Raw genomic sequence first — 273,630 nt, 5'->3', positions numbered from 1 at the left:
GCCTAATCACACCCAATTTAATGAAACGGTCAGATTCCGATTTCAATTGAACGAAAGTAGTACTGTATTTATTATTCATTGATAAGCCAAGGGTCCCATGGCGTTAGCCGATATCTTGAGCATTTGACTCTTGTGTCAACCTATAACACAAATCATTCTTCAAAATCTAAAGAAAGAACCTCACACGTCTTTTTTGTGAGTGATACACTATGGATATGCCCACGGAAATAATATGTGGACATTGCAAACAATCATAGGCCTACAGTAACAAACATAACATGGCTAATATTAAATAAGCATAACATTCAGACTTGCTTGTTTTCTAGTGGATTTTTATTTACTTTAGCATGTAGAATAAAACTAGTAACAGTGGCTATATTAATAATTATACTGATTATCCTTGATGTTATCGCGTCTAATAATAAAATATTTTGTTGTTGATAAGCCCAATTTTTCAGCCTTGATTTTACATTTTGAACGAAAGTATTTATTTGTTGATAAGCCCAATTTTGCAGTCTTAATAATGACCCTTCCACAGTGCATTTTACATAATATTGACCGAGGGTTTTTACGCCTCTATAGCCACTGATCAATACCATAATTAATGTACTTTTTTAAATGAATATTGAAATGTTTCAACATAACCAATTAAAAAAAACGGTCCGTTTTCGAGTTCAATCTTTTGATTAGAGAGGTTGGAGTTTCATTTTGAACGAAAGTATTTATTTGATTGATAAGCCAAATTTCTAGTCCTAATGATTTGAGATTCAACGGGTTTTGCTTTCAATTGTATAATAATATAATTATATATATATATATATATATATATATAAATATAATATTAAGTATAATTATGAATTCACCAACACTTTCAGGCCCGGGGCCGAGTTTGTGTAGACCAGACTTCCATGCACAGCCACATGTTAAGGAATATGAATCTCTTTATGATTTTAATATGGTTCGAAATGATATTACACAACAACGATTAGACAGCAACTGTGCAAGAGTCCAACTAATAAAATCGGAATTATCAATTAATTGAACATTTACAGCATAAGGCCCATACACTAGGACGATAACGATCGACGATAAATAGACAAATGTGCATTTTTAATACATAAACCAAAAGAAATATAAACAATTCCTTTGATGAAAATTATATTTTCACACGTCCAATCAAATGATGTCATGATTAGTAAGACCAATAATATCGTGACAATACAGCGATTTTATTGTTTTTATTTATCATGACGTCATTTGATTGGAATTTGAAAAACATTATTTTTATCAAAGACAGCATAAATGATTATCCTATAGGTCTAGAACGAAAACCTTTCTAATTTCTTTTGGTTTATGTAAAAAAAATGCATGCTATATATTTATCGTCCGTCGTTATCGTCATAGTGTAATTGGGCCTTTATACAAAAAAAATAAATTGATTACGAAGTTACATGTCATTTTCACCTATCACCAAAAAACTAACCTTTTCAAAACTAATTAATTGTTACGAAGCCAATTTATATTATATATTTCATTAAAACTGAACTTTACGGTAAATGAAGAGTAAGTATCAGTTAATATGAATAATATAACTAGTAGGTCTATGAACTTGCGTCCAGACACAGAACTGTGACATTACTATCATAAATGTTGAAACCACTTATAAAACCTTTTTTTTAAAGAAAATATAATTGTGTTAGGAGAAGGCTAATAAACAAATAGATAATGTACAAACCTTTTTCTGGATTAATTAATGGAGCAGGCGTTCCTAATAATCTGCTGCTGCTACCTAGACTGATTGTTCACCTTCTGACGATAATTGATTGGACCCCCCACGGCATCTGATAACCAACAAAAAATTTACGAGGACTGTTTCAATGATTTAATATCTGACGGCGTATTATTATAACATTGGCCTAGATTGACAGTCAAAGAAAGTCATTGTAAATACCTCCCTTTATGTTGACAGAGCCAAAATAAAGTTTTGACCATTATCGAATGATAACAGTGACTTATTATAATACCGGCCTGGTTGACAGCAAAAACGAAGTTATTATTTATTGATCAAGATTTTACAGATTTCCGTCTACATCTCAATAATACTGTATTATCAGCAAAGGCTTTCATATAGACTCTCTTCTCCCAGACGTTTTTTGGGTCCAGCAGCTACCTATAAATTATAGTCGAGTTTCCAAATTCACAAAACTGTCAGCCTTAGATACTAAAGCTACCGCTATGAAACAGCTTATTAATGAATGTGTCCTCCTGGGACATAGCTGGCTAGAGCCGCGGCGCGAAAAGAAAAGAAACCCAAAAACCATTGTCTGACAGACAAGTATTTGTTGCTTTAAATTACATTTTTTTCAGGTAAAATAACTATTATGTGACAATAAAATGACACATTCAAAAACAGTTGAAATAAAAAATATTTTTCAATAAGTGAGCAGCGTTTTTTGTAAGAAATATTTCTTGTCCTATTATAGCAGGGTTGCTAACTTCCATTTTTTATGAAGATTGTGCATTTTGTGACAAAAGCACCAAATTTGGCACAAACCTTCTTTAGGGTATATCTAACAATCCTAGAAGGGGTGCCCAAAAATCGGAACAATTTAACGACGTCATTTGGACCACGCCCTTTTTTTAGTATTACGTAATTAGGTGAAAACTTAAATCTTCGTATATACATACCAAGTTTGGTATCAAATTAAAACTCATGACATGTACATTGCAATACACACATAAAAAACATATGATTTCTCTTCAGACGGAATATATAGGTCAAATAATGTCATTTTCTGTCATATTGAAAGGGATTTCAATCAAAACGCGCCAATATTGGGCTATGTTATGAACATTGTAGTTATAAGAACAACAACATTCATTTTTGTAATACAACTACTAATATATATTTATCCTGTATCAGTTACTTTCCTTTAACATAATATTAGGAACCACTGCAAAAAAGTATATAAAACATATACTGTATCAAACTTGGCTCAATAATCATTGGACTAAGTAAACTGAGACAAAAGACCATTTGACTGACAATTATGGCGTTAGCATCCATAGCAATACATGGAGGTGATTATCAACTTTACTTTTATGAAATTATTTATCTGGAAACAAACACTTATAATGGTACAGAGTTGCTAGATGACGAACAGGTTCCACGGCATGGATAACAAAGACCAGTGCAAGAAAGACCTGCTGAACGGTACTTGCAGTTCCCTGAGCAATGCAGGCAACCAATTCCTCGATAATTGTTCAGAACTTCTGGTCTTGGATGCTCGAGATTGTGCCAATGAAAGTGCAGTAGTGACAGTTCGTACAATTCAGGATGTAGGTACTACCCAGTACCAAAAATATTTCAAGGAAGTTATTCTCGACAGAAGTGTTGCAATTATTCAACAAGCCATCAAACACCATGGTCAAAATCAGTGTCCAAAACAAAGCAACAAGTTAAGAGTATATTGCAAGTCAATCTCGTGATGGAGATTTGGAAGACTTCTTCATGCACGAAAACCAGCCATGGCCACCCTCTTTGGCAGTAAATGGAAAGCTTCGACTACCAACTAAGAAGTCTGAGTTGCTACAGCATTTGGAGACTGAAGGCCAGCCTGAACCTCCTACATATTTTGATGTAAAGGTGTTTGACGGAGCTGCTATTGTCCATGCTCTTTCCAGCAACCATGCATTTACATTTGATGACTACGGTGATAAGGTGAGTACATTTCTTTGCATTCAGGATTGTATCTATTGTTTAACCACCATATAATTGGTCACTTCTATATGCGGATCGTTATTCTTGTATCATTTGTATGACAGGTCTTTCTACCGTGGACCAGACAGCAGATGCAGAATAGTAACAGAATTGATATAGTGTGGGACACTTACAGAACAGATAGTCTTAAGCAGTCTACAGGAGAAAAAAGAGGAAAAGGGGTCAGGAGGAAAGTTGGGGGACAAACAAAGATTCCAGGGAATTTTCCAGACTTTCTGAAAGATCCAGTAAATAAAGAGGAGTTATTTAACTTTTTAACTACAAAGGTGTCTACCCATGATTACTCTGACTGCATCAGGTAAGTTTTATTATGATACATACTAATTTATTTTGTTTGTAACCAAACGATTAATTTACTTATACAGTTTCATACCAATAATTAATTAAAAAGGCATATTAAATAGTAAGTAATTCTTGATATATGTCCTGTAGGCGAGTCTTTTGTATGTTGACATCTACTCAACCTATGTCAATCTGCGACCATGAAGAGGCCGACTCCAAGATGTGCATTCACATTGATGATGCCTTAAAGAAAGGTAGCAGGGTTATTTTGGTGCGTACAGTTGATACTGATGTCATTGTTATCCTGGTTGGTATTTTCTGCAATCTAATAGCCTGTTATCCTGGTACGTGTATCTGGGTCGCATTTGGCATGGGTAAGCACTTCCAATATTTTAATATAAATACCATCTGCCATAACCTAGGAGAGGATAAGTCAAGAGGGCTGCCAGTTTTTCATGCATTTACTGGGTCCGATACTACATCCCAGTTCTTCGGAAAAGCAAAACACTCCGCATGGGAGACGTGGAACTCATTTCCAGAAGTTACAGAAGCCTTTCTTTTCATGGCACATCACCTTTTCAAATCTCTAGGAGTCAACTCATCTCAATTCCAGTTGCTAGAGGAGTTTACATGTCATCTATACGACAAGACAAGTACTTTAAGAAGTGTTACTAAGCTAAGACAAGATCTTTTTTCAAGAAAGGCACGGACAATGGACAACATTCCTCCTACACAGGTAAGGGGAGCTTCCATATAATTGTCAATTGTCGTTTAATAATTTATTATCAGGTTCATGTTTTTCTTTTATTAAAAGGTAACACCAATCTTTAAATTGTTTATTGCAGGATGCACTTTTACAGCATTCCAACAGATCCATATACCAAGCAAGGATTTGGACCACCAGTCTACAGCCACAGCAGAATGCTCCATCACCAGAAGACTTTGGTTGGACCGAAACCTCGACTAAGAAATACCGGAATGGTGTCCGGCGGGGGATAGTTTATTACCATTAGTTAAGGTCCTATGTAAAGCATCTAGAGGGGTCAGTGATCCATTAGGCGCTATATAAATACTGTTTATTATTATTATTATTACTAAAACCGGCAGTACATGGACACCAGTCTGGACAATACTACCTGAAGCATCCAAGGCATGTAGGGAATTGCTAAAGTGTGGCTGCAAAAAGTTGCCTTTTTGCTCAGGGAACTGCAAGTGCCGTTCAGCAGTGCACTGGTCTTGTTACCCATGCCGTGGAACTTGTTCGTCATCTAGCAACTCTGTACCATTATAAGTGTTTGTTTCCAGATAAATAATTTCATAAAAGTAAAGTTGATAATCACCTCCATGTATTGTTATGGATGCTAACGCCATAATTGTCAGTCAAATGGTCTTTTGTCGGTTTACTAATAGTCCAGTGGTTATTGAGCCCAAGTTTGATACAGTATATGTTTTATATACTTTTTTTCAGTGGTTCCTAATATTATTTTAAAGGAAAGTAACTGGTACAGGATAAATATATTCGTACTATTACAAAAATGAATGTTGTTGTTCTTATAACTACAATGTTCATAACATAGCACAATATTGGCACGTTTTGATTGAAATACCCTTCAATATGACAGAAAATTACATTATTTGACCTATATATTTCGTCACGTCTGAAGAGAAATCATATATTTGTTATGTGTGTATTGTAATGTACATGTCATGAGTTTTTATTTGATACCAAACTTGGTATGTATATACGAAGATTTAAGTTTTCACCTAATTACGTAATACTAAAAAAGGGCGTGGTCCAAATGACGTCGTTAAATTGTTCCGATTTTTGGGCACCCCTTCTAGGATTGTTAGATATACCCTAAAGAAGGTTTGTGCCAAATTTGGTGCTTTTGTCACAAAGTGCACAAAAAAAGTGCTAAGTTACCCTGCTATTAGGAAAAAACTGACCATGGAGAAATATTAAGTTAAATTTTCTCAAGCTATGGACCAAATATTGGATCTGAAATTAGGCAGAAACTGACCATGGAGAAATATTAAGTTAAATTTTCTCAAGCTATGGACCAAACATTGGATCTGAAAAATTTACCTGAAAAACTGTAGGCCTGGAAAAAGTAACATTGTTCAAATTGTCCGTCTAAATTTACTCTTCACTCAAACTAGTTTGACAAAAATGTTGGTAGTGTTTTTATTACATCATCGTGTCGATCGGGCTCATCACATTTGTCATTTGTATGTAGAGCTTTAGACTATAATATAATTATGGTTTATAAGTAAAATGATTCATTCATTTATTTATTTATTTTTCTACGTGCACAATGGCCTATTTAAAGTCTGATTTTATTAATCTTAAATTTTGAATTTTCAAATTTCTCTCCAATCATTCGAATGCGTTTGATCATCATATTAATAGTAGGCCTAACAAACGAACGCTTTCATCCGTGTCTATTGTGTATTGTATTCAGCGGTCAACTATGAGGCGTTACTGATGTTTTCATATTATTGATTAATATAAAAATACATTTTGAGTTATTCAATAATTAAACGAAATAAATCATATTTTGAATTATTAGAAATACGACAATAAAACAAGTTTACATTATTTTGTTCTGTATTCTATAAGTTTTGTTCAAAACCTAAATTAGATGAATGTGGAAACTTGAAATGCGCATTCCAATTATAGGCTAAAGTTAATGATTATTAGTTCTAAAGCTCTGTCTGCACTATCAAACTTTATGTGACAAAAAATGTGATGTGCCACACGGACATGATGATGTCATATCACTACCATATTTGAGCATATCACTACCATAATTATTTGGCCACATCACATTTTTTTTGTTAAATTAGTTTGATAATGTAGGTATACATAGCTTTAGGCCGGTTTATTGTACAAACAATTTTGGTGCTTTTATATAATTGTTTTATTTTGCCTCATATTTAATTTGCATTAGAAGCTTGGGGTAACACTTATAAAACTCATTTAAAACCAGTATATTTGACACAAAAACGTATTAGTGGCCTATACTCACATTGCCTTATTCTGATAGATTTAGCACCAATATCATATATATAACTTCAAATTTTAAATATTTATCAGCAGTATCAGTATTTGTCTACTTTATTTGTCTATGATAGTTTACATGGTCAATTTTCGGAGACAACTCCTAAATATTTCATTTTTCAACAAGGTCACATACAAGTGAAATGTGTATATACAAATAGACATTTTATCAGGTATTCTGGTGATTTAATGTTTTTTTAACAAAAAGCAAATTTTAAAATAAATAAAGAAATATTATTTGTTTGTTTAATTTAAGATATTTATTTATTTCTAAAAGAGAAGTATATATTGGAGAGAAAGTCTGTTTAAAAAAATGTTTTATGTGTATTCATGTTTAGAAAGGTAGCCCTGATTTATTTATATAACTATTTATTTTTCAATGTTTAGGGCCTAGCTGAACTTTTAATTTATTTTTTAGCCCTTTCTTTTATATAGTAGGCCCTATGTTTTATTTATGTTAAAATATTTATACTTTATATTTATGGGTATGTAAAAGAAAAATAATCACATTAAAAAATACTGAATTATATTAATTTTTTTCTTGTTTAAAAGGTGTAAAAACATGGTTAAACTAGAGGGTACTCTGAGACTACAAACCTCCGCCTACATAAAATATCCCCGGAAAATATATATATATATTTCTTTTTTAATTTTCTTTATTAGTTCTAAGTGTAAATAGGCTAACTGCACACTACAAAGTTGTGGATGAGAGTTTGGTGTAATGGTTATGTATCCAGCCTCTCACAGTTTTTTTAAATTATTTTTTTGTGAACCTAATTGATCTTTGACCCTGACCCTTCAAAATTTAACCACAATTATAATATGATGAATCATTGATCATTGTGGTTAAGTTTTTGTGAGAATTGAACTGTGGCCTCCAGGCTGTTCACAGACACACACACACGCACCCCTACAGGGGTGAAAACATAACCTCCTTGGCGGAGGTAACTACAATTTAGAAAGCAAATATGAATACAATACACCATAATTATTTTATTTATTTCTATAATTATTGATCGATGATGATATGATCAAAGTTATTACTGTATGTTGACATGATGTACTTTCATTTCAGCAGCAAATATGGCCAGAATTTAAAACATCGGTATGCCTATAATAAAAAAAGAAATAGTTACAATACTATAATAATGTTTAAGTAAGTACTGTATAATGGAAGTAACGTACTTCAATCTTAGTAATGCTGAGTCAAATTGTTATATGGTGGGTCACATTACTGCATTTATGTTTCAATATTTTATTGCAATAAAACTAAAGTTAGGTTTATACCAGTTTTCAGAGTCAATTGTTACTAACTCACCATATGAAAAACTGATTTTTAAGTTTTAGAGAAAAAGGCTTTATAAACATAATCATGAAATATTTTCTGGATATTTTTTTTAGATGGAGATCTATTCTTTTTTTTCTCTTTGAATTTTGCTTATTTATGTAATGTTCAAGATGAATGGAAATAAAGAAAAAAAGAAGAAAGAAATATCTACTTTTAATTTCTTAGCAATGCAAATGAATAGAACATTTCAAATCAAAATGTTGGTTAAAAAAATGAATTTTCATGTTTTGTCAGTTTCTACTTCTGATAATAATCAAATGTTTGACTAAACTGTAGGCTTCTTTTCAAGATTACTTTTGCAAACAACATCGGCTTCTTTTTGGAATATTTTATGGTATCTTTATGCTCATATTAGAAAATGAACAAAATAAGAGAATATATAATCTCCTAAAAATGTAGTGGGTTATATATAGGCCTACAGTATTTTCCTTCAGCTTAACTGTCAACTGTAGGTTAGGCTTAACTGTCAATTGTAGGTTAGGCCTATCTGTAACTTACCCCAGTGAATAGAAATGTTCATGCTACATCCGGTAAGACGATGCATTGTCCACAAACTGTAAGATATGCAGATGATATGTGAAAACAGATTTTATTATTAATATCATTATTTAATCAATTCACTTTGTTTGCACTTTTTGCGTTCCATACTTTATTAGTTCAAAAAAGTATTTGCTTACGTAAGTCTCGAACATCGCAGAAACATCTACATCTCCCACTATGACCGCGAAATCCACTACATGGGTAACACTCAGTACACCGAGCTTCTAAAGAATAATAAATGCAAGTCAATTCAAAGTTACTTTACTTTAGTTACTTTAGGTCTATGCGAATTTAAAGTATGAAATTAAAGATAGAAATTGAGTCATATTTTCTATGTAATATTTTCAAGATCATCACCTGGATAAAAAGAAAATTAACAATTTGTAACTTGATTTTGTATCGGTTCATCATGTTAAATGATTCATTAAAATGACTGTAGGCCTATGAAACTTGCTTTGATTTTTCTTAGTACAATTTACAACATATTTTCAGGAAAATTCAATATGAGTTTCACTTACGTATTTCAGGAGGACATACACACGTTGCACATCCGTGAGTATTATCAACCAATATACAATCGACCGAACATAATAATTGAGAACAACCTATAAATTAATAATAAAATTCATATGAATCTCTCACGTGATCATGGGGAGAAGGGAGAAAAGGTGCCCTTAGAAAAGATTCTTCATCGAAGAAATTCCGAATAAGGTTAATAAGTAGCGTCCATCGTTAGTTAGTTTAATTCAACTCACAGTATTATTTACTATCTTACTGTACAAAAGTGTTGGCATTAATATTTATATAATTATTTAGACTTTATCCTCGCGCCAATTTTTTAGTTGTGTGTGTTAGCGTACGTATTACACCATCGAACGCTTCCATCAATCAATCAAAAAAAAAATTCACACTCCTGAACAAATAATACAACCTCTCGACTGAATGTTATAGGCCTACACGTCCAGAATTAGTTATTTCCAATCATTGACATCTAAATAATAGCGTAGCTTTCGTAATTTATTCAAATAATAATATCATAAACAAAACTTACCATCGTCAGGACAATCGCATGTTGGACATCCTTTATCATCAGAACCACTTATAGAACAACCAGGTGGACAGACAGGAGGACAGCCTAGAAATTAATGTGAAATCGTTCCGTTAATCTTTGTTTTGCACATTGTACCCAAAACTAAGTTCCTTATCATTTCCCTGACAGCGTTTGATTCCCTTTAAATAATAATTAGTTATTTAGAATTTAAATTTAAATGAAAGTGTTGATTTATGGAGGTAAACAAATTATTTTTTATCTCCATGGTTGCTTCGTAATTTATTTAAACATATTTATTATCTATTTCCTTAAAAAAAAAAAACTTACCATCGTCAGCCAGGCATCCTGACAAAATCCGGCTAGGAAAGATTTCGGGAACGACCGTTTAAGGCCAAATGAAAGTGTCTGTCGAATATTATTGTTGAAAGACGGATAGATCAATTTATAGTCTTGATCATTGATCTAAACTTTATTTATAATTTTACTCCATTTAAAACTAAAATATACTCTTATAGCTTTATTTTTCAAATACCTTTATAATGGAATTTGAGTACTGCGATTTCTTATCATTATGCCTACAGATTGGCGAAATATCCACTTGAACTACTAGGCCTAACATTTTCTAACAATAGATATGGATTTAAATATGTACATCAATTTAATGTAATACTAATACAAGTTTCCAATTCCTCCATGATAAAAAAAAAAAAAAATGGGGCATAGCATGAACACAGAGCGCTGTGAGTAGGAGAGCAAAGACCACCGACTTCATCATGGACCTTTGAAGTGTTATCATTATTATTTTGTAAGATGATTTTATATAGGCGTATAGGCTTTAGTTTGCTAATCTGTAAATCCGAGTTAATTTTAATTTGAGGCGTTCTCCAATTACATACGTTTTTACATAATCTTTATTAAGAGATCTTGGGAGGGATTAAACAATGCCAATATTTTTCAATGGACCATCATCACATTTTTTTTTTCTACAGAAGTGCACAATGGCTTATTTAAAGTCTGATTTTATTAATCCTAATTGTTCATGTTTTGGGGGAGAATACATCTTTTATAAGCTAAAACAAAATTTAAAATAAACTAAATTGCGTCCCCACACGGCATTGTCATCAGAATAGCCTAAAGACGATGTGTGTACCTTTTCTAATTCCAAATGTCCACCTATAATAGCTTATTTAAGACGTCCCATCGAGAGCGTTTGAGTTCGCTGTTTAAAGGGTCGTTCACACCTGTTCCGGCACGGTTCCAGTCCGGCGCCGAAAAATCCAATCGAACGTCAATGTTTCGATTTTACGCGGCTACGCGCATATCGATTGGTGCATAGCCGCGTGAAAACGAAACATTGATGTTCGATTCGCCGGACCGGAACCGTGCCGGAACAGGTGTGAAAGACCCTTTATCCTCTTCCATCTGGACACTATTGATCCAACTTTCAAGTCATACTAGTTCTCTACGCGTCGTCCGACGGTTTTGAAAACATGGCATGCATATACTAGGGTAATAGGTAAACAAAGCTATAGGCCTAGAGAGAAAATATTCGTACTTCAACCGGATGCAGAATTATGACGTCATAAACATGGTACCAATCGAAAAAAGTGCGATTGATAAAGTACTACTCCTCCCGTATTCGTTGTGGTATTGAGCTGAGATTTGGCATGACTATACTACAGGGACATGTATCCTCAAGTCAAAGCTTTAGAGCTGGATTTTTTTTATTTCAAACCGGATGCAGCCATGACGTCTCGAAGATGGTACCTTGGTGCCAAACGATTTTCTTCGTAATATAGCCGTGTTTGGTATAAAAAAACCTATTTATGATAAGTCTGTAGTTTATTTTTTATGTTTGACGCTCAAGTAGTATACGTATGAAACGCCATATGTGCCAAAATGTTTATCGTTTTACTAGTATTAAGTCAAAACACCGTCTGGAACCCAGACTACATGCCTGCCTGTTATGATGGCCGATCCATGGTGGCCGATCCATATAAGTAGGAGCTTAGTCTTGCTACGTACACAAAATAAAGAAACGATATTGCTGTCTAAGTTTTCTTTTTTCATTTTTTTATTAATTGCAAAGATAAAGAAATTATATAAACAGTATTTTCATGAATGTGACACGTCATTGGTCATCGAATTCCAAAGTTGCTGTTTCGCGCATCTTAAATCAGTGCGTCTGTTATATTATCCCAGACCTAAAATATAAAGAAAACATCTTCACAGTTGTAGATTAATTAATAACTCCAGCACATTTCTCTGGCTGATAAGATTGTCATTTATGTACCCTTTTTGAACTGTTTGTTATAATTACATATTTTCTGCCATGATAACAATCAGATATAAACTGATAACACTTTGGCAGTTACTGAAACTAATAGTCATTGCTATGAGAATGTATTTGAAATCCTCTCACGTGTTCCACGATCCACATCACGACGAGAACACAGACATTTTGCACATCCGTTACGAATACCAATGTTTAAACAACCACTCGGACAAATAGGAGAACAACCTATAAATTGATATTGAAATTCCGATGAATGTAGCACGTGATCACCTATTTAGTTTATGGAGTAAATGAAGAGGCGACACACCATCGCCGTGTATACCATCCTGCATCCTGGCAAAATTCGGCTAGGAAAGACTTCGGGAGCGACCGTCTAAAGCTCTTGTTGTCGAATTATTTTGAAAGACAGATAGATCAATTTATAGTCCTTAATTTAAAATTATGTGTGAAAACAGTTAAAAACTAATGATAGATTCGTTTACTTTGAAATTGTGTTTTCTCTCTCTGAACAAATAATTTTTTTGTTTAGAATGCACATAATGTCACATAATATCCAAAGATTAGATTAAAAAAAAGTTATTTCCCTGAAAAAAAAAGAACTGTATATAGATATAGAGTAACTTACCACCGGGTGGTCCAGGTGGTGGTGGTCGAGGTGGAGGGAGTTCTTTAGGATAAAGATAACACTCACATCTTGGACATAGGTCAGGACCAAGACCACGGTTTGCACAGCCAAGTGGACAAACCTGAGAACAGCCTATACATTAATATTGTTAGAACAAAATTATGCCAGAGCTGAAACATAATGTGCGACTATCTCAAACGAGGTTCTACACAGTACAAGAAGGTATGATGACAAATGAAAACTTTTTGTAGGCATATCTGACCTTCTTTTGTACGTATACGAAGCTATAAAAGACGATATATAATTTTACTCCTAAACTGAAATATACTCTTTATATAACTTTATTTTTCAAAATAATTTTATAATAGAATTTGAGGATTGTAATTTCTTATAATTACATATTGTAAAAATATCCACTTTAACTACTAGGCCTATAATTTTCTAACAATAAATATGGATTTAAACATGTACATCAATTTAAATGTAATACTAATACACGTTTCCAATTTCTTCATGATAACAAAGAAAAAAACTTACCGTAGGGTATTCTAGCATGAACACAGAGTGCTGTAAGCAAGAGGAGAGCAAAGACCACCGACTTCATCATGGACCTTTGAAGTGTTATCATTATTATGTTGTAAGATGATTTTATATAGGCTTTAGTTTTCTAATCTGTAAATCCAAGTTACTTCCAAATGGCGTGCTGCTCCGGATATATACGTCGTTTTACATAATCCTAATCAGGATCTTAAAGGGATTAAAAGCAATTTTAATATTTCCTTTATATGGATATACCTCGATACAGGGATGATCGTTAATTTTGATTATGGGGTAAAACATAGGTAGCTTGGTTCAATACATGAAAGGAGCTTGTTAAATATATTTCATTTATATTTTCTTTTTGAAATATCATTTTGATCTGAACCACATACAACAACATACAAAAGACAAGTTATAGACACTTAGTTCAAGAAGTCTACAGAAATTGGTGCACTTTAGTATTTAGGACTTCCTTCTTTATGATCAGTCTAGAGGATGATGTTATTTTATTTTTGCTTAAAATTGTTGCAATGGGGTAATTATTCGTAAGATATTTAAAGCTGATATATGTTAAATATGTAAATAATAGTAATAACAATAATAATTGATGTAATATTAATAACAATGATAATTGATGTAATTTTAATACAATAATAATTGATGTAATATTGATAACAATAATAATTGATGTAATATTGATAAAAATAATAATTGATGTAATAATAATAACAATAATAATTGATGTAATATTAATAACAATAATAATTGATGTAATAATAATAACACTAATAATAACAATAATAATTGATGTAATATTAATAACAATAATAATTGATGTAATAGTGATAACAATAATAATTGATGTAATATTGATAACAATAACAATTGATGTAATATTGATAACAATAATAATTGATGTAATATTGATAACAATAATAATTGATGTAATAATAATAACAACAATAATTGATGTAATATTAATAACAATAATAATTGATGTAATATTAATAACAATAATAATTTATGTAATAATAATAACAATGATAATTGAGGTAATATTAATAACAATAATAATTGATGTAATATTGATAACAATAATAATTGATGTAATATTGATATCAATAATAATTGATGTAATAATAATAACAATGATAATTGATGTAATATTAATAACAATAATAATTGATGTAATATTGATAACAATAATAATTGATGTAATATTGATAACAATAATAATTGATGTAATAATAATAACAATGATAATTGATGTAATATTGATAACAATAATAATTGATGTAATATTAATAACAATAATAATTGATGTAATATTGATAACAATAATAATTGATGTAATATTGATAACAATAACAATTGATGTAATAATAATAACAATAATAATTGATGTAATATTAATAACAATAGTAATTGATGTAATATTAATAATAATAATTGATGTAATATTAATAATGATAATAATTAATTAATATGTTGTAATACAAATAAAGAAACGATATTGTTTTGTAAGTTTTCTTAATTTTTTATTACAATTTCATTTTTTATTCAAGTTGTGCCGAAATGTAATATTAATAAAAATAATAATTGATGTAATAATAATAACAATAATAATTTATGTAATAATAATAACAATGATAATTGATGTAATATTAATAACAATAATAATTGATGGTTTTTTTTTTGTTTTTTTTTTTATTTTTTTTTTTTATTAAAATGTAATATTTACTTGTTTACTTGTTTACTTGTTTACTTGTTTCCGGAGCTCAGCAATGCTGGGTCCGGAGTCGAGGCTAGGCTATGCCTATAAGCCCCTCTTGATAATTACATCAACTCTTGAATATGGCGCAAATTTAAGAGGGTGGTTGGACCATGCCCGTTCAAGACCGGACTTAAATTGATTGGTTGATCTTGAAGCTACTACATCCTCCGATAACGAATTCCATAATATAATAGCTTTTCGACCAAATGAGTCCCTCATCCAATTTGTGTGTGAGAACTTAAATTTTAATTTAAAAGAATGACCACGTGTTCTAACATCTTCATCACGCTCAAAAAAAGAATCAGCAGAAATACTATCCACTCCATGTAAAATTTTAAAAATCTGTATCAAATGAGCTCTTTGCCTTCTGTATGCGAGAGTAGGTAGGTTGAGAATTTTCAGCCTTTCTGAATAAGGTAAATGACGAATGGAAAAAATAAGCTTGGTGGCACGTTCTTGGACTTTTTCCAATAGGTCTTCCTCCTTACAATGTAGCGAGTTAAAAACAACGTTGCAGTATTCCAAGGTCGGACGAATAATAGCTTTATATAAACGAAGAAACCCATCCATATTTAAAAACTTGAAAGCTCGATATACCATGCCCAACTTCCGATTTGCTCTCATTGCTACATCTGCCACATGTACATTAAAAACAAGTTTAGAGTCAATAGTAACACCGAGGTCTTTTTCATGATCAACTTCATTCAATAAGAAACCACGCATGGCATACAGATGTTTGTTGTTTTTCTTCCCAAAGTGCATTACTTTGCACTTACCCTCGTTAAAAGGTAATTGCCATTTGTCAGACCAGTCACATGCTTTCTCTAAATCTTCTTGTAGAACTTGAGCATCATTCACAGTGTTAACTACTCTATACAATTTAGTATCATCTGCAAACATGCATACAGAGGAGGAAATAACAGAAGGTAAATCATTTATAAACATAATGAAAAGAACAGGTCCAACGACGCTTCCTTGCGGGATACCACTACGAACATCAGCCCAATCTGAAACACATCCATTGACACTAACCCGTTGTTGTCTATCGTTAAGAAATTCTTGAAACCAGTTTAGAAGTTTACCTCTAATACCCAATGCACTCATTTTCAGAAGGAGTCTATGATGAGGCACACTATCGAAAGCCTTCTTGTAGTCAAGGTAGATACAATCAAAACAATCCTGATTATCAAAATAAGAAAACCAGAAAAATATTGATAAATTGAATATTGAGAAAATATTGATAATAATAATTGATGTAATATTGATAACAATAATAATTGATGTAATAATAATAACAATGATAATTGATGTAATATTAATAACAATAATAATTGATGTAATATTGATAACAATAATAATTGATGTAATATTGATAACAATAATAATTGATGTAATAATAATAACAATAATAATTGATGTAATATTGATAACAATAATAATTGATGTAATATTAATAACAATAATAATTGATGTAATATTGATAACAATAATAATTGATGTAATATTGATAACAATAACAATTGATGTAATAATAATAACAATAATAATTGATGTAATATTAATAACAATAGTAATTGATGTAATATTAATAATAATAATTGATGTAATATTAATAATGATAATAATTAATTAATATGTTGTAATACAAATAAAGAAACGATATTGTTTTGTAAGTTTTCTTAATTTTTTATTACAATTTCATTTTTTATTCAAGTTGTGCCGAAATGTAATATTAATAACAATAATAATTGATGTAATATTGATAACAATAATAATTGATGTAATATTGATAACAATAACAATTGATGTAATAATAATAACAATAATAATTGATGTAATATTAATAACAATAGTAATTGATGTAATATTAATAATAATAATTGATGTAATATTAATAATGATAATAATTAATTAATATGTTGTAATACAAATAAAGAAACGATATTGTTTTGTAAGTTTTCTTAATTTTTTATTACAATTTCATTTTTTATTCAAGTTGTGCCGAAAATATACAGTGCTTATTGTCGTTATTGAGATTAATTGCCAGTTTATGTGGTGATCATAAAGAAACATGTGAAAGTATTATAAGACCACATACCACAAAAAGACCCGTACTAAGACATAACCTGAACTTAAATAACATCCCTATATTTTAGAAACTGGTATAATGATGATGAAGAAAAAAAAGAGATAATTAAATGATATAAACAACTTGAAGAAAAGTATTTTCATGAATGTGACGCATCATTGATCACCGAATTCCAAAGTTGATGGTTCGCATCTTAATTCAGTGCGCCTTTTTTCCAGCCAGGGCTAAAATATAAAGAAAAAAACAGATCATAACCACACATCTTTACCACACATTTCATGATTGTCTGGTTTTAACGTGTAACATGCCACGACAAGAGTCGATCCATAAATGCTCCAATGGCCTGTTACTGTACTGTATCAAGAAGAAGATTCCGGGTTCGAATCTCGGTTGAGTTGTTTCTTATTCTTCACAGACTATAAATCAATTATTAATTCCAATACATTTATCATTCCAGTGATTTAAATATTTTCTCATGCATCTTTTTACCCAACCATTTGTTACTTATTACATATTTTATTTCACTTCAATTACAATCGAATATAAACCGATTATGCTTTCATTTGAAACTAATAATAATAAACTATAATATGTAAATGTATCTGAAATCATCTTACGTCTACGAGGCCAACGAGCTTTGAGTGCTCTCTTCTTTCGAAAGATCTCAAGACAGTTGCAAATAAGACATCCATCTTCAGAGTACTGTGGAGGGCCGTCGGTTAGACATGGGCATAGCGGACATCCTGTAAAATATGCCATAATAACACAATGTGTAAGCAAGCAAGTAAGTGAGGTAAGCAAAGCGAACGGACGAGCGAACGGACGATCGAACGGGCAGAACAGACTTCATTCTATGTAAACAAATGCTGATGAATAATCTTCCAGTCCAATTATTATTATTATTACATTATGGATTCCGATCCATTAGACCGGATAACAACACCATGGGAAATGGGTGCAGTGTTTAATAATTCCGAATTCTGTACAAAATGTATTATGTATGTGAGTTTTCGTCGGACACCTGAACGAATCAAGGCTCCCTGAACGTGTTACATTTTAAAGGAAATCAGACAAGAAGCTGAGAACGGTGTTTGCTTACTTGGAGGTTCGTAGCAGAGGCATTGACATATCCCATCTGGTGTAGTGATTGATGTACACGAGAAGGAGCAAGCTCCACAGCCTAAAGAATATAAATGCAAGTCAATTCAAAGTATTAACCTAGGCATACGAACATTTTTTAAATAAAAGATATAGAATAGAGTAATTCAAAAGGAAACACTATCTTTTCTTAATCCCAACGTGGTAATTAGCCATAACCATATAGTGCATATTTATAACAACTTATAGGCCTAGTTACTCGAAAATAATGAATATAATTATTTAGACTTTTTTTCCCTCAAGCATCCATCAATCAATCAAACAAACTATTTATTCAATCAAATTCACCCTGAACAGATTTAAGTCAACCTCTCGACTGAAAGCTATAGGTATACACGTCCAGAATTTGTTATTTTCCAATAATTGACATCTAATTTATTCAAATATTATCATATTTCCTTTTAAAAAAAACGTACCATCGCCAGGTGGTGGGGGTTCAGGATGAGGAAGGGGACACTCGCAATTGAGACATCCATTACCATCAAAACCACTATAAAAACAATCAGGTGGACAGTCTGGAGGAGGACAGACTAGAAATGTGAAATCGTTCCGTTGAATATTTGTTAATCAATTGCGCCCAAAACTAAGTTCATCATCATTGCCCGGAAAATGTGTGATTCCCTTTTAATAACATAACCTCCGCAAAGACGAAACGCAACAGCCGTGCAAACTTTGGGAAACAATGCCCTTTATTAGATTTTTGTGATCTACTTTAGTGTTCAGGATATAATTATTATTGTACTAGTACGGGTAATATGCCCAGACTCATTAGTTTCATCTATATATAAATTATGGTTAATTCTGACATAGGCGAGCACAATGGAAACACTTCGGTAAAAATCTCTGCCTTGAATACCTACCTGATCTATCTCAGATGTACTGCTCTTTAAACAAAATGTATGATTTCAACGGTAGATTTTCAACTCAATTTTAATTCTACGCGGTCAAAGTAATTTCCGGGTTCAAGATGAGATCACATTGCAACAACCTGGTTTCAACTAAGTTGGCCCTTAGTGGCTATAGCCATTTTAGTTTTTTGTTATTTTAGGAACGGACAGCGCGTGTGTGAAGGTACAGTAGTTAAAAAATAAAAATTATAATGCAAATTAATAAAGATGCAATTAGATATAGGCCTACGCCATGAAGCATCGGAATATATTGTGGGCAATATTATTATGAAATTACATTGGGAGATTTGATGATAAGATATTTTGTTTAAAATCGAGTGGAATCCCGATAGCCGAGTTTTATTGAGTAAGCTGACAGGAATAACTTTAGGCTATCTGTTCTGTGTCCCTTTTGGACCGGGATGTCTGCCCATGTTGCAAGCCGTCTAAAATGTCTTCTTTCTTGGGCCGAAACGGCCCACTCCGTCGCGAAAGTTAGTTTCAAAAGATGTTTAAATGAAATAATGTATTAATTATTAGGATGTTATTTATTTGAATAAAGGCCTCTTCAATAAATCATCACTTTGATTAATAATCCCCCCCCCCCCTCCTCCCAACCCAACTATCTAACTCATCCACATTTATAATACACACAGTATTGTATTATTTATAATAACACAATTATACTATTTGTAGTAGAATTCATCGCACTGTTATCTACAATTTACCAAGTTATTGTGATTCTTTTTTACCACTTTTCATATCTATTAGAAGATTTCATTTGATTATAAATGCTACCATATTATTAAAACTAACAAATTAAACATATCTCTCGAATAAGCGCCTTCATCAAACGAACTCCTCCTCCCCTCCCCTATAAGGGCCCTACCAAACAATAAACACTATACTTTAAAATGTTCTTAGTTATCTAAGACACTGTGAAACAGAGTAGGTTTAGTTTTACGAATATCAAGCATTTTCAATAATGGTAACCGACAAAAAACGTACAAGAAGAACGTCCTTCTAAAACCTTTTTACCCGAGTCATTATCATTCCGAGAACCATTGTCTAGGGGGGAAGCGAGCGAAGCGAGCTCACCCTCTAGTGAATGATAATGATGGACCTAAGGAGTAAGGCTACTTGTAATTTTCATGTTGTGTTGTTGTGTCGTTATTCAAATTCAAACTTTAAAAATATGGAACACAATCGGAAACGGGCTGGAAGACGACTGGCCATCGCCCATATTATCATCCTGACAAATCCGGCTAGGAAAGACTTCGGGATCGGCCGTTAAGGCCAACTGCAAGGAGTGTTAGGCCTACTTCATCCTTGTTGTTGAATTATTTTGATTACTAATTTTCTTTATCTTAACTATAGTACTGTAAGGCCTATTTTTTTTCAAATTAGTATAATGTGTGAAAACAGCTAAAAAGATAGACATTAATAATTATGAGTAACTTACCACCGGGTGGTCCAGGTGGTGGTGGTCCAGGTGGTGGTGGTCCAGGTGGTGGTGGTCCAGGTGGTGGTGGTCCAGGTGGTGGTGGTCCAGGTGGTGGTGGTCCAGGTGGTGGTCCAGGTTGTTGAGGAAAACACTCACATATTGGACATCCGAAAGAATCAAGACCAATGTTTGAACAACCAAACGGGCAGATCGGAGGGCAGCCTATACATTAATAATTATTATTAGAACAAAATTATGCCCGGACCTGAAACAACAGGAGGGTATGTTAATAGATGAAAGTGTTGGCATATCTTATTTATTGTGAAACTAACTAACAAATTATAAAAAACAAACAATATATAATTTACTACAAACGTAAAATATACTCCATATAGACCTTTATCTTTATTCTTAAAATTAACTTTATTTATAATGGAATTTGAGTATTGCATTTTCTTATCATTAGGCCTACAGACTGGCAAAATATCCACTTCAACTACTAGGCCTAAAAATTAACATAATTTTCTAACACAAGATATGAATTTAAATAATGTACATCAGTTTAAAATGTTAGTAAAGTTCACATTCCAATTCCTCCATTATAAAAAAAAAAGAAACTTACCGGGAAAAGCATGAACACAGATCGCTGTGAGCAGGAGAGCAAAGACCACCGACTTCATCATGGACATTTTTTAAGTCTTATCATTATTATTTTGTAAAATGATTTTATATAGGCTTTAGTTTTCTAATCTGTAAATCCTAGTTAATTCCAATTTGAGGCGTGCTGCTCCGGATACATACGCCTTTTTACGTAATCCTAATCAGTGATCTTGGGAGGGATTGAGTAATTTTTACGCCGAGTGTGTTAAAGAGTCGATATCCAATCGAATTTGAACAATACCATGAAGCCCAAGTGGTGTAGTTTTTAGAACATTTGCATATCAAGCAGAAAGTTCCAGGTGCGAATCTCGGTTTGGACGAGTTTTTTTTCCTCTCATTCTCACAGATTCCCTCATCTTTATCGCTTTAAATTATTTAATTAAATGTCATCGAACAGTTTATAATTAATGTTCTGTGCCTGTGTTTCTGGATATACCTTGATAACCCGGATGACCGTAAAGTTTGAAAAAAAAAAAATGTTTTATATCTTTTATATCTAATTCTTTTATTTATTACGGTGTGTAAGTACTAAAAAAAATACATTAGCTAATCATGTTTATTACAATGGAGCATAAACAATATCAATATCTACCTGAGCTTCTGCGTACACAAATACCTCCTAAACGGTAAACGCAGTACTTCAACATTTAACGCCTAATGTTAGCGTACACTGAGGCCTCCTAAAGCTTGGTTCCCACTACCGACGCAACCTAACACAACCTACGCTACGTAAGAAAATGCCCTTTTAATAATTGCGTTTGCCTCCGTCTGCGTGAAATCAAACCTGCGAGTTTTGCATCACTGTTGCGTCGTCGGTTTCCACATGTGATTACGAAATACATCACTTTGCGTCAATACGTCGCTGCGTTGCGTTGTTCTAGTGGGAACCACGCTTAAACGCTAACGGTAACTCACTACGTGAACTTTTAACGCCTAAACTCCCGTGTATACTAAGATATACCCCAGCAACCCACAATTTTAATATGTTGAAAATGTTATTATGATAAAGAAAGTTTTTAAATATAAAGAATGAAAATAAAAGAACAATTTCTTATAATATTACGATTCATAGGAATGTTAAACTATTCAGTGCGGTGGTATCCAGCGAGCTGAAGTAAAACAAAAGATATTTATTTGTGCATACAAAAAACACCCTAATTTGTTACTGTAGCCGATATTCAGTGATCTGTGAGTGAATGTTATGAAATCCTCTTCGTCTAATTCAGTTCTCTCTTTTTTCTTTGTGATGGTGGTGGCGGTGGTGGTGGTAGTTGAGGTCCAGGGCAGGCGCTACAAATAATACACCCATTCTCATCATTGAAAGGAGGACCGTCTGGTAGACAAAAGCATTTAGGACATGCTACTATAAAAAAAAATCGTATTTTTATAAATTATTATAGGCTTAATAAAATGATACATTTATCATCAAAGTTAAACAAATAATTTATATTTTTCATCCTTTATCTTTATTGATAAAAACTGTTAATATCAAGTGCAATGTAATTGTAACATTTTTACTGATGAGGAAATAAAAGTGGATCGGACCTACATAAGACAAAAAAACTGTTATATAGAAATAGATAATCAAAATTTCGTTAGATATTGAATTATGTACGGTTGGTAACACCAACATCTATATATTGTTTGAAGGTTTGCATGGCGAAATCTTAATGTGATATAAAGTTTGCGGTACACCCCGTATATTAGTTCTGAAAAGTTTCTCGACGTTTCGATCAATATGCTTTGAATTTATCAAGAGTGAGATTCTCTTTATATCAACACTAACATCTTGTCATTGCCAGATGAAGACTCATTGGAAACAAGTCGAAACGTCGCACACGTATATATTCATGCAATTATATTATTATATATTATTATTACAATTATATACAGATAAGAAAGAAAATACTTTGTAAAATCTAAGAAACCTACTTCTTGGTGGTGGAAGTTCAGGGAGAGATAAACTACAATCACATCTTGCGCATCCATCTCGAGATACACCAATTTTTTTACATCCAATTGGACAGAACAAATCACATTCTATTAATAAGTAAGAAAGACTTATATAAAAATTCTAAATGTTTGTTTTTCTCCATTGCTTTTGCCAAGTATAGGCCTATTACTTGCTTTGCATATTATGTATGTTTGTATTTCAATCCATGTAGATATTAAAACTGCATCTACAACTTCGCAATTTAAGTTAGTATACAAGAACTATTAAAGCGTGGTTCCCACTAGCGACGCAACGCAAGGACGTAACGCAACGCAAGTGAATTGACCAATCACAAGCAATGGCTTATTCGCTTGTGATTATTGCTAACTGTCTATAACTTCGCTTGTCATTGGTTAAAACGTTTGCGTTGCGTTGACGTCCTTGCGTTACGTTCTAGTGGGAACCAAGCTTTACTTTCAAGATATGATAAACGTTAAATATATATTTCATAATAGAAAAGAATAGAAATTGTAGCTTTGTTTTCTTTTATTTATTATTAGTTTATGTATTTTTTTTTCTTTTTTGTATTTAATGTTATCTTGGGGTGGGTCAAACTTAAAGTCTTTCTGACTTATGACTCTCCCTTCACATGATTACTTGTATTACATTGTATTTATTATCCATGTTATAATATTGTGGAAATAAATTAAATTAGGCCTAAATTAAATTAAATTGAATAAGTAAGTTTACACGATATGATGTTTGTTAATACATTAGACTATATTGAAAATGTTCATCTGGTTTGTAGGTAGGTATAAGTATATTGAAAATCATCGACAGGGAATCAGATACAAACAACCGACGCATCAGAGAAGCCATCTGGATCCGCAGACGAGGAAACCAAATCATCAACAGAGACGAGGGCACCCACCAACTCAGTCACGTGTATGACCCTGTCATTAAGCAGAATAGGCCCTCTAGAGGTCAGTCTGTTTGATGATAGATCGTCATTATTTCTGAAGAAGCTGTCCGATCAGGACAGCGAAACTGTCAAGGTTAGTTTTTACTAATTATTGGTTTGGAAAAAAGAATATTTTCAATACACATTAGACTATAGTTTGGAATTCAAAGTCTGTTTTCTCCCATCTTTATTTTTAGACGCTTTGGACAATATGTATTACTTACAATATGTATTACTACTATGCAACATATAAATTTGACAACTAAAATTAACAAAACGGTGTTAGCTTACTTGGTGGCGGCTTAGGGATGCAGAGACACAGTGGACATCCGATACCTATATTGATTGTTTTACATCCGCATGGTTTGCAATCTAAAAGGATAACAATTGAATATCATTTTTTTAAAAATAATGTAGAATTAAATTCAAAGCATCAACTTCATCGCTAATATAATTAGAAAATATAGGCCTAATGCTTGGTTCCCACTAAAGACGCAACGCAAAGCTTGTGATTTGGCAAATCACAAGCGATGGATAATTCGAACATTCACTAAAGCCTGTTTTCCTGTCGGCGTTATTCGATGCTATCGTTAACAATAATCGGCGATTTTCAACACTGAAAAGTTAACGATTTACAGAAAAAGGTACTCTCTATCGTTATCATTTCAAATTAATCGTTTTCAGACGATCGTCGTTGAACTGTTAACAATCAACGACGATAGAGTCGAATAACGTCGACAGCAAAACAGGATTTACTTGCGTTTCGCTTACGTCCGTGCGTTGCGTCCAAGTGTGAACCAAGCATAACTAGGTCCTTTACATGAATGGAACATTCCAAAGCAAATCGCAGCATGTACTGTATTTCATTTTATATTTTCTTTTGGAGCGTGAATAAAGGAAGAAGCAGATTTAGTTGAGGTTCTTAAACTGCCGTTTCCACAGGCAGTTTATCGGTTAATTATTGGTTAATTATCGTCAATAATGTAATAATATTGATAATTAATAATTTGAATACGTTTTTTTTTCGTCGTACGTGTCTCTCTTGGGTAGCTATACAACTATATCTTTAATGTCAATTGCTAAGCCATTCCCTGTACGTTTGGCATATCTTTTAATGAAACATAATAAACATTTGTCAGGAATTTGTATGATTTGTTTTTTATTTTTTAAATGCGCCTTGAGCACTCTTGAGTGGTGGTATGTGCGCTATAAAAATCCTGTTATTATTATATATATTATTAACATGAATTGTACAGTAATACTACTATACTACTTTTCTTTTTCAAGAACTGCAATAAAAATAAGAATAACTCACTAGTAGGTGGTTTAGGCTGAGATGGAAAACAGTCACATACGGGGCATCCTTTACTATCAGAACCGCTTTTTAAACAACCAAACGGACAGTGCAGAGGGCAGTCTGTGGAAAAAACAGATAATGTGTCTGATCGTTTTATTGGTCTTTCCAGTACGCCTAGTAACAGGGTTTGCTTTGCTGGGCATGGGGATTGGTGGTCAGATTGCCGATTTGATAACTTGTTAATAACAGTTTGCCTTATGGAAGATAGTTATACTAATAATTATCAAACTACCAACTACCACACCTCACTCTCAATAGAGAGGAGTAACATGGTGTTTGCTTCATGCGTCAAATCCGGTTAGAAAAGTTTAAGGAGTGCTTAAGGCCAAATTCAAGGAGTGTAAAATATTTAGTATATTTATTTTTATTATATTATATTAGTATATGAAGGACGGACAATAGTCTTTATTAATTAATATTTTACTTCATTTAAACTTTGTACACGATTTAATTGTCGAAATGAAAAAAAAAGAAATTGAAGATTATATACACACAACACAAAACCATCATGCTGCTGCTCATAACAAAGTAAAAAAGGATTACGTAGAAAGACGAGAGGCGTAACTGATGATAACACAGCAAACAAAAACTCTACATTCTGTAAAATATGTTATTGTTCATGAAAAACTAGATTTATATTTTAGTCACATACATATAAAACTAAGCTTACCCTTATCTGGTATTGGATTAGACGGAGGGACTATTAGACAAACACACAGCTGACAGCCATCTACTACCTCTGCACTAAGATCAGGATTTTTACAGTTACAAACTTCACAAACTGGTGGATTATCTAAAATTGTAAATAAACGTTATAACGTTAATGTTTGAGTTGATTTAGTTTCTAGGTGTATGGGTTCAGAGTTCATTACGCCTTGTTGTTGACTGTATATTGATGATTAGGCCTACAACAAAAAAACAATCTCCCTATACGGTGCCAGATATCTGCATTCAATTAACAAAATGATGTAGCTTACTTGGTGGAGGCTCAGGGTCGTCGCAGATGCACAGTGGACATCCACCGATACCTGGTATATCTATTGTTTTACAGCCACATGGCTTACAATCTAAATGATAACAATCAAAATGTTTTCATCCTCATAAAATATTACATAACAATCTCGTCGTACTCAAGTTTCCTCCTAAACACCGTATTTACAAGATTTTACAACATTTCTGTATATACGTCAATATTGTTATTGGGGTAGTACTTTGATTTTTATTTATTTATTTATTTCCTTTATTGCATCAAGTAAGCAGTGATGAAGTTGACATAAATATAATAGTAAATATGTAAACTCATAGTATAACACAGTCCAAACAAGTAATACTAAAATATATCATAGTCCACAAACCAGTCTTTCAATGGCCATCATAGTACATCCAGTAACACAAACCAATAGAGGTTCACAATTTGCTTATCATAACTCAGTTACTGATCATTCACCAATCATTGAAAACTCCGTAGAAAGTAATGAAGTTTTTTGTGCGTTGTGTCCGGACTTTGGGGAGGGTGAACGATCTAACGCGTCGGAGCTGATGGTTGTGTGTGGGAGGTTTAGGTAAGAGAGTGTGTAATATATGATCTTTTTTTTTCATTTTATCAAAGAATTTTCTTGAAAACTTCTCGCGGCGTTCAGATAGAGTGATGATGTTAAGGTATCATACGAGGTACCATCGGGGCATATTATGTTACACGCTCTTCTTGATATAATTAATATTATATAAGAATAATTATTACCTGATGTTTTTTTATGAATCAGGATTAAGGACACAGACTTCATCGTGGACCATTAATTTAGTAAAAATGGTTTTCAGTAAAATTAAAAAGAAGAAGAAGAAATAGAAAGATAGATTTGACTTACCTGTGGGAGGTTCCGGATCCTGAGAAGAGCAATCACAAATTGGACATCTTAGCGCATCTAAGCCAGTCTCCACACAGCCAAACGGACATATCGGAGAGCAGACTAAAAAATTGTAAAAGCCAATCTTGATCAATCGTTTGTCTGTATATCGTTGTAGTCGATATTTTTTTATGAAACATAATGACTTGTACAGTAATACTATTACTACTTTTGTTTTTCACAAAACTGCAATGAAAATAACTCACAAGTAGGTGGTTTGGGCTGAGATGGAAAACAGTCACATACTGGGCATCCTTTACTATCAGAACCGGTTTCTAAACAACCAAACGGACAATGCAGAGGGCAGTCTGAGGAAACAACATTCTGATGAGTAATGTGTCTGATTATTCGTTTTATTGGTCTGTCCAGTACGCCTAGTGTTTGCTTTGCTGGGCGTGGGGATTGGTGGTCAGTTGACCGGTGGTCGGGTGAAAATTACCCTTTAAAAAATACTTTGATAGTTATTTAAACTTTGGAGTTATATATAGTAGTGTTGTTACAGTTTGCTTCATCAACGTTCAAAACGACCAACTACCGGCTTTAAATCCGGCTAGGAAAGTTAGGATCAGAGTGCTTATAAGGCCAAATACAAGGAGTGTAAAATATTTAGTATATTTATTTATCAAAAAAAAATATTATTAGTTTATGAAGGACGGGCAATAGTCTTAATAATTAATATTTTACTTCATTTAAACTTTGTACACGATTTAGTGGGCGAAATAAAAATAAAAGAAATTGAAAATTATATACACACAACACAAAACCATCCTGCTGCTGCTCATAACAAAAGAAAATAGCAGTAGAAACAGTAAAAAGGGTTATGTAGAAAAACGAGAGGCGTAACTGATGATAACACAGCAAATAATATATCATTTCTTTTCAACAAATTCATATCAAAAAGGAACTCTACATTCTGTAAAATGTATTATTGTTCATGAAAAATATATTTATTTTAATCATAAAAGAATTCTTACCTTTATCTGGTACTGGTTTAGGAGGGACTATTAGGCAAACACACAGTTGACAGCCATCTACTACTTCTGCATCAGGATCAGGATTTTTACAGTTACAAAATTCACAAACTAGATTTTCCAAAAAATGTCAATAAAATATGATGGTATAACGTTTGAGTTGATTTAGTTTGTATGATGGGTTCAGAGTTTATTACGCCTTGTTGTTTACTGTACTGAAAATCACAACAAAATCACTATAAAACATGCCAGATATTTTTATTGTCAATATAAAAAAACCAGTTCATCAAAATGTTCTAATCATCATAAAAGTTAGATTTACATACCCATCCCGTGGTACTCAAGTTTCTTCTTAAACACCGTAATGATAATAATTTTTACACGTATCACGGCGGATTAAATTGTGTTTTCCCCCAAAAAATTATGAAGTACTGATGGGGCTTGAAGCGTCATAAATACATTTCTGCATAGACTAATTATTATTGGGGTAGTATTTGATATAATAATTATTAATACAAATATTACCTGATAATATGAATCAGGATTAAGGACACAGACTTCATCATGGACCTTTGAAGTTTGATAATTTTGTAAAAAAATGGTTTTTAGTAAAATGAACAAGAAGAAGAATGAAATAGACTTCACTTACCAGTAGGAGGTTTCGGATCATCAGGTGAGCAATCACAAATTGGACATCCTAACGCATCTAATCCAGTCTCCACACAGCCAAACCGACACACAGGAGAGCAGACTAAGAAAAGTGTTAAATAAAATAAAATAAAAATAAAAATAAAATAAAATAAAAATAAAGTGTAAAATTCTGTGATTAAAATGTTTTCTTGTTGTAGTCGATTATATAATATTTTTTAATAAAACACAATAAACATGAATTGTACAGTAATACTACTACTTTTTAATTTTTCAATAAACTACAATAAAACGAACTCACAAGTAGGTGGTTTGGGCTGAGATGAAAGACAGTTACATACTGGGCATCCTTTACTATCAGAACCGGTTTTTATACAACCAAGCGGACAAGTCAGTATGCAGTCTGTGAAAAAAACCCATTGTAATGAATAATGTGTCTGATGATCGTTGTATTGGTCTTTCCAGTACGTCTAGTAAAACAGGGCTTGCTTTGCTGGGCGTGTGCGTGGATATTGGTGGTCATGCGACCAATTCGATAACTTAATATAAAAGTGTACATTGTGGACGTTTTCAGTTATATACAGTAGTTGATGTTTGTTTTGGTATTTGCTTCAACAACGTACAAAACGACCCAACCACCACACACACCTCTCATGTGTAAAATCGGTTAGAAAGTTAGGAGTGCCATTTAAGGCCGAATACAATGAGTACCAAATATTTATTTTTCTAGTATAACTATTTGTGAAGGACAAACATTAGTCTTATCAAATAATATTTCTACTTCATTTTAACTCTGTACACAATTATGAGCAGAAAAAGTATTAATGTTACATAATCACGATACAATAACTTAACATAATAATAAATTTGCCTACAAACTTTATGTAGTAAACCGCTCTAATGGAAGCTTTGCCTACAAACTTTATGTAGTAAACCGCTCTAATGGAAGCTTTGCCTACAAACTTTATGTAGTAAACCGCTCTAATGGAAGCTTTGCCTACAAACTTTATGTAGTAAACCGCTCTAATGGAAGCTTTGCCTACAAACTTTATGTAGTAAACCGCTCTAATGGAAGCTTTGCCTACAAACTTTATGTAGTAAACCGCTCTAATGGAAGCTTTGCCTACAAACTTTATGTAGTAAACCGCTCTAATGGAAGCTTTGCCTACAAACTTTATGTAGTAAACCGCTCTAATGGAAGCTTTGCCTACAAACTTTATGTAGTAAACCGCTCTAATGGAAGCTTTGCCTACAAACTTTATGTAGTAAACCGCTCTAATGGAAGCTTTGCCTACAAACTTTATGTAGTAAACCGCTCTAATGGAAGCTTACAGAAAAAAAAAAAAAAAAAAAAAAAATTGTCGAAATAAACATAACTTTAGAATAAATGACATGTTTTGTTAATAAATTTATATTGAGGCAGTTTTAACGAAAGACATTTTATGTAAACACATATAATAACACCCATTTCGTATACATTGCATTTAAATAAAAGTGAGTACAATGACGCGCTCTAATCTTAAAATACTATTTCATCTGGAGCATCTTTGCCTCATATAAAATACATTGTCTACCAACGTTGACATTGTCACTTTCATTAAAGCCTAACACAGAAAAAAAACTCGAGTACAATTAAAAAAACAAAGACTACATTGGCATATGGATTTGCTAAGACTCCCCGAAGGGGCTCTGCAAAGTAAAAAGAACAAATCAACATGGATCACGAAAGTTAAAAAAGAATAAAACAAGGAACTTGTATTGTTTATGAAAAACTAAATTTATATCATAGTTATGAATATAAAACTAAGCTTACCCGTATCTGGTATTGGATTAGGCGGAGGGATTATTAGGCAAACACACAGCTGACAGCCATCTACTACTTCTGCATCAGGGTCAGGATTTTTACAGTTACAATCTTCACAAACTGGATTTTCCAAAATAAATGTAAATAAAATGATGATATAACGTTAACTTTTGAGTTGATTTAGTTTTTAAGTATGTTGGGTTCAGAGTTCATTTCGCCTTGTTGTTGACTGTACATTGATGGTCAGACCTACAACAAAATCAATCTCACTATACAATGCCAGATATTTTTATTCATGTCAATTTACAACATTAACAAAATGATGTTAGCTTACTTGGTGGCGGCTCGGGGTCGTCGCAGATACACAGTGGACATCCAACGATACCTGGTATCTCGATTTCTTTACATTCGCATGGTTTACAGTCTAAAGCATAACAATCAAAATGTTCTAATCCTCATAAAGGTTTACATACTAACTATCTCGTCGTACTCATGTTTCCTCTTAAACACCTTAATTAGCAAGATTTCCTCCAAAAAGTGATTAAGTTTGAAAAAAAATAAAATGCTGGGGCCTGAAGTGCAAACAAATTTATACATGTCTGAATAGACGTCACCTATTGATATTGGGGTAGTATTTTGATATAATTATTATTAATAAGAAAAATTATTATGAACCAGGATTAAGAACACATATTTCATCGTGGACCTTTAATTTTGTAAAAATGGTTTTCAGTAAAATTAAAAAGAAGAAGAATAAATAGAAAGATAGATTTGACTTACCTGTGGGAGGTTCCGGATCCTGAGAAGAGCAATCACAAATTGGGCAACTTAGGGCATCTAATCCAGTCTCCACACAGCCAAACGGACAAAACGGAGAGCAGACTAAGAAAATTGTAAAAGTCTGTCATTAAAATTGTTACTTGATCAATCTTTTGTCTGTATTTCTTTGTAGTCGATATTAAATGAAACACAATAAACATGAATTGTACGTTAACACTACTACAGGTACTACTTTTCATTTTCAAGAAACTGCAATACAAATAAGAATAACTCACTAGTAGGAGGTTTAGGCAGAGATGGAGAACAGTCACATATTGGACATCCACCGATACCAGCTGGTAAATCGATTGTTTCACATTCACATGGTTTACAAACTAAAGGATAACAATTATCTAAACTTAAAAGTCACCTTATTTCCAAATATTAACTATTCTTCGGTCAATTTTTTATTTATTTATTTATTTATTATTATTATTTTTTTAATTGTCTGTCAGTGATAGGTACGCCCTCCACACGATGTGTTTTTCATCTTTCTGGGTTTGTATCTTCTTCTTTCTAATTTTTAAAAATATATATTGTTCATTGAGTTCATTCAGTTTTGTAATGTGAAAGGAGTAAATAAATTTTGCTTTGAATTGAATTGAATTGAATTATCATTTTAAAACTTCCACCTGGATCCCACCAGAATTCAATTAAAAGCATTAACTTAGGTCATAGTAATTATAAATATAGACCTAAGTAGGTCCTTCACACAGTCGAACGGACAGACAAGAGGGCAGACTAAGAAATACATGATTCACAGCGCTTGTTTTATAATTTTTTTTGAAAATTATTATTAAAATAAAATAAATTAATTTTAACATTTTATCATTATATTTGTATATGTTGTAATGTGAACTTGTAATTTTAATTATTTATTAATTGCTATTTTAATATTGTAAATTCAACAATGTTTACTTTGTTGCAATAAAGAATTTGAATTGAATTGAAAATTGTATTCTGTCATTAAATCTGTTACTTGACCAATTTTGAGTCAGTTTGTCTGTATGTCGTTGTAGTCGATATTTTTTAATGAAACATAATGAACATGAGTTGTACAGTAATACTACTACTTTTAATTTTTCAATAAACTACAATAAAATGAACTCACAAGTAGGTGGTTTAGGCTGAGATGGAAAACAGTCACATACAGGGCATCCTTTACTATCAGAACCGGTTTCCAAACAACCAAACGAACAGTGCAGAGGACAGTCTGTGGGAAAAGCATTCTGATGAATAATGTGTCTGATTAATCGCCTAGTAACGGGGTTTGCTTTGCTGGGCGTGGGGATTGGTGGTCAGGTGGCCGACTATTATTATTCAAAATTACCCTTTAAAAAAAACAAAAAACTTATTACTGATAGTTATTTAAACTTTGGAGTTATATTATACAGTACTGTTGATATGGTTTCAACACGTTCAAAACGACCCAACCACCACACCTCTCGTGTGTCAAGTCCGGTTAGGAAAGTATAATTTAAAGCCAAAAGGAGTGTGAGTATAACTATTTAATAACTATTTAAAATTTGTACACAAATATTATATTAAGCAGTTAATATTAATGTTACTATACAGTATGTCACTATTTTTTAAGACAAAAACATTATCAGTAGAAGAATGGGAAACATTAAAGATGTATTGTCCCCCTGAAAAAATAATTATTGACATTATTATTTTTTGTATATGCTGTTTTAAGGTCACATAATAGTTATCCAATTTTACCAAAATTAGATCGAAACAATGCGTATTTACCTGCAAAAACTGTAAAGCCAAAAATAGTTAAATTGGCTGTCAGCCAATGGATTTTTGGTAGAATCTAACCATTTATTTTCTCATGGTTATAAGTGAAAACATTTTTTTCTTCTACGGAAGTTATTAACTTTATTAAAACTACAAAATAACCTATTCAAAGTCTGATTTAATTAATCCTTTTTCATGTTTTGGGGGACAATACATCTTTAACTATGCAATAAAAACTAAATTCTCTTTTAATTATAGGCCTATAAATATAAAACTAAACTTACCCTTATCTGGTATTGGATTAGACGGAGGGACTATTAGGCAAACACACAGCTGACAGCCATCTACTACTTCTGCACTAAGATCAGGATTTTTACAGTTACAAACTTCACAAACTGGATTACCTAAAATTGTAAATAAATTTTCAACAACTTTCGTCCCATAAAGTTATTAAGTTTGAACAAAAATAAATGATGAGGCCTGAAGCGTCATACATTGCTGCATAGACCTATTATTATTATTGCGGTAGTACGGTATTTTATATAATTAGTATTAATAAGAATATTACCTGATGCAATATAAATAGACAGCGCTGTTAGCACCAGCAGGATTGAGAACTCCGACTTCATCGTGGACCTGACTTTGATAGTTTTGTAAGAATAGTCACTTCATATCCTAAACCTCAGTTGTTTAATCTGGGAATCCGAGTTAATTCCAAATTGAGGCGTGTCTGTCCGGTATGGTAGGTCTACAACCTTTGTCGTATCATCACATCTTGGATAGCTATAATAAATTCGAAAAGAAAATTTAAAAAAATGGAAATAGATCGAATACAATAAGAGGTACATGTTTATTTTAATAGTTGGTAGGGTAGTGCCATTATCTCTACTACGATTAAAGATGTATTGTCCCCCCAAAACATGAAAAGGAATTAATTAAATCAGACTTTGAATAGGTTATTTTGTAGTTTTTATAAAGTTAATCCCTTCCGTAAAAAGACGGAAAAAATAATAGTTTTCTCATATAAATTGACAAAATAAATGGTCAATTTTAATCAAAAAACCATTGGCTGGCAGTCAAATTGACTTTTTTTTGCTTTAAATTACAGTTATTCAGGTTAATAATTTTTTTTAATCAAATTTTTATTCAAAGTAGAGTTAGGCCTAAGTATATACAATTACATATGTCATTAACAGTAACACATTATACTTTTTAATTTCATTTACGTCACTTAATGACTAACAAATCGTGTTTGAGGAAACTTTAGGCCTATGTTATTTATAATGCGTGTTTAAACGCCGCATGAGCTCGTCAAATGTACAATGACAAACCACCACCAAATTGTCTTGTCATTTTTATTTACATATACATACATGCATTTTGTATTTTAATGATAATTTCGAAAGGAAAAGCATACAAGGCGACGAACCGATATTTGGACAAACAAACTAACATACAATAATGGAGATCAGAACAAACTAAAAAAACGGTATAGTGCCCTCTAGAGTCCAATTATAAAAAAAACCATATGAAAAAAACATTTTGCATTTTCAACATGGCGAATCGGAAGAAAGATGGTGGTGCTGATTTCAAATATTTCGAAGCTTCAGAATCAATATCTCAATTTGATAGTGTAAAAACATGGTTGCAGAGAAATTGCAAAAAGGTAAGTACGCCTATTTGTGCATAAAAAATCAGAATATACAGTATACTTCACCGTTTGTTTGATAGGTAGGCTAGTGTGACAACAAAGAACCCGCTCTTGTGTGTGTCTGAACGGCGTCGTTGATTGGCCTTTGTCTCCCCTTTTTCTTCCATCAAAGATAGTTTTGAAATGTAAGGGGTGGCCTAGGCTAGTGCGCCTGATTTAACTTGAATCCGTTTGTCTAACATTTCATTCATTTAATGGAGGCCTAAGATACAGCTGTAAGTAAAGACCCTACGGCGCTAATGCAGTTTCGTACCCACCCCTTAAAATTACTCAAAATCTTCATCCAACCTACTCACGAGTTGTCTACAACATTCTGCAATCATAAAATTGTAAAAAATCGTAATTTTTTATTTAAAACTATTTTTAATCAATTAATACTGAGCACCCTTCGGAAATACATCGCCAGCTTAGCTTCGCGAAAATCATCGCTAGGCCTGCCGATAAAAGTACGGAGGCCTCACAGGACATTAACTCTATAGAGTAAACAGTTGCGTTCTATAGAGGGCGTAGTTACTAACGTTTAAAGCACGCACCAAATAATTATAATTTTCATTATTTCCGACATGCGTTTCGTATTTTTAATAAAGAAAAGAAATACTATACAATTGCTGTATTCATCATTGTGGGTATCATCATAATTATGTTATGTTTTTAATTTGTTCTTTCATTTTACTAGTAGAATTTCACACAGAAAAGAAGATAAATATGGAACTGCTGACTCTTGAAGATATAAGTAGGCCTACTGACCAATTTTCCTCTGTTTTAGTTTATTTTACATTATGGTTTGTAGGTCAAATAAATAAATGAAATGAATAAAAAGAATTAAAAAACAGAAAGATATAATTTATTGAAATGTAATGTACAGTAATACAATAATTATAATAAAAATGTTTTCCATCAATTACTAGAATTTATTTTACTTCTGCTGACACTGAATACATCATTTCATGTCTATTCATTAATTTATTTCAACAATATTTTATGAGGGTGGTCCATCCAGCCGAAGCTGATCATTAGGGACCCTTACAAAAAATATAATTTGACAAGACAATAACACACAACATTCAAAATAAATAGAATTCAACATAATTAAACACAAAATATTTCTTTATGAAAAAAACTTAAAATCCGTTTCACGAGGAACATGTAAAAAATATTTTATTATCGCCATAATATGATCATATAACAGCGTCCTCTATAGATCGATGCCCTATGAGGCCTCCGTACTTTCATCGGCAGGCCTAGCGATGATTTTCGCGAAGCTAAGCTGGCGATGGATTTCTGAAGGGTGCTCAATTATTAATTGATTAAAAATAGTTATAAATAAGAATTTATCGATATTTTACCATTTTATGCTTGCTGAATGCTGTAGACAACTCGTGAGTAGGCTAGATGAAGTATTGAAATCATTTTGAGTAATTTTAAGGGGTGGGTACGGAACTGCATTAGCGCCAGACCCTACTACCCTAATAGATGATTAGGCCAACATTTACAAATTATACATGCCAGACTCTCATGTTTTTTATTGTTTAAATTACTGGCTATACTATAGTTACTACCATGATACTACTACTAGGCTAGTACTAATAATAATACTAGCCTACCCTAGGCCTTATAAGCTAGTTAATGCTGTACATTTTGAAATATGTTTTTTTTCACAGTACATTCAGGCTGAGCCACCAACTAACAAAAGTTTGGCATACCTTGTTGGCCAACTAATCCAGTTTCAGGAAGATTCATTTGGTCGTCATGTCAGTAACCCTGCTCTAACCAGAGCTCCGGTACGTTTTTCGTTAAATAACTAATATATATCTTTTATATTTTCCTCCACCACCATCCCACCATATTATATATTAGTACTGTTTTAACAATAATATAATATCGAAAAGAAGGTAGCAAATAATTTGACAAACAGAAAATTTAAATTTTGATCATCATTGGGTGAGTGGCCGAGCGGTTAAGACAGTGGAACCGTAATCACGTAGCCATAACATCGGCAGAGGTTCGAGGCTCACTCACTCCATGGTTCTGGTGGTAGAACGAGTCTTCTCGGATAAGGACTATAAACCGTAGGTCCAGTGTACACAACTTGCTCGTGTGCACTTTAAAGAACCTAGTACATCTTTCGAGACGAGTAGGGGGTTACCCCGGTGTATTAGTACATCACAGCCACTGATCACCAACTGGGCCCTCTGGGAGACCAGTCTTTGACTGAAGAGGTTACCCAGTATAAATATATATTTCAATCAATCAATCAACATTTTTTTATTTTATAATTAAAATTGTTTATATTAATATAAATTTATATTGACTACAAAATAACTTCACCATTAACAATGTAACAGTTGATGGTTAACCTATACAGTGTTATATCGTATAGATAGATCTTCAAATGTTAGAGTCTTCACTATTATGATTTACAAAGTCAACTTCCCCAAAACCCTAAATAACCAGAATTGACAAATTCCTTTCAAACTATGTAATGTACTGTAAAATGCATTCCGAAAAGCAGACATTCATTTACCAAACAAATATTGATAGAGGAAATAACAATTTAAAAAATGTTTCAGATGAAGTGTTTTCAGGATCACAAACCTAATGGTGCGCTGTGTCACGTCTTGTATGCTGTGTACAAGTTTAAAAGTGAACAAGGATGGTAAGTTATACACAGGTCGTTTTGCAATCATTTGTCATCAACTGCCTAATATCAACTTTAAATATGTACTGTCCCCCAAAAACATGAAAAAATAAGATTTATTAAATCAGACTTTGAATAGATTATTTTATAGTGTTAATAAAGTTAATCACTTCCGTAGAAAAAAATCTGGACAAAAATAATGTTTTCACTTATAAAATGACAAAATAACTGGTTAAATTCAACCAAAATCCCATTGGCTGGCATCCAATTTGACTTTTTTTGGCTTTAAATTAGTTTTTTTTTTTCAGGTATATCAACTTTTGTTCAATTCAATTTTTGGTCAAGGTGGATAACTAATATTTAAAATTAAAATGGCATATTCAACAACAAAAAATGTTAAAGATGTATTATCCCTTTGACTAATTAAAAAAAAATTTGTTCAATATTTTTAAAAAAAGTGGGTCATTTTGAGGGATCATAATAGTTATTAACTTTCACCAAAAATTAGTAAAAAAAAAAATAATTTAATCGAAATACAGACGTTTTTTTGTTCAAAAAATAACTTTGACTTCCATCCAGTCAAAGTTTTCGATCTAAACATATCTCATAATGCAACGTGCTTGTTTGGCTACTCTGTATGCATAATCATAAAACTTCCTCGCGATCTGTGTGAAAACACCTTCTCAACCGTGACGGGTTGTAAACAATCCTAATTAGCATCATGCATACAGTACTCGTGGTTTGAAATCTTTGTTTACTTTTGCTTGTGACGATTTTCCAGACAAAATGTAATCAAATTAATTTTACCTGTTAACTTGTTGTTTTTGGCTCGAATTTTCGGCTTAAAGTAATATACTTTAATATTACTTTGATATGGCCAATTTAAATTTAGAATATTTTTTTTTTCATTTTTTGTGTTTCAAGGGACAATACAATTATTTTTTCAGGGGGGACAATCTTTAAGCTATAATAACACTGTATGTATACAGAACGAAATAATCTCATTCAATGTAGTATTAATTTTAGAAAATATCAATTTGGTAGAAGCTGTTAGTAAAACGTCTAGGAATTCCTAGACGTTCTAGTTAAACAGCTCCTCGACCCCAACACGGGTCACTGACCAAAGCCACAATTCCATCATTCGGCCTGATGATATGACCGGGATAGTTTGTGGAACGTCACTGTTTACTAAATAAGTATAGTAAGTCCAGTGGATTAAATTGATATCTTTTCTAAAAATAATATACAGTATGTATATATAGAGTGAGTGGCCGAGCGGTTAAGACAGTGGAACCGTAATTACGTAGCCATAATATCGGCAGGCTCACTCACTCCATGGTTCTGGTGGTAGAACGAGTCTTCTCGGATAAGGAATATAAGCCGTAGGTCCAGTGTACACATCTGGCTCATGTGTACTTTAAAGAAGTCTTTCGAGACGAGTAGGGGGTTACCCCGGTGTACTAGTACATCACAGCTGCTGATCACCAACTGGGCCCTCTGGGAGACCAGTCTTTGACTGAAGGGGTTACCCAGTATAAATATATATTTCAATCAATCAATATCAAAATTGTATAATCTTTCTTTGTTTTTCTAATATTGTTTTGTACACCACTGTAGGAGACGTTTTGATTTCCAGTCACCATCCAGAATGGATCGCAACGTTGAGATGTTCATGAACATTGAGAAGACTCTTGTTCAGAACAAGTGCTGGGTGCATCCATGTATCTACTTGCAAGAGGACATCGACAACAAACTCAGTGTCAAACTTAAAGAGATCATTAAACGACATCAGGTATAAGATCGTTATAATAATTTTTATTGAAGCTACACCTTTACAATGGTGGCATGCGTTCATACACGGGGCTTTCTTAAAATAAATATATAGACAACTGGAAAGCCACTCCAAAAGTGCATACCTCCGCCTACTGTAAAATTCTCCATCATAAGATTTCTCAAGTAAACTACTCTCATCAAAAAACCTGCACATTATGCACATTAAATCCAAATCATGTTTTAAAATTACAAATCAAAAATTATAACTCTTGCCTCTTGTACAAAAATGACAAGTAGTTCTTGAGAAAATGCAATTTCAGTTTACTTTAAGACTGTTCGCCAGCAGGTCTCATAAGTATACTAAAAAGTAGTCCAGAATTGGGACCATGGTCCTGAATGGTCCTTGACCACATATCTATCTGTATATTCATTTTGGTAAAGATCTTGTAATTACTTTTTGAGTAATTCTGCTAACAAACAAATAAACAAACAAATAAATAAACAAACACACAAATAAATAAACAAACAGATACAAAATGAATAATTAAGTAGTACTGTAATAACTAAAAATAATAATTGACAATGGTAATTGGGTAAGCAGTAAATAATAATAACTGAGACTTTTTTTTGTAATTTTAAATTAGGGTTGTGATGGTTGACATATTTTTAAGTATTCATAAGTTTTATTTTATGGTCTAAATTTTTACCTTTTTTTTCTATTTTAGGGTACAATAACAGATGATTTGGAAGATGCATCACACATTGTATACCCGCCACCATCAAGTATATCTGAGGGTAAGTTTTTTTTAGTAAGTGTACCACACACCACACTATGGATCATGCTGACTGTTGCTTTTTATTTGCAAACTCACTTGGGTTTTTAGGTTGTTCCGTTGCGTGCGAACCATACTTCATTCTAACGTGACTTTATCTATGTCCTGTTCTAGCCTTAGGTAATTCCTGCTTATTACAAAATAGCTGGACAGTAGCGACCACAGACAATTTGCATAAGAATATGGACATCACTTGAAAACATCCCTACTGCCCTAAAATAGTCACATATTGTGTACTGTATGAAAATCTTTCTTCCAATTGTTGGGATATCATATGTACATCCCTAATATGCTGTCCTTTAATATTTTTTCAGAGGAATATTTGCGTCCAATTTTAAGAAGAGACCGTAGCTCACTTGTTCACTGGATTTACTATCCTGATAGCTATGACACATGGATACCGGTGTCAGAGGTCGCAGGTCATCACCCAGAACCTGAACCACCTCATCCTGATAAATGGGAGGTATGTACAATTGCTATTCTTTTTACATGTGTGTTTATAGATTCCCAATTATATCACAAACAATTAAGAGAACATAATACTGTACACAACAATACCTATTGGTAAGTGTAGAAGGCAGACCTCCAAATTACAACCTTGTGGCCAAGATCAGAACATGTTTAATAGTCTTCCCATACTTCTAGTGGTAGAACAGGTTTTTTCAGATAAGGACTTAAACTAGAGGTTCATTGTACACAGAACCCAGTGTGTTATTTGGTAGATTAGCGCAATACTCCGGTGTACTGGTCCATCTCAGCTCTGTTGAGAACAGATGAATTAGTGCCGTTTGTTTGCTTAACACAAAGAGACCTTTTTTAGAGTTGAGAGTAGTTGTATGCGTTGTCCACACTGGTGCACATTTCAGCCCAGTTATGCCGAAAACCACAGATTCCCCCCCCCCCCTCCCACATATTTATTACACTGTTTGTGGTCTTGAATGCGTCCAGTTAAATAGGGTACCCCTGAATGTTTAAACCCATATCAATAAAAGAAATCTATTTCATTTTTTTTTTAGGTGAATGCAAATTGGATTTTACACTTGGAAGATTTTAATGAGTGGATGAATGAAGAAGATTATGAAGTCTTATTTGATGTAAATTTCATTTTTACTTTTTATCTATTAAGAAAAATATGAATGTCTGTATTTAATTGATGAATTTTGTATTTACACCATAAAGCATCTTTTACACCTGTTCCGGCACGATTCCGGTTTGGCTCTAGGAAATCAAATCAAACGTTGATGTTTCATTTTCACGACGCTCAATGCAATTTGAAAAAAAAGCAATGCAATAAGCAATTAAAAATCATTATAAATACCTATATTATCATATCTTTTTTTTTCATTGGGCGTCATCCACCTCTTTGTCTGTCGTAAATTGATTATTATATTTTATAGGATGAAGGAAACCCATATTCAGATGTGAGACGAACACGACGCAAAGCTATCCAACTGAAACAACAAACGGTTGATGAGGTAACACTGCATTGATTTTCGTTTTTCTAGCCCATTGGACTCACAACTGGAATATAAAGCTCTGTCCACACTATCAAACTTTATGTGACAACAAATATGGTTTGCCCAAGTGGTATGCACACAACAACTTCATTTTGTCCATATATGACATTTTTTTGTCACATAAAGTTTGATAGTGTAGACAGAGCTTGAGACATTTTGCTAATAATAACAAAAATACTTGGCATATATTTTTTAATGTTTTATTCAACTAACCAATTTTAAATCCACCTTACTGTGAGACTATCAATCGACTAAATTTAAGTATCCATGTTAGATAAACGTTTTGTTCAATTACTTACGTTTCTATAGCCCGCTCATAGTCCAGAAGTAGATAAGAAAGACAAACGAGGTCCAGCTGCGAAGAAGAGGCGAAGATCGCCCTCGCCTCCACCAGATACCAAGAACAAGAAAAAGAAGCCGTAAGTATCATATCAAGAAATTAAAAGTGTTTTTTTACTTGGTTTTTGATAATATAAATATCATAATTAAGATTCAAGAATTGAGATATTTTATATATGTATAATCCATAGGGTTTTTGTCAATACAACACCTCTGTCATATTTTATGAACACCTTTAATTTAGCACCAAACTAACAATTTATGTTTTAACATTTCATTTCACAATTAACATGTTAGATGATGTAATAATTCTAGTGATGAATTGTGTTTTAATGTCTTCCTAAAGCTCTGTCTACACTATCAAACATGTGATAAAAAAATGTGATGTGCCTATATATGGCCATGATTAGGTCATATCACTACCATATTTGGTCACATTACACTTTTTTTGTCAAACTAGTTTGATAGTGTAGATAGAGCTCAACATAAATAAAAGTTGATGTAATAATATTTTCAGTTTGGGTCTTCGACTGACAATATTTAATTTGGTTTAGTTGACCTCGTGATGGAGTGCATACTGGATGAAATATCCGACTGAAGGATCACTGTATTTAACCACTTGTAACTAATTTGTAATATGTTGTTGTTAAGCTCTGTCTACACTATCAAACTTGATGTGACAAATAAGTGTGATGTGCCCAAATATGCTCAAACATGGTAGTTATATTATCACCATGTCCATATGTGGGCACATCACATTTTTTTGTCACATACTGTAAAGTTTGATAGTGTGGACAAGGCTTTAGTTGTCATGTTTTGTTTATAACGTAAACTTAGTTTTTTATTAATCATTTTCCTTTTAGGTCACTAAACAATATTTGTGCATCACTTTTAAAAAGGTTAGTTTTTTTAGAAACAATTGTTATAATATCTGTTATTTTGTGTGCACCTATCAATGTTAATCTTTCATTACACTGTACCTTCCATACACTGTGCACTAGAATGACACGAATATAGCATCAATCACACCCTTAGTTAATGTGTAGTTTAAATGCATAATCAATGACTTTATTACATGACATACTTATATAGTATGTTGAACTAGATGAATGTCCACTCCCTTTATGGCATTTTCTAAAGCTCTGTCTACACTATCAAACTTTATGCGACAAAAAATATGATGTTCCCATATATGGACATGATGTCATATCACTACCATATTTGGGCATATCACTACCATATTTGGGCATATCACTACCATATTTGGCAAACGAGTTTGATAGTGTAGACAGAGCTTTAGGTTTGTGGTGGTGAACTACTTTGGTGCTTAGATTTAATATTAATCTTGTGCTGTACTTCGGTTGAAGGTTCTGTAAGTGTAGTCTATAACATGTGAGCCTACCATCAGAATGGTTTTTGTTTTATGTGATGCCTGTGGCACTTACACATTGATATTATAATTATGGTGTCTTAATATAGTTAATATAGTTGGCATTACAAACATTCTGTTGTGTTTACTAATCTTAATACATTACAGTATTTTACATGGATTGATTTAACATGTTATCTTTTTTAGTATACAATCATCATCATCATATACACAACTGGCGCCCTCACTAGAAGCAATAGCTTGTCTCATGAGGGCCCCTACAATACAAGTAATACAATAACCCAATTTTATAAAGTATATATTTTATATTAAATTAAAGCAGCTAAGATAGAGAAGAATACATTGCTTTAATTTTGATTATTATTTATGTTTACAGAGGGCGTGCTCCAGGGTCAACACAAAAGAAGAAGCCTACGAAAGATGAGGCGGAGGAGGATTTGTCAAAAGACATGGATGACCCGTCTCCAGTTCCGAACGTTGAAGAGGTCATCCTTCCAAAAACAGGTGTGTAAGCCATAACATAAGGTTAAAATGATTTCTATTATATATTTTCTGCAGTTCTTGTGCATAAAAGTTTAAACTTAATGAAAAAAATCCATACATTTTAATACTTGCCTATCTATTTGAATACCACTTAAGAGAAATAATATATCTCACTTAAGAGAAATAATATATCTCACTTAAGAGAAATAATATATCTCACTTAAGAGAAATAATATATCTCACTTAAGCTCTTTCTACACTATCAAACTTTATGTGACAAAAAAATGTTATGTGATATAGATACGATGATGGCATATAACTACCATATTTGGGCATATCACTACCATATTTGGGCACATCACACTTTTTTGTCAAACTAATTTGATAGTGAATACAGAGCTTAAGGTAACACTTTTGAATTTACAAGTGTGAACTGTCACCAATTCGAATTCCTTGATAAGCAGACCCCCTATCATTACACCACTAGCATTTCATGCTGGTATGTTTAGGTCCGGTTTCACTCGATGTTAGTGAGCTTTTAAGTGTTTGGTGAATATGACCACTGTTTAGTCCACAGTTTGTAATTACAGTACTGTATTTTATTTACTAATAGTTCCTACTACCAAGTTTACAAAAGACACAGAAAACAATCCAATCAGGACTGGCGCCATTGCGGATCTGGACGAGACAAAGGAGAAAGAACCTGAGGCTCTGGTAAAAAATGCAATACTTTATTAATTTAAAACTAAACCCTTGTTCGCACTGGACTTGAAAAATGGTAAATTTAAGCCAAAGCTGTCAGTAAATTTGATCATTGTTTGCACAGTTATCTTTAGAATGGTTTTACCAAAATTTAACCACAAAGTTAAATGAATGGACTTGCATGGTGAATGTCATGTGTGTAGCTGAAACACACATTCGGATTGGAATTTTTAGACGGCTTGTTTACTTTTACCGAAACCATTGTATGTTTACTGGACAGGCAGTGGTCGGGAAAAGTAACCATTGGACTTAGTTAATTTAACCCTGGGAGAATTGTAACCAGTGTTGGGATTGGACTTTATCTGGTCAGTTTAGCCAGTGACTCGGTTAAGTTGATTTAAGTTAAATTAAGTCCAGTGTGATCAAGACTTAATTCTTACAGATTGCATGTCTCACATATCTACAATTGATATACTTGTAATGTATGTATTTTGTTTCTTTGATTTATTCCAGGTTGAAGAAAGCAAGAGTAATCAATCGGCCATTGTTGAAGAACCTCAGAAGCTGGTTCTGCCAGAGATCCTTGATAATGTGACAGAGCAGACTTTCCACATCATCGTGCCTAGCTATGCGGCTTGGTTCGATTACAACAGTTTACACGCCATTGAAAGGAGAGCTTTACCAGAGTTCTTCAATGCTAAAAACAAATCCAAAACACCTGAAACGTGAGTCAATTTTTTTTTACTACTGTATTATCTAAGACCCCATTTACACTTACAATTTGGGCCGGCTCTGGGTCGCCAATCAGTAAGTATAAACACTCTATAAAGTTAGGCCAGCCCTGGGTCACCAATCGGTAAGTGTAAACACTCCACAAAGTTAGGCCAGCCCTGGGTCACCAATCGGTAAGTGTAAACACTCCACAAAGCTAGGCCAGCCCTGGGCCAGATATAGATCCTGAACCACCTCTCAAGTAGGTCCAGGAGCAGCTTTTACAATTTGGCTGGCTTATGCAGTGAACCGTAACCAAAGGCTTGAGAATCTTCACGGCCAAGTGTAAACACGCTGGATCAGGCCCAAACAATTGAATGTGAACCCGATCCAAGGACGGCCCAGGACCAAATCATAAGTGTAAATGGGGTCTATAAGTGCTTAGTAAATGAAATATAGTTCTTGAATGAACAGTATTAAGTGACTAAAACTTCTTCACTATCAAACTAGTTTGACAACAAAAGTGTGATGTGCCTAAATATGGTAGTGATATGCTAAAATTTGGTAGTAATATGTCCATATATGGGCACATTACATTTTTTTGTTACATAAAGTTTTATAGTGTAGACAGAGCTTAAGTATTCTTCTATATTATGCCCTATAAATTTTAGTATCTTAATTAATATTTTCTGCTCTGCTTTTCTGAAAATAATTTCTTAATTTTTTGTTTATATTGACAGCTTTCTAGCTTACCGGAACTTTATGGTTGATACGTATCGTCTGAACCCACAAGACTATTTAACGTTCACAGCATGCAGAAGAAACTTAGCTGGGGATGTGTGTGCTATTATGAGGTAAGAGCAAAGCTATACGCCAACAAAGAGGACATTTACCTGGACGGATATATTATGATAATAATAATAGTTCATTCTTATATAGCACATATAAGCAAGCTCTCAATGCGCTGGACTTTATTACCTCGGTTATTTTTTTTAATCAAACACATATACAAACATACTCCAATAATAATGCAGCTAGTAGTCAGTGCAAAGTTGTGTCTTGATCTAACCCGGTACCCATTTTATACACCTGGGTGGAGCGAGGCAAATGTAAGTAAAGTGTCTTGCCTAAGGATACAAGTCAATGCGGCGAGAGTTTGATTTTAACCATGATTGGTAATCCAACGTCCAACACATTGCGCCACATGCCCTCACTATATTTTAAGCTACTAAAACAGGATGATAATATCTTGGATTTATAAAGCGCCTAATGTTGTTAAACCTCTAAGCAATGTACAAGAAAAGAAGGCTGCTGAACCCAAACCCTGATCAGCACTAGTTGCGTCTTGGTCATCCCGCACTCGGTAAATAAATAGTGTACATTCAAAGAAATTTCATTTTCTCATATACGTGCAGTTTAAGAGTGTGTTAGGTGAGTGATCACACTTCCTCGCCTGAAAAGAACAGGCCTGACTGTCTTTTTGGACTTTACCTAAGTTATACATCTTTCAATATAAAAGATGTAAAAATATTATATGAAGATTTCTTCTTCAATGCAGTGTAAGCATTGATTTAAAAAAAACCATCTGATTTTGCGGTAAAGGTAATTCCTCTTTAAAGCAGATTTCAGGATATATCTCATCATTGTCACGTATTGTCTGTGTCGCACCTTGCCAAGTGTCGAATGATGAGAATATTTCTTGAAATATCACTAAATCACCTGTTAATAGTTTATTATTTTTTTGTATTTAGGGTTCACGCTTTTCTAGAACAGTGGGGGTTAATCAACTACCAGGTTGATTCTGAGAACAGGCCTACCCCTATGGGGCCTTCACCGACGCCTCACTTCAACATCTTCGCTGACACGCCGTCTGGTATCCAACCCATGCAGCCATCAAATAGAAACCAGCAGCAGGTAGCTATATATTTAATTTGAATGAATTTGGTGCCAAACACATAGAATGTGATATTGTTTCCAGTCTTGTTCTTCTAGTGGGATTATACTATATATGCATCGTGGATATATTATTGTGATCATTTTTCTGGATCCTAGAGACTAAAACTGATCCCCCACCGTAGTAAATTGACTGTCTGTATCCATTAGCCTATGCATAACACAGCGTGCAGATGACAATTTCTTATTATATTATTACATTATAATATAATCAAGCATTAGCATCTTACAAGACTAAACTAAACATTACCTTGGGCTGAAATGGCAATAAAACATACCGATAAAACATAGTTATCCATCACGTTAGTTTATTGACTGTCTTTAACTTTTAGCATATGCATAACACAGCGAGTAGTTGACAATTACTTGAGACTATAACTAGGCATTAGCAGTTCTTTTACAAAATTAAACTTAATTAAACCTTGGGCTGAAATGACAATAAAACATAATAGTGCGGTTAGATAACTAGTTCCAGCTTGATATTTGTACCATTCAGCCGAAGAGGTACTTGAATTTCAGAACTTCAGAATTTCAAAATGGCTGACATTCCACACTAAACTAATCAATCATGTTCTTGTATTGTCATCTTTGTTAACTTTTGTCTTCTCTGTTTTTGTTTTTTCAAATTTTGTTTTACATCTTGAGTACCCCATTGAAAATAAATCCCACATTGGGGCTATACTGCATCTTTTTAACTGAAATTGTATAATTTATATATCTTGTTTTTGAATTGTGTTTTTAATGAGATGAAAATCAATCAAATCAAAATTAAACTAAAAGCTATTTTGGCACATATATCTAGCTGGAAAAAAATAACCATCCTTACTATAATGATCCTAAAGACTAGAAGTGATCCCCTACTTTAGTTAATTGTCTGTTGTCTGAGTGTTAGCCTATGCATAACACAGTATTAAAAATGACTTGATAACAAATATTTACAATGGAGTGTTTTTTTGCTTGTGTTTCAGCAATCAGCAGCTGAGCAGGTGCTACAATTGAAGGACAACAAGAAGGATGGTGATCCTAATGGTAAAAACAGCATAGATCTACAAACACTGGGATTGAAAACTGATATGTATGCTATCAAAAAAAGCCAGGGAGCAAAGGTAAGTATTGACTGGTTCACATTACTACATACATACAGTTGTTTATGTCCAATGATTTTGATTTATCTTCAATTCACTGAACTAAATAAAATATTTTTTTTTTATTGTTATTTTATTTTTAATGAAAATTTTTAACACAGAAATACACTTTAAATGTTTCCTTTTAAACGAACTAAAGCCTTGTCTACACTACCATGCTTATGTAACAAAAAAATTTCATGTTCCCATATGGACAATATGATGATGTCATATTACTACCATATTTGGGAACATCACTATCATATTTGGGCACATCAATCTTTTTTGATAGTGTAGACATAGCTTATAAGATCACCAACAATTGATTTAGGTTTGACAATCAATAGTATGAATAAAGCATATGAAGTCTTTATCATATGTAAATTTATAAAAGATGATAACATTTTTTTAAATGGTCGAATATATCATGAAAGACTTCTGCTGAAAATGCCTTTGATACCATGGATTCAATGGAAGCTTTACACATTTTCTTTTGTTTGTCATATTTTAAGTGTTTTGCTGCAAAGAACTGATTAACATGATTGCGAGTGAGTGGCCGAGCGGTTAAGACAGTGGGACATAATTACGTAGCCATAACATCGACAAGGGTTCAAGGCTCACTCACTCCATGGTTCTGGTGGTAGAACAAGTCTTCATAGACTCAAAAAAACTGGGCCTTCTCGGAGACCAGTTTTTGACTGAAGAGCTTGCCCAGTATAAATAAAATATTTCAATTCAATTGTGGACTTTTTTTGTAGGGAAAGGCAGCTGCGGCTGTTTCCAAAGAATGGACTGATCAAGAAACACTGTTACTGTTAGAAGCCTTGGAAATGTACAAGGATAATTGGAATAAAGTAGCAGACCACATAGGAAGCAGGACACAGGATGAGTGCATCTTACACTTCCTTCGTCTTCCCATTGAAGATCCTTTCCTAGAAGATGGAGCCAGTGCTCTTGGTAAGAACATAGTGATATATATTATATTATATTTGTATACCATTGTATATATTGTTCTGTGCCTGATATGTTTATATATATAAAAGTATCTCTTCAGAGATCCCGCTTCGTGAATACAAATACTGAAAAGATGAGGGCGTATCAATTTGATCTCTAGTGCGCATTTGTACAATTGAGGGACTAGTGCTGTTCCGCCGTACCACACCGAGAGTGTTAAAGAGTCGCTATCCAATCGAACAATACCATGAAAGCCTCAGTGGGCTAATGGTTAGGACATCTGCATATCAAAGCAGAAGCTCCTGGGTTCGAATCTCGGTTGAGGCAACCCACAATCTTTTTATTTCTGCTCTACTACTAGGCCCTTGGTTTGTTAGCTAAGACGAAGAATGTGCTCAACCCATTTTCCCTTTTTGCCACGCCTATAGAATTCCACGCCTATTGATTTCCACGCCTATTGATTTCTTCTACTCGATCTCTATAGTTGGATGTATATTTTTATTTGTATAGCGCCCTCTCCTTTATCATGCTTTCATAAATTCTTAATTTTTTTCTATTTGAATTTTTACAAGTTGAGACCAACTGTTAAATAGGAGAAATTCCAAGAATGTATTATTTTTATTTTATTGAACATAAATTTACTTTTACTATTTTAACAGACACTAAATATATCTTAGAATTTCGTTTTCACTAATACTTAAAGAAATAAATGTAACCTTTTTATTAACGAAACATTAAAAAGTGAATCATTTCCGTAGAAAAAAAAACTAAAAAATTTATGTTTTCACTTATAAAAAGACAAAAAATGAACGGTTAAATTCAGCCAAAAACTCATTTAGTTCCAGTTAATTTCAATATTTTTGCTTTAAATTACAGTTTTTTTAGGTAAATAATTATTTTTTTCGATCCAATTATTTTGAAAGTGAATAACTATTATGTGACATCAAAATGACATTCAACAAAAAATGTGAAAGAAAAATTTTCAGGGGGATAATATATCTTTAAAATACTGCAGTATACATATTTAGGCAAAACTAATAGACAATGTAACAGATTATTTCTGGCAGCCTTAAACAAAAATATGTATTTTAATGGTCTTTACCTTATTTAATTTATCGTATCATGGAAATTTTAGGCAATGAATTTACTTTTTTTTTTGGTATGACTAGAAATATGAAAATATATCAAACATAAGGACTTTTGTGGATTAAAGCATTGGCTCCGTTATCTATGTCATTGATAGCTTATAGCGATAACTTGTTAACTTTGAAAGTGAAACCATTGGCTGTCATCTACTAAGGAAATGAACTTTATATAAACACTATTTGGAATTTTCATATTCAATTCACATTCTACCGATAATTCATAAATTGATAATTTCTCAACAACTGAAAGAATAAATGTTATTTTATTGTAATTCGGTACGTTGACTAGTTTTCGATTTCACTAAAGCTCTGTCTACACTATCAAATAAAAAAATAAAAAAACTAGTTTGACAAAAAAATTGTGGTATGCCCAAATAAGGCAGTATTATGCCCAAATATTGTAGTGAGATTAAGAAATAAAAACAAAATTACCCAGCTAGCGTCTAAAACATCCAGATTTACCAATAGCCCTATACCCTACTTCATCAAATTACTGAATTCTTAATTTTCTCCCCTGCTAGTTTGCGACTGCTCTCCCCTTCTTTGTTGTTTTTTTTTTTTTTATATTTTTTATATATATTTATATTTTTGATATGACATGTATTTTACACGCAATTTGGCTCTTAGCCACGAGTTGTAATTTTGGTCAATTTTTTGATATTTGAAATAAAAGTGAATAATAATAATAATAATGATATGACATCATATCTATATATGAGCACATCACATTTGTTGTCATATAAAGTTTTTAAATGAAGACAGAGCTTTATACCTATGGCTAGGCATTAGAATCATGTAACATCATCTGCACATGCTCACAAACAAAGACCCTAACAGTGTTATATTGATTATAACTATAATCGGGATAACTTGCGATCTCTTCTGGTATGCTGCAATAATGAGTTAAGAATGTTGTTGCAAAGGCCTCCACATTGTAGTGCCAGCCTCGTGTTTTTACGGAATGTAGAAATCTTTCTTTTTATGAATTTTTAAGAAAATCGATATATGGCCTGATGTGTAGACTTAATTCAAGTGAAAATGTTTTAGTCTCAACGATTATTTTATAGACAACGTCTTATATAAGTCAAAGATACTCTCCAGGTGGATTGCCATCCTGAAATGAGAACGTGCATTGTTGTTAATTTCATTTATTCGTAATTTTACTTTCTATGGACCAGAGATTCTGAAATAAAAGATTGAATGAATAAATGATAAAATGAAGCAATCCATTTTTAGCTCATCTTTACCAAGGAAGATATGTTATAATGATCTTTTTATGTTTTATGACAGGTCCAATGGCTTACCAACCAATACCTTTCAGTCAGAGTGGCAACCCTGTAATGAGCACAGTTGCTTTCCTTGCTTCAGCCGTTGACCCACGCATTGCTGCAGCGGCAGCCAAAGCAGCTATAGGTAAGTTATGTAATGAACGGATTTACTACGTGGTACATTATTTGAAATAATTAAAGGCCCATTTACACTAGGATGATAATGATCAATAGATAAATAAATAGGCATTTTTTTTTACATCAATTAAAGGATAGGACGATAACGATCGACGATAAATAGATAATAATGCATTTTTCATACATAACATAAAATTAGAAAGGTTTTCATTCTAGAGCTATAGAATAATCATTTATGATGTTATTAAAATTAATATTTTTTTTAATCTAATCAAATGATTAATAAAAAGATTAAAATTGTCACAATATTATTGTTCTTATATTATTACTTAACATGACATCATTTGATTGCATGTGTCAAAATATCATTTTCATCAAAGGAAGCATAGATGGTTTTCTTATAGTTATAGGATGAAAACTTGTTAGATTTATTTTGTTTTATGTATGAAAAATGCATATTTATATATTTATCATCGATCGTTATCATCCTAGTGTGAATGGGCCAATGCCATAAATATTTTATCAAATCTCTTTGCTTAGCTACTCTTTTTATTAACAAAATTTATTTAAACAAAGCCGTTTAATAATAAAAAATGTATGGAACAAAGGCAGTGGCAAGGAATAACTATTACAAACTATTACTATTTAGAATTGTATTAAATTATTGAAATAGTTTTTTTGTGTAGGAGTAAAAAAAGAACGGTTTAAAATGAAAAAAAATTCTTAATCTTGCCAATGTCGTTAAATGCTCTCCCTATTGGCGTGCAACAGGATAGACAATAGGTGCCATGCTAAATGGCTTGATTTCCATTGTGTCTTGGACATGGATTGCGATGACGTGACTGGGACATGGGACGTGTACGCTGCCAAGACAAAGCTAACTTGTTACGAACAACGACAAATTGATCGTGCTATTGAACCGATATAAACCGCAACAAACCTGTAGTGTACAATTGCTGCCGTCAATTACTCTTATTTGAAAACAGTTCTGTTAATAAAATTATTAAAGATTCAGCCGCAGTCGTCGAGAATTGCTTATCGCGATAACAGAATTCGGGAAATGAACCATTCAATATAATTATGTGCAGTCAGGGGAGTTTTGAATGCTCTCAGACGTACTAATGTGTTTATACAGAGATATACAACCTGGAGAACAATATTTCTATTAATTTAACTTTAAATTTTAAAGGCTTGATCATTATCCAATCATAATTCGTATATGGAAATGTGTGGTGTGTATGTTTCATTACTATATGTCCAAGTCTTGATCTTCGTAACACAGGATTTCCCATGTGATGTAGGTTTCTTTGAGTGGTGATTTGTGATGGACCAGGTATCAAGGTATAACTATATGGCAATAATTAGATATAATGTTGATTTCAACTAGGGAGAGAGGGTGCCTTTGCCTAAAATTGTGTGGATGTATGTTTCAATTTGTGCATAGCCTACCTGGATAAAAAAAAGTGGTAAAACAGATTCCAGTGCCTACAGAGTTTTCTTGTCAAACCTAATGAGTGGAGTTGTGGCTTGGTGGTTATAATGCTTGGCTATCAATCCAAAGGTACTGTGGTTTGAGTCCTGCCATTGTCTAATAACCAATTACAACTCCATCCCCAAAGACTTGTAATACAATATTGTTTATGTAGAACATCTTGTGTATATTGCCACCTTTAAGAAAATAGTGATTGAATTCGCTTATGGTTATCCTTGGCAATTTGGCTAAATATATAAAAACAAAACAAAAAATGACACCCTAATATCATTAATAACCCACATATCCCTATTACACTATGTCATATGATCAGTTAAATCAAGTCATGTGGAACAATTAAATTTAGTTTCAAAAGGAATATACCGTATTATAAAATTCTTGCTTAATGTAGAAACTCATATCTTTCAGGCTAAATGTTTTTACTATGCCACTCTTAGGAAAGTGACTAAAAATATCATTTTAAGTGACTAAGTAATTATGTAAAGGAAATCATTCAGAGAGAAACATTTTCCACGATAGAAACTTAGTGAAAAGTCTAGACTACCTTGTGAAGTAAAACGGCTTAAGTTTTCAAAGTGGTTTTTATTAAAAGCATTCGTTTACCATGTATACCGCCATTGGTAATTAGTTAATTAAGTTCTTAATTAGGTATGTGTTGTAGTTCAGGTTCGGTATAATCAAGTTTGTAGTTGTTATCTCCACTGGGTATATACTGTTGTGCGATAAGATTGATCCTAATTATAAAATGATGTTTTGTTATTTTAGCGTAATCATGCTCTTAGCAAAAATCAGCTTTAACTAATAATAGGGGGAAATGTTAGTGAACTCATAATACGCTGAAAAATGTAGTATGGATAGCTTGGAATTGATTGGAAATCGTGTTTTCTTTTGTAAAATCATTGTAATCCATACAGTATTGGTTTAAAAAAAAAAATTTTTAAATCTCGAAAATAATTTATAATTTCAGAAATATTGAGTAAATAAAATAATGTATAGTGTAACATGATGTTTCTGGTTATAAACATGATTTTTCAATTCAATTCAATTTCTTTATTGCTGCAAATGCCATCAAGGGCTAATATCCGCTTAAACATACTACATCATACTGTACAAACATAATTACCGTATATTTCGGTGTATAAGTCGCACCTGTGTATAAGATGCACCCCCTAACTGAGAGTAAAAAATCGGTATTTTTTATATCGTCGATGTATAAGACGCACCTTATATTTCATCAAAACAATGTTTTTTTTAAATTGTAATCAATATTATTGTAATAATATATTTTGTTATATCTACAACAGCGTCCTTTATTTAGGTTTTTTCTTACCTAGGCTCGGCCGCGCCCAGCCTCAACAAGTTGTTTCTAACTTGTTATTCATGAGTTTCGCACCCGCAACATCGAGTGCATGACCGTGTGTGTAACACGCACGTGTGTGGGCTAGCCTCGCTCGATCATTTCGAGAGGGCGCACGTTTTCAGGGACAACCGTATTCGATTAGTATCTATGTATCCAAGAAGTGTGTACGCTAGGTCCATGCTATAATCAACTGGAGAATATACTAGTCCAATACCGTACAACATGTGGCCGCCAAGAAGGGCTTGCGCTGGGGGTACGGCGGTCGGCGATCGTGCGTATAACTATAAATAAATACTATTCCAATCGTAAACGTTTACAAATGAAATTTTATCGGAGCAAAAAACAGCTCCATAATAAACAAATCTTTTCATCATATTTAGTATAACATCACGCTAAAATGCCTTGAAAACTAGGCAGAAGCAGGTTGCCGTTACGTTAGTACACTGTAGCTAGGCCTAGCCTACTCAGGCCTAGCCAACAAGGTGACGATATGTACACTCTGTACGGTGAGGCATTTATGTTCGGTGTATAAGACGCACCCTTAATTTAGAGGTCAAATTTGCGTGTCAAAAGTGCGACTTATACACCGAAATATATGGTATACATATTTACATTTAAAATTTAAACACATAAAAATTATAGTCATTAGAATATCCCAAGTTGTTGATTACAGATTTAAAAAAAAAAGATGTGTGCACCTACTTTAGAACAGGGGAAATAAAGTTTATGTTACTCAAATGAAGTTATACTGCTTAGCTTCAAATGTGCTGCTATGCTAACCTTAGATAACACAAACAAACATATTTTGAAAGATAACATGTATGCTAGGTACTTCAAAAGTGAAAGAATACTACTGTAAATATATTTTTTTGTATGATTATTCAACTTAAAAAAAAAATTTTTGTTTTTATACCCTTATGCACTATAAACCTTTAGTCGGTCAGATATAGACAGGATAGTTGGCAATCTTTTTTTTTGTTTTAATGTAACCCTTGTGACCTGATTTTTATTAATCTGACCGCAGATTAATAATGCCCTGGGGTCACGTGATAGAATGCAGTATGAGCGTTCTCGTTGCGATCAAAATCAATTGGTAAATTGCCAGCTCTCAGTTGAATTCATTTGAACATTGTCTACTTTTTGCGACTTTGAATTGAAAATAATACTAACCAGTTACTGTACTAATACTAGTGAAAAGCAACCACTGTGGCCAAGTTCATCCTGCATGTGGTTTGCACATTTGAATGTTTAGCTTTAGTTGTAATTGAAATAGTTCATTTTTAATAGAATAAATCAATTGGGAAATTAAACAGAAACAAAGTCAATGATTTTGTATTAGATAATTATATATATATTTCTGAGGTCAAAATATATGTGTTAAATTTCATCAACAAAGTAATTTCTATATCAATATATAAATAAATGATAAAGACGCTAGTAAATTACCAACTGAACATTTTATTGCACTACAGGCTGTTTCATGAGTATGAACTCAATCTTCAGGTGCTTGGCTCTGAATGATAGTCACAAGTGAATACAAAAAGCTATAATGAAGTTGTAAGGCAAACTGTTTATGTGAACAATAGTATGCTAATTAGCAAGTACAACACATCTCTATTTCCTGGACAGTCTATTGTTAACCAAATTCCTATTATCTAAATTACTGGCAAATTACTGAAAAAATGACAATGCTGTGGGTATCAGTGGCTGGATCTTAATGGAGATACAAAAAAAAGCTAAATCAAAACGATAAAGTAAAACCAGAAAAGTTGGCAGAGCTATATATAAATAGATATATATTAATTCAAAGGCAATTTACTGAAAACGCTGTGGGTGTCAGTGGCTGGATTTCAATGGAGGTACAAAATAAAATAAGCAAAAATCTAAATCAAAACGATAAAGTAAAACCAGAAAAGTCAGCAGAGCTTTCAGGCAACACTAGCCCTTCATCAGTGCAAGTGAAAGAACTTGGACAAAGTCGATAGTTAAATCAGACAAGCGCTGCCTGAGTGGACAGAAATAAATAAATAAAAACAAAGGAGGCACAGACTGGTAAATAGAGGGTGGAGAGAGTAGAAAACAATGACGATAGCTTGGTAGAGATAAACAATTTTGGAATAGAACTTAAAAAACAGCTTAAATGTTAAAGATATCTATATCTTTATTATATTTTTTTGTGCAGAGGAATTTGGAAAGTTAAAGGATGAAGTTCCTCCAGCGTTGGTTGATGCCCATGTGAAGCGTGTCAAAGAAGCACTAAGCAAAGGAACCAATGATGCAGAATATGTGCTGAAGACAAGCGGTATTGCTGGCACGGCACCCGAGGGAGTGGAAGAAGACAAGGAGAAAAAAGAAGATGAAAAGAAGGAAGAAACAACAGAAGAGAAAAAGGTAATTGAGCTGTTTTTTTGTTTGTTTGTTTTTTTTTTAAAGAATTTAAATGATAGAGTTTCTTCCACGTTGCTGTTACTGATTTAAAAATATTAAAAACATTTCTGATTATTAGGAGGAAGATAACAAGGAAAAAGAAGAGGAAAAAAATAAGCCCACTGACAAAGAAGAAGAGAAAACAGAGGAGGACAAGGAAGATACTGATGAAAAGAAAGAGGAGAAAGAAGAACAAGGAGAAGAAGAAAAAGACAAAGAGGAATCAGAAGAAGCGATGGATACAGCAGAAACTGCAAAGACTGAGAAAGTCAAAGATGAAAAAGCAGATACAGAGGAAGACAAAGCAGAAGCAAAAACAGAAGAGAAATCAGAAGAAGCGAAGGAAGGTGAGGAAGAGAAGATGGAAGAAGGTGAGAAGGAAGAAGGAGAAAAGGCAGAAGAGGAAATTAAAAAAGAACCAGCAGAGAAACCAGAGAAGGTGAAGAACTTTGAAGAAGAGATCGATGAAGGAAACATCTCAACTGCTGCAGCTTCAGCTCTTGCAGCAGCTGCTGTCAAAGCTAAGGTATGCATACATAAGTTATTTTCAAAAGTGTTTGAGAGATTTTGTAAAATTCCGTCTACACTATTAAACTTTATGGAACAACAAAATGTGATGTGCCCATATATGGACATGATGATGTCATATCACTACTATTGGGCATATCACTACCATATTTGGGCACATCACACTTTTGTTGTCAAACTAGTTTGATAGTGTAGACAGTGCTTAAGAGTTTCGATTTTCTGAGAGTTCACAGTTTATTTATAGTAAAAAAATTGTATTAATAGCATTTAGCACAAGTTGAAGAACGAAAGATTAAGAGTCTGGTGGCCTTCTTGGTGGAAACACAGATGAAGAAACTAGAAATTAAATTGCGCCATTTTGAAGAACTTGAAACAATCATGGACCAAGAAAGAGAAGCCGTAAGGATGATAATAATTTTAAGTTTTACTATTAAATCAAATCAATATTTTGTTGTCCTCAAGTACAAAAGTAAATAGGAAAATTGATACAAGGAAACACTACTTACAACAAATGGCAAAAACAAACAATATTATGTGCAAAATATCACCTTTCCCTAAATTAAAGGAATTACTCTTATTATACACTATATGTTCATTCAGTAAAACAGGGGCTTAATTAATACTGTAAAATGCAGACTAACTGTCTGTTAGTATTAGTTAATGAATATGCTTTAATATAAGTTTTATAATATTTCTTTTTGTAGCTTGAATATCAACGACAGCAACTTCTTGCTGATCGTCAGCAGTTTCACCAGGAACAACTGAAAGCAGCCGAGATGCGAGCCAGACAACATGCCCAGGCCATGGCAGCGCAGCAAGGAGCAGCTTTACCTCCCTTACCCACAGGCAAGTCATGTTACTTACTTAGTTACTTAGTCTGGGACATACATATATTGATGTACTATACTAGAGACGAATACTGGTATGCAGAGAGAGGAACTGGCTGTTACAATTAATGGCAGATAGGAAGTTTTGGAGGAAGTCATGTTTACACCAAATTTGTTTTTAATAATTTATCGTATCGTTTCTTTATGACTTTATAACAATCCTAATTGTAAAGTTTATGTACTGTTGTTATAGGTATGCCACAGCAAGCATTGGCATCAAAGGTTATACCACCAGTTGATCCTGTTCAACCAGTAGTAGCTGCTGAGGCCACACCGGTACCTGATAAAGCTATACCTGTGCCCACGGAACAGGCTACATCACCTCCAACAGCAGGTGAGTGATCGCTTAAAAAAAACACTGATCATACTCACTTTATCTTTACTGTAATGTCTATCAAAGAGTACATCATTAATTACTGTACATAAATCAAATGGAAAAAAAAACAAAATACATTTTGAGTGGAGTTGTGGCTTGGGGGTTATAAAGCTTGGCTACCAATCCAAGGGTCCTGGGTTCAAGTCCTGTCATATGTCAGGATTTTTTCTAATGAAAATTTACAACTCAAATTTTAAAGACTTGTAATAAGACTTTGTTGATGTAGAGCATCTTGTGTATATGTTTGTCTTGTGAACGGGATTGCCACCTTCAAGAAGGATACTAAATGAATTCGCTTTTCCTTGGCAATTTGCTTAAATATAGAAAAAACAAAAAACATACATGATTAAGTGAGTTGTACATTGATATATTATAAAAGTTTATTTCACTCAAATATGAAATAAATATGAACTAAAATAAGGTAATAGATTGAAAACAAAATTCTTTGCTCAATGACACCAACCATGTGACATGAACAAGACAAGACAAAACACTTAAGTACTTCAGCCCCACTGCTGCGCCACTGCTACATTCTTCCTAATCAAATTTACCAAGCCTAGGTGAAGTCCAGACTAAGATTACTCAAATACCTTGTGAATTTTTGAAAACTGCTGCATCACCTTGTAGTACATAATCTCTGTTAGTATTTCGTTTATTATACCACCGCCCCCCTGAGACTGACTTTGCATCATCTGATCGCCTCGTAATCACTTTTAGTTCCTTCTGTAGACGTTTGTCGGAAAATGAAGATTTGACATTAATTAGTAGATGTTACTGACCTCATTCCGGTGCGCATCTTCCTAATCTTTATAAACCTTCACAGTTTTTATTTATTTTCATTTTGCAAGTAGAATCTAGATATATACAACTAGCGTTTATTGCAATGCGTTTAATTAGCATTTTAAATATAATAGAACAAGAACTCACTCACTTAAGTACCCACTCAATAAGTTCCACCCAGGTTGTAATTAAAATATCACTCACAGAGTGAGTGAATTAGATTGCCATACATGTCTTTCTGTTGCCATTTTAACAATCTAACGTGTACTCATGACATTTTAGGTAAAAAATGCATTTTAAATACAGTAGAACTAGAACTTGCTCACTTAAAGTTGTATTGTCCCCCAAAACATGAAAAATAAAGATGAAAAAAATCAAATTTTGAATAGACCATTTTGTAGTTATAATAAAGTTATTCACTTTCGCCGAAAAAAAATCCGGAAAAAATATTGATTTCGCTTATAAAAAATCAAAATAAGTTTACCCTTTTTTCGAACTCATAAGTTCAGAAATTCCAAAATAACGATGGTTAGCTAACAGCTCATAAATATGCATGATATGTTAATGAGTTTCCAAACAGGGGAGATCCGATCTGTTCACCACGTAAACAAACATGTGCGAAGAACAGAAGAAAGTGCTGGGGTTTCCCTGATCGTATGATGTAAAAAGCTCTGCCGTTAATTTGCTGGTAAGTAGAATTCTATTTTAGATGAATGACACATCCTCCTATAATAGTTTTTGGCGTATAGTTATAGGCTTAGCTATCTAGGTTAGGGCTATAATATAAGCCTACTTCTACTATCTAGTAGGGCCTAGGCCTAGTTAGTACTGTAGTTTACTACTGTGTAGTGTAGTGTAGCAGCAGCTGTAGGCAGGCAGATAATCGGGTCAGAAAAGTAGACGGGAACCCACTTTGAGGCCTAGCTAGGTCCTATATATCGTACTCACCTAGCTAAGCCATCACTCCACAACTAGCTACAGGAAATAGGCCTACTATGTTGATGTACCACTGATATACATTTGGAGCTCGAATTAATTTTAAAGTCTACAAAAAGACTAACTGATGACAAAAAACGAACATTTGGAAAATGATCAGCATACAGTACCAAAGAAGTTGACGGTAGAATAGATTGTTGTTGATAGCAACCAAAACGAAAACACTAGTAATTAGACTAGGCCTTTTTTAGGGAGGAGATGCACTTTTCAGGGATTCCTTACTGTACATTAGTACCCCAAATTGAAAACTTCAGATTCATGTACAGAAATAATAATTATATGTATGCAATAAATTGTGAAATATTTAACTTTTCTATTTGACTTTTGTATTTATACATCATTGTTTTTCAATTTATAGACTTAAGCTAATGAAGACTGGAACAGAAGTTACACCCATACAGCATTTTAAAGGCAACTGGCAGTAGACTCGGTAGTGGAACACAAGATAAATATTGGATGACTATCATAAAGCATTAGGCAAATGTGTTGGTTGTTTTCCAGCTTTTAAAATGTTGTATAGTTTTCATAATTAGAGCAATAACATTTGTATACAGCATTAAATAAATAAAAAATACTACTACAGTACATGAGATAAAATCACCATAATTTTAATGTGTGAAGATTTACAGTACAGTACAGTAAAAAATGAGTTAATTACTAGTATATTTCATTGAATTTCTGCATTATTGTTGACAATTTATTTTCAACTATTAATTGATGTGTTGATTGTGGCATTACATCAATAGCTTGTCTTCTTTGATTGTTCATCCATTTTAAAGTGTCATAGTAAGAAACGTTCAAATAAATATTGTGAATGTTGCTACCACATTTTGTGTTGATTTCTTCACCATTTTCCACTACTTGCTCATATTGTTCATTCAAGTGTGTTAATACCTATTAAAAGAAAGACATTATTTATTAAAATATGTACATAAAAAGTTTAATTGTGTGAATGTTGGTTTGAACGTTATTGCTTTGGAAGAATTTTCAACATAACGGTACTAAGTACTGTAAAGTACACATTCCAAAAAATATTTAACTTAGATTATTTGGTCATTTTCTCTAAAATAATTACATTATTGGATGTACAGTATAGGCCTAGTTACAATTTTCACAAATTTATATTAGCATTAAAATCTAATTAATCATGAAGGGAAAACCAAGCACCATAATCTCTCCTGGCCTTATTTTCTATTTTTGGCAGCCATTCACAAGTTTTCGCTTTTTGAGTTTCGCTGCTCTTATGTATAATTTTTTTTAATCACAAACTCTACATAGAAAAGAAAATTAAATGTTTTAAAATGAATGAAAAGTGATATGAATAATGATAAATTAAAGACTATTATTAATATTATAGTATTATACTAAAAATAAGACGAGTTGGTGGTGTCGAAATTCACACAAGTCACAATAAAACCATGGAGGTATAAAATATTTTATTTTTATACCTCCATGCTAAAACCTTATTCCTTACTCCATGCTCACAGATGAATGTTATAGGCCTAATCCTATTTAAAGCTAGGTTGGCAATAACTATTAATAAGGCTTACAAGTTGTATCTATTAGCTAGGCCTGCTACTCACTCAGGGTGAACCCTCACTCAGGCCTACAACTAGGCCTAGTACTACTACTACTACTAGACTAGCTACTACTCTAGGCCTAGCCAATAGATAGGGGATAGTACACTAGATAGCCAGTACAGCTGTAATGGGCTAGCTAGGCTTCCTATACTAACTAACAAAGCTGCACCATAGAAACTACTACAGTTCTTACTTACCAATCTGCTAGGGCCTAGCCATAGTCTTTTCTTCAAGTAGGAGTTGTTTTTTTTGTTGTTAAACTACAGAACTTTCCCACATCGTTGTCGTCTCGCCATATCACGTCGTATTTTTTTTCTGATGACCTAGGGGTCACATACACGCACAAGAATCATACAATATGCATAATTCATAAGCTAATTCAGGTCAAGGGTTAAATTAAACCGGAAGCCAGCTGGCTGCCAGCCAACCGACTTCCGGTTGACTATTTTTTACTTTAAATTACGATTTTCTAAGGTAAATAATTTTTTTTTTGATCCAATTTTTTTTCAAAGTGAATAACTTTTATGTATCATTAAAATGGCCTTTAAAAAAAAAAAAATTTTGTTCAGGGGGACAATACATCTTTAAGTGCACACTTAATATGATCCACCCAGATTGTAATTAGATTTTTAACTTAACTCACAGAGTGAGTGAACTAGATTTTCATACGTATCTTTCTGTTGCCATTTTAACAATCTAATGTGTACTTATGATATTGTATGTTAACAAAAGTGTTTTAAATACACTAGAGCTAGAACTGGAACGCACTCACTTAAGTGCCCACTTAAAAGGGTCCACCCAGGTTGTAATTGAAATATCACTCACACTGTGAGTGAAGTAGATTTCCATACATATCTTTCTGTTGCCATTTTAACAATCTAATGTGTACTTATGATATTTTATGTTAACAAAAGTGTTATAAATACGGTAAAACTGGAACGCACTCACTTAAGTGCCCACTTAAAAGGGTCCACCCAGGTTGTAATTGAAATATCACTCACACTGTGAGTGAACTAGATTTCCATACATATCTTTCTGTTGCCATTTTAACAATCTAATGTGTACTTATGATATTTTATGTTTAAATAAATGTTTAATAAAATGTTTTAAATACAGTAAAACTGGAACGCACTCACTTAAGTGCCCACTTAAAAGGGTCCACCCAGGTTGTAATTGAAATATCACTCACACTGTGAGTGAACTAGATTTCCATACATATCTTTCTGTTGCCATTTTAACAATCTAATGTGTACTTATGATATTTTATGTTAACAAAAGTGTTTTAAATACAGTAAAACTTGAACGCACTCACTTAAGTGCCCACTTAAAAGATTCCACCCAGGTTGTAATTGAAATATCACTCACACTGTGAGTGAACTAGATTTCCATACATATCTTTCTGTTGCCATTTTAACAATCTAATGTGTACTTATGATATTTTATGTTAACAAAAGTGTTATAAATACGGTAAAACTGGAACGCACTCACTTAAGTGCCCACTTAAAAGGGTCCACCCAGGTTGTAATTGAAATATCACTCACACTGTGAGTGAACTAGATTTCCATACATATCTTTCTGTTGCCATTTTAACAATCTAATGTGTACTTATGATATTTTATGTTTAAATAAATGTTTAATAAAATGTTTTAAATACAGTAAAACTGGAACGCACTCACTTAAGTGCCCACTTAAAAGGGTCCACCCAGGTTGTAATTGAAATATCACTCACACTGTGAGTGAACTAGATTTCCATACATATCTTTCTGTTGCCATTTTAACAATCTAATGTGTACTTATGATATTTTATGTTAACAAAAGTGTTTTAAATACAGTAAAACTTGAACGCACTCACTTAAGTGCCCACTTAAAAGATTCCACCCAGGTTGTAATTGAAATATCACTCACACTGTGAGTGAACTAGATTTCCATACATATCTTTCTGTTGCCATTTTAACAATCTAATGTGTACTTATGATATTTTATGTTAACAAAAGTGTTATAAATACGGTAAAACTGGAACGCACTCACTTAAGTGCCCACTTAAAAGGGTCCACCCAGGTTGTAATTGAAATATCACTCACACTGTGAGTGAACTAGATTTCCATACATATCTTTCTGTTGCCATTTTAACAATCTAATGTGTACTTATGATATTTTATGTTAACAAAAGTGTTTTAAATACAGTAAAACTTGAACGCACTCACTTAAGTGCCCACTTAAAAGATTCCACCCAGGTTGTAATTGAAATATCACTCACACTGTGAGTGAACTAGATTTCCATACATATCTTTCTGTTGCCATTTTAACAATCTAATGTGTACTTATGATATTTTATGTTAACAAAAGTGTTATAAATACGGTAAAACTGGAACGCACTCACTTAAGTGCCCACTTAAAAGGGTCCACCCAGGTTGTAATTGAAATATCACTCACACTGTGAGTGAACTAGATTTCCATACATATATCTTTCTGTTCTAATTTTCACAATTTAATTTGTACTCATGACATTTTGTGTAAACAAAAGTGTTTTAAATACGGTAGAATTAGACCTTTACTCATGTAAGTAAGTACCCACTTAATAGGGTCCACCCAGGTTGGAATTGAAATATCACTCACTCACAGATTTATTTTCATTGTGCATCTGCACAAAACAATACAGGCCAGTTATAAATTTATGAACTATTTTTTTAACTTTACTTTGTAAAATCAATAATTTGATTTGATATTAAGAGACAAAACTTGATAATAATTGTTAATGACATTTTTCAATAAATCATAATTGTCTATAATTGTTATATATACTCTCTCCCCTGCTAGTGTGTCTTTAAGATTTCTTTTTTTTTTATTCAATAGACATAACATGACTCAGTTTACTATATAGTCTGACAGGTTTTATTTATAACAATTGTCAGAAAAAAAACATTGGTTTAGCTCAAAATGTCTAGTTTGTTCTACTGAAAAAATTATGAATATTTGTTTTAATAAAAATCTACTTAAGAAACTTTAATTTACAGACAAGATAATGACAAAATTAATCTTATTGCCATATTAAGTTCATTTTACAAATAAATACAAATAATCTTATTACCTTATTAATTTATCTATAATGATACTATAATGCACTGTTCTCAATAGCTTTGCTGCCTAAAGGCTCTAAAACCACAGGATAAGTTGAAAATGCTTTTTCAATTTCATTCACATTCTGTATTTAAATCCTTTCAGAGGCTACATTAATATTTTATTCTTGGTTTTTGTTTGCTTCCACCCGAAAGTCACATTTTCATCATTAATGATCAGAAAATAATTTACAAATGATGTGATTTACAAAATAATATAAAGTCATAATTTATATAAAGTAGATTTTTTGGATCAAATTACGTATGGAAACTCCCATAATGCAGCTAGTAATCAGCGCAAGGTTGTGTCTTGATCTAACCTGGTACCCATTTTATACACCTGGGTGGAGAGAGGCAAATGTAAGTAAAGTGTCTTGCCTAAGGATACAATTACAAGCAATGCGGCGAGAGATTGAGTTGTATTTGAACCACGATCTCACTTTTAGTAATCCAACGTCCAACCCTACGCCACACGCCCTCAACTAGTTAAACGGTACGTTCTCATTTGCTAAAATCAATCATGTATTACATATTTAATAAAGATTACAATTGATAATAATTGTTTTGTCTTTTCTACTTTATACAAAGAACAATAAGTGTTTTAGGAAAGGATAACATAATTAAATTTATTATGGTTACAAACTAGATAATAGGTCACGATAATCCGATTTGATTTTATTCACATAAGTGATTATACTTGGAGTTTAGTTAATTACATCGAAAGCCATTGAGCATAGTTAAATTGCCTGGTTTTATCGATAAACATATTAAAATTAGTTATGATTTCATAAGGGATTAATAGTTAGTTCTTCAATTATTTAAACAAAAAGAAACAAAGACTAGTTTAAAAATATAAACATTTAATCAATTTAAAATTAGTACAGTTGTCATAGAAGTTAACTTGATTTTATAATGAATGAAATAATATTAAAATTTCTACAATGGAATGATTTCATGAGGGATTAGATAGTTAAACGTCTTGTAGTTTTTTCCAAACTATTTATGTTAAAACAAAGAATAGTTTAAAAATATGTAAACATTAATCAATTTGAAATTAACACATTTAACTTGATTTTATTTTGTTACAATGAATGAAATAATATTAAAATTTCTGCAATTTATTGAAATGAATTCAAAGCCATTGAGTATACATTTAAATTGTCTGTATTTATTGATAAACATGGCCATGTTACGTCTGTAATTGTAGGTCTGTCCCTAGCCTCATTCCTAGGCCCCTATGCTGTGTGTTGTGACACTGATAGACAGTTTTAAATCAGTTATCCCTCTTGTGGCTTTCCAGCCTAATTCCTAGGCCCTGCTCTGTAATTTTGACAGGCAGTTTTGTTCAGTTGTTCATCCTCTTTATTTCTTTTTATATTCTCGGCTCTGTGTTTCGACAAATACTCTACTTCAAATAAGTTGTAGCTCTTATGAACCATCGCTCACATGTAATGTCATAGCACTTTTTGAACACTTTTTTGGCAGTTGTAGCATTGTTGAGGGATCCAAATTAGAGCTTCATGCCTATGTTCATAATTTCACAGACAGTTCCAATAAGTTGTTGCACCCTTATGGGATCCTATAACCTCTATTTCTAAACATTTTTTGTCATTTGGTTTTATTAAATTTGATCGCTAAAGGACTGCTACTACTACTAGGCGCTTGATAGCGGTAAGCCGCTAAGTTTATTTGAATCTGTTGATAAGGTAATATTTTTTATCAAAACTTTACACCCTCAATGACCATTTACATACACAATATCACTTGACACAAACAATTAACTTTTTATATTTAAAAATTAAATTATGACAAACAACATTTTATACTTAATTTAATTTTATCACAGAGTTGAAAACAACATACCTCTTTCCTAATTGAGCATCTAAAATATTAGAAACATTCATCCTGAAGGCACAGGATGAAATCTTAATTTCCATTGCAACATCCAGGGGTGTTCTGTACCCAGGGGCACATACTCCTAGGGTATACAACTCTACCCAGTAGGGACCTGTACCACCTCAGATTACTATTGTTTGGTTAATTTGATAAAATCAAGGCAGTGTGTTTGTGTTTAAATTTGTTTGATTTGGAAATTACTTAATTGCTTTTCATTAATGTATAACATATGTTTTTCTTTTGTATGGTTATCTTATTCTTCAGAGGTATTATATTGTTCATATTGAACACACAGTGCAATAATCCTTTACTTTATAGTTCTGTTTTACTTTACTGATAAATTAAAATTAAATTTAGGACATTGGAATTGGAAGGCAACCATACCCATTCACATGATTCTACTGACTCTGGTAACCCACCGGTGGGTGACCCACAAACCCAGAATAAATTTCATAAAAGATAATTTATAATAATAATAGTTTGTTTTTATATAGCGCATATAAGCAAGCTCTCAATGTGCTGAACATTATTACCCCGGTTATTTTTTTGGATCAAACGCTTATGGAAACATACTCCAATAATAATGCAGATAGTAATCAGCACAAAATTGTGTCTTGATCTAACTGGTACCCATTTATACACCTGGGTGGAGAGAGGCAAATGTATACTAGGTGACATGTTCCTATAATTGCTTTATTTTTTTTTATTACATTGATGGAACTAAAGAAAAATAATATTGTTAATGGGAACTATTTTACTTAATATTTAGCTCCTGAATCTGAGGAGCAAAACTCAGCATCTGGTGACCAGACTGTCCCATCTGTTATTGCTCAGAACCCAACGTTGGCTGCTGCCCTCTGTGGTGAACGTCCTCCAGAACCAGAGCACATGCAGTTGAAAACTCAAACACCACCTGGTATGTATGTAATTAATGATTTAGAAGTTTCAGTTTTTTTTCAAATTTTAACAAAATGCAGAAAAAAATCCCATCTTTTTAATTTGCATTTTCAACATTAATTATTTTTTGCTTTTTTTTTACATTTTCTGTTGATGGTTCAGCACTTAGAGGTGCCCTGTATTTTGCACTATATAAACTGAACATTATTATTATAACAATGTACTGTTGTGTATTTTCTTTGTATTTTTTTTTTTTTTTTAATTTTTTATTTTGTTTTTTATTTGTTTTTATATTATTGCATTTGGTTATGAATTCTTTCTTTCAACTATAACTATTGACAATAAATGTAAATTTTATCAGATTTAGATTAAGTTTACGCTAGCATCTATAAAATTGATCTTTTATTACAAAAAAAAAAAGATGTTTTATAACGTCTTAAGACTTGTGACTTTGAGCATGTATTTATTAAGTTCTCTTTATCAAATTCACATCTTATCATACTTCCCTTCTGTTTCAAACTGAAGTTTCTTGAAATGCATTTGATGTCTTACAATGTCCCTTCGGGCTTCTCCAGACATACAGGTCGGAAAATTGAAACATCACAAATCTTCAAAACTACTTCAGTTTTGAATTTGCTACATTTATTATACTACTGCATTCAATCGATATAAATCAACGTAAAAACAACATTTGTGTGAGTTTGAAAGGTGGGAACATGATTTTCAAAATAGGTTTTCGAATGATGAAATTAGCCAAAACACCATCCACTTAGCTAGAAGAAAATCTGAGCCTTCCAAGTCCATGTTCAAACATAGATCATAGTCTTTACCACAATTTTCAAGTGTAATGTACTTGGATTTTATCTGTCCAGACTGACTGACCTCCAAGTCTGACCATCAAAACATCTTTGTTTGCAAACTATCAGTCTAGGTTTATTTTCTTGACCACATTGTTTGAGTAAAGTCATTTACAATGTTAGTGTTAATTGTTACAGAGCACTTACCTACCTGAAGTACAAACAAAGCAGATGATTTTATTTCATTGTTGACTGAATTTATAAAACAAGAACACAACAGGAGGATCATTATACATTGTTTTAAGCACATATCTAGTAAACTTAGCTAAATGTTTGTTGATTTACGGACCTCGTGGGAGACCAAGCTCTTTTAATTTGTTACAAAGTACCTTATTATTCCAGAAACATTTTATGTTTATTGCAAGCGAATTTGTTTAAATTTAAAAAACAAAGTGTTTTGGTGGAGTTTTCAGTTCTGCTCCGACAGTGCAATTCAATTAAAATGTTTTATTGTGAACATCACACTTGAGAACTATAAAATGGAGGATTGATCAAACTTGATCTCTAAAGCAATGTCTACCATATCAAACTTGATGTGACAACAAAAATGTTCCACATGATGATGTCATCACTACCATATTTAGGCAAATCAATACCATAATTAGGCACATCACACTTTCGTTGTCAAACTTGTTTTTTGTCAAGTGTTTAATAGTGTAGTCAAAGCTAAACTAAATTGTTGTAACACCAATAATATAGCACATATGTAAGTGCAAAGTAAATTACAAATTTATCCAAATCTCCAAACACATTTTCTTCCAAGTAAACACTGAATCTGAAATATTTAACATTGCTCAGATTATTCCTTCACTATGCTAAACCTTCATCAAAAAGTAAACCCTCAATGAAATATTATATTAAGTTGATTTAACTGTAATTAATTGCTTAAGTGTTGTAAAGTGATATACCTTTATTTGTACAATTAATTTATCTTTAATGGCCTTAACACCTATAGTGTTTGTGTGTGTTGTGTGCTCTTGGCCTGTTTTACAAGGCAATGCCAACTAATAACAACAAACAATGATCAATTACAGGGTCATCCTTCTACCAATACTGATGTTCTATAGTATAACCCCACGCCCTGTTCATCCCCACTACTTACTGTAGGGCATGTTCAGATCGATGAAGTTATGCTTTCGTGTCGCATGCAATGTCATATTATAATTAGCGTCGTAACAGCAAAGTGTTCAGATTTACTTAACGCTTTTGTTTGAAACTGAAGTGCCACTGAACATCTTGTATGTAGGAGTAAATTTGAAAAAATCATTGATGCATGACTTTCGTATCGTATGCGTCGTTCACTAATCGTGTACCTTGAGCTGTTGTAACGAACAAAAGATCAGTGTCGTAAGAGTGGCTGTGGCTGCCACTAATCTTTTCCTGGTTCAGACCTATGGAGTTGTACGCCGCGTATGATATGAAAGCATAACTCAGTAGAAACAAGCCCTAATACTGATGTTCTATAGTAAAAACCCACACTCTGTTCATCTCCATCTCCTAGAAAACTTTGATGGACAACAAAATTATAGGAAAAACCCACCAAAATGTACCTTGGCAACTTTTTTTAGCATACAATGCCTGAAACTCAAAAAAGTTACTACAACAAGTAATTTTATAAAATCCCAATCATGAATCATTATGGGTTACACAATAAACTTAAAAGCTTAAAACTGACAATTGATGTGAACTGTTTTACTTATAATTAATATTAAATCACCTTCATGCATCAATGACATAGTAATCAGTTTATAAATTCATAAAATTTAAGCACTTTAGATAAAAATCTGGTAATGATCATAATTTTGACATAAAGTAGATTTTCTTTTCATGCACGAATGGTTTAAACTTGGTTGGAATTTTGTCCTAGATTTGGTGACTCCACAATTTATGTCATGATAAATACATTTTCTAATGTTAATGCTTTTTTAATTTGATGTACCTGCTTATTGAGTCTTGTACATTCAATCATTTATATAAAAACAACTTTACTATAAAAAAAAAAACTGTTATTTTTGTGTTGCTCAGCAGAAACACATCCTATTACGGTACATACATACTCTCAATGTATCAAAATTTAGATACATTTAACGGACTAAAGGCCAGTTTACACAGACGAGCGGAAAGAGATAAGCGGAAAACAAAAATATAGAATCTGTTGTTTCGTAAAACCATTTACACAAATGTGGAGTGGACGAGTGTTTGAACAAAATCCCACCCAGGATAGATACAAATTCTACATAGATTGAGGTTAAGCTATGCGGTTTTTTCCACCTACTGTTTCCGCTTGTCTGTAAATTGACCTTAAAACACAGCACATTCGAACTATAATAGTTGTACATCCATTCTCTTGGTTATAAATCATACTGTAAATTATATTATTATTATTCTATTGGTTTAGTTGTTTTTGTATCCCAGTATAAAAAAGAGCATTTCTTAGTAATATATAGCCACTGGCAATCCTCAACTGGAGTTAGCTAAATCTGTTTATATTTACCAGTTGTTCCTGCCCTTAGTGAATAAATTATTTGTAAATGCTTGTTGTTATTAATAACACCTAAATGTGTGTTTTCCTGTGGCTAGGTCAGTGTTTTGTCCAGTCAACTTGACCAGTGGACATGGATCATCTGTTAACATTCTCCCTGGTTAGTATTAGCCCAGTGGGTTACTTAAGCTTGATGTTTAGCCAGCTTTGTATGTAGTAGTGTCTTCTAAGCCCAGCATGATTTACTCAAGCTGGGATCATACCAGGCCTAGCCTGACCACTGTTGATGCAAGACATGATGTCAGTGGTATGCTTAATTGGTTCGGGTCAAACACCCTCCGGCCTAGATAGCACTTCCGTCTCAAACTTGGTCCATTTGCGATGATGATAGCCATGTCATATCACTTTAACTTCCTGCACTGCCATCTTCACCCATAGTGCGTTGTAGGTTCATCTATTTTTTCCCATATTCTGTCTATAAGTCTCCCAGGTCCATTTATACTCAACAGCTGCATAAATAAGTCCCTGGTTGGACTACTATTTGTGGCTTGAATGAATTCTGAAACATTGTTACAGAATTATAATATTTGTCATATTATGAATTTGATTATGATACAAAAATGTGATACAGGACCTGCATTAAATCAACATCGAAAGTAAAAATATTTATGTTGTTTATAATTACATAACATAAAGCATGAAAACATCTGTGTCTACCAGGGCTTCATTTGTAGAGCCTTTCAGCTGCTAATTAACTTTTGTTGCCACATGATCACTGAACCATTCCATCCACTAATTAGCTGTCAACAAAAATCGCAAGTGAATTACAAAAAATTTACACGCAAGCAATGTTATCTTTTTTACTGAAGAATATGACAATTTTAATTTTTAAAAAATGTTTTAATAAACATAGGATTTTTAAATTGTGCTCAACGTCTAAAAATGGTAACATTAAATGATAAATGTTACCTAAACTCATTTATGAATTTGTTAGAAGTTATTCAACTTAATTTTATTAGGGAGGGGTTTTGAAACTAAAAATTGTAAAAATTTAGCATTAGATATTTACATATATGATATTTATAAACCTGAAAAATGAATAACATTGCACCATAGGAAAGTTGTAAGGAATTCAAAATTTGTCATTTTGCTTCTGGAAATTCTTAAAAAAACACATTTGAAATAAATGTAAAAGTGAACTTTGAACGGTTTTGTTGAGAATAAGAAAAATATCATTTTTAGCTTTTGAAAGGTCGATTTTACTCTTTAATCTAATCTTTTAATTCCCTTGTCTGACAACCAGACCGTGTTTATTACATCAGTGGTCATTCCGCAAATCACGACAGTAATCCCTATGTTTTAGTGTATTAACTATCAGATCTAGCTGCCAGATCATGTTCCTTCCATGAGGTTTTTTTTTGTAGTTTTTTCAACATACACAGATTCAAGGAATGTTATATTTGTGTTTTAAATATTAAGGAAAAATTTATAACTAAACCATGTTCACAAAATATTCAACAACCAAGCTATTCCATACATGTACACACACTTCTCCAAGACATCCACCATCCAAAATATCACAAGAAGAAGCCTGTCTAAATCAGACACATACAGTATATCAAAGACACATTCTTCTACACAGCAGCACAACAATGGAACCTATTACCACACATTTTAAAAACCATTTTTAACAAGACAGATTTTAAATTTAAAGTAAAGGAACATTCTCATGAATGAATAAATGACAGATGTATTTTAACTTAATACCGACTTTAAAGATTGACTTGAAATATTATTTTAATAGTCAATTTTATACAGTATGCTTTTATATGCTATGTTTTATTGTTTTACTGGTTTAATATTTTTTTGTTTGTATTGATTTATATAATGGACCCCAATGGAAATAAGCTGGAATGATATTTACCGGCTTTTTGGGTTATCCATAGAAGACTACCGTATGTTTTAATTGTTCTTGTTTACCAATTGTAATGTATATTTGTGTAAATTCAAATCAAAATCAAATCTATATAAATTTAGATGGGGTACCCTTTTGATCAATCTAGATTTTTACATAATGAAACTAGTCTATACTGTAGATATTTCAGACGAATATTTATAGGTTGTTAGGAAGTCGGTTGATGGCTGAACCTATTCCGGCCTCTTGACCGTAAAGGTCCCATTAAGCTTTGTTCCCACTTGGAACCGTAGGCGCAACAAATGTGAGTTGACCAATCATAAGCAAGAGTTTGCGTCATCCATGGGATTATGATTGGTCAAATTACCAGTGATGCACTTGCGTCCTTGTGTTGTCTCAAGTGGGAACCAAGCTTGAAGCATGCTTCTTTTAACATTAACTCAGTAAGTGTCTACGATAGAATCATGCCCCATTTTTACTCCTTGTGTTGATGATCCGGACCAAGCCCGTAAGATTGTCTGTAAAGGTTTGCTTGTCTTAAGTGTGACATATTGGTTACATCTTGTGGATTATACCCTAAGCCTCCCATTGGGCCCGACGGTCTGTCTAGGCACTCCACACTTATACTATCTTTTAACTTTAGCTTGCCATGTACCAGCCCTTCTTATAAGTGGCTGTTGGCCACTTAAGTTGGCGTGATAAAAAAGTCTGTAAAACTTAAATTTTGTAAAGAGTAATACCACAATGTACGCATCACAGTTCTTTTCCAACTCAAGTAAAATTTGAATTTGAAAACTAAGGTAACAGTTTTCTTAGATATAAATTATTATGTTTGCTGTCAGCAATATGAGAAAACCATATCTATTGTCTACTGCAGTAGCAGCAATAAATGTGATTTTTTCATATAACTTTATTATTATTACTTATTGAATAACTATATTTATGTGAGTAAGAGATGTTTTAATATGTCTATATAAATGTCTCATTTTAGATTGACATTGAACCGCTGACTTAGTTTTGAAATTTGTTTTTCTGACAAACGTTACGTTTGACAACATATTTCATATTCAGTTGTTTCTGAATAAATGTCAAGTGATTTAGCACACCCAGGCATAGTATTGTCATTAAATTAAAATTATAAACAATAATAATTACGACCTCTGTCATCATAGAGTTGTTATAATCTAAAAATAAACTTTATACATGATACAGACGTTGAATTTATTAATTTTTTTCTGATACGCAGACAATTTTAACTAGTTTCATGTCTGAACAGTAACAAAGTGTTGAATATAATTTGTCTTAACTTGCTTAATTGCCAATAATGGTTAGATAATTTCTGATTTAATTGTAACTGATAATTGATGACTTGCTAGATGTCCACTTCATTAATTAAAAACTACAATTACAAGTTGTAGACTGTCATTCACCTCTAGTATGTCACAGGTGTGTTGATGAATGTTTCACAGAGTTGGTTAGAGGTCATCAGAGGTCAAACTGTCCCCAGTATTTTCTGAGAAACACCAACCATATTTGACAAAGGTTGACTGACTCACTGCCATGTTTCAATTTATGGTTGGTAGTATAGTATTGGTTTTTTTTTTTAATTGGTCGTTGGTTTAAAGAGTTAAATGGCATTATTTCCAAGGAGTTAGTTACGGTTAAATGATTGATTAGGTTTTAGATGATGGGTGCCTGGTTTAATTACATTATTGTATAAAAGAGTTCCCTTTAAAAAAATCCATAAAACAAGAAGATAAAGTTACTACATTAAATTAGAGTAATTTAATTTAAGGACTTTCCACATCGTGAACTTTACTAGTAATTGGAAACTTATCAATATTTAATTTTTTTTTTTCAATTAGTGATATTGTTCATTCATTTCCTTTTGATGTAAATTTTTCATTAATATTTTTATAACGATTATTCCAAGTATTTTGTCTAGCTGATTTCAACATAATAAATATAATATCAAAGGACATTGGCCTTTGTCTTTCCATATATGGCATGCTTTCTTCTTGAGGGACCTTTTGTTCTAGAAACTTTAACCACATTCTTTGGCAATTTTCCTCCTAAAGATCTGGCACAATTTGTTAGGACTGTGAGCCGCCATAGAATAGGATGCAGGCGTGTGTAGACAGGGAGCTGATAAGTTCTAAATACCTCTGCCAAAATCTACATATAAATCGAATTTAAAATTTATCTGTGAATGAAATATACAGTAACTTTATTTCATTACAAAGAAATCTCCATATATCTTGTGTAGGGTTTATTAACCAACGTTGAATGTTAAGAAAAGATATACTCATTTTTCAATAAAACTGTTTATAAATTGGCTTTTGGAATTTGAAATTTAGAAACTGTTTTCTTGATTTATAATTGACAAAGTATCAAGTCAAAAACGTGTAATAAATAATGATGCGATTCATACTGGGATTTATAGCGGGCCACTTAAATTATTAGAATCAACTTATATTTCACAATATCGTATCGTCAAATTTACATTAAATGCAGTTTTGTTTTGTGGCTTTGAATAATAATAAAAAATAATAAATAATTATTGTTTTAATTGGCAAGTTTTTTGTCAAAGTTATGGAGCAGTGTATGTTTGGACATTGTCAATAGCTAATTTTTAGGTTTAACAATGACACACAATTTCTTATAATTTTATAGAAGTTGGCAGGTATAAGAAAGAGTTCAATTGTGGGTTGTAAATTGAACTAGCCTAGATTGTTTCCAACAATGATTCATAGCATTATTCACATAAAATTATAATTGATTGAATGATTGAGAACTTTTATTTTTTTACAATTTACCAAAAAAATAGAAGAAAGTTTAAATTGTTTAAACTGTAGGTTTCTACTTCTCTATTGTTTTTTGTTTGTAATAAAATGACAAATATTTTAGTTGCCTATATTGATATAAAGAATAAAGAATAATTATATATTTGTACAGTAATTCATTCTGTATTAACTTTAATTTTCTAATTTCCATCTTTTAAAAACATTTTCTATAGTTATCCTAATAAATAGTTTAGTGTGCCCAAATATGGCATTGATATGCCCAAACATGGTAGTGATATGCCTAAACATGGTAGTGATAAACATCATCATGTCCATATATGGGTACATACAATTTTTTTTGTCACATAAAGTTGGATAATGTAGACAGAGCATTAGTATAGAACTATTCTTTCAATTTAATTTGTATAAAACCATTTTGATTCACTATATAATTTACTTCCTGACAGTTCTTGTAAAACAAGGTTTTGTTTATTGATCTCAATAGATCATTATTTTGCTGGCTAAACACTGATGACATATTTTGTCACATTGCTCTGGAAATAATTGCTATGGATGTCTTTTGATAAGATCTTTACATTAGCAATAAGAGATTAAATCAATTATAGCATCCTATACAAAATATTCCACACCAATGTTTGTCATTTATAATTTAATATCGTCTCATTTGACATTTTCGCTACGATTTCAATGAAAATTGTGGTTTAATTTCAAGATTTTTTTTTCTCACGAGAATTGAAATGCAAGATCTGATTCAGACAAAAGTACTGATTGATTAAATAGACTTCTCTTTCGTTTATTGCTTTCTAATCCAAGTTTCTGTCAGCTGTTAGAAATAATCCATACATTTTTCAATTAATGTTTTCGGAATAAAAATATCAGAAAATAAATTTGTTACAGCCGAATTAAAGGTGAATAGATAGAATTGGAACAATTGTTCCACAGTTTTGGCGTCTCATGGCGACTAGTTGGAACAAAAAGTACAATGTACTAGTAGTAATCTTGTACAGATCAAGTTTTTAAATTAAGTTGGAAATACTGTGATGGTAATTGGTCTTTAAAGGCCAACTCAGACAGCGTCGTATGACGAAACCTGACAATGTTTAAAGTTCTCGCGACGACCTAAAATCTAAGTCTCACACTAAGTCGAGTCAAGATGTTTCATCAGGCCTTGTCGTACGACGCTGTCTGAGTTGGCCTTAAATAATGTGTATGTACCGTAATTCCGTGGCTTATACTATTATGTTTGCAAGCATACAGCTGGAGCCTAACAACACTATGTTTTGTTCCTTCCTGAGACTTGCTATATTAAAATTAAGAAGTTTGTAACAAATTCATTTCTTTATATGGATGTGTTATAGGATTCTTAAAACAAAAATTACAAAATGAATTATATTATCTTTGTCACGGTTTCCTGTGGTTCAAAAAAGGTTTATAACTCTTTTGTTGTTTGTTGCAAAAGTTGCCCGTTTTCAAACCTGTTTGTTGACCATTAAATTATTGTTCTGGGACCTATAATATCTATAGATAAGATATAGCTGCAACATAACAAATACTATGTGGTAGATTGCCACTGTTGTTAGGATTATAGAACACTTTGCTGGGATTAGGCAATATTTTTTGGATTGCATTTTGTAAATTAAATGGCTTTTGTAACCTATATTTTATAATTCATATTACTTTTATTTTTGATAGTGCTGAATTATTATTTTGTTTTTTGTACTGAAACCATTCTGACTACAAATCACAACTCGCATAAAGGAAAAATCCATCTACAGTAATCTAAAAGTTTTTTCACTAATTTAGAAGATTATAAATGTTCATCTGGTTTGATAAAAGAAATTATCAAAGTTGTTTTTTTTTCATAAAAATGAAATACTACCAAAATACATTATTATTATTATTAATTTTATTTCAAATTGAAATTGTTGAAGAATATAAACAGAATGTATTCAATGTGCTGCTAAGATCACATACGTGTAATGTTCGTTTATGTCAGAAAATAGGAAAATACTTATTTATTCGATCTTTTAAAAGTTGTACTTTGTTTTGCAATATTTAATACTTTAAAGATGTATTGTCTCCCAAAAACATAAAAAATGAAGATAATTAAAATCAGACTTTAAATAGACAATTTTACAGTTTTAATTAAGTTATTCACTTCTGTAAAATTATTATTATTTTACTTTACAAAGACAAAAGAAGCGTTTAATTGTAACCAAAAACCATTGTCTGACAGACAATTTAGGTACATTTTGCTTTAAATTACATTTTTTCCAGGAAAATAATTTTGTTTTCGATCCAGTTTTTGGTCAATTATTATGTAACATTAAAATTGCATATTTTAAAAAAATGTACAATATATCTTTAAATATCAACAAATAAATGTAAAATAGTAGTAATGTGATATTTCCTGCTAGCTGAATACAGTGTTTGTTTGATGCAATACTGTAGCCTAGTTTCAGACAGGTTGTAGGATCACAATAAGCTTCTGTGCATCCATTTCAGTAATCTTTCGGCTTATGTGAACTTGCGCAACCGGATGCTAGCCTTAAACACATCCAAGAAAAACAAATACCATGCTTTTATCTATCATCTTCTAAAGTGATTTATTGCATTTTCATATTTTGATTCTAATATTTAAAGTAAAATTTTATTTATTTATTTAAAAAAAAAAATTTATTTAGGCATATTGTGAAGGATAACCAGAAGCGAATTAATTCACTATCATTCGTAAAGGTGGCAATCCTGTCCACATATACACAAGATACTTATTGGGGATTTGTAAATCGTCATTGTCATTAGAACAAATCCTGACATGACATGACTTGAACCCAGGACCCAAGATTCAAATTTTATTCTTGCATTAAAATTTACAGAACAACAATTGAAATTACATTACAATATTTGATATAATATAAAAACAATAAAATGCAGAACTATTTACAGTATATTTCGCGTATAATTGTCATCGTTTGTAATTTTTGTTAAAAAAGTTTAATGGCTTGAACCATTGAATGGACCCTTGGATTACTACTGTTGCCGAGAATCATAACCACCAAGCCACAACTCCACTCCATTAGTTTATTTTACATTTTTACATAAATACAGAATATGAATGAATATAAAACAAGATTTTGAAAAGAGACTATATAAGTTTTAAAATAACTTTACATCATAATTAATAGCCACCTTTAATAGAGTAAAAATAGCATGACAAGTTAGTAAAGTGTATCCATATAATTACTGTATATCATTAATTTTACTACAATATTATGTAAGGAATTGCATTCACATTTCTTTAGTTTGAGTTGTTACATTAGTAAAGCCTTTGTCTACAAACTTTATGTGACAAAAAAATGTGATGTGCCCATATATGGACATGATGATGTCAAATGACTACCATATTTGGGCATATCACTACCATCTTTGGGCACATCATACTTTATGTGATAAAAAAATGTGATGTGCCCATATATGATGTGCCCATATATGATGATGTTATCAGTACCAGTACCATATTTGGGCATATCACTACCATATTTGGGCATATCACTTTTTTTTGTAAAATTAGTTTGATAGTGCAGACCATTATTTCTCCATGTGTAAACAGAGCTTAATACAATTGTTTAAAAAATGTTCACATTTGTACACAATTTGTACGTGTTTGTCTGCCAGTTTTGTAAGGATGAGCGTAATTGAAGGCTTATAAGTTGGTTTTTGTGTACGCCTCTAGGGAGGGTGGTGCGGCTACAACAGGATGTGAAGGGTATCTATTATGTCTGTCTGTTAGGCTTAGAGGTGAAGGACTGGTTATGGCTTCTATGCCATTACATTTCTACGCCTCCTTACGGAAACGGATTTAAAGTATTAGTGAGCAGCTAATTATAGAACAACATTATATTGAACATTTTTTACTCTCGCATCTAATTACTTGATAATTTGACCAGATATTATTGCTATTATTATATTGAACTATGAGATTATTTTAATTTATCCTCCATTTACCATTTTCCACTGTATTATATCTTTGACATGCACTTAATACCAAGAGATCCATCAAATTGTATTGTAGCTGTACTGTAGCTTGGTGGTTAACATGCTTGCCTTCCAATCCCAAGGTCTAGGGTTCAATTCTGGACTGGTCCAGGGTTCAATCTTGACCTAGTGCCAGGATTTTACTCTTTTAACTGCACTCTCTAAGCCTCAAATGAGACTTAGTTTACAAGCAAGATATGATGTCATCATGTCCATATATGGGCATATCACATTTTTTGTCACATAAAATTTGATAGTGTAAGTAAAGCTTAAACACCTTGTTAGCATTATTTCAACCCAATAAAACTTTTTATTCAATCACTCATTTGTATTATTAGATACTTTACAGTCAGATTAAGCAATCGTGGAGTTTAATCCAAGTTTATTGCCTCGGTCATCAAAAGAATCACGTTTCTATGGAAACAGGTGTGTGTAAATATAGATTGACAGTAACACTAATTACAAACTTAGGTAAATAAGTTGACATAATTGAAATGGGATGAATCGGAGCTTATCAACATTGCATTTAACAAACATGTTAATTGTATAATGGCAATTCCTAGGCCAGCTGTTTTGATTGCGGGCAGTGAGTAATGTTAGAAACTTGGTTACAAAAACCCTGAACAATTAGGACTATAAACGTGTTATACTGTCAGCCAAACTTTACCTTCACATATACCTATCTTTAAACAATGCTTTAATTAAAATTATACATACATTTATTACATACAATACATAAAAGTTATTTTGAAAACAGAATACAGTTAAACCCCTATTAAAGGGCCACATTCAGGATCCAGTAAAATTTCCTCTAAATATTGGTTGGCTGTAGTGTTAAAACACATTACCATCATTTATGTGGTAAAGTGTCCCTTAATAAGTCTGTCCCCTGAATACAGTCCTCTCTTGCTATTTTTATGTGCTTATATTTTGCCTACTTTTACCTTTTTTTAATTTAGCTGATTCATGAAAAGAGTGAACTACAGTAATCCTCCTCCTCATTGTATTGCCGGTGAAATTCTGTATCACCATCTAACATTTTAACCACAACACTGTTGTGGTCAAATAGCTTTTCTGTCTGTAGAATAACAAGGTTAAATTTTAGTAACATAATTTTTTTTTTCTAAAAATATATAATTGTACAAAGTAAATGATTAAATGGATTTATATTTGGGATTTCCTTTTATACTTAAGTTTGTTACTTTATTCTATGTTCAAAAGTCTTTTAATCATAGTCTTGCTCACCTTATTAAAAGAATTATGGTCAAGAGTTTATCATGCATTCGCATATTTCCATTCTTTCAACATACTATGTACATCACCAAGAAATAATTGTCAAAAATCATAGTTAAAAAGATAGGATTAGGTTATAAATATAGATTCTTGTTTTGATATCTTCATGACCAACTATATCGCACTGGTTTTTTTTCATTCAAATTTACGACTTTATGTCACAACCTTCTTTACTATTACCTCGACTTTGGTTGAGATATCTAGAGAAATCTTACAGAAGATGGTGAGGAGGTAGTATACTGGAGATCTTTTAAACAAATTCTTTTTGGAAAGAGTACTAGATAGTGAATCAAATGATATCTAATATTACTCATATCAAATCAAATATTCTTTATTCATCAAACATTGTGAAATACAACAATATAAGAATACATAATAAAAAGATGAAAAGGAAAACATAAAAACTAAAAAGAGCTTGATAAGTTGTGTCCCCCTACGTCCCTAACTAGCTTGATAAGTTGTGTCCCCCTACGTCCCTAACTAGCTTGATAAGTTGTGTCCCCCTACGTCCCTAACTAGCTTGATTAGTTGTGTCCCCCTACGTCCCTAACTAGCTTGATAAGTTGTGTCCCCCTACGTCCCTAACTAGCTTGATAAGTTGTGTCCCCCTACGTCCCTAACTAGCTTGATAAGTTGTGTCCCCCTACGTCCCTAACTAGCTTGATAAGTTGTGTCCCCCTACGTCCCTAACTAGCTTGATAAGTTGTGTCCCCCTACGTCCCTAACTAGCCTAAAAACTAATACTTAAATAATAACATAAGCTAAATCCTGCAACAAGTATTATTTTTTAAATTATTTGTAAAATGATAATAAATGTTCTTTAAACAATGTATTTAATGAGTTGGTACCTTGTAGTTCGTAATTCAAGTCATTCCACAATTTGGGTTCCACACATGACACAGTAAAACTAGTAGAAGTACGATTACGTTTTCTGAGTCTCATTTTGTCCTTAGATCTTGTATTATGATTATGGCAAGAACCATTTTGGCAAGAACCATTTCATTCATACTGAATTAAAACAACATTTTTCTCTATCAAAGCATCAAATAGGAAAGGCTTTGTCTAATTGGATATAATTGTAGTAAAACTCAGTAGATGGAGAAAGTAGAATACACTCTTGGTAGATTTATGTCAGAGTTAGAACATCGTCAATGGTTTAAGTTACTCTGCATTGTATACGATGTCCAAAGCTTGTGTCTGAATGGGACTGTTCTTTTAAAGAATATGAAATGTTACTCCATCTTCATTTGTTTATTAAAATTGATCTCTAAGAATTTGATTACATCATTTAGTTACTAGTTCCTGCAGCAAAATGATTACTTATTCAGAATAAATAGAACACCTGTCTGTTTGATTTCCTCAGCAATGTCACCTGGACAAACTAGGCTTGCCAAAGGATGTGTGCAATGGTCACCATCACACTTGTTAAATGTCACGTCTGGTGCCTATGTCCATTCATACAGTATCCTGTAGTCTGAGGCTTATCCATTTTGCAGCTAAAAACCCTTTTTTTTTTAATGTTTCTACTTAGTTTTTGGTATGATATTCTAAACACATAATGTACTGTATTTATGCTTTCTCAAAAACATTTGATAGTATCCAGTTGTTTTCCTAAAACTGTGTCTACACTATCAAACTAGTTTGACAAAAAAATAAATGTCCATTCAAACAGTATATTGTGGTCTAAGGCTTCATCCATTTTGTAACTCAAATTTTTAAAATAATAATAAATAATGGTTGTTTCTACTTAGTTTTTGGTATAAAGATATTCTAAACACATTGTATTGTAAAATACTTTTTTTCTTAATCAAAAACATTTGGAAATATAAAGTTTTTTTCTAACTAATAACTAATGTGACAAAAAAAAACCAAATTTTATATGCCTAAATATGGTAGTGATATACCTAAATATGGTAGTGATGTGACATCATCATGTCCATGGGCACATGAAATTTTTTTTGTCACATAAAGTTTAATAGTGTATAAACTAAGACAGAGCTGAAATCTCTAAATAATTATGATTTCAATTTCAGGATATTGGTACTGATTGGCGGGTGTAAGTTAAAAGTCCATGGTGAAAGTTATCAGTTTGTTTTCACATTAACTTCAGATCATTCCGTTCACTTCAACTCCATTTTCAATCACAATTTTAACATCACTGATGCGTAATATCACCGTAGTTACCAATTATCGCAAATCAAATAAAAAAGATTATAACAATTTCATAACACTTTCTTCGGGGAAATGGTTGAAATAATTTGATGTGACGGGTTTTTGGAATATGTAGCTTGTTAGAAAGCAATGTGGACGAAATGGTGTGACTAATTCTAATAAGTTAAACATGTTTTACCAATTAGTAGTTATTCTTTTCATCTGGTTTTAGTTTACCTGTTTTACCTGTTATGTCTTCTCACGGTACATCACCTGATGCATTCATTCAGCTATGTGGCGGTTGACAAATTTTTTTTTTTAAATTTTTTTTTAAAAATTAAAAAATGGGTGATCCATCCAGCTATTGCTGATCATTAGGGACCCTCAGAGGTTCACAAGACAAACATATACACAAGATGCTCTACATAAACAAAGTCTTATTACAAGTCTTTGGGAGTGGAGAATTTGTTCCTTAGAAAAAATCCTGACATGTGACGGGACTTGAACCCAGGACCCTTGGAGTGGTAGCCAAGCATCATAACCACCAAGCCACAACTCCATATTATCATTTACCCATGCTTTCATCCCTAAATTCACTATCAATGTTTTTAACAATTTGAAACATGTTCAACTTTGGATCGGAACACTAAAACATTTTCTTTCGAAATTGTTACTCTTTTTATATTAATATTTATGATTATTAATAGTTTAATTTGAAATCAAAAAATAATAATTTATTAACTTTTTATTTTAATTGGGAGACTAATCAAATTTGTCACATTGGTGCAAGATTCAACTGATATTGATTAATTTTTCTTTATTTTATGTATTATATAATATAAAGATGTATTGTCCCCCAAAAACATGAAAAATAAAGATTAATAAAATCAAACTTTAAATAGGCCATTTTGCAGTTTGAATAAAGTTATTCAAAAAATGTAAAAAAAAAATTAATTAAAAAAAGACAAAATAAATGGTTAATTTTAACCAAAAACCATTGTCTGACAGACAATTTAAGTATTTTTTTGTTTTAAGTTATATTTTTCCAGGTAAATAATTTGTTTCGATTCGAGTCACTATTACGTGACATTAAAATGGCATATCCAAACAAAAATTTGAAGAAAAAAATGTTTAGGGTGACAATATATCTTTATTTCTTAAATATAAATAGAAGTATAAGAAATATTTAAAAACCTTTTAATTTAATATTCAATAACAAATTAAATTAACTTTCTGTTTCAGTTGACCTACTATTATTGCCCCTTGAATATTATTGACAATTATTTCCGACAACGATTGACAGCATTAATTTCCAAATGTAATTATAATTTTTAAAATATAATTTTAAATTTTAAAAGTTTTTTTGGCTAAATAACAAAACATTCACAATATTATAATGTTATTATTATTTGTATATTATTACAATGTTTATAATTTATATTTATGGGTAAATAAAGAAAGAAAGTACCTTATATATATACCATTGAACTTACCTGCCTAAACGTTATTACTAGAGATCATTAAAATGGACCTGAAATGGAATTTCGATTTTCAAGAAATTCACACATGTTATTTAAATGTATCAAATTAACACAAACCCACACAAATAAAAACAAAATGTAAAGTATTTTGAGTAAAAACGAAATTTTAAGATACCATGGTAAATTAGCGAAAATTACTCACGCCATTGCAATATTCTATTTCAACGGCCGTCGGACGCCTCTATTTCACGACGTCACATATACATACGATGATATCGAGAGCGTGTATGCCGCCCGATAGTCAGTGAATGATCGACGGCCTGGAAAGATACACGAAGCGTTGACACGTTGACAGTAAGTCACCATGATTCGATCGGAGTAAGACGCTTACACAACGAGCTCCTGAAACGCACTACTTAGCATACTAATTTTCTCTAGGCCAATCACGACAAGCCATGTCACGATCTACACGAGCAAATACCAAGCCCGCTGAATTCGAAAGCGAAGACCAGCTATCGTTTGAATCGTTTGTTAAAAAAAAACTTGAATCGATTTTAAAAGGCCAAGAATCTAATAAAGCTGAGCTTTACGAAGCAATATCGTTTAATTCTGCTAGAATAGATGCCCTTGAAGATGAAAACAAGGAATTAAAAACGACTGTCACAGAGCTGACAACAACAGTTGCTAATTTACAAGGTAGTACAACTGACCTGTTGGCAAAAATTAACAAGACGGAACGCTTTTCTCGTCGTAATAACGTAAGAATTGTTGGTGTGGAAGAGAACACAAAAGAAAACTGTAAGTTAATCTTTGAGAACATTCTTTCCGATTTTTTCACACTCGATCCCAGGCCAACAATCGAACGGGCCCACCGAGATGGTAAAAGTATGAACGGCAAGCCAAGGCATATCATTGCCCGTTTTCTCTCATACGCTTCTAAGATTGAAGTTATGAAACAACGAAGTTCTGCGCTAGATAGCCAGAAATTTTATATCATAGATGATCTTACTGCTGCCGATCTACTGGAAAAAAAGAAATGGAGATCACAAGTAAAAGAGATGTACAATAAAGGTACCAAGCTTCGTTTTACGGCTGGAAAATGGCGAAATTCAACTGGCATTCCGGTAAACTTTTCGAAATTCCATTGAAATAGTTCCGGTAAACTTTTCGAAATTCCATTGCCATACTAGTGATCGGAATGTTGTTGTAAACACTTGGACTGTCTAAGAAGCATTTCTTCTTTACAAATTCAATCCATTATTAAATTTTACAACAGACTAAGAATCTTTTATCCATTATTTTCCTTACATCTGCATACTTTGCTTAATTTGTATAAGCCTCTTGATTGATTTTACATAATAATTTTACAATAGCGTTTTCAGGAGTCTGTTCTCACATAATTGCATTGTCATAAGATGTTTAAACCACTTAAAACCATTTATTCACCTTTGTTTTATTGTTACCCCCCAATTCTTAACTTGTTTCTTTATATTTACGTTCTTGTACTTTTCTGTTTTTACGTAACATTACCAGGCATCTTTTATTACATACTATTGAATAAACTGATCACATTATGTATCGTTAGATATTCTCATGGACCCTTTTGACAATATAGATGCATTCCCATTTAATCACATTATTGATAATGATGAATTCTTGCATGTCATTCACTATTACTTTTGTGACGATAGAATTGACTTTGATAGATTTAATTCTTTAATTTTTAACCCTTTTGATATTAATTTTAAAGATGTTATTAATGACAACGATGCCCAATTATTTTCCGAAAATATTGAATCTTGTGCCTATGAATATATTGATAGTCTTAACAACAAATATTCAACCCAAGATTATTCATTTAGTATCTTTCACTTAAACGCACGCAGTCTTGTTAAACATTTTAACGATATCAATGTATGCGTAGGTGCTATTAACCATGAATTCTCAGCACTATGCTTCACCGAAACTTTTTTTAATCATAATACGCCTTTTTCCTTTTATAATATTCCCAATTATAACCTCTTGCATGTTTCACGAGCTGATAGACCAGGAGGAGGCGTTGCCATTTACCTACACCAGAGATTTAAATATATTCTTCGCCCTGATTTATCATTTATCATTACTAATGGTTCGGAATCTCTTTTCATTGAAATCGATGCACAACCCAAAAACATAATCCTTGGAGTAGTATATCGTTTGCCTGAATTATCCATTAACACATTTAATAAAGATATCTCTAATTTAATTGACACCATTAATAATGAGAAAAAAACAGCATATATTCCAGGAGACTTTAATATTAACTTGTTAAATTCCAAAACACATAAAGGTACTTCTGATTTTGTTAATACTTTATTTCAATCAAATTATTATCCTCTTATTACTAGGCCAACTAGAATTACGCGTAATTCTGCAACTTTAATCGACAATATTTTTTGTAATAATCTATATGATAACATTTCTTCCGGAATTCTATATTCGGACATCTCGGATCACTTTCCTGTTTTCTTGTTAGTACATAAATCAGAACCTCTCCAACACCTGAAACCTAAATCAAAATATATATACATAAAAAAAGTCAATGATATTTCAATTTCTGCCTTAAGTAATGATTTGTCAAATGTTGACTGGACTAGTATTTATAACTCCAATGAACCCAATGAGGCATACGCTTTATTCAACGACATATTTAGTACATTATATAATAACAACATTAAAACCACTCGTTCCAGACGCAATATTCGGAAAGAAAAAAAACCTTGGATAACTAAATGCTTAATTAAATCTATCGACAAAAAACACAAATTATATAAAACATTTCTTATATCTAAAAAGCAAAAGGACAAAGATAAATATGTTAAATATCGAAATGTACTTACCAAAATCCTTCGTACTGCCCAAAAGAATTACTTCAGTGACAAATTTGAATTCCATAAAAATAACATCCAAAAAACCTGGCAAACAATAAATGGAGTCCTTGGCAAGAAATCTCGTAAACCGTTTCCTTCTCACTTTATTAACAATGACATTGAATTAAATAATCCTCAACAAATTGCAACTGAATTCAATAATTATTTTACTAGTATAGGGCCAAATTTAGTTAACAAAATACATGTGTCGGATAATGATAATTATACTTCTACCCTACCTCGTCCATGTGTGCACTCTCTCTTTCTTAGTCCTGTAACCGAACATGAAGTTGTCAGTATAATACTTTCCCTCAAAGATAATAAATCTCCTGGGTTTGATGGGTTTTCCAATAAAATTATTAAACGTGTTTCTAATTTTATATGCAAACCCTTAACTCACATTTTTAATACTTCTTTTCAAACCGGTATTTTTCCTGATTCTTTTAAAATAGCTAAAGTCATCCCTATCTACAAGAAAGAAGATCCTCATCATTTCAATAACTACAGACCAATCTCCCTACTTCCTTGTTTCTCAAAATTAATTGAAAAAATAATGCATAATCGAATTTCTTCCTTTTTAACTAAACATAACATTTTATTTAAAGGCCAATATGGTTTCAGGAAAAAGTATTCAACAGATCTTGCTTTATTAGATATTTTTGACAAAATTACAATTGCCCTGAGTAAAAATGAGTTTTCTGTTGGCATTTTCCTTGATTTATCTAAGGCCTTCGATACTATTAACCACGATATTTTAATTCATAAACTTTCAAATTACGGTATCAGAGGCCTTCCTTTAAAACTAATTAAAAGCTACCTTTCCAATCGTGTTCAGTTTACTTCCTTAAATAATTTTAACTCTTCCTATTCCCGTTTAACCTGTGGTGTTCCCCAAGGATCGATTCTTGGACCACTCTTATTCCTGATTTTTGTTAACGATATACCAAACAGCTCTAAATTACTAAATTTTATCTTATTTGCTGACGACACAAATATTTTTTTCTCTCATCCTAAATTAAATACCTTGTTTAAAATTGTCAATGATGAGTTACTTAAAGTTTCAAATTGGCTCAAACACAATAAATTAACTCTTAATACATTCAAAACGAACTATATAATATTTTCTAAACGTAAAATTTCAAATTCTTTAAATGAACAAATATACATTGATAATAAAATGATCAAACGAGTTAATGAAACCCAATTTTTAGGAGTAACCATAGATGCCTCTCTGACTTGGAAACTACATATAAATAAAATCAGTAATCTAGTTTCTAGAAATGTTGGAATATTGAACAAATTAAAACATATCTTCCCTCAAAAAACCTTATTAACCCTTTATAATACTTTAGTTTTGCCTTACCTTTCTTATGCCAATTTATGTTGGGCAATTACTCTAGATAAATTTAATACGTTTTGCCCCTGGACAAGTCTAGAGAAAACTCAAATTGACCGCCTTTTTAAACTACAAAAACGTGCACTTCGGATTTGCGCGGGAGAATCATTTAGAGCCCATACAAAATTACTTTTTAAAAGATTTAACGTTTTAAACATTTATGATTTAAATAAATTACAAGTTGCCTCATTTATGTACCGTTTATCTAACAATTTACTGCCTTCACATTTTAATGCTTTATTTACAAGAATTGACGAACGCCATTCCTATAAAACCCGATCCTCTGTTAACAATTATATCCTTGATAATTTAAATGTTAAGGCTCGACGATTTTCTATGTATTATTTTGGTCCCAAACTTTGGACTTCACTCTCAAATGAACTTAAACAGAAATCTTCCTTTTCTAGTTTTAAATCTAATTTCAAACACAAAATGGTGTCAGAATATGCTACATAAATTTTCGCCGATCTTTTATCCTTATTTATTTGGTGGTGATACATGGCATTAAATCCTTCACCCTGGTATTCAATAATCTCCGCTACATTGTATCGTTATACTTGTTATTATACCATATTTAATTATATTTCATATTGTACTCTAATTGTTATCATTATCCCTTTTATCATATATTATATAATTGCCTGGTTTATCTTAACTTCTATAATTTAAATTTTTTTTTATTTCTTTATTTTATGTACTTTCACTATTATATATTTATATTTTAGTCTACTCTGTAGCAATGTTAGTATACTTAGGCATACGGGAGTCACGACTTAAAGTTCAGTGAACTTACTGTGACTTCCATCCACCCACATTTAATATATGTTATGTTATGTAAATGTAAATGATATATATATATATATATATAAGTGAGTGGAAAAAATAAATAAACGAAACGAAACGAAATACTAATTTATTCAATATCTAATGTTGTTGAAATATAGGTCCCTAAAATGTACTTCGTTTGTTCTAAAACCCGAATTTAGAAGGCCTACCTCCCAAACCTTTACTAGGCCTAGGCCCCCAATCCAGAGCGCGGAGTCGATCCACCACCCATTCATGCGGCGAGGCTCCGTTTCATGTGTATCCAAGGACCAAAGCGATATCAACAACTTGCTGCGCTCATTGTCAAGCCAAAGTAAAATAAGAATAAAATTCGTTTTCGAACTGCATGATTCGTGACAAATAAATTATCATCTCATATTACTAATTTAATTCTGCTAAACTAAAAACTAAAGAAACTAACAAATTTTAGCAGTATAAATTACGAACGATATACAAAATACACGAACGGAAAATATGGATACGCATCATTGCGCACGGAGCTGTATCCCGGACAACGTTGCCAGGCCAACTTCGGTATTGCCAGAAAAAACCCGTTGATTTTAAGATTTTAAATCGTCATTTACTCGATGAATAACCGTTTATACGGTAATAATTTTATCTAAAAAAAATTTTTAATACGTTTCTGCAAATGCACAAGCATTTTTTAGAAAATACTCTATAGATTTCAAGAGTTATAGCCAAAAAACTGCAAATTTTCCATTGGAGGGATAGGAATATATTCGCAAAGTGACGTCACCCGAGAATTTTTTTGTTTTTCAAATGGGGCTTTCCCCAAAAGGGCCAATTTATATTTTGTAACAATATACATTCTAGCAACACCTAATAGCCCCCAAAACATCATTCTAAAATGAAAAAAATCGAAAATCCATTTCAGGTCCATTTTAAGCTACTATAGTTTTATATTTCTTTGTTAAATTATTTACATTAAAATGTTTTATTCACTAATAATTTAAGTTTTGACATAACATAACTGGGATTGGTGTTGGGAAAGATGTTGTGTTAAAATGTGTTGGTTTCTAGTGTAGATGTTGAAAAAATAATTGGAATATAGATGTGCTAGTAGGCCTATTTAACAAAATAGATGCTCCTGGTACAGTTCAAGAGTATGCCCTTGTTGAACCCACAAATGTAAAAACGCCCACAAATGTGAAAACAACCACAAATGTGAAAACGCATCACCCACAAATGTGAAAACAACCACAAATGTGAAAACGCATCACCCACAATGTGAAAACAACCACAAATGTGAAAACGCATCAACCACAAATGTAATAAACAGCGCCCACAAATGTGAAAACGATCATCGCCCACAAATGTGATAACGCCCACAAATGTAAAAAAAAATGAGAATTTTTCGGCCACAAATGTAAAAAAAAAAATCAGATCAAATTTAATGCTAGACTCAAACAATTTTGATCGAGGTACTACATTATATCATGATTGTATTGAGTTGTTTCAATAATTGTTTGTTCACGATACGTCTGTTAGGGTCGTGGTTAACGCGTTGGATTATTATAATTTGCTGCTTATGCGCGCGATATTTGCACGTTAACTCGTTTGTTTAATGAACGTAATAGTTCAAGACAATATTTGTTATTTGCTGCGCGCGTGCACCATACTTCAAGGCCATGTTATATCATTGTTGCTTCTAGTGTGTGGTTGTTGGCTTACTATTATGGACGTATAGTTATAAGTCGATGTTCGATGTTTTTTTGCGCGTGCACACGATACTAAAAGGTCAAGGTTAAATTGCTACTTGTATGTAGTGTGTGGTTGTTAACTCGTTGGCTTACTGTTATGTACGTATAGTTCAAGTCGATGCTCGATTCGATGTTTTTGTTGGCGTACACGATACCACAAGGTCAAGTTCATAATATACTATTGCTACTTGTGGTTGTTAATTCGTTGGCTTATTGTTATGTTCGTATAGTTCCAAGTCGATGTTCGATTCGATGTTTTTTGTGCGCGTGCACGATACTACAAAGGTCATGACTTGTATACCATTGCTACTTGTGGTGTGTGGTTGTTAACGTATAGTTTCAAGTCGAAGTTCGATGTTTTGCGCGCGTGCACGATACTACAAGGTCAATAACTGAACGACGAGTATAGTTGATCTTGTAGTATCGTGTACACCGAGCATCGACTTGGAGCTATAATACGTACATAATACTAATATAGTAAGCCCAACTGCACTTCAAGCAGCAATGATATATGACCTTGTAGTATCGTGCACGCGCACAAAAAACATCGAATCGACCATCGACTTGGAACTATCATAACAATAAGCCAACGAGTTAACAACCACAATACAAGTAGCAATAGTATATATGACCTTGACCTTGTGGTAGTACGCGCCCAAAAACATCGAATCGAGCATCGACTTGGAACTATACGTACATAACAGTAAGCCAACGAGTTAATAACCACACACTACATACAAGTAGCAATTTAACCTTGACCTTGTTGTATCGTGTGAGCGCGCAAAAAAATAACGAACATCGACTTATAACTATACGTACATAATAGTAAGCCAACAACAACACACTAGAAGCAACAATGATATAACATGGCCTTGACCTTGAAGTATGGTGCACGCGCGCAGCAAATAACAAATAATATTGTCTTGAACTATTACGTTCATTAAACAAATGAGTTAACGTGCAAATATCGCGCGCACGAGCAGCAAATGATAATAATCCAACGTGTTAACGACGACCCTAACAGACGTATCGTGAACAAACAACTCAATACAATCATGATATAATTTTTGTCTGAATCTAGCATTAAATTTGATCTGATTTTTTTTACATTTGTGGGCGAAAAAGTCTCTCCTTTTTTCACATTTGTGGGCGTTATCACATTTGTGGGCGATGATCGTTTTCACATTTGTGGGTGCTGTTTTCACATTTGTGGTTGATGCGTTTTCACATTTGTGGTTGTTTTCACATTTGTGGGTGATGCGTTTTCACATTTGTGGTTGTTTTCACATTTGTGGGTGATGCGTTTTCACATTTGTGGTTGTTTTCACATTTGTGGGCGTTTTCACATTTGTGGGTTCAACAGCCCTCCAAAGGCAGTCACAGAGGGGAAGAGGCTAGAGAATTAATATATCAACACATTTATACTGGTATTAGAATTCTAGAAACATCTACTATCAATCAACAATCACAATAAGTTATTTGATTACTATCCAATTTCAAGTTTAAGCCTATAATGCACTCAATAATAACTACCGTATTTAAAAGAAAGGCGAGTACCAAAATTACTTAATCAATTACCAAATATCAGTTATTTGATTTCTGTCCAATTTCAAGTTTAAGCCTATAATGCACTCAATAATAACTACCGTATTTAAAAGAAAGGCGAGTACCAAAATTCCTTAATCAATTACCAAATATCAGTTATTTGATTTCTGTCCAATTCAAGTTAAACTAATTATGTCTACTATAAAGCTTTTTACTACTTTAAGGCGACAGCAGCTCCAAAATTGCTTAATCAATTGCTATTTATATTAGTTATTAAATTGCATTCCAATTAAGCTTCATCCTAAATGCTGCCCATAACTTTTATCTACCACTCTTAAGGCGACAACAGTTCCAAAATTACTCAATCAAACTATATTATTAGTTATTCAATTTCATTCCAGTTAAGCTTTATCCTAAATGCTGCCCATAACTTTTATCTACCACTCTTTACTCAATCAAACTATATTATTAGTTATTCAATTTCATTCCAGTTAAGCTTTATCCTAAATGCTGCCCATAACTTTTTTCTACCACTCTTAAGGCGACAACAGGTCCAAAATTACTCAATCAAACTATATTATTAATTATTCAATTTCATTCCAATTAAGCTTTAGCCTAAATAACTTTTTCTAATAGTTCCAAAATTACTTAATCAATTACTATTTAATAGTTATTTCATTCCAATGCAAGTTAAACATTTTAGCGTAAATACAGCCCATAAGGTTTTCTAAGTGTTCTTTAGGCAAAAGGAGTTCCAAAATTACTTAATCAATTACTATTTAATAGTTCCATATGATTGCAATGCAAGTTAAACATTTTAGCCTAACTACAGCCGATAATTTTTTCTACTGTTCTTTAGGCGACAGCAGATCCAAAATTACTTAATCAATTATCCGTTGTACCTGTTACTTTGCAATCTGTACGTTTCACTTTTACTTGTTGTTGAGTCTCGTAGCCAAAAGGTGTTAATTTTTACACGAAAATAGCTATTGAATTTCCTTTGTTAATTTGAATTTCTACAATTGTCAGAATGATGAGGCTTCTTTATTTAATTTGATTGGCATGATTTATGGAACAGACCGAGAATTGTCCAATTTGCAAATTTATTAATCCGCCCTATTCTGAAAGTGGACAAGTGAAATTATGTTTTTTGGGTTAAATAAAAAGGTGATTCTGATATGATAACAGCAATTGCAGCATCATTTAGATACTTATTTAAAGCTTGGTTCCCACTAGGATATAACACAAGGATGTAAGTGCAACACAGCCAATTATCAAACTACCACTTGTCATTGGTCTAACTTGTGGCTTACGTGTTTGCGTTGTGAACTAAGCTTTACATTGCAGTACTATTAAATATAAATATAGATATATATATAAATATTGTCAAAATCAATCAAAACTTTCACACTGCCTAAATTGGAAGCCAACTTTGTTTTACCATTCAATTTATAATTCACCATAAAATGTAGTGGTTTTAAACTTATAAAACCCCTCAACTCTCAAAATACCAAATTCTCTAAAAACCAGAAACTCTCCCAAGTCCAAACAGTCTAAAATTAATTTTTACTATTAAAAACACATTCTGAATATCAGACTTTACTGGAAAACCAGACATATTTGGCCAGCCCAAAGGTGTCAGGTATTGGGAGAAAGTTGACTGTAGTTAAATATATAAAGTATAGCTAGTCTGTGTTTAAAACTGTGTTTATCTTGTCATTACCGATACCGTACTTCAGCTTATTTTTTGAGAGATTGAAGGTATTTTTGTTTATCTATCCATAAGTGCTTTAGCAACCCCACTTGCTTAACGACAAGTACCTATAATTCAATAACTTTAAAATTACCTGAACTTTCTGTTAAATTGTCGATAAATTTGGTAGTTTTCCTGTTTTTCTCTAGACTGTCTATTAAAATAGTAGGTGGGAGCAATTGCTTTTCAGATTTTTAAATGAGATACTTTCTTGTATAAAATTAATAGTTTCCTGTCTCTTTTAATTCTATTACGAATGAAATAAAGAAGCTGTATTTTGAATGTTGTCAAGTTTTTATTAACCAATATTTGATAAATATTTTACTAAATTTAGTGTTTTTTTCTGTTTATCATTCCTACAGAGGACAGCTGTCTTGTATATTTTATTTTTTAAATTAAGAAATCCTTTTCCATTTATTTACGCATTCTTGTATACTTAATGTTAAAACGAAGAAATGTATGATTGTTTAACTATTTAATTACTTTGGTTATAATAGGAAGAAATTCAAATTATTAAAGATATATTGTCCCCCTGAAAAAAAATCTTATTTGTGTTGTTGAATATGTCATTTTTATGTCACATAATAGTTAGATCAGAAAAAAAAAGATTACCTGAAAAAATTGTAATTTAATGCTAAAATAGTAAAATTGGCTGCCAACTAATGTGTTTTTAGTCCACCATATTTTTTAGCTAGATTCAGTAGCCTATTTTGGTTTATTTATTGGTATTTAACCATTTATTTTGTCATTTTTTTAAGTGAAAACTTTTTCAAAACTACAAAATAACATATTCAAAATCTCATTTATTTAATCTTCATTTTTCAAGTTTTGTGGGACAATACATCTTTAAAATATAAATAATCGAACAATTAAAAAATAGAAAGTTTGAAGTTTACCCTTCTGGATTTATTTCTACAGTGTTTTGATGATTTTAAATAACTTGTCGTAGAAAATGAAATTTATGTTTATCCATTTGTTTATTATTACTTTAGTAGTTCCCAGTTCAAGCAACTCACAAGATGAGGAAGAATTACCAATGGAAACAATGGAGGAATCTAGTAGCGAACTACCACCAGTGGAACCTACTGAATCTTGAAAAGTGCTCATTATCAATGGAACTAAATCAAATTGTCATTTATTTGGATTGTAGAATAGGATCATTTAAAAAAGATTCCAATTCTAAAGGCTTAATTTGGCACCACCAAGAACTGCCAGCTAAATTAATGAATTCTGCTTCAAGTTGGCTTAATTTGGCACCACCAAGAACTGCCAGCTAAATTAATGAATTCTGCTTCAAGTTGTTACAAGTTGGCTTAATTTGGCACCACCAAGAACTGCCAGCTAAATTAATGAATTCTGCTTCAAGTTGTTACAAGTTGGCTTAATTTGGCACCACCAAGAACTGCCAGCTAAATTAATGCATCCTGACTGTTTCTGAATTGTACATATTCCTGAATGGAACCCGTGGAAAATCTTGCCTTTTATTAAAATGGACACTCCCGAAGCAAATCTTTGAAAATACTGCCTCTCATACCATTATGCTCTGGACACTTCCAAAGCAACTCTTAGAAAAAACTGCCTCTCATACCATAATGCTCTGGACACTCCTGAAGCTTCTCTCTGAAAATAGTGCCTCTCATACCATAATGCTCACGAAAAGACAGCTCAAGACAAACATTGTATATACCCATTATATTTCAAGAAACTCTAGATCCATCACCACCATCAAATCTAGTAAGTTACAACGGCTGTATTGAATTACCAGTGTCTGCAATCGATGGTAAAATGGTACAGGGATTGAAGAACCCAGCGATGACGCACCAAACATCATGCATTGTACAGAACATGTTCTAATGGCACAATGACAGTGGTTAACTTTTAAAAACCATAGAGAATACAACATAGGCCATAGACCACCATAGTCTTCTGACAACCATAAACCTCTTATTTAATACTACAGTAATGGCAGAAACATAGTTGTTATTATACCAGTTGTAAAATAAGTATACTTAGAAAACGGAGATTAGAAACACATTAGTGAATCATGTTAAGTAAGTGATAAGTTCTAAATTAGGATTATTCAACTCATTGCTGGATTAAATTTGTAATAAAGTTAAGTACAGTCAAAGATTCTAGACTGCTTTTGGTATAGTTTATCAAAGATAACAATTTAATTCAAAATATTGTTTGTTGACCGTAAGGACTGTTGACCAGGCCAGTAATTCCACCGATATAAGTTGGCTGATGTTCAGTTTTATGTCATCACTTTTTTTATTATATATCTTCAGTTTTTACCCATTGTTTCACCAGTAAGCTAAAGTGTCACTGTTTTATATCTATATTACAATTGTTAAGTTTCTTGTAAGATTCTTCTTCATGTATAACATTAGTTCATACTTTGTCAGTATTTGTATGCAATGGCGTAACGGCTATGAGCACTCACTTGCTAAACCCTTACGGAGGCCCCTGAGCAGTGCCCAGAGGAAAAAACTGGCATTAAAATGTGTCGAAAAAGGCTGAGGCCTCCAGCGTTGGAGGGCAACTGAGGGTTCCTAAACCACGGGCCTCCGGCAACTGCGTTGCGCTACTGTTTGTATGTTCGTTATGCAATATTCAGAAGCGAAATGGAAGCTAAAACGTACTAGATAATTGGCTTATGTTTTGATGCTAGGGGAGGTTATACCTGGAATCGCAGGCCAGGAAACCACTGTCTCGTAAGGTTAGATCTTGGCAATCTCAATTTTAATCACTTTTGAGAAAGTTTTCCCAAATTTGGTATAGAAAACTATCACTTTTATTTGTCACCTGTTGGCAAAATAATACTTTCTTTTTCTTTTTTTGGTATTTCATGAAAATTATTTGAATAAGTTTTGCATATTGCGTAGGATAAATATGATAGGTATGGCGTATGATATGCATAATTATTAAACGGTATGTTTTGCATATGCAATCACATGTTAATGCATATTCATGTATTACAATGAATATTTATACCATCAGTCAACAGTGAAGAATTGAAATTTGTAAAATCAATTTTGCGTAAACATTTATTTTTTAATTCCGTAAAACCATTTAAAATTTAAAGAAACCAAAAAAATATGTAATGTACTTGCGATTGACATTTGCGACAAGTCACGTACAGACCAGGATGTTTGTATCCCAAACCTTTTTCCATTTCATCAAGGTATTCAGAGTGGAATGCTTCCAAACAGATGGTTCGTATCCATATCTCATTTTCACTGGAAAGTATTGATGCATTTGGCATCTTCACCATAAATCCATACACCTGGCATTAATATCATATTTGTCTTTTTGTAGTTTTAGTTTTTAATATTGTAAAATTGCTGCTTGATCCTATTTCTGAATTTTCTATTGTGTTTCCAGTGATTATTTTCTTGGCTTCCTGTACAGTGTATTTTGTAAGTAGTGTTATGGTACCTTTTATTGGTTATTTTGACAGCTACGTCAAGATCTGTGTAACTATGATTGAGTAAGAGCTAGAGTAAGTGTTGAACCAAGGCAACAACAGGATGCTGAGCTCCGGAGATCAAAGGGTGTGTCTGTGGCTGCTGCGACATAATCAGTTCTAACCGACTCTGTGTTCTGTGGAGAATATGTAGATAGTGCTGTACTGTTGGTATTTGTCGCAGCCAGACATATTAAGATCAAAGAACCGTTACGAGTTCCTATCTTGGCACGGCGAGCTCAGTGTCCTGTTGTTAGATTGTAACTATTCTTGTTTTTCGATATTTATTTTTTCTGACCTGTAACAATATGCATTGCTATGATTATCTATTTTATTCCAATGAAATACTTCACAATATTGAATTTAAGTACATACAATAAACATAGGACTTGTTTTTCTGAGAGATCTGGTGTTTTTGCACCAACATGGTCTGTCTGTTTTTATTTACATAGGCCTATTTGTATTTTGTGTAGCTATGATGATACGGTGCTGCATCGTGTAAATATATATTAGTACTGTACGCATTTGTTCAACATTGTATACGACTTATTTATTGTACCAGAATATTACAGTATTTTCAAGATGAGCTTATCTAAACATAAAGATAGCTAGTCGCTACGAATATCTTCGTGTCCTTAATGGCTTGCCCGATTCTCTGTACGGTATCTCCGCATCTATCAAAGTACAGCAAATATATACATGCAAATTCTCTAACACAGTGTCACATGTATGACACTGTATAACACAATTTGCCTATGATACTGTGTGCCTATGACTTGAATATTTCCGTGTCCTTAATGGCTCGCCCGATTTCCGATACAGTATCTCTACATTTTATCAAATACAACAAATCAGTACAGGAGGCAAATTATGTAACACAGTGTCACATGTCATACTGTATCAGAGAATTTGCCTATGATACTGTTCAACGTATACATACAGTAACTAGATTCTTCTAAATTACTTGAAGCAGAGACTTGTAAGTTACTCTATTTTCATGTAGTCTTTTACACCACTTCGTATCGTAATATCTTGATCAATATCGAAAATCTACATAAATGCAAAGCACTGGTTATATCAAGCTCTGTCTACACTATCAAATTTATGTGACAAAAACATGTGATGTATCCATTATTGGACGATGTTATATCTGTACCATATTTGAGCATATCACTACCATATTTGGGCATATCACACTTTTTGCCAAACTAGTTGGATAGTTTAGACAGAGCTTTAGATCTGTTATATATAAATATAATGATTATACTGTATACTTTATTTGTTTATTTATTGGCTTATAGTTACACATGAAATCACCAATTTTCGGCATGACAGATAAAGTCATATTTACGTCATGCGTTAAAACAATGTTATTAGTCGTAATGTTAATGCGGGCCCATAATATGTTCATTGACGCAACGTGAAGTTATTGTCTGTCGATCATATCACGTCTTAAGTAATGAGACCTTTTATGAGATTCCAGGGCTCAGAAATTGCTTGTCGCAGCAAATTGCTGTCTTGTATTGTCTTTTTATGTAATAAAATTTTCTGATAAACACCGCTGACATTTAACAATGAGTTTTTACGTTTTTTTTCTCCATAAAGGCCAATTTACACAGACGAGCGGTAACGGTAATAAAAATATAAAATCTGTGTTATTCCTTCATGACACAACGCGGCGGAGCGAACGGGCGGTTTCCGCTTAGGTCAGATTCTACGTGGGACAAGCTACGCTGTTTTCCGTTACCGTTACCGCTCGCGCGTCTGTGTAAACCGGTCTTAAAACTTAGTTCCCACTAGCGACGCAATCTACGCAACGCAAGAAAATTCCCTTCTAATAATTCTGTTTTACCCCACCTGCGTGAAATCAAACCTGCAATTTTTGCAGCACTGTTGCGTCGTCGGTTCCCACTTGTGATTTTCGCAATACATCACTTTTCGTCAATACATCGCTGCGTTGCGTTCTAGTGGTAACTACGCTTTAATAAGAAGGATACTGACAACGATAGAAAGAAGATGGTGAAGGGGAAATGCACTCTTCGCCCTTCCCATCCAGCAACAAATAAATGGAAATTGACAATCTGTGCTGTGGAGAGAATGGTATCAGCCTTGTCGCTTGTGTTTCGCAATGCAACCCACATCAAATAAAGGATGCAACGTTTTGGTGCCGGCACATATTTAAACTATAAACGCAATTGGAAACATACCTCGAGTTTTCCTACTGCTAAAAATCAAACTTCGGATATGGAGCAATAAACAGAACTTTTATATTTTTGTTTGTCTGTTTTGAAACCATAATGAAGACAGTGATATAAATTTATCAAATCCATCCAGTAGTTTCCTTAACTTCTATTTCCCGTAAAGTGCATGCGCCCTTTGTGTCTAACCGTAGGTTACCCTTACTCTAGGCCTTATACAGTCTCTGCTAAAAACTTTAAATAACAAAGCCTAATCATTAGCCTAAACAGTACTTAGACATAGGCCTAGTGATATTCAAATAAATTTTAAAATAATGTGTAGTTTGCACACATCAAATTGATTGCATTACGTTTGAATCGTTGTTTTTCTGTTTTCACAATTCAATTGGAATTAAAACTTCGTCGTACTAATAATCGTCCATAGGCCCTACTTGGTAGTCACCGATTCTTAGTAGGAGGCTAACCCGGCCCCAAATATGTCATTTTTTTGTCCTTTATGATAGACAAATTGCATGATACAGTGTCATTATTTGTTAAGTTAACTTAGTAATGGACGGTATTACCCGTGGCTCCTTTCGCTTAAATAATTATGATCATGTTTTCGTATGTATAGGCCTAATTGTAAATTGTACATAACATTTCAATTAATCTAACATAGAAAAGGATGCTTGAACTGATTATAAGTTCAAAGGTTAGCATTAAATTAACACTTATGTAGTGTGTTATTCCCCACGTTTGTGTGCGTTATTAATGGCATAGAAACGTCTGTACATTAGGCCTAGATTGACTGGTGATTGATTTGAACTTCCTGGAAAGCCAAAACTGAGAATTATCACCCGGTACACCATCCTTTCTCAACACAGGAAAGTAGGCCTGGCGTTATCAAAGCTAATTTTCAGGACGTTTGTTGGCCTAGTAAATGTTAAAAAAACACTCGTTCTAACAGATTACCATTCGCAACTTTTGAGGTGCCCGGGGGCTGGTTCCGTTGGACCATAGAGATATGTTTGCACTTTTGCATAATGTATTTAATATCCCCAGTACTTTGGTAAAATTTCGATAACTTAGTTTTGCATCCATTTGCCCCACGTTGTATAGCCTACATCTCATTTTGAAGGTGTATTCAAGTCTCAATAATACATAGGCCTATCTTTTGTTAGAAGAAATTCATGTTTTCTAAAAGTTAAAACAAAGGCCTATTATAGTCTTACGAGGTAAAATGCACGTACATTTTCTGCAATTAACTAACAAATGTTGAATTTAACAACCCGGAGTCTGTTTGTTGGCTCCGCTCCTGTTTTAAGGAAACTTGTTGGCGTTTATTACAGGTAGGCCTATTATTCTGATGTCTAATTTACTCCACTTACTTTAAAAGTTAACACAACGGCCTATTATAGTCTTACTATGTAAAATGCACGTACATTTCTGCAATAATAACCAAAAAAATGTTGTATTTAACCCGGATTCTGTTCAAATTAGTTTGTTGGCTCCGCTCCTGTTTTAAGGAAAGTTCTTGGCGATTATTACAGGTAGGTAGGCCTATATCTGCTGTAAGATGTAGGCGCGATTTTATCTTAAGCGTATACACGTATGATTTACTCCAGGGAAGCATTTTAAAGTTATAGATCATGTGATTGTGCACGTAAAACATAGACATGTTATAACGATATGCCGTCTTTGATTGATGTCAATGTATTTTTTATAATTTATATATGATGGTCGATAAAACTACAATGCATGTACAATTTGCGTCGCATTTTATTATATTAAATTATTTCAGTTTATGACATATAGTTTAGACAACGACTTGCATGATAATAGGCCTAATGTTTTTTATGTAACTAGTGTCTGTATTACTAAGTGTGTGGCGTGGGTGAAACTCGTTGGCCTACTAACTTAACGCGTTGATCAACCACCCCAACACATTGCGACCCGCATCTCTACTAGTAAACACCCTTTCTTTAAAGCACCGTCTACACTATCAAACTAGTTAACTAAAAGTGTGATGTGCACAAATATAGTGATATTCCTAATATGGTATTTATATGACATCACCATGTCCATATATGTGCACATCACATTTTTTGTCAAATAAAGTTTGATAGTGTAGACAGAGACACCAAACATCTGATATAATTTCACCTCAAATAATACATTTTTATGAATCTCTGAAACATATTATTTTTTTTCCATATAGGCTTAAGGTTTGTATTAGCGAACATAATCCTTCGGAGTAGCTATTTCATAATATTTCTTTGGAAAAACAGAGTTAATATCAGGATGTAGAGGTTAGCCAGATGGTTTGTTGGACGGACGTTCTGTACGTGAAATAAAGCTCTGGAGACTGATGTAAAGGGGAAGGACATATTGATAATGGTCTTTGCGGTTTCATTAATCAGAAAGATCAAATCGAAATGTTAGGCAAAATTATAGAAAGCTATGTTGCAGTTGTTTTGAGGATAAATGCTCTGACTTCATTTACTGGTACTCAGGCCTACACAAAATTACAGGCTGCAGTTCCTATACTTGTGACTAATTTGCATAGTCATTCCGTCACCCCAACACAACACACACCCTTCTACTCGAAATATTGAATTTAGTACCGGTATATAGCCCAGATTATGAAATGTTAATATACTAGGCCTACAGTTTGAAAGCACGACGTATAATCAATTTATTTCTTAGTATGTGTGCTATAGATATGACTAATGAGTATTCATGTTTATTTTGTGACGTTTTATGAAGGGTCCTCATCGCATCCGGTTTAGCTATTATATAATATATATATCTTTATTAAACAAAAAAGTCAATGACACAAACAGCCGATGGCTGAGACCGTAGTCGTACATTATAAAATAAATATACAATCATAATAAAAACAGGTAAAATACAAAATATTTAAAAAAGCAGATCATCAAAATAACATTACAAAACATAAACTTCGTTTAACAGTCTAGCTATAGTAGGAACAGGTGATTTCTTAAATCGTTGAATACCAATTACGGCAATGTCGGTATACAATTCTTTATAACATCAAAACTAGAGTAGGCTTATGCATTTAAAATATGTTATGCTTTGCTTCATTAAACATAAGGTTATATTTCTTAATGTAAAACCTAGGCCTACCGTAAGTAATAATTGAAACAAAAAATGGAAACTCAGATAGCGCGCATAATGGATTTTCTTACATGTGATCGGAGGTTTAGCTATAGATAGGCGTATGTGTTAAATACAAAATGTAGTCTAATACAACTATTTGTATCTTCAAAACGAGTATATAGGCCTTTAAATAATATTTTCTGTTTAATTAAAATAAATATTTTCTGTTTTGGAAGTTTATCTTTCTTTAAATATGAAACATAAATAATAATTGAAACTATTGAAAATGATTTTAATTTTTTATCCCATGTTGATTTCATTGCACGGGGTCTTACGAAATGAAATTGAAATTCATTAGTTGTTTTGGATGGTACAAATGATTTTACTATTTTACTATGAATTCATAGGCTAATTAGATAATAAGGGTGGATCGCGAGAGACTAAAGACTTGCCATCAAATTAAAAACTGCAAGAAAAACAAACATTTCCGCTGTTATTCTTTCCGAATTGGGAGGGGAAGGTATCACCCACAAGTCTCTAGGGACCACTTAGAACTGTTAAGTAGCTTGCTAAAGTCTGCACCTTTTGAGACTGCTTGTCACCCTACACTAACGATGCATTTAACTTGGGCGTGGGCCTTGATATCATTATTCCAATGATATCGCATTTTGTGTCATTAGATTGAGGCTTTACTCGTAATTGCTGCCTCATTCTGATGGGAAATTAGGCCATTATACCATAGTACACTGAAGGTAAGTGTGCACGTAAAAAATATACACAATTTTAAAAGTTGTTCCCTGGTTGTGTCTTTATATTTTCAGGCTTAAGCTCTGTCCACACTATCAAACTACAAACAAGTGTGATGTGCCCAAATATGATAGTGATATTCCAAAATATTGTATAGTGATATGACATCCATCATGTGCACATCATAAAGTTTGATAGTGTGGACAAAGCTTTAAGGAATGCGTTGTGATATAACCCTAGTATAATTCAGATGAACAATATTGTGGAGATAGATAGGCCTAGTTTTATATTGTAAATTTAAATTGTAAATTCAATTAAATTGTAATTGTATGTTGTTGATCAATGGAGATGTTAATTTTAATGTGTAATGTTTTTATATTATGTATCCAATTTTTATAAATTGTCATGATTGTTGTAATTCAGTTTTTTTTGTTTTTTTGATTGAATAAAATAAACCTTGAATAATAATAATAATAATATAGTATAGGCTAGATAACCAGGGAAGATTGAGAAAGATAACGTATGTAGGCCTATGTTTTATATGTTTAATGCTCTGTCTACCCATACACTATCAAACTTTATGTGACAAACACATGTGATGTGCCCATAGACATGATGATGTCATATCACTACCATATTTGTACGGTGGCCCACAACTGTCACGCACACTATAACACAGAATCACACAATTAAAGAAGGAATTACACAATTAAAGAAGGAATCACACAAATAAAGAATAAATCGCACAATTAAAGAAGAAATCGCATATAAACAAAAGGAAGCATGAAAATATAAAACGAAATGCACAAATAAAGAAGAAACGCGCAATTAAAGAAGAGCTAAGCACAATTAAAGAAGTCCGCAACAAATTCGAAAGCTCCTCGCACAATTAAAGAAGTCCGCAACAAATTCGAAAGCTCCTCGCACAATTAAAGAAGTCCGCAACAAATTCGAAAGTACCTCGCACAATTAAAGTACAGTAGTCCTTATGGAACGCCATCGCTGCCTCCGGCAGCAAACTTTAATTCTATTCGGCTCTTTTACCATTACGTTCGGCTCTTTTACCATTCGGCGCATTTCTATTCGGCCCATTTACCATTACGTTCGGCTCTTTCAGCATTCGGCGCATTTCGATTTGGCCCATTTACCATTACGTTCGGCTCTTTCAGCATTCGGCTCTTTTTTATTCGGCCCATTTACCATTACGTTCGGCTCTTTCAGCATTCGGCTCTTTTTTATTCGGCCCATTTACCATTTCGGCTCTTTCTGCATTACGTTGGGCTCTTTTTAAATCGGCATTTTTTTATACGGCGCAATTAAAATCTAACCTTTGACATGGGGTCAAATGGAAGAAAATCAACGACTGAAAATTAGTCTATGAAAAGTTTACAAACATGTCATCATCATGGTGCCAACCATGAGTAGCCAACCGATTAAAGATGTGTTAAATAACCTAAAATGAATTCATCTTTTAACAAATTTTGAGAGAGAAAGGGTAAATTATTATTATTAAATGTTAGGCTGGCACTAGGCTAGGCCTAGCTAGCCTAGGCCATAAATCAAACCTTTTCTCTCTCAAAATGTTCAATAAGGTGGGACAATTGCAAGTTCTCTAACACATTAATCATGTCAATAAAATGATTATAGCCTTCAAATTCATTTAATTCAACCAACCAAACACTCTACATGCTGCATCTATATGTTTTGTAAACTTTTCATAGACTCATTTCCAGCCGTTGATTTTCTTCCATTTGACCCCATGTAAAAAGATTAGAATTTAATTGGGCCGTATAAAAAAGGGCCAAATCTAAAAGAGCCGAAGGTAATGCAGAAAGAGCCGAATAAAAAAGGCCGAATTAAAAAGAGCCGAAAGTAATGGTAAATGAGCCGAATAAAAAGAGCCGAATGCTGAAAGAGCCGAACGTAATGGTAAATGGGCCAAATAGAAATGCGCCGAATGCTGAAAGAGCCGAACGTAATGGTAAATGGGCCGAATAGAAATGCGCCGAATGCTAAAGAGCCGAACGTAATGGTAAAAGAGCCGAATAGAATTAAAGTTTGCTGCCGGAGGCAGCGATGGCGTTCCATACGGACTACTGTACTTTAATTGTGCGAGGTACTTTCGAATTTGTTGCGGACTTCTTTAATTGTGCGAGGAGCTTTCGAATTTGTTGAGGACTTCTTTATTTGCGCGAGGAGCTTTCGAATTTGTTGAGGACTTCTTTAATTGCGCGAGGAGCTTTCGAATTTGTTGAGGACTTCTTTAATTGTGCGAGGAGCTTTCGAATTTGTTGAGGACTTCTTTAATTGCGCGAGGAGCTTTCGAATTTGTTGCGGACTTCTTTAATTGTGCGAGGAGCTTTCGAATTTGTTGCGGACTTCTTTAATTGTGCTTCGCTCTTCTTTAATTGCGCGTTTCTTCTTTATTTGTGCATTTCGTTTTATATTTGCATGCTTTCTTTTGTTTATATGCGATTTCTTCTTTAATTGTGTGATTCCTTCTTTAATTGTGTAATTCCTTCTTTAATTGTGTGATTCTGTGTTATAGTGTGCGTGACAGTTGTGGGCCACCGTATATTTGGCTATACCACTACCATATTTGGGCACATCACACTTTTTTTGTAAAACTAGTTTGATAGTGACAGAGCTTACGTTGAGTAACTTACAGCGTGCAATAGTCGCCGGTTAGATATTGATTCAGTTAGTATTTTACGTCACAAATATAATAAGTATATTTTGGGCATAATTATCCCTGATAGTGAACTGCAAGTAAAGTAAACGTGATGGGTTAAGTGATAAGTTATTTTTAATTTTTGTATCATTATTTAAATTTCCGGGAAATACATTGACATATCGGAAGGAGCGGTTCTATTGACGTGAACAAATCAGTTCTGAGAGGACTATACTATTTCTTAAATCAACAACAATTTACGATCAATTACACAAATATAGAAACCGTTTATCGTCGATGTTGATAAGCCGTATATGTAGTTAATTAAATAAAAACACGATTTTACTTTCGTCATAAATGTTTTTCTGTTTCATTTTCTGATTATTTGAATAACATGATTAAAGTGAAATCAGACAGCTATTTGGAATTGGTAACTTGTGACGTACTGTAACATCTATACATCAGAAACGCATTGGCGTGAATAATGATACTATTCAACAATCACGTGATATTGATACAACGTCTGTCATTATAAATACATCATTGTGTTAATTAATTACTATTTATGTTGTTGATATTCGTTGAATGGCATTCGAGTTTACACACATAGCTCAATGTTTACTTGAAAATAATTAATCATAAGGCCTCAATGAATTTCTGTTTTGTCAAACACGTTTTGGTAAGTATATCTTGTGCATAGGCCGAATTAAATGCAATGTGTTGTTACTGGCTAAGCTGTGATATAATAGACCTAGTTATAATACTTTCCCTTAATTTCGTGACTCTTGCCGATGTTACCGGAAATTTCACGTAGGTGTAGATATGGAAAGTAGCAGGCGAAATTTTAAAGTTTTTTTCTTAAAGTTTATCAGTACAAACAATAAGACAATTCAAAAGTATACAGTATACAATCATTGTATTTTTCTCTATGTAAGCCTATAATAGAGAAAACAATATGTAGTACTACATATATCTGTCGCTTACTCTCACTGTTTGTGATAGATAACAACGTAGACTAATAAATTTGGAATATATTGTTCTTGTTTTCTTCTTTTTTTTCAATTAACCAGTTCAGTGTTGTTTACGTTCTCTCCCGTTGAGTCTGTAATTAAGCATATGCTTATTTTGTTAGAAGGCTTCCAGTTTAAACTGACTACTATAATACGGTTGTATTTGTTTGTACATAGCCTCATTTGTCTGCTATGTGGCCAACCCAATATCCACATCAGCGCTCCAAAACCACACAACTAATGCTCTGTTTGTGCGCTTTGAAAACGTGATTATTATTAAAGGACATTCAACTAATTTAATTTAAAATGTGTAAATTGAGCAATCTGTAAGTTTCCGTGTTGATTGCGTGGATCATTAAATAATAAGGAGTAAAGATAAGGTGACAAAGCTAATTGTTAAAATTGCATGACAATTGTTACAGCGCCATCTATAGCTTATTAACTTTTATAAACTTTTTTCATTGGAGATCAAGAAGCTTATTAACAATCGTATGAAGCCTTTTCTACAACACCATTTTGAAAACTGTAAATCATTAGTGAGAGTCGATTTAATTTGTATTAAAGGTGAAACGTCAGCACGATCTAAAATGGTCTTTCATCACCTGATTTGGTTTACTGTTATTTTAGTAACTGGGGTCTTTGCATGGGTAGGCCAAAACAGGATGCGTGGGTTACGGATATCTGCTGGCAGCAAAATTTTGAATTGATTTGTTATAAGCGTCATTAGCTAGTGTATATTGTTATGAATGTCCCTAATGATCAGCTTCGGCTGGATGGACCACCCTCGTAAAATATTCAAATAAAATAAGTATACATATATTTCATATTGAAAGATACATAAGAATAATAAGTGGGCACAGTGCTATCATCGATTAATGTGTAGGAGGGCTATTGTTGATAAAAAATTGATCCTGATAAAAAATAAAAACTTTGAAAACCAAATAAAAATGTATTTATCTAAAACATGGATGAGTTGTCGCATCCCATACGTATAAATAATGTAATACCATTATTTTCAGTAATATAAATATAATTCGTGCCTATTATGGCATATTATTTAATATATATATTTTTAATTTAATTAAAAAATTATTGTATAATGATATTTGTTAGTTCGCACTGTCTGCTCAAACCCCAGGGATAGTTTACGTACGTCAAACAAACAAAAAGTCGAAATTTGGACTCGTCGATTATTACTCATAGTTTTAAAAGAATGGACGCGACCGTTGCCTATTCATAACACAGTCAATTGTTAATCGTGTAAATGCATTTGGAAATACAGTAGTGTGCGTCATAAAAGTCGACTTTTTATCGAAAATCGACAGTGTTTGGCATTAGATTGTGACGAATCCTCAAAATTGGTTTGTAGGCCTTTACTGAACAATTTGTTATATCTGTGTAAGGTGTTATTATCACTTGTCTGGATTTTTATATACGTTTATCGTACTAAATAAAAAGAGGAAGAGTTTTTAAAAGTTGGATTTTAATGAAGTTCCTTTTCTAAAGGATATAACGTGTATTTCTGGTAAGTATTGTAGTCAGTTGTCAAAATCTATTATTTACCTTGATGGAATGTCACTATGGTTGATAACCCAGCTATAGAGAAGCCTACAGTGTAGAAAAAAAGTGAAGATTGATAGTAATATTGTATTGTCTGCTAAAAAGCCATACGATACCGGTATTGATAATGTAATATATGGTTTGAGTGAGGTATTGGAGCTACGTAGTGTATATAATGTATTGAAGAAAAAATCAGACTGTGTATAATGTGTGAACTTAATAGAGAGGAATAATGTGTAGTAGAAGTACCGTACCGTATGGTGATCTTTCATACACCCTGGGCCTTATGATTTATGTGACATACGGTACAGCGGTACCCAAACCCACTTCATTTAGTTATTTTAATTTAGGACTAAAATGTCGAATAGTGATTTCTCATTTGTCTTCCTCGGAATTTGTTTTCATTACGAATTTTCCGATCTTTTAGGAATGGTGGTCTCTCTGTTATACCTGGTTTTGTATTTCCTACTAATAATATTTATAATAATAGGCCTACTATTATAGTATTATTTCATTTTTCTTGTTATAAATATGGATTGGGATTAAATTCATCAATGTAATTAATAGTTATGTTATGGTATGTGAAAGATTTTCTCCCTGCCTTATAAATGAATTACAGTCGTGTACATTTTCCGTGGAAATGTGAACCACGTGTACAATAAAATTAATCTAGCAGGAATGCCATAGTAGTCATGTGAATGTGTCTTTACGTAGGTGGTAGTACCTTAGTAGTAACGTTGCTTATACCGTACACCATTGATTATGTAATTTTATATAACACCTAAATAAATTCCTGTCATTTGATTGGACGAATATGGGTCACATGGCGTGCAATATTACGGTCGATCGTTTAATAGTACTTTTTTTGATTTTCATTATTGATATATAACCTTTCATCATTCACCTCATGCCATTATTTGTAATATTACACTCATAAACATTAATTGTTGTATATTATTGCCTTAAATCCATTAAATCAGTGAGATATCTGTACAAATCAAATACAGGAGTATTGTTAGGCCTACAAAATGTGTCATTAATTTGGAACCAGTAGGCATACAGTAGATGCCTTTATACAGCAGACTCCTTATATTATGGAGCAACAACATTTGATTTGATTGTAGGCCTACCGACTGAGCGGATTCGGTGTATTTCCAACACGTATCACATACAGTTCAGTTGGAATTAATTCGTGTTTAAAATGCAAGAGAAGATGCCATTTCCGGTGCGTTAGGGGTCACTGATAATGTAGGCGGCCGATAATGTATATAAAATTATGGAGTAATTAATATAACATTATCGCCTCTCTTTGTGTTACGCAATACAGTCTCCTGTAGGCCTACAGTTTTACTCGATCGCTGCTTATTCATTACACACTTAATTATCGTGTAAATGCATTTGGAAATACAGTACAGTACTAGAGTGCGTCATAAATCCGAGTTTAAAATTCAAGAGAAGATGCCTTTATACAGCAGACTCCTTATATTATGGAGCAACAACATTTGATTTGATTGTAGGCCTACCGACTGAGCGGATTCGGCGTATTTCCAACACGTATCACATACAGTTCAGTTGGAATTAATTCGTGTTTAAAATGCAAGAGAAGATGCCATCTCCGGTGCATTATGGGTGATAATGTATATACAATTATGGAGCAATTAATAGAACATTATCATTATGTATTTTAATTCGTTTTATTACAATTTTGAAGAATTTATAAGCAAAACACACATACGGCGTGTGACTGACGTAAGTCTTGCGTAAACTACGCCTACACATGTGAACTAGACACTACGCCACCACATACGTGTAATCATGAACCTATAATTTGATATAAAACGGATGTGCTGTGCCTTTGTGTGAACGCACATTATCATTATCAATATAATTATCTCCTAATATTAATAAAGTATGTCCTTATAAGAAAAAGAATATAAAAGTGGTAATAGCCTTTGTGTCATATTTAAAATCCTCTTCCATCTGTATGTAATAATATTGTTTTTCTGTATCTGTATTTTTTTATGAATAACCAATCCATTATTTCCTTTTAATTCCCCGACGTGTCTGTGTCCAGGTGTTGTGTTATTATCCGGTTCACACCTTTCTTATTACCAACATGCTTATTTTAAAATTGTTCAGATTTCACTTTCTAGAAAAAAAAATTACAATGTTGCATTTTGGTTGTTGGATAGAGTACTTTCCGAGCGCCTGATCCCAGCGCTCAATATAGATGTAACACCAGGTAAAGCTTGGTTCCCACTAGCGACGCAACGTAACGCAAACTACGCAACGTAAGAAAATGCCCTTCCGATAATTGTGTTTTTCCCCGCCTGCGTGAAATCAAACCGACTTTGCAGCATTGTCGCGTCGTCGGTTCCCACTTGTGATTACACGCAATACAACACTTTGCATCGATACGTCGCTGCGTTACGTTGCGTTGCGTTCTAGTGGGAAACGCTTAAAGCGTGGTTCCCACTATACTAGAACGCAACGCTGCGACGTATCCGACGCAAAGTGATGTATTGCGTAATCACAAGTGGGAACCGACGACGCAACGGTGCTGCAAAAATCGCAAGTTTGATTTCACGCAGGCGGGGGAAAACACAATTATTGGAAGGGCATTTTCTTACGTTGCGTTGGTTGCGTCGCTCGCTTTAAATTGAGACACGTTATTTGACATTTTACAAGAACATAGTTATGAGATGCGTTCTTTTTATTTAGAATTATAAAAGTGTGGGAAGAGTTTATTTCATCATTTCGACAACTTTAAGTTTCGCCATCAGCGGTCTTTAATGCAATCTGTATAACTATAGTAAACTATAAGCCTACCGCTCAGATAACTATTTTGTAGTAAGTTGTTTATTTGCTCTGTTCCAAACGTCAGTGATATATTTATGTTTGCTTCATCGCTAGTTTAAAATAAGCTACCGCATATCAGGCCTAACTGTTTCCTAGTGATTCCGTTCTCTTGAATATAACTGTCTAAAGTGCGGCGCGAAAAGAGGTTGTAAAACCTTGTTGATATTGTCTGCGAAGAACACTGAGTCCGCCTTTTATAACTTGGCCTACTCTGGAAAACCGAATTATAATACTGTAGGCCTATTAGGCTAAACTTATTAAAGACGTGATACAACCAGGGTTAAAGCTATAGAGCATTTTATATGATAGTAAATTGTGATACCTGAACGGACCTAGTTATGACGCTTTCAACAGACGAGACATTAATATTGTTGTATGTTAAAGAACAGTTAATTATTTACTAAGGAATTTCAACAGAGGGTTGATGGATAAAGAACAGGTGTGGTCTTCGCAGGCACGCGCACATTTTTGATCGTTTCCATCTGTTTATTATGAAAAAGAAAGTTTCTACCCATTTCTATGTTACATACATTATTAAATTTCTAATATAAAGTAAACCATATAGGTATGGTGTTATTGGTATGTTTAGGGGAAAATGAATTTAGAAATTAAGAATCAATGTAGTGACATATATAGTTTTTTAATTCAAATTAGCTTTAAATTCCAGATCCGTATAAATAAAGATGTGAAAATCAATTGATACATAGTTAAAAAGTGGTGTGATGAGCAACTTTTAATAGCCAATGATGCTTTAGAATAGATTGAGGGCGTGTTAGTGACAAATGATAGGTGAAAAGTTGTTTGAGTTATAAGTTGAGATGGACTTTTAAGGAGGCTGATTAAAGAACAAGTAGAAAACGGTAGGAATCATATAAATTGCATACACATTTTAACATTTGTTCATCTTAATAAAGTTTGCAAGTATATTTTTATTTGGTATAACTACATGCTCTAAAATAGTAATTCCGTTTAGGCCTGCACTCAGTAATGTGAAGCACTGGACTGCACTACAAACAGTTAGTGTGGGCTAACAATGCATCGCACTGGTTGGAAGCCTAGAAATCATGTAGTGACGATACCAAAGCATGATTGATATTTAAACTTTGCCGCGCAATATACTCCATGCAATTCGATTATTTCACTCCTTTTAAAACACATTTCTGCTGTCTTATTTCATTATTATTGTCTGGGTGATCACAGAAGCGTTTCTTCTAAATTCGTGGTTGTTTAAAAAATGACATTCTGCACCTGCTGTATTGCAAAATCCACAAATTGCTCCTCTAGGAAATTCGAAATGTTTCACACACTACAATTATTATTTCCATTGTATAACTAGATTTAATTTTAATGCATTTTTGGCCTAGTTTTTTAATGACCTTGACAAATTGTACTTTCTGTTAACATTTTTTAAAGGGAGATGCATCTCTATGTCTGGGTGTTATCAGCCTGCTGTTGCCAATTGGTAATTCACAAAATAAAAAGTAGGCCACAACATGGAGGCTATACTTTTGTGCCCCTGGACTCATGGTATGCCTGTTTTAGACTGCTGAGAGTTCAATTTCCTATCTTTCTTTTCATATATATTATTATTACTTTTAAACATTTTCATACATTGTAGATAAAGAATTATGAAGATAATCACGTTTGATTATTGTAACAATTTTATATTTATTTATAAGTGTATTAGCATTGTGTATTTTAATACAATAAATGATCAATAACTAATATTAAATTTTATAATATTTATCTCAGAGAACTTCCTAATACATACAATGGTTACAAAGATATAGTAAACTATTTTTAGGTATTTTTTATGTTTATTTGGATAAAAGTACTATTGGAATGTAATTTTCCCAATTCTTGAATTTATTAAAATAAAGTACCTGGAAGTGGAACAAGATAAAATTAAGAACATTCTTTCAAGTGGAATGAGCTGATATAAACCAACGTGTGTGCTTTTTCTGTCATAGGAATTGTTGGTTCAAAAAAATTGTAAATTGTGATGGATATGACTTGAATGACTGACATGTTGATTGTATGTGACATTTATGAATTAATGCTATATCACCTGGTCAAAAGATACCTGTACTGTGTCGGCTGTTTTACCTGAGCTATAACACCTGTACTTTGTATCTTACCTGGTGAATGATTAAGATCTTCTGATTGGGTGAAACAATATCGATGGTTCCAGCAATTAGTAGCTCAAATTAGGATGCACAGATTGTTGAGTGTACAGTTATCAGCGAATGTGAAGTCCAGCTTGGGTCAATACCTGATTGGGTCAATACCTGATTATTACTTACAGACATTTATTGTTACCGATTAACCAGGTTGAGGGAAAGCGGTCAAAGTGGTCAGTACTGAGTGCAATTACCTGCAGACAACGGTCAGTGATGATGAGATGTCATATTAGGTGAAAGCGGTCAATAGGTTATTATGAGTTATCTTTGAATCCACCTGGGGCTTGTCTAGCCAGAGGCAAGAGCATTTTATTTTAGGTTTAAGTTTTATCAGAATGCACTTCGTGGTTGGATATTGGCTGGCTAACAAAACAAGGCCCAATATGCTTTGTTTTTACAGATTTTCTTAGTATTTTAACCTTTGTATACAAATTTGTAGTACACTAATTACCTGGACACCAGTGGAGAATCAAGTATGTACTAGATTTAATATAAGTTTCTTTTTTGTTTATTGACTGTTTTTTCATTATTTTTTGCCTAACAAAATAAGCAAGTGATTGGTTTTGTTTATAATGTCTATTTCATGCCTAGCATACCTGGATAAACCGACAATAGCCCTTTCACCTCGAAGAGCGAGTTGTAACTTGAAAAGTAGAAATTTTCCACAAATGGTATAGTTCATGTTCCCGGGTTGGTTTTGGTTTAAAATAATATTTCTCATTATGGTAACTCTTAAGGTTTTCGTGCCGTTCCTTTAGGCAGTTACATTCAAGAGAACAGAAGCATTGGGAAACAGTTACCATGCGGTAGCTTTTAGTTTACTACACGGCTGAAAAAATGGGTGTTTGGAAACTCGGACTGGGCACATGCGCACACTCCAAATCATGTCTGGGAAAAGAGAGTCTATGGGCCTGTTTCTGCTGTAACTGCTCAAAATACGGTATAAAAATACGGTATAAAATACGGTATTTTTTATACCGTATTTTTTAGTACCCCGTTTCTGCTAACAATACTTCTTGGGTGGTCGTGTTAAATTTCATCTTTTTTACCCAAATTGCCATTCATTTATTTGATCGATAATTAAAAGTCGCAATAAGGAAGTTTTACGTCTCACTTTCAACAGCCTAGCCCTAGTGATAGAGATGTTGTGAGAGCACAGAAAACATCGTAATGGGGACAATTAATTCGTTCCCTCCCCGAGTTATTGTATTTTGCAATGTTGTACTGCTTTCGCAGGCTCTTCAGCTTTGAGTTTACTTGCTTTGGAGACAAGTCTATTCCATACTCCTGCTTTATTTTTTTAGAAATGTCTTTATAAATGTGGTTGTCCATTTTATTACCTTTTAGTTGGCCAGACATTTTAGCTTCCCCACAAAAATTTATTTAGTAAAACTGTGACGTCTTCGCTCCACATTTTCGCCGAATATATATATAGCCTACACGTGTGTAAAACAGCTGACAGCGACAGAAAATAAAAACACGAATGTTGACCTTTTGTCATGTAAAAAAAAAATACGGTATTTTTTATTGGCAGCAGAAACGGGAACAAAAAATACGGTATAAATTTGTAAATACCGTATTTTATCCACAAATTTTGTGGGGAAAATACGGTATACAAAATACGGTATATTTTTTATGAGCGCAGTTTCTGCTGCCAAAAATATACCGTATATATACGGTTTTAAAAAAATACCGTATAATATACGGTATTTAGTTGGCAGCAGAAACAGGGCCTATGAAAACATTTGCTGATAAATATTGAGATGCATGACGTTAGTTATTGTCAGATGAGTAGTGTTTTTTAGAAGAAAAATGTCTTGTTAAAACTGTTTGGAATTTCTTTGATACAACAAGCCTTCTCCATCTGGAATTGCTAACTGCAGCATTGGAGCAGTAAATTCACATTCCATTTTGACTGACCTGGAAAATTGGATTCAATTGATAGTCTCATCTTTAGAAATTCTGAAGAACCTTTGAAATCTGTGAAATTTATGAGTAACCTTTGATTTTTGTAGCATAACCTTTACTGTGTTATTGTTTATTATATGTATTGTGCTGCTTTTAGTAAATAAGATGATTTATGTTGAATTTTATAGGTAGCAGTAGCCTCTACATTCTTTACTTACCAACAAGATCTGTACTCTGATGTTTTGTTTCTACTTAAAGGGGGGTTCCGGGTTTAAAATGAATAGTAAAAAATGTAAAATATATTTGTTTGTCTCTTGAACGGTAAAAGTTTCAATTTATATAAGCGCCCAGTGAAGCAGAACGAAGGCTGTGAAATGAGGCCAGATTACAAGTGCAGCTACGGCAAAATCACACTGTGGTTACAGAATAGGAAATTCGTGAAATGGTCAATCTTCCGACGACTCGTTATCATTAACCATATCAATTACTTTTGTAAAATTATACTTATCTGATGTAATTTTAGTCGGTCTTCCCATTTATAAAGTCAATTTTCTATGAAAATCCATCAAAACAGTGAAAAATTAGAAAAGTTTGCACTTTACGTTTGCCGATTTTCGCACTGACTTAGGGAAAGCCTTCAAAATCAATGAAGCGTAACGTATACATTCCTGCTGAGCGAGGAGAGCGAGACGACGATACACGTGCTCTCTCTGCCCATGCCTGGCATCGTCACGTGATAAGCAGATACAGTATACAATACCAAACTGGTCGGGTCGAGTATACCCCGTCTATAATCACAACATGAACGATGTACAGTATTTGATTGAAGGTCGACTCAACCTACCGGAATGGTATAGATAATATAGCTCGAATGAGAGAGTTGGAATATTTGCAAACATAAGTACAGTATTGCTAATTTTAACAAGTGTAGCCTATAGTAAAAGGCCTGGTAGTATCAATTCGCATAGGGTCTACTACACTAGCTAGCTCAATTTTTAACTGGGCCGGATCAGCTAGGCTAGGCCTCCTTCCTACTACCGGTCTACTTGCTTGATGCAGTATCCGCTTTTTTGAAGAGTAAACTAGGCCTACTTATTAGACGATCGGGACACCATACGTGCGGACGGCGATCGGACCTTGTTTTGCCTCAATATTTACAGCCGATTTTTGTAGAACGTTTTAGGTTTAGATTGTTTAGGAGTTTGGTTGATAGGATGGGTTTGGAATCCACTGAGTTTTGTTATTGATGGGCCAATCGTTTAGTAATAATAGGCTAGCTAGGCCCATGAATGATGGCCCCAATGTTTTAACGTAGCCATCGTGGCATGGAATCCCTAGTCAGAAATGGCTCTCACCCCGGCATGAATAAAATGATTTAGGCTAGGCCTAGCCTAGTACGTGAAGCCGATATACGATCTGTACTATTAATTCAAGGTATAAAAATAGTATAATTTATGACTCCGTAATCTGTACTAAATTTTGTATTTCATTAAATGTCAAATAAATATATGCTACTACTGTTATTATTACACTTTAGGCCTAGCTTAGCAAATCTACAAAAAATGTATTTCACAATGATCGGGTGGTCGTCGTTTGACAGAGGAGAGAGAACACAACGTACAAGCTTGACGTCGCGAGTTTGTAATCCACTGATGACGTGATTTTGTGAATATCTCATGAATATTAATGAGCTTCCCCAAGCTGCTGAAAAACAGACTTTCCATGAATTTACCCTAAAATGTATATGAAATTTAATTTTTTTAATTTCTCGTTATTACTTCGTCATTCTGACATGTCTATATTGTTATAATATTTTTTATTTAATAAATAAACGATATTTAAAAGCAATTTTAAACCCAGAATCCCCCTTTAATAGTATTTATACTGTAATGACATATGCAAGTAATTAGTGCTGGGGTTCTGCTTTAATAAGGCAAAGACAGATTGAGGGCCTGTTCAGACCTACAGAGTTATGCTTTCGTATTGTAATTGTACATATGTAGGGTACAGCTCTATAGGTCTGAACCAAGAAAAGATTAGTGGAAGCCACTTTGTACAACACTGATCTTTCGTTCGTTATGACTGCTCAAGGTACAAGATTATTGAACAACCCTTACGATACGAAAGTCATCCGTCAATTTACTCCTGCATACCAGATGTTTGCCCAAATCGGTGACACAGTTTCAAACAAAAGCATTAGTAAAGCAAATCTGGTAATTATAATATGACATTGCACTTTCTCTCCATGGGTCTAAACATACCCTTACAGTAGTCGTACACAAACAATATCTATCAAAGTGTTTTTATTTTAATGATAGACAACAACAAAAGTAGAAATTATGATAATATTCTGTGTAGCAAAATTGGGCTCTTTACCTTATTATTGAATACTGTATACTGTAGGTCTGTTATTTTGTTGTCATGGTTACTTTTAATATTTTGTATTTTTCGTACATTGATGCAATACTTACAGTAGTGGGAAAATCCACCCATGCGTTACTTTTCATTGTTATTTGTGTAATTGTTATCTATTATAGGACACAGAATTAAATAAACTTTAAAAATAAAATTAAATAATTCAATTGTAAATTTTAATATGATACAGGCTAAAGCACTGTCTACACTACCAAACTAGTTTGACAAAAAAGGTGTGATGTGCTTAAATATGGTAGTGATATGACATCATCATGTCCATATATGGGCATTGTTTTTGACACATAAAGTTTTATAGTGTAGACACTGACAAAGCTTTAGTAATTAATTAATTTAATAACACCAGAAAAAAAAAAATATGCTTGTAAAAACTTATTCATACTATTTTCTGTTGAAAAGCTCTGATTAATATAATATGAGTAATAAACCACTTTTTTTAAATATATTCAAATACCTTTTTCTAAATATTGAGCTTCGTTCACTTGGGACAGTTCTTATTACCTTGTTTGTCTCCAAATGTAATCTCTGTCATCCTGTATAAAATGTTTGTCATTACAATAATACATTTAAACCAAATTAAAACTAATAGCAAGTTAGCTTGGTTTCAACTTGAACTATATTATTGTATTAGCTAAATAACAATGTCATTTATTGTACTGTCAATGTCATAGAGGAAAATGTTCACATAAAATAAGCTGTATTTTGTGTGTCACTGTCAGATTTGTATGGCAATAATTTGTCAATTACTGTATACAATGAATTATTATTGACATTGTATTTAAGGAAATGTCATTTAGTATTTACTATAACTGTAAATTGTTAGAAGTAGTCCATAAATAGACAAACACATTCATCTTAATAATAGCTGATAATGCTATACAGTTTAGTATCTGTATTCTGGCTGTAGCCACCAGTACGGTTGGTAAGGCTTAAACCTGACCAATTTTTCTTGGAGGCCTTTTTTTTTGACAACCCAGTGGCTTGAACATAATATATTGTTCCCTTTTCTTGCTAAATCCCGCAATACTTTATTTATTGTGGCGACACTTATCAAAGTACTGAAATATATAAATATATTTTTTTGTAGGTTAGTTTAAATGTTTATTAGTGACAAAGGTCAAAAAGCTATGAAAAAGTTAACAAAACAACAGCAAATAGAGCAGAAAATTGTTGCTGAGTAAATTAGCTTGCATAAATTATTCAATTTTGAAGATGTTGACAATTTTACGTGACAGCTAAGAACAAAGAATTGCTTAATTGGCTTTGCATAATTAACATTATAAGATTAATTGAAATGTAAAATTAAAAAGTGACATGGAGGCAATGTGTATGATAGTGTACAGTATAACAGACAGTAGAACTAAACTGATTCAGTTTCAGTGTCATCTTAAAGGGTCTTTCACACCTGTTCCGGCACGATTCTGGTCCATCTTTTGTTTTTACGTCACTGGCTACGCACATATCGATTGGCGCATAGCCGCGTGGAGCATCGTGTTTAAACGAAACATTGACGCTCGATTCGTTGTACAGGAACCGTGCCGATACAGCCCCGATACAGGTGTCAAAGATTCTTAATAGGGGTTATACCCCTGAATTATAATAGGGGTTGGCCCTGGTGTTAAAACATTCATTGCTGTTTTTATAGGTAAGTTTAATAGAGGTTTCACAAAGAAACAGTTTTACTGTAATGTATAGTGAAAGTTTCTGTACAAAGTTTAAATCATGTATAAAAGGTGAATGATGATAAGGAACAGTTAGGTACTATAGAAATTACAGACAATTGACTTCTTGAATGCCTAAATCACTCTTGAACACTAATAATAGATTGCACAAAGGATTAATGAAAGGGAGGATAATCTAGGATTATTAATGAGTGTCTTATAAATTTGTTATGATCAAAGCATTTAAAGAACATTGTAAATCCGATTGACTTATACAGCATTATAGTCCATTCATTTGAGTACGAGATATAGTTATACTATTTTAATAGCTTTAGTCCATTTTCCTAACTAGACCGATAAATTGACTTCACCCTAATTTAGTACTTGACAATAGGCTAAGCACTTTACTGTACAATACTGTCATACAGCTGTGTGTATAACATACAATGATCTATACCTCTACTGTATGTGGTATTGTAAATGTGCCGACTTGACCATTTGCCCACTATAAATAGTTTAGGACATGGGAGAAAAGTGAAATTTGACATTTAATGTAGTTTTTTAAACATATTGTATCCTGTCATTAACTCTATGTACAATGAAGGACTGTAGTTGGCAATAAATATAAACATTAATATTTTATAGGGAAATACATAAAAACATAATTATGTGATGACTGATTTTTGTAAACTAATACATATGTAACTTAACCAGACAATTTAGACAGAGTTAGTTCAAGTACTTAACTTTATACCGAGTTCATTGACAACATTGAATAGTGCTATTACTTGCTAATCTTTAATGTACGTCAGTGTACCCACTGATGAAATACCAGGCATGGTATATAAAAGTCAAACTTTCTTTGACAGGTATCGGCCGCAAATCCCTTTTCAAATCCTCTAAGTTAAATTGTCACGCTCCAAATCTCCTATTCACTTTATAAACCAAACACACATGTTTAAGCAGTACCGTAGTTTGTTTACAACAAATATTTGTTTTAAATAATGGTGATATTTTGGTGAAAAATCCAGATTTACTTACAAGAGGCATGATTTGGACTTAGGAGCAATAGTCACCACCAATTGAGCTTAATTTACATTCCCTTTTCTCATTTCACTTAAGTCAATACATATTTAACGGATTTCTATTAAGTGGTATTACAGATAGGATTTATTCTTTATTTGAAGGATATAGTTTCCCAAAATGTTGAGACTTGATGAATATTAACATTGTCGGATTGAAATAAAAAGGTAAGCATGTAGCCAGCAGACTTAAAGTTCCACTACTTGTAGAACAGTACCACACCTAAAAGAACGGGGTAATAATTACAGCGAGCTAATGTAAGCTCACTGTATTAGTTTTGTGTGTTGTGAAAAAACAAATTATCTTGCTTTAGTAGTTCATCCTTCCCTACTGTCCATATGTAATGAATATCTTCCCTTCTTTAATTTGCATCTTTGTATTTTTTGCCATCACAGTATCAAACTTAGTTCATTATATGTTTCTATAATTTCTTATTTATAAATTAATGTAATTAAGAGGACAAGTTAATTAATTATAAAATGCCTTAAAAAGAAAAAGGAAATTACTTGATAATTATACATGATAGATATGTTAAAAACATGATGTATGGTGTTGGTAAAATAGCCCTGGTAAAATGATTATGAACAAATATTAAATATAGAAACATCTGACCCTGTAGAAATAAATGGTAAGTACTTCATGTAGTATTTAACACACAAGTTAAACCTAGCTCAATTTGACTTAATTACCTTTAGGCCCATTTACATTTGTTTGTGTCATTTAACACTTAATCAATATAAAACAAACAAATAACTGACAGATAGTATTTATCTAATGGTAGGTGAACAAGTGTAAATGAGACTTAAGCTCTGTCTACACTATCACACTAGTTTGACAAAAAAAGTGTGATGTGGACAAATATGGTAGTGATATTTCCAAATATGGAAGTGATATGACATTATCTTGTCCATATGAGCACATTACATTTTTTTTGTCGCATAAAGTTTGATAGTGTAGACAGAGCTATAGTTTGTATATACTGCTTTTTCATTGACAGTGCCTGTCAAAAAGTTCTTAATTTTATTCACCTACCTCTTTGTAGTGGTTTCTGATGTGTTTGGATTATTTGTTCTATCTTTACCATGATAGACTATGTTAATGAGAAGAACTGTATATTTGATTACCTTGGTCTATACAATGGGTTATTACATAACAAAACCATATGTAATTACAGTACCTATATCAATGTCATTGTGTGATTTTCAAATGCTATGCAAAATTTCAATTTCTATCCAGTGGCGTTTTCGTGTTCAGCAAAGATTGGAAGAAGTTTCTTTGGTACAAGCAGTTCCGGGTGCTAAAACTTTTTGCGAACTTAGCAATTGTTGATTTATAGATTTTGCCACGAAAAATACTATAAAAAATCCCATATATAAGAAATGTACAGTTACTTCTAAGATCAAATAGAAAATGTATTACTTGTGGAATTTGCATGAAACGAACAATTAAAATTGTTGCTAGAATTTTATCAATGATGACAAGGCGCCTAGTAGAATTAAGCTTTTGTTGATGTCTGCAAACAAACAAAGTTGATGAGACAATATTTATGTAATGCCTCCTTAATGTTCTCTCTCTTATTAAACTATCTTTTATAGTTCCTTTCAGTGACACCATCTTTGTAGTGGTTGTTGACTTGTTTGAGTAATTGGTTGTTTGGTTGTATCCTAATTATGTGGCTGTCTGAAACTTTGAATTGTGTATATTGTTGTATCAAACCAATTACTAGACCAGGAAATAGACAGCCAAGCCCCCAGTATTGTTTGTTGTTTTTTTCCCAATTCCAAACCACATTAAAATTTCTCTTTCAAAATGTTAACGACCCTGACAAACATAAAAAAGTCCGGATTAACAAAAAATTCCAAAAAAAATAATAAAATGGAAATATTTTCTGGTTTAACTTATTCTGAACACAATTTAAAAGTGTTTATTTAAATAAATATTTTCTCCCAATTCCAAACCACATTTCTTTAAAATTTTTCTTTCAAAGTGTTAACGACCCTGAAAAACATTTAAAAGAAAATTGGAATAAACAAAAATTACAGTCAATAATGGAAATATATTCTTGTTTACTGAAATTTTAAAATTGTCTCTTTATACAAGCATATCCTCAAGTGCGTCTATGGTTTTTGAATAAGAGTTTTGAATAGTGAAAATGATTTTGTTAGGTGTATTACGAACTATCCGCTGTTTAATACGATCATCAAATCTCTTCACTAAATGGGAGAAAATTCTATTTTAGTGTGATTTTTCCATTTTGTATTTTTTGTTTTATGTATGGAATTTTTATTCTGAAATAAAGTGATCAATCCATCTATCAATATTCATCATTTAAGTCATTAAAGATATTAAACATGTGTTCTGTCATTTTTTATTACTAAATTAAAAAAATTAGGAATAAAAAATGAATTATGTACTGCTATATCCATGTTACAAGAACATATTTTACCAATTAGTATTTTGTTTCTCCCTAAGGAATAATGAAACTATAAAGATTATATAATGTGATAGTGCTCAGGTGAAGAACTGATAGTGCAAGTTGATACTTGCTCATTATTATTGATAGCACAGCTGATACAACGTGTCTCATCTTTTTATAAAGATTACTGATTATAAATTATTAATTACTTTTGCCAAAGCCATAGAAGCCAAACAACCTTGGCTTCCAACATGTTCCTTTGATAGTGTGCATGTCATATATAAGTATACAGTATAATAAAAGGATTCATTGTTTCTGTACAATAGCAACCCTACTTTCTTGAGTCATCTAGGAAAGTATTGCCAGGACCAGAAACAATTTATTATAGAAGAAATTCTGGAGAATCGAGTCAGCATGCAATCAAGGATAACTGGCGACATTACAGATACTTTGCTGGCGATTTGTAACTTCAAGGAATTAACATTATAATTCCTCATTAACAAGTATACTTGATGTAAATGTGCAGATGCACTCTTGTTGTGTCAGTAATTATCTTGTTTTCGTTGTGACGGCAAAGAGAAAGCCATATTGTGCGTCTGAATACAAATACTATATTTAAATTTTTTAATTTTCACCATCTTAAGGAGTACATGTATGAGACTTTTTCTCCAAGTTGTTCGTTGTGATGGCAAAGAAAGCCATATAATACAAAAAAGCCATTTTGTACTGCATAGAAATACTATATTTACATTTTTAAAATTTTCACCAGCTTAATGAGGTTTATCATAGGCTTAAAACATAGTGAATGGCGTCTGGCATCTACCATTAATGTAATAAATGGTTAAAACATGTTAATAATTGACAAAAACAAGATTGCGAATCCTTTGTACTTTTGGCTCTTTATTTAGTGTTCAATACTTTATTGTTCTTTTTTATTGGACAATTAAAATAACATGAGTTTATATTCAAGGGTATACAGCTCTGTCTACACTATCAAACTAGTTTGATGTGCCCAAATATGGCAGTAATATGCCCAAATATAGTAGTGATATGACATCATGTCCATATATGGGCACATCACATTTTTTTCACATAAAGTTTGATTAAGGCTTAAGATGCCTTTCCAAATCAACCCCCTCTCCTTCCAACACTTTTTACTCACTACTCTTATAGGTTCACAATCTGTAAATTCTGTTGGATGGACTACTAGTATTACTACCCATGGAAACAAAACTGTACTACTAAACTACTTGAACATGATAAAGTATAAATACACATTTCTATTATAAAACCAGCTATCTTGAAATATATGAAAGCTTTGCCCACAATTAGTTCTGATCAAAGATAATACAATCACTTAAATAAGTCATATCTTAATGCATAACCCTATTTGGTTTTATTTTATATTTTAAGATATTGATAATAACTTAGTATCACTAAAGGTCAAGTGTGTAAATGGTACGGTAGTTACTTTGGTTTTGTGTGATTGATAAATGGTTTAAATGCAAATCTATTACTGAGAATATACCTTTTTCAAGTGTATCAGATAAAACAATAAATAATAATGAATCATTTATTTTACTACCGAAAATGGGCTCCTTTTCCAATTGTTACGACTTTAAAAAAAATGTTTTATTCACTGGAAATAGACTACAGTGTGATTGTCTTAGTATCAAGGCTATTCATAGTGAAGTTTATAGAATTGGAGATAAATATTGTTCAGGCTTCTGTCCTGACATGAACACAAAATGATTTTACATTTACATTTTAAACGTTGTCCAAAAAACAACTTTAATTTAAGGTTTGAAAATTTGCTAATTGTATAGTGATTGCAGGTTTTTATCTCAATACAAAATTGTATGCATTTCAGCCTTGATCATACTGTATATGATTTTCATTTTTGAATGATGAATAAATATACCTTGAATAAAGGTAGCTGAAATCAACAGTAGTTGATTAAAAAAACTTTAAATATTTTGGTGCACTATTTTTCATACTTTCGCTGTCAATTTTAAGTTTAAAATTAACAGAACTACACCAGCCTAAATAGGTGTTAAAAAAAACAAGCTTTAAACATATTTCTGCACCATTATTCGTACTTTCGCAGTAAATGTTATGTTCCAATAAACTATTCCAGCCTAAAATTGTGTGTGAACTGGTTCCAAGGAAAACACACTATCTAGAGTATGCATGTTTGCTTAGGTTAAAATCTAGGCTTATTGCAAAATGTCAATTGATTTACCTCCAGAGAATAGTTTTCTATTTGAACAATACTCCATCGTTTATTTTATTCTTGTTTCGCAAAACCACAACACCTATTCATTCTGTACTAATATTGTACTTGCCTATTAATTACAATCATGTTTACATGAGCTCTTTGAATGGGAAACATTGTTTACAATTTGTCATTTGCTTGACTCATCTTGTTGAAAGAGTTTTCATGAATGGATCAGTGAAAAATAATAGTTCCGATGTCTGTTTCGATTAACATTGCTTCGTTAAGCAAGTACATTAGAACTCTTTTTTCTTTAAAAATAGAGGTTCTTAACAATTCTCGAGTGTTTTTAGTCAGATTATACAAAAAGAGAGACCTTTACATTTTTGGTTTCATTGTATTGTTTGTGAAGGACTAAAAAAATAAGAAAAGTATTATTGTATTACCCAAGATTTTGGTAATCTTTTAATGCTCTACTTTGCTGGATTGATTTTGCCTAAGAGATGTGACCTTATTAGAATTATTTTATATTCTCTTATAAAAATAAAGTCCTATTCACATTGTACAACCCTGGAAAATGTTGTGTCTGCACAGTAAGTGATAGTGTACATGTGTTACAATGTTGAACTGTATTAGTGGAAAACTGTCTAAAGTGGACGGTTTTAGCATACAACACTAATGATGCTAAAGAAGAATCCTGAAATACGAAAAACTTCCATCGTGATTATAAGCGTTGTCCTGCATCTGAACAGCTTAATTTTGTATAATTTACCTTGCTACCAGCTAATACGGCATAACTCTATTAGTGTGAACATAGGCTAAAACACAATCTATTAAACACATGCTTTTAATAGTGCTGCAACACAACCAATACTGTATTATATAATATATATCAAGTTCTGAATCTAAATCCATTGGCATGCAAGAACCTCTCAACCACCGACAGATTTGCTAAAATAAGTTTCTGTAACTGCGTTTTCCAAATTGACATATCACATATCATTTTTTCGTGCCTACTGATTTGATTACAAATACATGAACTAAATATATTTACAGGTGGTGCATAAGTGCTTGTATTTATTTATACTAATGTAATGTAATATCAGGTGATTTTCACCCCTTTCGTGTGATGTAAGGTTATACCGTGTTATTACTCTCTAAGGCCAACATTGTTAAAATACCATAATTAACGAGAACTGCTAGACATTGTAATTATGTTCACAGTCGAATGATGTAAAAATAAACATTTTTACAAGTTTTTTACAATTAATTGTTTAAATTAAAGAATTTTGATTGATGTTAATCATCAAAAAGTGTACATTTTTTTTGGTAAATTGTCCTCAAGCTTAACTGAGGAAATTCGGATTAGGCCCTCCATGGACTCACAGCAGTCAGCTGTACATACTTTTTCATAATTTAAAAAACAATATTTATAACACTACAAAATGTTAACAATATAATTTACAAAATAATCTATATGGAAAACAGTACAAACAGTATGAAATATATAATAATTCTTATACAAATAAAATAAGGAATACATTTATAATATTATACTGTTTATTAAACATGATGAAAAGAAATTAAATGTTTTGATTATATACAAATTAAAAAAATCTGGTTTTATTACAAATGAAAATTCTTCTAATTAAAAAAGACTTCCTCAGATATGGTTGGTTTCTATTTGAAAGGCCATCCACACAGTTCAATGCCATCTCCTCCTAATGCTCTGTCTACACTTATCAAACTTGCCCATATATGGACATGATGATGTCATATCACTACCATATTTGGGTATATCACTACCATATCTGGGTATATCACTACCATATTTGAGCACATCACACTTTTTTGTCAAACTAATTTGATAGTGTGTAGACAGAGCTTTAGATTTCTTTTACTGTTAATATTCATATTGTAGTTATTATATAAAATGTATTTTAATATAGTGATTTTTATCAATTTTCTAATACTATTTAAAATGTGTGAATATTTAGCAAACAAAAATATTTTATTTCTGTATATAGTTAGATTCATTGCATAAATTGAGTTATTTTTTGATAATTCGATTAAAATAAAATAAATGCTTTGCGCTTAGGATGTCTGACTCACTGGAAAGGAAAAGCTTTAAGTTTTGATAAGTGTATATGTAATACAGGTAATAGAAAAGCTGATGGGAGCTGTTACGACTTTGATAGAAATAGACATTACAGGTACAGTAGTCGAACGGAGCCTACGAGGGTATGAATTATTATTGCATAAGGATGGAGGAATATACGGAATGGAATTTTCAATGATTGTACATCATATCTAGCACTTATCAGAAACTTTAGGTAAGGGTCTAAACATTCGCAATGGCCAGTCAAATAGTGTGTACCATTGCATCTGAGTTTGTTATAGTTTCAGTGCACTTTAAGTCTAGAACGAACACTTTAGTTGATCAAGGAGGTTTTATTGAATGATATCTATTGGTTGGTAAATATCCACTTTTACCATTTCAGTTTGTTGTTTAACAGTTTTAAAACACTTTAAGTCTAGTATCTAGTCACTTATGCTTGATCAAGGAGGTTTAATTGAATGCTACTGTATATATTGGTTGATAAAGAGCCAGTGTTACCACCACTGTATCTGCATGAGTACCCACATACTTTTTTCAACTTGAAAGTGTTCCAAATGTGAGCTTCATGAAAGTACAGTACACTCAGCATTTGTTATGGATACAATTAAAGTTATATGCTTCTATGTTAAAAGATAATATTTGTCAAAATCTCTACATATTGACTATACCATTTGTGGAAAGGGGTGTTTAACATTTCAATTTATATCTCGCTCTTCGAGAAGAAAGGGCCATTATCGGTTTATCCAGGTAAGCTAGGCATGAAAAAGACTGAATGTTTAGATTTTATTGTACATTGTACTTTTTAAATACATTAGGAAAAAATAAAATGAATGACCTGGAATAGCACCATTCATTCTACAAAAAACTTTAAATTGTATTTTATAGATTTTAGATCATATTTGAAATACTTGATTTATACCTATGATATCACTTCCTGTTCATTTATAAAAACCGCAAAGTGGTGCTTGACAGTTTGTAACCTTTGCCCTCATTTTTTTTCAGCACTTTCATTGAAAGAGCTTCCGATATTTATTGGCCAATTAAAGTAGAATAACGTAATTGGCATACAAAGTAGTTGGTATACTATATATATAATTTTGTTTGATTAGTATGATATCATATCCAAGGTATTAATAGTATTATTATGCTATTTATATTAAACACAGAAAGATTTTTATCACATAAACTGCAGTAATATTGTGTTAAACAAGCTTAAAATATTGCCGGTCACACCCCTTCCTGTGTGAGAGCGGTCCTGTGTGACCTTGATAGTGCAAATGCATTTGACCCTTTGACCATCTAGTAAGATGGTATACCACCACTTTTTTACCATCTCAGGTCTAGGGCCGTAGCCAACCTCGTCTGAAATTGTCACCACCCACCCCATTTTATATTAATAATTATATTTAGAGGTCTGTGTGAAAAGGGCTTTAGGATTAAAATCTGTCCTGAATTATAAAAAGAATCCATCAACCCATCCACTAAAATTGTGAGAAACATTGCAGTATGTCCTGATCACCTGGCAGTTTTTGCACCTAATTGATGGTATACTGTACCAGGAATGTTGTACATAACATTCAGGCTATCATTCATTAACTTCCTGAGATTCAGTTACCAATAATATGAATCACCAGTGTAAATGTATATCCTATTGGTATCTTAGCCATCCAGGTTTATCAAAACTCTAGTCCCTTTAAGTAAACTTTTTAAATTTAATCAATAGGCAAATAACTTAATCGTTTACTGCTCAATTATCTATGTTTAATATTAGCCCACTCGAAATTTCCTATTGAATAAGATGGAAAGTTTAAGTTGGAAAGTATCCAAAATTACTTTAATTCAATTAAATGACTTTAATTTAAAAGGAATGGGGAGGGGGAGGAGAGAGATTTGTGTTTTTTCATAAAAGCTTCAATGAGCTAGTCTAGTAGGAACACCATATTATACTTTTACTGCACTGCAGTAAAAGTATAATATGATATTCCTACTAGACTAGATCTCTAGTTTGAAAAGGGCACTTCAGGGGGAAAAAAGGAGGGGGTGGGGTTCATTTGCCTACTCTGTAGCTTGTCTGAAAGAACCACATTCTCAACATTTGATTTCAACTCAAGGCACTCAGATAAAGATATGTGTAAAAGAATTTGTCATGATAAAAAATATCTTGCTTAAAAATTTATTTTTCTCAAATTATGTTGTCAAACCTTCACTACAGTTGTTATCATGCTTCCCCAAGCCCCCCTTAAAGTGAGAATAAATTAGGGACAAGCATAACCAGATAAAATCGAGAAGGTTCTTTAGCACCATGCTCCAATTAGTACTACCATAGTTTGTTGACACTTAACATTTTGATGAAATATTTAAAATTAAATATATGAACCCACAAAAACCCTAACATTTGTTGCTACACTAAAAATAAACTTTTTAAAATCAATTATAAAATATTTAAATTCTAAATTTATTACTTTCTGCCTTATTTAATTTGTTTATTTGTTATTCGTCTATGTTTATTTATTTTAGAGTATGGTAACCATTGGCATATTTTCCTTGTGGTTATAAATTTGTCTTTACAATTTATCTACCTTTGTTAAGCCAAAACCATAGCTGACAACATGATTTTCAAAGCCGGTTTTGACAAGTATTGTATGATATACTCCCTGAGGAAAGCTGGGCATTATTTACAATGACTTGGTGAAATTGTGGTTGAAAGTAAATAGAGGAAATTAGATTGACACGTAAGATCAGTATAAGTACAGGTAAACCAGGAGATTATAGTAAGAAGTTGATTAACCTGTTTCATTGGACCTTTCTTTCTTTCAGAATTTCTACCCAGGATGTTGGAGGTAATCTGGAAGTTCTAAGTCACCCGGACATATTTTCTTGGTAGATGGTACAACATACCTGCATACTTAAAGAACAAGGAAGAACAAAGGACGACATTTCATTGAGGACTAAAAGACAACTTGAATTTTAAAACTGATCACCTGAAGAGAACCAATATTTTGCATTTTATTTGGATGGATTATTAGCGTTATTAACTACAGGATACAAAGGAAAGAATATTTAAACAAAAACTACTATTACTATATAATTTATATTTATTAAAAGATACTCTTGGTAACCTTTTCATACCATGGAAATTAAATATATTATTGCGATATTTATAAGTTTATCCGTCAACATCAAACAAGGTTTAACCGATGATGATGACGTCATCACGGCGATGGAGTGTGACCGCAGACGATTGGACCCGATCACATATCACGGTAAGGGATTATGCGATTAATTTTAATGTGTCTGCTATAGTCATATATGACTTAATGTCATCAATCAATATGTAATTTCATGATGTAAAAATACCTAATCCTAGTAATTATCACTTGATTGCAGTAATTATAGAAATCGGCTCTTTGTTAATTATGATACTGTCAAAATACCAACATGTTATTGTATTGATTAAATTCTATTTTGGAGTATTTATAAGAGCTGTATTATCAAATCAATTAATGATGATTGGCAAATTTTAAATACATAGGTCATTAATTTTGGACAATATTCAAATCTCTCCTGAAAACTCACCGATATCAATGGTTATTCTTTTCATGTTGCGCTGTGAACTCCGGTAAAGAGCATTTGTGTCTGTGTTCCATATGTATGATATGAATGTTGTTGCCTTTTGTTTGATTACATTCAGTAACATTATTGATACAATTTCTAATATTTCAAATATAAAACCCTGCAGTCTGGCAGTTAATTATAAAACAAAGATTTGTTTTATTCCTAATATAACAATGGAATCACAGTTAATGTTGTAGGAAACATATGGCTTTGATATTTGTCATGTGTTGAACAATTGCTAGTCTTCCATAGTAGGATGAAAGGTTGATCCTAGGTTTTTTCTTGTTATTTACAATTGGACCACCTGTCCATGCATCATCCTGCTGGTTATCACCAGATTTTCGAAAAGAAAACACTCCTCCGGGAATTACACGACAAAAAAGGATATCATCGAACGGGCGAATGTGAAGGAATTTGACAAGAATCGTGACAAGTTTAAATTGAAGCTACTTCATCTCCAATTGAAATCATCGCATCAATTATGCCTCGAAGGAATCTAAATTTAGCCATCAGTAATATGTCAGACGTCATCCCTGTTGATTAACGCTAAATTAACGTCAACTACGTGGATACACACAAAAGTTTTTTTTGCCCATAATTGCCATGTGTGTGTTTTGCTGATTGGAGGGCTATTGGCGATCTACAGGAGGTAAAGTGTAGACTGGCCGAATGAGGCCTAACCAATTGGACCCTTATTGTGAACATGGAATATGGCCTTTGTACTAATTTGTCTGAAGTTTGATGGAATTTGATCATGCAAAAAAGTCAGATATTGAGAAATAAAATACTACAGTATCTTCCTTCCCTTAAGTTCTTTATATTTTCAGCTGTTTGTTATTTTTATTTAAAGATAACTGCTGATCTTCTTCTTCTCTTTTTCTTTTTTTTTCAAGAACCTTATCTATTCTGCTATCTCTATATAAATTAGTGTTTTTACTGTTTTCTCAGGTAGGATAGGTGAAAAAATGATGTAAATCCAAAGGCAAATTACTGAACAAATGACAATGCTGTGGGTATCAGTATCAGTGGCTGGATCTCAATGGAGATACAAAAAAGCACTGATGAAGGGCTAGTGTTGCCCGAAAGCTCTGCTAACTTTTCTGGCTGTTTACTTTATCGTTTTGATTTAGCTTTTCGCTTTTTATTTTTGTATCTCCATTGAGATCCAGCCACTGATACCCACAGCATTGTCATTTTTCTCAGTAATTTGCCTTTGGATTTATATATATATATATATATATATATATCTATAGCATCTTTTTGGATTTTCTATAATATCTATAGCTTTCTTTTGGTTCTTTTCTCTTTTCTAACATACAATGTACAATAATTTCCAAAATTGCATAATCTGTAAATGTTTGACTGTTGTAGGTATAGTTTCTCATATTTGGTTTCAAAATCGCATAGTTACCTTTGAGAGAACTACAAAGTGTTTCAATTAATTTCCCAATCTCTATTGAATTAAAAATTATTACGTTTTTAAGCAGGTTTTTACTGATCATTAGAAGGATTTATGTGGGTTTATTTCTATTTATTAAAATATTTAAAAGTTTGCCAAGGGTGAGGTGTATTGTCAAAGTAAACAATAAATACCAAATGGTTATCCCTTTCTGTGAATACCACAGTGTGAAGGCCTTGATATCATAAATGAATGTAGGCATATTCAAATAGTTTTATCAATAGTTTTGGTTTAAGTCGGGGCATACTTGGATAGTTTTATCAATAGTTTTGGCTTAAGTCAGGGCATATTCAGATAGTTTTATCAATAGTGTTGGCTTAAGCCGGGAATCTTCTTGCGAATAAAATATATTGGTCTTTTGTACCTACAGACCTTCAGTCTAACTTCCACAGTTGTCACTTAACGGTGCATTCCACACCAGAAGCATCGACGTAGTTAGCTCTGTTCTGCTTCGTTTGTGATTCTTTTTGCTTCCTGTGTGTGGGAATGATTAGATTCTTTTTCTACCAAATGAAAAAAATTACTTATAAGCTTAGTAAATCTATCAAGCATTTAATCATTTTTATCAGGCGTTTTATTCTTAAATGGTTAGAATTGAAATGTAATGTCACTTCTCATGGATTGTTAATAGACAGTACGGCGGGGAAAAATTATGATGATGATTTATTACCGAGGGAATAATCCAAAAGTTGATTTATCTTTTTAAAATGGTTAGAAGGCAAATTGAATTGGATGATTTAAAATTTGATGTCGAACACACCAAAAGCAGACAGAAGTCATAAAAGTTCAGTCGTAATGCAGGTTGAAATGGATTCTGTCCTTTTAATTTTAAATTCAACATTTGGTCTATTTTAAAAGTAGTAATACAGATAATACTTCAATAATAAATAGTCAATTAAATTATTTATATTATATATCATATTCATCTTTATTGCAATCAATATAAAAAAATATATAAGATTGGATATTTATAATTCATTTTTAAAAACCAAAAAATATATAAATATAGAAAAGTACCGTAAAAAAGTCAAAAGAGCAAAAATCAAAGCCGGGTACTACCAACCCAGTAGTATAATATTAAGTCAACTCCACCGTGATGTCTCCACACCTACAATATTGATTGTCCCCACCCAAAATTGAATGTCCCCGCCCAAACAATTTGTGAATTGTAACAACTGTACACTTTAATCAGGGAGTTGTATTTTACAACTCCCTGCTTTAATCATGGACCAATACTATAGACATATGATATAGGGCCATGCTATAATAAAACCATTTTCCTGACTTTGAGTGGAGTTACCACACTTCAATGATGTCATAGCAATTATGATATCACAAGACGAGATAAGAAGGTTATACAGGGAAAGATATAATCTCAGGTGTATGATGTCATTATATAACAATGATTTTATCATGTACACAGGAAACGGTAAAAGCCATAAACCCACTTGCTGGTAGATAGATAGCTGATGGGCGGTTACGGATAGATTATAGATAGATTATTATTGAATATAAAACTTTAACATATTGCTTCATCATAATACGGCCAATGAAAACTATTGATGATAGTTCAAACTTCTTTTGTTTATTTTATTGATTATAAGACTTTTATGACAGTTTTTTTAACTTCTTTTGTTCATTTTATTTATTAAAAGACTTATATGACAGTTTTAACTTCTTTTGTTCATTTTATTGATTAATTCAATACTCTTTTAATCAATAAAATGAACAAAAGAAGTTAAAACTGTCATCGATAGTGGTGATATCTTGGGTCCCCAGAATCTTCACATTAAAGTATCACTGTCGATTTATCTTCCATTCTACTCAAAATGAATGTGCTCGCTCGTTTAGGAATTCGGTATTTTGATTTATTTAGAAATTCCTTTTAATACAACCAGTCTACTGACAATACAAATATGTGAAGTATGCTAACTAATCAGTAGAATTGTAAATTGAAATTAAAAAAATAGCAATTATGTATGATGGCATAATGTGTACGACAGTATAGTAAAGCTCTGTCTACACTATCAAACTTTATAGGCAGATCATACTTTTTTTGTGAAACTGATAGTGTAGACAGAGCTTTAAATGTTTTAAATAAAATGATGTTAAAACAAGAGTTTGCAAGTTGGAGCTGTCTACACTATCAAACTAGTTTGACAAAAAAAGTGTGATGTACCCAAATATGGTAGTGATATTCTCAAATATGGTAGTGATATGACATCATCATGTCCATATATGGCACATCACATTTTTTTCCCACATGAAGTTTGATAGTGTGGACAGAGCTTTAGATTTAAGTCACAGATTCTGAACTTGTAAAATGTGCTGAAAATTCTTGTTTATCTATATACAGTCTTTGTTCTCTCCTTTCTCCCTACAAATCTCCCCTTTCTTCTTCAACAAGAAGTTCAACCCATACAATGTGCAATCAAAATGTGATTGTTGTCGGCGTCTAGGTATAGCCTAATTTCTCAAAATGTGATAGTTGTCGTCGTCGTCTAGGTGTAATTCCCTCAAAGTCATGTTAATAGAACATAATAGCAAACAATAACCACATCCTGAATTTTGTTAATAAAATCAGCATTGAGACAACAATTGTTTTACCATATCCTTTCATTTGTATTGTTTACTTGATTGGTACTTTTGAAAGTGCTATATACAAATTGTGCAATTGTGGCAGCAAGACAATGCGCTTTCATTTATGGTGTGGTGTAGATACCGAGTACAACAAACTTTTATGAAAGATAACAATTAAAATGCTGTGTAATTCCTGACATGAAATATGGTGAAAAGTAGAAATTGCATCATTTTTCTATTTAATATTTTTTTTGTTATACATCAGTGTTTTTGTAAAGGAATGAATGAAGATTATTGAATAAACAAACGAAATAAAATGAATTACACAGTAAAAACAAATAGTTGTAACTACCAGTACGGTTGGTGAGATTTCAACCTGACCACTTTTTGGCAGAAGCCTTTGACAGCCCGCACGGGGGATTGTTGTTCCCTCTTGTTGGAGCAACCGCACCACTTTAATTCTCATGGCCACGGCACTGCACATTATGCAAGTTTATCATTGTTCATTGTTTATCATTATTACATATGTTGAAATATCTTATACTAGATTCTTCTAGATTGAGCTGGATATATTACAACTATTTTGTATATTTTATGAAAAACAAAATACACATTCTTAAAATTATTCTTATAATTTCAGAACTTTTAAAATATGGGGGAAATGCTTTTCAGAAGCCAGGTACAGAAGATTACTCAAATATACAGTTGGACACCAAGAGGCATCAGGTTATTGTAGGAGCAAGGTATGTAGATACCAAACACAACATCTTAAATGATATGTCACCTTCCATAGAGGAAGGGGAATATGGCAGCCCTCCCCTCCCCCTAAATTAAAAATTTTGTTTTGTTTTTTATTTGTTTTTATATATTTAGGCAAATTGCCAAGGATAACAATAATTGGTAGCCAAGCATCATAACCACCAAGCCACAACTTCCATAGAGGAAGAAGAAATGGGCAGCCTCCCCTGCCCCTGAATTAAAAAAATTTTAATGCAAAAGATAAGACATACATTCCTTCAGCACATTTTTAGGCTCACATCTCACAATTTTTGATGTACCACTATTTTTGTGTTAAACATCAGAGAAATGACAGGAGACAGTTTTTAATTTATTTAATATATTGTTATCATATTGTTATCATGTATATATCTGGCAAGACATTGCTTTGTACATTAAATTAAATATGTTTTTGTTTTTATAGAGATAATTTATTCCGGCTGGGTGAAAATGATCTTAGTGAATTACAGGTGAGAGGAGTATTTAATTCGTAATTCAATTTATTAAAACACTATATACTATAAAGAAAATCCTGCTGTATATATCAAGCTGGGCCTAAAATGAAATCACCCATGTAAAATTTGTTATTCAACACATCAAAAGTTATTGAAATAAACGTATTATGATTTCGCTTTAGGCAGGCTAAAAGTCTAAGAATTCATTTCATGGATTAATAATGATTTATTTTTACTTCCCGCAGTTAATCCATATCCCTATCTCGCCCCAGGCTAGCCTTTGAATTTAATTTACCCTAGGTGTCAAAATTATTCCTATTTAGCTGCTCGAGAAAGTAAATATTATATAATGTGGGGTATACCTGGAGCTTTACACACCTGACTGACTTTGATACGGGTAATTTTGAAACCGATATTAATTTTTTGCCAACAAAGTTTGATGGTGCCAATTCTAAGTCTTTTTTTATTACCAATCAAAACTTGTTGATTCATGCTTTGTTTGAAACCTCTCAACAATATCTCTGTACTTCAAAATTAACTACAGTATTTATATTAAAAGATTGTTTTTAGTAAAAAATAGTATTCCTAAAAAAAAATATTATGAATAAAAGTGTTTCGAACAGAGTGAACTACTTCCGAACCAAACAGTATTAAATATTTCCATCTGATAAAGTTAGTTAATAACATCCATCCTGTACTTAAGAATCGTTGCATAAGAATACAATTTAATTAAATACCATTCAAGATACAGTAGACCCTTTAATTAAAGACATACTGTCCCCGTGAACAAATTTAGTTTTTTTGTTGAATATGCCACTATAATGTCACGTAATAGTTATTCACTTTGACCAAAAACTGGTTTGAAAAAAAATAATTTACATTTAAAAAAATGTAATTTAAAGCAAAAAACTCTTAAATTGTCTGTCAGACAATATGTTTTGTACAAACTATTTGTACACACTCTAATACAAAGTTGATTTTGGTCAAAATAATTGACTCTTATATAATCGGACTGGCATGTTTTCTTGTCCATGTCCTTCGGATGAGTCATTAAGACGTTGATATGTATCATATACTATATAGAACTCAGTACACTATGCAAAAAGACTCCCAGTAATACCAATCCAGTTTCTTATTTACATTTTTTTAAATTAATCGTGGAAATTTACCACCAAATTTTTCCCAGGGATTTACTAGTGCGCAACCACATATTTTCCATGTGAAATATTACTAGTTCTTATTATAAAGGATGATTTTAATTATGAGAACGAAAAACAAAATGATTAAAGGGTATTGTTTCATTGTTAAGACTGTAAAATGTTAATAATGAATTGCTTTTAATAATAATAAAAATTGAAGAATGCACGTTTTCTGACCTTCACATTAGATTGAACCTCTGAGAGATTTTATGGGAAATTTATCGATAACCTTTTTATTTGATTGTTTTCAATGTTTAGAGGAATCCTTCTGAATATATTAAACTGATCATATTTGGCTTATTCAGACTACTGTACACTATGGGATAATTTGAACTAATAGACTGATTATTTATTGTAATGTCTGACATTTTGGATATCATGGGGGTAAAAAAAATGGTTCCTTCCCTCTGTTATGCAAACAAGATAGAACTTATTTTTTATGAGTGTGCATTTATACTATTAGTTTGAAAAAGAAATGTAATTTTTTTTTTGCCAAGGATAACCATGAGTGAATTCATTCACTATCCTTCTTAAAGGTGGCAACCCTGTTCACAAGACAAACATATACAAGATGGTCTACATAAACAAAGTTTTATTACAAGTCTTTGGGAGTGGAGTTGTAAATTGTCATTAGAAAAAAATGTGACATATGACAGGGCTTGAACCCATACCTATATTATTTCTAAAATTGTGAAAGAAGTGGTTAAAAAATCTGAAATAATTCTTAATTAAGTATAGCAACCATTCTTATTCGAGGGAGTTGGTAGGGTATAACAACGGATAGTAAACATTGAGTGTTATATCATGGAGTAACTTTACTCCATGGTTATATTACTTTTATCTGAAATAATGCACAGAAGGATAATGAATAATCTATAGCTATAGGCATCACCAACAGTGATGCCTATACTCAGAAAAACCTTGAATGAAAATGTAATTCTATGCCCATTCTCTGATATCAACATCTGTATAAATTTATTATAACATTTGTAATAATTCTGAAAACATACCAACATTTAATCCGCTGGTATTGAATACATACTCATGTCTTGTCGCATTTCTTTGACAAGACACAGGCAGCAATACCATTCAGAAATTCCATAAATGTATGTATCTAGAGGCGATATTAATAACCTGTAAACATAACATGGTTAACCCTGTGGAGCAATTCCATCTAAAACCATAAATTTACCCTCACTTTGATCAAGAGGATTAGTAATTAAAGATGATAAGTTTCAGGGGGTATGTTTTGATTTTTATTGAAACAGAACTAAGCATCAAGGTAAAGATGAGTTCAAAAGTGATATTTCGGTCATAAAGAAAGGTTCTACTAAGGGGAAAAATTAATTGAATGGTTTATGTATATTTGAACCTGTTGTAACTTATAAAGTAAGTTAAGCTTTTGGATGATTAAGCTCCTTGCCAAGCTGTCCCAGGGACGTCTTAGAGTTCTATCATGCTAACACCATATTGTCCCTAAAATATAGCTATATTATCCCCTTTTAGGCCTCATCTTTAGTATTTCTTGCATTTGTTTGAGGCTTACTGCCAAACTTGTAATAATAGGACTAATTGTTAACTTTCGTGAAATGTGTTTTCCATATAGAAATAATAGAATATGATTGTTGAGTTATAAGAAGTTATAATTGATCCAAACAATGACAAGTGAAAAACACCAGTAACACGTTGGTGTACATTCATGTTCCTATTTTCATTGGTAGGCCTATTAATATATAAACAATAACAATAAACTTTTATTTATTTATTTATTAACATCTTTACTGAGGGTAGCCTATCCAGTTATTAATAAAACTGATCATTTAGGGCCCATGATAAAACATATATACAGTACAACACATACAATATTAAACATTCAAATGACATAATATAGGCCTATAAATTTACATTGATTATATAAAATTCATATAGAAGTTAAAATCGTTGAAGTACAGTACATGGCTTACTATAATCGTGCAATAAACTATAAACTATGCATTATTGTAGGCTTATGTAAAAATGTATGCAAGATATTAAACAACAATTAAAACAACTTAATACACTATTATGGCACCTTATGAGACTTTACCAGTTTGTTTTGTTATTTAGAATATAAGGTTCGGTCCAATACAATGATCACAATAGAGAATACCTGAAACCAGATATGTTCCTATTCAGGATCATTCTATCTGTTGTAATCCTATCTAAATGCCCCTTGGAGAAGTACTCCACTTGCGACAAGCTCTATCTACACTATCAAACTAGTTGGCATAATGTTCTCTTAAGCTTGTCTACACTACCAAACTTTATGTGACAAAAATAGTGTCCCAACATTGTGATATGCGCAAATATGGTAGTGATATGACATCATCATTTCATATATGGGCACATCACATGTTTGATAGTGTAAACAGAGCTTAAGAGAACACTATGCCAACTGCAACCCAAGTTTTGGCACTTGTTGAGAGGTCCTACAAAAGAAGGGTTTGATATTAAGCGATACACTACCACATTCTCCTGTTTGAAATTTGGCATTTGAAATTTGGCATCTGAGAGAAGATTGTTTTTGCTGATTCATATAACAATATTTTAGTACATCAGATGTTCTCATGAAAACAATAATTAAAGTTGATTCATGAAAATTACAAGATCTGGTGATGCATTTAGTAAAAAATGTCGGGTATGAGGGGAAGGAGGTGGTAGTTGACAGTACATTATAGACACAGGTGAAATGGCTCCGTTCAAATCTTCTCAACTTATCAATAATGTATTTTACAGTATGTATTTATGAATTTGTGTTGTACTGATATTCAATAATCCTGTTATTAAGTTACCATATTTTAAATTTCATCCATAGTATAACAATATATTTATAAAACTAAGAATGTAAAGTTCAAAGATAAAGAAAGTTCTTTTTGTATTTACCATTTTCATTGTTGACTAAGCACTTGATATTTCTTCAAGAACCCTTAAACTTCTTAAAAGACTTCATTCCATTGTCCATTATCTTTTTTGATCTTTGACCCTTATTTGTTCTCATACTTTAATATACTGTAGTTTTTTTTACAATGTATGATGGTTGTAATTTGTATTATACATTGGTACTTGAGTTTTTCAACTATTAAATAATAACAATTATTGACAAGATCGCCTAAATTTTTTAGTATATTAACTTTACAATACTTAGTGTTGTATATTCTGGTACAGCCGCTCCATAATCTCTTTGCTTTTCTTCCTTATATCTATATTTTTAAAATTTATACTAATAAATGTCTTTTTATTAATATTATAATAATAATAATATATCAAAAATTTATTCAATAATATTTTTTGCATAATATACAATCTACGATAATTTAATTAATTGATATAAAAAATTAGCCTATTAAATAAATAACATCATTTGAATAAAAGAACAGAGCACACATCTACACATAATCAAACATCGTATACTCTATCTCTAACAATGTTTTCAATCTTCTATCGACTAAAGCCGAAGTGTAGTCGTTACCTCGGAACCGTTCTATGGTTACCACCAGGTAGGCTTACTTCATTAAAGTACCCAGTACCGTTTTGATTATGATCAATCGGGAAATTACCTCACGACGTTGTAATTTGTATTATACATTGGTACTTGAGTTTTTCAACTATTAAATAATAACAATTATTGTAATATCAAACGTTGAGTACAGTAGATCTGTTAAAATGTATGACAACAAGAATATATAACTTTATTTTAAAAGTATTTATCAAAATATTGTACTGGGTCTTGTTTTAAACTACATTCATGCAAATCCCAGGGCAAGGTATCTTTGCTACTAAAAAGGGTATCTCACTGTAACATAGCTTTAATTATAGAGTTCTAGCAACATAAATATCAGAAATTAAATAAATTAAAAACTCAAGTCAAGTCAAGTATCATTTATTGTCATTTGTTTTAAGAAAAAAAAACATAGAAATTCTGTTTGCTCTGTTGGCGGAGCACAATATCCAACGGACACAACACGAACTAAAACAAAAACATTACAAAAAGTGTCTACATGATGTTTAACTCAATGACATTTTTTTTTCAGACTGTTGAATGGCAACCAGATGATAGAACGCAACTTATATGTGCAAGTAAAGGAGAATCAAAGGTAAGAAGACTAGTGTCATATGATCATTCAACTAATACCTTTTGCAGATACATCACTTTGTAATTTAACGTTCAATTTGTTCCAGGTTATTTGATTAATTTTTTTATAGATATAGATTGCCATTAGCAAGACAAACAAAATTCTTCAACCCATTTTTTAAATAGTTGCGACCATTTTGATTGACACTTGTGCACAAATTCATCACGCATCATACATCAGAACCCATCCGGGAAACCTTACCGTTTGTCAAATCATTTCAGGGGATCCTTATAATTAATCGGATTATCAGCGCAGTTAAACACTTTCAGACACGTTTTAGAAAATATTGTCTAATTTTTTCTGGCGGTGGTTGTTGTCAGTTTACCGTCTCTTCTGAGATAACATCGCAAAGAAGATGATCATATTCTCTGTCGGCTCTGAACCATTCTCAGCGGAGATACATTTGCAGTATTTACTTTCTCCACAGGCTTTTCGAGGGCTTGTTTAATGGATCGGTTGGGGGTGGCGGTATAACAACACATTACGCAAATCTGGTACAATAAAGTTGACGAGTTGTTTTACCACACTGTTTGTGCAGTTTTGGTTTTGTTGATTAAAGGTTCAATACTTGACAGGGATTTTGTACCTTAATGCTGATCTTGTTGCCAAGAGATGTCATGTTTTATACACATAAAGATCATGTTTTAATATCCCTTGGTGATGCCAATCTGAAAACCACTCTCTATGTCTCCATAACTTATTTAATAAACATAACAATTTCTTTAAAGTATTTTCCCCAAAAAACATGAAAAATGAAGATTAATAAATCGGATTTTGAATAGGCAATTTTGTAGTTTCAATTAATTTCCGCAGAAATAAAAAATAAGACAACCAAAAACTAGCAGCCAATTTCACTATTTTACAGTTTCTACAGGTAAATACATTTTTTTGATCCAACTATTATGTGACATCAAAATGGCATATTCAATAACAAAAAATGGAAAAATTATTTTTCAGAGGGACAATACATTAAAGTTTATTAAAAGACTTAAAAATTGATATATCATTATGATATGTACGATTTGAGATATGAAATTGACTTTTTTTCTTATTTGGATTTCCAGATGAACAAATTCAATTTAAATTGACTTGTCTCCATGTATTACCCCAATTAACCCAGTTCTGTATTCTAGTTTTCTTTTCAACATTAGTCATAAAAACAAACTTTAAAAAACTACTTCTTAAAACGCAATGCTGTTCTTATTTGTCTGCCCGTCATAATAATTCACGAGAAAACAAATTAATTCATTTAGGATACTAATTGACTATTATACATCGATATACAATTAATGAATTTATAAAAATTAGGATCTATTTATATGACTTTATTCATCTTGAAATCATATTTTTTTAAATTCATGTCTTCCATCTTGATACTGCTGCAGACAAGCAGGAAATCTTTTTTTACTATTTTTAGCTGAGGAAGTTTATAATGTACTATATCTTATATACCTAACACTGCACTGCTTTCCAACTATTTATATGGAACGCCGTTTACGCAACATTTTGATGATATGAATTTTATGACGCGATATGTGAATGAAATGCATCGATATGAATTGAATGGCGCGATATATGAATGAAATGTTTTGAATTGAATGCTTTGAATTGAATGTTTTGAATGAAATGTTTTGAATGAAATGTTTTGAATTGAATGTTTTGAATAAAATGTTTTGAATGAAATGTTTTGAACGAAATGTTTTGAATGAAATGTTTTGAATGAAATGTTCAATTCAAAGCATTCGATTCAAAACATTTCATTCATATATCGCGCCATTCAATTCATATCGATGCATTTCATTCACATATCGCGTCATAAAATTCATATCATTGAAATGTTGCGTAAACGGCGTTCCATATATTTATTTACAAATTTATAAATGTTTTGACAGTTATGAACGCATATTTAAAAATATCTTTCAATCATGGAGGTATAAAAATGTTTATACCTCCATGTTTCAATAGTAATTGACAAGCTTAGAATGACGTTTCTTTTGCTATTTAATCCATCAAGGCCTTGTTAGATCACCAAAGTGAATATTATCCACTTCACAGGTGTGAAGCCATGTTGTCTGTATGTCCTACAGGACTTCATTACTAATTAACACAGAATACCCTTGGGACTAAATTCACAATAGATAAATTCTTTACATCTATTATCACTCAAAGATTCCTGCTAATTAAGCTGGATTCTAAAACCACAAAAAATAGGTAGATGGATCTTGGCAACAATATTTATTGCATTTTAAAAATCAATTTATAGATATACAGTAATGTTTGAATAAAATCAATATCAATACAAATATGTACTAATTTTCTTAACAGAATTAAACAACATGAATAATTTAGTTTGTGGATAAACAATTAGAATTATAAATTAAAGAACGAAAATTTCACATCAGTTTATATTCATTTGAGAAAATGCATTTGGACACACTTGTTTCAATGAAACTTTAAATTAGGACATGGGTCATTACCATAACACAATAGTGTTTAAAGTTAATTTCATCTTACACCAATCATCATAATCATAATCAATCATTAATTTGCATGAGTCGTCGTTCTGGCCTTAGATCATCCATGGACAATTTACACCTTTGTGTCCCTGCCACAAAAATGGTTTTTGGCAGTGTGTTCTCTGTCCATGGTCCGGAACTTTGGAACATGCTACTAATTCTTGTCTTTGTAAGAAACGTCTCATAACTTATTTGTTCCCCAAGTAGCATATTTGGTTTTTTTTGTATGTTGTTTCTGTTAATTCTCTGTACAGCTCTTTGATCTTCTTTAAAGGCAATTTATAAATAATGAATAATAATAACAAATTTTGAAATTTGATTATATTACCAAATAACAGATTAGTATTTATTTGTGGTGGTGGAGATGGGAGGTCGAATATGTGGAGGATGAATCTGCCTCCTTTCCCTTCTGCCTGAAATATCCCTTCATTCAGTTGTGACCCTAGGATCTGCTCTTATTTTAGAAGCCTGAAAGCATGCCAAAGTTTACTCTGATTATTCCAGATAGATGTTTATCAAAGTTTGGCTTAAGCCTCTGTTATTACAAGTGCAGCTTGGAAGGCTATAACTACGATTATGATTACGATAAACCCAACTGTATCACTAGGCCTAATTAAACAGTAAATTATCTAAATTGTGCGGTTCATATTACTTAACTTGAGTGAATTTATCTGTCTACTTGAGGGTATTAAACTTCAGTGATGCTAAACCTACTTTTGCCCGACTAAACAACTAGAAATGTTTATAGATAAATTCAGAATGTTTTACTCTTTTGACATCATTTTTACATACATAAACTCATCCTTATATGTATATTTATTTCAAAATGTCTATGGTGTAGATAAAGCAGAAGATAACAAATAATTTAAACTATTTGATCACAATGATTATCTCTTTTATTTATTTTACTTACTTTATTTGTTTACTTAAAAGTGTATTACCTCTTAAAATGTAGTTGCATGTATGTTTATGATACTTTAGGCTAATAAGTCACATTTTTTTCTCAGGAAAATTGTTGTAACTACATTCGAGTGATGCTTCCAAAAGACGACCAGATTTTTACATGCGGTACTTACGCATTCTCGCCACAATGTACATGGAGAAAGGTTTGTATGAGAAGAATACTTTTTTCACATACATTTTTTTTTTCGATCCAGTTTTTGGTCAAAGTGAATAACCATTATGTGATATTAAAATGGTATATTAAACAAAAAATTGAAGAAAAAAAATGTTAGGGGGACAAAATATCTTCTATATATAAATTTACGTAAGGGCATTATACAGTAATTAAAAAATGATTGTAATGTACCACACAGATCTCCAACTTGACGGAAGTTAGCAGTAAAATGGACGGGATCGCCAAGTGTCCATACAACCCACATCATAATGCCACTGCACTACTCACAAGCACAGGGGATCTTTACAGTGGAACGGTCATGGACTTTATGGCTCGTGACCCAGTTGTGTACCGCACCATGGGACCATCTCCCCAACTAAGAACAGCTCAGCTCAACTCCAAATGGCTAAATGGTAATTATAATGTACTTTAAAATGACCTGTGTAATAATTTCTCAGTGTACTCTTAAAGAGGAAAATTAGATAATTTTAAACAGATTGGAATTGCAACTTAAGTAATTTTGTTCACATAAAACTTGTAATAAACCTGTTTAAATGGTGAATCAATTTTGATTGCTCCATTTTAAACGAATATAACATTTTTATTTATATATCTATAGATATTAGAAGTTTTAGAATTAAAACTAGGCCTATTCTGAAAATTAAAAGTCCTTGTACTTGACTGAAATTGGTATGGATGACATAGAAGTACTGTCCCTAAATTTCTTTGACCTGGATTAAATTTAATTAAATCTATTTGAGAATTTTCTCTATAGAATAGAATAATGTCTCACTTGTCATTCAAAAGTTACAAAAAGTGTCAAGAATTTCGGTTTGCTTAAGTTGTCTCCCGATTCTTGACCTTGAGTTATTTAGGCAGTCTCCCCCTATTTCCTATGTTAGACATTCAAATGCAAACCTCTGGGCATCCCAAATATCAAACTATCTTCTAGAACAGTGATGTCTATTCTCGTTTAAACTAAACTAATTAGATTAAGTCGGTAAGCCTTTTAGATCTTCCTTGGTCTGCTCCTGACCCCATGACCCACTTCTTCTCAATCTCTTGGTTCCTTTATTAACAGTATAATATAATGGTAAAGTTTATATCAGCCTAAGCTAGGTCTATCACTAAGGCCCTTAAATTAGAACTGTTTACCTCAAAGATCAATTTGTTTTTTTGTCCATTAAGCTTCCTATACCACAAGTCTGCACAGAGGCTTCAATGTCAAGGGCCCACCTACATTTTTTAATTTTATGGATAAATGAATCAATCATAATAATCATAATTAATATAATATTTTATTTCATTCATTTACTCATTTATTTATTTTTTTCACCAAAAATTGTGAAAGAAAATAGAAGAAGAAAAACAAGCATTTAAGTTCCACAATCACAATTAATACAATGTGAATAAAATTAACATTATTAACCAATGCCATTTATTAAAATATGATATTCAACAGAATATACATTAGCAACCTTTTAAAAATTCATTTCGAAGGTCTTTTTCTAATTGCAGTGACATTTAAAGCTCTGTCTACACTATCAAACTTCATGTGACAAAAAATGTGATGTGACCATATATGGAAATGATGATGTCATATCACTACCATATTTGGGCATATCACCACTATATGTGGGTGCATCACACTTTTTTTGTCAAAATAGTTTGATATTATTGTAGACAGAGCTTTAGGATGTATTGCAGCCCAGTAAGACAACATAAACATAGTGAATAGGTACTATACCCTTGTTTGAATTACAATATGCAAACTTTAGTTTTTATTAAACCTAGGCAATTAATATTTTCAGCTGTTTCGTTTCAAATTGATTTCCTTCCACATTGAGCTGCCTGATATATATTTCCTTGACGTGTTTTCAGCTTCCTATAAAATTAAAACGTATACTGAGAGGGGGTGAATCCAGAGACAAACGGAGCCAGTGTTCTCCACCGTGCGACACCGCAACCTTCACAGTTTGGCTGTTAAACAACAAGACAATACTACAGAAACTAATGTTATGAATCTAATTAAAAAGTTCAATGTCTACGCTAACATTATGATGAACATATTTGTTATACTTTGTTGGCTTAATATAAAATTACTCATACTCATATCTTGTAATGACCTAGATATATTTATCGTCCAGTAACTAGTGGGTTATTTGCATATCGCGTACGTCAAAGTGTAGAGACAAGTTTCTTTCCAGCCTACAATACACCCACATCCATCCTGTAGACTTGTTTGTACCTCGGCTAATGCTGTGTGGCATGATAATGGCCCTGGATTAAGATATTTTAATACAATGTACATGATCACATGCACTTTGTATAATTTAACCCACACAAATTGGTAAAAGAAAATTGCTTTATTATTCAATAAATTTATAAGATTCTAATTAGATTTTTAAAATCTTAATTAAAGTAGATTACGAATTGTTATTTACTGCCTACACATTTGATTCTTTTTTAAACTTATTTAAGTAACCGAGTTGATTGAATTTTATATAATATTTATAAAAAGCATATTATTATTGTCAAATATGCAACGTCCACATTAAAAATGTACATCAATCAAAAAAATTCAAATCATATTCACTGATAGTTTATTAAATTATTAAAAAAATATTAGAAAAATCAATTTCTCTACTCTTGTCCAACAAAAGTATTTATTAATAAAGTACCAGGCCTTGAACATTGTATCATTTATGGGAATTTTGTTAAAAGTTTAATGTACATTTCCGTTTTTAAAATGTAATTTAAATTTTGCCTCTAGTCATCTTAATCATAAAGACAGGTTTCAACACCATTCATTATTTCTACTTACAAGGATGAGGACTTGAACTAGATGTACAAAGTTAGCCATTCTGATTATATATTAGCATCATAGCCTCTGGTTATTGCATTCAAAACTATTTGTTATGGTAGTAGATTTTGTTTTTATGTATAGAAAAATAATGAACTTTTAAAAATAAGTTTTTTCAAAGTGAAAAACTTCAGTGGTAGGTTTAATATTTGTTACAAGCCTACTGTAGCCTTGCAAAACCTTTGGAAAAAAAAATCACCTGATACCAGCAGTGATAGGCCTAGTCTTTGACTATGGTACATTTCACACGCAATTATAACTGCAGCAGGCGCCACTTAAAGCTTGGTTCCCACTAGAACGCGATGCAATTGACAATGACAACAGTTCGAATAATGCATCATTTGTGATTGGTCAAATCCCTTACGTTGCGTTACATCGTTGCATCTGTAGCGGGAACCAAGCTTAACTTTGCGCTACAACAAAATCTTAACATTTTTTATAATATATTTTCAGAACCCAACTTTGTTGCATCATTTGAGATTGATCCATACATTTATATCTTCTTCCGTGAGACAGCTGTGGAATACACAAACTGTGGAAAGGTGAGTTATTGCTTACTTAATAAATTAATTACAAATTTCGAAATAGAAACCACCAAGTTTCTCCAGAGTCTTAACAATCTCAATTTTTGTCCACCACTTAAGAAATTTAGTGTCCCTCTGAAATCGGTATGGTAGGGACCTTTCAGCACAGATTACCTCATGGTGTCATAAATAGGTGGCTGACCTATGGACAGAAATAAAAGCTTAAAAGAAACACTGTTTTTAGGTAATTTCATGTTATGACCTGATAATTACCCTTTTGCACTTGTGAACTTCAAGTATTGATGTTGAATTGAAGGCCCTGTATTGTAAGGTTGTCATGTGTTCTTCATTTGTAGGTTTGTACTCAGTACCCCCCTAATAGGTGTGGTCAGCCTGTAATTAATGATACTTAAAGTTAACACCACATTGGTTGCACATGCAGATAGCAGTTAAGCACCTACAGCTTTGAGTTTAAATAAACTGTAACTTGCTTATTAAATCATGTGTGAATCATGTGTACTGTGTCTGGAAAGAAGTCACAAATGTTGGGAGTGGGTTTTGGTAAACCACAGTACGAAGGCTAATATATTACAATCATTCATTCATTGTATTTACCACCTGATAAACTAAGAAAGAACTGCATTTATTTATGGCAGACCCTTGTCATCAGCTTAATGTTCCACTTCTCTTTCATGCATTAACCTAAAACCAGGAGAGTTTGTACTTTGACCCAATTTGATTTAAAAATTGCTTGATTTTTTACTTTAATTTTTACTATTCATTTAGCCTTTGGTACTTTTGCAGCTCATAAATCTAGCTTAGTTTTGTTTCTTTTGTATATGAAACATATTGATATTTCCTTCAAATCATTGATCAAGAATCTTCTAATTGATAAATAATAGGTACTGTAAAGAAGATCTCATTTATTAATGAAGGTTAAACTATAATTGTTTAGCATAACTTATAAACTTAAGAATGTTCTTTTTAATTGCAATAAAATGGTTCTGAAGGGCACCTATTTAGAGGTACAAATGAGAGACAGTAAAATGGCAGGCTACTTGTCTAGTTTGAGGCATACAACCCATCTTTTAATTTAAAGTACATTCCTCATTTAATGCCCATTCGAGTCAAGAAGTTGTTTCAGTTATGAACAATGTTCTACTTCCCAGATGAATATCAAGAGAGAGAGATTGTGTTAATGGTTTGTTTTGTACAAAACTTTTTGCTAGTAATTGCACATATCCATACACATTGCCCTGGTGCAGGTATCTTTGCTATAGTAGTAGGCCTAACGAATATGAGCCCTATAGACAAAAATATGAACAAAGTGTAAACTGAAGAAAAACATACTGTAATTTTCAATATTTATTGTTGAATATTTAAAAATCTCTATAACTAACAAATTGCATGTCATGTAATATTGATTCACTATCGTAATTAAAATGTAATCTTGAGGATTCTCCTCCATTGACTGGATATCGATGGTGATACTCATCTAGTTATTGAAAATGTCTTTCAAGAAATTCACGTGCCATGTATGGTGCGCCAAGCTGTCATTTATTGGGCGTGCCATAGCCCTCTAGTACATACAACTTATGCAGTGCAATAAAAGGACACAGAATGAAATCCAGCATTTATGAGGCAACCATTTTCTATCTCTTATTAAATAATAAATTGTTGAAACACCTGTCTTTTATAATGGACAGACATGTTCTGTTATCATGTCTTGGCCCTCGTTAACTTAGACAATAGCAACATTTATGTTAAAATTATGTTGAAGGTGGAGTAGGTAGTTAACAGCCTACGTTTTTATACACTAAAAAATATATAAAAAACTTCAGATACAGAACCTATTGTTCGAAATAGACACAATAATTACTGTTTAATGGTCGCAGTGGACGTGTTTCAATTTGTACAATACTTGAATTGTACAAGTACGGAAATTGTTTCTTTTTCTCTCTTGTTTTTATTCTATTTTTATATTCTTTGTTTGTTTGTACACTTTATATGACCTTGTTTGAAAGACAGTGCTTGTTGTTTTTTGGTCATTTTTAAACTCATTAATCTTAAAATTAGTTCACAATGTAGAATTTTCTATTTATATTATTTTTTTAGATAGTTTTGTCACATTAAGAGGGAAATAAACATTTATCTCATTTTTTAAAAATAGATTCCAATGTTTGGAAAACAAAATTAGATTTTTATTGGTTTAAAAAACATTAATTACATTGCTTGTATTGATTTTTTTTTACGTTCAATCTAGTTATTCTCCTTGTAGAAACTAAGTATCACTATACTTTGTGTTTCCTATTATTTGGATATTTGTTAATTTTTTGTATAGTTTGTCATGATCAATTTTTAAAGAGATAATCTTAAAATGTATTTATATTACTTTGGAAGTTAGTAATTACCTATTGTAATTCCAATAGGTGTAGACATATATGGTCATAACCATGGTCAGTCAGATACTCAGTCAAATCTAAGAATGGTTCTTAGTTTTAATAACTGCTTTGCAAATAATTGTTCCCAGACCCAGTGACAGATTGAGTTTGTATATCTGTCTACCAACAATATAGTCTCTTCCTATAACTGATAAGAAATAAGCTATAACTTATTAAATGAAGACGTTTATCTTGGTGGGGATACAAATTGGTTATTTTTCTTGGCAGGGCACATATAATTATAAGCAGCATTCTACAAAACAACATTTGTTAGTTAATGTTCTTGACTAGCAACTGAATAGATACAATCTTAAGCTCTGTCTACACCATCAAAGTTGACAAAAAAAAGTCTGATGTGCCAAACATGGTAGTAATATGACATCATCATGTCCATATATAGGCACATCATATTTTGTTTGTCACATAAAGTTTGATAGTGTAGACAGAACTTTAGGAGACCATTTATTATCTGGCAATTTAACATGCATTAACTCTTATAACACTCAAATCCTAAACAGCCAACCATCATTACAATGATGTGCTCGGCAGTTGTGTAATTTATTACATTTATTTTCTCATCACCTGTCACTTCCATCACTAACCAACTGCTTTCTGAAAAATATCTGTTTAAACATTGTTAGAACCCCTATCCTGTTCTGATTGACACTGCAGGTAGACAGCTATTATGAACACTTCTTAATACTAGATGGTACGCTCGCTTCGCTCGCGTACCATCTAGGTCGTGCCCACAGATGGTTCTCGAATACGCAGTAATTTCAGCGTTAAAAAACTGGCGATTTCAAATGTACAATAATGCAGGACAATAATATATGTCGTTTACAGGAACGATTAAATAGACACTGTGATTTATGTACTCAACTAAAATTAGCACACTGGGAATTACTTCCGAAAGAGAAAGTTGTCAATGAGACCAATTGTTTAAGTCAAATTTAAACAAACTTAATTTGTGTTTTGTATGTAACATTATGGTTGAGAGATGGGGAAGAGGATGGGTGCAAAGAGGAAACATTTTTAAATATATTCTTTATTTTGTAACGAAATTTTAATTAACATGTTTTACAAATAATATACCACTAAACACAGTAAAACATTGCGATGTAATACTTTGTTGAAACTATCACCGTCGTAGTCGATTGAAATAGTACAGTAGGCCTACATGTAACGATACACTACGACGTATGTTTATATATAATGTTAAACAATTTGTGAAAAACACCTCTATTCGGGGCAAATCATAAATTCGATTTAATCGGTAATAAATATTACGGCGACTGAAAACGCTAGCTCATTATCCGTTTAAAAAAAATTATATCCAACCTCTGCATCACAGATTGGAAAAAAAATGGATCAAATTTCTGTTATGAGTATACAGTACTTTCCTTTACGACGCCTGAGGGAATAGACACTTGTGGAACGACACAGAGATTGGAATGTTCCATTCATCGCAAATCAATACATTTGTATAAACGTATATTAAATCTATCAAAATAGTATTTTTTTAAGAAAATCGGCCTGTCTTCAACATTATGATACTGGACTCGAGCTGTTCAACCGGTTTTCAGCTATTAAAAACAATTATCGTAGGAGGAGATAGGAAAATGCGAAGCCTCCTCGCATTTTTGTGGCGGGTATTTTTCAAGATGGACATCCATTAGACAGTGTATACCACGATCGGAAAACACCCCTATCTGGGGCAAATCGTTGAACCTAAATTCGTTTTAATCGTCAATAACTAATTATCTAACTTAATTTAATTAGTAAACAGGGTTACATCAGGTTGTTAAAATCAGTACCGAAAGTACGAACCAACTTTACATACCATCGAGTAAAAATTCTAAAAGTAAGGCGCGATTTACCGAATTTTGCCCTTACGTAAATTTATATATAGATATCCTGATTTGAAATTATAGGTATCTTGATAAATCGCAGGAGATAAACTTTCACATTTAAAATCTAATAAAATATTATAAAATTAAGTTGTATCACATGTTGTTATGTAGGACTATTTGTTTGTAAAGCTCTGTCTACACTATCAAACTGCATGTGACAAAACAAAAATGTGGTGTGCCCATATATGGACATGATTATGTCATATCACTACCATATTTAAGCATATCACTACCATATTTGGATATATCACTACCATATTTGGGCATATCACACTTTTTTTGTCAAACTAGTTTGATAGTGTTTACAGAGCTTGTACACAATAGCATATAATTATTCAATGTAATTTGGGAATTACTGTAACTTTAGAAAGTTATAATTATACTATAAACACGCATTGAAAATTACATAGCATACATTTGCATCTAAGTACATAGAAGTGCCACGAGCAATGATTGTGAAAACTATTACTTATTATAAGTATTCTCTATTTTTATATTGATAACTGTTGAGTTTCTTGACGTTTCGATCATTATACTTTAGTCGTCCTAATGAATGAGAATGTAAAATGTTCAGGAAACTGGGAATGTACGAAACGACAAGAAACTCAACTAAATATATGTGGTGTACCACAAACTCTATATCAACATATTATTCTCTTTTAGCAAGAAAAGTAGGGCCAATCACAAAATTGTTAACACTCTAAAAGATTTGCAATAAAAGGGTTTTACATTCCCCCAAGGTCTTTCCATTGTTAAACATAAAAACTGTCTCCAAGCTTTGTGTTTATATTGTATATTGTATACAATTCACTGTCATATGATAAGACAAAATTGGGATCATGCGTATCTAATAGTATTAATAGTCAACTTTCTCTTTAAAAAAGATAGTTTAATGTGATGTTATACTGCAGGATTATACATGTTGTTTGCTGGGCTAATCTACCCAGACTATTTTAGGGTCTTAAGCCCAGAATTATTTTCATTAATCCTGCAATCCACTTTTTTGTAGCAACATTTTTGTCGAAGTACATTGCTCTGAACTGTGACAACTGGAAAAATTAATAATATCAATCAATAATAGTATTATGTAGTATTATGTAGAGGTATTTTCATTATTATTTTATAGTAACTATTTGATTTTCCTTGTTTGTGTACACTTTCTGACAGTAATTTAAAAATAAACAAATATCATGAGTGGAGCTGTAGCTTGGTGGTTAACATGCTTGCCTTCCAATCCTAAGGTCCAGTGTTCAATCCTGACCTAGTATCAAGGTCAATCCTGACCTAGTATCAAGGTCAATCCTGACCTAGTATCAAGGTCAATCCTGACCTAGTATCAAGATCAATCCTGACCTAGTATCAAGGTCAATCCTGACCTAGTATCAAGGTCAATCCTGACCTAGTATCAAGGTCAATCCTGACCTATGCCTCAATGAGACTTATTTTATATGCACGATAAATTATAAAATAATTTATCCATCCTGTAATTAACGAGTTGCTCGCTGTTGATGCATATGACTTTTTTTTAATACATTTTTTCATCAGGAAGATAAACTAAGAATTAAATTGATCCAATTTTAAATAATCCCTTAGTGGGCCCGACAATTCACCTACCGGTATATATAAATGGAAACACAATATAAGTCTGAAACGCAATTTTAAGCAAAAGGAACTTTTTTATGTAAAGTAAACATAGCCTGTAGTTAAACTAAACACAGTTATATTTCCATAAACTTATAGTATTTGTTAGGTATTTATCCAAACTGACACTGTTACGGTGGAATTGTCGCGGATTGTATCAAATTCCAACGCATTTTATTTCTTTGTCTGCGTTAAGATTTATAAAAGCTGTCATTTCTTTTGACTTTGGACAACGGATTAACTGGTTGGATAGAAGCTGTTGGTGCAAGACAAATTGTCAATTCTAAAATGCTTTTAGAGAATTTGATGGAAAATACTGTGGGTGTTTATTTTTGAGTTATGAATATGAGTTATTTGGATATCTTCCAACTAGAATATACAGTATATGGTTTAATAAGAATTAGTTCATATAAACCTATATCTTTGGATACTAGCCCATCCCAACTTTTATATGGAATGACCCATATAGGCCAACCACGGTAGCAGTGGTAAATCCATCTACCAAAACCAAATTTTGGTAACCAAGACAGTAAATCAGTTTGTTCCCTAGATTCGTTATATTCTGTTCTGTTTACACACTATCAAACATTATGTGACAATAAAATGTGATGTGCCCATATCGACATATTTCGGTACATCAAACTTTTTTTTTTGTGAAACTAGTTTGATAGTATAAACAGAGCTTATTAAGCCTATATAATAATAATGCAACTTGATAAATTAATAATATCGCAAATTGTATTTTCAACAACCAATATATTCTCATAAACACAGTACAGTTTCAAACAAGACTCTCAACCCATTGAGGCATCTATAATTGAATTGAAAACTTGGCACGCGAACACAGATTATATCGCAAATTAATTTCTATACATATAAAGAAGTTATTGACTACAGATTTTTAAATGCATCAATCATTTTTAATCTTTTATATTACATAAAAAAGAACAATGTACATTCTGCGCCCACAAATAAATGCCATTTGGGGCCAAAATCGACAAAAAATCAAATCTGATCACGGTTGAATTAAAACTAATTTCTCTTTGTGTGTCAATCGGAAAAATGACTATTTCTTTTGAAGTATTCAAATATTTCACATATTTATTATTAAATATAAAAATTAGATAATGTTGGTAATATTTACAAAAAGAATATACAGCCATCTGTTGCATTGTGAGTCTTATATTGAAATGCTTATAGTAATTAATCTTGTCTTGTAAAATGTTGTTAGCATTCCTTTAGCATTGTTCGTCCCCAACGCACCTGTTTTTGTAACAGTAAATTATATTCATCTTCTCCGCCGCGATGATGCAATATTACAATTTTTATAGGAACACGACTAAGATTACCAAAAGACACTAAAGCATTATAAAACAATAACGTCAAGTTTGATAAATGTTAGTATTTTATTTTTCATTTGGTAAACCATAAAAAATAGACTATTTTCCTATCTTTCGGCTGCTTCCATCGGCAACCTTGTTCACACGAGTGACGAATTGATTTTTGATCATCACTCATCCTTACTCTGTGTTGTCATTTGAACCAGATGAATTTTTTCAAGAAGTTTGATAAAGTTTAGAATTTTAACACAGTAAAACCCCTCCTTTGTAACATTCTTTTACAGAGGAAACTACTTTTAAAGGGACACTTTCCTGTGAAATGAACAAGGGGAAAAATATGAAACTATGAACAGAAAATGTCATTAAAAAGATATAGAAAAATGTATTTTCAAAATACCTGTAGTCATGATTAATGGCCATGTACAGTGGGTTGAACTTTGATTGACCAACAGCTTAACGACTCATCTGAAAGATGATGTTCTTTTTTTATAGATTCAACTTGAAAATAGATATTAATGGAATAGAATTTTAGAAAGTGGTTCTCCTCATGGTATGAATGCAAACATGTCATTCTTCATTTATTATTTCATAATTTAATAATTTTTTTAACAATTGGCTATGACTGTTTATCATCAATAATAATTGTTTTAAAATATTACAAATACTTTGCGTGAGTCACAAAGAAAGAATCCATCGTTGCTATCATAAGTTCAACAGATGTAATAATTTCTTCTTTCTTTCTTCTTCTTTATGATTTGTATTGATTAACGATTATTAATTAAAAGTACAAATTAAGATTAATTAATAGTGTCATCAATTATTTTAAGGAGTTTGTGCCATTGTTGCCAATAAATGTATATTCCAAATATTAAATCTATTATTAAATTGTTTGACACAGTAAACAATACATTTTTCATTACATTATTATTTTGAATAATTAATTAATTATTTGATCATGATGAGGATAATGTTTTTAATTTAAATTACATAAATGTTTACAATCTTAATTAAGTGAATTACTTAATAGGCTATTAGAAAAAAAGAACCCTGTGAAGATGTATATTCATACGGTATATTTATTTCATGAAAACCTTATATCATATAACACATTTTATATTTATGATATTTGCCAGAAACCTTGAGAATAATTATTATTAATGAAATTACTTGTAGCATTTTATTTTATGTATGATCATAGTCTTGTTTTCTAATTTTATCCTCAAATAAATGTTTAAAATGACTTTCATAATCAAATGTTCCTGTGACTAAATGAGTAAATTACATCGTTACATGTTAAATTTGAATACATGCCTTCCTTCCTATATTGCTAGAATTTGTTGACACTCCCTTGGCCAAGCATTTCTGTTTTTGACTGGTTTATATCACCTTGGAACTGTCCCTAAATAGGGAAAATGTTAGGAGTGTGCGCTATGCAATATATGCTTCTGCTGATATACAGTATGAATCATGCAGTGAATGGAAATTGTACCAGCTTGCAAGAGTTGTATATTTATACCTCCTTTGTTGGACCAAATGATCTGGTCACTACAGTATAATTGATTTTATAACTTACTGATCCTCTACTAAAGCTCTGTCTACACTATCAACTTTATGTGACAAAAAAGTGTGATGTGCCCTGTGCCCATATATGGACATAATAATATACAGCAAACTCCGCATCTGACAAACTTTTTAGGTTATCACCTTCGTTTCCATGAATTATACAGTACAGCAAGGAGGTATAGTAGTTTTACCTCCCCGGATAGTACAACATATCCCAAAGACAAATGTCCGCACCTGACAAACTCTTTTGGCTATCACCTCTGTTTACATCATTCACATGAGCAATAACATCACCTACCACATGATCTATAAACATTGGGTTCTGTTTGTTTATTTGAGGGTTTTTTCAAGTTTATTTGCCAGACATACTTGGTCCCCTTCAAATAAACTAACACACCACTTTCACTCAACAGTAGTAAATTTTTGATTGATAAGCATTTCATTTCAGTTTTCAGAAACCCAAGACATGTTTGAATAACTTTAAATAAACATCGTTTTAACATAATAGCTTTTTAATTACATGTTCACACTCAATAGAAGAATGTGAGAATGCACTTTAAAATACTTGAGAATGAAATAAGAGTACATATTACATTACATTGGGACTTTTATACAGCTTTATACACTGTACAATACTGTAAATAAATGGGAACAAAATGAACAAAACTGTAGCAATTCTTGTAAATAAAGTACAGTAACAAAAGTAACCCAATCTTGCAAATAAACCAAAATTATTCTCTATTATTTTACACTACTATTTGTATGTTGATTTTACTGGGTTAATCTATGTATTGTTCTCATACAAAATACAAATTTATATCAAACTAATAACCATCACCTCAAATGCCTTATCTTTATACACTATCTCAAGTGTGGATTACCGTATCGCCAAACATATTGTTCGCATGCTATGATTTCATCAAATAACAATTTTTCTTAGTCTTAAATTTTCATTATAAAGCTTGCCCATTAAATTTAATGAACCATTCATAATTCGTTTTGTTTTTTCATTTTGTAATAAACTCCGGCCTCGCCTAACTAAATGCCTCTGTGCAATAAGCGACTTAGTCAACGATTTTCAAGATTGTAAAATAGTATAGTAAATAAATGGACATTTTTCTAATTTGAAACAGTTGTAAAATGATTTAATTTGTCAACAACTGTGAGAAGGAGATGATGGGGTCTATGTTTTAAAATGGTCATGGTTGCAATAACCTTGGCTTGCTATTGAAATGATTATGGTAATGACAGATTGGCTATGTCTAAATGTACTGTAATGGATTATGTATTACTCATAAGTACCATACTTGTACTTCAATGCTACACTCTTCTAAAAAGTTTAGGGACTATACATTTTGTCACCATCGAACTGCCGTTGCAAATTTGGAAGTTTTCTCTTAGACCATGGGAAAGATTTCAATCTATGATTCCATCTTTATTTTTATAAAGAACGTTCAATCAGAAGTAGGCCTACATACTAGATTTTTACAAAGGGGATTCGTTTTTCCACAAACGAGCAAGCTCAAGCTAAGCTTGTTAGGCTATCTAACTCTCTTCCATCACTTTCTATCTCTAGTTTTAAAAGTGCACTTTATGAATTAAAGTGAAGTGTTGGCTTGTGATAGCCAATAATTGCTGGTATGACATTCACATCAAAATCATTTTATTTTTCTGTTGATACTTAAATTTGTAATCACGATAATTCTTTAGTGAGTGATTACCATGTTTATTTGTGATTGCTGGGGGGAGAGACACTTAAATCCTTTCAAAAAATCCTATCAGACAAGCTAAACAAACAGTGAAACAGAGCAACTTCTTGATACTAAATCTCAAGTGGCCATCTGCAGTGGAAATTATTTGCACAAGTCATTTGGGCTTCAAAATATTAAGCTAGATTTCTTTAAAACGTATTTACATGTTTATATACTAAATGTAAACTTTAAACTTTGAGATGCTGAGTTAAGAGTTGCTCTAACATAGTTAGCACCATTTTTGGAAGTTGTTGTAATGGTATTTAAGAAAACGTAATGGCCTATTCACTTTCAGATTTAGAAGGGGCACTTTCTAAATTTTTTGAATAATGTTAACAAATTGAGTATAAAGAAACTTTAATTGAAATCAAATTAAGATTTCTGGAAGATATTAAAATCTCATTACTTTTTTTCATTTAAATAAAGATGAAATTTCTCTTAGGTGACGTCAAATTCTAGCTAATCTAGCTAGTCCATCTTAAAATATAATTTAAAGAAAAACAAATGTCATACTCAGGCCAAATGGATAAACCATGTTCTATGAATAAACTTTGACCAATTTGTTTGTATGTTAAGTCATTTAATTTTAAATTTATATATTTTGATATTTCTATAGGGCACCAATAACCGGGTCATGTACTGTACTGTATGAATGACCACATTATGTTCTTAAAACAGTTGCTCTTTTTAAAATGAATGTTATTTATCTTAGAATATATAATAGGCAATAAGTTTTTTTTTGTGTTACACACAGCTATACTGTTCTTGTACAAAAGGCATCGATTGTATAACAATATTTGTTTATCACTTTTTCCACAAACAATTTTAATTATTATAAAACAAGTTTTTTTTTTCTTTTAGGCTATCTACTCAAGGGTGGCACGAATTTGTAAGGTAAGAACTTTGTACATATTAAATTTCATATTTAAACAAAATTAACTCATGTACTTCCAGCATAACTTTTGTCTTTGGTTGGGAAACGATAAAGTTATAAGGTGGGTGTAAGTTGAACATGTTTCAGAGAGCTGAATCAGTTAAATGTTGGCAGACCAGTGAAAATAGGAAGTCATTCTTTGATATTCTTAAGTCTAAAGAAACAAAATCTTAGAAAATGGCTTATAAAGACGTCCCAAAAGAATTTTTATTAATCAAGACATGCAGATCAGTTTGACATAATCATTTGGCTGTTGAAATATTTTCTGGTTCTTTAGCCATCATAATCTATTAAAACCTCAGGAGTGTAGTTTGCGTATGCCGACATTTAATACGAATGTTTTTCTTTTTAATGATGGCGATGCAGATGTAGGTCGCTTCATGTTGTATTTCAACATAGTTATGTAATGTGAATGTATTTAAAATATTGCATCAAATTAAAAAGTCGAGACCTTTAATTATGCGCACATGTTTGATCAACATCTGCGCTTAAATTTATTGCACCCATGTTTTCTCTTCCTTAAAATAGCTCATGCACCCTTTATTAGTACTATTTATTATGTGTTCATTTGCAAATTCCATTGGCTATCAATTATCATATAACTACTGTGCTTATTTATAAAAGTAAGCCTGTGCTTTTAGCATAGTTATTCTAATGACATAAGCTACAACAGCATTATAATGTATGGGAGTCCATAGAGAAAATAAATTAATAATCAGTTAGGGGTCAGAAACTTCTGGCCTGCTACCAACTTCGAACATCAAACATTTTGGTCAGCTTTCTGATGTCTTAATTGGTTCCAATGTTATTACTTATAATCTAACATCAAAAGTTGAGAAATATCACAAACTTTGTTACCACTATTACATTATCTGTAAATGACAGTCATAAAATATGACCTTTAAATATATTATTAATACATAAATATGTTACTTTAAAAGCATCATATAATTTTTAACATGCCACTACTGAATATTTTCTAATGACATGGTCAACAGCATTTCTAATCGCAATTTAACGAGTGAGACCTATATGTTTTCTTATTGGGGGATTTGCAGTTAAAGCTCTGTCTACACTATCAAACATTATGTGACAAAAAAATGTGATGTGCCCATATATGTACATGATGATGTCATATCATTACCATATTTGGACATATCACTAGCATATTTGAGCACATCACACTTTTTTTGTCAAACTAATTTGATAGTGTAGACCGAGCTTTAGACGTTACCGCAGTATGTGTTGGACTGACTGACAGGGATCGGATTGTTACTATCTGCAGTCCGACTAATTTTCAAAGTATTTAAATAATTTATTTGAAAATGTTAAAATCACCATTTAATTTGAGAGCATAAAGCAGTTTAAATTTCCGAAATGTCTCTGACAATCTCCATTAAAGTAGCAATTTTTGGTGTAAACTTGTATCAGACACGTTAAAATGCGATAACTATTTTTTTTTAAACTGTGAACCTTGACTTGAAATTTGAACGGCAGGTCACATTTGTTTCTATTCAAATCTATGCTTTCTCTTCTACTTTCGGAATGTTTGTTTTAAATTAAAAACACCTTTTTGATTTTCTGCACCCATTTTTGATGTTCAGTATTTTATTGGTACTCACTTTCGAATCAGTGACACACACCTTTCGGTGGTGCGTCCATACAAATATAAACAACAACATATAAAACGTAAATGATGATTAAACTTTAATATATGATTTCAGGTAAACATTACAAATCATCATGAAGAAATTGAAAAAAAAAAAAAAAATAAATAAAATTTTAATAAAAATTTTATATTTTGTACCTTTGTAAATATCAAATTTAAAAAGAACAAATCATATGTATATAAAAATGATAATTTAATCCAAAGGCACATTACTGCAAAAATGACAATGCTGTGGGTATCAGTGGCTGGATCTCCTCAATGGAGGTACAAAATAAAATAAGCAAAAAGCTAAATCAAAACAATAAAGAAAACAGCCAGAAAAGTTAGCAGAGCTTTCAGGCAACACTAGCCCTTCATCAGTGCAAAATAATAATTAATATCTTTATGTAACTAAAAGTCATGTAAAATAAGGATTGATACACTTTCTTGATATTATCTTAGAAATACATTTTTTATGGATTTTTTTGGTTAAATTCCATAATAAATTTGACATTGATATTGGGTGATAGAGGATATAGTTGTGAATCCTATGGGAAATGCAATAATTATAAAGAGGATTTACAAACCCATGACTTCATATAATCAGAGTTATCGAGGTTCAAATAATTACAATTTTATCCCTCGTATTGATAAAATATGATAAGATAAAGAGACTGGCTTAACCTTCGCTTAGGCAATATTGAAAGACAAAGAAGGAGACAATATTTTTATAATAGAAAACATGTTTTTCCAGTTTAGTCTTTGTAGTTACCGATATCGTTTGTTGTTTTGTGCGGCTTTTAAAAAAGGTCTTATATATACCTTAATGAATAGGCAAGGTTAATACGATGAAACATGGCATACAAAACAACTATAAAAAATAATCTAAAAAATCTGCACAAATAAAAAAAAATGCTATCATTGTTTGGTATTAGTAATGATTTTTGTTTGAGCAAAACAACCAAGTTCTATTACATTTTAAAAATTGGGAAAAAAATTACAAATGTTTCCAGGGAAGAAAAATGATTATAGGTTTTTAAAAATAAGGTTCATTCATAGTTTAGAAAAAAATTATGGGGTTTTAGATTAATCATAAAAGATTGACTTATTATTGTTCTGAAAAAAAAATGACAATGCTGTGGGTATCAGTGGCTGGATCTCAATGGAGATACAAAAGTAAAACAGCCAGAAAAGTTAGCAGAGCTTTCGGGCAACACTAGCCCTTCATCAGTGCAAGTGAAGAAAAAGAAAAAAATATATATGTATCGGTTATTTGGTTTTTTTGAAAAAAATAATATCTATATTAAAATAATATAGGTTTTTATTACAAGCATAAAGTTTGACTAACTTGTCCTGAAGAAAGAATGTAAATTAATTCGTTTGGCTACTTTTTTTAATAAAATTAATTTCTATCTGCTTAGTCATTCGTCATTAACATGATATCATGAAGGGAATCTGCACGCATTATAGCAAGGTAAAATGCGGATTTCTCGTTGATCATCACGTGCCGTAGCCCTGACCTTTAGGCTCAGACCCACTTAAATCGTCTGTCTGGAGTTGTGAAATATCCCCATTGATAAGTTTTATGATTAATCAATATAGTATTGTCAAGCTTCCCTTTGGAAGATAAATGGGAGATGATGTTAAGGTGCTGTAGGGTTGTAATTCTTATGTGGGTTTATGTTGAAGCAGAAAATGCCAGCTTGCAGATTATTTATAAGAGGAACAGGGGAACATTAAACATTCATGGTGGCATATTTTATTTATAGTACAAACATCAAAATATACAAATATGAATTATTAAATGTCTAAAATAATATGAAATGACTAAAAGAATTTGAAATGACTAAAATAATATGGGTGCTGAACTATTTAGTAAAAATATCAATTTTAAAAGTGTATTTTATGTTTTTTAGGAGAAATTTTACTGAAATCATATAAATATACACTTACAACAAACAAACTGAAAAAAAGAAATATTTTTCAATATAAATTGAAATTGTATTTTATAACATTAAATATAAAATTCATACAAACATTATAATACTGTATAAAGTTTCTATTCCAATGGGACACAAGAGGGCACACTTTAGCAATTAGACAAGACCAGTAGTATAAAAGTAACTATACCATATTTACTAACATTTGCCAGAATTGTCTAAACTTTAAGATTTTTTAAAAATAAATATTTATAGAAATAAGTAATATATGTACTTTATTGGTTTGGTTTAGCTTTTTGTTTATTTTATATCTTCATTTATATCTGTCAATGATACCAATTGTCATTTTCAATAATTTGCTTTTGAATTTAGCAATATTTTTTTATTTATTTTCCAAATATACAGTAATAACATGTATCTTGTTTTAATTATATTGACAATAAAATAGAAATAAAAAAATAAAAAAAGGTTTATTAATTTTTATATGTGTGTGTGTGTCAGTCAAATAATAATTTTCAACAACAATAAAGTTAAAATTAATTTGACAAAATTGCTAAATTAATCAGTTGTCAGATTCAATTTTGTACATTTGACGTTTAAAATCAAATTCTTTGTTTTATCAAGCAATTATTTATTAGAAAACAATTATAGATATTTGGTTATCTTGGAAAAACATGAATCATAAATATTTGCTCAAGAATTTTTTTTTGCAAGCATGTCTTGCTGTTTAATATATTCATAGAGAAATAAGTTATGTTCTAATAAGATTTAGATTTAATGTCAATAAATTGATTTTCACTCCCAAAATGTTGAATTTTCACAACTTGTTGAACCATGGCCTTAAAATATTGAAGTATGGAAAACAGTTTATTTTAGTCTTTACACTATAATTAATAACAGTCAATGCGATGATATTTCATTTTACCAGAGACATTATAAGGCTATATAGACTTGTGTCGCAGAACATCCTTCCGGCTGTTTGTGTATCTTTTAGGCATCTACATTTGCAACACCCTGGCTAGCGTCATTACGTGCTAGAGTTTCTTTTACCCAGACTCCTATCTGTCAGTTTTAATATTTGGTTGTATATAGTACATGTAGTGTATGTCACAGAAATAAAGTTTATTCAAGCTTTTCAATAGATTTGATAGTATTTATCTGTTTAAAATAAAGTTGTTTATAATCTGTCCATATAAATGTCCTGCTGACATCTGGTATCATTTAGATTACATTTTTTAACAATTTAATTTGAAGATGAAATTGTAAAACATGAATTATATTTTAAATATTTAGTGATGATATTATTCAGAAAAATTTGAACTTTTGATCACAACACTATATATTTTTAAAAAGATATTTCAAAATGCTTCTATTGACTGTAGACTTCTTTAGCGAATGACCCATTCCCCACGACCAACCAAATATGTCAGAATTGGGTCATAAATATTTGGAAGTTTGAAATGTTCATCATTGTTTTAATGAGTTTTTATGTTAATAAAGATATATTGTCTCCTAAAAAATATTTAACAACAATTTTTTTTTTAATATGTCACTTTAATGTCACATAATAGTTATTCACTTTGACCAAAAACTGGATTGAAAAAATATTGCCTGAAAAAAATGTAATTTTAGGAAAAAATACTTAGATTGTCTGTCAGACAATGAGTTTTGAAATTAACCGTTTCGTTCGTCTTTTTATAAGTGACAACATTTTTATCAAGAAACTTTATAAAAAACTGCAAAATGGCCTATTCAAAGTCTGATTTTATCAATCTTCATTTTTTATGTTTTTGGAGGACACATCTTTTCAATTAAATTGTGATTTCTTCCATAGAATGACACTGGTGGTGAATACATGTTGATCGAGAATTGGACCACATACGTGAAAGCCAGGCTCAACTGTTCAATTCCAGGAGAATATCCATTTTACTTCCATGAATTGCGTAAGTAGTGGAGTTGTAGTTTGGTACTTTAACATGCTTGTCTTCCAATCCAAAGGTTCAGGGTTCAATCCTGATGTAGTGCTGAAGTTGTAACTCACGACTTAACTCCACTTCTTAGGCCTCAAATGAGCTTAGCTTATAAGCATGATAAATTGTAAAATACCGGTAGTTAATTTATCCTGTAATTGACGAGTTGCTTGGTGTTTGATACATAAGAAAAAAGAAAGAGGAAGAAAAAATCATTCGTAATTTTATTCAAAATAAATTCTGTATTTGTAATTTGTAAGAAAAATGTGGATATTTCATAATGTTATCACCATTTATACACATACATTATTTCCAACTAAAATAACTTTTTCATAATTAAACCAGCTGCTAAAAATCCACACAGCAGCATACCTATACCCAGGCCCTAAAAGAAAATTAATATTAATTTTATATAGAAATATAACTGTCCCTGTATCAATGACAGACGGTTACTGACAGATTTATTTTGTCTTAACTACCTGTGATTTTTGGTTATTCTATGGGCCAATTCCCTTGATGTAAATGATTATGATAAAGTTGTCAACTTTCATTATACTCTTTCCATACCCTGTCAACCTATCATATTTTCATAATATTTTTTTAAGGACTGTTTTGACTGAAAACTAATTTTGAGAATTTATATGTCTGGAATTTATACTACTGCAATGAACACTTTGATTTGATTGTGTTCAGGACAGAGTTAATATTTTGTACTATAAAGTTCACATTCTAATTTTACTTATAACAGCAAAGTGTCTCAAACAGATTAACTAATTTTAAAGGGGGCGGTGGGGTCAATTTGATTGACAGATTTGTGATTATAAGTTTACAATGTTCAACAGCTATTCCAAAGATTTCTTCAAAACCCAATTGTTATGCCAAAACACTTGAGATCCACACCTTTAAATGTTTTCAAACAATTAAATTTGTAGTTTTAAATCCTAACTTAATTTGAAATAATCTGTACAAATTCTTGGCTATTTTATACTAATACTGTCCTAACACTTACAGTTTTCAATAACTATGCCATGGCTTGATGTGACAAAAAATGTAATGTGCCCATATATGAACATGATGATGTCATATCACTACCATATTTGGGTATATCACTGCCATATTTGGACACATCACACTTGTTATGTCAAACTAGTTTGATAGTGTAGACAGAGCTTTTAAACAAGTATGTATTAAGCACTATTAGCAGGATATATACTTGTACACAGTGAGAGAAATGGTAATCTTGACCCTACTGGAATAAACGACAGTATTTTATGGCTTTTTTTAAAAGTCCTTTCTGTTGTCTATTAGTCCATCCTCTTATAATGCCTTTGTCAAGTTATTTAATATAGAGAAGCGCATAACGAGACAGATCAAGTGATAAGTGTAATTGGCGCCTAATACCCTGGGATGCTAAATCCCAGATTTTATACCTTTTTTGTATTTTTTTTTATAAAGTGGTAGGATTGAACTTTATATTATTCAATTATTGTGAAATGCATGCTAAAATTGCATATTATTTAATCAACATTGTAATAAATAAAAAAAGATCATACTGGCTTAACTTAATACCCATTTGACCAATAAAGGCTTAGGTAGTACAGTTAGTGTCGTGAGAATTTATGATACTGTAGGTCATTTTATTATTTCATAGTAGCTTTGTGTATTGTCTTACTAATAGTTTTTCTAGTTTATTTATATAACTTATTTCATTTTCAGTACTGTACTCCCCAAAACTTTCCACATCATGTTATTTGCAGAAAATGATAGAGGATATGAATTGATGCATGATCAAACATAAGCATTATTTATTGGTTAGATCCTGATTACAAGGGGCATAACCCTTTCCATGAGAAAGAAATTTCATAAAGAGGAAACCCATATCTACCAGTTGTTCTGTTTTGTTAGGTTCAAATTATATCTTACAGTTTACCATTCAATTCACTCTTTTTCAAATAGTTACAAATGATTGTTTCCCTCTTTCTAAATTTTTCTAAATATTTTACAAGTAGTGGAACTGTAGCTTGGTGGTTAACATGATTGCCTTCCAATCCGAAGATCCAGGGTTCAATCCTGACCTGTGCCAGGGTTGTAACTCACAACTCCACTGCCTAAGCCTCAAATGAGACTTAGTTTATAAGCAAAATAAGTTATAAAATAGTTTATCCATCCTGTAATTGGCGATATTGGATGCGTATGAAGTTTAAAAAGAAAGGAAAATTGGAATAAATTGTTAGCACCAAATTGAAGCTAAAGTTAGATATAGGTTGTAAAAGATGTATTGTCCCCCTGAAAAAAAATTCTTACAAATTTTTTGGTTGAATATGCCATTTTAATGTAACATAATAGTTATCCACTTTGACCAAAAATTGGATTAAAAAAAAATGTATTTTAACGGAAAAAACTGTAATTGAAAGCAAAAAATGGTCAAATTGGCTACCAGCCAATGGGTTTTTGGTTGAATTTAACCATTTATTTTGTCATTTTATAAGTGAAAACATTATTTTTTTCCATATTTTTTTCTTTGGAAGTGATTAACTTTATTAAAACTACAAAATAACATATTCACAGTCTGATTTAATTAATCTTACTTTTTTTATGTTTTTGGGGACAATACATCTTTAAAGAACGGTTACAAATATTTAAGTATTGATTTTCAAGAAATGTCTTCTATTTGAATTTATATACTTTTGTGATAGGAGACAACATGTGCCAATGTAATCCCAAAAAAGGGTTCATTGGTTCTCACATTCCCTTGATAAATAAATGAGAATGACTTGAGAATAAGTTATATAATTATATTTAAGCCAGCTGTCTGAGACTGTATTGTACACCATCCTAAAGGATTTGCAGAGGAGAAAAAAAATGTTTTATCTTGCAAGTAAATCTAGAAATTTTGGAGAGATAAAGAAATATTGAAAGATTGCACACAGATCTGAGTGTACTACATGGATGATGGTTTTAAATTTGCTGACAAGACACAATTCACATTCCCTTTTGTTTGATCGATTTCAACAAAAGCCATTGTGTTTATGATGAGAAATGTGTGTTTTGTGTATCATCATAATCATTTGTACGTGTTTTTTAAATGTTTATTTATTTTTTTTTTCATTTATAGAGAGTGCTGTGTACGAAGAAACCGATGGGGTAATTTATGGAGTATTTACCACTCAAAGGTATGGATATATTTATCATTATTTAATTAAACAATAACCCTCATTGAATTGAATTGAATTGAATTGAAATTTATATTTATACTGGGTAACCTCTTCAGTCAAAGACTGGACTACCACCAGAACCATGGAGTGAGTGAGCCTCGAACCCCTGCCGATGTTATGGCTACGTAAATTTACGGTTCCACTGTCTTAACCGCTCGGCCACTCACTCCCATTAAGATAATGATTATGATTATTATGACACATTGCAATGCCACATCATAATCATTATCATTAATATGATTACTCATACTAAATCATCACCAATTGTGATCCTTACATCATCATATACCATAAATATCATGTCTTCATCTTATAGCTGCCTCCTTTATTTTAGTATCATTATCTTCACAATTTTCCTACTCATCATTTCATGATTATCCTGCCACTCAAATTGATCATGTTTTTTCATTTGATAAAGATTATTTATTTTATTTATACATGTTTTTTCATTTGATAAAGATTATTTATTTTATTCATACTTCTAGAAATGGTATGAGTGGCTCAGCAGTGTGCGCTTTTGACATGACATCTTTTGATGAGGCGTTTGAAGGACCGTACAAAGTACAACACAAGGAGGGCTCATGGGGCCCTCATCCTAACAACAGCCCAAATTTTAAGGTATGTTTAATATAGATTTGTAATTCACCATTTACATTTAGTTCCATGTATATTGACCAAACTCAACAGTTCTTTTTAGAACTAAAAATACATGTGTTGTACTGCAAACTCTATAACATAATGAAGTTATTCAGAAAGTTTTTTTTTTTTTTTCAAGTTTTTTTTCTGTCGCACGAAACGAATACTAAAGCATAATTAGTAAATATTGAATGAAATTAATAGCATTCTTGAATTTCAAAAGAATGCAGATTTTACTTTGCACAACAACACTTACGATGCTTTGATTCTATACATCCATTTACTTGACCAACTGCTATTAGCTTTACAGTCATTTTTACGTTCCAATTGAGAGTATTAAGCTGTCATTTCAATTGATTGTATGATTTTGTTTACAAATTGCTCATAAATCCCTTGTCCCTGGCTGATGCTGATGGATTTTGCTGTATTAACTGTCAATTCCTGATAGGCAACTTTAGAAATAAACACTTTCTTGAACAATGCCACTATATTATTGTTTAAAGCTCTGTATACACTATCAAACCTTATTTTATTTATTTATTTATTCTTTCTTTTGACTGGATTGCCCATTTGACAAAAAAATGTGCCCATATATGGACATGATGATGTTATACATTACCATATTTAAGCATATCTCTACCATCTTCAGGTACATCACACTTTCTTAGTATTGTGTAGACAGAGCTTAAGTATAAAATATTGAAATCAAATCTAGTTACTGTATATTTCTCTATTATTTTGTGAAAACTAAATGTTAGAGATTTTGCATAACAATCTGAATATCTGTAAAACTCTTTATTTTTGTTCATTTATGTTTGTGAATGAGCTAAAAGTTACACAGCAATAACCGGTTAAATGGCATTCTAACAGCGAATCGATTGTGTGTTTTTAACCATTATATTTAGGCTGCCATTTAACCGGTTATTGAAAATTTGTCCTGTTTCCGATCCCAAAAAATTGGGGTTAAATTATTCACACTGTTATTAAACTGGTTATTTTTTGGCAGCAGAAACAGGATCATGGAGAACAAAAATGTAGCAAGTGTTTATAAAATGTGTTTGGTTTTCAGTGTCATCTTAAAGGTCCAAGTGATCGTAAAAAATCAGACCGAAGCTTAAAAGAAGCGGCACGATTCCAGCTTATGGATAGAGCTGTGCAACCACTACTAAATAGACCAGTCCATGTGGAAGCGGAAGGCGAAGAAAGGTACAATTATATTGCTTACAAGATTTGTAAATAGATTAAGCAGAGAAAGTGTATGATTAAGGGTGGGGAGAAACTTAAAAAGTACATGAACTTAAAGAGACATGATTATAGCAGATCTTAATCCAAAAATGAATTCCAACATATTATATTAATTAAAAATGTTGGGAAGGCACATTTTGAAGGAAGTTAAATGACAAGAAACGGGAAAAATTAAATGGATAAAATATAGATGGGGGTCATATCAGTAATTAATCCAAGTTGGATATAGACCACATTTAGGTGGTGCGCATCAATTTGGAAGAAATATTAATTCCTTGGGGGAGGTTACATTCAATGTATAATATGGTGAAGTAAGGTCACTTATATATGTCAAAGGAAGAATAATTTACCCTAGTTTTTTGTATAAGCTTTATTACCTATTTTGATATAAGTCAATGACTTATAAGAAATTACTAATAAGGCCACTAATATGCTATTAATTAAACGTTGATGCTCTTGGAAGGGATGAGAGATAATTAACAGTATTTAGTTGCTATTTTTGTTTATTTTACTCACCATGCTGTATGATGTAAGTCTGACTAACTAAAACACTAAACTCTTTATATTTAAACATTGATGATCATTATCATGTAGAGTGTGTGGCGCAGTATGTTGGACATTTGACTACTGATCGTGAGATCGAGGTTCGAATCCAACTCTCGCCGCATTGTTTGTATCCTTAGGCAAGATACTTTACTTACATTTGCCTCTCTCCACCCAGGTGTATAAATGGGTACCCAGTTAGATCAAGACACTGCTGATTACTAGCTGCATTATGGGAGTATGTTTCCATACATGTTTGATAAAAAAAAATGACTGGGGTAATAATGTTTAGCGTATTGAGAGCTTGTTTATATGCACTATATAAGAATGAACTATTATTATTATTATATGATCATACATAATTACAAATTCTAAAAATCATTTCAATATCAGCTTGTATTTATCAATTCATCCACTGCCAAGTGATTTTAGTCAGTTGAAGACCTAGACACAGACAATAGTAATTTGTATCAACTTATAATACAGCCCCACATTTGCTAAGCATTTTGAAGATTAAATAAAGCATTTAATGGTCGTCGTAGGATAAGATTTCTTGACAATAAACAGGTTACACGGTAGAAAAAAATATTTTTTTTGCAGTCCAAATAGAAACACATGGAAACGAACATTAACTGATGTGTTTCAAACACACGATACACTAAACTATTTCTGTTTTTCACTTACGTGTAATAAGCAAGTCGTGTGAAAGGAAATTGACGAGTGACGATACACAACGTGGCAATCCCCCGTGGATGTTGGCTTGTAGATGACACCTAGCCAATCTCAGACCTTCACCTTGAGATCTAATATTCAAATGTATTACGCTATGTGTTTGCTTGCATTTACACACAGGAAACCCACTGTATGAGCATAGAGTTTGTCTGATCTGTGCGCGTGTGATTTCATTAAATGCAAATATCACTCCCCGACAAGAACAGTTGGACTAATAATTTTTGTTTCAAATTTAACAAACATTATGATATCAAAATTTTCAATATTCAATGATAATAAATTTATGGAACATTTTTGTTTCACTTTATCAAATAGAAACTGGATTTTTGTATACTATAATTACAGCAGAGTCCATATTAAAGGGACCCTTCAGGACCCAACAACGTATCGCCCTAATAGAGATGTCCCCTGAATAGGGAATGGTTGTAGTGTTCAAATATATTTCTCGTTTATTTCATGGGAAAGTGTCTCCTTAATAGGGTATCACAGAGGAAGGATTCTGCTGTATTTTCTTATAGATTTAGTTTTACATTTATCAATACTTTTGATACTGTAATACTGTTTTCAATCAACTTTACCAAAATTGAACGTTAACAAGTCAAAATACAGTGCAATAAAGTCATGTAAAATGTTGTTATTACCAAATCTCAGTTTTACTACAAACAAATATTTATCTTTATCAATATTTCTATTATTTCTAGAGTGACTAAATTGAATGTTGACATATTTGTTATAAACGGAGTGAAATATCAAGTTGTCTTTCTGGGCACAGGTAAATAGTGACAACAATTTAAATTAATATTGAAGTGTTATAATGAAAAAAGGTAAAAAGGGTAAGCGACATCAATCTACAGACAAGAATATTTTTCTCACAGTTTTTATAGCCTTTTGAGAGTTTATAGGTTAATTTAATTAGGAAGAAGAACTAGAAAGTCCAAAAGTGAACTGTGTATAACAAACAAAAAATGTCCAGAACTGCTGTCAAAATACTACTTGCATCATTGTATATGTCAATGGTGTAATTATTATGTAATCTACTGTTCATGTATTAAGCACTGTCTACACTATCAAACTAGTTTGACAAGAAAAGTGTGATGTGCCCAAATATGGTAGTGTTATGCTTAAATATGGTAGTGATATGACATCATCATGTCCATAGGCACATCACATTTTTTTTTCACATAAAGTTTGATAATGTAGACAGAGCTTTAATGCGTATACTGACCGGAAAACTATACTTCACATCTGGTGCTGAATCTTTTTATTAATCTAATAATATTTAATGGTACAAATTAAATTGAAATTATTAAATAATGTAATCCTATAAAAAGTAGTATCATATTAAATTATAAACTAGTCATTTAATTTTAACAATTATCAGAATGATACAAAAGTTATTAAACCAACGATTTGCAAATATGTTGTATGTCGTATACTTTACATGATGTATGACGCATTAAAAGACCAGGAAAGTGATTTTACGCCCACGATAGACAAGGGAACAAATACATGTCTGTAAACATGTGCTTATTTTTTTTCCTTCGTAATTCTTTTTTTAAAAAAACATCTTATTACTTTGTATTTTTTTTATATTTAATATTAAACTATTGTCAACAATATGCAGTGGACTAGTTTATAGCAATTGTACTTGAGGATCAAACAGGTGTCAAAATCTGTTAGGAATAATCTGTTGGCAAAACTCCAAATTATTGGTGATATTGACATTAATAACCCGAATTTCATTTTTCCATCTCCTCAGAGGGAGGTAAAGTAAAGAAACTTGTGACACTGCCAGGTCAAATGTCAACTTGCATTGTAGAGGAGATCAATCTTATGCCTGTAAGTATTATTTTGTAATTGTTATTCATTGAGAAAATGGATAGAGTGGTGTAAAGTTAGTTACCTCTGTAAGTTCCTATACACTTACTCTCTTAGTCGTCATAACAATGTAGTAAATAACACGAGACGGGTTAACTCTATTTAACACAAACAACGGTGCCTTTATTATCGATATGGCGTGCTCGCAGCACAACAAAACCGCACACACACTTTATGTGCTCTACAACCTTTTGACCTCTCGGTCGCCGTGTCTATAGACACTACATCCCTTCTTTTCTCATTTAAGATAACAACTAAAATTAACTAACATTAAAACTATAACATTAAAACTATAAACTTCTACTCTGTAACATCAGATTCATTTACTTTCTCATTACCCTTTTCAAACTCAATCTTTTTAAGGTCTTTTACATTTCTTCGTTTCTGTACACCTTCATCGTTTTCGATCTGAACACTGTTTCCCTTCTTTTCTATTACACTATATGGCATCTCTCCATAAGTCGTACTCAACTTATTTTTCTTATCCTGTTTCACAAACACTTTATCTCCTTTCTTAATTTCTGATTCTTTCGATTTCTTTCTTTTATCCCAATATTCCTTCTGTTTTACTTTACTTTCATAATCCTTAACTCTAATATCATCATCGTTTGGGTCTCTCCCTTCATTACCCATCTCAGGCAACTTGGTCCTGAGTTGTCTACCATACATCAATTGTGCTGGACTTTCACCAGTAACACAGTGTGGTGTTGTTCTGTACGCCAACAGAAACTTATTAATCTCTCTCTTCCACACTTTCCCTTCGGCAGACATTGCTCTAATAGCTTTTAGGAGTGTTTTATTCTGCCTTTCAACTTCTCCGTTTGCTTGAGGAGAATAAGGTGTAGTTTTTCTGTGAGAAATTCCGTTCTCATTTACGAACCTCTTAAACTCATCACCTCTAAACTGAGGACCATTATCGCTCACGATCATCTCTGGTAATCCGTGAGTTGTGAACCAATTATCTAAGGTCTCGATCACTTTCCCTGCTGTGGTTGAGTGTAGTACACCTACCTCAAACCATCTAGAATAATAGTCCACTGCTACTAATAAGCTTTCCCCTCCAGGAAACGGACCACACAAATCAATACCAATATGCTGCCATGGCTTTTGTGGCAGATCGGTTGGTTTCATTGGTTCAGGTCTACTTTGTCTATCGACTACCTGACAAGCCTGACACACTTTTACATAATTCTCAATTTCTCTATCGATTCCAGGCCACCAAACCTTTGTCCTTAATCTAGATTTACATTTTACTATGCCTTGGTGTCCCTCATGTGCCAAATTCAATACTTGTTTCCTTAACTCTTCTGGCACTACAATTCTATGTTGCCTTAAAATCAACTTCCCTATTACTGCTAGCTCCGTTCTTACATGTTTGAAGCTTTCTACTTTTGGATTTGACCAATTATTATTAGTGATTGCTTCCCTTAAGCATATCATTGTTTCGTCTTTCATTGAAACTTGTTCTATTTCTTTAGTGGTTAAGGCCATTGGTGTTGCACTCTTTGCAACAAAATATATATACTCTTCAGCTACATTTCTCTTAGACTCTACTACAAGTGGCAATCTTGAGAGGGCATCAGCAGCATTTAACCTTCCTGGTCTATAGATAACACTAAAAGTATACCGTTGTAATCTTAAAACCCAGCGTTCTATTCTCGCTGATGGTTTCGATCGTGCTGAGTAAATAACCTCTAACGGTTTATGATCTGTAATTAAATCAAACTTAATTCCGTACAGATACAAATGGAACCTCTCACATGCCCAAACTATCCCCAGGGCCTCTTTTTCTGTTTGGGAATACCTCCGTTCGACATCAGTTAGCGATCTACTGGCATACAACACAGGCTTAAACATGCCATCATCCTGTTTTTGTACTAGAATTGCCCCTACCCCAACTGGGCTAGCATTCAAGATTCAAGATTCAAGAAATTTTATTTGTCCATAAAATGGAAATTCACTTTGCTTGGTAGATTAAAACAACAGTATTGCAACAATTTAAAAACGTGCAGTATTATAACAGATTAAAAATACAAGATAAAAAGTTAAAAATACTGTTAAAAATGTAAAACTATTAAAAATTGCATTAACGTCTTACATTAGAATTAAAAATATGAATGCTATTTACAACGAAGGATTTTCTAGTTCTACAATGATTTGCTCTTGGAGGTCGTAGCCTAATGCCTGATCTATTTAAGTTATAACAGTAATGTAACGGATGAGTGGGGTCTTTCATAATATTGTTAACTTTTTTTAGAATACTCTTTTCATAGATAAATGAACAAGGCGTTAGATCAGCTTTAATAATACGTTGTGCAATTTTACGTGGTCTCTCAATATTTTTCTTATCATTTTCAGTAAAGTTACCATAAAAACATCCAATGCTAAAAGATAAAATACTTTGAATAATACTTTGATAAAATAGAATTAAAATAGTGTTATCAACTCTAATTTGCTTGAGTTTTCTGAGAAAGTAGAGCCTTTGAGATGCCTTCTTGGAAATCATGAGAGAGTTTGACTCCCATTTTAATTTGTTGTCAATTATAGTACCTAAGTATTTGTATTGAGTTACTCTTTCAACCTCGGTTTCTTTAATAGTTATTACATTATGTTCAACTGCGGTTTTACGAAAATCTATTATCATCTCTTTGGTTTTAGTAATATTAAGTATTAAGTTCATATCTTCACACCAATTAACAAATCTTCCAACTTCATTAACAAATTCATTTACATTATGCTTACTATCGCAAAGAAAACCACTAATTACAGTATCGTCAGCGTATTTTACAATATTGCAATCTTTACTTAAAATATTAAAACTACTAGAATAAAAAGCATCAGTTATAACTTGTGTTTTAGCCTTGTTATTGTAATATGCCATTGCTTCTGCACTTGTAAGTGCATTCTTCAGGTCATTTAAAGAATCATTTTGTTCTTTACCCCAGACCCAGGGTTGTTTTGCCCGTGTTAATCTTCGTAATGGTTCTTCCCTTGTTGAAAGATTATTTATATATCTTCCACAATACCCGACCAAACCTAAGAAACTTCTAACTTCCGCAACATTTGTCGGAACCTTTGCTTCTTTCACAGCAACTACTTTTTGTTTAGACACCTCTAATCCATCTTTGGACAATACATTTCCCATATAATCTAACTTATCTAGACCAAACTTGCATTTGTCCAAGTTTGCCGTTAACCCTCTTTCTCTTAATGTATTTAATACATTCTTTAGATTTACGTCATGCTCTTTCTGATTACAACCATACACCACTATGTCATCGGCAATTACCTTTACCCCTTTACATTTTGCCAGTACTTGTTCCATGATATGCTGGAACATTTCAGGGGCACTTGTAATACCGAACATGAGACGTTTAAACCTAAATAACCCACAATGTGTTATGAATGTAGTTATGTCACGTGACTTATCATCCAGTTCAATTTGGTGGAACCCCCATTTAAGATCTATTTTCGAGAATAGTGTGGCTCCATTCATGTCATGTAAAACTTCTTCAATCGTCGGTATGGGATATCTAACCCTCATTATGGCCTCATTTGCCCTACGCATATCTATACACATTCTCAAATCATCACTATTTTTCTTAGGTACAAAAACTGGTGGTGATATCCACGATGTGGGACCCTGTACCGGCTCTATTATGTCATGATCTAACAACTCATTTAACTTTCTTTCTACTGCATTTCTTAAGTTAAAAGGAATTCTTCTTTGTGGTTGAACTATGGGCTGTACCTTATCATCAATATGTATCTTTAATTCATAATTCTTTAATTTACCAACTCCGGTAAAGACATCCTTGTATTCGTTAAACAACTGATCATTTTTGTCATTGACTTGGACATTACACAACATATCTATCTTTAATATGTTAAGATCACTTGCACCTCTATACCCAAAGGATTGTACAACATTCCTTATTATCAATTACCACAAATGTTGTATTTATACCTTTTTTTCCATAATGCACATAGGCATCAAACTCTCCTTTTACTCTTAATGGTTCTTTTGATCCATAAGTATACACTTTCATCTTGCTAGGCCTAATCTTTATGTTTAATTCTCTAGCAATATCATAATTAATAATATTTACACTGGCTCCTGAATCAATCAAACACCTTACATCTTTACCGTTAACATTTACAGTACACAATGGTTTAGTATCTTTTGTTTTTATAACAAATAAAGTCTCAGAGTTATCAGTATCACTATCAGAACTACTGTTCGTCGTGGTTTGATACACTTTTCTTGGTTTAGACTTTCTTGAGTGATTACTTGGTTTTTTTGACTGGCACACTACCGCAAAATGTCCAGATTTTCCGCAATTATGACATTTCTTGTTATTCACAACACTACAAGCTTTAGCTATGTGACCTGGTTTGCCACAACGATAACACGTCTTATCTCCTCCACTCGAGCTCGAAGCACTACTGTAACTTTTCTTAGACTCCGCCCACTTTTTTCGGTTACCATCGCGACTTGCTTCGCGGCGGTTGTTTTGACTCATCGCGTACGCGCCTTCGACGCTACCTTGTTGTTGTTGCGTGGTCTGTAATCTCGAAGCTTCCATTTGATGGGCCTGCGTGTCCGCTAGCTCATGTGCCCGTGCTATTTCTAACGCTTTGTCTAATGTTAATTTTTCCTCTCTAAGCAATCTAATTCTCAACTTCTTTGATCTACACTTTTCAATTATTTGATCTCTTATCATATCTTTTTCTAGTTCAGTTTCGTACTCACATGTTTTTATCAATTTCTTCAGGCGTGTAGCAAAACTGTCCATCGTTTCCCCGTTCTCCTGCACAGCTTGTCGATAAACATGCCTTTCAAATGCAACATTTTTCTTCGGCAAAAAATAAGCATTTAGCGCTTCGATTGCTTTTTCATAAGTGTCATCTTCCTTTGTTAACGTTTCAAATAACTCCTGTACTCCTTCCCCTGCTGTATGTAATAATATAGCCTTCTTTTGCTGGTTGTTTTTGACGTTGCTCGCAACTATGTACAACTCAAAAGATTTCCGCCATTTTTCCCAACGTTGTCCGAGGGCTTGGCTGTCCGTCGTATCAAAACCGGCAATTGGGCTTACCTGAAAAGCCATTCTATAAATTTATACTCGTCGCCACTGTAAAGTTAGTTACCTCTGTAAGTTCCTATACACTTACTCTCTTAGTCGTCATAACAATGTAGTAAATAACACGAGACGGGTTAACTCTATTTAAAGGACGTACCCCATTGGAATTAAGTTGATTTTTCTTCTGACTTAATGGGCTATCCTTAGTTTCTTATTTAATGTATTTGCTTGTAAAATGTTTGTATTCATATTGTCTTGTAATCTTATGGTGAAACCGAATAAAATCAAATCAAATATATACATGATGATGTTGTATCACTACCATATTTGGGCACATCACCATCATATTTGGGCATATCACACTTTTGTTGTCAAACTAGTTTGATAATGTGGACAGAGCTTTAGCCTGTATTTTGTGAATTGTTGGCTGGTTTTTCTTCAATCAGCCAACTTTTTAGAGGATACCATAATGGCTGCTTCCTTTTCGTATAAGCATGATGGATGAAAAGAGCTATTTAGTGTATTGTTTAAGGGGGTACTTTTGATTCAAGAAAATTGGCATTTTTTCTATGCTGTAGTGTAACTTTTTTTTGGTGTTTCCATAACCAGCCATGCAACATTATTTCAATGATTATATGTCAAATGAAAATATCTTGTCTGGACAAAAACAATGTTTATACTGAGTTAAATCTGTAGTATGTTTAATCTACTACAACATAATTCAAACCACAATGAATGTGACCCATGTTGACATGATTAGAACAGATGGTATGGGCAACCCCATACAATTGCACTTTTACAAACGAATAAACTTAACAACAAAACAGTAAAAATGTCTCCAATGATACATTATTTTATGATATGTTTTTTTGTCATAATATTCTTTGAACTATTAACAACTTTTGTAGTTGTATTTTAAATAATAACGGCTCCATGGTGGTATTTATAAAGTTTAAATCACGTTCATTAACATAAATCATGATTATAATTACAGTTTAGTATGGGTGATATAGACACTTGTTCGGTCAAACTGGCGACTGGATGATGCATTTTTGGAAAATTTGTAAAAGCAATGTATTTTTAATATATTATCATAAATTAAAAGTAGAATTTAATAATAACATAATAACATTTATTACTAAATATGCAGCAGAAATAAATATATTATAAGTAGAAAATGATGGTGGGAGTATTACTGTATTATATCGGCATATTAATTAGACCTGAGTCTTAGTGACCTTTCCCCCTTGGAGATTTTCTCATCTTTGCCGTTCCATATTTAATTTACTTTCAGTATTATTGTTTTTAGTTGCTTATTCTATGCCTTTCAAATTAAATTTAATTTTAAAAAGACGATTTTTTTTCTAAGAAATCCATTTGTCTTATACATATAAAAGCCTATGTGAAAATATTGAAATGCATTGATGTAGATAAAGATCAGATCCCCTTGGTGTATCACATAACATTGATGTTATAATGATATCTGGTACGATTATTATGTCAGATCTCCCAAGTGTATTCTTCTTTTTATCTTTGATCTGTGGTATTCCCCCAGGCTTTTTAAGACATTCTATCTGATTGGCTAATCAATTGTATCAAACATTTGATCCCATTGGACGGTAGGCTAGAATGATATATTAGGGCTTATCTTTCCAATAGGATTTGACAAATTTCAACAGTTGAAATTAAAAATAATAATCTTTATACAGCCTTTGAAAATATTTATTGCAAAATTGAAAACTTGTTTAATTCAAATTTTAAACAAATCTTAAAATAATTAAGATATTAAATGAAAAACAATTGAATTAAACATAGTAAAATGGATACATTATTAAGTTAACTTTGCTAACATTAGAGGCTGATGAAAATTGATTGAATACATAATTTGTTCTCTTGCGGGAATGATATATAACAAAAACCTTTGTTACATCGGACAATGATCACTTTATTATGAAACTAAAACATAGCACAATGCAACTATGGTATTAATATCCTAAAATTAATTTGTCATCCGGTTATCCAGTTTCATACCCTCTCAATTTAAACAAACAATCCTATGTTAAATTACAATTTATTTTTTTAAACGATAATGTGTTTTTAAATCTTTCAATAGCCCTATGATGTAATTCCTCATGGCAAAACAAAGTGATTATTGAGAGAAAATTAATCTAAGAAAGAGTGTTCCTCTGTCCCAAAAAAATGAACCAATAAATTATTATTAATATTTTTATTATCTCATTTGTTACCATAACTCATAACGATGTTATACAATGTCTTTTCAGCTCTCTTTCATGGTTGTTCACAATGTTTCCATTCTGTTGATATAATAAATAATGTAAAACAATCTGATTTAAGACTGTTAGATAAATCTATTTTGTGACTTTGGAACATAGACTCATTCTATTCTTTGTGCTTGAATTATTGGGCTTTCTGAAGTATTAATATTAAACTTTTTTTCTCCGACACTATTTAACTAGTTTGACAAAAACAGGATAAAAACAGTGTGATGTGCCCAAATATTATAGTGATATGCTTAAATATTTATTTATTATTTTTACTGGATTGCATTTTCAGTAACGTAGTACTGCTTTTCAAAATGGTAGTGATATGACGTCATGATGTCTATATATGGGCACATCACATTTGTTTGTCACATAAAGTTTAATAGTGTAGACAGACCCACCATAGCAAGTTTTACCATACTCCTGTCAACAATGTATATTGTCTAAACTATCTACACTATCACACTAGTTTCACAAAAACAGTGTGATGTGCCCAAAAATATGGTAGTGATATGCCCAAATATGGTAGTGATATACATCACGTCCATATATGGGTACATCACATTGTTTTTCACATAAAGTTTGATAGTGTAGACAGAGCTTTAGGATTGTTGCCTTTGTCATGATCACTTATCATCATTATCTACTTCATTATCTTCATCTTTAAAATTATCCCATTGCCATTCTTTTATAATTACCGCACTGAAATTATAAATTCTAATTCTACGGTGGAACTATTACCAGCTTTCCTTCTGGGTTGAATACTCTTTACTCCAGTAGCTCATTCTAAAACATCATGTATCATATAATATACGCACATTGAATGGATGATAACAGGTGGTGGTTTAAGGGGCTACTACCACCTGTCATGCCGTGGGATCCATGCCAAAGGCCCTACCCCGCAGGAAACACTTACAAAATACATGTAGAATCGTAGATATTTTGGAAAAAGAAACAGCTATTAGGCATCTGTGAAATATTACTAAAAACGAATTAGAGATATTATACGCTAATATTTTTATTGAATTATTCATTCACGTATCTCATTGGAGATTTATTGCTATTATAAATGTGAATTGAAGAGTATATATTTAGATTTTCAAACCTTTTCATCCATTTAGAGAATGCATTTTCAAACATCACAGTAGCGATATGACAATTTTCATTCCCTAATGCTGACCTTTAGTAATAGTGTAATAGCCGCTAACTAGTTACTGATTGTCATGAAACTGTTAAGTTATCCAGATCCCACTCTGGTGGTTAGAGATTTTAAGCGGTAATGCACATTAATATAATATTTGGTGGATAAGTATATTTAACTAGTTTGTTTAATAGGGGTGTCCATTGGATAGGGATGTTTGTTTGTTTGTTTGTTTTTATTTCAAATCAATACATCCATCATACATAATATACATAAAAACAGTCAAATGAAAAACATTTAATGATGAATTCAGGACAACCCAATTAATCCAAAAAAAATAATTAGTTTCCATTGGGGTCCATGGTGAAACATATATTGCCCTTGTTTATTTCATGAGAAATTTCAAGAAAAATTTCCCTTTACCGTAAACATTGTGTCTCAAAGTGGAATTCTACTGCATAGGATAATGATAATTTCTTGTGGGCTTATTGAGACGTAAATTTGCATAGTGTTTGTCTTATTCATTAAACATCAACTAACTTTCAGTTACCAATTGATAACAAATCAGAGATGTAATATTATTGTTTGTGGATAAACGTTTTGAAAATAAACAGACAGATAGTGCATCGAAAAAGACAAAAGGAGGAAACTGAATGTGACATTTGTAATTTGTTTTTTATGCTTCAAGATTTTAATATGATAAATATATTAATAATCATTTGAAAATGAAACAATGGTGGAACGAACCACAGGAAATGCACATGTCAGAGTAGTCTACTTCTAGTAGGTGGTGTCAGTTGTGATAGCAAGGGAGTTGCCTAAATAACAACTTCCTAAGATTGGATGGATTGCACCCTGGGAATATCGCATATCAATTCTGTTTTTGTTTATTAATACAATATAACTTTTTTGAGCAGGAAATAATAACATTTAAAGTTAAAAAACTGCGTTTGGGATCTGTTTTTGTTTATATACTTTTTTTAGCAGGGAAAAATACATTTTAAAATTTAAAAACCAAAATCTGAATATATTTTGAACATTTTGTGGGTATTAAATGGCATTGATCTACTATATAAAGTTCTGTCTACACTATCAAACTAGTTTGACACAAAAGTGTGATGTCCCCAAATATGGTAGTGATATGATCAAATATGGTAGTGATATGACATCATCATGTCCAAATATGGGCATATCACATAAAGTTTAACTGCAAACAAGGCATAGTGTCTTTACTTTAGTTTGTATAATTTAAGTGGCATATCCTGTTGGAACACTTTAAAATCTCCTAGGCGACATATCAAGGTAAAACACAAAATTGCTGTCTAATTCCTTGCTCTTAACCCCATACGTATCTCTCTCACCACCGCCGAGTGCTTGGGAGTTAGCAGTTCAAACAGGGCCTAGACACAGCAGCCATGGTATATATTATTTGTCTTTCAAACTAGTCGTGACATAGCCAATTCTATGCAATTGTTTCCCTAAAGTGTGAACTGAACTGTTGATTGAAATTTATTTTTTGTAGTGTATTTCATAGCTTTGATGTTAATATTGTTCCAAAAGAACTAAAATCTAATAGAAGAAAAAAAATTAACCAATTATATTGATTATTTGCCCACACATATTGAACATTTCTAACTCTCTTTTTTAGAATGGTGAGCATGCGATCGTAAAGACTATGAAACTTGACGTGGAGAGGGTAAGTTTTTAATTGAATAACTTCAAAACACAAACAAAATATTATCTCCTACTGTAAACTGAATTATAGCATTATATGCAGATCCACACATTCATAAAACACCATAAAATGACATAAAATACCAGCTTAAGTCCAATTCATATTTTAAAAACATTCACCAAAAGTTTAACACCAAAATTGATTGACGTCCATCATCAAACCATTTTCAAAAGATTTTTTCTATCATCTTCATAGCAAACTCCTTTCAATATCTAATTCATATAATAGACAATATTTTATTAATACATTTCAGCAGTATAATAATATAATGGCATGCTATCATATAAAGATATCAGATAAAAGGCAGAATAATTGTTAACATTCATTTGAACAAGAATGAAAGTCATAGTTTAAGAGAGCGGTGATAAAAACCAGTAAAGAATCTATTAAAAATGACGATAAGAATCTTATTATCCAGACCCATGAGAGAATCGCTCCTTGTTTGACCGCAAGGCTTTTAAAAACCGATACATTAATGTTTAGAACTAACGTCACTGATGGAGATTCTAGCATTGTCCTAGATATCGTTTCAACATTATCTCGTCTTATATTCCCACCGGGTATTTTTTTCTTGGCGCATAAAGCTAAATCGACCGGTACATGAAGGTGTACAAAACGTGGCGAATCGGTCGTAATAAATCTATAGGGAGTTCATGGTCCACGTAACAATTACCTACTGCGTGTTTGGATGGATTGTAAACCGAAAGAGTTGTGTTACGCATGTTTTGTTTTAAATCTCAATAGGGTGTGCTATATGTAGGCCTGCAGAATAAGGTCATGATGGTGCCGGTGCACAGGTGCGGACGCTTTGTCACTCAGGAAACGTGTCTTGGTGCCAGGGATCCGTACTGCGGTTGGGATGAAGATGAACAGAAATGTGTCTCAAAGTACCAAGTGTAAGTCAAATATCATAAACAACTTTAAAATCCAGGCTTCAGATAGTGTCAAATGTATATTTTTTATCCAAATATTTATTTTATTATTCGTTAAAAGAATGAAAGTTAAATAATTTGTAATCAATTCTTCCAAGTACTATATAATTTCAAGCCTTGAACTTGAAAGTTTTCATTCAGCAGTGCTCGGTTATGATAGCAATTTAAAAGGGTCATTTCATCACCGGTGTCACCTTGAGCATACCCCGCAGGAAGGGGCTAATTGACCATAATTACCAGGAACGTACTCCTCTCCACGCTTCAATGGTCACTGTTGCATTAATAAAAACATCTTATTTGACAGTTTGAATTGCCTTACCAGTATATTAAAAAAAAACATGAAAAATGAAGATTAATTAAATTAGACTTTGAATAGGTCATTTTATAGTTTTAATAAAGTAAATAAATCCATTGGCTGGCAGCCAATTTGACTATTTTTTTTCAGGTAAATAATTTAATTTTTTTTTAATATTTTTTTTTTTACATTCAATAATTATTTTTTTTAGGGGGACAGTACATCTTTAACCTAATTTTTAAAATGGAAATTCTGTTTAACTTTTGTTGTTTTGCTGTGACGGGCTTCAAAATAATAACATAAGTTTTAAGACTTGCATACATAACACATAACATGCTAACAACAAATCATAAATAAATATTTTTAAAGCAATTGCAACTTACAAGTTATCCTAAACAGCTAATTTTTCACTTAGTTAAGCATGACGTGAGTGTTTTCAAAGAAAGTATAAGTGGAAAAAATAACAAGTTCTAATTAGATTTGGAGTCTACAAGTTGCATCTTTTTGAATGACTTTCCCACGGTATTTTAAAACTAGTAGGTGCCAGACAATAATTTGTACAATGTCAATGTTTCATTGTGATAATCATTTTACCCTTTAATAAAAACTATCATGCATATAATTGTAAAGGCAGATGATAAAAGAGACACAGAAATCCAATAAATATTAGTATGCTGCCAACAAATCATGGTTGGGTGTTAAATCGCTTTCTTAACCTTAGCAAATTCTAAAAACAAGGAAGTTGCGAAAGAAGTTAGGCCTACCACAAGAAAGTGTAACTTTTGCTGCATTTAACGTATTTAAATAATAATAGTTTGCTATGACATTTGCTAAAAACCTGTAAAAAATTGCAGTAGTGTTTTTAGCTCATATATTCCTCATATTCACGCCATCTGATTAAGTTGTCAGCTGTCAGTAATTCTGAATGTATGCAGAATATTATTTTTTATCTTATAAAAGATCTTTCTGGGTAATGCATGGCGTTTGTGTCAGTTATATGAAACATTCAAGTACTACAAAACCAACTTTTGGCATCATTCAAGATCATATTTAATAAATCACCAGCTGTGGTCTTCTAGATAGACATAAAGATCATGCTGGGCCACTCAATTGCTCTGTTTTACATACCACTGGGAGTTCCTCACCTCTGTCCTATAGGTTTATTTTCTTGAAATTATGATCCGATGAATTTTCAAACAACTGCGAATTATACTTCACTGGCTGTTATTAAAATAAGTTGTAATAATAAAGATTCTTTCAAATTAACTAATTTCTGTCACAGCGATGATTAATTGCCAATATTTAGAACTCACTTATTTATTAAGATTGTAGGGTGATAGTCGCATTAGCAAAACACTGGTAATACCACACTGTCTGCAGACAGCAGGTTGACGGAGGCCATTTGGGGTTTAGAGATATTCAGTTCCATTTTTTTTTCTCACATGGTGTTTATTTTTCATTTTTGTCCCAATTGATTGTGGACGTAGATTAAATATTACATTCCAAAATAATCAACTTTCTCTTTTGTTCAATAATTATGATTAAAATATTTGTTTACAGAAAAAATGTTGAAAGATGGATTCAAGACATGTCTTCATGCCCAATACTGACAGGACCAGGTAAGCAAAGTTTTATACTGGTCTTCTGGGTTGACATTCAGTTATGACTCTGGGTTGACACACATGTACTAGTCCACATATATAATAATAAATAATAATAATATGGATTTATATAGCGTACATACCACTCAAGAGTGCTCAAAGCCCATTAAAAAATAAATACAAATTCAATTAACTGGCATCTTGGTAAAAAAAGTTTTTGCTGATTATGCAATTTATAGTAAACTGCTTGGTGTTGTTATAGCTCTACTGTATTTGTTTTGGAAATTAAACCTGATTGGTTGTTTTTTTTACCGTAGTTGATGGAGGTTATTCCAAGTGGTCCGAATGGGCAACCTGTAATAGTCCAAATGGATGGGAGCAGTGCATGTGCAGAACGAGGAAGTGTGATAGTCCGGCTCCAAAATGTGGTGGTATGCCTTGTGTAGATCAGTCCATTGAAGTTGTTAACTGTACAGGTAATTATAAATTTCCATATTTATCAAAACATATGAACATCAGACTTGGCTTAGGCCCTGTCTACACTATCAAACTTTATGTGACAAATGTAATGTGCCCATACATGGACATGATGATGTCATATCACTACCATATTTGGGTACAGTACATCACACTTTTTTTTGTCAAACTAGTTTGATAGTGTAGACAGAGCTTTAGAGTGTAATTTAAGTTATTATTCGGGTATTTTTTCGGTTCTACATTCTTTAAAAAATATTGATATTTGTTTTACTGTACTCTTCTTGTCATTGATATGACATACAGATTCAACATAAATGTAAATATAATTCACTTAATTGTTATCTTATTCATAAGTTAAATATATACAGTATTTCGTATTATTTAAATTTTAAGTTAAATATATACTTTTTTATATCTGTTTTAATATTTTCAAACTTTCTTTTATATTACCGTATCTATTCACTTTTATATAATTATATGTTAATTTCACACGATTTCTGTTAAAATTACTTTTCTTTTTGGTATTCTTTCTTTATTTTCTTATCAATTTTGCCTACCCAGTTCTTGGCTCATGTCTTCAACTAATTAACTTCATCCAGTCTTCTTCTTCAGTAGTTGATGGTGGCCTAAGTGCGTTGGGTTTGCTTTTTACATTTTTTGCAAGTCCTAATTGCTTGCTATACCATTTACGGCAGTTGTGTTTCCTTTCCTCTACGTTTCTCCCCGTTATTACCTGTTCTAAAATGTTTTCCCCTTGTCGTTCGTGTTTTATTTACATCCCTGGTTTGTTCATAGTGATGGTATTGTTTTTTTCCCCCTTTTAATACTAACACTTACTACCTACTGTAGATTTAATAAGGTTACAGCAAACTCCCCAAATTAGAACTTTCAATAATATTAATTTGAAAAATACTAGTTGATACCTGTCCACCAATGAATGGACACTATCTATTTAGTGAGTGATGACCTCTCTGTGACCCAATTGTTAAAGAAATTGGCTAAGAATGACTGACTGAAAAACACATTTTTTGAAAGAAATTTCCTATGGACTAAAGCGGAATTCAAAGACAACCTAGCTCGAAACACAGAGATTATTGGTTGTGTGGTTTAAAAGGAGATAAATTTCGGAATGAGGCTATTATAATATAGATTTTAGCCTTAAAAAAGCCTACATTCTGGAGAGTTGACTGTAGTTTTTAATAGGAATATTAATACATGTTTGTACATATTTATAATTAATTCACATCATGATTTTAATAAACTAAATACAGTAATGCTGTTGTGACCCCTCCCATTGAACCCTTTCACCACCAGACTTCATAACCAATTAATATTTCTTATCCACAGATGCCCATGTTTATTTCGAGGTTACTAATACATTTTTTCTTTATTTTATATATGGCCCATTGCAATATTATAAAGTTATTAAAATGACAGAGGGCGCTATATCAATTTTTAGTATAAACCTTATATTCCTATAATTTCTCAAGTTTAAATAACAAATACATATTTTTAATACATCATTATGTGACACATTAACCCTGTTACCCCACCTCCTTGAATCCTCCCCTGACATAAAACAGACTTTAGGACGATATGATCGTGCCTTTGAGTTAATTATATGTGATAACTGCTGTGATAATTGTTGTAGATTTGTGAATCTATGTTTAACGAATATAGAGTTTAGATTATCCTAATAATAGTAGATTATAACATAGATTTTAACTGATGTTTATTCGAATTATGTCATGTTGTGTATATGCATGCTATGTTGTATGCAACCGTAGATGATAAAATTATTAGTACTATAAAATATGAAATTTTTGAAAATCCTTAGTAGGGATATTTATAACATTAATATTGTTTGAAAAATATTCAGAATAATGTTAAATGTTGACATAAACTTGAAGTAAAGTAATGTATTAGTTCTGAAAAGAAAGTTTCTCACTCCTGAGGACGATCAGAGCAAATTGATCGAAACGTCGAGAAACTCAACAGTTCTTTTCAAAACTAATACACATGGTGTACCGCAAACTTTATATCAACATTTGATTTCTCCATGCAAGCCTTTAAACAATAATGTTAAACACAATTAACAAATGGTATCACCTTACCTTAAAAAAAATGTATATACAGTATTCATCATTTTTGAACTACTTTTTAGGTGCATGGGGAGAATGGGAAGAATGGACCGAGTGTTCAGCAAAGTGCTATGGCGGTTTCAGATCACGTACACGCAAATGCCAGGGTGCAAAAAGATGTGTTGGAAACTCAGTTGAGTGGGAAGAGTGCAATACAGAGCCTTGTCCAGGTAAGCATTTGTTGCCCATTCTACACTAGATATTTTGTTAAGTTTACTAACTTATTAAAGATCTATTGTCCTACAAAAACATGAACAATTTTAATAGGCCATTTTGCAGTTTTAATAAAGTTATTCACTTCTGTAAACAAAAAATAATTATTATTTCACATATAAAAAGAAACGTTTTATTTTAACTATAAACCGTTGTCTGACAGACAATTTAAGAATTGTTTTCTTTAAATTACATTTTTTAGGTAAATAATTTTTTTTTTTTTTATCCAGTTTTTGTCAAAGTGAATAACTATCATGTGACATTAAAATAGCATATTCAAAAACAATTTGGAAAAAAAAACCTATTTTTTTAGGGGGACAATATATCTTTAAGTTTCAGTTTCTTCACTTACTGTATACTTACTGGTATGATGTTGTATAGTATAAATAATGGGGCAAACATAGCAGGAAGAGCAAAAACAAGGCAGAAGAACATTTACATGTTTTAATTACGTTTACAATAAATATGTTAACATTTTTTCTTTAAGATCAACGGAGGACATCCCCTTGGACCTCGTGGACAGTGACAAACATTACCAACACGGGATACTCCTTAAAACGCATGCGATTCATGTGCCGTGCACCCGTACCTGAACAACATCGAATAAACGTCGCAAGAATCAAAGAAAGCGTAAAGACATGTCGATTTGATGACAAGAACTGTTGGGATCAGTCAGGTATAAATGAATTTGATGTAATCATAACAAGTTGGTCCTACTGATGATCCTGGAAAATATAATTCAAGAGAAAAATGTTTTAGTCTCAAAGATTATAGACTTATATAAGTCAAAGATGCTCTCCAGGTGGAATGGCATCCTGAGATGAGTTGTAGTAATTAGTAGTCTTGTTTATTTTTATTTCATTTATATGTAATTTTACTTTCTATGGACCAGAGATTCCGAAATAAAAGATTGAATGAATGAAATTTATTAAACAATATTTTCATAGTTCTATTATTTTTTTCTTTATCCCAGGTACTTTTGGTGGTTGGACAACTTGGTCAGAATGGAAAGAATGTTCCGTCACATGTGGTGAGGGAGTTGAAACAAGACATCGTGGCTGTTTCCCTGGCAGCAGTCGTTGCAAAGGACCAGACTTTGAGACAAGACCTTGCAAAAGATTAGCCTGTCCAGGTAAATTAACAAAGATACTAAATTTTTTATTATTTGGATGTTATTTTATGTTATATAACACCTAAATAAATTCCTGTCATTTGATCAAACGATTGTGGGTCACATGACATGCAATAGTACGTACACACTATTGAACGGCCTTTCAATAGTACTTTTGTACATTGGGAAAATATTTTTTTTATACTTTTGTTTTGATATACAGTGGCACCTATTTTGTACTTCCGCCGTGAAGATTTAATGTTATAACTGGTTTTGCGATTGAAGTTGCAGCAATGGTTATATTTCAAGTCAGCTTTGCCTCATTGATATAAACTTTTCATCATTTACCTCATGCCATTATTTGTACCATTACACTCATAAACATTCATTAATTATGCAATAAAATAAATTTGATGCTTTTTCATTAGACAAACGATAGTATTATTTTTATAATCGTCATAAAATCTCATTATAGTAAATGGTGGTTGGGCTTGTTGGACGCCATGGAGTGAGTGTACAGCTTCAAAACAAAAAGATGGTCTGAAGCATCGTTATCGGCAGTGCACTAATCCTGAACCAGCATCAGGAGGGAAGGAATGTGTAGGCAATTCCACCGAGATTGTCACATGCACAAAAGAAGAATGCATACCAGGTAAATACATCATCAACATCATTGTTTTTAGTGGAATATTTCAATAACTGGATCTAAATTATAGATCGATCTCCCTGATAAGATAAAACTTTCTGTATCTTTAATTACTTAAAGAAAATCTTTATCTATTAGCCATTTTAACAACTTACTTTGTTGTGCTCAATATTTTATCTCTGTCGCTTATTGACTAATTTTATTGTTTATTGTTTTATACAGTATTTCTTTTTATGTATTTTGCATATTTATATTATATTGTAAGGGCCCTCATGAAACAAGCTATTGCTTCTAGTGCGGGCCCCAGTTATTGTCAAATAACTAAATAAATGTGTATGAATGAATGAATGAAGATTTAAAACTCTGTTAATGGACTGGCCATTCTTATTTACAACTAATGCAACTACCACATCAATAGACTTAACTTTTTTGACCACAGTCTTCGTTCAATTAATAAACTAGAAAGCCACTCCGAGAGTGCATACCTCCGCCTACTGTAAAATTCTCCTACATAAGATTTCTCCGGTAAAAATATATATATATTTGTGTGTGTCTTAATGCTGTTTGTGATTTAGGCTAATTTCATTACAAGCATGTGTATATGCGAGTTTGGTGTAGTGGTTATGTAACAAGCCTTTCAATTAACAATTGCTTCAGTTGACTAACAATAGAACAGCAACGTGAAAATCAAACGAGTGAATTTGAAAAGAAATAGGTTTTTTTAAACTATACTCGCATCAAAAAACGTGCACATTAAATCAAATTATGTTTTAAAATTACAAATCACAACTTATAACTCTTGCCTCTTGTTAAAAAATGAATTTTTTTGGACAGGTAGTTCTCGAGAAAATGCAATTTAAGTTTACTTGTTACTTTAAGACTGCTCGCCGGCTTTTGAAAAATTCTGTCCTATCTTTTAACACTAGCAGGTCTGAAAAAGTATACTAAAAAGTGGTCCAGAATTGGGAATGTGGTCCCAAATGGTCCCAATATTTCCTTGACCACATATCTATCTGTCTATTCATTAACAAACAAACAAACAAACACACGCTACCGATTACATATACCTCCTTGGCGGAGGTAGTAAACAACAATAAGAAAAGATTATACGTAATGACCAATATTTAGTTTTTATTTTAGTTTCATGTCTTTTTTATGCACCAGCTTTATTTATAGTTTCTATATGGACTTATAGCTGAAAGAAAATACAATAGTTAAACTTCTTTTATAATATTTACATTTTAGAGGTACGTTATGTCACCTCAGATGGTTTCAAGAATTGGAATAAGTGGACACCGTGTACGAAGGAAGGAAAACGGCACAGAAGTCGGCAGTGTTCAACAAAGACACCATCTGATGGAATGTGCACTGGATGCGCAAAAGAGATCGAGTATTGCCATAATAGTAACAGAGTGTCAAGAGGTAAGGAACACGTCTAAGGGATTTTGGGGTTTTAAGTATTAGCTGGGGTCTAAGTGGGAGAACGGCTATGAGCACTCAACTGGCCAAACCCAGGGGCTCCGGATCTTATGGAAGACCCTAAGCAATGCCCAGAGGAAAAAAGACATTAAAATATCTCAAAAAGGGCTACTTAGGGCCACTTAGGGTTTCTAAACCAAGAGCCTCAAGCCTCTGCGTTACGCCAGTGGCCGTATTTACCAATCGCACTTAGGTGAGATATTTACCTTAAATATTAAGTATTTCACTTAACTCAATAAATATTTTTACCACTGATGAATGAATGAATGAAATGTAAATTCCATTTGTTGTTTCTTTTAGCTTCTGGTGGAATACCATTACAACTGGCATTAGCCATTGAAGCACCAGATGATCCTATAGACGAACCATGCAAGAGTATTACCAGTCTTGAGCTGACCTACCTAATCCTAATCTCGCTCAGTTCCGCACTTATTGGCGCCGTTCTTGCCCTATCTTGCTATTTTTCCTACTTAAAGTGTAAAAACCGAAATCGGAAATCTCCACAGATCACGCAAGATACCGAGTTCGAACCGGACCTCTTTCCCGAGGGAATGGAGACGGTACGCCATTCGATACTGTCACGTGATATTACCAAGAAAGAAAACTTTCGACATTCATTCATATCGCAAGATCAGGATTTTGAAATAAGTTTTAACGCAATGGCTTCAGAAGATACAAACACAGACGAATCATAAGCGACAATTGATTTTTTAAAATAACATTATTTAAGTGTACTTATTGAACAAAATTGGGGCTGATGAGAGATGAATATTATTAGAAAATAACACCACTAACCAATTTGGACACATGTTTAGTAGAAAATAATACAAATTCGTCGCATCAAAATTGAAAATAAATATACATATTTTTATAGTTTTTATTTCAATTATTGGATTTTGTAAACCTCATATTTATATAACGTACTACTTACATGATTAAATTTTAAATAATTACTATGACGTGATAATTTATTACACCAGTATATATGAACCTTGATTGATTGAGAACATTAAAAAATAATTTCAGACAATTTGTATTTAAAAATTACCAGTAAATAAATATTATTTGATGGTTATATCATAATAAATGTATTAAATGTATTTAAAAGTGATTACATGTCTATATCTATATTTTTAAAGAATTAATGGATACGAAATTGCGATAAGGTTTTTGTCCGTGTTAATAAATGTATATTAATGTAAGTCCTTATTATAATCCCTAAACTAGTATTACTTGTAACTGTGTATGAGTATAATGTTCATATTATTTAATATTTAAAACATATTATGCGATAAATAGATCACGACTTTACTAGTATAAATGGTGAATTTTATATTGCCTGAAAATATCTACTGTACAATGATTATTATATTAGATTGTGGATACTAATTTTGTAATAGATTATATCATTAGATTTTAATTTGCAAGTCACTTTAGTTGCGTCTTTTAAAATAGAAGGCTCACTCTGAAATCACATATCAGCAATGGTTCAACCTTTAGCAATAGCTTGGATTTAGATTTACTGAATTAGACTACGGGACTACCTAGCTGTACATTTTACAAGCGCAGATTTTGTTTAAATGACCTCATCTTCTGGGCAACGATCTTGAATCTAAGAATCGGTGGTATGTTTTCACTAGCCAGGAGTGGTTTTTACTGGCCCACTGGACTAGTAGTAATTTGAATCCTGATTTTATTTAATTAAAGCTTAAATTCATAGGTTTTTATTTTTTCTTAATTTAAATAGCATGTCAATATACAAAACAAGGACGAAAACAAAAGAAGCTTTGTCAAATATACAGTAGCAGCTTATATAGTATTATAATTCTGTGTGTAGCTCTCTACAGAATTAAAGAAACACATATTTTTCATTACAGACCACTGTACATTCTTTCACTTGAATTGAGGTGTCACCTGAATTGTCCCCTGAATAGGGGTATCACTTAAATAGAGGTGTCACCTGGATGAATAGGTGTGTCCCCTGAATAGGTGTGTCCTCTGAATAGGTGTGTCCCCTGAATAGGTGTGTCCCCAAGGAGGAGCGGTTCTAGTGTTTGTATTGCCTAACCTATTAAAAATATATATTTGTTTTCAAATAACGTTTTGGGGGAGAGATTATAAATCCAACATGTGACATGTATGGGTTAACGCAACAATGACACTTGTCTTGTTTTTAATATAAAATATCGGTATTTAATTTAGTTACCTAACTAATAGGCCTAAATGTTTATATTTACGTTGCTTTCGTTATGAAATAAAGGCTTAAAAATGCAAGCGACATGTTAAAAAATGTGTACGTTTTCTTAGAGATTTATTAACCAAAGAAAAAAAAAATAGATAAAATTTTATTGTGTAATGAAAATATTGTTCATTTAATAATTTTTGAAAGATATGATATTTTACTTGTTTGTTCCATGGCGCTAATTATGATTGGTTTTATAAGGCCTACAAGAAATTGTCTTATAGAATAATGATTTCGTTGGTTGATATATCTTTTAGAAAACTAAGTTACATGTTTATGTATTTTGTAAATTATTTATTGTGAATACAATGCTATAATAAATTAAAAAGAGTTTTACATTGGCTGTTGTCTTTTTTTTTTGTATTAAGATTGAGAACATTCATATTCATACGTCAGAGCAGGTCAAAACATCTGACTTGATCCCTGACGCATGTAGTAGTTAATAATAGTAAGTCAATAGCATTCATTGCTTTCCAAGAACAGTACACTTTATGAACGTGTGCCACTGTTGTTAAAGTGTAGCTTCAATCATGGATTAAGGAATCATCCATGCTTCAATAAATATTATTTATAAAAATAAATACATATAATAATAAATTTTTAGGGGATTTCCCTTTAAGCCCAAATGCTTTTTTTCAAATCAAATCTATGATTTAGATTATAGATCTACCCAGTACCAAGCATTGTATTTTTCTATTCCTATGGAATACAAACAAAATTGAAGCATTCCGTATAATTAATTAATTAACCGTAGAAAATTGAATAGGATGTCTATTGGACGATATTACGAGTCTACGTGTCTAGCCTATCTGGATAAACCGACATAGGCCTTATCCCCTTCGAGGGGAGAAAATAACCTGAACTTCCCTCCAGGACAGTGGTATAGCCCGCGCACCGTGCCCTCATGTGGGCGACAACGCACATGCATACCTCACCATTCCACGAGACGCCGAATTATTATTATTATTGTAACAATATCATTTATATATTTGTTGGTCACCACTTTTTTGGCCCACACTGTCGTTAATAAACCAATAAAACTAATGAGCAAAATAATGAAAGGAAACAAAACAAAAGCAACGGAAATCAAAAATATGTAAATATAAACTATAAACTAAACACAATAGAGTACATGTGCAAAACGAGTAAATAAAAAGAACGCCAACCTTCGAATCAGATTATTTTCGATTATGACGTCAGCTTCATTTGTATAACAATTGTAGAAATTCCCCTCGTGCTGATCCCTCAAAACATGAGTTAAGAAAACAGATACATTATGTATCTGCATATTAGGTTTACCTTATTGTGGTTTGAGGTTTCTTTTATTCGTACTCCAGCAACTGTAAACTTGTCAGCCATAAAGTCGACACACCTACTACTACTGACGTAAGAAACTGACTTCCTGAAATACGTGCATAATGTTTCAGAACTTAGCATCGACACCACATCCGTATTGACTTTCAATTATAACTATGGGTAAGTCTGCTTTGTAATACAGGAACTTCTTCTCTAGTATAGTATTTCATTGTCTTCATATATTAACTGTTGTGTGAAAATGGCGTGAAAATTAAGTATGGAATGTGTGTCATTTTAGCATGTACAGTAACAAACATGAGAAAGTAACAAGTAATGGCATAATATATGTACAATTGTATTAAATGTATCTGTATTGATGGCTGGGAATTCACGTTTTCAACAATTTAAAGGTCATCTGATCAGAAAATTCTTGTTTTCCAAAATAATCAAGAAAGTAGTAGAGTATAAGAACAGTACTGATAAGATACTTTACATAATGTAGCCTTTTGCTGAAGTGTCTTAATAGTTTGTTTATTTCCTCCTTTTTCTTTCAGGATATTATAGATGTTTCAATATTTTTGTTGTTGTACTTGTCCATATCACGTTGTCTACTGTGCGATCCGACACTAGCTGTTGTTTTTCTTTTTGTAAGTTTACATTTAGGCTACTATTATTGTTCGATCAATTAAACTTTACGCCATAGTAAAACCAATCATCGTGGCAAAATATACCATCATTCGCACATAGGAGGACGGTTTAGGGATCATTTAACAAAATCTTGTGCCTGTCTAATCAGGACAAACAGTGATTTTTAATCGAAATGGTCTTTTAATTGGAGCTAGACCTAGATATATGTTTATCTTAAGCATTAAAGAGTACAATCTGTAAAGGTGAGACAGATATGACTGAACAATAACAATATGAACAATTATTATCGTTTTAGTAACATATCCGAGATTTGATTTTGAAGTTACGGCATATTTTACTACAAATCACATTGGACTAGAATGGGAACTATCGGCCAATGTAACATGGACACCCCACCCAGGTAGGATTATTATTATTACCGGTATTGCTGTAAGGTTTTAAACATTCAGTTTCAAAATCCCAATACCAATAAATACGCCGCTATGTATTTTCAATTTACTCATTTGTACAGCATCATTTTGTCTTGATTTGTTCAACTCATTCGTCTATCCATGCCCACATTCGTCTATTCATGAACGAATTCGTCTATCCCTGCACGCATTCGTCTACCCATGCACCCATTCGTCTATCCATGCACGCATTCGTCTATCCATGCACGCATTCGTCTATCCATGCACGCATTCGTCTATCCATGCCCACATTCGTCTGTCCATGCACCCATGATTCGTCTATCCATGCACCCATGATTCGTCTATCCATGCACCCATGATTCGTCTATCCATGCACCCATGATTCGTCTATCCATGCACCCATGATTCGTCTATCCATGCACCCATGATTCGTCTATCCATGCACCCATGATTCGTCTATCCATGCACCCATGATTCGTCTATCCATGCACCCATGATTCGTCTATTCATGCACCCATGATTCGTCTATCCATGCACGAATTCGTCTATCCATGCACCCATTCATCTATCGATGCACCCATTCGTCTATCGATGCACCCATTCGTCTATCGATGCACCCATTCGTCTATCGATGCACCCATTCGTCTATCCATGCACCCATTCGTCTATCCATGTACCCATTCGTCTATCCATGTACCCATTCAACGATCAACAATTTCCTCCACCTATCTACCAAAATCCCTTTTGTAACATTCGTCAATACATGCATGCATTCATCAACCCTTATGCACCCTATGTTACAATAATACGTTGCAACATTAAGTCACAAACAATACAGTGTAATCCTAACTTAAACATTATTTTGATATAGATTACGATGGTTATGATATTGATTTCGTGTTGAATAGCATTAAAAAGGAATCTGCATCTGAATGCAGTAGGAGGAGTATGTCATGTGTTTCAAAAGACGAAGGATATGTAAGGACTTTCTAATAAATGTGTTTTACAATATTGTTTAATTAATTAATATATAGTTTTTCTTGTTGTGCCTATTCATAGTATTCATTCATAGTATTCATTTATAGTAACAATAATAGTTTTCGTCTTAATCAGAATCACTGGCGAGAATTCAAGCAACTTCCTGAGTATGGGTCAACTTATAGAGTTACGGTAATGTAAACTTTGTTTTAGTAAACTTTGGGTGTTGCTTGTGTTGGTCTAGACTTTCTCCAGGCAGAGAGTTGTTAATTATCAACTCTCTGCTCCAAGTCTGTATTTATTGCCTTTTTTTTTAAATGTTAGTCCACCAGTCGATTTCGATTTTTTTTGTTTACGTCTCAATTAATATACGTATGAAACGCCATATGGGCACAAATAGTTTTTAAAAATAATATCGACATATTGAATGATTTATTTGTAAATTTGTAGGCCTACCTTTTATATTTCCAGCATCAATAGGCTGTTTTAAAGTTATATTTATTAAGTTTTAATCCCTGATGGTTCTGGGTTCCGCTAGTGATGTGATCCAAGATCGAAGTTCAAAATATTATAACAGATCGTAAGATTTAACTTTGATTATGTCTGCTCACCTTGTGGAATTCTAACATGATATGGGCAGCTTCCGATTACTTATTTCATAATTGTTACATTCTTATTATTGTTATCGTTGTAAATTGTATAGTTAGCATTGTAATGTGGTTTTAGTAAATGTTGATTCATTGTTATAAAAGTGTATGTTCAAATAAATGATCTGCTCAATAACTAATATTGTGTCTTTGCTCTTATAACTCTGATGATATATGGCACATTATAATTGAACTAATATATTATTATTGTATAACATGAACATGTATATCGAATGATGGTGCCAAAGGGCCATGACATTATATAAACGTATTTTTTTTCTTATAGCTTTATATTTCGGAAGATGTAGATGAAATACGAGGAAAATATATTACTGATATTGTTAGTTCACCGGGTGAGCATTGACAATGAAAGTTATTTAAAACCATTAATACAAGCCTTAATGTTGAATGTGTTTTATTTCAACGTATGATTAGTAAGTTATTAATGTCTGAAATTCGTCTATTTGTCGCTTATTTAGATTGTATTGATGAAACTGCAAGTGTCGAATTTTGTAGGAATCAGAGTAAGTAATCACTTCTACTATCACTAAAGTTAATTTAAAGATGTATTGTCCCCATAAAACATGAAAAATGAAGATTAATAAAATCAGACTTTGAATAAGCTATTTTGTAGTTCTAACAAAGTTAATCACTTCTGTATTAAAAAAAAACGGTTGAATTCAACAACAAAAAAAACATTAGTTGGCAGCCAATTGGACTATTTGTTGCTTTAAATTACAGGGGTTTTTTTTTTCGATCCAATTTTTGGTCCAAGTGAATAGGCCTAACTATTATGTGACATTAAAATGCCATATTCAACAACAACATTTTAAAAGGATATTTTTTCAGGGGGACATATATCTTTAAAAAGTAGATCCGGGTTTAACATTTCCGAATTTCTTGTTTCTGTGAACTTCTGGCCTAATATCTTCACACATACTAGAGGTAAAGGATGTCTGCCAACCTAGCAGATGGTTCCCCTTGATTAGTATTAGGCCTACTCATTGAGCGTAAGGTGGCGACTTTGTATGGGGCGACTTTGCGATGGGGCTACTTGAATGGATCCCCACTGAGCGATTTAAAGTCGTTTAAATATTTAAATATTATTATACTGTATTTATTTTCAAGCCGTTGGATACATTGGCAAGCCTTTTAACATAACCTCCGACGTCCAGAGAATTAATAAAACTAATGATGTTGCGGTTTCCATTACTTGGCGGCAACCTATCCATATACATCCAGATATTATATTGTACAGATACAGAATCGCTTGGAATGATGATGCAGGTTCTAGTAATATCATGACATTAACGGTATTGTTATGTGTTGTGCTGACATGGATTATTAAGAGCCGCTACATTATACCCATAGGCAGATCCGGAGGGTGATTCAATGCAAAAGATTGAAAATAACATTTCATTTTACAATCTTTAAGCCCTCGGTGCTCCTATTTAGAATTTTTGGATCTGCGAAAATCGAATATATTACTAAATCAAATACATTTATTAAAAGATAAATTTATACTATAAAGTATTTAAGTTAAAAACTCAACGCTGAGTGCTGATTGTACACTAGAAATAAGATAATTGTTCAGTCAATTAATAAATGTGTCTTTTATTTTGTTAGAATATATCTTATGTACCTGGTGAATACATAACGACACAGCTTGAAACACCTTTACAGGAAGGCAACAATTACACGTTAACCGTAAGTAAAAGATACATGATCAAACATGGTTTAAAAAAGTTTCTTGAGACCGAACAAACATCTTTATCGCCAAACAGTATTCTAAAAACGCTTTATGGCTAAAACATCTTTTGCCGAGTGAATGTTGTGATGAAAAGAATTCTACAAAAACTTGCTGAATAAAAGACCGTGCATGGCTAGTGGCAGATTGTTGTGGTAGTAGTCAGAGTTATACTTTTTATTATTGTGGTGCTTCTCCTTTTCAGATTTCACCAGTAGTAGGATTTGATAGTGACACGACTTCATTTAGAGGTACAAGTAACAAGTACATGTTTAACACTTACTTGCCAGAAGTACAAGGTAAAAAAAAAATCACCTCTTCCTCCGGTCTTTCTTCTGATACATTTTCAAAGACTTTTTAATCATTCATTCTTCTACATGCTGGTCAAAGTATAGAAGAAAAATTTAGTAGTATTTATTGTGAAATAGTTCTACACAAAGCAGGTACCAAAGAGTATTTTTAAACTTACCGTAGTACATTTATACACTTAATTTTATTTTTACCAGCGGTTACTTCCAGTCCAATTATAGAACCCACATTGGAATACGTCATTGCTGTAGCCGTAGGCCTACCTTTAACTGCCCTGTTGGTTTTGACAATTACTGTGGCATTGTATAGAAATGCATTTAAAGGCAAGTACATTATAAACCATCTCTTAATTAGGACTTAATTGCTTTAATGAAGTTATTAACCACGTGACTATGTGGCGTCGGTTTATTTATATATTTATATATATTTTTTTTGTCTTTATATTTATAATAATGTAGACACTTAATTTGTTCTTGAGCTATGGAGAATTATGTACTCTGTATTCTTTTATCCGAAATAAAAGATGAAATGGAATTAAATGAAATATATGTTAATTGCTGTTGATGACATCTGCCACATGATTATACATTATTGACTTTTAGTAGTAACAGTAAGTTATTGCAAGGCAATCAAACAACAGGATGCTGAGCTCCGGAGAACAAAGGGTTTACCTGTGGCTGCGACACGATCAGTTCCACGCCCACCGTTGGTATTTGTCGCAGCCAGACATAAGATCAAAGGACTGTTACAAGTTCCTATCTTACGTACCAAGTTAAGTGTCCTGTTGGTAAATTCGCCCTGGTTATAATTACATTACCATATTCTTCGGAATATATTTTTGCTGTTGTCAGTTTTATTTTTTTTTAAGTTTTTATTTTTCTCAAACTAAAGTTACTGAAAAAAATAACCGGTAACCTCCGTATTTTCTTTTAAAGGAACAAACAAACCTGATGAATTTTTTCCAGACGGCACAGGTACTATTCCATTATTACATTTTGAGTATTAAAACAAACAGATTTCATTTCTAAATTAAATTCTATAGTTATTACACTATGTTTCATATATCTGCATTTTGAACAAAACCATGCTATTTTAAGATTATTTTGTTTACATACATGTATATACTTGATTACTATAGATTCGATTGGTTGCCCGGAGTACCAGATGCTACGCGACAACATAACTTGGGAAAAGCGAGTGTTGCTAGGCCAAGGGTATTATGGTGAAGTATATAAATGTAAGGTACAGAAAGATGGTATTTCCTACGACGCTGCTGTGAAATTGCCAAAACGTAAGTTACTATTCCAATTGTACAGGGACCACTTCCCTAGTATCCGTGTTTGGTGGGAACCATGAAAGCCATCCTCCTATTGAGGTAGAGAAGCCGGTTTTGTTAAACCATTTAAACCAAACGAGCATTGTTAATCTTTCAGAAATGGCAAAACCTAAGGAGATCGACGATTTTGTTGATGAAATCAAACAGATTATCAAATTGGGAAGACATGAGAATATTGTTCTGTTTTTGGGTTACAACATAGATTCGACTCCACTAATGTTGATAAATGAATTCGTTAAATATGGTGATATGTACCACTTTCTGCGCAGAGCAGCAACAAAAACAGAACAAGATCCTATATATAAACTTGAGCTGATTAACCAACTTGATATAGCAAAGCAAGTCTCTAACGGCATGGTATGTCATTTATATTTAAAAATTATGATGATGTTACTGTTCATTATTGACCCTATTGGTAATCATGATATAGTACTGTAGGAACTATAGCAATTATAACTTCCAATTCTGGTATACGCTAACAACAATAGCTGTTTCGACAATTGGGCATTCAAAGTACTTTGCCCAGGTTATATATATATATATATTTCTAATATTAACAATTAACATCAATTAATTTAAGGCATATATGACTTCGAAAAGCATGTTTCACGGAGATTTGGCCGCTCGTAATATTTTGATTGATGAAGGATTGAAAGTAAAAATCACAGACTTTGGACTAAGTATTGATATATATGGAAGAAACTACCACAGACTGGAGAGTTTGGAACTACCATGGCGATGGCTTGCCATTGAAGCATTAGATGACGGTCATAAAGTATCTTCAAAAAGCGATGTGTAAGTAGATCAGTAACTGTGGATTTCAAAGATAAAAACTAAGCAGAGGAAATATTTTATAAAATACAAAATTGATAGGAAAATACCCAAAATGTAGAGTAATTGACTTCCTAGTTTGGAGGGGGCGCTGCTCCATGCTGTGAAATGGCGTCGCCCAGTTTGACCTTTTAACCCTGTACTTCCGATACTATGTTTTGAATGCAAATTGAAGAACAGGAGATTCTTGTGTTATAAGTTCTTTGGTAATACACTGCTTTATTATTGAAAACGAATTCCAGAATACACAAACATTTGTTTGAATGAACTGAATTTGTTTTAAAACATTCAACGTTTTTTCTCTCTATAATATAGATGGTCATTTGGCATTGTTTTGACGGAAATCTTCAGGTTTTGTGATCCATGTCCATACGAGAATATAAAAAAATCAACTGAACTTATTGACTTTTTGAAATCAGAAAAAAAGAATCGGATGGATAAACCACGAGGATGCCCAAATGAAATGTAAGCATAAAGTAATTCTTGGGCCTTTGATCCTCTTTTCTCTTGTCTTTAGCCACTTTAGATTATTTCACTTTGCAAGGTTTTTACAATGTTTAAAGATTGGTAATAATGTTTTTCATTGAACTTTTGCATATATGTTGTTCACCACGTGAATTAGGAACCTTTTAAATTGTTTGTTTGTTGTTTATTTCGATCTCACACATCATACATAAAAATAGTCAAATGAAAAACATCAGAGAAAAAACAAAGAAAAACATTTTATGATAAATTTAGGTCAACCCATTCAATCCTAAAACAAAGTTTCCATTGGGGTCTGAATAAAATATAGGCACAAAACCAATTTTGGAAATGAAGAAGTATGAAATACAGATAAACAAACAACAGTGATTGATTATATGTTCTTCAGGATCTAAGCATGAGCTTGTTCTTCAAGTTTAATAAGTAGATCTTTAATTTATTTTGTTTGAAAGTGGTCTTATTGTCGATATACCTTTCAATGAAACAGGGAGAGCATTCCAATTAGAGATGCAATCGGACAAAAAGGAATATTGAAGGTGGAATTTAGGAACATCAAAGTCATGCTTGGTTACTCGGCATATATGCATCATAATTTGGTAATTGCGACAAGATAATAACCACACACATGCTTAGGAATGTATGGAACTATATGTTACTTGTTCTAAATAGGATGCTCGAATACAACTATGGAAATATATTTTGTTAACAGGTACCAAATAATGTTGAGATGCTGGAGTGAAGATCCGTCACAAAGACCCACATTTGAACAACTTTGCAGCGAAATTCAAGAGATACTAGACTCTAATAAGATGGATATACCAAAAACAAACACTTGTGACTTAAGCAAAGTAATATTTTATTTACGTTAATCGGTTTGAATTAACATTAAAGATACACGTTCTTTTCTTATCTAAAATGAAACTTTAAATTTTAATTATATCATTGGTAATTAATATACTAAGAGCAAAAAAGTATACATTTATAGTTAGTGCAACTTATTTTTCTCTTATAATTCTAAGGCAGAAGTCATTAATAATTCATGAAATTAATTATGACATCATAAGGGTCACTATATAATATTTGCATAGACAAAGATCAAATACCCTGTGGAAAACGTATAGGTAGGTTGGTATAGGCTTCAGACTAAGGGTTTGGCGCTTTGAGTTCGATGCTCATCAACATCATCTGTGTTTTTTTAATTAATTGAGAGAGGTTATTTAGAGGGTTAGGTTAAGTTATATTTAGGAAGTAGATCAGCTATCTTGTAATTCTTTATCATAGAAATAATTAGGTTCATCCTGTTAATTCTGCCTTAACTTAATAGGAAAAAAATGTGTTGGGGTTGTGGAGGTTGGCTTGTTAGTATGTATTTTAAAAAACGTTTAACTTATTTCATATTTAAACAGATTCATTCAATAATTTTCTAACTAAAAAAATGAATTGTCTATCTGTAAATTTATAGGAACATTTCGGATCGCATTCATCATTGAATACAACGTCCTTGTCGTGTAGCAGGGAATTTATCCGACAACCTGGTAGTGATGAAAACGCAACACATAGTTATAAAGAAAATGTAAGTAAAGTGGGCACACCATATAAAGTAATTTTCACATAATATGTCTAACGCCGTATCTATAACAATGATTAATTTGATGGTGTTGATAAAATGTCTTAATTTGAATTTATTTGGAAAATCATTATAGAAATACATACAAAGTGATAACACGACTGTTGAATATTAATATCCAATATAGATTAATTATCTTATCTTTAATTAATAACTTTATAGAAACATTCCGGATCACACTCATCAGCCAATACAATGTCTATTTCTGGTGGAAGAGAATTTATCCGAGAACCAGGTAGTGATGAAAGTGCAACAGATAGTTATAAAACAAATGGATTAAGTGTGAGTCTATTAGACGGATAAAAGTAATTTGATGGCCTAAATTTACTATTTTTTGGAATAAATTACCGTAATCATCTAACCAAATACAATATTTTTACATTAGAATCAAGACAAAATAGACGAATCTGCTGTATATTATCAAAAACCAACAGAAAACGTTGTCCATGCATTTATTGTTAATGAAATTGACGGAGAAGGACCCGATTACGCGAACATAAAACGTATAGGCCTATCTGAAGAAGCCGCCAGTGAGTCAGGCGATTTTTTGATAAGTGAAAGTCACAAGGTAGGTGTCATAATGTGCCCAAATATGCAGTGATATGACATCAACATATATGGGCACGTCACATTTTTTTTCACATAAAAGTTTGAAAGTGTAGAGAGAGCTTAAATAAGACAATTTAAAATGTTTGTAGATATCCGAGATGAAAATAGCATTAATTTTGATAGACTACTGTATTTAGGAGATTCTTGAGAAAACACAAGAGAGTCGATTGGAATGGGTCCCTTCCATAACATTTAGTAGTAGTTCAATATCATTTTTATCGGGGTTTTTATTTATTTATTTTTTTTTTTTGCATTCCGATGTGAAAAAATAATAATAATTTGAATCATTTATCAAAAAGAATAATCTCTCTCAACTGGATTGCGATTTATTTCTTTGTTGTTTTGATGTGGGAATTGGGCCGGCTTTGTCTAATTCTTGTGCACTTTTTTTTGTTGCAAAATGTTACCATGTATAAAAATATATCGCAATTCAGTTTTACTGTGACAATAATTTTAATAAATATACCATTAGGCATGAATGAATGAATAATATTTAATGGTGATGATGGTATTTAGTTTTAATTCACGCTTTTTTCTGTATTGTATTGTAGAACGAACACAACAACGGAGATTGTGAAAACGTTAACACTGGTTTTGAAGAATCTACACTAGAATCGACTATTATTTCACCATGAATCGACTAAGGTCAATATTCTGGCTGTAAAAGTCTGTCTACATAATCAAACTAGTGTAATGTCCATATATGGGCACATTACATTTTTTTGTCACACTAGTTTGGCGTTTCTCTTGAATAAACCCATGTTTCTTATTTTATATTCTCTGAATCTACGAACTTTGATGAAAATGGTTCTAAATAAAGTAATTAAATTCTGGTACCAGTAGATGTTCAGTAAGCAACCAGCAGAAAATATTCCAAATTGACAAAAAAAGTAACTAATAACAAAAATTCAATCATAATTCTATTTATTTTCAATTTTAGTCATGATCTAAAATAATCTCTTTATTCATATTTACCAAATGTATTATTTACAAATATAACCCATTATTTACAAAATTGTGAATTTAAAATTGCCAAAAGCTTTATCTTATACAGTATCTCTATATATCATAATTTACTACTACAACTATTACAGTACTGATAAGCATGACACATGTTAAAAGATGCTTTGATGCATTATTCAAATTATACTTAAAGACATACACAATAGCCCAAATAGTGTTCAATAAATGGTGCACAAATGTGGAATACATGAAACAAGTTTTGTCATGTACAATCATTTTCGCGATTACTCTCCTTAATTTGAACTCATCGTGTACAGGGTTGTCAGGCCCGTAGCCAGGGGGAATTTTATGGTTCGGGCAAACCCTGCTTTACAGCGAACCTCCCTTAACCGACTGCGAAACCCCATCCCCATCATGTCCAATACCTCAAGCTCATCTCTAAATCCTCCAAATACGTGCCTCACAGTAAAAAAGCTTATTCGTAAATTGAAAAATTTGTAAACTCGTTCGTGAATAACTCGTACCTTTTTCCTTATGAGTGTACGTCGGGGGCAGTAACCCAAATACTTTGTGTCTGAACGCCACCTTGACAGATCCTGGCTACGACCCTGGTTGTGAATCAAATTAGCTCTCACCAAATAAAATGAAATTACTCAATTTAATGAACACAATTTCAGTTTGATTTTACCAAGGACATATAGTTGTGCTGGCAGTTTTTAGCTCATAGTGAATTAGATTTATGTAGATATAAGATTAATGAAACACAACACTTATATTATTATACTTTCTTTTTGTCAGATATCATGTTGGATGCACACTGATAGAGACCAAGATAGGATGACAGCATTCCAGTGATGGCAGTAATCGGTGTCGGAATCTTGCCTGACCACAGGAATCCTGGAGGAAGCCAATTGATGGCATTGCATAGATCTGCACAGTTCTTTAACAAATCTAACCGCATGTTATACTGGCTTAGTTTTAATTCTACAACTGATTTTGTAGGTGTCAATTCCAAACTACAAGAAAGGGAAATGTATTATTATTTGGTTATTTATTTTGAATACACTGTAGCAAAATACTTTTTGTACATATAATTCCATAGAGTGCATGTTAATGTTGACAATGGTTTAGCCCTATTTCCACCCAGAAAAAGCTCATGAATTTGGAGTTCAAAAGAAACTTTCTTTTGATCTCATTTGTGTGCATATGTCTCTATTGACTGTTCTGTTATTGAGAAACACATCTCAATCAACCCCAGACATCCTGATCAGATACCCTCATTTTTCGCAAATGATCTCAAGGATGAGTTTGTTTTTAACTTGAAATCCTTCTTGCGTTCTCTTCGATCTAACCTGCCCGACTCTTTTTCTTTCTTATTTATTTTCACTTATTTTATTTGTAGACTAATTTAATTTTATTGACAAATTTTTATGAAATGTAAAAAAATTATATGAGGGGTAGCTGAATCACAGTGATGTATTTTGCTTAAGCTGCCCCTGCTAAGCATTTTTTAACCTCTTTAAAAAAAACCAAAGTGCTCGATACAAGAAATAAATGATAATTTACAAGCATTCTCACAGATTTCAAATTAATTAATTAAATTTCAGTATATCACCGGGCAGTTTAGAATTAATGTTGTATGCCTGATTTGTTTATTTAATGTATATATATATATATATTTATTATATTGATTTTATGCCGGTCAAATAAATAAACGAAACAAATGTTGGTCTTTCTATTTGTGTTTTTAGTTGGAGGGAGGACCATGTACTTTATCAAGTCTGACAAACCTTGAGATTCCGCCTCCTCCTTCTATTTTCAGTTGCCTCTGTGCATCCTCCATCTGCCTTTTCATGGCCTTCAGATTAATGAGATTCCTGATGGAAAAAAAGAAATGCTCTTAAAAACTGCCTATTTGAATTGTCCTTGTGATAAATTCGGGCAAATCTCTCTCAATGGTGATGAATTGACTCACACACACATAATCTATCTATATTGATAGAATGTCAAACTACTTTATTGTATGTCTACACAAACTAGAGTGTTAGAGAATTTATAATAGACGGTATATAAAAAATCAGCAAATACAGGACGTTATGTATTTTTTATGGCCTTTTTTTTTTACCTCGTTATGGACAAAACAAGAGCAATTGCCCAAAGACCAATACAGCCTACTATCCACTTTCCTTCATGGTAGCCCTGTAAGACTTTAACCTGGGCTAGCCAGGCGATATGTTCTACGGGGAAAAACAGGGAATAAACAAGGTTCTCCAAACCCTTCAGCAAACCAATGCCTGGAACTTTTTCCTGCAAGAATACAGATGAAAAAATTAAGAGCCATCAGCCATGTTACTTTCTATCCTTCTGATTGTATTATGAAACCTCACGGTGCCAACTAATTCTCCACCCGCACCCGCACCCCCAATCCGATCTAAAATAAGTCACTTCTTCACATAATTCACTTCATATAACATAAATCCAAATCCAGTACTGTATAGCCCAAACTGTAATAAATGATCTGTGCCACCAATTACAATTATGTTATTCCAAGCACTACCCCTTTAACGTAATATAAATAAAGACCCATTCATTTTTTAAATGATGACTGAGCATTTTGTATGTTGTGTGACATTGACAACAAAACACAGTTCCAATACAACAAGAGCGTTGCATAAAAACTAGCCTAGGCCTAGGCCTAGTTAAGCTTACATGCTTTCCAAATCCATAGGTTGCAGTTAATGCTAGCATTGGAAGATCGTCAAAGAGTCGGAGGATAGTTCGACATAAATTCAATTGTTGTGTTATCACATTGAATTTTATGTTCATCGCACCACCTTTCTTTCCAACGGAAGACAGTAACATCGTCACGTAACTTGAAATTCGAATGATTTTGTCTCTTCCACGATAGTTTTCAAGAAGCTGTATTGCCAGTTTTATATACCGGGATTTACTTGATGATTCCATCTTGACATAGGCTAGTTTTTTTTAACGAATTATAAGCGAAATTGGCTAGGCTTAGGCCTGACCGAATGACTGGGATCGCGGCCAAAACGTGACTTGTTCCCTGGGGACTGACCTCATCTCATTCATTTGTTTACATTTTACAGTTTATCAGATTAAACCATTAACAAAAGAGGAATCCAATTGTAATATTATTAAAAAGTAAAACGTAAGATTAATAACTATATATTTTCGTCATGTCCTTTAGGTTTTTTATTATTTTAAATTAAATATTATGTCTAGTTGACTATGTTTATACATAATAAATAATAAGTTGTGTTACGTATTCCTTTGTTGTACTGACACGATCGACTAAATGGATCAACCTACAACCTTTGACACAAACAAGGCCTCAAGATGGGAGAAGAAAAAACATTGAGTGTGGGAATTTCTTTTTTTATATGAACGATTGCATCCAAACAAGGTGGTTTATCGATGACATTAATTTTTCTCAGCAAGACTTAATGTAACTATCTATTTGTTACAACACCATTATTATAGCTAGGTAAGCCTACTACTACTAGCTAGGTATGTCTACGCTAGGCCTAGTAGATGGTCTGGCACCGTCGTAGCATAAACAGACACCGTTTGTGATGGACCCATAGACGACGTACGTAAATCAGCGTATGGTTGGGATATGAGGCCTAGCTGAAATGTAAATACTGCCCTCAATTTAAAAACTACCATCTGGTTGTTTTCCCAAGTCGACTCATTCATTTGTTTAGCACATTAGTTTGGTCTAATCGCTTTTATATATTGTTACGTTTTTTCACTCATTTCAAGGACAGTTTAAATGCAAGCCTACTCATTAGTATATTCTGATTTTTGATTAATTTAAAGGTGAGTGAGAACAAAACAGTTGTTATTTAGCAAGATAGATGAGAGAGGTAAATAAATGTTAAAAACATGTTGGGATCATAAAAACTTCAATTATTTTATAATGGAATTTTCTATGATTTTTATAGGTTTATTTTGTTTGTGTCTGGAAATAATAACAATTAACAAGTTACAATAGGAGTAGGATAGCAGGACTCAGGAAATTGGGATCCAAATGAAATTTTTTCAAGAATAACATTTAACAAGTTTATTGTTCTTTTAAATTATATTGTTCATGCAAATTATTTTCTGACTTGTATTGTACAGATCGTAACCCAAAATAATATATATATAATCACAGTGTATGTGCATTGGAAATGGACCACCTTTGAAAGTGTTGAAGTGAATAAAAAAACATGTGTTTTACAAAATATTTGATAAAAACTGCTATTATTTATTAAATTATTATTACTATTAAAGATGTATTGTCCATTTTTTTGTTGAATATACCATTTTAATGTCACATAATATTTATCCACTTTGACCAAAAATTAGATCGAAAAAAAATGTATTTACCTGAAAAAACTGTAATTTAAAGCAAAAAAATGTCAAATTGGCTGCCAGCCAATGGATTTTTGGTTGAATTTAACCATTTATTTTGTTATTTTATAAGTTAAAACATAAATTTTTTTCTTTTTTTTTCTACGGAAGTGATTAACTTTATTAAAACTACAAAATAACCTATTCAAAGTCTGATTTAATTAATCTTCATTTTTCATGTTTTTGGGGGACAATACATCTTTAAATAAATTCATCTGTTTCCAAATATAATAAACGAGGAAAATTGTCCACTTTAAATTATTGTTATTATCCTGAACACATGTTCTTCAATTCATGCAGGTTAGGAAAGAGGATAAGAGAAACCGGAAATCCCAGTGGGCATATAGCCATTATTTCTACTTAGGTTTTAGCCAATTATTTATAGCCATATGAAATGCCTTTATTAGTGCTTTATATAGCAGAAATGCATTATTGTAATGATAATATTTTCCATTTTTTCATTTGTTTTTGCTGTATACCATACAGTACAACCTTTCCTTATTCTCTTGAATTATTAAGATAACTGCAAGACATTTTAAATTGAGATTCAATAATTATTGTTTGGTGTTTCTTTATTTTCGGTATAATTCTGTGTATATAAAAAGTGGTACCGGAGCCAATTTCAATTAAATTCTACAGTGAAGTGCAAGTTTTAGTTTATCTTTAAAATTCATTTTTAAAATCAAGTTGCTTCTATTGTGGGCCCCAGTTATTATTGTTATAACTGAATAAATGTGTATGAATTTTTAAATGCAAAGGCAAAATACTGAAAAAAATGACAATGCTGTGGGTATTAGCTCTGCTAACTTTTCTGGCTGTTTTACTTCTCGTTTTGATTTAGCTTTTCGCTTTTATTTTGTATCTCCATTGAGATATCCAGCCACTGATACCCACAGCATTGTCATTTTTTCAGTAATTTGCCTTTGGATTTATATATAGGCCTGCACCATTTACAAGTGTGCAATTCAATTTTAATTATGTACTGAATAGTAACTAGTAACTTAGTTATACTAATTAGTACATTTTGCTGAGAAAAACGATTTTGTTTTAATAAATCATATTACTGTATTTATTATTAATGGTACTAGCCAAAATGGTTAAATATTAATATTATACAAGTTTAAATCATCCATCTGTTGTGCCTATTTAAATGCAGGTTTTTTTCCCATGTTGATCGTGTTTAGTAAACACAGACAATGTTAATGAGTTCATTCATTATACGGCTTAATAATTGAAAGTATAAAGTGACTGCAGTATTGATTGTTACAGGATTTAAACAACCTGTAACATACCATCTGGTGAATTGCATTGATTTTAGTGTACAATAGAATACCACAAGTGTATCCCTTTTATGATGCTGTAGAGTATTTTAGTACCTTGTTGATGAAGGTGGCTTCTGGATAAACTGGGGACTGTTTGTAGATAGGGATATATCTATCGGAAACCTCCATGTATGGTAGAGAGATAGGTTAGTGCAGTATTTGTTTAATTCATAGATTATAGAGACTACAGGATGGTATTGTACTGTATATATTATATTTATAAGCAAACCTGAGTTATCCTTGGCCTTTTTTGATTTGTTACTACAGTATAACTCCTTTCATTTAAAGACACTCGCGAAACTGCGATAAGTTTGTATCAAGCTTTCATTTAAAGGTATTTTGTCCCCCTTTTTTTCACATTTTTTAAAAATAAATATGCCATTTTAATACTAACAGTTATTCACTTTGACCAAAAAAACTGGATCGGAAAAAAGGTATTACCTGAAAAAAATGTAATTTATAGCAAAAAATACTTAAATTGTCTGTTAGACAATGGTTTTTGGTTAAAATTAAAAGTTTCTTTTGTCTTTTTATAAGTGAAAAAATAATTTTTTTTTTTTACAGAAGTTAATAACTTGATTAAAACTACAAAATGGTCTATTTAAAGTCTGATTTTATTAATCTTCATTTTTCATATTTTTAAATCTTGAATCATCTTTATTTTATTCTTTTATTTTAACTAAAATATTCTTTTTTCAATCTTTTTCTACCGAAGATTCTTTATACTGATAATCCCGCCTACTTTGCTTCAAACTGACCAATCACATGCAAGCTTATCCTCTTAATAGGCTCCTGGTTTGTAAATTCATTTGAAATGTCGAACAAGAAACGGGCGGCGCCGTATTATGATGATCCTGATGCAACAACAAAATTTTTACAAGAGGTAAATGAGGATGATAGTGATGAAGAATGGAATTTAAGTAAGTTTTTTCATATCATTTTTTTTTCTACATTTTGTTTATTTATCTGCAATCAATAACAAGGTCATTCAAACAGTACAGGGAACTCTAAATGGTCTTTAAATAACAAACTGTTAAGCACATATGATACTAGAATAAACCAGTTTACAAGTAGCTTAAGTCAAGATACTGTAGCTAAGGAGTGATTAAGTGAAAACAAAATTTGTAAAATCAAATGATTTAATTTTTATCATAAATTTTTGAGGTTTATATGCATTTTATTCTTTAATCACATAACCATACAGGCAGAGGCATAAGGCCCCTGGTTTAGGAAACCTAAGTGTCCCTCCAAGTTCCAACGCTAGAGGCCTTGGGCATTTTTCTTTTCGGCATATTTTAATTCCTGTTTTTACTCTGGGTACCCGAGTCTAGGACTTACTCATTTTCTCCTCCTCCTCCTCCATCTGGACACTATTGAGTAAAAAGTGCGATTTTTAAAGTACTACTCCTCCCTTATTAGTTGTAGTATTGAGCTGGAATTTGGCATGAATATACTACGGGGACATTTCCTCAAATCTATAGATTTTTTAATTTCAAACCGGATGCAGCCATATCACGTCTCGAAGATGGTACCGTATAGCCGTATTTTGTAGCGCGGTTATTGATGTGTATGTGACGTTACATCCGGTCTTATGTACTGTAGTCATTACAGCTCCTTTCGCTGTACCCTGAGTATTGCACATTTGTGCTTGTTTCCTCTGAACACTGCTCAAGGGTTTAGTCAGTGAGCACTCATAGTCGTTACGCAACTGCATACAGTTAGGCCTGCTTAAGCATGGTTTCCACTGGCGACGCAACACAAGGACGTAACGCAACGCAAGTTAATTGACCAATCACAAGCGATGGCTTATTCGCTTGTGATTGCTAACTGTCTATAACTTCGCTTGTCATTGGTTAAAACGCTTGCCTTGCGTTTACGTCCTTGCGTTACGTTCTAGTGGGAACCAAGCTTAAATTGTCATCATTCTGGACAACAAAAAAAACCTTGTAAAAGGCCTAAAAAGATGGTTGATATAAATGGACCATATTTTTCTTTTAATGAATTGAAGAGAAGCATTATGTATGTGTTTACTACCTTGATTTTTTTTAAAATTTCTATACAGCTTCATTGTCTCGCAAAGACCAAGATATTATACAATACACAAAGCGTGAGAAGTGCCTTACATGGATTACCTTTTGTCTACTACTCATCTTGATTATTCTTTCAATTTCTATTATCTACATTATATCATCGCCGCATATGGTAAGTACTTACTTAGCACATTAAAATAGGCCTTAAATAGAAGAAACAAGTCTGAGTTTGCACTGATTTTGAGCTTGCACCACAATCGTGTGTATGTCTCAAGTCTAGTGAGCTCCTCAGTTGATTGTGGAGTGCCTTATTAGAGAGTTAGTTAAGTAAGGCTCAGTAGAATAAGTCTGTCTTAATCATCAAATAAGTACAGTATGCCTCGGTTTGATTCAGCCACAGTAGTGTATACGTTCTTGGTCACAATGAAGGTGATGTTCACACCATGATCATGTTTGCACCATGATCATGTTCAAGCAATGGTCATGTTCACACCAAGATCATGTTCACACCAAGATCATGTTCACACCATGGTTATGTTCACACCATGATCATGTTCACACCATGATCATGTTCACACCAAGATCATGTTCACACCATGATCATGTTCACACCAAGATCATGTTCACCATGGTTATGTTCACACCATGATCATGTTCACACCAAGATCATGTTCACACAATAGTTATATTCACACCATGGTCATGTTCACACCATGATCATGTTTAAGCAATGGTCATTCACACTATGATCATGTTCAAGCAATGGTCATGCTCACACCATTATCATGTCACACCAAGATCATGTTCACACCAAGATCATGTTCACACCATGGTTATGTTCACACCATGATCATGTTCACACCATGATCATGTTCACACCAAGATCATGTTCACACCATGATCATGTTCACACCAAGATCATGTTCACCATGGTTATGTTCACACCATGATCATGTTCACACCAAGATCATGTTCACACAATAGTTATATTCACACCATGGTCATGTTCACACCATGATCATGTTTAAGCAATGGTCATTCACACTATGATCATGTTCAAGCAATGGTCATGCTCACACCATTATCATGTCACACCAAGATCATGTTCACACCATGATCATGTTCACACCATGATCATGTTTAAGCAATGGTCATTCATACTATGATCATGTTCAAGCAATGGTCATGTTCACATCATTATCATGTCACACCATGATCATGTTCAAGCAATGGTCATGTTCAAACCATGATCATGTTCAAGCAATTGTCATGTTCACACCATGATCATGTTCAAGCAATTGTCATGTTCATACCATGATCATGTTTAAGCCAGAGCAAGAGTAACATTTAAATTACAATCTAGCATTTCTAAAGATGCATTTAAATCATTGTATCAAGTAGATGGACCTTCACATGGCATTCTGCTGCATTATTTTTTTTTAATTTTCAGAGGAGCCATAAAACCATAATTTATGAAAATGAAGACAGGGTTTGCATTTTTATTCATGATTCATTTGCACAAAACACACAAAAAATAATTTTTTTAAACATTTGCATGCTTAATGTTTTGGAAGCACAATTCAGAATTTTGTCCCAAACAACCGTTTTTTTAATCTTGTGTAGGCCTAGAGCTTAATATAATCTCTTTTTTTTTTTCTATAGGTTGGTTGCTACGACCCAGAATGCATCAAAGCAAGCAGTGAGGTGCTTAGTTATATGGATTTAGAGGCTAACCCTTGTAGCGATTTCTATCAGTATGCTTGTGGAGGATGGCTGGAGTCTGTACGCATCCCTGATGGAAAACCAAAATGGGGCGCTTTTGCAAAAGTATACCAAGACAATCAATATAAGTTAAGGAAGGTAAAAGTAATCCTCTTTCATTACAATGGGTTAATGGATAACCCCCGCAGTGGCGTAATGGCTATGAGCGCTCACTGGCTAAACCCAGGGGCCCAGAGCTCAAGGGGCCCAGAGCTCAAGGGGCCCAGAGCTCAAGGGGCCCAGAGCTCTAGGGGCCTAAGAGCTCAAGGGGCCCAGAGCTCTAGGGACCCAGGAGCTCAAGGGTCCCAGAGCTCAAGGGGCCCAGAGCTCAAGGGGCCCAGGAGCTCAAGGGTCCCAGAGCTCAAGGGGCCCAGAGCTCAAGGGGCCCAGAGCTCAAGGGGCCCAGAGCTCAAGGGGCCCAGGAGCTCAAGGGGCCCAGGAGCTCAAGGGGCCCAGAGCTCTAGGGACCCAGGAGCTCAAGGGGCCCACGAGCTCAAGAGAATCCAGAGCAAAAGCAGCCTCAATTCAAACTACCCAGCGTTGGAGGGCCCTCAGGAGTGCTAAACAAGAGGCCTTTGCCATGTGCGTTACGCCACTGAACCCCCTACTCAATTTGAAAAACGCACTTGGTTCTTTTAGGTGTGCCCATTACAAGTCAAATGTATCCAATAAGACTTGCTCTACCACTAGAACTACCCATTTGGTTCCTTAAAACTCTCCAGATATTATAGCAGGTATTCTGTAGACAAAGTAAATAGTTATTACCGTTTTGTATTTTTTGCCTTTTTTTTTCAAAAGGTTCTCGAGGAAGATGGTTACAATTATAAAGGTGTTCCATCATTATCAGTTGAGAAAACAAAGAAATATTATAAATCGTGTATGAATGAAAAGAAAATAGAACAATTAGGAATAGAACCTGTTGTTGAGGTAAGTGTTTTCAATCAATTGAAATTCTCAATATGGTACTGAATAAATATGTATAATAATAATAAGTATGTCTTGTTTAGAGGATAATAAAACAAACATTTTTCCTATTGCCTAATTGTAGTGGAGCTGTAGCTTGGTGGTTAATGTGCTTGCCTTCCAATTCAAAGTTTCAGAGTTCAATCCTGAACTAGTGGCAGGGTTCAATCCTGACGTGGTGCCTGGGTTGTAACTCGCGACTCTTTCAGCTCCACTCCCTAAGCCTCAAATGTGACTTAGTTTATAAACACAATACTGTACATTGTAAAATAGTTTATCCATCCTGTAATTGGTTACTCACTGTTGGATGCATATGAAAATTCCGAAACATACAGTACAGCAGTTGTCATGTTTTTGTAAATTTTTATCAATATTTTGATTCATTCATGTTTTTACATCAGTTAATCAACAGTATAGGTGGGTGGAGTCTCATTCAGAATAGCACCAATGCTTTGCAATGGGAGGAGTCTAATTGGAACATGATTGACACATTAGTGAAAATCCATCAATTAAGGATCAGCCCTCTGTTTGGTATGTGGGTTAGTGCTGATGATAAAAACTCAAATGCAAATATTATTCAAGTAAGATTTCTTTTTTTTTCTCATTATTTCCTGTTAATTCATTTCATAAAACAATATAAATTACATTACTAAGTTACATTACGCCGAATTAATACAAAATATTAATAAAGTAACCTTTTAAAGTTACAAAACATGGCTATTTTTATACAAAAAAGTCAAAACAGAAAGATATTAAGATATCTTTGTAATGTTTACGTTCCTTTTGTACCATGCACATTGTAATGTTCCCTTTCCTTGCTGTGCCATTCATTGGTTCAGCGTTCCCAATAACACTGGTCCACCGTCCAATGGCCAGTTAAATCCTTGCCGGACCTGTTAAATAGTAAAATAACAAGTCAGTTAAATTTTCAGTAAAATCTGACGAAATTTCAATAATTTTACTCAATTCACCGTGTCACGATTTCTGTACAAAATACTTCATGCCTGAACTAATGTAAACAAGATATATTTTCTGTACCTCATTTTTAGATTTTTAAAGTAAATTTTCAGTTACAAACTGACCAGTAAAAGGAGTAGAAGACTAGTAAAAATGTAATTTTACTGAATGAAAAACAACATCTTGTGTTGGGAAAGCAATATAAAGAAATGAAAATGAATTGAAGATAAAAAGTAAATGTAAAAAATAAAAAATAATAATAATAAAACTGATGTTTTGGTTTTGAAAGATAAACATACACATTATGCAAGATCAAATAGATTTGGTTGTTTATTGATGACATAAGTGATTTTTCAAAGCTTTCGTCTAAAGCCTGTTTTCCTGTCGACGTTATTCGACGCTATTGTCGTTGATCGTAACAGTTCAACGACGAGTTGAAATGATAATGATAGCGAGTACCTTTTCCTGTAAATCGTTAAAATGTCAATGTTTACGTAAATGATCGCTGATTATTGTTAACAATAACGTCGAATAACGTCGACAGGAAAACAGGCTTTAGGTTACATAATGATTGAAATATAAAAAAAAACAACGTATTATGCACATCTCGGTCAGTTTTTGTCAATAAAACCATTGTTGAATAGATAATTGTTGGTTTCATTATAATTATCATAATAGCCACATTGCAAATATAAGCTTATGACAATTTGTACTCTTGTACATAATTTAATATAACTTTCCCTCAATCAATTTAAAGACCAACAAATTGTATATGTAAACATTTTATAATAGAATTTCTGATTCACTGAAAGACACATATAATCTTATCATTTATTGTAAAAAAAAGTTATTATACACACAATTTTATTTACATTATTTAAATTTATATTTAAATGTTATACAGCTCTTTTTAGTTTAAGTTAATGATAATTATATTTTAATACAGTTTTCCCAGTCTGGAATTGGTCTATCTGCACCAGAATACTACACAAGTAATGATACGGTTAGTATGAGATATTATTTTTTTAATTAAAAACACATCAAATCAAAATAAACATAAACCATAGGTTGATAAATATTACTATAACACACTTACTGTTTTAAGTAGGTGTGTTATAACATTTAATCTATTAATTCACGCTACTTCCTTTTTTAATCAATTTCGAAGGCTAAACAGGAGGCCAGGCCATTAAATAGACCAGCTCTGATTTTGGCCACAGAATAGAAGAGTAAAGCTGTCTATACTATCAAACTAGTTTAATCAAAGAAGTGTAATGTGCCCAAATATGGTAGTGATATGACATCATCATTTCCATATATGTGCACATCACATAAAGTTTGATAGTAGACAGAGCTTTATACACCGAACAGATTACAGCTTTGTTTTCAAACATGCTGTTTTACGCTCCAGCCTCATTTTCCACACACTTAATAATATAAAAAAAGGCTGTGTAATACAACCATTAATTCAAACTTTCACCATGCAATAGAATTAATATTGAATAGCACATCATACAAAGTTAGCCAATCAAATAGCAAGGTATACAGGACACTATTACGGGCTCACTTGTTTGAAATCAACAATAATAATAAAGAAGTTGTTGTCCATCTTTATTCTCTTTCTTATAGAGGGCTCACTTTAGTGTGACAAACCCATCACAATCAAAATGAACTTAATTAACAATTGTCGTATTCAATTGGGAACTTTCGTTTTCAACGTAAAGATTCGTTGAGTACTTTTTGTATTCGAATTGTAAATTTGTGCTCAACAGAAAGTCATTCAAATAGAAAACGTTGACAACGAAAGCTTTTTCGTTAAGAACAATCTCAACGCTCAAAATACTCCGTTAAAGAAGTACTCAACGGAAAAACTGTACTCAATGGTGAAAGTCTAAATCGAATACGACAAATGATATAGTACTGAAACTCCTCATAGACGGCTACATTTCTAAAATGGAGAAACTTATTCACATAGATTAACTAATTTATTTATTTATTTTATTTATTTAATCTTTCTTTATTCTGAAATACACTTTCAATACAATGTACTGATTTCCAAAGTGGTTCAGTTCTTAACTACATAAATGTAAACAAAATACAGTATATAAATGGACAAAAGAAAATATAAAATTAAACCTAAAATTATCAAAATCAAATTAACACAATTAAATTAAGCACATTTAAAGGTAAAAACATAAATAATTGAGATTTTTAAACAAGATAAAAGAAGTTTTAATCATTGAGCATTAATTATATTTAGTTTTGAATTAAAATTAAAGTTTTGAAATTTGTGATTTGAAAGTTGATACTGTCATATCATAAAGATCATTTTTTATTTTGTTAGGTAGAAAGTTCCATAATTTTGTAGATCTGTAATTAAAAGTTCTTTTACCTTGAGTATTATTCCATTTAGGTATTATCAAAGTGTTGTTACTTTGACTTCGTGTACCTTTATTATGACACTGACAATAAAGACAATGTCCATTTAGGCACTTGAAAAGTAATATTAGAATATGTTCATTCCATTTGTCCTTTAGTGTACTCCAACCAAGTGAGTTTAGGATATCACTAACATGAGTTTTGATATCTACAGATAATAATATTCTACCTAATCTATTTAATAAAATTTGAAGAGAATCTGAAAAGTTTACTTTACAATTTGACCAGACACAACTACAATAATCAAATAAAGGAATAACTAGTGCATTGAGCGTGTTTGATGGAATAAAATATTTTATACGACGTACAGTATAACACCAATGCATTTGGCAACTTTTGATGAAAGGCTATCAATATGATCCGCCCATGTTAGTTGAGTGTCAAAAGTTACACCTAAATATTTAAAAGTATTTACTCTCTCAATAATATGGTTATTAAAAGAAACAGAGATATTTTTAAACTTACTATACATGTGAGTAGTACTAAAAACCATAAGCTTTGTCTTTTTAATATTTAATGTTAGTTGGTTATCATTAAGCCATTGAGTAACTTGATTAAAATTTGCATCTATTTCATTTTGAAGCCTAAGTGGGTCAGATGAACTACATAAAAGTGTGGTATCATCAGCATACATGACACATTTACATGATAAAGAATTAGGAAGTGAGTTAACATATAAAATAAAAAGCAATGGTCCTAATATTGAACCTTGAGGAACTCCGATATTTACATTCAGTGATTCAGATTTACATGAATTAATACTAACAACTAATAACTAATAATATTCATCTTCTTATATTGCCTTTAGAAACTTAGAGAAGCGTATGTCCACTTTGGCGCCAGTGTTGCGGAACTTATCTCATACAATGGAAACAAGTTGGAAGCAGTTGCTCACCACGATTTACAGGACGCAACCCACAATGCCATGCGTGAAGTGGTAAAGTTTGAGACTGAACTTGCAAAGGTAAAAGAATTGACCTGGTTAATGCTGTTATTAATAAATTGGTTTTTTCGCATTCCATTGAGACATAATAATACTAATAATAGTTCATTCTTATATAGCGCATATAAGCAAGCTCTCAATGCGCTGCACATTATTACCCTGGTAATCTTTTTGTTAACATACTCCCATAATAATGCAGCTTGTAATCAGCTTGATCTAACCGTGTACCCATTTTATACACCTGGGTGGAGAGAGGCAAATGTAAGTAAAGTATCTTGCCTAAAGATACAAGCAATTAGTGGCAAAAGATTCGAACCATAATCTCACAATAAGTAATCCAACATCCACACACTGCGCCACACTACTACCATAAATAAATACTGGCCTTAAATTCTTAAATATAATAACACATTTCAAATAACTTTATAATAAAATTGCTTTTTCTTTCAGATTTATGTCGATAAGAATGACCTACAAAATCCAGAAAAAAAGTATCATAAGTTCCAATTTGGTCAAATGCAAGATATGATAACAAATGTAGGTTGGGCATTTGTAACTTTGAATTTTTTTTTTGGAAACTGTTTCAAGATTTCAAAGATTTGTGAAACGTTTAATAAATCAGAAAATATGTTATGCAGTGTAAAAAGGTATTAGTGTTAAGTAATCAGGATGAGATGTAGCTTGGTGGTTTGGAACCTCGCCTACCAATCCCAGAGTCCTGGTTCAAATCCTGTCAGATACCAGGGTTTTTTTTCTCAAAGACTTGTAATAAGACTTTGTTTCTGTAGAGCATCTTGTGTATATGTTTTTCTTTGTGATTATTTAAGGAGGAGACCACTTTTTTAGCCCTAATGGCTTGTCTCCAAACCTTTAAAATGAGGACCTCATAAATGTATTATCTTTGGATTTGTATTTGTCATATTTAATTGCTGAAAAATACAGTTTGTCTGATTATTATTTTGAATTATTTCGTACAATTCCTAAATGTTATCTCTGGAATGTCTTTTTTTGCTTTTGGTTTTATTCAAATTGTTTTATTTTTCTTTTCAGTTGGATATTAAAAAATACATGAAAGATATGTTCGGGACAAATGTGCCATTAAACGAAAATGTCATCGTATACACTCCAACTTTCTTTACAAAACTGAATCGCCTATTACAAAACACGACACGAAAGTAAGATAATTTTTATCATTTATATTATTTCCTAGACTAAATAAATTATAAAATACAAGAAAACTCTATTAAGGGGACACCTTTAAGACCAAACAGAGTGTACCCTTAATGGGATGTCCCTATAAATAGACGTCAGTATTGTTAAAACATGGCCCATATATGGAACAAGTCATCTCGGATAACTATAAACCATAGGTCCAGTGTACACATCTAGCTCATGTGCAATTTAAAGAACCTAGTACATCTTCCGAGATGAGTAGGAGGTTACCCTGGTGTACTAGTACAAACACAGTCACTGTCACTCACAGCCATTGTTCATAACTGGGCCCTCTGGGAGACCAGTCTTTGACTGTAGAGGTAAGTATAACAGATAACATACATACAAACAAACAAACCCCTGGATAAAGAAGTGTTTGGGTATAGTACAGTATACCTGATTCTATTTAAATCTCAATTAATGTGAAAAATTGATTATAAAGTTGAAATAACAATATTTGTGATTGGAAAGCTAAGATCGTAAGAAAGTTATTTTTAACTAAGTTTTTGTGTGTTTAATTAGGGTGTTGTCCGATTACATGGCATGGCATGCCGTACAACACTTTGCAGGTTTCCTTAACCAACCATTTAAAGACTTATTAGAAGAGTATATGAAAGTATCTGCAGGTGTCAGTAAACTTCCGCCATTGTGGGAAAGATGCGTGGCATCAACGGATGATGTGTTTGGCTTTACAACTGGCGCGTTGTTTGTCAAAGACATGGAAGCAAAATCCATTAAAAAAATGGTATGTTCTGTTTTCGATTTCTTTTATATTTGTCAATACTTTATTTCTATTTTGTGCCTAGATTACCTGGATAAAATAACTTTCTTCTTCTTCTTTCTTCATTTGAAGAGAGAACATAATTCAATAACTTAAATTTCTCCAAGACACTCATAGACTACCATCACCACTTGTGGATTGTGTAATCTTTATAAACGTTGTGCCTAGGTTACCTGGATAAACTAACATCGGCCTTTTCCCATTTATGGAAAAAAAATGACTAAAAAAAATAACGTTTAACACTTCTTTTTGAGATTTCTTTTTGAACTGTTCGATTTTGAAAAATATGCACAGTTCTGTAATGGTGGTTTTTGATTTACTAAAAATGTTCCTTTTAAATTACCTTTTTATTATAAATTTATTTGTTTCAGACTGAAAGTATGGTTGTTAATATCAAGAATGCATTTCGAGAAAATCTTAAAGATGTAGATTGGATGGACCCTAATACAAAGAGAATAGCTGATGAAAAAGCAGCTGCTGTTGTGGACAAGATAGGTTATCCAGAGTGGATTGAGAGTCCAGAAGAACTTGATAAATATTACAATAAGGTTAGTCCTGCCTATAATTAAAATGTTATTATTTCGGGATCTGCAGGGGTGGATTCAGGCCCAGGCCCCCTCTAAATTTCACAAATTGTAATATTTCACTACTTTTAGATCCTGCCCCCCCCCCCCCTTCCCTATTTTAAAATCCTGGATCCACCACTGATCTGCATTTTATTAGGTGATCATTTAGAATAAAATATTCTAAAATGATCACCTATTGTTATTGTATGAAATCTTTATTTTTTGGTTATCCGCAACGAAGTTGCAGGATAACCTCTTGTGATTGTACGAAATCATCATCTTTTTATTAGTTATCCGCATTCAGCGGATAACTCCTTGTAACTGTCCTGTTTCATCATCTTTTTTTTTTTTTCTGTATTATTAGTTATCCGCATTGAGCGGATAACTCCTTGTAACTGTCCTGTTTCATCATCTTTTTTTTTTTTTTCTGTATTCTTCTTTCTTTCTGTCATTTTTGTGTCTCGCGTAACTCAAAAACGTGTAAACATAACATTTCATAACTTTGTCAACATGTGGGCATTTACGTGAAATTGTGCACCTCCTATTTTTGAATGACGTCAGAGTTGCGCAACATGACTTACGCGCGTTTTTCCGAATTTCGCGTATTTAACATAGATCGAAAACCATATAACAATTTAATATTAAACTTGACAAAAGTTTAAGTTATATCTTGCGCTAACTGACTATGGGGAAAAAATGGCATGTTTCACACGAAGTTACGCGCGCACGCGCGTTTAAAATTTCAAAATGCGAAAAATCAATTTCTAATCAACTTTCTACGCGTTTCATGTAATTTTAAGCATGTAAAAAATTCCCACGCGTGCGCCTTTTTTTACGCGCATGGTGCGAACGTAGCGTTGAAAACAATTTTTTTTGTGTGATTTATGTTTTTTCAGCCTTTTCTAGTAATTTTACCAACTTTTAAACAATTTCGATTTAAAATTACGTCATACGGGCACGTTGAATTGAATAATTTACGTGTGTTTTTTATGAAAAAGTTAAAAAATTTGTCAAAATTCGTCAAAATTATGCCTTTTTTTAAACAGTCAAAGATTCTAAACAACGAGGTGAAATTTTTTTAAATTACAAATTCTGGAAGTTGATGAGTTGTAGATATCGGATCATGAATCAATATGGCTAACCGGACTTTGTGACGTCATCGTATGGCCACACGAATGAAAAATATAGGATTTTTGTCTCTTTCGTTATTGCTCATCATATTCAATGGAGCGCATCACGCCTATCTGTATTCCTTTTTCTCCGAGATTTTAATATTGTCTAGGTCAATCAACTATCTTTCGCATGAGTTAAACATATTTTAATTTTTATGACGTCATCATGCCTAAAAATTATAATTAACAGGGTTATTAATTTCATCTTTACAGTAAATTTTAATCTGTTATAGCTCGTAAGAATAAAAAGTGATAATTATGATTAAAACGTTTTCTGGAAGGTATTGGACTGTAGATACGAATTAATGTGAACATTTTGCCAATCGGATGTTGTGAAGTCATCCTATGGCCAGTTGAATAAAAAAAGTCGTATTTTCATATTTTGCGTCATGGTTCATCATATTTAAACGAGCACGCATCCATATTCTACGTATTCAAATTTCTTCTACACGTTAATATGTTGTTGGTGAGATAATGTCCTTCCGAAATTGCTATCTTAGTGTTTAATTTTAATACCGTCGCCATGTTAAAAATTGAAATAAACGGTGGGTCCCGTAATTTCACCTATTCTACACTGTATGTAATATGTATACAGATTATACTGCATATACTATATGACACAAAATAGACAGAATTCAGCACTAACAAGATATGATATTCTTCAGTTCAGGTCATAATGCCATAATCTTTTTCTGTGTGCAATATTCCACCGTATGACGTGCACGTGGCGTTTGTCGTGCGGATAACTAACTCGTCAAAGTGACGAGTTTCATGTCTAGTTCTTCTTTCTTTCTGTCATTTTTGTGCAGAGCGTATCTCTAAAACTTGTAAAGTTAACATTGTATAACTTTGTCAACATATGGGCAATCACGTGAAGTTGTGCTTTCCTATATTTGGATGACGTCAGAGTTGCGCAACATGACTTACGCGCGTTTTTATGAATTTCGCGTATTTAACATAACTCGAAAACCATATAACAATTTAACTTGAAACTTAGCAAAAGTTTAATTTATATTGTGCGCTAACTTTTTGTACACTAAAAATGGTATGTTATACACGAAGTTACGCGCGCACGTGCATTTAAAATTTTAAAATGCGAAAAAACAATTTCTAATCAACTTTCTACGCATTTCATGTCATTTTAAGAATGTCAAAAATTCCCACGCGCCCGCAAATTTTTACGTGCGCGGTGCGCATGTAGCGTTAAAAACATATTTTCTTTGCGTGATTTATGTTTTTCTGGCCTTTTTTTAGTAATTTTACTAACTTTTAAACAATTTTGACTTAAAATCATGTCATATAAGCACGTCGAATTGAACAATTTGCGCGCGTTTTTGATGAAAAAGTTCAAAAATTCAGCAAAATTATGCCTTTTTTAAAATAGTCGTAGTTTCTAAACTAAACGGTGAAAGTTATTTTTATTACATATTCTGGAAGTTGATGAATTGTAGATATCGAATAATGTATTAATATTGCTAACCGGACATTGTGACGTCGTCGTATGGCCACGCGAATATAAAATTTAGGATTTTTGTGTCTTTCGTAATAGGTCATAACATTTAATAGAGCGCATCTCTACTTATCCATTTTCCATTTTCACCCTGATTTTGATATTGTCTAGGTCAATCGACTATCTTTCGCATGAGTTAAAAATATTTTAATTTTTTTGACGTCATCATGCCTAAAAATTTAAATTACGTGTGGCATTAATTTCATCTTTACAGTAAATTTTAATCTGTTATAGCTCGTAAGAATAAAATGTGATAATCACGATTAAAACATTTTCTGGAAGCTATTGGATTGTAGATACAAAATCATGTGAACATTTTGCCAATCGGATGTTGTGACGTCATCATATGGCCAGTTAAATAAAAAAAGTCGTATTTTCATCTTTTGCGTCATAATTCATGACATTTAAAAGAGCGCGCATTAATATTTCACGTATTTAAATTTCTTCTACACGTTAATATGTTGTTGCTGAGATAATTTCCTTCCAAAATTTCTATCTTCGCATTTCATTTTAAAACCGTGAACATGTAAAAAATTGCAATAAATAGCGGGTCCCGTAATTTCACCTATTCTACACTGTATGTGATATGGATACAGATTATACTGTGTATACTATATATGAATCAAATTAATATAATTCAGCAATAACAACATATCATATTCTTCAGTTCAGGTCATAATGCCATAATCTTTTTCTGTGTGCAATATTCCAACGTATGACGTGCACGTGGCGTTTGTCGTGCGGATAACTAACTCGTCAAAGTGACGAGTTTCATGTCTAGTTTTTCTTCTTTCTTTCTGTATGATTTTTGTGTAACGCTTTTCTCTAAAACTCGCAAACATAACATTTCGGTAACTATCTTAACATATTGACATTTACGTAACGTCGTCAAGCGAAGCTTTTCATGATGTTTAAAATTGCGCAACGTGACGTACGCGCGATTTAACGATTTTCTCGTACTTAACATATGTTGAAAACCAAATAACATTTCAACTTGAAACTTCGCAAAAGTTTAATTTATATCATGCGCTAACTTTATGTTGAAAAAAAATTGCGTGTTTTACACAAAGTTACGCGCGCACGCGCATTTAAAATTTCAAAATGCGCAAAATTAATTTATAATCAACTTTCTACGCGTTTCTGGTCGTTTTAAGCATGTCAAAAATTCCCACGCGTGCGCACATTTTTACGTGTGCGGTACGCACGTAGCATTGAAAACGTATTTTTTTCGCGTGATTTATGTTTTTTCAGCCTTTTCTAGTAATTTTACCAAATTTTAAACAATTTCGACTTAAAGATACGTCATACGAGCACGTCGAATTGGACAATTTGCGCGCGTTTTTTATGAAAAGGTTAAAAAATTCGTTTAAAATATGCCTTTTTTTAAACAGTCGTAATTTCTAAACTAGACGGTCAATTTTTTGTGGATGACATATTCTGGAAGTAGATGAGTGGTAGATATCGGATCAGGTATTGATATGGCTAACCGGACATTGTGACGTCATCGTATGGCCACGCAAATATAAAATTTAGGATTTTTGTATCTTTCGTCATAGCTCATCACATTGAATAGAGCGCATCTCCACTTATTCGTTTTCCATTTTCACCCCGATTTTGATATTGTGTAGGTCAATCAACTATCTTTCGCATGAGTTAAAAATATTTTAATTTTTTTGACGTCATCATGCCTAAAAATTTAAATCACGTGTGGCATTAATTTCATCTTTACAGTAAATTTTAATCTGTTATAGCTCGTAAGAATAAAATGTGATAATCACGATTAAAACTTTTTCTGGAAGCTATTGAATTTTAGATACGAAATTATGTAAAAATGTTGCCAATCGGATGTTGTGACGTCATCATATGGCCAGTTAAATAAAAAAGGTCGTATTTTCATCTTTTGCGTCATAATTCATTACATTTAAAAGAGCGCGCATCAATATTTCACGTATTCAAATTTCTTCTACACGCTAATACGTTGTTGCTGAGATAATTTCCTTTCGGAATTGCTACCTTCGCGTTTCATTTTAAAACCGTCAACATGTTAAAAATTGCAATAAATAGCAGGTCCCGTAATTTCACCTATTCTATGTATGTCACTGTATGTGATATGGATACAGATTATACTGTGTATACTATATATGAATTTAAATAATAAAATTCAGCAACATATCATATTCTTCAGTTCAGGTCATAATGCCAACGTGAACACTTCCTTTTGTCCTCAACCTATCCCCTTAAGGTTAATGTTGCACCACTTGCGCGGCGGATAACCAAACTCGTCAAAGTGACGAGTTGCATGTCTAGTTAGTTATCCGCATTTAGCGGATAACTCCTTGTAACTGTCCTGTGTCTTTTTTTTTTTCATTATTCTTCAGTCTTTCTCCCTCACTTTTTGTGCAGAGCGTATCTCTAAAATGGGTAAACATAACATTTCATAACTTTGTCAACATATGGGCATTTACGTGAAGTTGTGCACCTCCTATTTTTGAATGACGTCATAGTTACGCAACGTAACTTACGCATGATTTTATGATTTTTTAAAATTGATCATAGATTTAAAACCAAGCGTAATTTTTTTTTTACACTTTGTGAAAATTTAAGTCATATCAAGGGCAAACTTTTTGTGCACAAAAAATGGCATGTTTTACAAGAAGTTACGCGCGCACGCGCGTTTAAAATTTTAAAATGCGAAAAATCAATTTCTATTCAATTTTCTAAGCGTTTCTTGTCATTTTGAGCATGTCAAAAATTCCCACGCATGCGCAAATTTTTACGGGCGCGGTGCGCACGTAGCGTTAAAAACATGCTTTTTCCACGTGATTTATGTTTCTTCAGCCTTTTCTAGTAATTTTACCAACTTTTAAACAATTTCGACTTAAAATTACGTCATACGAGCACGCCGAATTGGATAATTTGTGCGCGTTTTTTATGAAAAAGTTAACAAATTCGTCAAAATAATGCATTTTTTTAAACAGTCGTAGTTTCTAAACTAAACGGTAAAAATTATTTTTATTACATATTCTGGAAGTTGATGAGCTGTAGATATCGGATCATGCTTTAATATGGCTAACCGGACATTGTAACGTCATCGTATGGCCACACGAATATAAAATATAGGATTTTTGTATCTTTCGTCATAGCTTATCACATTTAATAGAGCGCATCTCCACTTATCCGTTTTTCATTTTCACTTTGATTTTTATATTGTCTAGGTCAATCAATTTTCTTTCGCATGAGTTAAAAATATTTTAATTTTTATGACGTCATAATGTCTAAAAATGTAAATATCCTGGGTCACATATTTTCATCTTTACAGTAAATTTTAATCTGTTATAGCTCGTCAGAATAAAAAGTGATAATCATGATTACAACGTTTTCTGGAAGCTATTGGATTGTAGATACGAAATCATGTAAACATTTTGCCAATCGGATGTTGTGACGTCATCATATGGCCAGCTGAATAAAAAAAGTCATATTTTCATATTTTGCGTAATAGTTCATCACATTTAAAAGAGCGCGCATCTATATTTTACGTATTTAAATTTCTTCTACACATTAATATGTGCTTGCTGATATACTTTCCTTCCGAATTTGCTATCTTAGTGTTTCATTTTGATACCGTCGCCATGTTAAAAATTGGAATAAAGAGCGGGTCCCGTAATTTCACCTATTCTTCACTGTATGTGATATGTATACAGATTATACTGTGTATACTATGACACAAAATAACAGAATTCAGCACTAACAACATTATCATATTCATCAGTTCAGGTCATAATGCCATAATCTTTTTCTGTGTGCAATATTCCAACGTATGACGTGCACGTGGCGTTTGTCGTGCGGATAACTAACTCGTCAAAGTGACGAGTTTCATGTCTAGTCTTTTTATTGTTTCTGTACACTATTTTGTGTAACAATTATCTCAAAAAGTTTAATGTCAATGATTACCAAAATTTCAGAATATCTTTCAAATAATATAACTTAATCCTAATCAGCTTTCCAGCGTGATCACTCATCCGTGACGTCATTTATACGCCATTTTGTGAAATCACATTATCAATCATATCTCCATAATTCATTATGACATATTAATGAAATTCACTACAGGTAAACTTCAGGTCAAGGGTAAAAATATTAGCAAATAAAAAGTTGCGCGTTTCAAGGTCATGCACGTGAAATCGCGCGTTAAAAATTTAAAACGCGCAAAATTAGGTTTTGATCAATTTAGAGCATGAATTAGGCCATTTGCGCGTTTCAAAAAATTACTGCGCAAAAATGCGTTTTTGTGCGCACGATTCTTAAAATGCGTAAAAAATAAAATTTGATGTATAAATCACATTCTACTCACAATCCTTAGTACATTTACCAATTTTGAGTCCATTCCGACTTAAAATAACTCTATACGAGCACGTTAAAAATGACAAAATGCGCACACTAATTGTACAAAAGTGCTAAAAATGGTAAAAAATAAGGACTTTTTAAAATGAATATAACTCTTCAGAATGGCAGATGACCCCCAATTTTTTTAACTTATTATGGAAGCCAATAAGTTGTAGATACAAATGTATATACACATTAGACGTACAAAATGGTATGACGTCATCAAATGGCCACTTGAATTTAAAAATTAGGAATTTTTTTCTTTTTGTGTGGGTTATCACATTCAATAGAGCGCATCTCCGTTATTTGAGCCCGATTTTCGCACAACTTTTAGTATGTGCTTGCTCAATTAATTATTCTTCTAATGAGTTGTCAACATTTTTATTTTGATGACGTCATCACGCGTAAAAACTTGAATAACCTAGGTCGTGTAATTTCAGCTACACCATACATTTGAATATCTTATAGCTCTTCAGAATTAAAGGTGACCTTGAAGATTATAAGTTATTATGAAAGCTGATGAAATGTAGATATGAATTCATATTAAAATTAAGCCTATCGGATGTTGTGATGTTATCATATGGCCAGTTGAAGTTAAAAAGTAGTTTTTAAATTTCTTTAGTCAAAGTTATACAAATTTCAAAGACCGCGCATTGCGCTTCTACGTGTCAAATTTTCTTCCAATCCTTATATTTATTTGCTCAATTCATTATCTTTCGAAATTGTCATCTTCGAGTTTATTTTGAAAATTCCATCATACCAAAAAATTAGAACACGATGGGAGTCCCGTAATTTCACCTATGCTACACTGTATATAGATATACAGTATGTACTGTACATATTGTATGACACATAGGTAGAACTCAGCACTATAAGTGTATATGCAATCATGTCATAGGATGGCGTACATCAACTTTTAACGATTGTATGTTAACGTACATGCATGTTTAAAAAATGTTAATTTTATTAAAATGATAAAAATGATCACCTATAATTCGTCAAAGTGACGAATTAAATTCTAGTTTTAAATTTATTTTATTAATACACAAATATTTGCATACCACCATAGACAGATAGAAAACATGAACTTTTTTTTTAGAGTTTTAACATATATATAAATTTCATTTTAAAATTAATAAATATTTAAATATGGTTCTATAATAATGTGAAGACTTACATATATACAAATTTATTTTTTTGAATACATTATTATTTATTATTAAGTTTTTATTTTATAACTCTCTATATACTTAATAAAAATGTTTATTGGAAATGACAACTTTATATCGATAGCACCCGTGTCAAACGGTGCATCCAAAACTTAAAAACAATAAATATACAAATTTAAATCAAAGGTAATAATAAAAATATTTCAAGGAACTAATTATGTACAGATTAAATTTATAAAGAACACAACAACACAACAATTATTTGTGGCATTGGGTCATTAATCAATAAAAATAATTGTTTTTTATAGACGTATATTAATGAAGATGAATTTTTTGGCAATTCATTAAATGTACGCCGATTCTACAACTACAAAAACCTAAAGAAACGTGGAGAACCTGTCGACAAATCAGAGTATGTATGATTTTGTTATTTCTGTAATACATTTTTTTTTATTCATTTAGGGACATATTTCTTCTTGTGATTTGGTCACACTGTTCCAACAATATTTCGCATAATTAAGTATTTCACTTGAGTCAATAAATATTTAAGGTTTTTACTCATGTGGGTTAGTGTTTTCCTATAGTCTAAATTTTAATTGTAAATATGGCCATTGGATCATATACATATACTACTTTACTGCAGCTCATATACTTTACTGCAGCCCATAGGGTTGTAATTTAACCCAGTGAAACACACATTATTATCATCACAGGTAAGTTTTGTTTAATCCATAGAAATCTTTAAAATATGGTTTTTTCTGTGGGAAAAAAGGGTAAATTCTGCTTGTATGTATAATAAATTTATAATATTTGTCTTTTTTATTATAAACTTTGTTTATTTCAGATGGGAAATGAGGCCTAGTGAAGTGAATGCCTATTACAGTACAGCAACAAATAACATTGTATTTCCGATTGGTATCTTTCAGCGACCTTTCTTTGGGCCAAATTTTCCAATGTACGTTTTTTGCTTTTTTTGAAATTCAAAGAGGTATTGTTCCCCTAAAAACATAAACAAATGAAGATTAATTTTTTTTTTTTTAGTTTTGTAGTTTTAACAAAGTTAATCACTGACTTCCGTAGAAAAAAAAAAACCCAAAAAATAATGTTTTCAGTTATAAAATGACAAAAATAAATGGTTAAATTCAATCAAAAATTCCTTGGCTGCTGACAGCCGATTTGACCATTTTTTGCTTTAAATACTGTTTTTTTCAGGTAAATAAATTTGTTTTCGATCCAATTTTTTAGTCAAAGTGGATAACTATTATGTAATATTAAAATGGCATATTCAAAAAAAAAAATTGTAAAAATTATTTTTCAGGGGACAATACCTTTTTAATACACATTTTAATATTATTTGTTCATTGTTCAGCCTTATTGTGATTGAATACATATATACTATATTGTTAAATTATTTTTATATTTATATACTTTTTTGAACAGGTCATTCAACTATGGAGGTATTGGAATGGTCGTAGGTCATGAGTTGACCCATGGATTTGACAGTGAAGGTCGTGAATTTGACAAGTATGGGAATCTTGATAACTGGTGGAGAAACGATTCATTACAAGAATTTAATAAAAGATCTCAGTGTTTTATTAAACAGTATAGCAAATATAACGTTGATGGAAACTATGTAAGTTAGTTTTTATTGACTGATACAAACAAGTGTATATAATAAAAAAAAAAAAAAAAAGTATGTAAATTTTGAAAGCATTTATAATGCGCCAATATCCAATAAAATCGCTCATAGGCACAATACATACATGTATAAAACTGTTATAAAAAAAAAACGTCAATAAAAATGTTAAGGTGCGCCTTCCAAAGTATATAATTATTACTTATATACACATTATATATATCCAATTCCTGTCGGAAATTTATGGGAACATTTTTCTGTGAAACAACCTGTGGACAATATTTCATCAACCTATTCAGAAGAACATTCTTGTGGATTCCAAATGTGTCCCTTTAATAAGGATTAAGTTTTTTTACTGTATAACTTTGTCAAGCACTTACATTACTTTAAGAATCTCAGCCCCATAAAAGTTTGATTGATGGGAATACAAATTAGTGCATGTTGTTTGCGTACTCGCATTTCTTATGCTGGCTTTAAAAACTAGGACCAAAACAGGTGCAATATCTATACCTGATATTTTGTTTTCATCCTGTCAAAATATGTTTTTAAATAAATAAACAGTGTAATGAGTGTGGCCTTAGTGCCATTGTTGTGTTGAACAACTTATGTATGACAGTAACTTTAACCTGAAATCTGAAAGTTATTGAGCATTACAGCACCAGCCTCATGGCAATTTTTCTTTTTAATTGATTCTACTGACATCTCAGAATGTTTATCATTTTTAGTTTGACGGAATTTACACCCTCTCCGAAAACATTGCGGATAATGGAGGAGTGGAGTTGGCGTACAAAGCATACAAAACATGGCAACGAGATCACCATGAATCAAAAAAACTAATTGGTTTAAACCTGACAAATGATCAACAGTTCTTTGTAGGTTTCTCCCAAATGTGGTGTACGTACTACACTCCAGAGTACCTCAAACAAGCCATTCTTACAGACCTTCATACAATTGCAAAATACAGGTAACGTTGTTAAGCTTTATGTGACAACAAATGTGATGTGCCCATATATAGACATGATGATGTCATGTCACTACCGTATTTAAACATATTACTACCATATTTGGGCACATCACACTTTTTTTGGCAAACTATTTAGATAGTATAGACAGAGCTTTATGGGTTTGTTTGAATATTTAAACCCAGTCTACGCTTTACCATCTGAGGGATCACGTGACTAGAAAGACTGTTAATTGAATACTTAACAAACCTCGGCAAACTAGTTTGTCAGCGCACCTAACTTCTGCGAACCCACATGGTATAATTTCAGCAGTAGTGCTGGACGTTTCACTATCTCCATCAAAATCTATGTTTGACTGTGTTTTCTTTGCTCCTCAGGGTAATTGGTTCTCTGTCAAATTCAAAGGAATTTTCTGAAGCATTTAATTGTCCGTCCAACATGACAATGAATCCAAAAGAAAAGTGTAAACTGTGGTGAAGTGAAGGTAAAGTTTCCAAGGCAGAAGGCTACATTAATGTGATTACGTATGTCACATGGTTTAACAAAGAACTCTCGGCTAGTCTAACTGTAAAGTTAATATTAATAACGGCACACTCTGACTATATTCCAAAAGTAATTTTGTTTAAAAAACACAATATAAGATCAAATTCACCTTTTTGCTACCTAAAAGAACAAAGTTTCAACCTGGTGTCCACTAACAAAATATTATTATATAGGGCATGTGGCGCAGTGTGTTGGACGTTGGATTAACGATCGTGAGATCGTGATTTAAATCCAACTCTCGTCGCATTACTTGTATCCTTATGCAAGACTCTTTTGTAACATAAAATATGTACACATAAAACCCTAAGGGGTGTGTGACGCAGTGTGTTGGACGTTGGATTACCGATCATGAGATCGTGGTTCGAATCCAACTCTTGCTGCACTGCTTGTATCCTTAGGCAAGATACTTAATTTGCCTCTCTACACCCAGATATATAAAATGGGTACCGGTTAGATCAAGACACAACTTTGCACTGATTACTAGCTGCAATATTATGGGAGTATGTTTCCATACGTGTTTGATCCAAAAAATGACCAGGGGTTAATAATGTGCAGTGCATTGAGACCGTGCTTATGTGCACTATATAAGAATGAACTATTATTATTATTTAATTCAAGTAATGTTAATTATTTGGGTGGAATTGGTAATTTAGGTTGCAATAACTACAGTACATAGGTGTAAGGTCTACACTGAAAAGAAATTATTTTTTTCACGAGCCATATACACCAGAGCATTTCAACTGCTTTATCATAATTCTCTTTGTAGTGGACGAACAGCTTATGAAGTTGTTAATTCAAAAATATTTAAACTTGCCTGATTTTTGAAAATTATTAGTGTGTGCTCATTTTTTTGTACAGTATTTAACTCGGATAAATAATTATAACTATTTAATTTATTTCATAAATAATTTATAGGTGTTTTAATTTAATTTATAGTAATAAATAAAATACGGGGTTAATAGTAGATTCTATTTAAAAATGTCTGTAGATATATATTTTCTGTCTTATTGAAATTTACAAAATACAGGGTTTACTAGAGAATAGTAGATTTTATTTAATGTGTGTAGATATATATTTTCTGTCCTATTTAAATTTAGATTTTATTCATTATGTATGTTGATAGCAGACATTTGTTGAATATTTAAATGATTATACAATAGAACACCTATTAAGGGGACACTTTCTCATGAAACGAACAAGAAAATATATGTTTTTACACCACAGCCAAACCCTATTTTCACGGGACACCTCTATTAGGGGGACACTTTCTCTTGAAAGAACAAGGGGATATGTTTTTACACCACAGCCAAATCCTATTTTCACGGGACACCTCTATTAGGGGGACACTTTCTCATGAAACGAACAAGAAAATATATGTTTTTACACCACAGCCAAACCCTATTTTCACGGGACACCTCTATTAGGGGGACACTTTCTCTTGAAAGAACAAGGGGATGTGTTTTAACACTACAGCCAAACCCTATTTTCACGGGACACCTCTATTAGGGGGACGCTTTCTCTTGAAAGAACAAGGGGATGTGTTTTAACACTACAGCCAAACCCTATTTTCACGGGACACCTCCATTGAGGGGATACTTTCTCATGAAACGAACAAGAAAATATATGTTTTTACACCACAGCCAAATCCTATTTTCACGGGACACCTCTATTAGGGGGACACTTTCTCTTGAAAGAACAAGGGGATGTGTTTTAACACTACAGCCAAACCCTATTTTCACGGGACACCTCCATTGAGGGGATACTTTCTCATGAAACGAACAAGAAAATATATGTTTTAACACCACAGCCAAACCCTATTTTTACGGGACACCTCCATTGAGGGGATACTTTCTCTTGAAAGAACAAGGGGATATGTTTTTAACACCACAGCCAAACCCTATTTTCACGGGACACCTCCATTGAGGGGATACTTTCTCTTGAAAGAACAAGGGGATATGTTTTCACACCACAGCCAAACCCTATTTTCACGGGACACCTCTATTAGGGGGACACTTTCTCTTGAAAGAACAAGGGGATATGTTTTTAACACTACAGCCAAACCCTATTTTCACGGGACACCTCTATTAGGGGGACACTTTCTCTTGAAAGAACAAGGGGATGTGTTTTCACACTACAGCCAAACCCTATTTTCACGGGACACCTCTATTAGGGGGACACTTTCTCTTGAAAGAACAAGGGGATGTGTTTTCACACTACAGCCAAACCCTATTTTCACAGGACACCTCCATTGAGGGGATACTTTCTCTTGAAAGAACAAGGGGATATGTTTTCACACCACAGCCAAACCCTATTTTCACGGGACACCTCCATTGAGGGGATACTTTCTCTTGAAAGAACAAGGGGATATGTTTTTACACCACAGCCAAACCCTATTTTCACGGGACACCTCCATTGAGGGGATACTTTCTCTTGAAAGAACAAGGGGATATGTTTTAACACCACAGCCAAACCATGGGACATCTCTATTAGGGGGACACCTTGTTGAGTTTTGAAGGTGTGCCGGTAATAGGTGTTCTAAAGCTCTGTCTACACTATCAAACTAGTTTGACCAAAAAAAAAGGAAAAATGTGTCCAAATATAGTGGTGATATACCCAAATATGATAGTGGTATGACATCACCATGTCCATATATAGGCACATTACATTTTTTTATCACAATAGTGTAGACAGAGCTTAAGTGATGTATTCAATTTGATTTCTAGTTTTAGCAATTTGTTTTTTAGTTCTGGTATCAAGGTCAAATTGAATCCAATGCAATATTTCTTGATCAAGTACTTTTTTAGGTTTTAAGCATTTTAACCAAACTCTTTCCCTTGCCTCGTCTACTTTTCCATTTTTTAATGCCCTAGTCAATAGTAGTGTATAAATGTATATCAAAATATAAACATAAATACACCAAAACTAAATTGAAAATGTAAAGAGGTCAAATAATCAAAACCAAAGTTTGTTTTAAACTATCGGCAAAATAAGGATTGTCTTCCATCAATTTAGATGTCTTCCAAAAGTTTTATTAATTGATACCACTATTAAATGTTTGTTATTTGTTATTGAGATAAACTCCCAGAGATTTAAATAATACGTGTTTAAAAGTGATAAAATGTGTGTAACTGATATATAAGTTTGATGATTGATTTTGGTAAAAGAGTATACAGTATAAGTATATATATATATAAATCCAAAGGCAAATTACTGAAAAAATGACAATGCTGTGGGTATCAGTGACTAGATCTCAATGAAAATTTAAAAAAAAGTGAAAAGCTAAATCAAAACGATAAAGTAAAACAGCCCGAAAAGTTAGCAGAGCTTTCGAGCAACACTAGCCCTTCATCAGTGCAAGTGAAGGAATTTGGATAACGTCATAGTATAAGAACTGGCAAGTGCTGCCTGGGTGGACAGGAATAAAAGAAATACAACAAAAGGAGACAGGATGGAGTCTGAATAAGAGTAGAAAACAAAGAAGGTAGCTTGGTAGATACACCAGATGCATAAATTCGGTTTAGTTTAGACAAATAGAGATGTTGATATTATGTTCATTACACATGATTTGATCACAAGATTTGATCACAAGAATGATCATATGATGGAGTGTATCTTATACCACCAAACCATTTAATTCTGTACATTATTTTTCTGAATTTTTATTCCGTCATAAAATTTTATTCTATCTGATCATAAAGATTATTTTGTTTTACTTTGTTATACATGACTACATATTTAAATGTGTAAAAGAGAACTAACTGTATTACAGGGATTTATTTTCTCGAAAAATGGCCAGATTTCCACCCATTTGTTGACATAACTGGATACGATGGCTCTATATATACAAATATATAGCAATATTATAACATTATTATTGTAATTTTCGGAAAAATTGCCAAATTTCGAGACTTTTATTTTTTGACATAACTAGGTACTATGGCTCTATAAGATGATGATAATATATATTTGCATATATGGTAGTATTATCGCATAATTATTCAATTTTAAAAAGTAGATATTTTGGCAATTTAAAAAAAAAATCCCTGTACTATACTGCCCCGTCATGAAACGACTCAACTGCATAAAGCAAATTGATTTGATTAGCATAATAAACATGCGCAGAGGCGAATAATGGGTTCTGCGCATGTCAATTGTGCTATAGTAACCAGTTTTATCGAAAAATAAAAAGGTCGAAAATTTGCCATTTTTTAAAATTTTCGAAAAATGGCCGATTTTCGACACTTATTTTTTGACTTAAATGGTTACTATTGCATAATAAACATGCGCAGAGGCGAATAATGGGTTCTGCATATGTTAATTGTGCTATAGTAACCAGTTTTATCGAAAAATAAAAAGGTCGAAAATTGGCAATTTTTTTGAAAAAATCCCTGTACTATAGTACGATTTTCGACCCTACTATTGCATAATAAACATACGCAGAGTCGACTAATGGGTTCTGCGCATGTCAATTGTGCTATGTAACCAGTTTTGACATAAATGGTTACTATAGCATAATAAACATGCGCAGAGGCGAATAATGGGTTCGCGGCGAATGTGAATTGTGCTATAGTAACCAGTTTTGACATAAATGGTTACTATTGCATAACAAACATGCGCAGAGACGAATAATTGGTTCTGCGCATGTCAATTGTGCTACAGTAACCAGTTTATCTAACATAATAAACATGCGCAGAAACGAATAATGGGTTCTGCGCATGTCAATAAGCAAGTTTTGAGATAATAAAAAAAAACGTGTTCTTGCTTTAGCTCTTCCCATGTGTAGATTATATAATAATAACCAAACAAGTTTAAGTGAGTATTGAATAAAATAATTATTGACAATTATTCGTAGGGCAGTACCAAATTATTTTATGTTTAAAACAACAACATTACACAGCTTGCTGTAATTAACACCATTGTTGTGCACTTGAATGGGTTTCCTATGATAATATGTGTTAATATGTCATTTGAGTGAGTCTTTCATGGCATTTGTATTTCGTTGAGTTAGTCTTTGGTGACAATAGTAACACACACTTGTAATTGAGTGGTATTTTGATTTTAAAATTTCTGATTTCTAGTTAAAATTTTGAATATCTGAATATACCACAAGGTGTATCATTCCCTAAATAGCCCAAAAAGCTAAAAAGGTGATTTTTGAAAAATGTCAGTTGAGTCGTTCTTTCAGTAATTTCGAGACTTTTATTTTTGACATAACTAGTTACTATGGCTCTATAAGATTATGATAACACAATAAATGCGCAATTTTAAAAAGTGGATATTTTGGAGCATATATACGGTGGCTGATTTCCGTCAAAGAAAGTTGCGACTTTGAATGGATTTCACACTTTATTGTACTTAATCTTTTATTTATATTTTTATGAATGTTGTGTGAAAAATAAAAGAATCAATCAATCAATCAATCAATCAAAAGAACTTATTTTATAATAATACGGCGTTATAACGCCGTATTAGGGCGTTATAACGCCCTAATTATACAATGCGTAGTACATACAAAATCCATTTAATTTAACGGCTCTGGCTGTGCGCTCCCTGCACGCTCTACGCGTGCGCGTTTATTTTGTACAGCGATTCTCTAATGCATTGTTTTTACATTTTGTGGTCTAAAATCATCTTCGCAGTAACTTTATGATTGCGTTATCTTAACAAAAACCTTTAAACAAATTGTTTTGATATTAAATTAGATATTTAAAACCTTGTGAATGTTACACATTTTTTAAGCAAATAACTCGACTCCATACACTACATAGGCATAGTTGGACACAAAGCGTATGTATGTGTGAACAGATTGTATATTTAGGGCGTTATAACGCCCTAATACGGTGTTATAACGCCCTAATTACGGCGTTATATAACGCCGTATTATAAAATAATTGTTTCTTTAGCGGAAATCAGCCACCGTAGCATTATTATGTGCAGGGAAATGTTTTTTAACTGATAATAATTGATATGCGCAGAATCACATATTTTCTGCTCGTTTCACCTCACCATATTTAAAAAATGTATATTTTGGCAACTTTTTGAAAAAAATCTCTGTACTATATTACTCTTAAGTAATCGTATATCAATATCTAATCATCATCACTGTATTCAATCAGGTTTGACATTTGATACTAAATTAAATTTAAATTGTTGGAATGTCTGATAAAATGGTGCTTTAAAACCAATAAAATAACATCCGCTTCGAAATGTTGTTATCAGGGGAACGCTTACACTAACTTTATCAAATAATATTGTATTAAGTGAAGTTTATTAAAATTCCAAACTTTTGCAGATTTAACAGAACTCCTATAATTTAAAAATGTGTAATAATGTCTGTAAGCGTAATAAAAATCATAGTAAATTAACACTTATTTTCATAACTTCTGTAATCTCAAGCTCTACCCATGCGTGTTATTGAGACATAGAATATTTTTTGCCTATTTTAATTTTAAAATGTAAATAGTTTAATGAAAAAAAAAGGATTATAAAATACACTTTGATGAACTGTTTGATAAATTAACTTAATTTAACTGTATCATTTAAAATTTATACAAAATTTGTACTGATCAAAAATATACAAAACTATATTACAGTTTGTGCAATTCCAGTTACATAATTGAGCATTTGACGTTGGATTCTTTTTCTTCTGTTGTTGATTCGGTACGCGATTGCTGTCGTCTACTGCTCATGCGCTTTGACCTCCAACGGGAGTAACGTTTGGGAGTGAACGGAATTCCTTGTTGAGACTTCTTCACAACTACGCCATCAATAAGCTCTTGTGGCTTGTAGTTTTCTGGTGATGTCATGATACGAGCAGCTTCTTTCGGTTGCAAAAACCATATGAGAGACTGGTCGTTAGTTCCAATGTCAAGATCAGAGTCTTTCAAAGCTTCGTACTCCTGAAAGAAAAATAAAAACATTAGTTTGAGCATCAACTTATTGATGGGCACTCAAAATATATAGTAATTGTTTTAAATAGTATCATTAGTTTTGTAAATAAATTGTAAATTAATAATAAATTACAGTATTCTGGTTTGGGAAATACACTATAATGATAATATAAACGTAATTTTAATGATTAAAGTAAGATAGTGCAGGAGAGAATTACTAACATTCACATCAACTTTAAAGCTCTGTCTACACTATAAGTTTGACAAAAACAGCGTGATGTATCTAAATATGGTAGTGATATGCCCAAATGTGGTAGTGATATGCCCAAATATGGCAGTGGTATGACATTTATTTTATCAACAGAATATATGGCACAAAAAGAATTCATAATAAACAAAACATAAAGTTCTTATCGGTAAGATATCGTTGGAAACTAAAATAGCGCTATACCATTTTAATAATAACTATTAGTAGGCCTATTTCACAATGTTACAATATATAGGTGTCAGATTTATTGATGATGATGATTACTGCCTCTCCGCTGAAAAGTCTGCCGACATTTCCGCTTGGGCTGCTCCGTAAATCTCTTTTTCCAGTTTTTTCCAGTCTGATCTTTCATTGGCTAGTTCTTTAAGTTGTTTGATGTCTTTCTTGGTTTTCAATTGTCCGGGATGCGATTTTTTTTTTCGTACATAAGTTGGGGACCCCCCTCATGAAACGTCACAAAATAAACATGAATAATTCATCAGTTAAATTTTCTTGTTCCGTGTGCACCCAAGCGTATAGCAACAAGAAGTGATTACACAAGTGCGGTACGATTCTAGGCCTATCCTCCGCTGTTGTTGCGGCGTGCGATTTCATAGAAGAATAGCGGCGTTTTGTGTGGATTGTCGAAATAATCAGCCTTTAGTTTATGGTGTTTTTAATATAATTTTTTACTAAAGAATTACGTGTTAAAACTATAGTTTCTATTAATACTATTAGGCCTAATTATTAGTCTCTAAACCCATGTCTATTCTAGTAGTAGCTGTGTGGGTGTGCATGACGTGTGTGTGTTAGGTATGACCAAAGATAGTTACACTATCTTTGGTATGACACAATCCGAGTAATAAGTCAGCAAAATTAAACAATAAACATTACACAAAAATACATTTTTTATTCTCGTGGGTCAAATCTTCCCATCTCATGTGTTCATATACGCGCATTTTTAAAGTTCCTTTGAGTACATGCATATTGTTTGATAATAAAATAGCAGAATTAAAAAAATACAGTACACAAATTATACACATTCTTTATTCTTGTGGGTCTAAGCTTTCTTTGGGCTATGTCCAATGAATTACTACTTAGTTTAATGTCTTGCCGTACTTGCCTAGCTGTCGATTAGCCTCGACTCGACACATTTTGTGTGAAGAAGAGTGCGCGAAGGCAATCACGTGAATTGACATATAATCCTAGGCCTACTGTAGAAAGTATCGTATCGCAGTTGTGTAATCACTTCTTGTTGCTATACGCTTGGGTGCACACGGAACAACAAATTTAACTGATGAATTATTCATGTTTATTTTGTGACGTTTCATGAAGGGGTCCCCAACTTATGTACGAAAAAAAAAATCGCGTCCGGGATACTTGTTTGTGTTCTGCTTATAAAGGGTAAGTAGGTCGTTGCTGAGAGTTATTTGTAGGGTGGTTCTTGGTCTTCCTCGAAATGTTATATTGGTAGTGTTGCTGAAATAATAGCCTATTGCGTATTGTGTTGGCTGGTGTACATGGGTCTTGTCTATATGTATGTGACCCAATAGTCTCCAGATGTCAGATTTATAGGTGTCAGAATTATTATATGAATATTAATGAGTATTTACCTGTTCTTTTTCTGCATCAGCGTACACCTGTTTAGCGTGCTCAAGGTATTCCTGTTTCAAATAACAATAATGATGTTTTACTCATCTATAACGTAACAATAACGTAATAATTCCAGTACATTTGAGAATACATTAATACATAATCTTCATTGCGTACTTACTGGTAAGTTTGCGTCCGTATGCATGTTGGTATTGTTACGAAGTTTTCGAGAATTAGTATAAGGACTGGAAGGCGCTTTGAATTTCCCGCCCATTAATTTAGCGTTCAACAGGCTATCGGTTCCGGTTTTTGTTGAGCTCCGATGCTCCCATCCTCCACTCCCAGCTTCATAACGGTACTGTATTTAATTGAAAAAAATGTTTATAAATATCAAAAAAATAATTTCACATTTCAGGATTTAGAAAGCCAATTTTGCATAATCTACGGTATATCATATAGGCCTACTAGCACACACCCCAAATCTCTACTCTATTTCTTTAAAAAACAATTTGTATTTTAATTTTCAACTTTAACTGCCTCTTGCCTTTTGTAATTTGATGTATTTTCTTTGTTGTTTCATTGTCTTAGTTACGCCAAGAAAAGTGAATTTCCATTTTAAAGTGGACTACTAAAATGTCTTGAATATTAAATCGCAGGACCAAAATTCGCCATGTTTGAGATGGGGTACTTTGTAATTACCATTCGGCTATAATTATGTTTGGACGGTACTTTATGCGCATCAATTTCACAATCAGGTCACCGTCAGGTCATCGTGAATTATTGTATTGTATTGTATTAATACTCTAATACGGTACCATTTTATGTAAATGTCACCGATAACTTTATATGGACATGTTGTAAAAGTATTTTCCAAACTGAATGTTTTTGGAGCAGAGGTATGCTTGGGATAATTTATTACAATTAGTGGTAAGTAATAAGAATTTAATAATGAGTCCTTAGAGCACATTACAAAACGTTTTTAAACTCATTATTTTATTGATTACTATCAGTATTAAAATTCCTTTCTTTGGATTATTTTGCCGAATCAGATGAATAAAGTTTTAATATTTATGCTAAACATATACATTAGGTTTACTAATAGTGGTGTAGCACTCTAAAGTTGACCTACATAAGTTCAGAATGAGATTTAATCCGGTGATGGATAACAACTGAAGACCCAAAAGTTTGTTTTCAACGTGTCCTTAGATATACGGTTAAAGTTCTCACATGCCCTCGGTTGAACTAAGGGATCAAACCAATATAAAGGGACAGTGGATAACCCCACCGCCGCCGGCTGAATAACTAATCCCATGATAATATCAGGTATGATGGAAATGATATGACATACTTGCGGCAATAATTTCCATGCATTGTTGGCAACATCTTCAACTGCATCTAAGATGAAGTCAATTGTTTCCTTAGAGTTGAAGAAAGGTAAATTGAGTCGAACAAAACCCGGTCTAAAAATAAAACGAGGAGAAGTTTATTTTTATTAATCTCAATGGATTTTTGTATATCGTACAAAGAAAAATTTATCTGAGTTTTGTAGGTCTACAAAACTTAAGATATCCGATTTTATGTAGACAATCTAGGTCTTGTTGATATAAAGTTCTGAAAAGAACTGTTGAGTTTCTCGACGTTTCAATCAATATACTTTTATCGTCCTGAGTGAGAATGTAGGTCTTAAAAAATCTGAGTTAAAATCTAAACTTACTTCATAATTCCCAATGACCCTGAAAATGTTATACCGTGTTTCTTTTGTCTTTCCCTATAAATAATAACAATAAACCGTAGGTTAAATCAATCCAAATCAAAGATAAAGAGAGATAGTCCAACAATTTACAAACATAATGGCGAAGTTCAATACGTATTTAAAATACGAAATTAAAACTTACTCATCGTCTAGTAAAAAGTATGTGAACTTTTCAGCTAAATCTTCATTTATTCCCAAAAGATCCTGAAATAAAATATCATCGTACAAACTTTATAAATATTAAATATTTCAGTTTATTGTATTATAAAAATATAAATATATATACTATATACAATACTATATACAATAGTATTTTTGTTTTACTGAACTTTGTTTGCATGATGATCTGTTGTTAATAACTTACGCATACGCATTAACCATTTTATAAAGATTTTTAAAAACTGGGTATTCCCAAGAACGTTTGTTTGTTTTATTCGAAACGGTTTGAAACAACATACCAGTATGACTCATCAAGCTGAACAGTTTATTTAAATTAGTAAATGTGGTTGTATCGGTTGAAAAATGTAAATTATACCATACCTGTGCATAGGGTCCGGCGCATGCGCATCCTCCTCTTGCCTGTATTCCATATAAATCATTAAAAACAGCTGCTACAAAGTTGTGGTGCAGAATCTTCCCAGATTGAGGGTTCAGTATCAAAAAGGAGAAGATTGGCAAACGCTTGGCGCGTTTACTTCCAAGTATCATTATATTGTCTGTTTCCCGCCATTTCATAAATGCTTTTCTCGTTAACGCATGCTCATGACGTTCTATTTCCTCAACTCCTATAGACTACAATATACATTCTGTTAATTACAACATGTACAGTACACAAGTTTAAATTTACATAAATACATCAGTATTATTATTATCAGTTATACATTTTGGAATACATCGACGTGATCAGTTGTTCTAAAGCTCTGTCTACACTATTAAAATAGATTGATGTGCCCATATATAGGCACATCACTTTATTGTCAAGTTTGACAGTGTAGACAGAGCTTCATGGATGACAGTGAAATTTGGATTCAATCACAAGATGAGTCAATAATTTACTTTCATTTTAAATAAGCGAAGCAAACATGTTGAAATAGTATCTTTAAACTAGAACAAAACAAAAATGAATACGGACACTTTTGTTTATTTACATCGATAGACACGTTCGGAATGATAAGGTTTCCTTAATTGCTGATATCGTGTAATATGATCGGACATCAGTGATGATTTTGTAATGGAAGTAAAATATGACTTCCTGAATTACCATTATCTTATTGTATAGCAACACAATAAATGTATATGTGTGGAAACAATCTTAATAATGTTTTAAACTTGTACTTGAAACACAACAAGTCAATGAAGCTTTTTTGTCTTCAACTCAAAAACTGTACGAAGTTTTCTAAAGAAACTGAAATGTCAAACTGTACCTCTTTTACTTGGAATGTCAAACCAGCGCGAATAGACTCTAAAATTGCAGGTGTTCCGCCTTCCTCTCTCTCTTCAATGTTTTTAACATAGTGATGTGTTTCACGAGTTACCTAAAGTAAGAGTTTGAAATAATAAGACTAGAAGTTGTACACCAGCTATTGAATAGGCTACAAATGTATCTATATCAAAATCATGTTTAGGCTTAAAGTTGTTACTTACGTAAGCAACTGTTCCACCTCCAACCGTTCCTGGCGTCTTGCTCATAAACAGCTTTTTCTTTGCTATTAGAAGACCTAGTAAAGAAAATAAACCATGCCAATATTTATTACAGGTAAATTTAATTGTGTTCTCAATAAAGAGTACAGCCATTAAGTAGGCCTAATACATGTTACTCATGATAAACAGCAACGAAACTTTAAGAAATAGGCCTCCATGTCATCTAATGATATAGCAACGAATCACAACCGGTCTCTAGCTTAGTTAAGCGCCTTCCTCTCACAAGAGGCGAACATTATACAATGGTTTACCTGGTGTGCCTGGTCCACCTACAAACTTATGCGGAGAAAGGTATACTGCGTCTTTTGAAAAATCTTGAGGTGTAACACTGAAGAAAAGATAATACAGTGGAACAAATCATTAGTGTGCAAACTATAAAATACCGTATAATGTTAGCCTACTGTAATAATTGTGATCTGAATAAATGCACTTTGCTTTTGTTAAGGATGTTTTTCTTTTTATCCTCGTATCCTTGTCTTATTCTCCCCGCTTTCGCTGGTTACTCAACGTAGTTCAATCAAGAGTTATTGTAGCTTAGCGAAAACTCCAGAATGAAACATAGCCTAAGTTTAACGCTACCTAAATATATTTATTGAACTTTAAAACAATCCTAAACTGCATGCTTTTTAATGTATGCATATAACTTAGTTTTAGTTAAAGAATTAATTATAAGTCAATTAGTATTATGTTTTTAAAGTGAGGGATTGTTGTATTCTTCTACACAATAAATAATGAAGTAAAATGAATAATCGGTTTAAATCAAAATTCACTCTTCTCTGAATTTATGAATTAGTTTGGTGTATATATTCAATTTTGATTGACAACGTCAACACAATCACACAATTACAGTATTGGTATTTTTAAATTGGTTGTTGTTATGGCCCAACTACTTCCCTTTTTCTCGAAAGTTTGAATAAAACCAATGGGCACGGTTTTCTCTAAAGTTTATTGTCCTTCAGTGAATGACCAGTTAATTCTTTGCTATTTACTACAACAATTTGTTTTAGCATGAACGAAATAAAAGAAACAATATCAATATTATACACAGCTGCTAACCAAAACTTATCCCGATTCCGGGGAAAATAAATATTCCGTACGCTATTGATTATTTAGCAGTACAATTTTGATGTTCGATCATTCGGGGAATTTCAGTATTTTAATAATAATGTGAAAATACAAGTTGGCTTTCAAAATGTAAACGTAGCAGCTGTTGATGTGGTCTCTCTGCTGACTCAGCAGCGTCACGGGTTCCATCGTGAAACGTACGCGTGACCATCGCAGCGTCCGAAAAACATATCCCGGTTGTTCTCAGACAGTCAACGAAACATATCCGAGCTAGGGATTACTACTTATTATAAACATGAATATGTTCACGTTCACATTCATATTTGGGCATATCACTACCATATTTGGGCATATCACTACCATATTTGGGCATATCACTACCATATTTGGGCATATCACTACCATTTTTGGGCATATCACTACCTTTTTTGGGCATATCACTACCATTTTTGGGAACATCACACTTTTTTGGTCAAACTAGTGTAGACGGAGCTTTGGAGGACGCTTTATAAAGAAACATTAGGCTATAGATAAGCTGGATTCATTTCATACTACTTACCTGTCTACGTCTGGAACTGGGTTCATATCAATTTTCACGTACGGAGCTAAAATAACAATTAAAATAATCATTACACACAGTTTTGAGTTATGAATAAGAAGAAAGGAATAATAAACACTACTAGGTATTGTCTAATACACTGGGGGAATACACAAAGGGTAATTGTGTTGATAATAATGAATACAAATTGACGTCATAAAAATAATAACATTTATATGACGTCATTCACTCTTCCTTGAATTGCCTGGACATACAAAGCTGCGGAGTGTATTATTATAGTTTGTTGAACTTCCGCAATTGAAAATAATTATTACGAATACCAAATTTGCTTAGCCTTAATTATTTGCTTTAAATGGTTTATTGTTACTACTTGGTGATCAAAAGAGTAAAAATTACTGGATCGTAAAAAATGAACTTTGTTCACACTGAGAACGTTTGATATGAAGTGCCTTTTTTATCATCAGGTGTGTTTTCATGATTTTATTGCGTTGGAAATTAATATATATAGAAAGAAGCTAAGTTTCCACCAGTGTCCCATGTACATGATATGAAAGTCAAACGAGAGTCGAATCTATATAGAAATAATGTTAGTAACTGTAAATATTGACTTCAAGGTCCAAGTTCAACTTAGATACTTTACTAGGGCCGCCATAAATTAGTGTCATAATCCCATACACAATTTTTTCTGTTCTAGAAATAGGCCTAAATGTACTTCAAAATACAAATTATTTTGAGTAGGCCTATTGTATACCTACTATTTTATACAGACAATAGCTTCTAATTATAATTATTCAGTAGTATAAACTATTTTTACTATACTATATCTATTTGAATCTGAATCTTATGTATAGGCCTACAGTTTTAAATATAGTAAATAAAAACACTCAGAAACTGAGTGAAGTACAAGATATTACCACAGAGTGGCATGTAAAAGAATACACATTTTTCTTTTTTGTTATTTGTGAAGTTATTAATGAAACAATTTTCAATAGGCATGTTCTGTAAGTACCCATTTACAACGAAAAAAATCAGAATGTTTTCAGTATGTGTATTATTTTGCTAACAGAGGAGTGCCTTGAGTGAGGTAATCAAGCGTGATTGGTTACAACGGTAAAATAAACATTGATACAACCACCGACTAAGTATGGTCGAATCTAAAATAATCTAGCCATGATTATACTACATATTTCAAAATGAAATTATAAAAATGCGCCTCAGTTCTTTGTTGTTGTATTACTTCGTACGTATGACACGTTACAAGTCATGTGTGGGTGAATTCGTTGTTGTTTATAAATGACATAATGGCAAATGACTAGACTAAGTTGTTGCGGTAACTTATTTGTTTGTTTTTGTTTGTTTATTACCGTACAAATATGCGTAACTTGTTTTGGAAGTAGGTTTTTTTTATTACAATTCTATTTATTAAGAAACATTAAAATACCTGCGGTTGCGTAGTCCCAACATGATAGAGCACCATACTCATGTAAAAGCGATGCAACGTCCAACGTGTCTGTAAGAATTCCAGTCACATTTGATGCTGCCGAAAAACAACCCATCATAAAACGCCCCTTCTTCTTATATCTCTGAATAAAAACACCAGATAATACTTGTTAGTAACCGCAAAAGATCAAATCGTATTTGTAAAAAATGGACAAACGTCATCATTTTCATAACTTTCTATTGACTATGATTTAATACAATAAAATAATATTGTTTTTACGTAATCATATTGATTCATCGTGATATAATGTGATCCAATTGATGGACACGTACTTGACCCAATATCATAACACTTTGCTCCTTATGCTTTGAATAGATATTTTTACTGAAGTTTTATATTAGGAAGGAGTTTTAGCCCTCAAATGCCTTGAAATTTTGTCTAATCATGTATGAATTATAGTCTAGTGTCACTTAAAGTGATTTAGTATTTTGTGTATAGATTATTCGTTATTCGTTATATAAATTAAGTACCATGAGTAAGATAAGAAAGAAGTTATTGTGTTAGAAATTGTAAAACATTGTCACGGAATATTAAAGATGACCTTTATATGAACTTTTGTTGGCATTGAAACAAGCTAAGTAGTATTAAATTATAAGATTAGAAAAATGATCCTTTAAAAAGTATTTATTGTTTAACATTTCAAGATGATACTTTACAAATACAATGCAATAAACACCTTTACCTATCAATAAAGTTTGGTGATTTTAAGTTTAATTCATAACCAAGGTGTGATCACTTAATATTACAGGATTATAATCTTGAATTGCAATTAGGACCTATAGATAATAATAATTGGAATTACGATATATTATTTACTATTGTTTCTGAAGTTGTGTTGGCATGCTTTTGGTTGCATAAGGAGATTTGAAAATCTCTTTCTCAATTCATTTCTGGGAATCTTTATATAATACCATTATTGTTGAGATTTTAATATTTTTATTGTATATTATGTATCTGTAAATTTATTAGTTTAGCAATAATTAATAAAGTTCTTAAACTATTGGTAGGTCGAAGCTTGGTACAGCCATGTCTCACCTTAAGATTTTGTTTTAGATGTTCCAGATCCAGAGTTCCTCTAGCAGTGTCCTTAATACGTATTACCTGTAAATTAGAAACAAGATTATTGTTGTTCCCTCCTGTAAGTGGTGAACCATGAGCTCACTGTTGGTTGGGAAATGAATAAATGAATAAATAAAATTATTATTTTTTGCAAGCTCTATTAAAACAAACGCATAATTTCTGTAGGCCTGCTTGCACTATACATAGGAGGGTTATCTTTCATTCTTTGTAAGTTTTTAGGAAAATGGAAATGAGCAGTAGTATTAATTGATGTTTGTGCCGTTACCTTTGCTCCAGATTCTTTCCAAGGAAGAAGGTTACTATGATGTTCGTATGGTCCAACAAACACTACCTGTAACAAAGAAAAGAATGTAGAAAACTTTATATCAGGAAGTTACAACGTTATAAAAATACAGTATTATAGTGGGATTTCTCAAACCGTAAAAGCATTGGTATTCCCACAAAAAAAATGTTTCATGTACACATTAGCATAGATTTACATCCAATAATAGAAATTTCAATCATTTATGCATGGAATGTGAAGTTGCCAACTCTTGAAATCAATTAAGTAGTTGTACTTACCGCCTTTTTAGCTTTATTTTTTAGGTCAATAGCTGAGACCAATTTGTGAATAGCACCTGTTGTGCCACTGCCCGTGAAAATGCACATGTCCTCCTCACTTGCGTTTACGCACTTTTTGATGATGTCACGCGCTTCTTCTCGAAATTTTGTCGTCTGCTTTGCCATCACGCTTGTTGTTGTGTGCGTATTGGCATATAATGGTTGCACATGTTCTGTGATGTAATCCTCGATGAATTTGAGTGGTCTGGTTGTGAAAAAAACGTTATTGTCAAATAAATGAATAAATGTGTATGAATGAATGAAAACTTTCACATAGGCCTATTTAGTTTCAAATATTTTTACAAAAACCATATAAATGGACATGGATTTGTTACACACAAATAAAAATGTGACGTTTCTTTATTGATGGAAAATCTAGTATTGGGAGATCATTTACAAGATTACAATATTCTATAAAAATGTAACATTATATTATAAAGAAAACGTGAAATGTTTATGACTCAACAAATCACTAGGCCAACATTGAATACCAATGTTGGTGAAATTAGCACCTGATTTGATTTCCTAAGAATCACTAATCACTTCACATAATTTATAAAAGCTTACTAAACAGAATATCCTGCTGTCTGTCTAAGCTAAGCACTTAAAATTGCTATTACAGTACTGTACACTTATTTACAGCAACGTTGATTGTAATATATAATGGGATTTTAGCTGAATAAATTGTGGGCCTAAACTTACCGGTATTTCCCATGTTTCAAATATACTGTAATAATTATAAATGATAGTTCATGTGAAGACCGTACCACAGTGGGTGAATATTTTCTTTATTTCTCCAAAAAAACACCATACCTAATCAACATTTGAATTTTAATGAGATTTTTAATTTTCAATATGAAAAACAACTAACCTGCCGGAAGCTGTATAATCACAATAAGTCACTGTAAAATAAAACATAAATAACTTTAAAACAACAGTAATGTCCGTGTGCATTATGAAATGATGAAATTACTTAAAGATATATTATCCCCCTAAAAATTTATTTTCCAAATTTGTTGTTAAATATGCCATTTTAATATCACCTAATAGTTATTCCCTTTCACCAAAAACTGTATCGAAAAAAACAATATTTACCTGAAAAATGTAATTTAATGCAACAAATACTTAAATTGTCTGTCAGACAATGGTTTTTGGTTAAAATTAACTGTTTCTTTTGTCTGTTTATAAGTGAAATGTTTTTTTTTTACAGAAATGAATAACTGCAAAATGGTCTATTTAAAGTCTGATTTTATTAACCTTCATTTGTCATGTTTTTTTAGGGACAATAGGCCTACATCTTCAATTATGTTCATTTATGTTCATGATGATGTAACAAAACAATATTTGTAATGTCACTAATCAATGCCGACTTGTGAGAATGGAAACCAATAGGTGTAGGCCTAATATAAATAATTACATCTGACAACATTATTATTACTAACAATTGGCGGCCGAGATCAACAACATATTATTGACATTAAAACAAAACAAATAGAAAGCTAAATATTATGGTATACCTACACACAACATGATTTGTTTTGATACGACTGAAGTCTCTTTGACTAATTCCCCCCCCCCCCCCCAATTTTTTTTTTAATTTCGAAAAAAGTGGGTAATTTTGAAGTATCATAATAGTTATTAACTTTCACCAAAAATTAGTCCAAAAAAAAATAATTTAACCGAAATACAGATGTTTTTTTGTTCAAAGAATAACTTTGACTTCCAGTCAAAGTTTTCAATCAAAACATATCCCATAATGCAATGCGCTTGTTTGGCTACTCTGTATGCATAATCATAAAACTTCCTCGCAATCTGTGTGAAAACACCTTCTCAACCGTGATGAGTTGTAAACAATCCTAATTAGCATCATGCATAATGCATACTCATGGTTTGAAATCTTTGTTTACTTTCGCTTGCGACGATTTCTCAGACAAAATGTAATCTAATTAATTTACCTGTTAATTACGTAAACTGTTGTTTTTGGCTCGAATTTTCGACTTAAAGTGAATAACTTTAATATTACTTTGATATGGCCAATTTAAATTTAGAATATTTTTGTTTTCATTTTTTGTGTTTCAAGGGACAATACATCTTTAATGTTAACAATGTATGCCGTTTTATTTACAATATATGTCTCTTTAACGACGGGTGATAACAAACTAATGATGACGTTGTTATACAATATACGGAACTGTTATAGAGATTTAAAAATATGATACGATTGTCAGAATGAGACAATGCAGTATATAATTGGAGTTTGAAGCATATCTGTACCATGCGCGACGCAGACTTCAAAGAAATTGAGACTAGTTTAAATACAAATGTTGTTGTTATACAATAATGGAACATATAATGCTAAAGTTCATCTATCGTAAAAAATGAGTAAGCTATCTGGTTGATTATAAAAGAAAGTTAAAAACTTCAATGTCCGCTTTTTAATCGCGTGCAAACACGACTCTACAGCTCACTATGTCGGTTGGTCGGTCGGTAAACACTAAATCAAATTTGCACACGCGACTGCAGCCATGGATATGGCCTTGTTAAATAACATTAATGTAATTGTATTATTCCCAAAAAAAAAATGCTTTACTGTAACTATAAAATCTATTGATTCAATTTCCCAAACGAAAATTCCATCAACCATATTATTATTAGTAAACTATAGTAAATATAATTTATGAATGGACCAAGTCAAATACTACAAACATACCTTTTCTTTCGCCATAGGGCCCAATGAAAGAGGCATCTTTACCTATGACACTTTCGTCAACATATCTCATCATCTTTTCTGGATCATCTTCAATATCATCTTCACTCTCATCATCACTGTTTTCCTCCTCATTAACTATCGCTAGATCGTCGTCACCAGCTGACGATCTGCTATTTAATCTCGCCATGTGTTTTGAGCTCTGCCTTTTGAAACTTCTACTGAATTTACGAAATGAAGAATCCCTCGCTACGACGTCTCTGTTGTTGTTTTCATTCCGGTGACTCGGTGCAATATCTTCTCCTCCGTTCACCTGCTCTGATACCACATCATCGCTTCCTTCTACATCATCTTTAACTGGGGATAAATCAAACGATATATGATCATCAAATGAAACTTTTTTACTTCCAGTAGATTTTTCTTTAGGAATATCAGACATGGAAGGTTCTTCTAAATCGGTTCGGAAGCTAACATTTCGTTTAGGCCGAACAGATTTGTTAATTCCGAGAGAAGCCATAGCCATTTTCAGGCTTATAGGCTGTTTACTATTGACTTGGTCATCGCACTCAACATCCATGGTTTAAACTGGGACTCTACAACAGTCTTATCGTCTGCGATACAAACGAATAACTGCTCAAATAAAACATTTGTTGTTTTTAATTAACATCGATTGATCATATCTTTCTTTTGAGCTAGTGGTTTCTCCCAAAAGATTACTCATTCGTGTATATGAGATTTTAATATTCTATGACAAGAGGCATCATTATTATCCAATAAACTAAAGTAATATAAATCCGTTTGTCTGCAAAAAGACCTACACTACATTCGCCGGGTTGACACAACTATTTCAAGTCTCCTACAGGACATAATCAAACATATTCCACTTGGGGATCACAGTAAAAACAATCAGTAGATACGATCATATCCACAAAAAAAATCTAAATAAACATTTTTTTGCATATTCAAAGCGAAAGTTCGGACAGACCACCTCAACGACAATTGAAAATGGAAAACCTCAAGATGTACTATTTAGCATAGTCTATTGGTAGGTTTTACGTCTTGAACTTTCGCTTGTCTGCAATCTTATATTTCGTCGACAATAAAATGTGTTTCTTTTCATTAAAATTCCATATATGGGTATAAAATTTCAATCTCAAGATACACTCAACATACTTTTTCAGGTTTTATAACATAAATAATAAATATAAAAAACTTACTATCTGTAGAAAGGTTGGGTTTAAATATGAACAATTATTTTCCCTAACCAAATATGGAATCAGTGTCTGAATAATGCTATCGCCGTGATAAAAAATAGTATCTATATTCACTGGTTCGCTTCCAAGTACATCACTTATCGCGAGTTATGAACTATAAATGCTCTAACCATCGATATATAAGGGCTTAGTACACATTGCACTTACAATAGTAAGTGTGATTATTCAAATTTTGAACGATTTATCTTGCTGATTACAAGGACCGCCTACCGAGTACTTCCATAACTAAAATTCATAAAGGTATTATCATTATTATGTTACGCTATTGTTTATTTACCTCATTACCCCTTACCTGAAATGTATGAAAATACAAATTAAAATTGCCTGAATAAATTTATATATATTATACTATACTATATAGACCTAGACAAATTGCCTTTTCCACTTGATATAATAAGACTTATAAACTTGGTGGGAAATTCTCAATCTTTGATGATTGAATGGACCGCCTACCGAGTACTTCCGTAACTAAAATTCATAAAGGTATTATCATTATTTGTTGTTTATTTACCTCATGTGAAACGGTATGCACCTAATACAAATAAATATTAAAATTACCTGAATACATTTATATATACCTGAATATATATATATATATATATATATATATATATATATATATATATATATATATATATATATATATATATATATATATATATATATATATATATATATATATATACAGTAAAAAGTGAAAGTTCGGATGAGCCTCCATCGCGACATGATTTGTCAATAGTTGCAGTGCGCTTACATCCTTTTCCAAGTTTCTTTGCGGTAAATTTTCTTGATTATTCCGTACCATGGTCCGATTATTCATGTAACATGCTATCGGGCAATTGTATACATAATATAATTATCATCCGTCTGACGTTAACATTAGTATGTTTACAATAATTGTAAGCGTAAACAAAACGATAAAAGTCCTAATTCCAATGTCATTCATTGGAAGTCGTTACCGGTAGTCACAATTACCGGAATTGAATATTTATTTACAAAAAAGCTACTAGGTCAATGACATTGAATCAGTAAAAATGCTGTTGGTGTTTTTATTGTAAGTGGAATTAGTCTAAATAATTAATTGCATTAATTAGGCCTAGCATGTAGTGCAGTACAATGGGTGTCCCTGAGAATGTAAGACGTAAGAACCGTATTTCCCTTGAAGAAATCGAGGTAAATTTAGCCTATATCATAACTAGACCTACTGTAGGCCTACCTAAATCTAGTAAGGTTGGTGGTAAGGTTACAATTGGTGACGGAAACTACAAGTTATCATTGTTATACCGAGGAACGCGGGAGCTCGCTCTTGCTTCCAGAAGCAAAACCCCAATGAAATACTGTATCTATATTTGTTCAGTATCAAGTAGCCTATTTTCTGTAACACAGTGTCACATATGTATCACATGTGACAGTCATAGGTCATAAGGCTAAACCTACATAAAATTATTTACTTAAAATATGATACTACACAGAAATGCCATATCTAGAGATACAGTACAGAGAATCGGGTGATTTTACGAAAGATCGGGCACGTGAGTTAGTAGTCAAATGCGAGCCGCCTGTTCACATGGTAAATAGGCCGCTACCCATATAGCGCATGATAAACCAATGAAATGTGATATAGAATAGATTAAGCAACACATTGTGTGGATCTGGCATTACATAGTATGCTACTTCTTAAACACAAGCATTCCCTAAAGAATACCAAAACAATTTCTCATCGGTTGGCAAACGTTTTCACGTAAAATGCCTACTCACTGAAGACTGATAAACAGAAAAAAGGGAACAGAAAAAAACATTGTACAATAAAACAAAATGTACATAATAAATAGCAACAGCGTATAACAAGTTAAATCGATTGTACCTTACGAATTATAGCATTAACGATATGACCGATTAAAAAAAATATCGAGATGTGGTCATTAAAAAGATAAATGGTCAACGGTTGATATCAGGTAAGCTGATATCTCTCTGCATTATAAATATCTTGTATCATTTTAGATATTGATGTTTATTGAGTTTCTATGACGCAAAACATGGAAAGACTATTAGCCCATTATAAATTGACCGAAACGCATCCGTTGTATACAGAAGGTCCAACAAACAGTCTCCTATCAAAGCTACCGACGACATTATGCCTATATATTTTGTTGGCCTGATGTAGGCCTAAATAGTAACGCCAGTGGCCCCTGGTTTAAGTAGCCCTCCAACCCTTTAGACATATTCTAATGTCTGTTTTTCCCTCTGGGAAACTACTCAGGGGCCCATAAGATCCGGAGCCCCAGTGAGCGCTTATAGTCGTTACGCCACTGAGTGACGCTTCTTAAGTTGATAAAACAGTGAGCTAAATAAAACTCATTCATTTTTTTTTCTTTCACTATCAACTTATCGTATAACAGCGGAAACGAAATTTGACCATAAGTAGGCGTAGGCCTATGTTAAAATAATAATCATTCTTTGGCGACGACGTTCATCAGGTCACGTATGAGGAACATTAACAATATGCCACCTCTATTGTTCAAATAAAATTATGATTGTCCGGGGGAAGATATTTCTTTTCGTACATAAGTGGGGGCCGGGAGGGGATGACTCATGAAACGTCACATTCATTAGTCAATTCGCTAATACAAACACTTTCTGTCAAGCCGTCTGTGTATTCGAGTGGATTAGACTATGGACTGTAGATGTCGATGTATGGGGTTCGAATTCCATCAACAACTTATTTTTACTATATAATGAGAGAGAGATTATTTAGAGGGTTAGTTTTAGTTATATTCAGGAAGTAGTTCGGCTATTTTTCACATAAGGGGTCCCAAATAATGTACGAAACAAAATATCGCGTCCGGGGGTAGTTGTCCATGTGGTAGATGTTGTGGTTGTAGGCTATATAGTTTGTTCTGGACTTCATTTGGAACAACTGTAATGACATTAATAATGTGACCTCTTTCGTCATTGCTTCACTGACGAAAGTGATAATAAATACGCGAATAATATTATTATAAGACTATTGAAAGTTGTATATCCTAATGGTAGCCTAACTTGCATATTGACTTTTACAACATTTAAAAAAAAATATCGTGCAGATACTGATATTATAATAATAAACTAATTCTTAATGTCAGCCATTCAGTTGGCCAAAGTATCATAGGCAAATCATGCATGCATAATCCTTCCAGTATTATAGGCAAATTCTGTTTACACTGTAACATATGTATCACATGTGATGCCTAATAGTATAGTCCATATGTGAAACTACATTGCATATGATAGACTTGGGCGCGTTATTATTACGAAAAAAAAACATTTTTGTGATAGGTACCGTAAGGTCTAGCATGATTCGATAAATATTGGCCCAATATGGAACGTTCAACAGGTTTTATCAAGTGATGACTACAGGTGTATAATAATTATTTTTTACCTCCATGTGTGTAGGTACTACATGCACTTTCTATTAATCATTAATAACGAAGTATTTTAAGTGACATTTAGTGGCCGTTACAAATCAAGGGGCTCATCACTTCAGAAGCCATTATATACCGAAGGTAAGAAACAAGAAATGGAATATGTATAGAGTAAAAACAAAAGTGTTCCCCGTGAGGAAAAGCAATATCCGGTATCAGAAAGGTAATAATTTTGTGTCGGCCAGGCCTAGAGAAATCAAACTTGCGTTAATTCAGAATCCAGTGACTATGTGGAGGAATTAAATAAAACTACAGTACTCACATCTAACACTGGGTGTCTTTCGTACCGTTGCCATAACGTAGACTACAACCAGATAGTTATATCCAAAACAATAGGCCTACAAGCACGTCAATGACTGTTATAGTCTAATTGTTACTAAGATTCCGTTTCGTTACTAGTCTTTGTTTGATTCTCAAAGTTGTGCTCTTTCTGATGCGGTTTTTAGTCACCCACACATTTTACTTATAGGTCCGAATTTAGTACATGAGTCAAGCACAACCTCCAGCTGTGTTCTCCCTGTTCACATCCAATCCGATCCGCGAGTGAAATTGATTCGTAGACACACGATCTAAAAGATATTTGAAAAATGTGGTCCCGTTGAGAAGGACCGGTGTTCGCCAAATGCTCCGTATAGTGTTTATAGGCCTTTTATATCCTATGATGTGTTCCTGATCGTAGTGTGGTTGGTAAGGAAATGTGTACAAACTTGACCTCAGCAATATTACTTTCACCTTTTCGACCCCAAGTTCAGTACATGAGGGTAAATTGGCATATTCAAAGAAAGTTACGATACAGGCCTATATCAAAGTTCATTTGTCACTTAAGAACAAAATACACTACAGATTTAATATGTTTTTATGTTTTAAGTCATCATTATCTGGATAATTAATTGTACTTTACTGACGTCTTGACATGACAATGTCAGGGATTCTCCCTAAAATTGTCCCGATCCTCAACCCCCGCCTCAACCTCATCTTACAGTAAATTATCATTGGCAGCACATGTTTGATGAATTATGTTTTCAGGTGTGTAATAGATATGTCTATGAATGGAGTACAGTACAAACATGCATGAAACCCCCGAGGGACCATGTCTCCTGAATGTATAAAGTAGTATAGAAGAAATCATGAGACGCTTCCGCACCTATGTAGGTCCATAACTAACAACATATCACCGTGGTCGGGCATATCTCACAGTATTTACACAGTGCCTCGTAAACATTTCTTTTACAGTCGTGATTGTTATGTAAAGAAAGAAAGCCTCGACACTACCACTGTACCAGCCGCAATAGTCAACACAATTGACCTGAAACAAACATGTTTTGCGTCTATAATCATGGAGGTGTATCCTCCCTACCTAAACTATAACAAACAAATATGTGTTAGTTTTTTTTCACTAATTATTCGTAATATAAATATTACGTACCTACAAACATGGTTTCTCATTTGGTAATCATGACAAAATTTATTTTAAAAAGAATTGAAACGCTAACGTGCGTTTACACGGTATACGTTAATTTGTATTTAGCTTTAGATAAAAATAACATAATTATATAGACCCTCATTTGTTTTTGTTTTCAATCACATCCACCAGTACACTAAAACAAGTATGGGTCGATAGGCTTAATTGAGGGCGCTAAATTGTATGGTCATTTCAAACCTGGTAAGTTACGTAACATTTTACCTCAGTAGCCCGCTCAGTAGCCCTAATACAATTTCTCATTCTCATTCTTTCTTGGAGATCCAAGAAACATTTATTATATATGGCCTTTGGCCCAAATAATATACAATGTAATACAATATTAAATAAATATCAGTTGAGTGCGTTTAAAAATTCTGTTCTACGTTTAAATGAAAAAAATAAATATTTTCCAAGTTTAACAATAAGATCAGTATTTGTGGCAGACATAAGATAAATATATTTTAATTTAGTTGGGTTGTTTGTATAAAAGGAAAACATATATTTAGTTCTAATATCTGAATAAAATGGACAAACTAAAGTGAAATGATATTCATCTTCAATTGATTGTAAAGCACATAATTTGCATAATCTTTCATTTCTATTTATACAATTCCATCTTCCTTTTTCAATTTCTAATTCTAAAATTCCTAGTCGTATCTTAGTCATAATTTGTCTATGTTTGTAATTTGTTACTTTCGTTAGATATTCTTCAATTCCAAACTTATATTTAACGTGCTTGTAATATTGAAGCTTAGAGTGTATCCTAGTATCTTCGTAGAATTTCTGTCGTTCAATATCTGTAAGCCTTTGTTTAAAATTTGAAATAAAAGTATATATATTATTAACCTGTTGTGAGTACCATATGTTACCAAATCCATTTATGCATAGTATTTGTTTTACGTCATTGGCCCAACATTGCTCATTTCTTTGAGCTTTTCTATATTGAAAATCATAACATTGTTTAATAAATTTGTCATTATCCATTTGGATTACTCTAAGCCAATAACGAATTATATTAATGATAATTTGAATTTGGATAGTGAATCTTCCACATTCTCCTCTCACTGCAACACTTGGTGCAGAATTACCTATTCCTAGAATGTATTTACAGAATCTTAGATGAACTTTCTCTAATACTGACATATCATTTAAACCCCATATTTCGCTACCATAAAGTAAGATTGGCATAATCTTAACATCAAATATATTTCAGTATTTAGTAGTACAGCAGTGTTTTTATCAAATGTGATGTAATTTTTGTTGGTGTAACACTGTGGTATCAAATATCTTAAATTTTAAATATAATTCAAACATCAACTATTTAGGCCACGTGGGTTTTGATCCAATTTTTTGCAAATGAACTGAAACGGACATCGGGTAAAGTTCCATTTCAAGCTATTTGTACAGTGTAAATAATCGTACTCAGATTTTAGTTATGTGTATGTGTTAACTTATAAGAATGTTGAAAATTAGTTAACAAGGAACACACAAAACATTCACTTCATTATCCCTTCCGGTCAGTTGCTATGCTTACAAAAATCCCTCACACTTTTTTTAAAGGAACACATTTTTTACGTGGCATTATATCTATTAGGCCTAATCCGGATTAAGCTGATTGTTATTAGTTAGGAATATAAATGTTGACAACTAAATACGGTACGACACGCAATACTTACGAGCTGAAAACCTAACATAACTTCTGGGTCGTTCGTCTTTTACATCAGTGGATGTAGTAGTCCTTCGCTTAACAACCTGCTCTAACCCCTCATCAATGGGAGAGACGTCTGTTACCGTAGGCCTATGGTCGCTGTCACAATCGATACCGTCCCCTTCTTTACTTGAACGATCCTCGCTAGGCACGTCTTCCATTATAAAGCTAATTTGGTATGGTGTATATCCTCTCTCTAGCCAAACAAATTCACTCCACTTTCCTTCTTATTATGGAAAGAAATACAGTACCACAGGTGTATGCAGTGTTGCTTTATATAACAATTCGGAACTTACTGATTAGCGAAAACTATCATACGTTTTAATCTCGGTACGTATGCTGTGGTATTGTATGAATGCTTTTGTACTGGGGTATCAATAGGAATTAGTCAGCCATGCAGTATTACAGGTAGGAGTTTGTTGACAATGATATTGTTGTTTGCGTAACAATCTATTCAGCAATTACGATAATTATTTCGAGGAATGTATTTCGGTCAGATACATTTATTTCAATTTCAGTACTTCTTGGCAACTCCCTGCTAATACATTGTTATCACCGGTATGGGAGAGACGTTTTGGACCACGATTCAAAGGGTTTTAAGTGTTTACTCTCTTTCTGACGTAGGCCTACCTGTCTTTGAAGAATAAACACAGTCGTCTGGATTTAAAACACAGGGATATTTATTTCGTCTATCTTACATATTAATGGAAATATAAACAGGAATGTATACTTTAATATTTAAAAACGCTCATTTACGGAAAAAAGCATACGAAACTTCTAGTAAGGGCCCATAGGCGGATGTAGGAGGAGGCCGACAATTACGATGATAGGTTAAAGATGTAGGCCTATTGTGGCAAAAACATGAAAAATAAGATTAATTAAATCAGACTTTAAATAGGCCATTTTGCAGTTTTAATAAAGTTATTCACTTCTGTAAAAAAAATAATAATTTATAAAAAGACAAACGAAACGGTTAATTTTAATCAAAAACATTTGTATTTTTTTTGCTTTAAATTATTTTTTTTTTTCAGGTAGCCTAAATAATTTTTAATTTAAATTTAAATAAAGTGGCATATTTAAAAAAAAATTAAAATTGCTTAGGGGGAAATATATATTTAAATTCATCACTTAATTTCTCATTACGCCCTGGTCCCACACCCATTTAAACAATCCTGTATGTCACTTGTATCTTCACCTGGCTACCGCACTCCAAGAAATGGAATACGCCATCATTATTTATGATTAATATTAATATAAAAGTATTGAAAGATGGCGGTATGTTATTTCAATGTAATATCATAAACTATAATTATTACGATCATTACAGTATTATTCAATTTTAATTTACTGTAGGGCCCATATCTATCCATCATTCTGGAGGTTTTTTAGAATAAATTGAATTAAATCAAACTGTACAGTGCTCCCGTTGGACTTAAGCTCTGTCTACACTATTCAATTTTATGTACGTGACAACAAAATGTGATTTACCCATAATGGACACGATGATGTTTGATAGTGTACACGGAACTTAACGTTATACAGGTGGGCTTTTGCCTTTTACGTTTTCTTCTTCAACACTTCTTTTATCTCACTTCAAAGGAACTCTTAATTTACGCATTTCTTAAAAGGGATTGTTATTTACGAACGATTATTTACAAACGATTAAAAACATTTTGAACAAACTATTCTAGTGTCTACACTGTCTATTTCACTTCTCTCCTCCTCAATATCGTCTGAGAGTTTCTATCAGAAAGACGCAACCAACAACAGTTAATTATAAACAATTGCGCCTATAAGAAATACAAATAAAAAAGGGTTACTTGAATTAGATGCCGTTTATTTACATATTTTAAGATAAAGTTAAAGTAACAGGATGATACAGGAAATGCAATAACTGATTTGTATTAAAAAGGGACTTTCGATAAAGCACTTTGGAATGGTTTGGGGTAATTTTAATTCTATAAAAGAAACGACCATGGCACTCCTTGCTCATTCACAAGATATTAGAGGTTCAGAATCAGATGAAACAGTCATTGCAATACATTTTAGTACAGTATGCCTACTTCTTGTTATACTTATTATTGCCGGAATGGGAGAGGCGTTTTGAACTACGATTCGAATTATAGAGTTATGTTTTCAGTGGAAATACGGTATTCAGTCAGTGGGGAAATGGCAAAAGGTTTCCTACTTTCTAGGAGTTTTATCAGATAATCTATATTGTTTTGGCCACTCTTTATAACATGATCACAGTACTGATTTTGCCATTCCCCCTGACTGTATTGAGTGTTTGCTCTCTTTCTGACGTACCGTATGCCTTCGAAGAATAGCCACAGCCTCCCTTTCAGAGAAAAGTTTTGCTCCACTGCCACGTGGATTTGAAATAGAGGGATCACTTTTTGAGAAAAAGAACTTACCGGTAAGGTCGACAGCTTGAGGGTAAAAATGGTTCCAAAATCGACATTCCTTTTCTTTCAAAGCTTTAGCATTGTCCATATCCACTGATAACTTTTTGTATTCGAGTTTCGGAACCGAATATTTGTTCCAAATAGGTAGTGGATCTGTAGCTGGATCTCCGTTCTGGTTTTCTTCATTTGGGTTTCTGAAAAATTAAATAAATAATGTGTAGTTATACGTGTCTATTTCATTTTTTATATGAAGATTATAATAGTTTCGTTGAATATTAATAGTGGTTATATTTCAAAACATGTATTACTTTACATAAAATCTTGTTCATTTTTACGTACCCTGTCTTAGCAAAATTCGTAAAATATCGAATCGTTTTCTTCGACATCAGTACATCATCCTCTGAAAGCCGTCCAGCAATGTGTGAAATATCTGTATTGAACTGAAATCCGAACATAAAAGATACAATTTCACTATGCGTTGCTTTCAACCAGGTTTTCCCCCACACGGACACCGTTGGAATTTGCGTCATCTGATAGTAGTAAACGTTCTTCGTCTTTTCTAACAGTTCCCTAACTGTTTTATCACTCGGGCAGACAAACCACCAGTCGCCCAATGCGTTACTCAACTCGTCATATCGATTCTTATTCGCGTTGTAAAAGTGTTTCGTATTTAGGTACTGCATGTCAATAGCGTCTTTCAGGAACGGATCGGAGACGTATTCTAAAAAGTTCACACCGGCGATCAGGTCATAGGTTGCTTTATCGATTTCTGGTTCTTCTATGGCATCACTCAATAATAATGAGATGAAGATTGAACCTTCATTAGCGCTAGATCCTATGATTACGTTAGCCTCGTTCATTTCTCCGCGTACCATCTCCATTGCCCTGGCCAAGATAACAGAACCATCAACAACAGGTGTAAATGCGGTTAACACTAAGCTTTCTCCGGTTTCAGAAAATGTCTAAAAAACCAGTAAGTAACAAATCCGTTTATTAATTTATAATGAATATTAAATTTACAGATAAAGTGAAAATATATAAAATAACAAGAAGATTAAAATAGTATGAACAATGAAGGAAACTGAACAGAAAGTAAACAGACACCAGGAAGACAAAAAGATAACTTGATAAACTAAATAAAAAAAGATTTAAAAGGAAAAAATGTAGACTTTAGCAGAATAACAAACCATCCTGCCCAAAACAGACAAATATGGAAACAAATAGTGGAAAGCGTAATGTCGAAATGACTGAAAACCTTTCAAGAGAAAGGAGAGAGTTTTTACGTTCAAAACCGGTAATAAGGCCCATAATATAATTTCATTCATATCTAACATCCACACATTATATTCAAGACAAATGCAACCGTTGTAACTTACTCTAATCGTAGCATTGGCCAGAAGTATATCGACATCGATCCTACTCAGACAATTAATAAATTCTTGGGAGTCTTCGAAATTGCAGCCAAAAGTTTTACCGAGAGCACGCCCTCTATTTGATACCGTTGCCTCGTCCACAATGAAACGCGGAGTGAGATACGTACCACTCTGCAATCAAATAAAAATAAAATAATAACGTCCGCTGTAAATTCTTGCGTTTTTCTGTTTGCCGGACAGCTAGACGCTGCCGTGTTTTCGTCCCCTTCTTTTTCTTGTTTTCAGTGTGAACATAGGCTGAAATCAAATATATGGTAATCTGTGTTATTCACCCAAAATGATTGAAATAAAAAAAAAAAAATTACTAGGCAATACCGTCATAATAACGTTACTGAACAATCCAGAACTCTTCGGCGAGAAAAGATGAATTCCAGCGCTGATGGCGCCAGCACTATCGCCGAATAAGGTCACTCTGCTAGGGTCACCACCAAAAGCTGAAATGAAACAGTAGGCCTACAGTTTTGATAAAGATTCCATGCATGAAAGTACTAAATAGCTACACACCAGATTCGTAATCAATACATTGCAGAAAGGGTTTGATTTTGTTAAATGTTATATACTTTCACAGTTCACAAGTCTGTAACCAGTCCGTAACCAGTTTAGGCCTATAGTTCGATACCATATTTCCGACAACACTGCTTATGTGCCTGTTTTCGCGCCGCGGCTCTAGCCAGCTAGCTATGTCCCATGAGGATATATTCATTAATAAGCTGTTTCATAGCGGTAGCTTTAGTATCTAAGGCCGACAGTTTTGCGAATTTGCAAACTCGACTATAATTTATAGGTCCCAGCTGCTGGACCCAAAAAAACGTCTGGAAAAAAGAGAGTCTTTGTTAAAAAAATGGCATTAAAAATGCTGTAGCCTGTTTGTGTGTGACCTATAGACATGCAACTGAATACCCTCTACAGGACAACGTGACTACACGGTGGTACAAGTGAAACTGTTGATTTGCGTCAACCAATCAAAGGGCAAGAATCCAAAATCGTTCAACGTTGGCAAATAATACATTGTTGGAAAGGTACACATGACTTCTTTCAAATGCTATGTATACAATTAACTAGTGAAAAATGGGCATGTGATTCATAATTAAAGAACTATCTGTGATTTGTATGTATCTTTGCGATTAAAGGACATCTTTTTAATAATTAATCATAAGAACAATGATTCATTTTAAAATGCGTTTTTTGTAAGAAATCTTTCTTGTTTACCTTTTATATTATCTTGAATCCATTGAAGTGCCATTATTTGGTCTAGCAGCCCCATATTTCCTGGAACTACGTCATCACCTAATTACATATAAACAATAAGAATACATCTATATCATAATAATTCGGTCACATGATTCCTTTTCTAGCCTTTTTAAATTGTGGTACTGGTTCTTCCTACATTTTCTGAAGTATACCGTATTTATGCTTTAATCTAATTGCATCGTTCTTCAAATGGGACGTAAAGCTTATGGTTTCTATGTATATACAGTGCAAGAACTTTTTCTGTGTACACTTATATTCGAAAAGATTAGGGGGTCTCTCAGTGTACAGATCCTGGTAGGTACTGCACTGCTGGCTGGCGTGGGTATACATAGAGAGCCTATTCCGAATGTTCTCGGTTTCCAGTTAAGCTCGAGGACGATAATACATAAACAGAATTTGCTTCAATGGGTACACATGCACTTCAGTGTGTGTGTATACCTGTAGATAGAAATCCAAGAAGACCCAGTCGGTAATTCAAGGTAACTACGATGACATTTCCAATAGCAACGATTGGTACTGGGGAGTAGAATTCATTGGCGCCCATTCCGTATGTAAATGAACCACCATGAAGCCACACCATCACGGCTAACTTGGTATCCTATGGAAAATAAAATAATCTAAAGCCTTGTCTACAGTATCAAACTTAATGTGACAAAAAATGTGATGTGCCCATATACGGACATGATGATGTCATATATCTACCATGTTTGGAAATATCACTACCATATTTGGGCACATCACACCCTTTTTTGTCAAACTAGTTTGATAGTGTAGACAAAGCTTAATATTCCATACAAGAAATGATTAGTGATTTAAATCTGAGTAGGTCTACAGGTTACGGATGGATTAACATTCCAAGATTTGCTGTAGATAATTAAAACTAAAAATAGATCAGACATAAATATTGCTAATTTTCTGGATTCAAATATCATATAGGACTAAAAAACCATAACAACACGTGACGTTAACACTGTAGGCCTACTCGAGTAGTTCCTGAGGCGAGATGGAGCCTGTGATAATTTCAACTTCCTAAGCTAAAATATATATATATATATATATCTTTTTAACTATATTCTATATTATTATTAATACTTTTTATTATATGTACTACAATAATTTCATACTTGTTCTGCTTTTTGTAATGTTTTTTATATACCTGAATAAATGAAAAATAAAAATAAAAATTACAGTACATACTTTATTTATTTATTTATTTACAATCTCATTCAACAGCGGGAAACCCGCCACTTACAGAATGGCCTACATGTTAAAGACAAATGTTTTTAACACATTTTTTTTATATCTTTAATATCTTTGTCACGGAATGCAATAATTAATAAAAGTGGACTACAAACACGAAAGAGAATGATGGATTTAAGTTTTTAATTTGGTTATTACCTAGATAATAAGCCTTAATTCCTTCAAATTAGTGTAGTAAATATGTTTAATGTACATTCATTCATTCAACGGAGTTACACATCATTGTCATGCAGAGTTTAGACCACAATGTTCTTATATACTGTATGGAAATACTAATTAATTTAGAAAACGAGTCGTTTTCTAAATTCCTTAATCTATCGGTATGTAAATGTAATTAAACCACTGAACTTCAAATCTACTTTATTATTGCTAAAAAGTTCAAAGTCGGATTTGTTACCGAGAAAACCTATAGGCCTACTTACGCACAGCATGGGACATCCTCTAACGTTACATTTCAAAATGTTACTAATGTTGTTACCGTATATAACATAGTCTGTTTCTATAACCATTCTAAAATATACTTATAAATACGTTTCATCGTTTCTTTTCAAGAAAGAAAAGACGCGTGCATTTGCTGAAAAAGAAAGTGGTAGGCATATAGCACTCTGAATTAAAGAATATTTTCTTACCCTTTCGCATAACTTCGGTGTGTAAATATTAAGATATAAACAATCTTCACTTGTTTCCAAGTCACTGGAAACAAAAGTCGAAGGTTCTTGTGAACAAGCTGGTCTATTGAAAGACGCGTTATAAAACCAAGGCTTTGTAGTCGGTTTCCGTTTAGGTTCTGGTGGCATAAAACGTACTGGGGGCTCGGCGTATGGTATGCCTTCAAAAGCGTCAACGGAACTGTTTATATTCAAGAACTGATCGTCCATAAACTCATACGTTTTCCCGAGATAAACCGTGCCAGATATCTCTACCGAAGTTTCAAACAATCGATGTTGTGGGTAGCCGAAGACTGTGCCTAGAACGGCAAGAAATGTTATTGGTAAACACAGCATCTTAATGTAGCCTACGACAGTCTGCCTGAAACTTGTATCCGTCGCTACACACTGGGGATCCACACTCGCAGTATTATGCCCAACAACTGACCTAGAACACGTTTTTATAGAGGGATAATGAAAACAACAAACAGTGTTATGTTTGAAGGAAGTCTCTCAGTACAATTGTTATAAAATATCACAATGATCTCCCGGTAGTTGGATGTATTGTTCCTTTTGTTATCTTTTTGATTATTATTCCCGTGTTTTATTTTAACATTCTTCAGTATAAGGTCAAGGACTTAAGTATAAATCCACACTTTCTGAAATACAAACCAATTATTATTTTCAATGCAAATAATCTTACTTATAGTAAAGCTAATAACTCCCAGGACAACAGGATTAACAATTTAGTTCAAACGAAATAACTTTTAATATGTGTATGATTTTACACTCTCATTGTGTACTTATGATCGATAAATTTAACAGGTTTATGCCGTAAATCATGATTTCCACTAGATATAGA

At 32.4% G+C, this 273,630-nt stretch overlaps 10 protein-coding genes and 1 long non-coding RNA gene across 21 annotated transcripts; 4 read left to right on the top strand and 7 right to left on the bottom strand.

Moving 5' to 3' along the window:
* Window positions 1–8,057: 8,057 nt before the first annotated feature.
* On the bottom strand, window positions 8,058–21,749 carry LOC140039872 (uncharacterized). Of its 3 annotated transcripts, none has more exons than XM_072085454.1 (7): window positions 21,499–21,749; window positions 20,895–21,098; window positions 10,064–10,147; window positions 9,531–9,617; window positions 9,150–9,233; window positions 8,971–9,026; window positions 8,058–8,235 (listed from the first exon to the last, which is right to left on the bottom strand). In XM_072085454.1, the coding sequence occupies exons 1-6, from the start codon at window positions 21,563–21,565 to the stop codon at window positions 8,989–8,991; spliced, it is 564 nt and encodes a 187-aa protein (XP_071941555.1). In that variant the 5' UTR covers window positions 21,566–21,749; the 3' UTR covers window positions 8,058–8,235; window positions 8,971–8,988. The 3 variants fall into 3 exon arrangements, with proteins under 3 accessions (XP_071941555.1, XP_071941554.1, XP_071941556.1); XM_072085453.1 differs by having other exon boundaries at window positions 8,062–8,235; window positions 9,150–9,236; XM_072085455.1 differs by lacking the exons at window positions 8,058–8,235; window positions 8,971–9,026; window positions 9,150–9,233; window positions 9,531–9,617; window positions 10,064–10,147 and adding exons at window positions 17,249–17,611; window positions 18,005–18,130; window positions 18,487–18,567.
* LOC140039871 (uncharacterized) lies at window positions 12,121–13,672 on the bottom strand. Its single transcript, XM_072085452.1, has 4 exons — window positions 13,522–13,672; window positions 12,985–13,116; window positions 12,486–12,584; window positions 12,121–12,267 (listed from the first exon to the last, which is right to left on the bottom strand). The coding sequence occupies exons 1-4, from the start codon at window positions 13,610–13,612 to the stop codon at window positions 12,257–12,259; spliced, it is 333 nt and encodes a 110-aa protein (XP_071941553.1). The 5' UTR covers window positions 13,613–13,672; the 3' UTR covers window positions 12,121–12,256.
* A 281-nt stretch (window positions 21,750–22,030) lies between the features above and the next one.
* On the bottom strand, window positions 22,031–34,313 carry LOC140040909 (uncharacterized). Its single transcript, XM_072087182.1, has 13 exons — window positions 34,242–34,313; window positions 33,958–34,077; window positions 29,612–29,713; window positions 29,312–29,413; window positions 28,666–28,773; window positions 27,898–27,999; window positions 27,653–27,754; window positions 26,765–26,854; window positions 26,458–26,580; window positions 25,746–25,847; window positions 24,722–24,802; window positions 23,469–23,576; window positions 22,031–22,899 (listed from the first exon to the last, which is right to left on the bottom strand). The coding sequence occupies exons 1-13, from the start codon at window positions 34,300–34,302 to the stop codon at window positions 22,754–22,756; spliced, it is 1,347 nt and encodes a 448-aa protein (XP_071943283.1). The 5' UTR covers window positions 34,303–34,313; the 3' UTR covers window positions 22,031–22,753.
* A 913-nt stretch (window positions 34,314–35,226) lies between these two features.
* Window positions 35,227–99,840, top strand: LOC140040908 (SWI/SNF complex subunit SMARCC2-like). Of its 3 annotated transcripts, XM_072087181.1 has the most exons (26): window positions 35,227–35,339; window positions 37,046–37,165; window positions 37,955–38,040; window positions 39,640–39,814; window positions 40,521–40,590; window positions 40,943–41,091; window positions 41,645–41,722; window positions 42,026–42,103; window positions 42,455–42,564; window positions 43,348–43,383; window positions 44,251–44,378; window positions 44,971–45,071; window positions 45,573–45,784; window positions 46,511–46,624; window positions 47,522–47,684; window positions 48,692–48,829; window positions 49,606–49,804; window positions 52,237–52,359; window positions 57,387–57,595; window positions 57,711–58,157; window positions 58,424–58,558; window positions 58,864–59,005; window positions 59,240–59,380; window positions 68,560–68,706; window positions 84,107–84,129; window positions 96,847–96,957. In XM_072087181.1, the coding sequence occupies exons 1-25, from the start codon at window positions 35,229–35,231 to the stop codon at window positions 84,118–84,120; spliced, it is 3,426 nt and encodes a 1,141-aa protein (XP_071943282.1). In that variant the 5' UTR covers window positions 35,227–35,228; the 3' UTR covers window positions 84,121–84,129; window positions 96,847–96,957. The 3 variants fall into 3 exon arrangements, with proteins under 3 accessions (XP_071943282.1, XP_071943280.1, XP_071943281.1); XM_072087179.1 differs by lacking the exon at window positions 84,107–84,129 and having other exon boundaries at window positions 96,847–99,840; XM_072087180.1 differs by lacking the exons at window positions 43,348–43,383; window positions 84,107–84,129 and having other exon boundaries at window positions 96,847–99,840.
* LOC140040910 (uncharacterized) lies at window positions 45,745–55,948 on the bottom strand. Its single transcript, XR_011842785.1, has 3 exons — window positions 55,907–55,948; window positions 53,802–54,020; window positions 45,745–45,756 (listed from the first exon to the last, which is right to left on the bottom strand). It is a non-coding gene; the product is annotated as an uncharacterized lncRNA (long non-coding RNA).
* A 10,470-nt stretch (window positions 99,841–110,310) lies between the features above and the next one.
* LOC140040905 (semaphorin-5B-like) lies at window positions 110,311–197,065 on the top strand. The gene is made up of 25 exons (XM_072087175.1): window positions 110,311–110,570; window positions 132,297–132,742; window positions 137,774–137,876; window positions 138,335–138,380; window positions 143,635–143,697; window positions 147,260–147,358; window positions 147,569–147,782; window positions 150,686–150,774; window positions 162,264–162,296; window positions 167,759–167,867; window positions 171,010–171,067; window positions 171,595–171,727; window positions 172,815–172,951; window positions 174,967–175,037; window positions 176,025–176,104; window positions 186,299–186,346; window positions 187,130–187,281; window positions 189,173–189,231; window positions 189,531–189,689; window positions 191,855–192,001; window positions 192,532–192,720; window positions 193,018–193,176; window positions 193,631–193,807; window positions 195,047–195,223; window positions 195,581–197,065. Exons 2-25 carry the CDS (start codon window positions 132,610–132,612, stop codon window positions 195,973–195,975), a joined length of 3,030 nt encoding a protein of 1,009 aa, XP_071943276.1. The 5' UTR covers window positions 110,311–110,570; window positions 132,297–132,609; the 3' UTR covers window positions 195,976–197,065.
* A 1,898-nt stretch (window positions 197,066–198,963) lies between these two features.
* Window positions 198,964–210,342, top strand: LOC140040906 (uncharacterized). Its single transcript, XM_072087176.1, has 22 exons — window positions 198,964–198,998; window positions 199,373–199,465; window positions 199,762–199,866; window positions 200,748–200,854; window positions 200,990–201,046; window positions 201,788–201,854; window positions 201,981–202,025; window positions 202,630–202,814; window positions 203,128–203,208; window positions 203,454–203,547; window positions 203,755–203,880; window positions 204,493–204,531; window positions 204,696–204,848; window positions 204,991–205,250; window positions 205,474–205,688; window positions 206,040–206,189; window positions 206,917–207,055; window positions 207,670–207,780; window positions 207,997–208,116; window positions 208,220–208,402; window positions 208,995–209,088; window positions 210,205–210,342. Exons 1-21 carry the CDS (start codon window positions 198,995–198,997, stop codon window positions 209,076–209,078), a joined length of 2,418 nt encoding a protein of 805 aa, XP_071943277.1. The 5' UTR covers window positions 198,964–198,994; the 3' UTR covers window positions 209,079–209,088; window positions 210,205–210,342.
* Window positions 209,212–212,465, bottom strand: LOC140040907 (peroxisomal membrane protein 11C-like). Its single transcript, XM_072087177.1, has 4 exons — window positions 212,116–212,465; window positions 211,532–211,713; window positions 211,197–211,283; window positions 209,212–210,422 (listed from the first exon to the last, which is right to left on the bottom strand). The coding sequence occupies exons 1-4, from the start codon at window positions 212,368–212,370 to the stop codon at window positions 210,185–210,187; spliced, it is 762 nt and encodes a 253-aa protein (XP_071943278.1). The 5' UTR covers window positions 212,371–212,465; the 3' UTR covers window positions 209,212–210,184.
* Window positions 212,466–212,650: 185 nt separating this feature from the next.
* LOC140040899 (endothelin-converting enzyme homolog) lies at window positions 212,651–241,762 on the top strand. Of its 5 annotated transcripts, none has more exons than XM_072087164.1 (17): window positions 212,651–212,911; window positions 215,933–216,064; window positions 217,207–217,346; window positions 218,837–219,034; window positions 219,734–219,862; window positions 220,300–220,479; window positions 221,802–221,858; window positions 224,103–224,258; window positions 224,688–224,774; window positions 225,288–225,412; window positions 225,972–226,194; window positions 226,602–226,778; window positions 235,339–235,442; window positions 235,875–235,985; window positions 236,471–236,663; window positions 237,392–237,630; window positions 238,006–241,762. In XM_072087164.1, the coding sequence occupies exons 2-17, from the start codon at window positions 215,959–215,961 to the stop codon at window positions 238,103–238,105; spliced, it is 2,325 nt and encodes a 774-aa protein (XP_071943265.1). In that variant the 5' UTR covers window positions 212,651–212,911; window positions 215,933–215,958; the 3' UTR covers window positions 238,106–241,762. The 5 variants fall into 5 exon arrangements, with proteins under 5 accessions (XP_071943265.1, XP_071943263.1, XP_071943267.1 ...); XM_072087162.1 differs by having other exon boundaries at window positions 215,860–216,064; XM_072087166.1 differs by having other exon boundaries at window positions 212,773–212,872.
* Window positions 241,763–243,449: 1,687 nt separating this feature from the next.
* Window positions 243,450–266,068, bottom strand: LOC140040897 (cysteine desulfurase SufS-like). Of its 3 annotated transcripts, none has more exons than XM_072087158.1 (18): window positions 265,741–266,068; window positions 257,871–258,224; window positions 256,032–256,062; window positions 255,122–255,365; window positions 254,826–254,891; window positions 254,516–254,581; window positions 253,421–253,562; window positions 251,980–252,025; window positions 250,607–250,683; window positions 250,299–250,372; window positions 250,079–250,189; window positions 249,195–249,446; window positions 248,797–248,858; window positions 248,616–248,669; window positions 248,250–248,361; window positions 247,083–247,259; window positions 246,922–246,972; window positions 243,450–245,070 (listed from the first exon to the last, which is right to left on the bottom strand). In XM_072087158.1, exons 1-18 carry the CDS (start codon window positions 265,931–265,933, stop codon window positions 244,780–244,782), a joined length of 2,403 nt encoding a protein of 800 aa, XP_071943259.1. In that variant the 5' UTR covers window positions 265,934–266,068; the 3' UTR covers window positions 243,450–244,779. The 3 variants fall into 3 exon arrangements, with proteins under 3 accessions (XP_071943259.1, XP_071943260.1, XP_071943262.1); XM_072087159.1 differs by lacking the exon at window positions 265,741–266,068 and adding an exon at window positions 262,865–263,888; XM_072087161.1 differs by lacking the exon at window positions 265,741–266,068 and adding an exon at window positions 259,085–259,383.
* A 1,407-nt stretch (window positions 266,069–267,475) lies between these two features.
* Window positions 267,476–273,125, bottom strand: LOC140039427 (acetylcholinesterase-like). Its single transcript, XM_072085028.1, has 8 exons — window positions 272,751–273,125; window positions 271,300–271,459; window positions 270,820–270,897; window positions 269,926–270,044; window positions 269,554–269,721; window positions 268,517–269,139; window positions 268,080–268,371; window positions 267,476–267,562 (listed from the first exon to the last, which is right to left on the bottom strand). Exons 1-8 carry the CDS (start codon window positions 273,123–273,125, stop codon window positions 267,476–267,478), a joined length of 1,902 nt encoding a protein of 633 aa, XP_071941129.1.
* Between the last annotated feature and the right edge of the window lie 505 nt (window positions 273,126–273,630).

Source organism: Antedon mediterranea, chromosome 2, assembly GCF_964355755.1.
Source record: "Antedon mediterranea chromosome 2, ecAntMedi1.1, whole genome shotgun sequence".
NCBI classification, from domain to species: Eukaryota; Metazoa; Echinodermata; class Crinoidea; order Comatulida; family Antedonidae; genus Antedon; species Antedon mediterranea.
Note: the sequence above shows the minus strand (reverse complement) of the source record. Positions and strands in the feature narration are given on the sequence as shown.

Bases quoted from the DNA above. Each gene is read 5' to 3' on its own strand.
- LOC140039872 (XM_072085453.1), bottom strand. From the start codon at position 21,565: ATGTCCATGATGAAGTCGGTGGTCTTTGCTCTCCTGCTCACAGCGATC. The intron at 9,618-10,063 runs GTAAGTTTTGTT...ATTAATTTATAG, and splicing joins ATGCGATTGTCCTGACGATG to GTTGTTCTCAATTATTATGT. The intron at 9,027-9,149 runs GTAAGCAAATAC...CATATCTTACAG, and splicing joins CTGCGATGTTCGAGACTTAC to TTTGTGGACAATGCATCGTC.
- LOC140039871 (XM_072085452.1), bottom strand. From the start codon at position 13,612: ATGATAACACTTCAAAGGTCCATGATGAAGTCGGTGGTCTTTGCTCTC. The intron at 13,117-13,521 runs GTAAGTTTTTTT...ATTAATGTATAG, and splicing joins TCATGCTAGAATACCCTACG to GCTGTTCTCAGGTTTGTCCA. The intron at 12,585-12,984 runs GTAAGTTACTCT...ATCAATTTATAG, and splicing joins ACCACCTGGACCACCCGGTG to GTTGTTCTCCTATTTGTCCG.
- LOC140040907 (XM_072087177.1), bottom strand. From the start codon at position 212,370: ATGGAATCATCAAGTAAATCCCGGTATATAAAACTGGCAATACAGCTT. The intron at 211,284-211,531 runs GTAAAAAAAAAA...TTTTTCCATCAG, and splicing joins CTTGTTTTGTCCATAACGAG to GAATCTCATTAATCTGAAGG. The intron at 210,423-211,196 runs GTTTGTCAGACT...CCTTTCTTGTAG, and splicing joins GGAGGAGGCGGAATCTCAAG to TTTGGAATTGACACCTACAA.
- LOC140040899 (XM_072087164.1), top strand. From the start codon at position 215,959: ATGTCGAACAAGAAACGGGCGGCGCCGTATTATGATGATCCTGATGCA. The intron at 224,775-225,287 runs GTAGGTTGGGCA...TTTTCTTTTCAG, and splicing joins TGCAAGATATGATAACAAAT to TTGGATATTAAAAAATACAT. The intron at 235,443-235,874 runs GTATGTATGATT...TGTTTATTTCAG, and splicing joins GAACCTGTCGACAAATCAGA to ATGGGAAATGAGGCCTAGTG.
- LOC140040905 (XM_072087175.1), top strand. From the start codon at position 132,610: ATGGAAATTAAATATATTATTGCGATATTTATAAGTTTATCCGTCAAC. The intron at 192,721-193,017 runs GTATAAATGAAT...TCTTTATCCCAG, and splicing joins GAACTGTTGGGATCAGTCAG to GTACTTTTGGTGGTTGGACA. The intron at 193,808-195,046 runs GTAAATACATCA...TTTACATTTTAG, and splicing joins AAAAGAAGAATGCATACCAG to AGGTACGTTATGTCACCTCA.
- LOC140039427 (XM_072085028.1), bottom strand. From the start codon at position 273,125: ATGCTGTGTTTACCAATAACATTTCTTGCCGTTCTAGGCACAGTCTTC. The intron at 270,045-270,819 runs GTAAACAAGAAA...GTTTCATTTCAG, and splicing joins GATTCAAGATAATATAAAAG to CTTTTGGTGGTGACCCTAGC. The intron at 268,372-268,516 runs GTACGTAAAAAT...TTAATTTTTCAG, and splicing joins ACGAATTTTGCTAAGACAGG to AAACCCAAATGAAGAAAACC.
- LOC140040908 (XM_072087179.1), top strand. From the start codon at position 35,229: ATGGCGAATCGGAAGAAAGATGGTGGTGCTGATTTCAAATATTTCGAA. The intron at 42,565-43,347 runs GTAAGTATCATA...TTTTCCTTTTAG, and splicing joins AAGAACAAGAAAAAGAAGCC to GTCACTAAACAATATTTGTG. The intron at 58,559-58,863 runs GTAAGGATGATA...TTCTTTTTGTAG, and splicing joins TGGACCAAGAAAGAGAAGCC to CTTGAATATCAACGACAGCA.
- LOC140040909 (XM_072087182.1), bottom strand. From the start codon at position 34,302: ATGAAGTCGGAGTTCTCAATCCTGCTGGTGCTAACAGCGCTGTCTATT. The intron at 27,755-27,897 runs GTGAGTTATTTT...ACAATTTTTTAG, and splicing joins TCAGCCCAAACCACCTACTT to TCTGCTCTCCGATATGTCCG. The intron at 24,803-25,745 runs GTGAGTTATTCT...TTATCCTTTTAG, and splicing joins TCAGCCTAAACCACCTACTA to ATTGCAAACCATGCGGATGT.
- LOC140040897 (XM_072087158.1), bottom strand. From the start codon at position 265,933: ATGGAAGACGTGCCTAGCGAGGATCGTTCAAGTAAAGAAGGGGACGGT. The intron at 249,447-250,078 runs GTACAGTTTGAC...TGTATATTGTAG, and splicing joins TGACATTCCAAGTAAAAGAG to TCTATAGGAGTTGAGGAAAT. The intron at 247,260-248,249 runs GTATGTCATATC...AATTAAATACAG, and splicing joins CATGGAAATTATTGCCGCAA to TACCGTTATGAAGCTGGGAG.
- LOC140040906 (XM_072087176.1), top strand. The intron at 201,855-201,980 runs GTGAGCATTGAC...TCGCTTATTTAG, and splicing joins TGATATTGTTAGTTCACCGG to ATTGTATTGATGAAACTGCA. The intron at 207,056-207,669 runs GTAATATTTTAT...GTAAATTTATAG, and splicing joins ACACTTGTGACTTAAGCAAA to GAACATTTCGGATCGCATTC.